This window comes from Pongo abelii, chromosome 9, assembly GCF_028885655.2.
Source record: "Pongo abelii isolate AG06213 chromosome 9, NHGRI_mPonAbe1-v2.0_pri, whole genome shotgun sequence".
Classification (NCBI taxonomy): Eukaryota; Metazoa; Chordata; class Mammalia; order Primates; family Hominidae; genus Pongo; species Pongo abelii.
The window spans coordinates 26,843,752-27,132,109 of NC_071994.2; the positions used below are offsets into that span (position 1 = coordinate 26,843,752).

General features: G+C 37.7%; 1 protein-coding gene and 1 pseudogene across 5 annotated transcripts; both read left to right on the forward strand.

Moving 5' to 3' along the window:
- Positions 1-13,941: 13,941 nt before the first annotated feature.
- LRRC4C (leucine rich repeat containing 4C) lies at positions 13,942-197,630 on the forward strand. 5 transcript variants are annotated; one of them, XM_063728468.1, is made up of 5 exons: positions 13,942-16,143; positions 127,907-127,993; positions 167,551-167,602; positions 167,852-167,917; positions 192,073-197,630. In XM_063728468.1, the coding sequence occupies exon 5, from the start codon at positions 192,115-192,117 to the stop codon at positions 194,035-194,037; it is 1,923 nt and encodes a 640-aa protein (XP_063584538.1). In that variant the 5' UTR covers positions 13,942-16,143; positions 127,907-127,993; positions 167,551-167,602; positions 167,852-167,917; positions 192,073-192,114; the 3' UTR covers positions 194,038-197,630. The 5 variants fall into 5 exon arrangements, with proteins under 5 accessions (XP_063584538.1, XP_063584539.1, XP_054380454.1 ...); XM_063728469.1 differs by lacking the exon at positions 167,852-167,917; XM_054524479.2 differs by lacking the exon at positions 127,907-127,993.
- A 24,095-nt stretch (positions 197,631-221,725) lies between these two features.
- Positions 221,726-224,750, forward strand: LOC100444873 (zinc finger CCHC domain-containing protein 9-like; annotated as a pseudogene).
- Positions 224,751-288,358: the final 63,608 nt, after the last annotated feature.

Sequence of the window (288,358 nt, forward strand, 5' to 3'; positions counted from 1 at the left end):
ACAATGCTATGAAGTGTTAATGTTGGATCTTTAATCCATGTTTCCCAAATTGAAGATCAGTTTCTCTTCTACTTTATCACAACTGCATCAGCGGCCATGCATAAGCTTGGCTAGATTTCAAACTCTCTGGGAAAAGAGAATTGCACCTGCCATAGCAAACAACTGTATGTGTGGTGGGGGAGAAAGTATGATTGTTTTCTGAAATCACAGGAAGAGATGGGGGAAAAAAAGGTTCAGTTTCAGTGCCATCACTCCACACTAGCAGTGCCTCCTTGGCTCTCTTTTTTGATTAATAAAGCAATAATGTAGATTTGCTTGTACCTCCTTTATTTGATAAATTCTGTTTCTAGCGAAATAATACAAATTCCATCAGTAGGCAAATCACTTAATGGTTTTCAAATGACAACTATAATTCTTTCTCAGCTGTTCCTACATGTGCAAAGAGAAACAGAGAATTAAGGCAGTTGCATGAATAATTTAAACAATAAACCTCTATTGGCTCAATTATCTGATTTCAACAAGCATCTGGAGATAAGTTTAATTTCATATTCTCTAACTTTTTTTTAGTTTACTTTAACATTTTTAGTCATTTCCTTATAATAAGTCATTTGTTTCGTTTGTGTCCTAAATAAAATTTAACAAACATTTAATGAGCAACTAATATATGCCAGCAACTGTGCTCATTTATCTGGTGGCTAAAAAGACACAAAACAATGAATCTCATTCTCATGCAGTTTTCAGTTTCAACAGGAGAGATGATTCAATTATATACATAACTATACAACATGGCAGAAGGCAAAGGTCGTGATTGAACAAAAATGACATTTGAAAGTATTTAGAGGGAGAAATATCATGCAGTTGGAAAGAATTAGGGGAAACTTCCCCTAGGAAAAAGAATTTTAGAGGATGGATAGGCATTTGCAAGGCAGAAGCTGGGTGGGAGAGTATTGCAGTAGACAGAGCTACACAGGCAAGGGGGCAGGACAATCCAGGACTTATCTTGGGAGCCACAATTCCATTGATTATGCTGGGGAATAGGGAACATGCAGATTTCTCCCAATCATTCAAAGAAAGAAAGGGACAGTTTACATCCAGTATTTAAAACTATCTAATTTACTCATCCCAACACCCTAGCGGTTTTCAGTGGAGCGGCGAGGAGGAGAGGATTATTCATGTCTGCAGACATTTTGATTGTCATAATGGGGGGTGAGGAGGTGGAGTGGGGAAGAGAGGATGCTACTGCCATCTAGTGGGTAGCGGCTAGGAATGCTGCTAAACATCCTACAGGACCTAGGGCACCTCCCCAAGCAAAAAATCAAGAACAAAAAAAATTGTATATAGATAGATAGACATTAGATAGATAGATAGATACATAGATAGATACATAGATAGATACATAAATACATAGATACATAGATATCTAACTTGAAATACCAATTGTGCCACAGATTAAAAAAAAAAAAACCCGTGATAACCTTGTGAGGTTGTACTATTATTTTCCCTTATTTTATAGATGAGGAATCGAGATCTTTTGAGATTACGTAGCAAGTCTTACCCAAGATCATTAAATAGTGAATGGCAGTACAAGCTTAGGGCCATGTTATAAAGGGCAATGAATGGGGATATAGGCATGTAGCTAATGAGAGTCTCTGAACGTGGGCGTGGCAATCATTGGAGCTACAGTGGAATGACAGTGCACATGAAGTGCTGAGCACAGTGCCTGACACAGAGTAAGCAGTCAATAAGTGGACCGTGCTGCTTTGCATGACAGCTGGTGCTTTTGACTATGTATTAGCCATGGGTGGTTTGGATTGGGGCAGGAGCATATGATGGGAAGAGTGCTCAGGATCTGAACTGGAGTGAAAGCAGGTAGAGTGTAAAGGAAGGGACCCATGCCATACACTTTGCCCATGTGAGAATGAAAGAACCTGGCACATAAATGAATGTGTGGATGTGTATTGGGGACAGTTTTGAAGGTGACTCTGGTTTTCAACATGAGAAACTAATTTTCACCTCACTACCATGAAGTGAGCAGCTGCTGTGTTAGGAATTATTAGACTTATTTAAAACAGACAAACTGAGACATGGAAAGGGAAAGCAATTAGTTCAAGGTCACACCATATTTTGAGATTTCTTTTGACACTTTGGAAGAGAAAAAGGCTAACCTTTTTAAAGATACAATAACTAAATCTTTATAGGAAAGAGAAGGACAACATGACATTTTCCTTAACATACTTCCAAAAAATAGTTTTAGCATTAATTTTGCTATACATTTATATTGATGAAAGTGACTTTAAACTCTAGTCAGGCAGTCTGGCTGAATGACATAGGTGGAGACACCAAGGAAGAGTTGCTCAAAGAGAATGGGCCGAAGTTCTGTTTCGTTGGTCACATGTGCTACATTATTAAGGGAGAGCCAAAAAACAACCTGGTTGGTCAAATAACCACATGTAGAAGACAGAACCCATAGTAGTAACGCACAACTTGGTATCATACATTTATTAATAACAGCAAATATGACTAATAATTGAGTGCTTATTGGGTGCCAGCAACTGTGCTAACTATTCTTCTGCATTACTTCATATTAATCTTTGTAATTCTGTAGAACAGGTGTAGCCGATTATTGATGAGGTCTTTGAGGCTTAGAGAGGTTAAATAACTTACCAAAGTCACACAGCTAGGACATAAGGGAGCTAATACTCAAACTTCTGGTGTTGGGCTTAAGAGCCCAGGCTTTTATCCAATGTTGTCTATGTATGGCTAGAAGTTAAGAACATACATTCTTCCTTTTTTTTTTTTTTCGTATTTGACAAATGTAAATATAACTGGATACATAGTCATCATTCAATTAAGACCTACTTAGGAGTGACCCGAGAATATTTGCTACAGAAACAGCATGTTGCCTTCTCAAATCTCTACCTCGACTTCCTATCAATATTATGCAGTTGATTTCCAGATCTAACTTTTACCATTTTAGCTATTCATTCAAAAATTTTAATCCTGCCCTTGCTCTGTGCTTGGTACCATTCTATGAGTGGAGTATATGCCATGACCAGGAAAGTAGGGTCTGTACTCTCATGGACAACACATTTCAGCAGAGGTAGACAACTCCACCCATAACAACAGACATCAGATAAGGGTTCTGCAGGAAATTAAAATGTTGCAATAGACATGGGGTAGCCACTTGAGTTGCTTGAGAGAGATGACCTCTCTTACAAGATCAAAAAGATCAGTGCCTGCAAAGAGCAGAGGAGAATGTTCTAGGCAGAGAAAACAGCTAGGGCCATGGCCCTATTCGAGCGCCAAAAGAATGCCCATAGGCCTGGAGAGGCCAGTGCTAGGGCAGGAAATGTGTGATAAGGTTGATGATGGCTGTAATCCCAGCACTTTGGGAGGCCAAGGCGGGCAGATCAAGAGGTCAAGAGATTGAGACCATCCTGGCTAACACGGTGAAACCCTGTCTCTACTAAAAATACAAAAAATTAGCTGGACATGGTGGCACGCACCTGTAATCCTAGCTACTTGGGAGGCTGAGGCAGGAGTGCTCAGGATCTGAACTGGAGTGAAAGCAGGAGAATTGCTTGAACCCAGGAGGCGGAGGTTGCAGTGAGCCGAGATCGCGCCACTGCACTCCAGCCTGGGCGACAAAGCAAGACTCTGTCTCAAAAAAAAAAAAAAAAAGGTTGAAAGTCTAAAAGAAGTTGAGAATTTGAAGCCAGGTAAAAGAGGATTTTATAAGTCAATACAAGGTATTTTAATTTTATTTCTGGTACAATGAGATGCCTTTGAATGAATCTTACCCTCTTTCACTAGACTTTCTTGTCTAAAAGGGTAGCTTCTGAGGTAGAGAAGAAGTTAAAGATACTAAGAAAAACTAATTTTACTTTGACTTTATTAGTTAATGTTTCATTTGAATAAAAGAGAGTGAGCAAAACCCCAAACTCTTTCAGTAGCTTCATTTGTATCTGAAAGGTGTGTTTTTTGACACTTCAGTCAATCAGTGGGTGCCATTAATCTACGTATTATGTTACCAGAAGCTGTGTTTCTTCTTGACTTTCCTTTTCTTTTTGTTCTTCTCAGGAAATTAATTCATGTCATTTTCATTTGAAATCCGGTGGCATTTAACTGTACAGGCACTTAGAGGCACCCTCCTATGACTTGAAGCTTAATTTAATTGCATTACTTGTCAGCAGCACCTTAAGGAAAAAGAGCTAGGTCTTCCAGGCCCCTCAATATCCCCAAATTACACATGGAAAATGACTTGATACAGGTCTGTAGGTCTCTATGGAGGGAGCTTCTGAAATAGCTGACTTTGGAGAATGATGTTGGCAATTGGGCTCCTAACATTTTCCAGTGTTGTATTTTACTGCAAAAGAAACCTTTGAGCAAGTGTTTGTAAGATGTCATCAATTTCACTTTAGAATCTGGCTTTTGAAAAGGCTGCACTTGGAAAGTTTTGGGAGCATTTCCTGCAATTATGGTTTAAGATAATTGGTTTATGAAAGGTTGAATAATATTCAATCACATTGCTCTGTTGATCTACCTGAAAGCACTTCATCAGGCAGAAATATTCTAATAAAAGCATAAAATCTAAAAGCCCAAAAGTCCCTCAAAGGCCATAAGTCTACTGAGGCCCAGACTTTAACACTTTTTATGTCCTTAAAGTGAACATAAAAGTGGCCCAGTATGGTGCTTTCAACTTTTCTTTTGTCAGATATTTGCATTTTAAAACAAAACTAAATAAAAGAAAAAAATGTTTTAATTGTAAAATTATAAGAATTAATCACAAATTGAAGATTTTTGCTTTAAATTCAAGTAATTAATAGGACAATCCCACTATAATGCCCTTACTCTTCTCATTTAGCTCTAGTGGAAATTTAAGCAGGGATGATGTTTAGGAACTGCTAATCTAATATAAGCTTACCTTAAAGGCCTAACCATAACATGCAGCCTATGATTGAGCTACTCCAGCAGCAGGAAAATCACCACCTTATAAGGAAGCCCATCCCATGTTCATAGAGCATTATTTTGAGGGAATACTTCATTATATTGATTGAGAGTTATGCATGGCCTCCAAATAGAATATCACACATGCACACACTCACACACACATACAAACAAATATGCAAATTAATAAAACTTTGTAAATTCTAACACTTGACATTTCTTATACCCACCTTTCTCTCTCCAACTCCAGATCTTCTGCCTTTGTTTAGATCCTCGTAACCTCCAAGTTTCCCAATTTCTCTCTGGTTTCCAGTTGTTCTTCTCTGATTCATCTGCATACTGCCTCTGGGATAACTTTTGTAGACCCCAAACTTATCATGTCACTTCTTATTAGCCCTCAGTGATGTTCCTTTACCTTTCCAAAAAACTCCCCCCCACCAAAAAAAATGATAATTCTTGATGTGGCTGTTATATGGAGGTTCATTTCTTGGCATTTTATCTTCTTCCCTGTGACACATTTCCCTTAAGTTCCAGCCTTAAAGCATTTGCAGTTCTCCTAAAGCACAAACAATGAATGTTTGTCAGATTCAGACTGAAGTCTATGAAATTCCAGACTTGCTGTTCTTGGCTCGACTCCATGCTGTTTTCTTGGATCAAGCATATACCCTTTCTAAATATACAGTAATCTTTTACAAAAATATAAGTGTGTCTGGGAAATGGTGAAAGGTTACTAAAGCATTGCTAAGTCATAGTATATACAGAACCCACTGAAACTGATATTCAATAAATATTTGCTCGTTCAATAAATTAATGGATTGAATTGGATAGTACTAAAGTGTTAGCACCTATATACAAATTATTTCATTTAGTATCATTCTTTCTGGAGAAGGCAGCTGTTTAAGGTTGAGGCCTTGGGCTATTATAAAGGAATTAAAAAAAGACACAGAAGAGAAGGATGGGCCTCTTCAAAGAAACTTTGTTCTGATAATCATATTTTACCATTCTTTAACCATAGAGGTAAAAGAAACACAATTGACAGCATGAGCAGTGAAAAATCCCTGTGGCCTTTTTAATGAAACCCCTAAAATAAATAAGAACAATAACAAAAAATTGTGGAAACATTCATAAGAATTAAAGTAAGAAATTGAAATTCGATGTGGCATAATTGTTATCCTAGTGAAAATGCGAACTTCCATAAATATTCTTAAAATTTCACTAGAAATCCTTTTCAAGATTGTCAACTGAAGGTTGTGATAAAATGTCAAACACTCACTCACGTGACAGTCACCCTGTGTTCACTCCATGCAGTGAGACCACAAATCAGGGACATACCTCACAGTCTTTATTAGCCACAAGCATATTTATTTTATCTCTTATTGCCCCTATAAAACTAACACAGTTTTTTTGTGATGGATTAAGTAGATATGTATAGTGAATCAAAGGATTCCTAAGCCCCTTCCATTTTGAAAGTCTTTATTTCTTTATACATACTTATTTTCATTTTTTGAGGCATTATTTTATTCAGGTGATAAAGGTGTCTCCATTCTCAGTGTCAATATCATAAATGATTTTTTCACAAATCTACAGCATCCCTTAGAGAGTCATTTTTGTCTCTTAAAAATGTGTATATTAGAGACCTGGACATTAAAAAAATGCAAATTGTTTAACATTATTTCAATCATGAGGGACTAAATCAGCTGGAGGCCTGGAACCACAGATGTGCTAAATGAATCTTCAACGTGAAGAGAACTCAATTTTGAAATCTATGCCTTCATCTTCTGAAAGCACAATAGTAAAGCAGTGGGGAAAACAAGGCTATCATTTCTTGAATCTGCACTGCATGGTTGATGCTAAAATAAAGTGACATTCTTTAGGAATTGTTTAGTATCAAGTGCTGATTTAGCTGGATAAAATGCAGCTGTCTTCCCAAATTACACAACTGGATTCACACCGTCTCCTAATTCCTGGTGAAGTTTTAAAGATACCTTTATGGCTAATTTTCTTCCCAGTGCAAAGATTCCTAATTTAGACGGTACAAAAATACCACCACATAATATCTATGCACAAATACCGTCTCCCTCAGGAACATTTAATAAAGGAGACTGTTTTTAAAGTGATTGGGTCACTATTTACAAAGGATGTGTAAAAGATAATTGAGTTGAAGGCCATTCAGAAGTGGTTGCCAAATTGTCATACCGTTGTTTCTTTCAGCTTTCTTCTTATTACTTTAAGTCATTCCTCAAATCTGCCATGTTGCCTCATGTGGTCTGAAAAAGGGAGAATTATCTGTCAACATGCTCCCCTTCGCCAGTGCCCTTCCTTCCCAAGCTTCTTTAGTGATTGATATCCTCCTAGGAAGATTATCAATGGGTAACCCTCCATATCTGTGGGTTTCCCATCTGTGGATTCAACCAATCACAGATCAGAAACCTTCCAGAGAGCCTAGTACAGTGCTCACACCTATCCTAGCTCTTCTGGAGACTGTGGTGAGAGAATTGCTTGAGCCCGGGAGTTCCAGGCTGTAGTGAGCCAGGATTGTACCACTGCATTCTAGCCTGGGCAACAGAGCTAGACTCTGCCTCTTAAGAAATAAAAACTTCACAGAGTTTCAAAAAGCAAACCTTGAATTTGCCAAGTGCTGGGTTACATTGAATCCTGAAGAATGAAGTGATGTGTAGGCATTGTATTAGGATTGTATTAGGTAAGCAATCTAGATACGATTTAAAATGTATGTGAGGCTGTCCACAGATTACATGCAAATACGATACTATTTTGTATAAGGGATTGAGCATCCTCAGATTTTGCAGTCTGCTGGGATCCTGGAATCACTTCCCCACAGATACAGAGGAATGACTGTATTTCAAAAGCTGGACTCTTTGGATCTGTACATGGCATCTAATAGTTGATCACTTCAACCATAGCTGAGTTTGTAAGTCAGTTAAGCTTTAACTCCATTAATCTTTGGGTAACAAATTATTTTTTCTTAGAATGCATTTTGTTCTTTGTCCTCTGGCTGCCAAATGGGCAATTCTGCAATCATCAACTACATCCATATTCATGAAGCCTTGAACACATTAGCGTTTCTGATATGGTTTGGATCTGTGTCCCTGTTGAGTCTCATGTCAAATTGTAATCCCTAATGTTGGAGGTGGGGCCAGGAGGGACATGACTGGATCATGTAGGCAGATTTCTCATGAATGGTTTAGCACCATCCCCTTTGGTACTCTCCTCACGTTAGTGAGTTCTTGTGAAATCTTGTCATTTAAAAGTCAGTAGCACCTCCCCTTTCTCTCTCTCTTGCTCCTGCTCCCACCATGTTCACACATTGCCTTCCACCATGAGTATAAGCTCCCTGAGGCCTCCCCAGAAGCAAATGCTACCATGCTTCCTGTAGAGCAGAACCATGAGCCAATTCAACCTGTTTTCTTATCAATTACCCAGTGTCAAGTATTTGGTATAGCAATGCAAGAACAGCCTAATACAGTTTCTATTTGTGAAATCCTCTTGGTCTGGCCCCACATTGAGGTAGCTACTGTCTCCTCTGTCTTCCATCCCCAGCCTTTACACTTCTGTAAAATTCTGACCATATTATCTCACCATTGATTGTAATTAGCATAGCTACTATCTATCCACGTTCTTCCCCCAGCCAAGTGGACAGTTCATTCATCTAGTCAATCAAAATTTATTAAGAGGTCAAAGGACCAGGCACTGTGTTAAGCAACATAGGTCCCAATACATGTTAAAATAACTAGTTCTTCATTTAATTGGCTATTCAAGTATTTTTCCCATTCATGTTAGCTATTTCAAGAACTATTTTTGTATTTAAACTATGAATCTTTTCCTATGCATTACAAACAGTTTTGTTCAATGTTGTGGTTTCTTGTCATTGTACATATGGAACAGATTTTCCTTTTAATGTTTGTTCATTTAAACTTTTCTCTCACCTTTTTCACAAGCTAGCTGGTACTAGAGAGGAGCTAGAATGGGTAAGAAGAAAGATGAGTGGCAGAGTCCACACAGGAACCTGATAGTGGTCTCTCTAAAGTAATAAAGAGAAATAGGTACACTCTCCTTGGCACACATTTGTGAGCCATTCCTGAGACAGCATCAACAGGTGCTATCAGGAAAGTAAAGGTGACAGAGGAGTTAGTGATGACTTCCATAATGCTTGGCACATAATTGGAGATCATTATGCATATGTTTAAATAAGTGACTGATTAGATGGTCACTAATGTGGACACTTTCTTTCCAGCAAACCCCAGTAATCACTAAGTACCTTTGTTATTCATAAAGGAGAGAGGTTGTAGTTGATTGCAATGATCACTCTGATTCTCCACTTGCTTTCATTTTATATAACTTTGCAGTAACCTCCTGATATGGTCTGGCTCTGCATCCCCACCCAAATCTCATCTTGAATTGTAATCCAAATTGTAATCGCCATATGTTGTGGGAGGGACCTCATGGGAGGTGATTGGATCATGGGATCATTTCCCCCCATGCTCTTTTAAAAATAGTGAATGAGTTCTCAGGAGATCTGCTGATTTTGTATGGCATTTTTCCCTGCTCTTGCTAGCTTTCTGTCACCTGCCACCATGTAAGACGTGCTTCTTCCCCTTCTGCCATAATTGTAAGTTTCCTGAGGCCTCCCCAGCCATGTGGAACTGTGAGCCAATTAAACCTATTTTCTTTATAAATTACCCTGTCTTGGGTATATCTTCATAGCAATGTGAAAACAGACTAATACATCTCGCCTTGAAGGTGGAATGACCTGCCCTATTCCCTGGCAATGGGCTCAACTAAGTGATTTTCTTTGGCCAATGGGAAGTTAGCTGATACTATTCACACAGAAGCCTGAAAAGGTACTCATGATCTTCTGCTTTCTCTCTTGGATTTCTGCCATTGCCAAGAAATATGCTTGGTCCAAGCTGAAGAAGAGAGAGAGAGAGATGTATGTGGGGTGGAGCCCAGTTGCACCAGTGACTATAGTGGAGACCATTCTAGATCAGCAAGCAGTTAACTCAGACAAGATCAAAAAGAGCCACTTAACCAATTTCTGACCAGCCTTTAGAGTCATAAGAAATAATAAATGATTGTTGTTTTCAGCTATTAAGATTTCAAATGGTTTATTATGCATTCATTGCTAACTGATTCAGAAGTTATACTTCATTGATGAAATCATCTTATTTGGTGGCATCTTCTCTTAGCTTTTCTATTTTCATAATTATGATAAGTATCTCATCTTTTTAGAATTTTGTGCACCACAGTGAAAAGAATAGTCGGTGAGAGACCAAAAAATGTAGGTCTTTCCATTTCCTAAGAGCATTATCTTAGACATTTATTCACTCAACGGTGTACAAAGCATTAGAAATACAGACAATGTTCTTGTGAAATCAATTATGGTTTGGGGGTTGGGGGGGACATAGACATGAGCAAATCATTTCTATCCATCACAATAAGTAATAGTAGGAAATATGTGTTATAACCACAACCTCTGAGATGAAATAACCTGAGTTACAATCTTGCCTCTGTCACTTCCTAGCTAGGTGCCCTTATTTAACCTCAACTCCAATTCATCAATGGCTCCTACTTCATAAGACTGTTGGAAGGATTACATGAGTTGAAATCTGTAACATATATAGAGACATGCTTGGCACTCGCAAGCTCTCATTAAATGCTGGTTATTAAAACAAATGTTAAAAAGTATGAGAGAACAAAAAATAAGACTATATGGGATGAGGGCTGAGTGGAGGAGTAGCCATCATCGGTTGGTGGGGGGGAACCTTGAAAAAAAAAGCAGAAATTTGCACATCAGTATTTAGGACTTTAGGATCTTTTATCTATATTTCAAGAAATAAAGAATAGAGGATTATTAGGATATCTTCTAGTTCCAAAATACAATATCTATAGAATATTATCTAATGTAACATGTTTAGTAAACTCCCGCTGAGTATTGAATTTTAAATTCAAAGTAGTTTTGAAAAAATAAGTTGTTTTAATGAAATTAATTCACATGTCATTACGTGTGACTATACAGGCAAGCTTGATACGATTATCCCAGAGGATATTCTGGTGCCTGTGTAATACTATTGGAAGTGAAAAGAGAATATTTATTTCCAGGATTTATAACACAGAATAAAGACACAAACTTTAAGTATGTATTGTGCTTCAAGAGAGTTGCCTACAGCCTGTTAAATCCAATTAATAAACACAATAGACACATTCACTTTTTCATTTTTAAGCAAAGTTACTGAATTTGTTCTATTTGCTATTTTGTATTTCTGATTACAAGATGCTGTCCCCTGCTGTTTGCTAAAGATTACACCAGCTATAGTCACGAACATACAGTGAAATAAGATAACAGTTTTGTTTAATGACTCACATCTACAAATCAGAGAAGAACAAAAGTAGAAATCTGCATGTCCATAGAACAAATCTAGCATGCTAGCACTGTGCCTCCTCTTCTCCCAAGTCATGTCATTTCAATAAGCATTTTGTCCTCTCCATGCTTTTGGTAACTAGATGGGCTAATGGGAAGGGTTGTGGTGTAATATTATTTCTTCTAAAAGAGCTTTTATAAAAATTTTTATTTGAACACATACTCTGTCATTGTTAATAGTACCTGGCAACCTCTACTGCATAAATATCTATAATTATGTTTTTTTTCCAGCAACAGTTTGGTTTGCATGTGTACTTTCATGACAGTTAGCTTGTTTACTACTTATTCCAATTCTCTTTGAGTAAGGTCATTAAGTGACAAATGTGGTATTGCCATCCTCTGAAAGTGTTACAAATTCATGCCTGGCATTCAGGGCAGAAAATGACAGCCTGCATGCTGATAACTGACATACAGGTGTTCCCCATGTTACCAAAACCTAGATGTTATCACAAAACTGGAAGAACTGGCATTGAGTAGATCTGGGTTCAAATTTTGGCTGTGTCATTTACCAAGTTTGTGACTTTAAGCTTCATTGTTTCCATCTTCAATATCTCTCAGGGTGTTGTTTTGAGTACTAAATAAGATGATATACATGAGAAAAGTGTAACAAAAAACCATGCCATATGGATGCTCAATAATGACTGGTTCAATCTAAACCTAAAAATGAAAGCCACGTGACGAATTCAAGGTCATATAGTGTGAACGAGTCAATGATGTGGGTAAAGATACTGTAGCTGCTGAAGGGGAAGGTTAACAGGAAAGGGAAGCTGTTCCTTTTTTCCTTTTGGCCAAATAGCACTTATCTGTCCCTGCTGCTTTGCCTAATAGATTAATTCATTCTGATAGTATTAAAGATGTCTGGCAGATAGCTAATAATCAGCTCTGAAAAAAACAAGTCATTGGCCTGCCTTTGCTGTCAAAATCCCTTAAAAGAAAATTTTCATTTCAAATGGCTTCTAGCTTACTTCAGAATCAGATAGACTCCTTTGAAGCTATCTAGTGCAGCTAGTGAATGTGCCTTTTAATCGTTTATTAGTGGATAAACTATAATTGGCATATAGGGGTAAGAGCTTCAAAACACAAATTAAAGTCAACTGCCCACTAGTGTTTTGAATCAATCAATACAGCATTCATTTAAAAATAGAAGCAATGCCATTAACCCTCGAGAAATTCACATTTTCATGTAATTCATAACATCAAAGCTCTCCAAAAAGATGGGGAAATTACAATAAATCACAATCCATGGGTAAGGAAAAGTCTTTCCCTTTGCGTGTACTGACATCTGAGATGCACATTACAGCATGCTCTCGGTATGCAAAGAACATTACAGATGAAATTTTTTTAACTCTAAGTAAGGAAATACCATGTACTATAATGAGAACAGAAAAGGAAAAAAAAAACAGCATTTTGTATAAACTTAGATATGTCTCTGATGTTTTCTTAATAAATCTTTTCTCCTTTCTGTTTGATGCTACCTTCCATTATGATTTACTCACTTTCTTTAAAACTGTTTTTAAACCAAGTACATATTCTGTTCTCTCAAAAATAAAGAAAATCAGCACAAAGATCATTACTTAGGGCACACAAAACAGAGGAACATTTATTTAATCTATTCCATATATATATATAGTACTGTTTAAATTATCATTCCTAATTTTATTTATTTATATCTCAAGGTTACATACATAAATGACATAAAGTGAATGCCCATAGGTTACTGAAAGGGCCTTATGAAAATTACACATTGAAGAAAGAAACCAATATAAATATTAATAGCATTATTTTGTTGGCCCAGTGCCTCTAAGGAGACCCAGTGAATTCGAAATGTGCCAACTATTTCTCTAACACGAGTTGATGGAAAAGTCCACATCCTGGAGCAGGGGATGTTGGAATTGAGTTGTCAAGCTGTCCTGGATGTCTTGTACAAACTGAACAGGCCAATTTACTGCAACACTGCATAGGCTGAAGGCTACTATCTCGCCTTTACAGTTGCTTCCTCCTGGTGAGATTATCCTGCTCGACCACAGCCTCCCTCCCCAGTAGCTTTTAAGCTACTGTGGATTCTTTCTGATGAGCCTATTCTTTTTTATTTTTATTATTTATTTATTTATTTTTGTTATTTATTTATTTATTTATTTATTTGAGACGGAGTCTTGCTCTTGTCGCCCAGGCTGGAGTGCAATGGCCCAATCTCGGCTCACTGCAACCTCCGTCTCCCGGGTTCAAACAATTCTCCTGCCTCAGTCTCCCGAGTAGCTGGGATTACAGACACGCGCCATCACTCCCGGCTAATTTTTGTATTTTTAGTAGGGACGGGGTTTCACAATGTTGGGCAGGTTGGTCTCGATCTCCTGATCTCATGATCCGCCCGCCTTGGCCTCCCAAAGGGCTGGGATTACAGGCGTGAGCCACCGCGCCCGGCTAAGCAATAGTACTGTGTTAATCCTCAGCTTGGGACCAGTGTGCTTGACTGGGAGAGGCTCTTCACCTGCAACCTGAAAGCAACAGCTTTGTGTGGTTGGTGATAATTTTGAATCTTAGTGGTGATTCGATTTTAATGTCTTCCTCTTTTAGCTCAAAACTCCTGGATTTCTGGATGAAAACAGGAAAGATTTTTGAAAAAACTGACTTCTCCCACACAGCCTGAACCTCCCAGCGTGGGGGTTGCTTTTAGACTCAGCTGTTCTGGCTCTGCCCTCCAGGTGGCAGCAGAGCCACATCTCAGAAGCTCCAATCCCCTCTTCCCTGACTTCAAGTGTTAATGCAATTGACCAATCAGTGTTAAGATGATGGGAGGTAATTGGGTAATTGTATTTTACTGATCACAAGCAGAGAAAGGGAAAGGAAAAGGGGAAAGAAAGAGGGGCAGAGGAGGGAAGGCGACAGCAGTCCGAAAGGAGCTTTTGAAAGCTAGGACCCTAAGCGTCAGGACGTGGCATTGGTCGAGAGAAAGCCTGGGCTGGCAAGAGCTGCCGCCGGCGCTGGGAGAGCATTTATTTGGGAGAAAAAGAGGGGAGAGAGCAGAGGGAGGGGGAGGAAGAGAGTTCAAACCGAAGTGGATGGAAGGGGACTGGGGTTTCTGCCGCGCAGGGAGCCGTGAGCCAGGGCGATGGCGCTAAGGACGGCGCGGAGCAGCTGCGCTCCCGAGAACGCGTCTCCTCGAAGAGGACTAGCAGGCATCGGGAAGGTCTGCGCCAACGGGAACCAACTTGTGGCTCCAAAATGTACCCAACGCAGCTGGAAATGAGATCAAAGCTGCAGTTGCATTTGAGAAGGATGAGAAGAGCCAGCGATTAGGGAATTTTTTTTTAACCCGTTTTCTTCCTTTTTCTTTTTTTCTTTCTTTTTTCGTGTGTGTTTTTTTTTAATTTGCCTACCACGTTGTCTGTCCCCTCACTTCGCCCTCCCCATTTGAAATAAAAGCCCCAGTCTCAACTTCCATCACCTCGGCGCTCCGGGAACCACTGCCGGCTGATGGAGGAGAAGGGGACCCGGGGGCTGGCAGGGGCCACCTGCGAAGGACCGCATCCCGCGTCTCCCCCGTGATCCCGGCCCCGACCGCGGAGTTCTGCAACACCCGGAGGAGCTGGACCGGGTGCCGGGGGTGGGGGCGGGGACAGAGGAAGGAAAGGCACCCCGAGCCTTAAAAAGAAAAAAAAAAAAAAAGTAGCGGGGGGAGGAATGGGTTTCTTCTTGACAGCTGACGGAGCCTTGAAATTTTCCTCCACTACCTCCGCCCCCGCCCCCGCCCCCGCCCCCCGCACTCCATTTAACGTGAGATTATGAAATTGCAGAGGCGGTGGAGGGAAGGAGACAGGATATAACCGGAGTTTGGAGGGGAGAGGGGAAGGTGGCTGGCCGGGTGGCTGAAATCAAAAATTCAATTGCGCACTGGGTTGTGATGAGAAATCTAATCAGATCTTTGGCGAAGGGGCCGGCCGGAAGGATGGCGAGTGGGGGGGAAGTTGCTCCCCAAATTCTTCGAAGGGGAGGCTGGGGAGAGGAATTGACGATGTAAAAGGAGACTTTTTTTTTGGTGGTGGTGGCTGTTGGGTGCCTTGCAAAAATGAAGGATGCGGGACGCAGCTCTCTCCTGGAACCGAACGCAATGGATAAACTGATTGTGCAAGAGAGAAGGAAGAACGAAGCTTTTTCTTGTGAGCCCTGGATCTTAACACAAATGTGTATATGTGCACACAGGGAGCATTCAAGAATGAAATAAACCAGGGTTAGACCCGCGGGGGTTGGTGTGTTCTGACATAAATAAATAATCTTAAAGCAGCTGTTCCCCTCCCCCCACAAAAAAAGGATGATTGGAAATGAAGAACCGAGGATTCACAAAGAAAAAAGTATGTTCATTTTTCTCTATAAAGGAGAAAGTGAGCCAAGGAGATATTTTTGGAATGAAAAGTTTGGGGCTTTTTTTAGCAAAGTAAAGAACTGGTGTGGTGGTGTTTTCTTTTCTTTTTGAATTTCCCACAAGAGGAGAGGAAATTAATAATACATCTGCAAAGAAATTTCAGAGAAGAAAAGTTGACCGCGGCAGAATGAGGCATTGATTGGGGGAGAGAAACCAGCAGAGCACAGTTGGATTTGTGCCTATGTTGACTAAAATTGACGGATAATTGCAGTTGGATTTTTCTTCATCAACCTCCTTTTTTAAAATTTTTATTCTTTTTGGTATCAAGATCATGCGTTTTCTCTTGTTCTTAACCACCTGGATTTCCATCTGGATGTTGCTGTGATCAGTCTGAAATACAGTGAGTGACCCTTATTTTCTTATTTATTGGTGAAGAAAATGTCAGTTAATTTGGTGTTCTTGTTCTCTTTATCCTCTCTCCCCCTTTGGTGTTTTTTTAAAGAACTGGCTATTGGGGGCCAGAAAATAAGGGAATGGGTGGCCCACGCATTTGCTTCATCAGTCTCTGCTCGCTGATAAGCCAGTTTGCTATAAGGATGCAGGTTGACTGCATCCTGGGCAGACGCCTTTGCAAATGTTCACCAGGAAAAAAAAAAAAGCTCCCCAAGAAAGCCGCTGCAGTGTGGGGTGCCAGTGCTGTGTGACTGACACTCTAGAATGCATTTAAGTTGTTTGTCAGCCCTGGAGTTAGATGCACAAATGTTTAGCTATTGGAAATCGAAGGGACTCAATTTAAATTTCATTATCCGACCTGACATTGCAGATCAACAGAATGTATTAACACAAAAATATGACAATAAACGAAGCCGATGAAGGGTGGCTTCTGGCTGGTGCGTGGGTGGAGGGAGAAAGGGTGGGTTTTTGGGTGAGGAAGCTGGTGGAGAGAAGTGGCTGTACTTTCCACATTCACTCTTGCATACGTATGCCCAGATGTGGTCTTCAGATTACCCGGGTTCACACCAGTGCTAAAAATGAAACAAGGAGGACCTACTTCTCTCCAACTCCACCCCCTTCTAACTGAGGACTTCTTTGGATTACAGAGAGGCTGGGTATAGACTGTAGAGCAGTGGCTTGGGTTTTGCTAGAAACCTTTCCAACATCACCAGTTCGCAGCTCCTCAGAAAAAGAAAGAAATCTAGTGTCCTGTGGTAACTTAGAAAAAGCAGCTGAAGAAGAGATGTATGTTGAGCACTAATACTTCTCATGTGCCAGCTTTGTCTTGGAAAAAGAGGCCAATATAAAAAATAAAGCAGAAGGTGGAAAATGCTTAGAAAGTCTGAGCGCCTGTAGAATCACCTTCCCTCCTCCCCTGTAGCTGCCAAAGTCATGGAGCTGGACTTTTTCACAGAACTTTTCCCCTTCTCCCTTCTCTATTCCTCTCTGGGGCCTTCTATCAGAATCATAGACTCATATAACTTTAGAGCCAGAAGACTCTCCAGAGATCGCAAGTCAATAAAAAAAGGAAACTGAGGCCTAGAGAAGCTATAACTCTTTCATTAATGGCCAAACAGCATGAGACAGGTGACTCACACAAGCCTCAGAACGCCAGGCAAAAGTCAGTTTGGGATCCAAACTGGACAAGGTATACATAACCTGGCTACTCCTGTATTTTGGATGCCGTTTTATGAGTAAGGGTCAAAGGAAGGCATATTGGTCCTGAGAGCTTGAAATAAAACTTCTGCCAGTTTAGACCTCAAGGGTTACAAACTCCAACATTCATTTTCTCTCTTCCCTTCCTCCCTCTCTCCCTCTTCCTTTCTTCTTTTCCTTTCTATAGCATAGTTTAGGTAACCCTGGCTTGAATACCATTTAAAAAAAAAATAAGATCCACAACTCTGACATATCCCAAAGGAGATGAAAGGCACCACTCTCCTGGGTCCCTTCTTAGTGTTTAATCCTGTGAGTGGTGGTCCCCAGAGAGTCATTAAAGAACTGTAGAGTTAGATTTATATTAGAGAGGTGATAATAGAAACCAGAAACACGCAGCTGAAAGCATCTGAGCCTGTTCTTACACTCACATCATCTCTTCTTATCCTTTTCATTACTCCTTAACTAAACTAGCCTACAGCTGAGCACTTCTCTAATTTATTTTTCTGGGCACATGTTTCCTGTTGGAACACAGATCAGGCAATAAATTTACCAACCTATGAAAATAATTCTGCAAGATGGTTTTATTCCCTGAAATCCCCATAGGCTTGTGCATATATTTTCATAGTTCTCTGCACTTTTTTTGTATTTGTTTGCCTATTTGCTTTGTTTTACGTTACCACAGCTAAGTCACCATTTGTAGACATGGAATGACTCAAGTTATATTAAGTTCCTGCTCAGCTGGAACTTAGCACAATGACAAAGAAAGTAAGAGGAAAAACATGTACTTGATGCTTTTTCACTTTATAGTTGAGTTCCTGGCTTCACATGGGAACCCCAGCCTTGAAATTAGGTTGGGTCTGCCAATTGGAGGAGATTTTATTTTCTCTCTCTCTCTCTCTCTATATATATATATATACATATATATATATATGTATATATATATATATATATATATCTTTTGTTGACATCAAAATTTCTTCAGTGCTGCTCTAATTAGGTCTGAAAGCACATTCCTCTCCTTGATAGTGTCACCTCCTCCCTGTGCCCTCCAAACTTAATGTACACATGCAACTTTCCTAAGAGAGAGAAAAGGAAAGAAGTGAAGAGAGAGAGAATCTGTTTAAAATTTTGGTCTGAAATGTGTCCTCCCATCCCCTCCACTTAAACATTTTCAAATCTGGAGTTAATAGGGCATCTAAGGTGTCATCATCTTTCATACTGGCAAATCATTTCAGCAACTCTACCGTTAGGAACCTATGGCCCACCTGGGGGTTAACATCTTTGGTTTAGTAGTCAGAGTTGGCCCTGCATTTTGGTTAAGTACTGATTCGTTTTAAACTGATTGGTTGAGAAGCACTGCATTTGTTCATGTACTGTTCAAAGAATTAGGGCCATGACAGAGCTGGAAACTTACTTCATCAGTGGGTGTCAGGGCCCAAGTTGGTGCCCACTGAAAGACATTTGTGAGTAAGCAGTTGTCCACCAGAATCTCCCAAGGACCCTATGCCCAGAAAACCACTGGGTTTTACAAGTTTTAAAGCTACGTTTTCAAATATCTTCTTCCTCAAATGTAATAGCTGTGCCCTTTGAGCAATACTTTTAATTTCCCTGGCTCTCAATTGTCTAGTCTATGAGGTGGGAATTATAATATGTAATTTGTTGAATTGTTTTATGACTTAAAAGGAGTGTTATGCAAAGCTGCAAGCATAATAGGCCCTCTAAGGATGGCTGTTTGTTATGGTTTTTCTTGGATTAACGTGGATTAATTTCCTGAGAATGAATAAACAGTCTGGCTAAGCACTTTAACAGTTCGAGCACCAATACATGAAAAATAGGGAGTGTGCAACTGACCTTACAGTAGTTGCCAGGATCCTCATTTGAGGTCTTATCAGGACAGATTGGCTCAATATATTATTTTAGATATAAAGTGCTGCCTCATACTAGAAACTGTACATTATGACTTTCTCCTAAGAGTATAGAAAAATAAATCTCAGCAAAAATAATATTTAAATGAAATTTTACAAGGAAATAATGCAATTAATGTGCTGTGTGTGTTTTTGGTCTAAAAGTTGAATAAGAGATTTCTGGTATTTTAAGTGTGTCATTTTAGCCACATATTACATAGTCTGGACCTGGATGTACAAAATAAAGGCAAATGTCTATGCAGTTATATAATTTAAATTATATGGTATAAAATTCCATTACTAATATTAAGCCCTCCAAAACCACAATTTGGATTCACAATTCTAGTCAAAATGAATGCTATGTTCATTAAACAAAATCTTTACTTTGTTATAGGCTAAAGACTCATTGGAATATATAGAATGAGGAAGATTTAAAGCAGACACACATGTCATTGTTTACATGTGCAAATCTTCCCCCACCAGTGGTTTTCTGAGGCAGGCGGTCATGGTCATTGCTCATAATTTCATTCTCTACAGCAGCAGCCCTGTTTTCTGTCCATTTCCTTAATATTCTTCTAGGGACCTGTTTTCCCCTTAAGAGAAAAGGAGTCCTACTGTAGTAATTGTTATTCTTAATGTCTCATCTGTGGATGATAATAGTACAGTTAGGCTTGGGAGATAGCCACTGGATTCTTATGTTTCTTTTCAATGAAAACAATTTGAAATCTGTGTGAATATTGGAAAAGCATTTGAAAGTTCACCATTTTCACTGACCTTAAGAAAAGATGGAAATTCTCTATGAAAGTTCTTACCATTTGATAAATTTTACTTTTTTGCATGCTTCCTAAAGATGAATAAGAAATTAGGTGAAACTTGGACTCTAGCATCTTAAGTGAATTCAAATACTCAGCTTCCCACTGGGCCACATGTGTTACATGCATCATTTAACCTCTCTGAGCCTGTTTGCTTATCTGTAAAATAGAGGTAATAACAACTGCATGGAACTGTCTGCCGTGAGGATGAGATCAGATTGCATATGCCACGCACAGCAAGCATTCAATAAATGCACATTTAAATGGATCATCTATGATTTTAGTTTCGATTTGCAGAAAAACAGATACGGACTCTGTTGGAGGGAAGCTGCTACTCTAAGTTCTCATTGGCATAGATGAAGAAAGAGAAATATATAGACAGGATTAAGGTTGGAGTAACACATAAATAGATATGACCATTTTTGGTAAGGTCCTGCCGTTTTAAAACATATTTAGAAGTGCCTCAGTGAATGCCATTTTGTCAGTAAAGATTGAAATATACTTTGTGAATTGTGGAAAATATATTCTGTGTCCATATAAACTTTGGTTAGAATGTCAAGTACTTTATAATACAGGCATAAAAACATGAATGATCTGTAAATGGTATCTTAGAAGATTCCCTAAGAAGGTCAAGAATCAGTTGCATCTTTCATTTCTTCAAAATAATTTTTGTGGAGAAATGTTAATTTGACCATTGAAATTTACTTAGGCTGATCTTGTGGCTGAGACACTGTGCTTATAACACTTTCTGAATGCAAAGGTTTTGTTATGTCCTCAGCACCTCAGAAGAATGGCTGGCAAGTAGTATGCATGCAATAAATACTGCTTGAATGAACTTAGTTTGAGAAACACCTCCTCTAAATAACTCAAATGCATGCACATAGAAGAGTGTACGCAAACACACGCAGGCACACACATATATACCAGAAGCCTGGCTTTGGGGAATTTATAGAAGCTTAATAACAAAAGCCAACGAGTATACTGACGGAATACACACACACACACACAGAGTAACATTAAGTTGCTTCCTTATGTTGGAAAACCTGAGGTCTGAAAGTCGTGTGATGCAGTGTGTATTTCTTATTCTTGGTGTTGTCATTAATGAACTGTGACACTTTGTACAAGTCAACTTACCTCTCTAGGTTCTATATTCTCTTCTGTTAGATCAAGTAAAAACTAAGGTTACTTCAAGCACTAAGATTTTAGGTTCCTGAGTTCATAATTGACTACCTTGGAATTTAGTATTCCCAAAATTAAAAATATATAATTATTGATCTTAGGAAACTAGTTATTAAAATGTGGAGAAGAATCCCGCAGAATTGCGTTAAAATGGCAGATATGTGGGTAAAAAGGTGAAGGAAATGCTCAGTTTTTAGGGGAAATACTTCAAGATTTGGAATAGGCAAACCTTGGATTTCAGCTTTGTTTCATCACCTGTTAGCTGGGGCCCCTAACTTTGTCGATTAACCTTGTTAATCCTCGGTTTCCTCAACTGTAAAATTGACTTTATTTTTTGCAGTTCTTTTGGGAGCAATAAAATGTCTTAAGTATTTGGCACATGACTGGCACTCAATAATTGCTAGCCCACTTTCTTTTCTTTGAAATCTTTGGTTATTTAAAACAGAAATGGGAAGATTTAACATTTAAGATTCTGTGAGTGTTTTGCTTTACTTTTATGGAGCATATAAATAAAGATTTCCTGCCAACTTTGCTATCCAAGTTGGTGATGTTATTTTTGATCATGGTTTTCAATGTCAATCAAATTCATAATGAAGTCTAAAAATAATGAAAAACTTATATAAAGTTAATATACTTTTCTTTCAACTTTGCCATAGGCTTATGAGAGCTTTCTGCACTTAGGAAAGCTTTCAACACTTCCGGGGTTTACAAGTGGCTAGTAGTCCCTTCTTATCTGCAGTTTCACTTTTGGCGGTGTCAGTTACCTGTGGTCAACCGAGCAGAGAGTTTAAGAGAAAGAGACTACATTCACATAATTCTGTTACAGTATGTTGTTATAATTGTTGTTAATTTTTACTGTGCCTGATGCATAAATTAAACTTTGTCATAGATACGTCTTTACAGGAAAAATTATAGTTTATGTAGGGTTTGGTACTATCAGTGTTTTTGGGCATCCACTGGGGATCATGGAATGTATCTCCTCTACCAACAAGGAGGTATTACTGTAACTTAATAAAAACAGTAGTAACCACCATTTCTTGAGCATTTGATATGCACCAGGCACTGTACTGAAAATATAACATGTATTTTTTTTTCCTTAATCCTCACTTTGAAAACAGAAACACAAAGAGGCTAAGTGATTTGTCTAAGGTTATATAGCAACTAAATGGTGAGGCTGCGACTAGGAACTGCGTATCTCCTGACTTGAGAACCCAAAATCAGAATCAGTAAAGTCAAACTTGTTGACTTGGTAACAAATAAACATAGCAGTTCACTATTATGTAACCTGGTACTCAATCTGAATGTTTTCACTGGGCTTGAGATGTCTGCAGTTTCCTTTCCCCCTATTTCCTGAAATGAAAGTTCTCCAGCTGCCTAGGTCACATATACCTTCCATATATTTGTCAGTCCTCAGTCATTTCCAAGTATAGAAGTGACTTCTCAGAAAGACTTAGGCAAAATTGTCCCAACTCACTGAACATATTTAATGGAGAGAAAGATTTTGCAAAGTGTTATAAGGCATCTAGAAATTTATAATTATATGAGAAATATGGTCAATGCTAATAGTAAGGTTAGAGTTTAGATACAATGTGCTATAAACCAGATGAGGTCCTCATTGTGGGGACCCAACACCTGATGTTAGTCCTTCTTGTGTTTGATCTCTCTGTAACACGATCCCATCACCTGCCTCTGGTTTCCTGAAACTCTTCCAAGGGATTGAGGTACTCCTCATTGATCACTTTATTGGTATCACTTTATCCTCCTTCTGTTTTCCTAATCTTCTCCTTAAATAATGAGGGCTTCACCCTTTGAGTCACTTCTACTCCCAGTCTCTCTGCATTCCTGAAAGACATAAGCTGGGGGTTTTTTGAGAGATGAATCTCAAATCCTGGCTAACCTGTGTATGCTGTTTCTGTTTTCTAAGTGAGGATTAACGAAAAAAATACATGTTATATTTTCAGTACAGTGCCTGGTGCATATCAAATGCTCAAGAAATGGTGGTTACTACTGTTTTTATTAAATTACAGTAGTGCCCCTTGTTGGTAGAGGAGATACATTTCATGATCCCCAGTGGATGCCCAAAACCACTGATAGTACCAAACCCTATGTAAGTGTCCATTGCCAGCAAGATTGCACTTAATTACCTGAGTCTCCTACAAGCCTTGCAAACTTAATACTCCATCTATAACTGGTTATTTTTTCTCCAGAAACCTAGATATGCACCAGGCACTGTACTGAAAACATAACATATTTTTTTTACTCCTTAATCCTCACTTAGAAAATAGAAACAAAAACTTGGATATTTACAGTTTTAAATGATATCAGTGTCTCTTTAACCTCCCTCCTGTCCAACCAGTCATCAAATCCAATCTACTCACTATCTTAAAGTCAGCTTTGGTCTATCTCGCTATGGCCTTGGTCCAGATTCTAGCATTTCTCTCCTAGATTGTCTCTAACTAGTTTTTCTGATAATGCCAACTTTTCCTCAGATAGTCTATTACTCGTGCTTCCTCTAGATACATCATCCTAACAAATAATGCTGAACATCCTCTTTATATTCTTGAAATATATTTTTAGAATAAAATCCAGACTCCTCAACAGCACAGTCCAGCCAGCCTATTCATGTCCTCTCCCATCTGCCTGCCATGCTAAATGTTTTACTCCTCTGGGGACACGCCAGGCTAGTTTGAACTCAAACTTGGTGAGAGCTAATCCATTTACCTAGGATATGATCTTCGTGTCAAGTCTCAGAGCAAGTTACCTCCTTTGGGAACATCTTTCCCAGCTCCCCTAAGCCCACTGATCTCCCTGTCCTCTGTACACAAACACTTTGTTCATATGTTTGTGATAGCTCTTACTATTGTTATATGTATTTGGCAAAAACCCAGTAAATTGTGGCTTCTTTTAGAATATGGATCCCATTGACTGGGTGCGGTGGCTCACACCTGTAATCCCAACACTTTGGGAGGCTAAGGCGGGTGGATCAACTGAGGTTGGGAGTTCAAGACCAGCCTGACCAACATGGAGAAACCTGTCTCTACTAAAAATGCAAAATGAACCGGGTGTGGTGGTGCGTTGCCTGTAGTCCCAGCAACTCAGGAGGCTGAGGCAGGAGAATCTCTTGAATCCAGGAGGCAGAGGTTGTGGTGAGCCAAAATCATGCCATTGCACTCCAGCCTGGGCAACAAGAGCGAAACTCCGTCTCAAAAAAAAAAAAAAAAAAAGAATATGGACCTCATCTTATTCTTCTTGTCATCTCCCACATCTAACTAACATAGTGCATAGAGATTTTCAGTGTATCTGGGGAGAACTAATAAATGAGTGGCCTGATCTAACACATCTTTAAGGTAAAGAAATTTCTTTAATTCAGTTTGTGATATAGGCCATTATTTTCCCAATATTTTTATTGTTAAGATCAAGTTTTATTATTTTTCCTGTAGGGACCCATTTTTCATAACTACTTTGCATAATAAAACATTGCAATTTTTTTTTTACTTTTACTAATAGACAACATGTACCTGGCAGTTATCATTTTTTGAAGTGCACTAGATGAACATTTCAATCAAATGATTTGATATAAATTGAGCCAAAAGCAAAGGTGATTTAATTACCTTGTGTAAGTACATGAGTATGTGTATGAAATCTAGTTGGCTTTTTGAAATATTGATAATAGCCATTCTTGAGGATCTCATTTTTAAAAATAGTTCTTTAAATATATTTTAGTGCTAATTTAATATTCCAATGCATAGCTCCTCATAGGCTTACTGTAGGTGTGGTAATAATGTACAGTCCTCACTGACGTTGTTCATAAAGTCTGCTGGTCACAAAAATCAAGATGGTCCCTGCAGTTGTGCATTGCACACACCTCACAGTTGTATGAAGCAGGGCTTCCTACTCATGAATGATTATCAAAAAAGAGAATGTGAATTTTAAGTTTGAGTAATGTCCATAAATGGACTAATATAACAAGAGATTAAAAAATATCTCCCTAATGAAAGTACCTTCATTAAATATAGAAAATAATGAGCTGCAATCGTTTTCAACAACATGTGAACACCTGGCTTTGTGGAAGCCAGGCATACATACATTCATGGACATAATACTCTGACTCCATGCTACAGAAGGTTATTTCCTCCTTTGTCTCCTGAGGAGCAGCAGAAAACACTGGATCACATGAAGGAAAGTGGTAAATGATAGGATACTATTTAATTATGGCTTAATTTTATCTTGCAATTTTGAAGAGAAACGTCTTAAATATGTTGAACTGGAGTATTTGTGTTTTTATATTAATAGTTCTTTTTTAAAGTTTTTCTTCTAGTTTTAGATTATTTCCAGTTTAGAGATTAATATTATTAATCTCTAATAATAGCAGATGATAAAGCATTAATAGTCATGCTTCATCATGCTTTTGAAATCCAGTGATTTCTTTTTATGCTTTCAACAAATTTTAGCCCCAGAACTTCCAAAGGGATTACTTCCTGACCACTACATTCCTTATGATAAAGTGTGAGGATTTGGGAAGGTATGCCAGGGAAGTTTTTGGGGTTTTTTTTTTGTTTTTTTTTTTTGAGATGGAGTCTCACTCTGTCACCCAGGCTGGAGTGCAGTGGTGCCGTCTCGGCTCACTGCAACCTCCACCTCCCAGATTCAAGCGATTCTCCTGCCTCAGCCTCCCGAGTAACTGGGATTACAGGCACATGCCACCACGTCCAGCTAATTTTTGTATTTTTAGTAGAGAAAGGGTTTCACCATGTTGGCCAGGCTGATCTCAAACTCCCGTCTTCAGGTGATCCACCAGCCTCAGCCTCCAAAAGCGCGAAAGATTATTTAGAAGAGCCAGTGATGAGTTTTGTCTTATTTCTTGTCAAACTACAAACTGTTGAGATGACACTTGTAGGCAACCTCCCAAGACAACTTCTTGGGAGGGATCCATTTGCTTTAGCTCATCAATTTTGACCAAGTGACATTGGGAATGTAGGAGAATTTAGCTATCCAATTATATGAGTTTGTTTGTTGCTAAAGAAGGAGTGTGTGTGTGGGAGTGGGGGTCCACAGATTTTTAAAAAAGAAAGCCTTTATCTGATGATGACTAATACAGTTCCCTAATTATTAAAATAACCTGTTATCATCGATGTGGTCCTGCCTAGAACAAGTTGACAGATTTATTTGTGATGCTTTAAAAGACATCTTATTGTCAGTGCAGCTGATCATTTTTGTTTGTTATTAATCTAAAGAACTGTAGTACTAACGAATTTATTTTCAGGGCAATGGACATGTTTTCTTTCAACTAATGGTTTGATAATGATGGTGGGAACTTCAATAACTAAGTTATGAATGTTCTGAAAAAGGTGCATGACACTTGAAAATGTAGAGATGTGCCTCTCCTGAATGATTTTACAGTTGAACCTGAGCCAGATCTCAGAGTGTGCCGATTTTTACAACCTTAGGGGAAAGAGAGAGAGAGATTGAGAAAGAGTTTGCGGGGAGAGAGCTCATCCTGGCTCAGCTGTTCTAATCTGGGCAGAAAGAATGCCCATAGCTTAGTTAGCTGATCTCTAGAGAGGCTCACCTCAGCAGAGACCACTGCACGTGTGTGGATAAATGAATTCAAACACGTTATGGGGAGGGATCTAGAGGACTCCGATTTTTACTAACTGAAAAGGCAAAAAGTCAGAAGTCACCCTAAAAGAGTTAACATCTACACAGTGGTGTGCAGGAAGGCAAGAATGGAACTATGAAGGCTTTCTCTGTATTGTTTTGAACGTTGCCATGGCAATAGTTTCCAGCAGAAGTTACATGTTTTTCAATTCCCCAAAGCAGCAAGCAGCCTTTCCCTCTCTTTCTCACCCTCTCTGCATCCATCCCTATCCGCCTTCATCCTTAGTCCTCCCCATCCCTTTTCTCCTCCCTCTGTCCTTTCTTTTGTTCTCAAGTCCCTCTACCATTCCCTATTAACAACAAAAAATTCCAACTCCAAAAGGTTGCTTTTAGACAGAATGCGAGTCAGACATATAGTCTTCTATCCGGGTTTCTGTTTTCCCCCGTCTGTTTACGTATTAAAGACCTAATTAAACGGAAGCTGTGGATGGAAGCAGGGTTGGGGCTTTCCCTTGTTGGTAGGACACAGAACATATTATAATGGTTGGTGTTGTGGCGATATGTTAATTGGATCGCTCCAGGCAAGTGCAGAGCAGCAGTCTCTGACAATTAGAAAGAACAATGACTTTACTATGAGTGAGCCCACTCTCTTAACCAGTGGAAGGATTAGCATGCATTGCAGGTCTCTGGAAGGTTCCTGTAGACCCCGAGGGAGATCTGCAGTTGGAAATGCCTCCTGTCTCTTTATATCTATGCTGCTGCCTCTCCTTTAGCTTACTTTCCTGCCAAGGGAAGAGGAGTGAGAGGATAGTAAGATCTGGTTTACTGGGCTGGTGCGGGACCCTGTCGCAGACCTGAGCCATAGGTTATATTACAGGGATGTTAAGAAGAAATCTTTGCCTGCTTGATGCACGTGGCCAGTGAATTGTGAAATGGGTCTCATTAGAGCCTTTCATATCCCGGCATGTGCCAAAGTGCTTTGCCGGCACAGCGCCATCACTTCAGGTCCAACCCTTCTGCTGTTCACTGAAGCCAAGAAGGGACAGAGACTCTGTATTAAAGCCTTCAGTCCCATCTCTCTCTGTCTACTGTTCATTGTAAGGTTCCTCTGGGCCTTTCAGTCCAGCCAGGGATGAGGCCCAGCGTATCCCCTAGGTGTTTATAGAGAGGAAATCTTAAGAATTTTGAGCATCACAGATGGATTTCAGGCAGCCAGTGGGTGCTGGCACCCAGATGTTTCCTCTTTTTCCCAGGGCTGGCACTGAAACTGTATCTAGACTTCCCTGCAAATATGCACAGATACTCACCTGAAAGAAAGGATGAGTAGTTCAGGGCCGAGTCAATCATCAAGGACTTATTTGTTAGATAAAAAGGAACACTTTACTTTTTCTCAGATGCATATACTAAAGATTTTAAAATGAAATTATATCTCCCAAAGCATAGTCCCATAAGTAAAACTAATAAATGCCATATACTGAGTACTAACTGTGTGTCAGGCACTGTGCCTGTCTCTTATTTAGAACACCCCGTGAGTCCACAAGGTTGATGAATGACATAACAGCAGAGACATGGAAGGCAGACTAGTAAGAGCTCTGTTACCTCTTAGATCTGTGGTTTCAGGCAATTTATTTATAATTCTGAACCTCAACTTTCTTATGTGTGACATAGGCATGATTATAGTGCAGGATTGTAGTGAGTTACAATTGAAATAATTCACATAGAACTTTTAGCGAAGTGCTTGGCACATGGAAATACTCAAGCTATTATTTGTAAAAAGATAAGAGGCATTTTCTTACAACAATATTGTAAAATAATTACTAAGCATGTGCCTCCAGAAGAAAGGTGTTAAAAGTAATTATGGGCAGATTGTTTAATAAAAATAGAAATATGGCATAAGAAAATGAGTTTCTGAATTCGGAATGGTATAATTCCTGTTGTTTTCTGTATAGCGCCGTAGTTTGGAAAGTAGAATTGATGAGATCAATGAAACAGATTTGTTGCATTTATCCTGGGTAGATGATTTTTATCCATCCATATTCGAGTTTTCTTTTGGGACTGATCTCTTGGACCTGTCTCAGTTGTGATGCCTTGGATTTGACATAAGAAGGGAAAAGTCTAGCGAGGTTAAGCAAAAAAGAGAATTTGCTGACATATGTAATTGAAAAGTCCTACAGTACATGGAGTTCAGGTGTAGTTTGATCCAGATGTTCCCAATGTCACAGGGACTCCTGCTCTGTTTTCCCTATATTTCTCTTGGCATAGTCCTCTTTCATGGGCTATTTTAATCAAGCCATTGTTTTGCATTCCCTCAAACATCACTATAGAAAGTTCCATAGTTTTGTCCCAGCACTCCCAGTGAGCACCCTGAGATCACAGCTGATTAGATTAGGTTATGTCACATTTCTACTCATAAACTATCATTGGCTTTAAGGTAAGGGAGTAGAGGGTCAGTGCATCCCCAAGTGGAACTCAGGGGCTATTGAGAGGTAACAGGAATTATGTGCTGGAGACAAAACCACTAATATCTATCATATATCTGGTGGTAGAGAGTGAGAAGGACAAGTTGCTATGTTTCATAATGTAACTTGCTACAAGGGTTAATTTTATTTGTACTTCTCTGTAATGCTACGTTGTATATAGGTATTGAAGTTGTAATAACTAAGGAATTTTGTTCTTCCAGCAAATCGTCTGGCTGTAGTGATCAATTTTTCAGTGGAACAACTTCATCTGCATTCATGCTATTTTTGCATTATTCCTCTCATCTCTTAGAAACAGATCTTTGTTTTTGAAGGAGAATTTACAAGTCCTTTTTTGGAAATGAAGAAACAAAAGCAAAAACAAAAGAATCGTCTTCAGTCAGTAACAGCTCACTGGTAGAGGATCTTTACAACGCCTTGAATACCCACACTCCTGGTCACTTGTTCCGGCCATAGATGTGCTTAAATCTAGCTTTGATTTAATCTAACTGTTGTTGCAAAGATCTTAGCAGTGACATATGCCATTCCAGATCTCTCCATTCTGCCCACCCAGGGATGGTGATCTGGGCCATTTGACACGTCTTTTTCTTCTTCATAGGCAAGGTGACAGAAACTCATATCTGGCCTTTGGATACAAATATTTGTTAAGAAGCTCTGTTCAAAGTACATGATTGCTTGCCAAGTTCAAGGACTTATCTCTTTCAAAGTCTTAATACTGTGTGTTCCATATTGGGAACACTGTACTTACTTAATTCTTACTTATGCAGTGACATGCTCAGAATTGAGAATCAAACCAAGTTCATATATTTCTCAAAGCTACGGGAGAACAAATGACTGTTGGAGTAGGGTTTTCCTGGAAAGTTAAAGCAATGAAGGAAACTGCCACTTTTTTGAGTACCTGTTATATAGTGGCAATAGTAGTGAGTTATTTTATATATTTTATCTCATTGTACCCTTTTGACAACTGCAATAATAACCACAATACAAAAAAATCAGTGATAGGTAACATTTATGGAGTGTTTGCTGTGAGTAGGCACCATCTAAAGGTTTTACCTTTGTAAAGACATTGAATCCGCAAGCAAATAAGCAGTAAGCACCCTTTTTAAAGGTGAGAAAGAGAAGCTCAAATAAGCTCAATGACTTATCCATGTCGCAGAGACAGTAAATGGCAAAACTCTGCTTTGAACCCTTGGTCAAGCCAGTGGTTTTCTACTATGCTGTGCTGCCTCTCACATGGGACTACTTACTACTACCGCTAATTAGCAATAATAATAATAATAATAATTTGATACTAGATTTCTTTTAGTTTAAAGAAATAACACTGAGTAAGACCTGTAACTCTTTCCCTTAACCTCACTGCTTTTTATACTTCCTTCCTCTTTCCCCCTCTTCTTATCCTGGGTGTTCTCAGTTCGACAACCTGTTATAGTATTTTGCCTCTAGTTTGGCCAGGGCAGCTACCCAGCCACAACTCTGGATATTTGAAAGTAAAACTTTTTCTGCATCATTTATTTTAAATATATCAACCCTTTGAGATTGCCACAAATAAACCACAAGGGTCTTTAAGGAGGCCTTACTGTTTTCTTATGTTGGGGAGAGTAAAGACGCATTTAATATCCCAGTGGTCCCTGGCATCTGAACTTGCAAAGTGTGTGCAGACATTAGCTGGCAGGCCTCATTCCTTAAGATGTGGTGATACTAACAGTCACACAGCTGCATAAGGCTGTACCACATATTTCCTGTCTCATTGGTATCCATCAGAAGACATCCTCCTCTGTATATAGAACAAGGAAATTGGACCTTTTCCTCCATAACTCTTAACACTCTTTACCTTTTCCTACCAGGATGGCACATGGGAGAGGCAGGAAGAGATATAGTGATATAGTTCTGGGATACTGTCATTGCCGCCTTTCCCATGAAGGTACTAAACAAAATTGCCATTTTCAGCTTCTCCGGGCATTGGTCCAGATGGAAGGCAATGCCCCCAATCAGTTTCCTTACTCCTTCAGCATATCACCCTTTATTTTGCTTATGACACAGACACTGCAGCAGCAGGGAAGACAGGCACAAAACAGCGTGATTGCAGAATCTATGGACACAAATGCTTGCTTGCATGCATACACACACACACACACACACACACACACACACACACACTTGTTTCCCACCAATTTATCTCAGTGTCCTGAATTCCCACATGACTTCTCCTGAAGGGCCTTCTAGAGACATGTGCCACTTATCTTTCTCTGTTATTCAAGGTACAAGGAGGAAGAAGTGCATATTGAGGCAATACACTATAGATTCAGGGCATGGTTTGACGTCTGAGAATGATTTTCCTTACTGCCTGCTCCATATTTGACTGAACACCTCCTCTACAAAGAATATAACAGTAGCTTTAATATCAGTTGTGGCTTCTTATCCCTAAATCTAAGACTTTTTAAAGACAAATGGAAGAGGACTGGAGCTAGTCACTGTTTTATATTATTCGAACCACTGCTTTCTGTCCCTTAGGGCTGGCAAGACAAAGCAGGCTCTTGCTTCCTATTGTCTCTAGAATGTGTCCCTTCCCTATTCTAACTCAGCATTTAGCACTTACCAGGCCCAGGTAACTATAATCATGCCCTGATTTGCCCTTCTCCTTCCAGTCCATCTTTATCACGTTATTTATCTTCCAAATAATCACAAAGCACTGTTTTAATGCAGTTCTCCTACTAACAAACCTTCCCTTGTAAAATAAGTGCCAGGCCCTGTAATCAAAATCTCCTCCAGAGAGCCTCTCTATCTCAGTTCCTCCTCTCTCTCAATTCCAGTATGTATTTCTTGGCTATGCCATATTGGTTTTCATTTCCAGTATCCTGTTTTGCATGAGTAATTGTTCTATGTGTTTATTAGTTGTTCCTGCTTTTAGCCAGAAGGCTCTCTGAGGTCAGCCCCTTGACTTCCACCTCTGGGTCCTCACTTTCATGCCTTACATATAGTGGATAGTCTATAGATGCTTTGTGATTGAAAGAATGTTCTTCACAAGCTTCCAACTGCTGATCTTAAACAAAATTTTTTAAAAATCATATGAAATTATGACTTTTTTGTTAGGTTTTCATTAATCTTTCTAATAGATAGCCCCATAGACTCCACTTGGGGCCAGCCAACCTTCTCCATTAGGGGAACCCACCTAGTAGTGTGTTGACTTTGAAATAAAAGCAACTCTCTTTTGCTGAGTTTCCTATGGTGTCTCTTTAGAGAGCTGGTATTGGATGAGCGATAATTTAGAGCTCTAGGTTTCCTGCAGCTGTTTTGCTTAGCAGGAATGTGGAGCTCCCTAGTCAAAGCAACCTGCTTCTGTGGGCTCCGTTGTGCTTCAGAGGGCTGCCTGCTTTTGTTGTTCTGTAGTACGGATATGATGGGTAGATTACCCAGGATTTCCCAAGGGAAATGCTCATATGTGCAAGATGTTTCTTTTTCCAGCCTCCCATTGGATTACAGTTATAAGGAGCAGGATGAAATTGTTACATTTAATGTTTCAAATCTCCTCCTGTTTGCATATTATTCTAATATGTAGCAATGGTCCCTGAAGCTAGATTGCCAAATGGGCAGGTGTAATGATGAATCTTGCATGCAATAACAGGTAGAGGCAAAAAAAGTAGAATGCAGTGTATTTCTCACATAATTACATTTATACGTTTAAAAGACAGACTCTTGTTATTTCGTTGGGATCAAAATATCCTTTTGTTAAAGGTGAATGATTATGATAGTAGAAGGTATTTTTTAAATTCTAATGTCAATGCTTAGCAAGATATAAAGTCATATAGATATAATTGCACAAGTGTGTGACAAATGACCACCATGTCTATTATTCACTTCGATAGTATAGGCCACTGCCATAAGCTATAAACATTAGAGCCCCTGAAAATAGCCTTGAGCAGGTGGTTGCAAGTGAAATAGGAAATATGGGTGCATTTCACTTGTAGCTTCTTAGCAGTACCTTTGTAATGGCTGTTTCCTACTGCTGAATGCAACTGTCAAAGGTGACATTCCATTGAGGCTGCTGCTGTGTGCTCTGGTTGTAGGACTCTATGTAAGTTACCTCTTTTCTGAGCCTTATGTTTCTGTAAAATAAGAAATCTGTGATGCTCTCTGGTATTCCTTTTATCTATCTAAGAGTCTGAGCTATTTCACAGAACTATTTACAGGTAACAGGACTGTCTTTGCCAAAGAGAATGGAAATACATTTTTCTAGTTCCCCCTCTCAGACATTTTGGATGGCTAATTTCCTTTCTTTGCCACTTCTTGCCCTCCTCTGTCTCCCTTTTCATTATGCTTATCAAATGTATTTATTTCTGCTACTATCCATGTCTAGCCAAGTCCTTCTTCATATTGTGGTTTCCGTGTGTGTGTGTGTGTGTGTGTGTGTGTGTGTGTGTGTGTGTCTATTCCTCAGGGTAAGCACTTAATTTCATACTCGCTTCCACTAATTAACTACGAAATTAAGTAGGTGAATTCATTGATACAGCACTTGGTTTGATGTTTATATTAACACGCTGAAAGGGAAGCCCTGGATGTGGCCAGAGGCTTGACGGGAATCTTTCCCTCCCCTCCGGAATCTCCTTTGACTTCCCATACTAGATTTCTATCTTGCTATTTCTCAGAAGTATTCATGCTTTTGGGGAGCAGCCAAGTGACCAAAGCCGTATCAGATAGGAATGCCATTCTTTGTGACCACAGAGATAATCATTTGTTCTTTTTCCTGCCCCAGCTTACTGGCCACAGCTCCAGTTCTACTTTTGATGCACCTGGAGAATGCTCTCAGGATGCCTACCAAGATTAAAGTGATAGGTTTTCAATGTCAAATGCCCTATAGCCACTGCCCACCTGCCCCCTACCTCATGGGGAAAATAGACTAAACTCTTGGTTGAAATCCTCACCTTGTTTCTACCAGAAAGAATGTAGGTAGGTAGCCGTAACAGCATCCACACTCACATCAGAACAATCAACTAGTATTCAGCAAAAGTCATATCTATTTTCATTTCTGTTTCCAACAGTCAAATCTTGTTTCATTCTTCTTTGCCTTAGCATATAATAACTACAAGTAAGTAACAGGTATGTTGGCCATTTGTCACAGAATTATGTTTACAATTTTTTGAACATTTTTCTCCATTTATGTAAAGATTTATGGCTTCTTTCAAACCCTGAAAATAGTATCTAGCAGACAAAATATGTTTTATGATAAAATAGACTGGAACATGGTTTGTAATAGAGTAACAGCCATCGTAAAGAGGACTTTCCTTGGAGCCCATCCAAGCAGGTCAGTAACTTGTCAAAAGTAATTGGATTAAGAGAAAAATGTTGGATGAAATATATGTTCTCTGAATTTGTATACCTTCTGTATTTTGTGTCCCTGTTAAGAGTCCTGAATTAAGCAGCATTGCCTTAAGGTAGTGTATTTGTTCTACTTATTGAATTATATGCGCTGATCATTAGGATAAACTGAACTTATCTTCCCACTGCAGCATTACTAGTTGCCTTTGTCATTGTCCCACAGTGCTTCACACATACCCCTACCATAACACTTATCACATTATTTACTAATTATACGTTTGTTCTCTATCTTCCCCCATAACTCTAAGCTTTGTCTATTCAGGGAACCAGACTTCCTCTTTATGTATCTCTTTGATACATACTGCATAGTAAATCAATATTGAAAGAAAATAAATGAAATAGTGAACACTTAAAGCTTAAAGTGTATTTAAAGCAAGACTTAGTTTATCTGATAATACTACAATTTGCATTTTGTAAACTTTTATTTTGTAAAACTCATTATCACAGTGTTTTAAATTATTGTATCTAACAGTGCCATTAAACTCATCATATAAATTAGCATCTTAAGTCACTATTTTGAGTCTTAATCATATTGACACATGGCTTTAAAAATGTGGTTGAATTAGTATAACTAAAAGAACTAATTAGTTTCAATCAAGTTACCATTTTGCAGGGACAAAAAAAAGAATGAATCATAGGTTTACACTCTGTTCACAGAGTCTGAATAATTTAACTAATGCTTTTATAATAAGACATGCTTTCCTCCAATGTGATTTTTGGTTGAAACTTTGCACCAAAAGAAGATGTTTCATTGAAATTATCATTTCTCACTAGCAACTACTTTATTGCATTTTTTAATGTGCTAGGAGTGGAACAGACTTTGCGGCAATTTTTCTTTCACTTGGGGTCTTACACATCTTTAAAAATGTAAAAAAAAAATGAAAAAAACAAACTAACAAAAAGCTGCCGGAAATTTACCCTCCCTCCTCTCCTTCATGCATGTAATTTTTCAAGAATCTCTCCAATGCATCTTGGTTAAAGAATAGATGATTCTTAGAATAAATTTATGAGGAGTATCCACAATGCCAGAACTCATAGCTGCCTTATTATCTATTTTATGTAGGCTTAAACTTTTGAATCAGGAAGTCAGACATGGGCGATCAAGGAAGGTTTGGGCCCATTATGTTTTCAGACATTGATTTTACCTGATTGCTTGAGTCTACATAATTGGATTCATAGTATTCCACAGTTAGTGAATGACCTTTGTATTTGTTTTTGTTAAGGCCAATGGAGAAAAAGGTTAACCATAAAATATCCACCAAATAGCTATTTTCTTATGGAAATTTCAAAATATTTTCCTATCACAGTTTCCATTTCTTATGCAGTTTCTACTCAATAAAAACCTCTCCGCTTTCTGGAACTTCTGAATACATCCGTATTTCATTTCTGTTCAATTTGGAGAATGTTCAATGTAATGTGCAGATATAGATAGATGTATCATACCAAGGTTTTTCATGGTATTTTATAGCACTGACTTTCAGATAGAACCAAAAGGAACATAGACTAAATGGTAGTATGACTGGAATTATATTAATAACTGAATGAGTGGGAGATACCACAAGTGGCCTGCTCACTCTGGTTCAATTCAATTTGTGAAAATCATAGGACGTGATAGAATAAAACGTTACTATGTGACTCCCTGGGTCTAGGATGCAGATATGAAATGAATCCATTGATGTCATGTGAGCCACACAAGAGTTCTTCCCTGAGAAATATTCATGTGCCCTCACCCACATCGGTAGACAGGGGTCTACATTTGGAGCTGATGGAAGTGAAGAATGAATGTGTTATACCCCAGTGAAAGGTTCAGGAGTGAGCAGAAATACTGCCTTAGTGGCTTCAGGAGGCAGGGAAATGCCAAAGCCTACATTCGTTGAAGCTGTTTCAGCCAGAGCCAATAACTGAGCACATTTGACATAATTTAGTTCAGCACAAGTTATTAAATGTCTGCTATGTGGTATGCTAACCACTATCAGTTTATGCTAGTTTTGAAATCCTCCCTTCTACATCGAGTTTTAAAGGTAGTAAGTTAGAAGGGAAGAACTTTATCTTTCATTCTCCACCTTTGTGTTCTGTGGTTTAGCGAAATTCGTTTAACTCTTCCAACACTCTCCTTCCTAATTTGGAAATGTAGCTGCTCTGCTGTCTCTCTCCTATTCAGTGTTGTTGAAAGGATGGAAACATGGCAAAGCAGAAGAAACTGTAGACTTTTCATTTAGGAGGGGCTGAGGGCTTATAGTCTGCTGGAAGGGAAGGGGTATTGGGAACTGGTTTTGGAATAGGAGACCAGTTACATTTTCTTAGGTAATAAATATATCTGGGTAATTGGGGATAGCAATGTTGATGCAAATTATTTTGGGATAAAGTGTGTCCTATCCTTTCATGTATGAATATCTCTTAGGATGTTTAAAAGGCTGCTCAGATTGAAAGTTTACAACTTTTGTGGCAACACACTGCTTTCGTAGGTGCTGAAATATCAGTATGCTCAGCTTTTCCCCACTAGCCACCTTACTGAGGAAGGAATAATAGAAAAAGCATTAAATTGAGCTCACCCAAATTGCTTATGTACACTAGTGTGATCAAAATCACCCGATACGTATGATAACTCTCAATGTCATTCTGCCTAAAAACACTCAGTGATCGAATTAGTTGCAGCTATAGATGCTGTGGTAGCAGAAATTTTTGTTTACTGAATTGCCAGCTTTCAATGAACTGTGCAAGGAGCAACTGTGTGAAAATAGAAGTCAGTAATCCCCCTCTTCATCTCTTCATCTCTTCACCTCTACCTCATTGTAAGGAGGATTTGGGTTCTTAGATTGGTTGAAAGAATAGAGGTTCTATGAATAAAATAGAAGAGGATAATTTTCTGTTCAAAGAAAGAAGAGAGTGTTATGGGCAGAATTTTGTCCCTCAAAATTCATAGGTTGAGTTCCCGATCACCCAATGCTTCCAAACCTGAGCATATTTACAGATAACATCTTTGAAGAAGTAATTAAGTTAAAATGAGGTCTTTATAGAGTGGGCCCTAATGCAAAATGACTGGTGTCCTTTTAAGAAGAGGAAATCTGGACCCAGATGTGCAAGCAGAAAGGAAAGACTGAGAATACAGTGAGAATGTGGCCATTTTCAAGCTAAGGAGAGAGGCCACCAAAGAAAACAAACCTGCCGACACCTTGTTCCTGGACTTCTAGCCTCTGAAACTGTAAGAAAATGAATTTCTATTGTTTAAGCCACCCAGATGGTGACATTTTGTTACAGCAACACTAGTAAACAAGTACAGTGGCAGTGCAGTGTTTCGGTTAACTGGACAGGGGAGCTATGGCTACCATTAACATAAGAAATAAGGAATACATTCTCCCGTTATCTCCACCAGCAAGCATAAACTATCAGCTTGGCAGTCCCCCAGAATGGGCGGCGTAGGGGCTCCCTAGAAGTGTTGCTATTTCAAGAGAAGCCTTAGGTGTAACCTTAGAAACCCCACATGTGGGATGGTTTTATATGTTTCAGGTAATCTAACTTCCTTCTATCCTGCATTTCTTCCAATAGAAATAGATTCTAAAAAGGAATCCCAAGTTCTAAAAGAAAAAGATTTATTATCCAGATGTTTTAGGATCTGTCTCAAATATTAGGATTGTTCATGCCCGCCCCCGCCCCCGCCCCCGCCCCCGCCCCTCATTTGAGTTACCAATGTGCTATTAAGGGATCTTTTACTCTTGGAAAGGGATAGGGATAAGAAATGTATATCCCTTGAAGTACACAAAATCAGACTATATATTGCTACCCCGTTGTTTGTATATTATTATTTACTGTGTAATATATAGTGAAACAGACCTCAGGTTAAACTGAGAAGAAAGAAAAAGTGGAATCTTATTAGTTTAATTTTGTGTCACTGTAGGGTAGTGGTGACTGTCAGTTTGGAGTGACGTAGTGGAGTATTAAGAGCAAGTATGAAATGAGATAGACTTTGATCCTAGTCATGGTTAGGTGCTATCACCAGGACTCCCTTTAGGATTTAAATTTCCTAAATATTGCTTTCCTCATCATAAATGGGATAATAGTAAATAGAAATAATAGTTACTCTAAATGAGGATAATAATAATACCCACTTCATTCTGTTATCATTAAATTAAAATTAGTGTTAGGTACTCGATTGACACATAGTAAGAACTCAATAAATGTTAACAATTATTAGTCTTCATGATATTTACTTTCAATATATTCTTTGTAGTGGAACACTGTTTAAGCTAAACAGAGATTTTATGTTGACTTGATTGCTTGGCACCATTGCTGTTGCTTCTCATTATGAGAAATATCACGTTTGTAGCATGAGGAGTACAGCTGGGTTGAGACTGAAAACGCTCTAAAATAGCAACATCAGCTGTAGATTTTAAATACATTCAAAATAATCCTACTTGAGGCCTGTAAGCTAAGGTTCTATCTAAAACACAGAGCCTTTAAGTACCAATATTAGCTTCTTCCTGCAGAAAGTAAAAGCCAAAAAGTGCTGAATTCAAAACGGCCTTAAACGGAGCTAAAACAATAGGCTTGGTAAAGTACGCTACTTAAGTGATTCTACCTAGAGTCTCTAGACTGGCGGTTCTCAGTCCTGGCTATGCATAGGATCTCCTGAGGAAGTTTAAAATTATCAGTATGGGTGCCCAACCTGCATTTTCAGACTCCAGGGATGGAGCCAGAATAGAATAAGCATGTTTTCAAAAGCTCCACAAGTGATGCTGAAGTACATGCTAAACAGAATCTCCAGATGGTTCCCAAAATGTCATGTGTTAAAAGCCATATTTTTAATCTTTTATTTTTTTGCTGATTTTTTTTACCAGTGCTACAGCTTGATGTTATACAAATTCTAATCCAGTCTCTGAAAATTATGGGGTTTTCCTAAAACAATTGCTTATTTATGTCTTTAATATCTCTCCATCTTCTCTTCTTTTAAATATACAGTACCATTGAGAGTAATATAAATTCATGATGAATTTTAAGGTTCTCTGTAAAGTAATAAAAGTATAAAGTTCTATATAAAACCATATGCAATATTTTCCTAATATAAACTCAAAGTCCCAAGAGATTTTGTTTTCAATTTAGGAAGCATCATGGTTTTTTCAAGTCTTCTTGAAGTTCTGTGATGAAGTGTGATCTTAGGACCCTCTTGTATCTCACTTTGAAGTGTCTTTAGCTGCAATATTTAATGGTAGTAGTTTCTCATATTAAAAAAGGCAAGTACTAGGTGCTTTGACAAGTCAACAACCAACTAGAAAGCACATTTTGTGTTTCAAGGACCTCACCATCTGGTAGGATAGGGCTTAAGAGAACAACTCCACCACGCTTCTGAAAGGTATTCTTGCTCTTCCCTGTACTATATGAAAAAGTGGTGATATAACAAGGATACAGGGTCTTTAGCTAACTCGGGAGCTGTACGCCATTCTTAGAAAAGATTGACTTTTCCTTCCACCCATTGACTTGCTGTTCCTATGTAATTTCATCCCCAGAAAAAAGAGGCACAAGGAGAGCCATGAAGGGTTTGAAGTAGGGAGTTTATGAAGCAGAAAGTCAATAATTGCAGGAAGTTAAATATGTTCCTGTAGATAACAGTGGGTCTATCACACTTTTTAGGATACAAGCCTAACATTATTTTCATTAAACTTCGTTCTGTATTTCCCAGTCTTCTTTTCAGCTTACAGGCCCACTCCCATTTGAAGCAAACCTAGTATTTGAAAATTCAGACTTGAGCATACCAAAGTATGATTATTAGTTTTATATACAAAGAGGCTCCCAGAATGCCCCATTAAGTACCTCACTTAAAAACACACTTCATACAGGACCAGGCACGGTGGCTCACGTCTGTAATCCCAGCATTTTGGGAGGCCGAGGCAGGAAGATCATGAGGTCAGGAGATCGAGACCATCCTGGCTAATACGGTGAAACCCCATCTCTACTAAAAATACAAAAAATTAGCTGGGTGTGTTGGCGGGCGCCTGTAGTCCCAGCTACTCAGGAGGCTGAGGCAGGAGAATGCCGTGAACCCGGGAGGCAGAGCTTGCAGTGAGTGGAGCTTGTGCCACTGCACTCCAGCCTGGTTGACAGAGCGAGACTCTGTCTCAAAAAAAAAAAAAAAAATACTTCATACAACATATATTTGCACTCAGATACATTTAAGCAGCTTCAATGTGTGAAATGAATGACCACTCACTAATATCATACAGTAATTCAGTTACAACTTAGTAAGTTAACATATTTTTTACTAAACACTTATTCGGAGCCAAGATCATGCATGCCATTGAGAATGTAAATGAAGTTTGACATATTTCTTAGGTTAAAAATTATTTTATTCTATCTGAGGACACAAAACTAGTGATAAGAGAGAATCAGTTCTCCACGCTTATCCTCCTTAAGAGGAGAATTGTATGATCGAAGCAGGACATGCCATTGAAGAGCAAATAAGGGAAGGTTTAGGATGAAGCTAGCTAAATTTTAAATTGGACCTTGACAGAGAGAAGTAAAGACTGTGTGTGTGTGTGTGTGTGTGTGTGTGTGTGTGTGTGTGGTGTATGTGTTTAGAACAAACATACACCAAAATCCAAACTTCTGGAAGTGAATTTTATATCAACCAGTGTGAGGCAATGGAACGAATATGAATATTAGAGACAAAGCAATATCAGTCTGAATACTGTCTCTATTATTGACTGACTATACTCCATTGGGCAAGCTATGAATTCTTCCTTCATCAGTTTTCTTACCTTTGAATGGAGATAATAAACCAGCCTTAGAGAGTTGTCAGGATTTCCTAAGATACCCATGCAGAAGATTCAACAAATGTCTGTGCCTTCTTTTTGCAGTCCTATTATGTATTACTTAAAGCAGTGCTTTAAGTAATACATAATACTTCAGTATTGTGTATACTTCAGTATAATACATAATAGCCTTGCCAAAGGCTATGATTTATTTGATTATTTATTTAGATGGCAACTTGGGAAGTGTTGGAATAATACTTGACTGTAGCAGTTTATTCCTTTTTTTGTGTTGTCGTTGTTGAGACAGGGTCTCACTCTGTCATCTAGGTTGAAGTACAGTGGCACAATCAAGACTCACTGCAGCCTTGACCTCCTGGGCTCAAGCAATCATCCCATCTCAGCCTCCTGAGTAGCTGAGACTGCAGGCGTGCAACACCATGCCCAGCTAATTTTTTTAATTTTTTGTAGAAATGAGGGTCTTGGTATGTTGCTCAGGCTGGTCTTGAACTCTTGAATTCAAGTGATCCTACTGTCTTGGACTCCCAAAGTGCTGGATTAAAGACATAAGCCACCACATTCGCCTTCTTCTTCTTTTTTATTTTTTTATTTTTTTTTATTTTTTGAGACAAGGTCTTACTGTGTCCCCAGGCTGGAATGTAGTAACAGAGTCACTGCTCACTGCAGCCTTCATCTCCCAGGCTCAAGTGCTCCTCCCACCTCAGCCTCCAGAGTTAGCTGGGACTACAGCTGCCACCCAACCATGCCTGGCTAATTATTTTATTTTTTGTAGAGATGTGGTTTTGCCATGTTGTCTAGGCTGTGGTGAAACTCCTGAGCTCAAGCAATCTGCCTGCCTCGGCCTCCCAAAGTGCTGGAATTACAGGCATGAGCCACCATGCCCAGCATCCTCTTCTTTTTAAAACAAAGACACATTGGAAAATGTGCTGCACATTTTTACTCAAATACTATATTAACCATTCTACAAATGTAAAAATGGACTGTCTGTATCTGTTTAAAATCTGTCAAATTCTTCCTTCTCATCTTGCAAACAAACAAATTATGTTTAGATTTGCCATTGCCCCCGCAGCAACTCAAATCACCGTGAATTGAGCAGACTCCTAGTGAGTGGATTTTAATGATTTATTTATGTATGCATATAATCCCTCCATCAAATACGGACCACATACTTGTCTGCCTGAGCTGAATTTTATTGATATTTTTTTCCTTACTTACAACTGTACTGTTCAGATTTTAATTCTTGACAATGCATTAGTGCCAAATGGTACCATTAGTGCTGTTAGGAGTTGAGTTTTGCTGAAATATTCAATTCCTGCTGTGTCTATCCTCCAGAAAAGAGAACAATCCAATCTTCCTCATTGGTTGTGACTTTGGTTGAAGTGTGGTGTTTAATTTGAGACACTTTGGGGTTGCAAAAGAGATAATGGAATATTTAGACTATGGAGGATTTAGAAAGCAGGGCAAAATTGAAGCCTTTTTAAAAATGTCTAAAACTGTGATGTTTACTTTGAAAAGTAAGTTTTCTAACAGTATGTATATTCTTAGAGCCCATTTAAATTACTTCAACAGCTGCAATAATAAAATGACACCGGAAAGTCTGCACATAAATGCACAAGGCAAAGCAAAAGGACAAAGTAATGAGATCAGTCATGCCAAGAAGATAATGAAAGACAGACCCACTGAGCCTACTCAGGGAAAAAACATGGGCACAGATATTTACAGTACAATGAAAAAAATTTTGATAGAATTTTATACAAGGTGCTACGGGAAAATGGAAGGAGGGAACATTAATTTGGCTAAAAATGGGAGCAGGGGTGAGGAGAAGGGAAGGCTTTATTCAAATCTATGTTGCCTTCAAAACAACAGATTTCCCAGTAGAACAAAAAACACTTGGATTGCTGTTTTAAATATGAGAGACCTTGACCTTTAGCCATTTAGTTCAATAATGTAAAGCAATACTGGACAGTGTATTTCTCTGTTTTCCTGAAGTATTCTAATAGTTCTTGCCATATATGTAGAAATGGATGATCTGTGTATGTTACAAGTCTCTGAAATTTGAAAGAGATGGGCAGACTGGAGCATCTGGATGTCTGGAAGAAGATGTGGGAGGGGCCCCCATTCTTCTCCAGTACTGAATTCAGAATGAGAACAGGCTCTGAAATATCAAGCACAATTTATCCCAAGGACAAAATTTCTCTTCTTGGCAGTTTTTCCCAGGGTAAGTACTGAGAGAAGATAAAGAATGATAGAATAGGAATTACTCTTCAAACCAGGTTGAAGACTTGGCTTTTCAAAGACAGCCTAGTTATATTCATCGGCACAGAAAAAAATTATGGTTCAGAGGATGCAAGTCCTTTATATCTAACAGACAGAGAATTCAGCTTATGAATATGCAGGTAGCTCTTTTTCAACTCTTCTTTTTCTCACTGTGCTGTGTTTTTTGGGGTGACTAGAGTGAGTCAGAAGTACAGGTGTCAAAGAATTTATTTGCCAAGTAAACTTAACATGTAATATATTTTTAAATTATGATTTAGAATTGAGAATGGTTTTGAAAATTGGAAAATATTTTTTTTAACCCAGCAACTATAAGAAATTTTAAAGTGTTGGCAACCGAAGTGCTTCTAGCAAATAACTGCTTTTTTGTTTGTGTGCACTGGAGGTAGTGTTTCTTCCTGGAAAGGAAAGAATGTGGGCTTTGGAGACACACAGTGCTCTCTGTTTTCAAATACTGGCTCTGGCACTTATGGAGTTAGTAGGTAACAATTAGTGAGCACTTACTATGTGCCAAGCACAGTTCTAGTTCTTTATACATAGGTATTAAATAGGACACAGACCAAGCAATTACAATATACAGATCTAAAGTATAATGGATCAATCAAGGTCTAGAATTTATTTCTCAATCCAGTGCCTTAGACCACTCAGCCATGCTTTCTTTCATGTAACAACACAGAGATGGGAGGACTGGGCAGGGAAGGATAAACTTCTATGTAAAATCCTCCAGAAACCCGGGCTCCTCCTGTGTTGTCATCCCTCATTCTGTCTGATTTGATCTTCATCTGGGTAATGTTGGCTCTCGAAACCATGCCACATATCAGACTATAGGATGAGCAGCTTCGTTTAAAGAATGTCACCTCCAAGAAGCACCCATCAGTTATGCTCACATTCTGTCATCCAGAATTTAGCCGCATGAATGGCCTTCCCCGCGGTGAAGAAAGGAGAATCAAGTGTCTGCTGAGTACCCATGGTCTCTATTAAAATGCCAAGGACACAGCCGAGCACTGTGGCATGTGCCCGTAGTCTCAGCTACTCAGTAGATTAAGATGGGAGGGTCTCTTGAGCCCAGGAATTTGAGTCCAGCTTGGGCAACATAGCAAGATCCCATCCCCCAACCCCAAAACTGTAAGGGATAGGACCACTACATTGTGTGATTCCTGGGACTTCCATTCCTGTAGGATATAATGTGAAGGATGACCCCTGGATTTGAGCCACAGAATGGCCTTGCTTGGGAAATACTGAAAGGATGAAGTAGAGAATGGATAAGGGAAGATAATGTATAGTTTTTCATGACATATTAACTTTTTTAACAGCCAAAAAAACCCTACCAATTTTATCTTCATTTCTGTAGGCAATTCTTTCACACTGTTGTTGAAAATCACTGGTCCCATGTCCCATAGCAGTGTGAAATTCAGACAGTCTGGCATATAATTTGTGCTCTGAATCAGTACTATATTTCCCCTCTACCTCAGATAATAATAGTATAGTCACTACTGTAAGAATTAGGTCCAGCCAATAGATTAATATTTATTAAGATCCTAATATATTCAGGAAACTGTGGAGCATCTTATTTTGTTTGTTTCAGTTGTGAGTCATGGTAGCTAAATCTATTGAGTATATGCAGGAGATGTAAGCTCTGGCCAAAAAAAATTATTTTTTTTTCAATTATACTTTAAGTTCTGGGATACATGTGCAGAATGTGCAGATTTGTTACATAGGTATACACATGCCATGGTGGTTTGCAGCACCCATCAACCCGCCATCTACATTAGGGGTTTCTCCTAATGCTATCCCTTCCCTAGCCCCCTACTCCCCGACAGGCCCTGGTATGTGATGTTCCCCTCCCTGTGTGCATGTGTTCTCATTGCTCAACTCTCACTTATGAATGAGAACATGCAGTGTTTGGTTTTCTGTTCCTGTGTTAGTTTCCTGAGAATGATGGTTTCTGGCTCCATCCATGTCCCTGCAAAGGACATTAACTCATCCTTTTTATGGCTGCATAGTATTCCATGGTGTATATGTGCCACATATTCCTTATCCAGTCTATCATTGGTGGTCATTTTGGTTGGTTCCAAGTCTTTGCTATTGCGAATAGTGCCACAATAAACATACGTGGGCATGTAGCTTTATAGTAGAATGATTTATAATCCTTTGGGTATATACCCAGTAATGGGATTACTGGGTCAAATGGTATTTCTGGCTCTAGATCCTTGAGGAATCACCACACTGTCTTCCACAATGGTTGAACTAATTTACACTCCCACCAGCAGTGGAAAACATTCCTGTTTCTCCATATCCTCTCCAGCATCTGTTGTTTCCTGACTTTTTAATTATTGCCATTCTAACTGGCGTGAGGTGGTATAATAATAATCTTGTTTTGCTTTGCATTTCTCTAATAACTCGTGATGATGAACTTTTTTTTCATGTTTGTTGGCTGCATGAATGTATTCTTTTGAGAAGTGTCTCTTCATATCCTTCACCCACTTTTTGATGTGGTTGTTTGTTTTTCTCTTGTAAATTTGTTTAAGTTCTTTGTAGATTCTGGATATTAGCCCTTTGTCAGATGGATAGATTGAAAAAATTTTCTCCCATTCTGTAGGTTGCCTATTCACGCCTGATGATAGTTTCTTTTGCTGTGCAGAAGCTCATTAGTTTAATTAGATCCCATTTGTCAATTTTGGTTTTTGTTGTCATTGCTTTTGGTGTTTCAGTCATGAAGTCTTTGCCCATGCCTATGTCCTGAATGGTATTGCCTAGGTTTTCTTCTAGGGTTTTTATGGTTTTACGTTTAAGTCTTTAATCCATCCTGAGTTAATTTTTGTATAAGGTGTAAGGAAGGGGTCATTTCAGTTTTCTGCATATGGCTAGCCAGTTCTCCCAACACCATTTATTAAATAGGGAATCCTTTCCCCATTGCTTGTTTTTGTCAAAAAAATTTCTTTTTTTAGCTTCATCACTGCATGGAACTTTTGTTTCTAGGGTGATGGGATGATAGACTGTTTTCAAGATATGTTTCCCATAATTGAACCTGTCCACTTGTTTTCATATTTTATAACTTCTAAAACTTGTTTTTATCACACAGATTTATAGTCTTGTTAAATGTTGGTTAGGCAAGATGAAAATAGTTTCTGTAGTCTTCCTATAAAATCACACAGATTTGCTACTCCACTGAAGAATGCCCTTTTCTTCCTTCTCCTTCACACTGGAAAATATATCAGCCTTAACAAATGATCTTCCCTTCTGACAAAACATAACCCTTACCTAAATATTTAGGGGTGTTTTATTATGAGACAGAAAAAAATTCCAGTAAACTTTAATCTTTTCATTTCATTTATCAATGACATTCAGTATTTCTTTCTTTCTTTTTCAAATCAACAACTTTTTTTTTCAGCAGGTGAGTTGCTACACATTCCTTAGTGCAGTGCATTTTTTAAAAGAATTGTTTTCAGGCTGGGTGAGGTGACTCATGCCTATAATCCCAGACTCATGCTTCTAATCCCAGTGCTGTGGGAAGATCACTTGAGGTCAGGAGTTTGATACCAGCCTGGGCAACATAGTGATACCTACTCTACAAAAAAAATTTAAAAATTAGCTGAATATGGTGGTGCTTGCCAGTAGTCCTAGCTACTTGGGAAGCTGAGGCAGGAATATTACTTGAGCCCAGAAGTTCAAAGTTACAGTGAGCTATGATTGCAACCCTGCATTCCAGCCTGGGTGACAGAGCAAGACCCTGTCTCTAAAAAAATAAAAAAAGAATTTTTTGTATGTTTTGTGATTCATTTTGTGTTTGCCATGCATTTTGCATTTCTTCTAGTTAACTCTTTGAAAGAGATTGAATTAATTTCAACAATCATGGTATATTACGAAAAGAAGTAAAACAAATGTCAAAGGTTGCTGACTCCTGGGCTGCTCTATTCATATGTTATTTTCTGATGATAATTTGGTTACACAAATGATGGTCTCTGAGGCTGGTCCTCATCCTTTCTTAGCTCCTTGGACAGGAGCTTTTAATTTTATAGTTCTCGCACCCAAGTGGTAAACAGGACATTTTTGAGGGATGGGTATTTTTAAGAGTGCAGTCTGAGAAACAACTGCTTGCCTGAATTCTGGCCCCAACAGTCTAGTAGCTGTGAGTCTTTGGGCAAGTCAGCATACTTTCTGTCTTGACTACCTCATTTGCAAAATAGGGATAACAATTAGATGAAACTCAGAGAGTTGTTACAAGCATTAAAGAAGTTAATAGATATAATAATGCCAGGTATATGATAAGCCTCTGATGCCATTTAGCTATTTATCATAACTTTCTTCATCATTATTTTCATGTGGACTTGGTTAATAATAATTCTGTCATTCCTTATGGTGATGTGTTGGTTTCTAGATCCGTTGGTTTATTGACATAGAGAAGATCAGCTGCAGCAAGTGAACTATTTTTTCTGCTTTCTGCTTCACCCACTTAGGTGGGACATGAGCAGCAGGGTTTTAAGTAAAGTATATTTTGAAGAATCCAGAGTTTTTCTCTCCTTCTATTGAGAACAGATTTAGGTTAGAGTCAAATGTAATTATAGGCTTAATAAAAGATAAGCCTAACAACTCAGAGTAGAATGGAAAAGGTGCTGGGATTTTTGCTATTTTCCATATCTGCTCTGCAAGTTAACTGGTCACAAAATATGACTGAGTATTTTCTCTATAAGGAGCTTTTTGCTAGAGCCTGCCAATGATACAACAAGAATGTAGGAATTGCCTCTAGGGTTTTTAAATTCTAGTTGGCAAAAAGACACTAACGTATATGAAATAACTTATATATGTTAGTGCAATATACATAGAATTAGAATGGGATATTTGAAATAATTATCACCCTCCAAATACATACTGAGAAAATTGAAAAACCAGTATGAGTTGGAGGAATTGGAGAATCTAGGCTGAAATTGTTTTTTGAGGTGGACTGTTTTTATTTCCAAAACTCCTAATTATGGCTGAGGCACATTCATACAAGTGTCTGAGCATTTAGATTGAATCCAAATCCAAACGTGAAGACCAAGGAGTTGAGTACATTCCTATAAAAAGCTTTCCCCCTACTGTAGTTGTACATGGAGGTAAAAGATTCATCTGGAGACTATGAAACGTGGTGAAAATAAAACATAGTGGTGAATTTTGTTGTTTTAAAAGATAGGCACATTGTTGTAATATTAATGACACAGAGCAGCCCACCTTGTAATTTTAGAAATTTCGAAGAGTAATCCTATTACAGAGGCATATACCCTGTGGATGTTCTACCCGGGACCTATTATAGCCGTTAGCAATAGGTATCTATACTGCCTTTTAAAGTAAGTAAATTTATTTTCACATAGAACAAGAAGTTCAGGGAAAGAGTGCTTCTGGTTTATCTCACTAGTTCAACAGCAGCATCAAGAACAAACGTCTTTTCTATCATTTTGCTCTGTTCTCAGCTTGTATGTAGCCTTAGTGTTCAGGCAATTGTGATTGCAGGCATCATATCCAGACATCCAGACATGACATACGCCAAGTAAAAAGAGTTTATCTCTTCCTTAAGTCTTCTAAAAGTAAGTAAACTTTCTCAGAAGTCTTTACTAAGCCTTCTTTTATGTTTCATTGGCTAGAAATATATGTCCAAACCAATGACCAGGAGAGAAAGTGAGGCAGCCATGATTGTCTTAGGCGAGTCAAGACTCACTCTTTGGGGCTGCATCAAACGGCTTCTTTCTCAGAAGGACATGGCCACATGGAGGAGGGAAGACACTTGAATGAAACTCCAGTTTACTTGGGAACTAGAAAGAATGGGAATAAAGACAAAATGTTTTTTAGGCATCAATACTGTCTATTTAACTTGACTTATAGTAAATACTCTTATGTTCTTATGTTTTTATACTTGGTATATAGTAAATATGTTGTGTCCTTATTTTCATGGAAGAAAGAATGAGAAGAAGGAAAAAAAGAAAATACTTTCGTATTTTGTTTTGTTTAGTCTTCTCTACTCCTCCAATAGAATCCTTTGGATTTGTTTCTATCAAATCCAGGTAAAGCACAATAAAACATTACTGGGCCAAGCATTAGAATCATATAGTCAGAAACTGATTATAATTTGGTGGCCACTGCTTCTTTCTTGGCAAGGGGTCAACTTATTTCAGTAATGTGTTAAATAGCCCTTCAAAATACAAGAGCCAAAAAACAATGTCCTTTAGAACTAACATTCTTAAACAGTATCCAAATTAATGGAAAGTGCCTGCATTAAATAAATAAAACATCAGAGCTTTGGCAGGAGTTGATTGGCAGAAACACTCGATGGCTTGATGCATCTGTCTGCTGAAGACATAAATGGATTCCTCCTTGTAAAAGAGAATGAATGACTGTGGCTGAAGCTAAAGCTCTCATCTAAAGAAAATGAATTTCTGCCTTCTGCCAGAGTACCTAGGAGCACAATTCTCAGCCTGGCATCTTTGTGCCTACTAAAGTAAGATTCTGGCTGTAAAGATAAGAAAGATTCTACATCTGCAGTCATGAATACTACATCATTTAGTATTCATTAAGAGAAGATAAGATAAAGGCGTATTGTATCTTCCTTCTTGATTTGTAAGGATTCAGGAGCTGTGGCTATATAGTTGATTGATGGATTGATTTAGAAATTTCTTTATTTGTTCATTTATTTATTGGTTCATTCATTCATTCACTTATACAAGTGGAATTACTTAAGAGTGTCTGTTCTTTTCTGGGCACAGTTACATACTGGATGTGCTAAGGTTACAGAAGCCAGAGTCCTAGATTTGAGCCATTTCTAGGGCAGAAAAGGAACGGAAGGGACTATGCTATGCACTGTACCAAGATTTTTACTTATATTCTTCCCAACACTCCCCACAACCCTGTAGGATTGTCATTATTACTTCCAGTTCCAAGAGTAGAAAATGGAGACTCTGAGATCAGGTACCTGTTCAATGTGACTCTAATTTTTGGTGATGATCTTGGCTTTTGAGCCTGGGATTATGTTATTCCCAAGCTAGGATCTTTCCACAATAGAGTGGATTGTTCTCTACTCCAATCAAATATTTACCCTCATTCTCTAGATACCCAGAGAGCTTTGCTATCAAATCCCTATAGTCAGTTGGCAGATGTTGCTCTGCAGAATGCATGAGTGGATCCAAAGCAATCCAAGACAACTAAAAAGGTTGTAGATCTCAAAGGTGAAGTCAACTGATGGTCATAATGGGAAACTCTGTATTTAAGAATAGTAGAATGGTGCTTAAGGAATGAATAAATGGACTCTGATTTAGAGCCTTTGTAGCTTTGCCAGAAATAGTAAAACATGAGTTGGTATATCAATGATGCAGTATCAAATTTGTTTTCTGCAGGATATTTTTGGCTTCTTTTTAAAGACTTAGTCATCTCCCAGATAGGTGAAGTTGGCAAACAAATGACCTTTATACAAATGAGGTTTTATACCAAAATATTTTGTATTTGGGTGGAAAGTGATTCTTCTTCATCAAGTGCTTCTTATCCTAAGGCTAGAACAACTCAGTGACACGCATGGGGTGGATTCTACTCTTCCCATTGTGTGAGTGAGGAGGCTGAGTTTCAGAAAGGCAGAGTAGCCTGCAGGAGGTCACTGACACAGCCGCTGAGCAGATGCATTGAGCATTTCTCCCCCTTTGCATCAACTCTATTTGGGTTAGCCATTATTGGACTGAACAAATTACTGTGTAAAATTTTCTAAAAATAGCTCTCTCAGAAATTATAAATAAAGTTTGGGTAGACTTTATGTATCTTGAGTAGGGGAACAGATATATCAGAACACTGAGTGTTTATCATCTTGCTGTGTTGACGCTTTGGAGCAATAGCTAGAATTATCATGAAAGTTTCAGGAAATTTCCAGTGTTTCTCAAACATGTCAGGCTTGCTCCACACTCAGTGTTTTTGCTTTTGTTGTTTCCTCTGCTTGAAATGCTCTAGAGCAGGTGGCTTTGTGGCACATCCCAGACTGCTTCGGGGTTGGGCTCAGGTGTCACCTTGTCTGGGAGATCTTGCTTTTCCACAGGTGTAAAAGTATAGTCCTATCCTCACACTTCCTATACATCCTCCCTGATTGAGTGGGACTCTTGTCCAAAGCATTTATCAGAGAATTTACTCATTTTTAGGGCAGGGTGCGGTGACTCACGCCTGTAATCCCAGAGCTTTGGGAGGCCAAGGTGGGAGGTCAGGAGTTTGAGGCCAGCCTGGGCAGCATAGAAACCCTGTCTCTATAGAAATAAATAAACAAATTACAGCTAGGCATGGTTGTTTGTGCCTGTAGTCTCAACTACTTGAGAGGCTGAGGTGGGACAATTGCTTGAGCCCAGGAGTTCTAGGTTACAGTGAGCTATAATTGGACCACTGCACTTTAGCCTGGGTGACAGAGTGAGACCCTGTCCCTAAAAGACAGAAAACAAACAAACAAACAAAACCTTACTCATTTTTTGATTGTCTCTTTCTCTCTCTCTCCCTGTAGTACACTAAGAGACAAGACATTTTGTTTGTTGTATTTGCTGTTACATCTTCAGTGTCTGGAAGAAGGCACATAATAGGCACTCATACATTTGTTGAATAATGAATGAAAATATTCATATGCATATATCATATAGGAACATACACATGTGCTATACAATTCTAGAAGTTCTATTATGTGTATCATATTTTTAAAAAGGAGGAGTTGAATAGATAGACCTAAGAATAACACATCACAATAGCAATAACAATTGGAAACATTGATCTGTGATCTTTTGTCTTCATTAGACTGGGCAATATGAAACATGGACCATGTGCAGAGAAATGTACAAGTGAGCAGCATGTGGCTGAAATTCTGCTGTCTAGCTTTATCATTCTGCCCCTCCACAATCTATGGCATCACCATGCTTTATTCAGATCCTGACTTCCCTCATGCTCTCTTTTCTACCTTTCATCTAAGTCTACTTTTAAGCACTCATTTTAATTAAAGTGTGAATGGCTAACATTGTATTTTATCAGCCCTGTTAATCATTCAGTTAGGACAAAATATGAAAAAATTATTTGTTCTTAGCATTTGCTGGTAGTTTGGAGCTTTACTGGCATTGCCACACCTTTCTGGGCACACAACCAGGATTCAAGTGTTACCTGCAAGGATACGGGAAAGGTCAGAAAAGATTGGGACCTAGAAGTCGGCTTGCTGACCAGATAGCTGTTTTCACTATCTACTTTAAATATAAGATCTAGAGAAATGGAATTCATCCCATAGTTTGATAATCTGCTTTCGGTAACAATGTTAAAGGAAAGAGCATGATTTTTAACTATAAAAACTTATATAATGTGAATAAAATCTTCATAACGTAAGCAGTACCTCAAAGTAATAATGTATTATAAGCACTTTATAAGTATTAACTCATTTAATACTTAAAACACACAATGACATGTCTCACTGTTGTTCTGTTTTATTGTTGAGAGAATTGAGACAGAGAAAGGTTATTTGACTTGCGCAGGGTCCCTCAGGTGGCTTATGTCAAGCCAGGATTTGGATCCAAGGTAATGTGTAGCATTGGGCTGCAGTGCATCTGGAGGATTAAGTTTAATAATCCATAAATCGTGTATTACCATCACTTATTTTACTAAGAGCAAATCATGTTCACCCTCATCCTTTAAAGAGAAGTGCAACACAGGAAGTCATTTTCATTGATTATCTCATTTAGTCACCACAAGCATTTTTCGAGGTAGTTACAGTTATGCTCATTTTACAGTTAACTGAGACTTATTGAGATTGAGTAACAAGTCTTAGATCTCTCAGCTAAAAAGTATCATATGTGGCATTCAAAACAAGATCTGTCTGTTTTTATACCAACCTGCTTCTTTGCTTGGTAGTTAGCCCACAACACCAAGTAAACAAACAAACAAGCAAGAGGAGATCATTGTTTTATAGTCTTAGCATGTACTATGTTTTTGAAAATATGCCATTGTAAAGTCAAACATACTTCAAAGAGTTAAACTGTTTTTACAAGTCTTATTAAATTTCTTAGTCCATAAGTAACCTCAGATATTTGAACATAAAAGTATGTATACCTAGGTGAATAACTTGGCAATTAAGCACAGAGTGTTTCTGCAGCTATTAAAAAGATATTTAGGGATTGCTATTAACTGTAGAAATGCCAAGTGGAATAATTGTAGGATTTGGTGAAAATTCTTCTGATCCAAAATTACTTTCTCTTCAGTGTCTCAGACATCTCTAAGATGTCACCCAGATACCATAATTTTATCTCTGCAAACATTTTATTTTGTAATGGGGAGAGACTTTAGGTCTGGGAAAATGAGCCTAAAGTCTCCTGTTTTTCAGAAAGAAAGTATTGATGATATTTTGTGCAGTGACATGTCTATATGAAAGTGCTTTTATAATGTACATTATGAGAATAAACATAAAATATGCCATATATATGGATTACATAAATATTTTGATTGCTTTACATTAATTTCTTTTATTTTCTGTATTCGAGCCATATAGGAATTTTCTACTTTGTATAATAAAAGTCAGAGGAACAAGTAAAATCAATCTTACAGCCACAATCATAAGCTGGGCTATTTTAATCTTTGCCATCCTGTGGGTTTCAAGCTATCTCTGCTCCACAAAGAAACCCTGAACGAAAGTAAAGTGTAGCAAATATTTTCAGAAAGGGCTTTTTATTTTTTGCCTTCTCTTGAGAACCTAAATCAGTACTTGACCTTTTCACATCCCTATCAAGATAAAATGGAGTCTTGGTGTGCTGACTCAGAACTATAAAATATGTGGTAAGATCCATTTGTCTTGAGAGCTCTCTGTTTCATGGGGTACTCTATGTGTGTGTTGGGAGAGTATATGTTAGGGGGGTGTATATGTGTATGTGTATATGTATATACATATATGTATTAGGGTTGTGTGTGTGTGTATATATTAGGTGGATATATTATGATTATATATGTGTATAAATGTGTGTTTGTGGTGTGTGTGAGTTAGGTGAATGTGTGTATATGTATATACATATGTGTGTTAGGGTTTTGTGTGTGTGTGTGTGTGTGTGTACCACTGCTTGAGATGATCATCCTATTCATAGTCAGTAATGTTGCCACTATCATTAAGTATGAATAATATTGTGTGGTTTATACAATGTTTTCACCTGAATCATGTCATCAAAGCCATCTGATTCCATGAAATAGGATAGATATGTAAAAATAGGTAAATGCATAGAAAATAAGTTTAAATAATTCATTGACGCTCAGAGAATCCAAATGCATGCAGCTGGTTAGAAGTGATGTCCAGATGCCAAACAAACCTCCTAACACTGAACTCCAAAGAAGGCAGTCCAAGGTGCACCCAGAAAGTAGCAGCCTAATGAACATGTGTTCTTTGTTGTGTCACAACACAAAATGCTGCAGTGAGAATCCCAGGAAATGACTTGTCAGTGCATCCTAAGAACTGAAATTTGTGTAAAGAATGGCATAAACTCTTTTAAATTAAAGTAACTTATTGGAGCCAAGGTGTTTCTTTCAACCGTAATCAGAGAGAAGATCCTTTACTTCTAGGTGAAGGTGCTAGTTTAGGTGAAGGTGCTCTTTCTTCCTTGGTTTCTTATCTCAGAGATGCAGGCCCCCTGACCTTTGAATTGAACTGTTCTACTAATACATAGTGCTCTGCATTTTAGTTATTCTTATTTTCCTTCAAGCCAGGCTTTGGGGCATGAGGCTGGGGGAAGAGTTAGGAAATGTGGAGGCTTGGAAATATCTGTTTGTAGGTTTGACTGTACCTGTAGCTATTTAGAGGAGGAGTGGGCACAAAAGGAACTTCTGTGTACTCGAAGGTGCTCCTTGTACCTTCAGTTTGTATCAACGGGTGAATTTTGCCTCACCCACTGAGCAGTTAAATAACATCACACAATATATTCATTGTCCTAATACTTAATTACCTCCTTTTAACAGAAGCAAGAATAATCTATATTTTATAGTATTATAATGAGAAGCATAATTAATGTATCTAAAATTAAAAAGAGGCAACCAATAGCAAGTGACCACTAAAATTACGGTCCTTTGCAATGAGTAAGAGATTATGTACATCGGTTCTCAATGACCTCCTTTCTGACTGCTTAGGAAGGTCTGGTCTTGTTTATGCATTTGTTTCTTGCAAAATGTACTACTGCTGCTTGGAGCATCCCAGTGAGAATAACAGATTTTCATGGATTTAAAACTACCTAAACATGAAAAGACAATTCTATCTCACTTTTATAACTTTGATTAATTAAAACCACAGCTCGGATGTGAGGGCGATCTGGCTGCGACATCTGTCACCCCATTGATCGCCAGGGTTGATTCGGCTGATCTGGCTGGCTAGGCGGGTGTCCCCTTCCTCCCTCACCGCTCCATGTGCGTCCTTCCCGAAGCTGCGTGCTCGGTCGAAGAGGACGACCATCCCCGATAGAGGAGGACCGGTCTTCGGTCAAGGGTATACGAGTAGCTGCGCTCCCCTGCTAGAACCTCCAAACAAGCTCTCAAGGTCCATAAAACCACAGCTCAGGAAACAGATAAAGGTAGGCAGGCACAGTTCACTACTGAGGTGAGAAAAGGTCTCTCATCACCAGTTCATATGAAGATCACAGTGGTTCTTGTCTTCAGTCCAAATAAATGGTTAGCTAGTCTACAGACATAAGCAATGTCAGATGACTTTTGTTAACTTAAAATAATTGAAAGGGTCAGAATTATTATTATTATTATTATTTTGAGACAGAATCTCACTCTGTCACCCAGGCTGGAGTACAGTGGCACAGTCTCGGCTCACTGCAACCTCTGTCTCCTGGGTTCAAGCGATTCTCCTGCCTCAGCTTCCCGAATAGTTGGGTTACAGGCGCCCGCCACCATGCCCAGCTAATTTTTGTATCTTTAGTAGAGGCAGAGTTTCACCATGTTGGCCAGGCTGGTCTCAAACTCCTGAACTCAAGTGACCCACCCTACTTGACCTCCCAAAGTGCTGGGGTTACAGGCGTGAGCCACCATGCCAGGTTATAATTAAATTTAAAGAGAGTTTATTCAAGCGGAAAGTTTGAGGACCGCTGCCCGGTAAGCACAGATTCCAAGGAATAGAAGTCAGTGTTCTGAAGTATAGAAATTTGGGATCATATCTATAGACAAAGATTACATAGGGAAGCTTAACAGAATTTCAATATCTTTCTATGTAAAGCTTAATGCATAGTTACAAGGGTCAGATTAGTCAAGGTGTTCTTTTTCTTTTGCAAAAGTTATATTTGATACTCCACACTGAAGATGTAACAGTCAGGGGGTCTTTTGTGCCATGTGGTCTGAGTTAGGGACAAGATAATAAAGAAGGTAGTTCATCGATAACAAGGATCCAGTGATTAGAATTGGGAGAGTTCTGGTCTCTGATCTCTCCTAGTCATTTACAGAATAAGAACAATGAAGAAAAGAGTTAACCTATAATCTAAGAAGCAGAAGTTGCAAACATGCAATGTGACAGTCTCCAAGGCTTAACTTGCCCCTTGGCACAATAAATTTAGAGGGTCCTAAAATTTTATTATCTTTTATACTTTATTCTGCACTAAATTGGGTAGCGATGAATATCTTATCAGAACAAAAGGCAGTATCATACTGTCTGTGCCTCTTTATTTTATCAACTCCCTCTGATTTTGAAATTTTAAAATAAGCATCACTTTTTTTATGAATGGATCTTTGAAGGAAAAAAAAGCGAGAGAGTCCCGGCCTTTTTTAGGGAACAGAGACTTTTAGTATTAAGTATGATGTATTCAGAGATATCAGAAAATTTTATCCAGTTTTCTGAATGCAATTCCCCAGTAAAGCTTATTCTTTTTGTGTGGGCATGTGTATACACATACATATATACAATATATTTCATATATGTACATATATGATTATATGTAGTATATATAATTTTTATTTATTAAATATACAAAAAATACAATTTTCTTATTCTGATATCCAGATACTTTTGATCTCATTACCTTTGAATCCATCTTTAATTTAATAGTCACTTTGTTTCACCTTTGGATGAAGTATGAATTCAGTGAATTTTATAATTTTGTATGTTATTATTGGGAAATGAGACTTATTTAACTCCAGCCAAGAGATTATTATTTATTTTTTATTTTTTGAGATGGAGTCTCACCCTGTTGCCAGGCTGGAGTGCAGTAGTGCGATCTCGGCTCACTGCAACCTCCGCCTCCCGGGTTCAAGAGATTCTCCTGCCTCAGCCTCCCAAGTAGCTGGGATTACAGGCTCCCACCACCACACCTGGCTAATTTTTGTATTTTTTAGTAGAGATGGGGTTTCACCATGTTGGCCAGTCTGGTACTGAACTCCTGACCTCAAGTTATCCGCTGGCCTCAGCCTCCCAAAGTGCTGGGATGACAGGCATGAGCCACCAACAAAGAGATTATAATTGCTTGCTGTTACTCTGATAACAGCAAGCTCTGGCCTGATACTCTTGGGTATCAGGTACTCTTAGGATGAAAAAAAGCAGTCACTGCTTTTGTAGTCTCTGATCTTAAGCAGTGGTCTTCAACTAGGGGCAGTTTTACCTACTCCTCAGAGGACAATGTCTAAATACATATTTTTTATTGATATGTAATAATTGTACATATTTATGAGGGACAAGTGATATTTGATATATGCGTAAAATACGTAATGAGCAAATAAGAGTAACTGGGAATCTATTACCTCAAACATTTTTCATTCTCACAATTGAAGGGGTGGTGCTACTCCTTTTTCATTTTTCAAGACAGGGTCTTACTCTGTCACCCAGGCCAGTGTAAGTGCAAGATCCTAGCTCACTGCAGCCTCAAACTCCTGGGCTCAGGTGATCCTCTTGCTTCAGAATCCCAAGTAGCTGGGACTACAGGGTCACACCACCATGCCTGTGGTCTTCCTATGTTACCTGGGCTGATCTCAAACTCATGGCCTCAAACGATACTTCCTCCTTGGCCTTCTAAAGCACTGGGATTACAGGCATGAGCCACCGCACCTACCCTGATGCTACTGTTACCCAATGGAGAGAGACCATGGATGCTACCAAACATTCTATAACACACAAGGCAGAATTACAAAAATAAATTAGCCCAAAAAGTTAACAGTGCTGAGGTTGAAAAATCTAGCCTATAGAGTGAAAAATGTGTAATGCATTGTTATAAGTGCTGTCTTAGGAACATGAATGAATAAAGAGCTGGGAAAACACAAAGGAGAGAGAACTGAGGGTGAAGAGGTGTTGAAAAAAGCTTCATAGAAGAAATGACATTGGAACTTGACCCAGAAGAATTAGCCTGCTTTAGCCAGGGAAGGATGAAAAGGCAGAGAGGCATCCTAGGTAGGGGTGCAAAGATGAGAAAGTGTAGAAAAGTAATCATGTCACAAGGCTTTTACCGTATGCAGTTACTACAGTGGTATACCTCAATTCACGATTACTCACAAATGAGGTTAACATCACTCTATATAGGAATTTTTCTTTATGTGTATTTTAAGCTGCATATATAAAACCTCCTTAGAGAAGAGACATACCATCATTTTCTACTAAGGAGGGGAAGCTTTCCAGACTCCCTAGCTTCAGGTGTCTTACAGTCATTTGCAGATATGCAGTCAGTATATGTACAAATGACTGCTAATTCTTCCAAACTTTTCTAGAACTAGAATTCAGGGAAAGGGCTTTAAACAGCTAGAACCATCTAGAAGGTGACATGACCCTTCTATCTGGACAACGGACAATATCAAGACCTTCAAAGACCTCAGAGACAGAAACACAAACAAAAAACTCACACACAAAAAAACAGAGAGCAACTCAATGATTGTTTAGTATTGACAGTGCAATGACCTGGAGTGTAGATTCTGGGAATCCCACCCCAAAAACTTTCTCTGTGTGATTTTTGGTAAGTGATGGAATCTCATTTTGCTTCCATTTTCTTCTTTTTGAAATGGGTATAATGTTATCTCTGTCGTAGGATTGTACACCTTTTATAGCTTGGCTTGAATAAGTTCTCAACATGGGTTCTTTTCACTTAACCCATTGAGATCTGAAAACATGGGGGTTTGTTTAAAAACCCATGGTCCGTCCTGTGTTGGGAGACACTAAAAGCAAGATTCTAGCCTTCCTGGTAGGCAGAGAAGACATTGCAAAAGACAGCTTTATAATAGGAAAATGCTAAGTGCTGTGGGCCGATAATGAGGTTGTTTAAGAACCATTCAATTAACAAAATGAAACAAGGGTGGTACACTCAGTGGGTGCGCTGGAGAAGTCTTTTGAAATGTTGATGCCGATGGCAGACGTGGTGATTTAAAAAGGTCCATATTTAAATTAGTAAAAAAAAAAAGAGAGAGAGAGAGAAAAGGAAGGAGTTACAGGCTCAGAGGGGATAAGATTGAAAGCAAGCAAGATTAGTTTAGATAGAGGAAAAATTCAGTCTCTTCAGTGATTGAAAGGCAACCATAAACTCCACCTGGGGAAACAGCCTCACTTTATCTCCCACTGAGTAGTTGGTATTATTCCTCTTTGTTGGTGTATTTGAAAATGCTTAGATTTCGATAAGTCATGGCAGAAATAGTAAACAAATTATTTTTTCTTCCTATGAGCATCAATACTAGAAGAAATATGAACATATATCTCACACATATACTTTTTATTTCTAATGCTTATTTTTTAGATTAAAATTATATCAGTAGTGAATTGTATTATAAAGGAACTACCTACTTTTATAATCTAAGAAAGATGAAAAAATATGCTTTTACCTATAACCTCATGGGTATAGAATGATTTAAGGGCTCAAACGAGAATTAATAAAAAAAAAAAAAGAAGATATATTTCAGTTTTCTTTTAGTTAATGTCTTCTTCTCTGGTACAAATATTGGAGATGATGGAGACCACATGCTTCTGTTCATATTTCTGCCACTAATAGAAGATGAGATGAATTTCATCACAGTTAAGTTAGAAGAATGAATCTGTCATGTATGTCACCTCAAAGAAGCATCTAAATGAAATGCCGTGTTATCATTTTCCAATTCCTTAATCACTACAGAGATGAAGTACTAAATCAAAAGTCTGCAGAGTGAACCAAAAACAAAATAACTTTGAGTATTTGATGTCTAGAAGGAGTATGGACCAATTCTACTTATTGTCTTTTTTCTTTTCCTTTAACACTTGATAAAAAGTTAGGACTTTAGGGCTGGGCATGATGGCTCATGCCTGTAATCCCAGCACTTTGGGAGGCTGAGGCAGGTGGATCACCTGATTTCAGGAGTTCAAGACCAGCCTGGCCAACATGGTGAAACCCTGTCTGTACTATAAATATAAAAATCAGCCAGGTGTGGTGGCAGACACCTGTAGTCCCAGCTACTTGGGAGGCTGAGGCAGGAAAATCACTTGAACCCAGGAGGCAGAGGTTGCAGTGAGCCGAGATTACACCACTGCACTCCAGCCTGGGCAACAAGAGCAAAAACTCCAAAAAAAGAAAAGTTAGGACTTTAACAATATGTAGCATGTATCTAAGAATTTTAACATAAATTAACAGTTCTCAAATATCTAAAGTTGAATTTATAATACTAATATAATGGTGGAAATAATTAAAATAATAATATCTACAAAAATAGTATGCCTTTACTGAACACTAAGCCCCAAGCACAATGCTAGTGGTAGCATTTTATTTAATACTAAAAGCAATCCTATGAAAGAGATAATATTGTTATCTATATTCTACAAGTAAATAAAATAATCCTTAGAATAGATTAATAATTTGATTGAATTAATGCAGCCAGAGATGATGATAAAATCAATTTTATCATTCAGTGAACCTATAATTTTTTTAATGAATTAGATTGAAATGGAATAATATAGACTAGAAAACCATTAGAATGCATCACAGGTAAGGTCCTAGGATTTGAGGATCATATCAATAAATCATCAAAAGCCACAAGTTGTAGGCTGTCAGCACCTACTCATTGACTAGTACAGATTCTGTAACATGTGTGGGCTTTTCCATTAAAAGCAAATTACAACAGTGACTGTTTACTAAGTGCCTCTTTGGCAAAACACTGTATTTAGGTATAAGCCATGGTTTTTATTGTCATGGGCTTCTAACATAGCTGAGAAAAATGGCATTTATTTATAAATAATATAGTAACATATGCAAATAATAGAGTAAAATCTAAGAGAGTTTTTAAATCAAATGTACAGAGTTACATTCTTTAGAGGAAGGAAAGGTAACTTTGACTTGGGTGAGAATCAAGTCGGGAAATTGTATAAGAGATGAATTTGAACACAATTCCTAGTTGGTCTCAGGAAATGGCCAAGACTGATGAAGATCCGGTCAATTTTACTGGGTTCGTTCATGGATGAAAAATATCAGGATGAAAATTTCTTGGATGAAAAATTCAAGGATGAAAAATACTTACTGGGTTCATTCATGGATGAAAAATATCAGGATTTTTACAACAGAGGTCACAAACAAAGTAGCTGAAAAATGAACTGCTCAACTGCTGAATAACTCTTTAGGAGCCTATTGATGTTAATAATGCAATTTTGTCCTAGTTTTTTATGAGTTATTAATTGGAAAAAGTCTATTTATACAGTTATAGCAATCCAGATGCCATGGAATATGCCACTGTCTTTAGTACAATATAAGTGGTAATAATAAATACTTTAAGGTCAAATTTTATCTGTTCCTTGAAGCTTATTCAAATACTTAAAGTCAGTCTCAATGAGCTCTCTCTTTTTAAGAATCTCTCTTTACATAACATGTACTTCAGGGCCAAAAAAAACCTTCCCCTTAGCCCACTGCTGAAAATCAACTTACAAAACGCAGGTTAATAAGTGAGAAGGCATACAAGTTTATTAACATGAATGGGAGAGAACCACAGCAATTACCCTACCACATAAAGGGACATAAGGAAGTATGGATGACTTTGAGGGGAGTAAATGATTATTAGGAAAATTCAGTGGGCTTGAAGAACATACAATGGCCTGGAACAAAGTCTCTTGGGCTGCAGAGCAGACAATGGTTTGTGGCGAAAGTCTATCCAGGTGTGTTGACAGACTTGTCCTTCTTCCTACCATAGGAGTTCAGTTAATGAAAATTCAGGAAAGGGACCTTATTTGGTGGATCTGGGCTTTAGATAAGGAAACTTCAGAGAACAACTTTATCCTGTGCTTTGGGAGAGAGAGGACACAGAGGATTGAGAGACTGAGAGCTCAGATGGGGGTCTGAAGTGGGGGTTCTCAGAGAGCCCTTGAGGCTTCTTCTTCAGTTCAGCATGTCAAAGTGCCAAATTTTGGGGTATAAGTTTCTGAGGCCAACATATTCATTGCTGTATTATTATTAAATGTCATCCTAGCTTTTTAAAGCAAATTTCTTGTTTGTGCATCTCCACTACTTAAACAGATCATGAACTTCTAGGTTCACTTGCCCTTTTCTAACACATTCTTAGTTCTTTACACATGAGATATGATGAACGCAGATGTGATGACTGGTTAATAGATATAAGTTTTTGGCCGGGGGCTGTGGCTCATGCCTGTAATCCTAGCGCTTTGGGAGGCTGAGGCAGGTGGATCACTTGAAGTCAGGAGTTCAAAACCAGCCTGGCCAACATGGTGAAACTCCATCTCTACTAAAAATACGAAAAAAAAAAAAACCAGCCAGGTGTGGTGGCAGGAGCCTGTAATCCCAGCTACTCAGGAGGCTGAGGCAGGAGAATCACTTGAAGCTGGGAGGCAGAGGCTGTAGCAAGCCAAGGTCATGCCATTGCACTCCAGCCTGGGAGACAGAGTGAGACTCTGTCTCAAAAAAAAAAGATATAAGTTTTTTCTGTATGGCTAGGAAATGATTAAATAAAATAATAAAAATTATATAAAATTTAAATGATCAATAAAAAAAGTGATATACATAGGAAACCTAGCACAAAATGAGTATATGAGGGTTCTCAATAAACATCAGTTGAATAAATGAATAAGTCACAAATTCTAACTTTTGCCACTAACTAGTTGTGAGACATACTCATATCACTTCCTCTTTTGTAGACTCAGTTTTCTCATCAATAATATGAGATGTATGAATTTGAAGAATAGTTTTCTACCTACCTTTCAAATTCTAGGAAGGTACTTGGTGAGTTCCACAAAATATAATGTATATTCTTAGCTAATGACAGACATTTAAAGCGCCTTAGCTTATGTTGGGCCCAAGATGTTCTTTCAAAGAAGAGCTCCACTGCTAAAATTGTTTGAACATTGTTGGTATACATTAATTATAGTGTAGAAATTTACCTTTTTAAACCAATTTGAACGCATAAAACTTAAAAGGGTATCTTGCTGTCATTACATTACCATACAGGAAATGGACCAGAGGTCCTGTTATTCCAGAAGCCACATTCAAATGAATTTGACATTAATTTTCTAGAAATATTGGAGACAACATTAATTAATTGCAAAGGCACATAACAGTTATTTGGTTGCAGAAAGCAAGAAATGTATGTTTATTTGTCATGCATACCATGAGGAGCTTCAAAGAATTTTTTTTTTTTCAGACTGGAATAAAAAATCTTATTTTTTCTCTTCTCATTCCATATTCTCTTTTTAGTTAAAAGAAGAGCATGCCAAAAACATTCTATTGAATTGCTTCTTTGATGAATGCTTGGGTTGTTCAAGTGTGTCATAATAGATGACAATAATAATGATGCTACTAATAACAGAATTGTTATTTTTTGGATGATACACTTTTTTCTAGAATTTGTATCCTCTGTGTTGACCACATTGTGTATGCAATTATTTAGGTACAGATACTAGCTTTCTTTATATATTAAATGCTAATAGGACCCAGTGTTTCAGGTTCACTTGTGTATGTCATAAAAATGAACCAAATCCATTAACCTCTGATTTAATGATTGGCTTAATTACTAGGGACGTTGGCAGTACTCACTTTTACATACATGATATCTGGATACTTCCTTGTTATTACATTTACATCTCCTAAACCGTTTCATGAAATTGGGTTTAAGTCCAGATGATCTCTCAGATTTTATAAACTTAAACCATTCCCCAACTTTCTGATTTTCTGCTAGAAAACAGTAATAATCAAAAGGAGAAAAGGGGAAAAACATAAAACTCATTTAAAAAATAAAAAAAAGCCATTTCAAAGATATTGTCCCATACAAGAATGAAGAAAGGAAGATAAGTAAATGCAGTTAAAGCATGAGCTGTGATCATCACACAGTCTTCATTCAAAGGCTGAATTTGCCTTTTAAAATTATGCATACCAACTCTTTGTGTATTAACATAATAAAATTATAATACAATAAGAAAAAAAAGGTTTCCAAAAAGACCAGAGAAGGCTAGACGGCTGATTAAAAGATGCTAAAATGTACAGCCCACTGGAGACTGGAGTTCCTTTTTAGGTTGATTTTGAAGGACTTGTCCAGGCAGGGAGCCTTCCAGGAGGAAATGCATCCTTGTCTGGGGTTCAGTCAAGGGCTGGACTCCCAGGTCCCCAGTGAAAAATTTCTCTAGGAGAAATTCCTGAGGCAGGGCTCAGACAGAAGGAGTCACCAGATCCTCAGAAGGGGGAGGAGATGATTTACTCTCTCTCTGGTCTGATTTTCAGTTGCAACACTTCTCAGGCAAAAAGTATGCCAACAGCCTTTCTCTTCTGCTTTGCTTGTCTGTGGTGGATACTAGCAACCTATGTGGTTCTAAAGTATCAAGCTGAGATTATAGTATCAACGAGTTGGAACATCAATAGTGCCAAGTGCCATTTAAAAATCTTTTCATCTTCTTGTGTGTTGCTTTTGGAGAGGAAATGTTCTCAGATGTGGTTTCTAGTCTTGCAGAAAAATGGCATTTTCAGGCTGTATGGGACTCTTACATCATCTAGTTTCAGTCACCCCATTTTGCAGATCAAGAAACAAGTGAGAAAGAAGGGACTGGCCAGAGTTACTCAGCTAGACAGTGACAGACAACAGTGGAACTTCTGGTAAGTTGTGTGGCTTCTGGGCTTTTCCTTCCGAATATAAATAATGGAAATGAGGGATAGGCTTAGATAATCTTTTAAAGGTTTTTTGTTCTAATACTCTACTTCTGTTATTTATTTATTTATTTATTTATTTATTTTTCTGAGACGGGGTTTTGTTGTGTTGCCAAGGCTGAAGTGCACTGGTGCCATCATAACTCACTACAGTCTCCAGCTCCTGGGTTCAAGCAGTCCTCCCATCTCAGCCTCCCAAGTAGCTAGGACCACAGACAGGTGTGCACTACCATGCCTGGCTAACTTTTTATTTTTTTGTAGAGACAGGGCTCTTTCTATGTTTCGCAGGCACTCCTGCCTCAAGCAATTAGAACTCCTGGCCTCAAGCAATTCTTCCACGTCAGCCTCCCTAAGTACTAGAATTAAGTTACCCAGACGAATTTTAAATTTTAGACACCTGTCCATTATTTAATAACCAAAAGGCTTTCATAAAAGCAACATATTTTTATGCCTAAACAACAATGTTGAGGCATTTTGATGAAGCCTAAAGTTTTAGCTAATATTTTGCATTGTGTAGAGATATTTACTTTAGAATGTGGCCTGGAATTAGGCTAAACACTTTGAGAATGTGCTCTGGTTTTGAAAACGGTTGACAATTTCCTATATTACATTCTAAAACTATAAACATCCTAACACTATAAATGCTTTCTTAATGAAACTATGATATATATTTAATATCATTACCTATATTGTTTTACCCATTATTAAAATGTTCAGATCACATAGATGACTAACGCCAATTAAAAAGTCATACTGTAGAGGACAGAAATGCCCATATAGGTTTTAGTTAGTTGAAAACTCCATTACTTATAAGCATGGATTAGGTTTTTCTTTTTCATTTCTTCAGCAGGCACATTTTAGACAAACTGACAGCAAATCCATTATGTAATGGCCACTACAAAAGCTTTCATCAAGAGTGTGCATGTTTAGTGTCTCTGTGTGGGAGAAACTGGGTTCTGGTAGTTGAAAAGGCAAAAGATTCAAGAGTAAGGTAGGACTGGGCTTTTAAGTTCTGGGCTCCATGGATAATGCAATCAGAATTCTCTAATCCTGAGGTTGCAGTGTTGGTTGACTATAGACGGAAGCCGTCTGCATCTTCAAACCATTAGACATGGAGGTTCTCAGATATTTATTTACATAAGTGACATGTAACAAGTTATACATGATGATATTCACAGGAATACCATAAGGATCTAATGATGTAATGTGAATGAAAGGTATACATTCTATACACTAGAGAAATCTTCTTTTTGTATTACATATTAAGACAAATGGATGCCTGGAAAGACATGGAGAGTTAGAGGAGAGGGTGTGAAAAGCAAATAGTTTTTTTAATGAAGTTATGGTTTAGAGCAAAGAGACTGCCAGGAAGCAAATGAAATATTGATGCCAGAATATCCAGTATCCACGCTTCTTAAAAATGTTACCTATGTATGAGTCACTTGGAGATAATGTTAAAATGCCAGTTCCGATTCAGGTTGTCTGGGGGTGCGTTCTGAGATTCTGCATTTCTTAAAAGTTCGCACGTGATGCTGATGCTGCTGGTCTTTAACACTTTGTGTAGGAAGGATTTATGTCTTCAGATTAAGGGTCAACTGAGTATCTTTTCAAGAAGAGACATTTGTTGGGGTTTATATGCCAAGGCAGTACAATCCAGCCTGGCTAACACCCATCTTGCTATACCATAAAAAAGCTTTCTACCCTTTCTGGTTTTATTATTAAGTGTTGAGAAAACATTCGGCTTTTACTGTTTGGCTGGGGTTTCTGGCTGATAGCGGCAAGGCAGGAGTTTAAATTTAACAGAATTAGGAATAAACAGGATCTAGAGAGAGAGTCTATCCATTACTAAGGGAGAAGAGTTGGTTTTTGTCTCTTTACAAGGCCTTATCTGATAGAGGTCTCTGAATGCCGCCTTAAGAATCTTGAATATGTAATTGGTTGTCTTAACTATCTTTATCCTTGACATATTGCATGTTTACATTAGATTGGACCCTTCAGTTTCCTAATACAAATATGAATAGGAAGAAGCCATGTGAGATTTCCCCCTCTTTTTATATTTTAAGTTCAACTTAACAAACATATACTGATTAGTAGGTTACAAAGTAGTGGACGAGGCACTCTGAGGGACATGGGGATCAAAAAAGAAGATAGGTTCCAAGTGCTGTCAGTTTACCTATAGAGGGTACGGACATTAAAAATAACCAAATATAAGACAGTTTTTGCTTAAAAACACTAGATTTGGGGAAAAATATGCTTAGAGAGCTGAAAGAAATTGAAATCAGTTCTGCTGGGGAGTTAGGAAGACATTGTAAAGGAAGAAGACTTTGAGTAAGGATTAAGAACATGGTTATTTGCACATGGAGACAGCAAATACTGAGACCAAGTCTTTGTCATGTTGTAGGTTTGTAAACAGAGAGCAAAAGCAGAGACATAGGTTAGAGTGATTTAAGTAGTACCATGTTGAAATTTAAATGTCGTTCTTTGGAATTCAGCTTAAACCCTAGGTCTTGTATGGGACCGTTACAGATAATGGATAACATTTTAAGGCAGTGTTTTTCTGCATTTATCAACTGTTGATTTATTTTTCTACTGGGCCTAGTTCTCTGGACTGTGCATGAGAGAAGATCACCTTTTATATAAACGTATACCCTTAGCAAATAAAATACAACCTTTCAGCAGGTATATGAGTAAGATAGGGGAGAAAAAAAATGATTCTGAAACCTCTTTAAAATCTATTTCTATATTAACTCATTTATACATTAGATGTTCCTTCTTTGCAACTCTTACACTCATGTGATAAAAATTTTCTTCTCTCTAACTTAGGTGAATTTACAATTTTCTTTCAAATAAGTGTTTTCCATGAAAGTTACATTGGAGTATTGGCTAGTCATAAAGAAGAAATGTTTTATATCTTTCCTTTGATATGCCGTGCTTAGCCATTTTTTAAAAAATGATTCTGCTAGCCTCCTCTGAATTCTGATGGTGCTGTTGCCTAAACAGAATGGGGCTGCGGTATTATCTGGTATTACCCAAGTCAAAGCAACCTGAGGATCAAATGTAGACAGAAGTGAGGATAGCCAAAGAACACTAGCCATTATCCAATTGAAAAGCAAGTTTGGGGCCAAAGTCAGAAAGTGAAATACATTCAAAACTTACAGATATTTAAGAACATGTCAGGAAACAGTGGCTAGAGCAGGGCTCTGTTGAGGAATTATAGTATGGGGTATTTGTTTTTACTGGATATTGATTGTGTTGGCTGAGATGGACTTAAACAGACAAGAAATGATTTGCAGACATCACTCCCATCTCTTTTGTTGCCTACCCTTGGAAGATATTCTCTTAAGAACACCGATAGCGTGAAACTTGTGCTGCTGTATAAATTTTGGATCCTTCTGAGTTCCACTGAACAAAGCAGTGTACCATTTGTGCTGAGTCTTTTGTCAATATATCTGAATTAATTAAAATCCAGGAAGTGCACAGTATTAATTTAAGTCTATGTGACTCTGAATTTTTTGTAAACTCTTTTCAGCGGTGGCTGTTTGCAGATCACTTTGCATCCCTTCTCATTTGTGCTGTTGCTTACTCTTCTTTCACTTCTCTCCGTTCCTTCTCATGCTCCAACTTCGGTGGTATAGGATATCGTGATATTATTTTGATTTTTGTCAAATCAGGCTGCCAAATCCAAATTCCAGGCAATACTCAAACTTCAAGGGCATAGCTATTTCATACTGATCAGGGTTTTCACAATTATCTAGCATTTATCTTCATTTTTTAGTTTAAAAACAAGTAAATAACTAAACAAGATATTGAAAGGAAATAGGGAGGAAGGTAGAATGAAGGGTGGCAGAATAAGAGAAAGGGAATGAGGAAATTAAACAAACATTTGTTGGGTGCCAACATATACCAAACACTTTGCCAGATTCTTTATATACACAGTGCTACTTAATCCATACTGCGACCTTGTCTTAGGGTTGTCATTGGGCCCATTTTATCAGTGGACAAATAGAGAGTAAGAAAGATTCTAATTAGAGGTCAAAGTCATGCAGGCACTGCCCAGCAGACCTGAGGCAAGACTATGGACCTCTAATGCTCTGTACCACCAGGCTGATAAACTGCAGTGAAAGTGTCGACCTCTCTTTTTCACAAAGTAGCTTATACTATGCCAAGATAAGCAATTTAGATAAAAGGCAGAAGAAAGATGAGAATTGGGTAAAAGTTACAGATCCACTCCCTTCCAACTAGATTGCACTTTTCATTCACTTTGGACCTAACATATATTGGCTGCTTTATGGTGGCAATGATATTTTTATGTGACTATGACCTGTCTGTGCCTTAGTCGGCAATATGGAGTTGTGCTGAGTACTCCCTGAGCTATTTAGTAGGTTGATATATAGTCTGCTCATGTTTAATATGCAGAAATTGCTTTTTAATATAAATCAAGATGACTGTGTTTTTTTCTTTGTAATCTATATCTCAACTTCTGTGTTACTAGTAAATGGTGTTCTCAGCTCTGCACATTTGTTTTTAAAGAGCTACATATTAAGCACTTACTTCATACTAGAATCTGTGTTAGGAGATACATTTGTCAGGACAGTCTGAACTCCGCTGTGATAGTATATAAACCTTGAAGTCTTGGTGGATTAACATGACAAACATTTATTTTTCTGTGTATGCAGAGTGTACTGTGGGCCTTGCTGTTCTCCAGGGCAGCTCCCTCTCAAGTCCTGTGTCAAGGGGCTAATCTGCTTCTATGTTAATGGCTTTGCCATTCCAACATGTGGCTTCCATATTGCTATTACAGGGAAAAAGAGAGCTGGGGGAGGTGGGTGCCTCAGGGACCTTTTTTCTGCCTTTCCCTACAAGCCCCACACTATATTCTGTTCATAATCCTTTTGTCTAAACAAGTCATCTGGCCCCACCTAACTGTGAAGGTGGTGGTGAGGAGGGTGCTGGAATGTATAGGTTTCTCTATGCCCATGAAATAAAGAATTAACAGATACCAGTTAGTTCTACTGATACATCATAAGCTCTTGGAAGAACAAAGATTGAATTTTTAAAAGTTATTTGCTTCCATGGGAACTATGCAGTCATATGAGGAAAATAATAATTACAGAGGAGTAGTTAGGGCTATATTACAATTTGATAGGACCTATATAGCTCCTTAAGCCAGCAGCTGCTGTTCTTTTTAGAGAGTTCCTTTTTCGTCTGAAATAATTGACTTGAGACTTAAAAACGTCTGTCTTTTGTGTTCATGCTGTTTGCTTTGTTTTCTTAAATATTAGAGGTCAAAATGTGTTTAAAAATCATATCTGGGTCTTAGAGCTTTTTTCCTGGAGCAGTGGCCTTGTGGTAGCTGGTTTTTTTTTCGTAGACTGAAGAGGATTTTCCATGCCCACTGTGAGCCATGACTGGCAGAATGAAGCTACGCACCCTGGTAGCTCTTTCTCTGTTGGACATTTGTTCTTTATAATGTCTCAGCATTTATTACTGGCCTGGGCAAATATTGAGATAGAGTTCTGGCACTGGCCATATAAAGCAGCAAAGCATAGGCAATTGAGTAAAAATAAGAATACAAATAATAGTAATAATAATAAGGCCAGGCAAATATGTTTAGGTTTGAGAGAATGAACAGATCCATGGAATTGGATTGAAGATTGTATCACACTGGAGATTCTAGATATTTTCTTCTTGGGTTTGGTACATATGTTTCTGTTAATACTTTTGTATTAAAAGATAATTGGTAAAGAGCTACACAGTTAATGAGTGTCATGTTGATATGTATGGAGGGAAGAATAAAACCTGAACCATTTTATGAAAGTTTTTCTTGTAGTGAAAACACTTTTCATGATTTGTATCTTATTTATAACTGGAATATGACTTATCCATACACTTAGGTATTTGAGCTTTTACTGTCAAATATTTTCTTTCAACAATTTGTCACTGTGCATTGATTCTCAGCTTCCATTGACTTTAAGGTTATATCCATATAATAAGTTTGCTTTGGCATTTAGACACATATTATGACCTCTAAGTAAATGTTTTCAGTAAATCTGGAGAGGAAGTATGATAGTTTCTGGAAATTTGAAGATAAACTAGAAAAGTAATCTGTGAAAATTACACAGATAATAGTTATGCTAATAATATAATCACAAACATTAATTGGGCATTCATTATAATCCAGCTATTGGGCTAAATGTTTTACAAGCATATTTTTGTTTAATCTGCATAATTGTGTGAGACAAGGACTATTATATCTGTCTGATCTTTCAAAGTTAGCCAAGAATTGTCCTGCCACAAGATAGTTAAATGGTTTCTAAATGTGTGGATAATCCACAAAACCAAAATATAACTAAGGAAATTGCTGCTTAAATTCTGTTTTTTAACTTGCATAAAGATAGTCTATTTTAACAAAAGTGCTGCAATCAGGGTAATTGGAAACAGAGATAAAGCAGTGGAAATGTGTTTAGTTTTTATCCAAAAGCTTCCAAAGAAAAATTCTACTACTTAGTACAGTGGTTCTCAATGGGGAGAAACCTTGTGTCTCTACCTATAGGACATTGGGCAAAGTCTAAAAAAAGTTTTGATTTTAGTCTTTTGATTTTAGACTGGCACCTTATGGATAGAAACTAGGGATGTGCTAAACACCCTCCAGTGCACAGTGTAGCCACTACAAGTAAGGTGTTTTGTTTGTTTGTTTTAAGACAGGGTTTCTCTTTGTTGGCCAGGCTGGAGTGCAGTGGCACAGTCATGGCTCACTGCAGCCTTGACCTCCTGGGCTCAAGTGATCCTCCCATCTCAGCCTCCTTACTAGCTGGTTCCACATGCATGTGCCAGCATATCTGGCCAATTTTCAAAATTTTTTGATAGAGATGGGGTCTCACTATGTTGCCCAGGCTGCTCTAGAACTCCTAGGCTCCAGTGATCCTCTTACCTTTGCCTCCCAAAATGCTGGGATTGCAGACATGAGCCTGGTCTGAGTTTCATCCATTCCAAATAGTCCATAGCACTGAAGTAGAGCTTGTGTAAAACATCCTTCTCTTACTAGGTAGGTGAACTCTTACAATTAAGAGCTCAGTCAGTGGATCTGGGGCTCAGGGTTTTGACTCTACCACTTGACTTTGGGAACTTAACCTCTTAAGTCTTAATGTAACTACTTATAAATTGGAAATAGTGATAATACTTACCTTACAAGACTGTTCTGAAGACTAAATGAGAGAATTCTACAAAATGATTAGCATAGTGCCTTGCATTGTTAGATGAACTTTAATTCTAGCTGACAAAAAAAACTTTGGTTAAACAAAGTATGTTCTTTGGGGACCCTTAAATACTGCTGCTTAGCAGGTGTTAAAAAGAGCTGCTTCCAGATCAGACAGCTTTATTTGGAATCATGTCTCCTGTACTTGTTAACTGTATGACCTTGGGGAAGTACCTTAGAACCCTCTGTGCCTCACTTTGTTCATATATAAGATGAGGGTAGTGAGTAATATGTATCTTCTAGAGTTTTCATGAGGCTTAAATAAGAGTATAAATGTGAAGTACTTAGAAGGATGTCTACCACTTACAGGCAGACTGTGTTAGCTCTTATTATTCATATACCTAATATTGTTAGATAAGGCATAACATATAAATTAATCTTCAGACCGAGTGAACATTACCCCTTGAAATACCAGTCCTATGTTTTAACAATTAAATTAATGAAAATCACTTTACAATTATTTTTAAAACTCTTGCTTATTTAAAAATGAATACTAAATGCTTTTAAACATTTCATTGTTCACTCAGGGTCCTTGTCATTGTAATATTGTTTCTTGTACTAGATTATGATATAGGAAGCTCTTAGAACAATTGAAGTATGAGGATTTTTCTTAATCCAGATTACTGAGACTTTTATTTTTGTCTTTTTTAAAAAAAATACTGTTTTTGTATCATTTGCATTAAAACATCAGCTGTCTGTGTCTAGGATCTCTATCTTGCCTTTTCTAAGTAACTGTATTTGATCAGCTGATTTACAGTATTTATAGAATGTGCTATATACTATGCTCTAAGAGAGCATATATTGTTTTGGTAGATTAACGACCAAAACAAAATGATTTTTCTTGAGGATTTTGATTTAGCAGAAGTAAGCATTGATAACATAATGCCAGTTAAATAACTATAAATTTAAATGTGATCTATGCTGTGACTGAGCCATTGCAGTTGCTATACTTATGGACAAACCCCACTCATGTAGGACACAAGATAGGCCTTCATAAGGAATTGATTGTTAAGTGGAAATCCAAACAATGAGTGGGCATTAGCAAGGCAAAGAGAATGGGCATTACAAGTCGATGCAACAGTATATGTAAAGGTCCTGATTCCAGAGTGGGAGGCATTAAAATAAAGGGATTTTTAAAAGTCTAGTGTGGCTAAAGACTGAAAAAAAAAATCTAGTTGAGGAAGCTAGAAAGATAGCCAGGAGCTCAATCAACCATGGACTTCTAAAGCATGTAAAATATTCCAGACTTTATCCAATAGAAAATGGCAAGCCAACGGGAAGTTTAAGCTTCTGAATAATATGATAGCTTTTCATGTGAAGAATGGCTTGGAAGTAGGAAAGAATCAAGGCAGAGAAAACAGAAAGCGTCTGCAGTAGTCCAGGAAAGATGTGATGAAACTAGTGAGAATCCTGTCTGTATTAGGAGTAAACAGTGTCTGAGAAATGACACCTAAAAATTCTCCCGTGAGAGGAGGGATGATATTTAGTTCATGAACTTGGAAAATTTTATTTTCACTGTTTTGGCTCTTTAATCTTTTACTTGTTCTTGGCCACATTCTGAAGAATTGCAATTGATGAATAAGCAACTTCCAAAACAATGAGAAGAACAAATGTACAGCAATAATAAAAATTAAATGTTATTTGTATAGTACTTTAAACATTACTATTGCATTTGATTAGCAACTTTTTATAACAAGTGATGTTTACCCTTATTGTCCCTAGCAAGTGACTATGGTCCGAGTTGAGGTCTCTTAATATATTGGCAGTAGGAAATGCTTATTTCATAGGCCTTGATGCATAACAGGAAACTGTATTTGTCTTGTCTTACAGAGATGGGTGAAACTGAGTAGAAGTGATCTTTCATTTTGTTATTTGTATTATATGAAGAGAGATATAAAAATGTTGACTTTGGCTGGGCACAGTGGCTCATGCCTGTAATCCCAGCACTTTGGGAGGCCAAAGCGGGCAGATCACCTGAGGTCAGGAGTTCGAGACCAGCCTGCCCAACGTGGCAAAACCTCATCTTTACTAAAAATACAAAAATAGCTAGGTGTGGTGGCAGGCACCTGTAATCCCGGCTACTTGGGAGGCTGAGGCAGGAGAATCCCTTGAACCCAGGAGGCAGAGGTTGCAGTAAGCCAAGATCACGCCAATGCACTCCAGCCTGGGTGACAGAGCGAGACTCTGTCTCAAAGAAATAAACAAACTACTTACCTAAAAAACAAAGTTGACTCTTCTGTTTCCATTTTTAGCCACTAGTGTCTTGATTAAAAATACACAACTTTTGTTTACCTATGTAACAAACCTGCACATCCTGCACATGTACCCCAGAACTAAAAATAAAAATTGAAATAAAAAAGATACAAAACTTTCAGTGTTTAAATAAGGAGAAAGTTAGCTATATCTGTGCATGCAAATATGTGCTATGTGAAATATAAACTGTGTAAATATTAAATATGTATGTGTGTATACACACACAACCAGACTATATAGGGTCTTCAGTGTCAATATTTAGATAATTGAATGTTCATTTTAAGCATCTATAAACCTGTTTATATGTCTAATTCTAAAATGTCTATGTATATCTAAACCACTTCTAAAATAGGTATAAAAATGTCTTAGGGTTACTGGGATAATTAAATGAGATAATTTAAAGTGATTTAGCACCTGGCACATAATACACATTTAATAAATTTTAAATAGGCAGATATAATTAAAATACAGTTTTCATTACATATTGACTGTATGATTTATTATAAATGTATATGTTGATAATTTAATTTACTTATATGTGGATACAAATATACATATATGGACATCTATACACTATATTAGCTATTGATTATTATAATAAAAATAGTTGTGCAGTGATATTCAAAATGACATATCGTCTTACAGCCAGTTTTGATAAAATTTGTTAATGTAAATCTGAACATGAATGCTAGTCGTGAAGTTCGTTTGTTTTTTGTTTTTTGTTTTGTTATTTAAGAGACAAACTGTCACTCTGTTGTTACCAAGTTTGGTCTTGAACTTTTGGGCTCAAGGGATCCTCTCACCTCAGCCTCCAGAGTTGCTGGGACTACAAGCATGTGCCACTACGCCCAGCCCTGAAGTTCTGACTCCACATGTACTCATTCATTCCTTGTTATTTAAATAAATATTTACTGGAACTCTATTCTGTGCCAGCCCTTGCAAATCTTACAGTCTGATGAGAGATGAACATGAAAGCAAATAATTGCAATAAAATGGTGTGAACAATGTGCAACACAGTGGCCTTTTAAACTAAGGGGGCATCTGCTGCTTTAAATGGCATATGGTTCATTATTATGGACATATTTGTCTATTGTTAAACTAAATCGAGAAGACTAGAAACTAAATAGAGGAGCACTTCTTTCTAAGCATCTATATTTGATTCATCCTTTTGTCTTCATCTACCACGTACATGCTGCTGATGACATGCAAATGATTATCAGTAATTGCTATCACTTTCTCTTACCCCAGGTTCCTATTTCCATCAGATTTTTGGCAATCTGTAGGTAGATGTTCCATAGATATCTCAAATTCATTCTGCTTAAAATAAATTCATTGTGTTTCTACTTCTCACAAAAATTGTTTTTTCTCCTATATGTCTAATCCCTGTTAAAAGTATCATCACCCACAAAATCACCCCATCTGAAGTCTGGGAGTTCTGATCAATGTTCAGTGCCTGCCTACACCCTGCTGCTAATTGGTCATCAAATCCTCCTCATCCCCTGCCAATTTTCTTCTTCTCCCTCTTGGGTAAACATGTGCATGGTACACACCCCTTATACCCCAAATTAGTAGGATAAGAAGGCAATTTTCAAGTTGCTAGGCAGCAGCAGTTGAAGAGAAAGCTCAGAAAATTAAGTCAGTGACTTGGATATCAAAAGCTATCACTTTGTTGTCCCTTTTTCTGAAAGTAGAAAATGTTTCTTCTCTTTAACATGAAATAACAAATTTAAATTCTATTGATCTGTGAACTTCAAAAACAACCTCATACATATCTGCACATTGAGACATTTGCTGAACGTCTCTGTCCTTTCTTCCCTTCCATCACTGATATTTAGTACTTCCAAGGGGAGTTTGAGCTATGAATCTCAGAGTCCTTTTCAAATCTCTGACTGCCAAGGATGTGGATGAGAAATTAGTACTGCAGTTTATGTTCACGGAGAAGTATGTTATTCACTGAGATTCATGATTGGAAAGAAATGACTGATATCACAAACATCACGATAATAAAAGATATCACAAGTTAGCTCTGATCAGATTCTGAGTCTCTGAGTGTTCTCAAAATTTTCTTCTGGTCCACAGTCTTTGAAGAGTCATTTATTAACTTATAAGTGTAAGGCGCAAAACTATCTGGAGCATATCAGGTCTACAGTATGTGGTTCAGCCAGTCCCCCTTGCAGGCTTTAAAAACAAAATAAATCAGTGAGCATCTAGGTCCCAAAATCTAGGAAAATGTTTCAAAGTTCCAAAGGAAAATACATTGGAAGAAGAAATGACAGCTTTGTTTTATCCTTTTTTCATTTGTATGTGTTTTGTAAAATAGTTTGATATCCTGACAAATATGTGGAGTGCTATTAGTATTAACCATAAGGGCCGGGTGTGGTGGCACACACCTGTAATCCCAGCCCTTTGGGAGGCTGAGGTGGGTGGATTATTTGAGGTCAGGAGTTCAAGACCAGCCCAGCCAACGTGGTAAAACCCCATTTCTACTAAAAATAAAAAATTAGCCAGGCCTGGTGGTATGCACCTGTAATCCCAGCTAATCTAGAGGTTGAGGCAGGAGAATTGCTTGAACCTGGGAGGCAGAAGTTGCAGTGAGCCGAGATCATGCTACTGTATTCTGGCCTGGGCAATGGAATTAGACTCCATCTCAAAAAAAAAAAATTAATCATAAGTGAAAATGAAAAGTTTAAATGGCTTTAAAATGTGGGGTTTTAAATAGTATATTGCAATGATTACAGAGGAAAAGGCTGTGTAGAGTGTGAGGAATAGATAAAGAAGACAATTATTTCTTGAATAGGTAGAAAAAAGAGTAGATTAAGTTTGCTTTGAATATTTCTCAAGTAAATGGGTTATTACTTTCTGAGCTCCCAAGTGACTGCTTTTTCCCTCCCTTTGTAAAAGAATTAAAACTTCTGATGTGCCTTAATATTTCACATCTTGTTCGGTCTGTGCATCCTGATCTGGCATGATAGCCTGACATTGTTTGCAAACAGTGGTGTCATTGCAATATACATATTCATTGGTCCTTAGCTAAAATTAGGTTTGCTGAGTAAATAGATTTTGTACAGCCAGCCTAAACAGATCACTTCCCAGGATGCCAAGGGAAAACACTGTCAGTGGAACTTACTTCATACTTTATCAACACGTTATCATATTTACAAAATGAGAGAAGGAAAAACTGGACCAAACGAAAAGCTGTGATTCACAAACATAAACCTCTTGAGTGCAGACAAGAGTCGTATATTTGAAAAGATGATTTGTGAGCATTCTTCCACAAGCAAGGGATCATTGTTAGTGGATGCTTATAATTCATGGTGGAGCGCTTTAGGAAAATATGCCTGCTAGTCCTTATGCTGCATTTATTCTGCTTTCTGTAAACCAGATGAATGTAGGATTATTTGTATAGCATAATAGCTTTCAGCATGGAAATAGATGGAAAGTTTATTACCTGTTTTCTCCCTTCCCTTAGGAGAGATTTTTTTTTTTTTTTTTTTTACTTTGAAGTAAGATTCTCATAAAAAGGCTGCACATGACAGTGCATCTTGTAGTTTTCTTGGAATAAAGTCCAAACTACAGTCCATTCTGCTTTGCCAATTAATCTGGAAGCTACAGAAACAATGGCAAATATGAGGAAAAAAATCAATGGATTTTGCCTCACTGGAAGAATGCAGTACTTCTCATGTGGAGATTATCCAGTAAATATTACAGGCTTTCTGATATTGCTTAGTTGAGGGTTACATAACTGTAACTCTCTGCTAGCTAATAGAACTCTATTTAGACTAGATGATTCAAGGAGATGAGAAAGCAATGAGCTATGAGATAGATAGGAGGTAACAGTAAGAGAAAAAGCTTCTGGCTGGAGTGTGGAGACCCTGGAGTCTGAAGGACATGGATTTGAATCTTTCCTTTGATTTTTACTAGCTGTCGTGTCTGTCAGCTTCAGTTTTCTCTTCTGCAAACCAGCAATCATAAACTGTCATGCAGATTGCTCTCTGGTTTATGTGGGTTAACATATGGCTCATCATTCTCTTCACCTAGCAGGCATCAAGTCCACTCTGAGTGGTAGATCTTTTTCCTCTTCATAGCACCTCTTTTTAAAAATATTAAAAATTAACAATCTATGTTAATAAGAAAATCAGGTTCCTTCATTTTCAAAGACCCATGTTTAGGAATCTGTGATTTTCTATGGTACTTTTTTTTCCTTGTACTTTTGTTATCTTTCCTCCTCTTTTTAGCACCCATGGTTTCTACAGTTTACATAACCATAAACCTCTGCTCTCAAGAAGGAATAATTGAACGCAGGGGAGTCATCATGCATTTGGATGTGACACTGCATACCCTCCATCAGCCTAAGACTTTTCACCTCTTTCCCTTTCCCTGTATCTCCCTTTCCCTCCTCCCCTCTCAGAAACAAGCCAACCTATGCTTCAGTTCTATGACTTTTTGAACCAGATACATACATAAATATTTCAGGGGGTGAGTGTCAGTGGTAAACTTACTGACCTAATTCTAACTTCACAAACAGGCTGTGGTTAAAGGAAGAGAGAATAGAGATACAGGTAGGCTAAACACTGTCATCATCATAACCATCATCTTCAAAGGAGCATCACCTACTTACGCAGATAGAGATAAATATAGGATGTTTTACCTGATGCTCATAATCCATTGAGAGGAGAGGAAGGGGAAGATGTATTTGATTTAATCAATTTTAACACCAACTTCATTTGACAAAGACTCCCATCATAACAATTACACACCTCTCCATTCTAGTTTCCCCATGCAGTTCATTCTCAGGATGTTCCCTTTCTACAGTCTTTCAGGGAGAACACCCTTTGGAACACTCTTTGTGTGAGTGGCTAGATTCTCAGTGTGCTGTGTTTCAAAGTTAATATCATATTCTGGCACCATATGGGTGATGATAGAGAAAAACAGCCTTTGAGGTCTCACCTTTCAGGAGGGGAGGATGTGAAATTTAATTAATGAATGATGTAAGATCTTCCAGCATCCTGAGATAAAAGACTCTGTAAAATCAGAGAACTGCCAATTCCCTAGTCTAAGTGAATACCTGCTGAGCTAACAGACATTTAAATAACTATTGAAATGCAAAATATGCAGCTTGTATATGTACATATGTATATATGCAATATAAACTACATTTTAATCCTAGAAGATAATTTAAGCTGTCCCCTCAGGTTACATCTTTAAAAACTGAGGCCAGAAATGGATTTCCTCAGGATCATAGAGCTTATTAGGACCAGATGCCAAAAGAGAACTCAGATTTCTTAGACCCAGTGCTCTGTGCAACATGTAAGATGGCTTCACTATTGATGTTCTATATTTAATTTATGGAATCTGACTAAGAACTGGCCTCAGACCACTTTCAAGCATAAGCAAGGTTAGTAATGTTGTATGAAAGATCACAGATCATTTTTCATCTTATTGGGCATACAAGAAGATATGGGCTTAAAGCCAAATCTGTGCTAGCAAAATATTATTGGCAACAATCCATGCCATTTGCCAAGGCAACAACTGCATTCTAGGATCGAGTGGAGTTTAATGTGATGTTGTGGTGGTATTGAGACTTTGCAGAAAATTGGTCATAGGAAGTATATAGAGCCTTTCTGTATAGCAAACCAGAGGAAAGACCCAATAGTGAATATATTGGCCTAATACTGATCTAGCTTATCATTGTTGCTGATATACTAGGAGACTCATCTGAGTCATAGTGGAATGAGCTTAAGACTTTGAACCAGATGAGTTGAGATTAAACACCCACGCTGGTATTCTCCTTACTAACTGCATGATTTCTGGCAAATCACTGAACCTCTCTGAGCCTCAATGTACTTTTTTATAAAATTGGAGTAATAATTTCTAGATTATGTGGTTTTAGGGAAAATTATATGAGATAATTCAGCTAAAGTTGCATTGAGTAGTGTTTATCACATATCTATGTAGTCTCTCAGTTAGAAGTGTCGTATTTTGAATCTAAATCTGAAGAAAGATGTCAGTAAAAATTGGAAAATATAGGCTGGGCATGGTGGCTCACACCTGTAATCCCAGCACTTTGGGAGGCCGAGGCGGGTGGATCACCTGAGGTCAGGAGTTTGAGACCTGCCTGACTAACATGGTGAAACCCTGTCTCTACTAAAAATACAAAAATATTAGCCGGGTGTAGTGGTGGGCACCTATAATCCCAGCTACTTGGGAGGATGAGGCAGGAGAATTGCTTGAACCCAGGAGGTGGAGGTTGCAGTGAGCCGAGATCGTGCCATTGCACTCCAGCCTGGGCAACAGAGCGAGACTCTGTCTCAAAAAAAAATAAATAAATAAAGAGAGAGAGAATTGGGAAATATATTGGGCATTTGCTGTGTAGAAAGGAATCCTCCAGAGATGAAGAAGGAAGTGTTTATACAACCAATTAGAAGATCTGTATCTTCCACTAGTTAGGTAGCTTCACTCAAATATGATAGTCACACTTCTAGATATTACCATACTTACCTCACATAAAAGTGGCAAAAGCCCGTTTGAAAAGGTGAGACCAAAAGAGGACAATAGAACTTAAGATGGTGGAAACTTTATTTTTATAGGAAAGGTCCATTTTCCCTAGCTCACCTTGTTAAATGTTTTAGTTTTTTTAATTTTTTCTTGGTTTCAGAGTCAGCTTAATTAGTTAATGTTAAAGTCTCCAGAGGCCACATCATCCCTGTCTTTGATTTTTGAATGTTTTTAATGGAGTTCAGGCCAATTCACGACAAAAGTTTTAGCTATTCAGATAGCTCATGTCTGTTTCTCTAGGAATATTCAATTTAGGCTATTGTTTTAGGTGGCTTCAACTGTCTAGATAATTCATGTTTTTATGCAGTCAGCTTATAGGGATTCATTTCCACAAAAGTTTTTAATGGTCTCTTCATATTTTACAGTTGCTTTAGTCTTAGTCAATAACAGTGGTCTATATAGCAGCTTATTATGGGTTATTGTAGTAACTTTTATTTTAAGAAGAGGGGATTGACTTCTATTTGTTTAACATTGGGTAGATTTCTGTCTGACAGCAGAGGATGGGAAGTAAAATGACTTTTGAAAATATTTCAGCTTTATGAAGCTATGAGAGTCAAATCAGATAAAGTAAATAAATGGATATCACAAGTCGTCATTGTGTCATTGATGACTCCAATTAAGAATAACATTAATTTATTCAGTGCCTATTTTTGTCACATTATTCTTAGATGTTCTCCATGCAGGCTAAGCATTTGACATACGTTATCTCATTTAACCTCAACAACAAATCTGTAAGGTCAAAAGTATTATTTCAGCTTTAGAGATGAATCAATAAATAAAGGCCTTGAAGAAACAGTAGGCTATTTTCTCATATACCTATAGATAGTGAGGAAAAGAACTAAGAATATGGTTTATCTTGAGTCTAAAGATTGTGATCTTTGGGCTATGTTGCATTTTCTTTGTGTTAAATTGTATTTGTCATATTTTATTTATTGTGGGCACCACACATCTTGAAAGGTGTAAATTGGAGAACACTGAAAAAGTCAGGCAAATAATGAAAGAATTGGATTTGGGGCATATACAGATAGATTAAAGCTTATTAAATAAAGCCCAAGTTGTGGGGAGGGGTTTTAAACACACACATGATAAAAGATATAAATGCTAGGTGGAATTGGAATTATATATAAACCAGATCAACATTATATAATAAGGATTTTAATGAATGTGGAGGCTATTGAGTATTTGACAGCCTCCATAGAATAAAAAGCTATTGGATTTTGAAACTCATCCCGTGGGAAATATTGGCAGCTCAATCACTTGAGGAATAAAAGCTAAATTGGATAAAACATATCTCTAATCTCCAAAACGATCTCTCTGTGCAAAATGCATGCACAAACACACATACCATTCAAAGGTACTTTTAAGCTTTACAAACTACATATCTCAGTGCGTTTAAATAATAGTCTTAATCTAAATAAAGAAAACAGTTAAAATGAAAAACCTTTTTAAAAATTAATTTGCAGTAGAAACAAAACTATTGAAGGATAAATTGTAGAAACTGAAGATTCTTTACAGTTAGATGAGAAACAGGCAAGCCATTTAAAAATAATTAGTTTTGCAAAAGTATACATGAATGGAAGGTCTTGGAAAGGAGGCAAAGAATTAATTTCCCCAAAGACGCTGCAAATAAAATTGTGGTTGGCACTTTTCATTCTGCAGAAACACCTTTTATTGGTATCTCATCTGTTCTCTTGGGTGACATTTTAAAATAGTGTGTGCACTAATGATTGTCCAGTAACACAAATGAGAAAGGCAATTTTGAAACATTCCACTCTGGACAGACACTCTGAGCCCAGCCTTGGTTGGTATCTTCTTAAGGAGGCCTAAAAATAAATTACAAAAGTAGTTATTCAGACCTCTGTTAAATGGGAGTTTCAGGTTCTACAGTGTCTTTTTATCCTGTCCAGTGCTCCTGGATGCTCATTATTTAGCAATGAAAGTGAGGATCATGACATAGAAAGAGGCCATTCAACTGCCCTGACATGTTTCTTTTTGTCGTTTGCTGTAGGTCCCTGAATCACACTAGCCCTCATGATCTCTTGCTCCACGTTCACTTAATTTCTAGTGTCCTTTCTCCTACTGATTTTTAAAGGCTTCTCTATGTATTTAATCTCTGGTGCCCCAACCACTTCAGGCCTCAGTGGCTTTGCTGATTACATGATAAGAAGTGATGCAATTTTTGCCATGTTAACTAGTATCCACTGGACTCAGGGAAATATATCATGATTTCCCCATTGCAAACATAATAAAGAATGGACCCATTACCCTGCCATTCAAAGTCTTTTATAATATGGACACAGTCTCTATTTCTAACCTTTTTTATTTTTAGTATATTTCTTATATTTTCTTTTCTATATTTCTTAACCTTTACTTACATATGCCTTTGCTCCAGTGAGACCTCTCACTGTTCCTGAGCTTAATGCTTGGCCACTTTCCTGCTCTTTCTAGAGTGTTCCCGCTGCCTTTACTGTCTTTCCTATTTCTTGTGTTATCTCTGTTCTATTCACATTTATCTGATGATCGAAACTGTATTATTACCTCCTAAAAACATCTCTTGATCTTCCCCCACTAAATGAGACCCTTTCCCACTCTAAGCCTGCATGGTGCTTGCCTGGAATCTTCCCTGTAGAGTCATCCTAATCCACTTCGAGCACTCATTTTGTCACCTAAAATTTCTATCACAGCAGTTTTAACGTAGAAGGTGATGGATAAATACTTATTGAATGTACAGGAATTATTTCTTTGAAATCCACTGCTTTATTCAAGAAAAAAACTGAATTCAGAAGCAATCCAAAATGCCCAGAGGTAGAGAAAATAGATAAATGTGTTACAGCACATCAATACATGGACTATGCTGCAGTAATTAAAATTAAGTTTATAAAGAAGTTTTAATGCCTTGGGAACATGATTATGCTAGACAGTAAACTCTTAACATCCACAGGAATTATTTCTGTTTCCTTCAGAAGTCTATGAATTTTTAATAATAGTATAGTAATAGTAGCTAACTCTTACTGGGTATTTCTAATGTGCCAGGGCATTATGAGTTGTCCTCTATCTTATTTAATACAAACAAATACATGGGGGCTCAAAACAGTTAAGTGATTTTCCCAAGAGCAAACACTTTAAGCGACGCCATGAAATAAGGTGACTAAGAGGAAGGATACTGAAATTAGAACTCTTGAGTGTCAGTCATGGGGGCTCCATTACCTGCAAATTACTTGCCCTTACTGGGTAGCTGTTTTGTAACTATACAATGGAGTTACAACAGTTGTGAGAATCAAACATGGTAAGTAGGTACAGTACTTAGCACAATACCTGGAAATGGGAAAGCTGTAGGAAAAAATAAGCTATTTGTATATACAGAATCTAGTATTGTAGCAGGACGAGCCGCAGACAAAACTCCTCAGACACCGAGTTAAAGAAGGAAGGGATTTATTCAGCCGGGGGCATCGGCGAGACTCCTGTCTCAAGAGCCGAGCTCCCCGAGTGAGCAATTCCTGTCCCTTTTAAGGGTTCACAACTCTAAGCGGGTGCACGTCAGAGGGTTGTGATCGACTGAGCAAGCAGGGAGTACGTGACTGGGGGCTGCATGCACCGGTAATTAGATGGGAACAAAACAGGATAGGGATTTTCACAGTGCTTTTCTATACAATGTCTTTAATCTATCGATAACATAACCGATTAGGTCAGGGGTCAGTCTTTAATTACCAGGCCCAGGGTGTGGCGCCGGGCTGTCTGCTTGTGGATTTCATTTCTTTTAGTTTTTGCTTTTTCTTTCTTTGGAGGCAGAAATTGGGCATAAGACAATATGAGGGATGGTCTCCTCCCTTAGTGTTATACCTGGCTAAATAAGTATCTGTGGACTGAATGAAGAAATGGAAATGGTATCTAAACCCAAATCTGACTGGCATTCTTCACTGAACTCCCGTGCCTCCCAGTGGCATCTTCACCATTGATGTCAATTACTGCAAACATAGCAACAACAAAACACACTGACTTCCAAATTATGGGCAATCCGATAGACTGATTCATCAGTTTAAACTATTCACATTCCCTGCATGATTCTAATTTGTCACTTAGAAAAATACAAATCATCACAAGTCAAAGACATTTAGAATAAAGTAAAAACAGTTGAACATGTGAATGCCAAGGACTATTGTAGTGTTAAGGGGAGAAAACTGAAAGTACATTAGAGATACACAGGGTAATAATTGTGTATTTTAAAAATAGGGTTGAACAGCACTTTGGGAGGCCGAGGTGTGCAGATCACCTGAGGTCAGGAGTTTGAGACCAGCCTGGCCAACATGGTGAAACCCCGTCTCTACTAAAAAAACAAAAATTATCTGGGCATGGTGGCCGACGACTGTAATCCCAGCTACTCAGGAGGCTGAGGCAGGAGAATCACTTGAACCCGGGAGGTGGAGGTTGCAGTGAGCTGAGATTGCATCACTGCACTCCAGCTTGGGCGACAGAGTAAGACTCTCTCAAGAAAAAAAAAAAAAACAAAAACACAAAAATAGGGTTGGAAATAGACTGAAAAAAAATTTAAAAATGCACCAAAATATTAACAGAGATTGTATTTGTATTGTAAAATTACGTGTTTCCCTTTTAAAATAGTTTTTAATATTTTTGTATACTGTTTAATATTTTATTTTCATTCTGTTACAGTAAGAAGAAATATTAGTTTAAAAACTCAGGTCTTCAAAAGTTAAAAAAATGAATTTATTAGCTCTAACTCTAGAGCATTTTAAGCTTAGATTCAGTTTGAAAACTGTTGCTTTGGCCAACAAGATGGATCTTTAATATATTTTACATGATTCTGTACAGTATTGACAGTGATGAATTCAAACTTCAGAAGCACTCTGCAAGGTCACTCAGAGAAGGCAGTGATCACTCGTATTTAGGCCTTCATTCTAATGAATATAGGTAGGAATAAAAATGATTTTTACAAGGCAATTGCATATCTATGTTTATAAAACCAAATAGATTGACTGATGGCCATTATCCACTAGTAATCTATCTGTATTTATTATAACATATGTATGAAAAGCCTAATCAAATGAAGAGCTCAACTCTAAAACTTTCATGACAGTTAACAATTTTTGGGAGGTGTAGGAGTTGACAGACTTTTCTGCCATAAATCTTGACATATGTTAGTGATTATTACTCTGGCACAGGAGATAAATAATTACAGGAAGTCATAGCCTCAAAAGGTTTACCTTTCATAGGTATTTGTACAATTATAAGCAACAAATAAATAGCCCTGGTGAAATACAACTGAGGATAATTTGGCATGTTGAAATTCCCTCTAAAGTGAAGTGATGCAACTGTTTTCTTATTTCTGACATTTATTAAAAATAAACTTTACTGTGTATATTTAAGATAGGTTATACATGATGTTATGGGATGCATACAGGTTGTAAAAATGTTACTACAAAGAAGCAAATTAACACATCTATTATCTCACATAGTTATCCATTTTTTGTTTTTATGGCAAAAATAGCTAAAATCTACTCATTTGGCATGAATACTATATACAGTGCAATTTTGTTACCTTTAGTTCTCATGTTGTAGCTTACATCTCTAGACTTAGTATTCATCCTACATATTTGCAACTTTGTATCCTCTGATCTATATCCCTCCCCCCGCCAATTTCTTCCCCCTCGTGTCCTGCCCCTGATAATCACTGTTTTGTTCTCTATGTCTGCATATTTGGATTTTAAAATCCCACATGTGAGATTGTGCAACATTTTCTGTGTCTGGCTTATTTCACTTAGCGTAATGTCCTCCAGATTCATCCCTGTCATGGCAACTGGCAAGATCTCTGACTTTTTAAAGGGAAATAATGAATGGTTATGTTTCAATCAATTTACTCATTTAACAGGTATTTATAGAATATCTCATATGGGCCAAGGGTTGTTCTAAGTACTCGGGATAAAGCAGCAAACAAAATCAACAAAAGCCCTGGCCACTTCTGTGCTTAGAAACATAGGGTAGACATGGGTGGATTGGTAGAAGGATATATTAAAGAAAACAAACAAATATACAAAGTGTATACGTGTCAAGAACAGCACTGTCCCATAGAAATTTCCTCAGTGATAGAAATATTCTATAGATGTGCTGTTCAATATAGTAGCCACTGGCTACAGGTGACCATTGAATACTTGAAATAAACTGAGTGTGACTAAAGGACTCAATTTTAAGTTTTGTTTTGTTTCAACGAATTTAAATTTCAATTTGAATAGCCACATAGAGCTAGTGGCTACCGCATCCGAGAATGCAGATCTAGATAGTTATAAAAGCACAGAGTGTATGTGAGGGATGGGCAAGGCATAGAAAAGTGATTGCAATTATAAATAGAGTGGTCAAAAAATGCATCTTGAAGAGACATTTGAGCAAATAACAAAAAGAGGTGAAAGAGCTAGCCTTGCAGATATTTAGATGAAAATTGTTTCTGGCAGAGGGATTGGGAAGTACAGAGATCCAGAAGTGGATGCCATCCAGCTTGGAAGAGTCATGGAAGCCAGTGTGGATGCAACAGAGTGAGTGTGTGGAGAAAGGTAGGAGATGAGACCAGAAAGGCCATTGCCAGGGTGGGGAATCAGGAACTCTACCCTAGGTTTGGATGGATGGATAGATGGATGGATGGATGGATGGATAGATAGATAGATAGATAGATAGATAGATAGATAGATAGATAGATAGATAGATAGATAGATAGACAGACAGATTCTTTATCATTCTTTAGCCATTCTTTATGGCAATAAATGATTGATAGATAGATAGATACATACATACATACATACATACATACATACATACATAGATTCTTCATCTCAAGGTTCACAATTTAGAAACTTATGGGTCTCTTAGTTCCTCTGATGATCTTTGTTGATGTGGAGGCTGGTTAGAATATTTTACAGAAACATATTCTTATTTCAGATTCACTGAGTCTAGAATTTTAAATGTTCTGTGATTCTCTAAGTAGCTCTTGGACTTGCATTTCCTCCATCACATTGAGCAACATTTATGACCATAACCCTTCTTAGGCCTCTTCTTGCCCTAGCAAAGTTATTCTTTTATTTTATTGGGATTGAGTTCATCTTTAAAATTCAAATGTAGTGGAAACATGTTATAGGAGAAAATTTCCCAATTTTCATAGGCAGATAATTCTGTAAAATTAATGAGAATTATAGGTCATCATGCTAAAGGAGATCTGAATGCAAAACATTTTGGAATAAAAAACATTAGTTATATAAAGCTGCACAGGATGTTAAGGAAATTTTAAGTATTCGGATCTATCTTTAATTTCATCTCACTGAAATATACCTGTCACATTATAAACCTTCTCAATTATATTGACACTTAGCCACCATATAATAGACTTTTATTTGAGATTTTGACTTTTTCTATGACTTCATTTTTAAAATGAATCTGATTGCTTTGCAGGGATATTATAATGCCCCCTTTCCAACGTTTATTTTTAATCAAGAAAATGTTTAAGCAAGGCTGTAGTTTTTTTCAATTAAACTTCAATAATTTGGAACTGCCATTTTTCAATTTACTTTTCAAAATTTGTATTTATTTCGTTAGCTAGCTAGGTCATTTGTAAATAGTCCTTACTAACAGATGGAAAGAGATGAGAAAAGGCACTATTAATTGGGTGCCTAATATGTGCTGAGGCCTAAAAACAGTCATATAACCTGTCATTTATTGCATGACACTGAATAAATTTACTGACTGAATAATACAATGATGAAGAATGACTGTTAACATTATTGTTTTATACATACATACTATGCATTGTAAATGCATTTATCTCATTTAATTTGTATACCAGATTGGCAAGTTCATGAGTAATGCTTTCATGATAAAGAAATTAAGGAGATGCAGAAATGTATCTAAATATACACAAAAGTAGTACATGATAGAATCAGGACTCAATCCAGAGCCTTTTGACTATAAAAATCTATGTCTTTTTTATTACAGTCTTTGTCTGTAATAAAAATTTGCTAATACCTGAAAAATAATATGTTGCATATTGGTTTTGCTATTTACTAGCTGTATTTACCATTTCTTACTAAAGCTTATTAATCTTGCTAGACTTTAATTTCCTTAGCTATAAAATTGAGATATTAACATTACCTATATTATAAAGTTATTATATTGTATAAGATAATTCATGTAAAACACACAGAACAATGCTTAGAACAGAGTAAGCACTCTATACATATTAATGCTTATTAATTATTTAAAGATCTGCATATGTACATAGATAAAAAAATTGTTAATTCCATGTAGCTTAATAAAATAGATTTTCTAAGCCTCATGTTCTTTCACCCTTTCCAACCACATCACTCTTAAATTTTAGTCTTCACTAATTTACAGATTATGTGCAACCAGATACCATTATTAATGAGCTTAAAGGAAAATTAATTAGCTGCCTAATGACTTCCTTCCTCAGAACTGAAAATGATCCTGGATTTCCTCAGATGCTCTGTGATTGCTGCTCTCTGCCTGTAATCAGTGTTTTCAAAAAGATTGACTTGGCATTTTGCTGTCCATCCCTGAATTCCCCAACCCGCTAAAGAACTTGCGGTCTTCCATGACTCTGATGACCTGTTAGCAAACTCTGTTACTTTGTGGTGCAGAATATTGACAGGCATGTTGATTATGCCATTTGTTTTCACTTTTACTTTTTGTTTCATAACTGGGGAAATTCACAGAACGCTTTTATGCTTGTTCTTCCAGTTTCTGGGAATCCCCTGGATCTTTTTCTTGCAGTTCTGTGTTCTTTCTGGGCTATTCTTCCTCTCCTGTCTCCCATTTTCCACTTCTTAATCTCATTTTAGAAGAGAACTACCTTGTTCTTATCAAATGATTCATTTGGCCTCTTGAAAACATTGTCTTCCATCTGGAAGAAATAGTCCTGCAGGACAAAAAAATAAAAACTCTCTATTGAGATGGGGGATTATGATGGCTAATGGAATAACTGGAATCTATTCATCCCCTATCATAAATGAAATGATCAGATCAGTCTTGGTTATGTACAAGTACTAGTAGCAAATATGAGAGTCACAGTACGGCTGGGATTCCAGTCATAGTAGAAATCTACAGCTTTAGCAGTTACATATTAAAATTTAAAAATGAAAGAAATGCGAGAGGAAAGGGAAGGAGATGAAGACTACATTTTTAAACTTAAATAAAAACTTTACCCCAAGTAGTGAGTGATGAGAGCAACACTCCAAGATAATGTATCTAAAAAATTAAGGTTTGAATGTTATTTTTTAACAAGGGGAATTTCCCTTCTTATTTTTCTTATTTGCTCCATTTGCTCCAGTAGTGAAGTTAGGAACCTAACTTTGCGCTTTGCCTTTGCTACTGATTCACAAAAAATACAGATTAATCTCATTACCAGCGTTGAACAAAGAAGGCCATGTTTCTTAGCTCGCAGATCTTTTCCCTCTTAGTATTCTTGAATGCTCTGCAAATTTCCCTCTCGCTCTTTGGCCTTTGGGCTTGCCAAAGAGTGTCTATTCTTTGAGCTCTCTCTCCTTAGGCTTTTTGCCTTCTTAGCGGTTCTTAATTCTCTTCTTTGTTTCTTTCTTGAGCCAGTCCTGAGCTTGGTCCTCTCCCAGACTGCCTTTGTGTTTGCACTCTGTGTGGAAATTTCCATGGGCCCTCTCATATTTATGCAGTCAAGACCAGGGACATGTCTTTTATTTCTTTCTTGGACCCAGCAGGGGTTTCCTGCCTGTTTTTGTATGTCAGTTTCTGAGTTAATTGGGCTAATCAATCTAACGAATTTTCCTTAAGTTGTCCAACACCAAGGGCTATCTGGACAACAGTTATTGCAGCTAATCAGTGGAACCCCTAAGGGTAGAATTTAGTTTTACTGGGCATGATTTAAAAGGCTGTTTCACCCTCTGAAAACAATTTCTGCCATTCTACAATTTATTGGACATCTGAAAAATCTACTTAAAAATGGTAAAATTGTGGATGTGAAAATGCTTAGTAGAGAAAGATGAATGTTCAGGCAAGCATAGAGGTTACAGGGTGGAGAGCACTAAACAGCATTCAGGAAACTTTGCACTTTGCCTTTGCTACTGATTAGCTTAGTACCTCTCAGCAGCTCCTTGAACTTCATCTTTCTCATCTGTAAAGTGGAGATAATATTATGTCGTGATTATAGTGTGGAGAATTTTAATTAGAGATAGATTGTGAAAGTATTTTTTGAAAAATTATACTCAAAATTGGGATGCTGGTAGTGGACACAGAATAGAAAGAAGAGCAGGAATAATAGTAATACCATTAGTTGTAGTACTGCTGGAGGGTAACAGTTGAAGCATTTGGCACCCAGTGGCAGATTTGCATCATTGATTAATGTCAATTATGCAGACAGGAGTAAGGACTTCCAGGTCCCTTCGCACAGGCTGCGCACAGTACAACTCCAGGGAGTACCAGCAACACCTTTAATGTAAAATGTGAGCTCACTAGCTCTTTAATGATTCCTCCAATTATTTTTCAGACATTTTTGGACACAATGACTAGACGTGGCTTAGCGGGGGGAAAAAAAAGGCAAAGAAAACCTTTGGAGTGAATTAGTCTCCCTGGGCCACCATAACAAAATACCACAGACTTGGTGGTTTAAACAACAACAATTAATTTTTTTACAGTTCTGGAGGCTGGAAGTCTGAGATCAGGATGCCAGCACAGGGGCTTCTGGTGAGGGCTGTCTTACTGGCTTGCACATGCCAATCTTCTGGTTGCGTGCTTACACAGCAGGGAGAGAGTGAGCACTCTGGTATCTTATTTTATAAGGACACTAATCCTTTTCCTACTCTGATAACCTCATTTAACCTTGATTACTTCTTATCTCTAAATACAGTAACTTTTGGGCTTTGGGCTCCAACAAATGAATTAGGGAGTATTTTGAGGTAGGCAGGCCTATGCAAATCTACCCCAAAGTCAAAGGAAGTTGAGAGGCCAAAGAAAGGGCTCACAAATCCAGTTTCTTAAAAAGAAACGTAATAGGGACTTAGGAACAGGTGTCTCAGGTAGAGACAAGACAAGACAGTCTCGCAAGAATGGATCCCAGGTATATAATCCCCCAAAACCCAGGGATTATATACCGTAGAGGAAGGGCACATGTGCTTCAGAGGGAATGTGTAAGAATTTGCCATAAGGACAGGATTTACATAAGTACATGCTCTTATATAAGGAACAGTAGATAAACTGGAAATTTCAAAGGCCTTCCCAGAACTGGGGTTAATCAGAAGCTAACATGGCAGATAAACATCAAAGATGGAGTTGCTCCAGCCTCCACAGGGGCAAAGGTGACACAATGTAGTCCATAGAATGGAGTAAGACAGATCTGAGTTTAACTTTTGTTTACTAACAATGGGATTAAATTCTCTTATTGCCATTTTCTAGCTGTATGAGGTTGAGCAAGTACTCAAACTCTCTTTGAGCTCCTTTTTTTTCTCATTTTCAATTTGGGATCATACTATCTACCACGTTGTTTGTAGTAAGGATGACCAAGTATGTAACATATATGATAGAAAACTTGGCACATATTAGATGCTTAATCAATACAGCAATCAGTAGGAAGAAAGGAAACTCATTCTTAATGTATTCAATGCTGCAACCTCATTCTGTCACTTGAAATTAAATATGCCCATGTCACTTGAGATGAAATCTGTCTGAGCTCTCTGAGTAGGGAGATTATCTGATTATCTACCAGATGTAGATATATCTGTATCTACTACATACATGTATAGTAGGTACCATAGCTAGCATTCTGATTTTATGACAGAAGACGGATCTTGGGAATCAGGGTGGCCATATAATATTCCTTTGTTTTGCCTACTAGGAAGGGGAGAGCACAATAATTTGGAGGAATTCCATTAAGATCATTCAGCTACTCAATAGCAGCACCATGATTCTTGGCCTCCTGACTCCAATCTGCTGTTTTTTAAATTATTCCAGTAGTTCCCAACATTTTGTCCAGCCTGACACATTCAACTGGTGATGGTCACACAACATATCCCTACGGGTGCTGGCAATACTCAGTGCCGTCATGTTAGCCAAATACCATTCCTTTTGCCCTTACATGAAGAAGAAGACCAAAATCCAAGTGAGAGAGAAAAACTATTAATAAGCATAACTGAATATCTTCTACTGGTAAGATTGTGGACATTATTTCCAAACTTTGCTGCTCTAACAGTACTACATTATTGTAGTACTTGAGACGCTCCAAAATATTGGCCCAGCCGCATTCTGTGAAATGGGTCAGGAATTGTGGCTCTAAGTTGAGTTTTGCTCTGAAGTTATGGTCCTTTTGTTAAAAGGGCAGAACAAGAAAGTACTTCCAGGTGGTGCTGGCACTATGGTTCTGAGATGTTTGGCCTATACCTTGATATTTAATTCCCATTCTTGGTAGCCTGGGAATCATTTTCTAGTTTCCTTTATTTAGCAGTATTTCCAGCTCAGCCATTTCACTAACACTTCTTGGTGATTGCTGCCCAAGTTACTGCTGCTTCCCTGCTGTTTGCCAGTGGTAACAAAGCATGAAGGCTAAGCACACAGAGTCTGGAACTACCCTGCTTGGATCCCAATCTTGACATCGGTATTGACTAGGTATGTGACCTTGTACAAGTTACTTAGCATCCTTGCACCTCTGTTTTCTCTTCTGAAAAATGAAGTACGCACCTCATGTGTCTGCCGTGTTGTTTACGTAATTTAATATAGGTAAAGAGCTTATTAGAATGGCACACATAATGGATGCTGTTGGAAGTGCTGGGTATATTATTATTTTTTCACTGGGAGCAAAGACCCAATCTAACTCTTTGTACATATTGGAAGAGATATAACATTTCATTTATAATTCCTAGTTGCTTCAGAAGTTTGTTAATATTCCTATAGTTTGTTTTTTTTTTTTTTAATTTTGCTTGTGTTTGTCTTGCCTGGGCCCTTGTAAAAGTTGTGTGTTTTTACATACTACTAAAAGTAGTTTCTAATCTGAGCATGTATTACCCTGGGTGATTTGCTCCTAAATCCCCAACAAGCATCGAGTTTGTTTTTCAGAGCCACTGTGCTTAATTAATATTTATGCAGGACTTAGTAAAATCATGAAAATTAACAGATGTCCTTACCTAGAACAGGTGGTGAATATATCAACAATTGCCACAAGAACAATGATGGTACAATAGTACTTTTTAGATGGATCAAAATTACTACTGAGTGTGGTAAACATGGTTTCCACATTTACTACCCAATCTGGTAAACATATTGTCGGGCAAATAAACCTGACTCTTAAAATAATTTAAGATATTCACATGACATATGAACTTTACTTCAATGTATATAAACAGAAAACTAAAAATAACAGCATCATCAGCACATAGGGTTTGTTCTGTCCCATGGAGAAGTCTGGAAATAGTGCAGAGAGGGTATGATAGCTACACAAAATCACCAGGGATCCAGGCATCTTCCGTCTCTGTCCCAACATTCTAACACAAAGCTCTCAGTCTCAAAGTCAAAGCATGATCCACAGTGACCGCTAAAGCTCCAGCCATCATATCAACATTTCGGGAAGCAGTAAGGGAAAATGGAGAAATCATATTATGATGTTATCTCTAGTCTGAATTTACATCTTTAAAGCATCATTCTTGGAATGTTTACATGACATTTTGGCTTATATCTCATTTGGCCAGAACTTAGTCATATAACTACACCTGGGTACAAGAGATTCTGGGAAACAAAGTATTTTATTTGGGGCTCAGTATAGGCCCCAAAGCAAACCTACCGTTTTACTAAAGAAAAGGGAAATATGACCTTTGGGCATAACTAGCAAATTTAAAATTAGCTTTTTTATTCTGAATTTTGGTACTTTGATGATTTTCCCTATTGTTTATATTTTTAGATATAGTTACTTCTTTTGAAGCATTTTCTCATATTCTTGAAGTCTGTTTACAATTAAATAATGATTTTGTTTGTTTTAGTTTTATTAAAGTTTTTTTTTTTTAGATATACGCCACTTGCTTTCAAAAAGAACTGAGAAAACTTCCCATAAAAGCACATATCTAATAGAGAAGCTTATTTTCTCATTATCCATTTAATAAAAACTTACTGTGTACCTTCTTATGTGCCAAGCACTGGTTTAGGTACAGGGGATAGGAGTAAGCAACACAAGGTATCATCTAATATGGGACTTACATATTGATGGGGAAAGATACAATAAAATCTATAGTATAATTTCAGGTTCTGGTAAGTAAAGTATTGCAAGGGACTTGAGTGTATTGCGAGGTACTTGAGTATGTTGCATGATAAGATATGGTATTTTTTGGCTGGGTGTGGTGGCTCAGGCCTGTAATCCTAGCACTTTGGGAGGCTGAGGCAGGCAGATCACTTGAGATCAGGAGTTTGAAACCAACTTGGCCAACATGGTGAAACCCCATCTCTACTAAAAATGCAAAAAAAAAAAAAAAAAAAAGCCAGGCATGGTGGCAGGCGCCTGTAATCCCAGTTACATAGGAGGCTGAGGCAGGAGAATCACTTGAACCCAGGAGGCGGAGCTTACAGTGACCCGAGATGATGCCACTGCACTCTAGCCTGGGTGACAGAGTGAGATTCTAACTCAAAAGAAAAGAAAAGAAAAGATGTATTTTTTACAAAATGGTCAAGGTAGACATCCTGGGAGAGAGAGACAAGCAATACAAATTCCCTCAAGGAAGTGTTCTTACAAGAGCTTGTCCTTGTGCTCAGGAACAACAAGGAGGTCAAAGAAGCTGGAGTCCAAGGATGGAAAGGGAGAGTTGTAGGAGACAATTTCAACAGATGCAGGGATCAGAGCCACGTAGCCCAAGAAGGGAGATAATTTTCTGAAACTTTGAAGAAGACAGCCAGCATCCTGCAGCAGATAAAGCAAAATAGAAAGCTGAAAACTCTATGTTTTACTGTTCATTTCCCTCTTTTTCCATTTACCACCAGTTATTTAATAATTGCCTACTCTGTATGAGACCCTTCATTAGGTCCAGAAGATAACACATGAATAAGAAATCTTCTCTGAGCTCAAGGTTTTTACTCTCTAAAGATTTGAGATAAGCCCAGAAAGCTTAAAAGCTCTAAACTTTATACTGCATATCCAGCAGGGTGTTTTTTTTTTGTTTTGTTTTTTGTTTTTTGTTTTTGAGATGGAGTCTCGCTCTGTCGCCCAGGCTAGAGGGCAGTGGCTCGATCTCGGCTCACTGCGATCTCCGCCTCCTGGGTTCACGCCATTCTCCTGCCTCAGCCTCCTGAGAGGTTTTATTTTTTTATATTCTTTTCTACATAATGGAATCTTTATACACAAATACATCTTGAAAACTATAGCTTAACTCTTAAGTTCATTTGTCTTCATTCTTGAAGACATAGAAATCTTCATCCCACTCTTGAACCTGTCTCACATCTCTTCCTAAAGGATCCTGTACTGTGCAAGTGTGTGATGTACTACTCTCTCTAACTAGCATGCCCTTCCTTCCTTCTCTAGCAAAGTTTTATTCTTTCTTCAAGGCATCTCCTTTGAAATAATTCTTTCCCCATAGAATTAATTGCATCTGCTGGTTTTCAACCCAATACTTCTTTTTTATCAGTCATCCTAGTATATTGTTATGATTTATGCTTACATTATTCTTTTTCACTAGAATTAAAGTTCCTGAGGAACAGAATGCAAAGCATTTTTGTTGTTGAATCTCTCATATCCAGCAAAGTGCCTGACACATAGGTAGTGTTAAATATATTTTTGTCACACCTGCAGTCCCAGCTACTTGGGAGGCTGAGGCACGAGAACCGTTTGAACCCAGGAGGCAGAGGTTGCAGTGAGCCGAGATCGCGCCAGTGTACTCCAGCCTGGGTGACAGAGTGAGACTCCATCTCAAAAATATATATATATTTTTTGTTAGATGAAAAAACGTCCCATCAAAAAAAAAGGCAGGAGAATGGCGTGAACCCAGGAGGCGGAGCTTGCAGTGAGCCAAGATCGAGCCACTGCCCTCTAGCCTGGGCGACAGAGCAAGACTCCGTCTCAAAAAAAAAAAAAAAACCTGTTGGATATGCAGGTATAAAGTTTAGAGCTTTTAAGCTTTCTGGGCTTATCTCAAATCTCTAGAGAGTAAAAAAACCTTGAGCTCAGAGGTTTTTTCTTATTCATGTAAGAAATAGAAAATAGTAAATAGAAAATTCCCAAATAGTACTTTGTGTATTATTTTCTCTCCAAAATTCATTATTTGAAGGAAAGCCTTTAGCCTTTATCACCAATTATTACTAAAATGTAATATGTGTAAAATGTAAAATGTGTGTATTTTCATATTCCAGTTAAATCTTCTGCATTGATTACTATTTATATCTTTTAAAGAATCTACTAGAGGACCTTATATTCCTGCATGTTTATTGAATTGAAACCACTTAGATTTAATTCATTTTATGATGGACAGTAGAAACACGGCTGTTGTGAAACAGCTACCTTGGGGGAAGCATAAACCCTGGAACAGCCTTATGTTTATAAATATGTTAATTTATGTACTAGATCACAAGCTCTTCACTAGTGTGTGAATCCCTTAAGGACAGGGAATGTGCCTTATTCATTTTCACATGTCTTTGTAAATTGCTGGGATACAGGTGCACAGTCCTTTACTTGAAATCTTTAGGGGAAGTGGTGTGCTGACAAATGTTTAACAACTGACCCTCAGGAAGAAACACACACACACACGTGCACAAAAGAAAGCCCTGATTTGGAGCATTTGACTATTTTCTTGTGTAAATACCATCCCCCTTGGCTAATTTTAAACTACCAAGTTGAAGTCGGTGAATGTGAAGTTTGGAAGAAATGTAAACAATTGACCAAACCATAAGCTGACTCTAGGAAAACATCAATAGGGAACTAAAGGAGTTTTAGATCTCAAAAGATTTCTGATTTTAAGAGGCTAATACATGCATATGTTATATATTGTGTAACACCACTTGAGGTATCTGGGGCAATAATTGTAATAACATGTATTAATATTTATGCAGCAAAATAAATGAGTATTCATAGTGAGAGGGATATATAAGCACGAGACATTGGAAAAATAGCTTTCAGTTGTCAGGGCTTTTTTTCCCCACTTGTTTTCAATTTAGAATTACATATAAGATACCAGGACTCTACTTAAATACTAAAAAAAAATTAATACTTCAATGGAAACATATTCATGATTTATATCACACCAATCCAGGATATTCAGTTCTAGTCCTATTATTGCCTTTAAGCTGTTTTGCACCTCTGTAAATTGTAGGTTACTGATTGGTATGCAAATACTGTCTTGTCCAGTAGAATTTCAATTGACTTCCCTCCCTCCCCTTCCTTCCCTCCCTCCCTCCCTCCCTCCCTTCCCTCCCTCCCAAATTGTCTTCATCTGCAATTTGCTCAACATTCCTTTACTCCATGTAATTTTGTAGTGTTTTGACTTTTCCTTTGAACTGGTGTAACGTCTGCTTGATTTCCTCGTATCATATGAGCAAAATAAATTATCGAACTCATGTTCATTTTTATATGTGCATAAGGGTCATGATTGTACTTTTTTCTGCAAATTTCTTTTAACACAATACAGGAAAGAAATCAGATATGTTCTAGAAAGCTTCTGAAGGCAGAACATGGACTGATGTACTATCATAAGCAAGTAGGTTTCCTCAGTGTCCCGTAGCATTGTCAGAAATGAAGAGCCAGGAAACAGTGGCGTGGGCTTCGCTGGAAGTTGATTCCTTCACTCAGAGTGCTCCACTGAGGCTCTGGACCTCTGACTGCCGTATGTAAAGGGTGCTATGGAACTGGATGGAATACTGTCTTTAAAGCTTAAGTCTAATTTTTCATGGTTCTAACTCTTCAACTGAGTGTGAATCAAGTGAAATAGAAACACTCAGTAAATCATTAACTAACCTAAGATGACCAGGAGCTTGGATGAACAGAAGACCACACACTTGGCTGATGAACTCTTACAATTCCTTAAAAATAAGTTCTGTTTTAGGAAAGCAAGGATGTTTTAATCATCAGAAAAGTATCTCTTGCCATCCCTTGACTCTCCTATTTCTTTGTTTTTGAGACAGTATCTCACTCTGTTGCCCAGGCTAGAGTGGCAGTGGCATGATCATTGCTCACTGCAACCTCAAGCTCCTGGGCTTAAGCTCTCCTCCTGCCTCAGCCTCTGGAGTAACTAGGACTACAGGTGTGCATCACCACACGTGACTAATTTTTAAATCATTTGTAGAGATGGAATCTTGCTATATTGCTTCCCTGGGCTGGTTTTGAACTCTGGGCCTCAAGCAATTCTCCTGTCTCAGCTCCCCAAAGTGCTAGGATTAAGGCCTCTTATCCTTTAAAACCATAATGCCTGGCTTTATGCACAATTGTGCCCGATTCACAATTTTCCACAGCGTGGAAAGCAGCTCTAACTGTGTTTATATTCCGTCACCCAAACTTCTTATTCTACCTCCAAACGAATCCATTTGCAAGAACATCAAAGAAGAGAAAAAATGCCATTTCAGCTACATTGACAGTTCTATACAATATATTAAGATTGATCAAGGCTTGGTAGTGAGTTCGTGAATATTGGCTTTCTTTCTGGAACTGAAAATGTTTGGGGTCTGAGAGATTGAATTATTTGATGTATGGAGGGCTGCCATCACTGTTTCTTACAAGGAAATAATCTGTCTAGGGTTGTGTTTGTTTGTGAGTGTGCATAGTGTCCCCTTCCCCCAGGTTTATGCCTCTTATCTATTGCCTATAATGCAGAAGTCATTCTTACCAGAGCCAAATCTAATGAGTACATGAATTCTATCTGTTAAGAACAAAAGGAGAGCTAGTGAAATGCAAATTTGGTCCTTCCCCACCCCCAACACTTCCACATACATGTACATTCACATACTAAATCCTAACAGTAGCATGATTTAGAATCCCTCTTGTATGTCCCACCCAATAACCAGAATTGACACACATCTTTAACAGACATGGACTCTGGGACTCTAGGTCTAATTGCATACCCAAAGTCATTCCTATCAGATGTACATTCACCATTCAGGAGGGATTATTTTTCCACATCCTGCATTGAACAATTACTTAACCTGCCTGAAAAAATGGCAATAGGCCAGGTGCGGTGGCTCACTCCTGTAATCCCAGCACTTTGCGAGGCCGAGGCGGGTGGATCATTTAAGGTCAGGAGTTTCAGACCAGCCTGGCCATCATGGTGAAACCCTGTCTCTACTAAAAAAAAATACAAAAATTAGCTGGGCATGATGGCAGGTGCCTGTAATCCCAGGTACTCGGCAGGCTGAGGCAGGAGAATCGCTGGAACCTGGGAGGCGGAGGTTGCAGTGAGCCGAAGATTACCCTACTGCACTCCAGCCTGGGCGACAAGAGTGAGACTCCATCTCAAAAGAAAAAAAAGAAAAATGGCAATAAATATCCATCCCATTCTGTGTCCTATAAAATTGTTGGGAAGATTACCTCAATTAATTTTCTCAATTTTTATATCTTTAACTATATTTATTGAGATATACAATGTGTTAGGCACTGTACTGCTTATGGGCTAATAAGATAAATAACTTTGCCCTTGAAGAGCTCTAAGCCTAGGATACAAGGTACTGTCAGTACACAGTTCTATAAAATTATTTTGAAAATATATTTCAGAAGAAAGATACAAATAAAATAAATATATGTTGTGAAAATAAAAATATTACTTTTGAATATAAGGGGGCTGTGAAAAAGGAGCAACAGAGATTGCTCAAGTAATACCTTTTTGGAAAGAAAAAGGTACTTAATGAGCTTGTGATTTCCATCTTTTCAGTGAGAACCAAGTGCGCCTCTCAGGGTCAACTATTAACATATTTGTAACTTAATGATATTTTCTTTGATGAAGAACCTAGTTGGTCAAATAATAAAATAACTTGATTACCTGACTGACTGGTTACCCCTTAATTTTAAAAATCATGCTGAATGTTTTGATAGGGGTGAAAATGTGGGAAAACATTCAAAATAGGAGAATGTCTAGACCTTAGAGAGACGAAACTTCAAGTAGTGAAAGGCGGGAGGGTGAATATAATGAGTATGTATAGCAAAGTCTGCAGGAGAAGAATAGAATTTTTAAAATAAAACTAATTTTATGAACATCATCGAGTTTTCAAGGTCATGACTGTAGTCTAGAAAAAAAATTACTAGCTATTATTCTTCTCACCCCCGTAATTGAATATGTAGTGTTTTTTTCTTGAGGGTTTTAATGAGATAAAAGTACCAAGTCTTGGTATCCTTTCCCTGGGCTGCTCAAACCTCACATGGATTGCTTTTATTTATAGGGTTAAGAAAACATTACTGAAAGCTGAATGTATTTGTAATTCATTCTGAGGATACCTGATCTGTGGGTTATATCCTGAATTATCACACCGTAAATTTTATTTTTCTCAGGTAAAACAAAACCCCTTTAGTTGCCTCTTCTATACCTGGAGTTACTATATCTTCAGGCACTCCCTTAGGGAGATCCTTTGACAAAGACAAATCTGAATCTAAGGCTCAGCACCTTCTGTGAAGGCCCTGGGAAGGTTTAACCTGGAGCAGAGAAGCTTTCTTCAGATATTTAAAGGATGTGTAAAATATTAGGCATATTCTATACAGACCCCAAGGGTAGAACGATAATCAGTGGGTAGAATTCCTAGTGAGACAGATTGTGCTTCCTTTTAGGGAAGAATTGTCTAAGGTCAGGGTTGATGAAGGAAAGAATGAATACCCAAGAAGATAGGTGCTGGGACCCCTGCTCATGTCCAGAAACCTTTTAAGTATCAGCAGCGAAAATTGCACTGGCCAAAGCTAAGCAGGCAAGGAAGTTTATTCAAGGATATTGCAATAGGGAGCGGAAGCTAGAACTAAATCTAGACTCAACTCTCCGCTGAAGAACGGGAAGGGTTTTTCTAAGAGTTGGGTGAGCTCAGGAAAAAGGCCTGGAGGTTGTTAAGGGGAAGTCATAAGCCATCTGTATTTATCAATTGTCTTTATCCAAAGGGAGAATACACTTTCCTTGTCTTTACGATAGAAGGTAGTTTTGCAACTTAGAATAAGGCAGGAATGTTCAACTCTCAGAAAAACTGGGAGAGAGCGATGCTATCTCCTTGTTGATTACATGTCAAAGAGATGGCTCCTAGGTCCTTGAGAGAGGTTGCAAAACTGACAAGAGGCTTTTAAAAAGATTTACATGTCAAAGGGGCAGAGAAAGGATTTATAATTACATGTTTTCTAAAGTAAATGCTATAAGGAAAGGGACATTAGGGACCTAGAGTCAGGAAGAAGCCTGCTTAAGGCTTAGTCAAGCTGAAGGAAAGGATAAGGCTGCTGGGTCAAGCACGTACGAGGGATGTTGTAACCAAAAGTCAAGTGTAGAATGGGTGGTCTGAAAGGATCACCATTAAAATATCTTCCTGGACTGGGAGGGGACTCACATCTGTAATCCCAGAATTGTGGGAGGCTGAGGTGGGAGAATTGCTTGAGGTTAGGCATTCCAGACCAGCCTGGGTAACATGGTGAGACCGCCCCCCCACCACCCATCTCTACAAAATATTAGCCAGGCATGGTGGTACACACCTGTAGTCCCAGTTACTTGGGAGGTTGAGGTGTGATGGTCTCTTGAGCCCAGGAGTTTGAGGCTGCAGTGAGCTATGATTGTGCCACTGCAGTCCAGCCTGGGCAACACAGTGAGACTCTCTAAAAAAAGTAAATAAAATAAGATAAAATCTCTTAAAACTCTCAAATTTCCTGTGTCTGCACTTTAGCTAAAAAGATCAGGAAATGGGGAGCAGCTCACAAGGAATTCCATTAATTTAGATATTTATCCAGCCAGTGCTTCCACATGGTTTAGATGAAATGCCTGCATTTTTAGTGAGGGAGCTTGGATCGGTCTAAAATCTAGATGCCCCGTTTTCAAGTGAGATTCTGTTTCACACTAATTATTTTTCCTTCATTATGGCTTCCTTCGAGGACCCCAAATTGTTTCCCTTTTTCTATTTGTAGAATTCAGGGATTTAAAAGTTCATGTTTTTGCAGTTGCATTCATCAGCATTAGGTAGAAACATTTGGTGGCACTGCTAATAAATTGTGAGCTTCTACTTTTAGTAACCAACTGCCTCACTCAGGTTAAGGAAACCTAGGCATTATGAAGCTAATTAAACATAGTAAACATCCCCTCACTTTTTTGCATTTGAATGGAAGAAAGGTATAAAAGTCAACAAAGCCTGTTTTATACTTGTTTAAGAGTTTTGATGATAAGAGAAGAGGAAAAATATCACTAGAGCATTTATTTACCCTGCTCTTAAAAGGCTTTCAGATATAGTTTGGAGCTTTTGTTTTTATTAAATGTTGTGGTTCTTTATTGTATATTAATATTAATGGAGTTGCTGCCACTAAACTCACAGCCTATCTATATCAATCATTTTAGACTGAATGGAATTGAAGGTGGGTGAACTCCAGTTCTTTCAGGGAGCCACAAACAAAAATACCCAGTAGCAAAGGGATGATTGAATTTCCCAATAGAGTCTGTGCAAGGCTTCCTAATTTAGAGGGGCATTTTCAAATATTACAGTGGCTAGGATTTCCCTGGGGAGTTCACTTGGGCACAGCCAGTGAATCAGTGTTTAAATGACATTATTTTTAGAATGGTTTGCAAGAAAGGACAAAAAAAGTAAATAGATGATTTTATAATTAATATTTGAAATGACTTGCAAGTGCAAATCATGCAAGACCCATTTGTCTCTTGGAGAGGCAGCTGAGCCCTCTTCTGTCCTGCTCTGCAGGATATTAGGTCAGGGAAAATGCTCCTGGAGTAAAGCAGTGAATTTGCCTAACAGCTTCCCCATTAAATGGCCAAGCTTTGATTATTACCCTTGATAGCTTTGCCCCTTCCCTTCATGCACAGATCCCTGCAGGCTGGTTTGAGGTTGCTCCTCAGCTGACCCCATAATTGGAATTGATAACTGACCATCACACAGGAACTGTAGACATTTGTCAACTGTTGTCATCCTTACAGAGCTAGAAATGGCCCTTCCCCTATTCGGGAAATTAAGCCCACAAAGAGTTTTAGAATTTTGGACCTCTAAGCTTAGTCTAGTCCAACTCATTCATTTTACACAAAGGGAAATGAGGCCCAGAAAGTTTATGTGACCTGCATGTGGTGGTATAATGTGTTGGGTACAGAGGGAGAATTATAACTCAGCTTTCCCCTCCCTGCTTGACTTTCCCTTCACCTGACACCATTTCTTTGTGATTAATTTTCTCAAGGTTAGAGGATAAGTTGGGGCTGATATGTGAGTGGAAACACAAGTTGTTAATCAGCTATTAAGAAAAAACAAAAAAACAAAAAAACAAAAAAAACCTGCCTACTTTGGACAGCCTCCCTCTGGCCAGCCAAGTGTGGAATCCCCCTTTTTTTTTTTTTTTTTTGATAATCACACAGGACCCTCCAAGGAAGGCTGTCCCTATGCTTTACTGAAAAGCTATTTCCCAAGTGTTGTTTTCCTTAATGATCCCAACCGCTCTGATTGTCTCCTGCTGTTATACGTACGGGAAAATCATGGCCAGAGGTGTTCAACACCTTGCCCAAAATCCATAGCTTATAAGTGTAGGAAATGAGATTTGAACAAAGATCTTTGTGATTCTAACACCTTGGGTCTCTAGCCAAAATTATATGTGAATTTGGCCTCATTCTCCCTTTCATCTAAACAACTGATTTAGCCAAATGTAAGGGGTGATTCAAACTGGTGTGTAGTGAGGGCCATGCGAGGTGGCATTTGTTGCCTGGAAACTTCTTCGTTCATTTTCTACCCCACATTTCCTCTTGGGTATTCCAGCCTAAGTTTATTTCTATTCTTTCCCCATGTAGCTGTGGAGACAAGCACCTATTCTAAAATCACTGCTCCCTCTAGAATGGATTTGCCTCTCTGCCTCTTTATAAAGCCTTAAAGCGGGTATTGTTCAAAATGGACATCTGAGTCCTTATGGGAGTTCTATGGGTCATTCTTACATCTGCGCTTCCATGGGGTCTGCAGAATTTACTGACCCTTTGAGAGAGGAAGGCACCAGCTCGTGGGTGGAGTTGTTGAATAGAAGGCGTTCACTTCCACCGCTGAGGGGGAAAACAAGAAAGCCTCTTTCTTCCAGTTAGTTTGGGAAGATAAAAGTGAAAGGCTTCATTTCGTAGAAGTAGAGGAAAAGATTTGTTTAGTTTGTTGCTGTACCCAGTAACAATGATGCATTTCCTTTTCTTTTCTCAAAAAAAAGGGCTTAAAAACAACAACAACAACAAAAAAAAAACAGTGAGCCAGTGAGAGAAAGAATGAGTGGTGACTAAGACAAAAAACAGGGAATCCATAGATTGATGAAATATCTCATTTGCAAACGGAACTCTAAAGAAGGTGAGGTTGGTGCTAATAAGCAGCTCCCACTGCCAAGCGTGAATTTGAAGGCTGAGCCTGACAAGTTCAGTCGGGTGTGTGCCTTCTGCCTTGCGTGCCTGCAGGATGGATACACTTTTGCATGACTGGAACCAAGACCTCTCATTCTCTCTCTCTTTTTCTCTGTCCTCCCTGCATGCATGTGCACATGAGCATGCATCACATAAACACACACACTACATTCGGCTTCAACTTATTGCATAAAGGTTTGTTCAGCTGGCTACTTCAGAGAGGGTATATTTTCATGAGTGGCAATGGTTTGGTGGAAGAGCCAAGGAAAAAGATGTGACCCTCAGGAGTTCAGATTAGCAATTCAGCTTTACCTGACTTACCAAGGATTCTGTGGTGTTGATCCAGGCTTATCAAAATTTTGAAAGACTGCTTGAAAAACTAGAATTTTTTTCTTTCCTTTTCTGTTTTTTTTTTTTTTTTTTGAGATGGAGTCTCGCTTTGAAACCCAGGCCGGGGTGCAGTGGCATGACCTCAGCTCACGGCAACCCCCACCTCCTGGGTTCAAGCAATGTATGTATGACTAAAGGTAATAAACTACGGGGAACTGAGAAAGGCATGTTTATTGAGATTTTTCTTCATCTCTCTGTGTAGCATTCTTTTCCTTCAGGTATGTGGCAGGACACCTGTCACATGAAGATCTTATGGCCCAATTTCAGGGATGATGAAAGCTGGCCTTTGTGAATAACTTTCACACAGAAAGGTTGGGGAAAGTCAGAGAATTACCTTTCTGCTTCTGGTGTTTTCTCAGTTTCTAAGGTAACATGTTTTGAAGTAGTGTGTTCTAAGTACCCATAAAAGCTTTATTAAGAGTTTTGTTTTGTTTTGAGACGGAGTCTCGCTCTGTTGCCCAGGCTGGAGTGCAGTGGTGCGATCTCGGCTCACTGCAACCTCCGCCTTCCACATTCAAGCAATTCTCCTGCCTCAGCCTCCTGAGCAGCTGGGATTACAGGCACCTGCCACCAAGAACGGCTATTTTTTTTTTTTTTTTTTAGTGGAGACGGGGTTTCTCCATTTTGGCCAGGCAAGTCTTGAACTCCTGGCCTCAAGTGATACACCGGTCTCGGCCTCCTAAAGTGCTGGGATTATGGGATTACAGGCATGAGCCACAGTGCCCAGCTGTATTAAGAGTTTTAATTGACAAGCAGGGATCACTGGGACAGCCACAGAACGACCAAGGCCCTCAGAGGTAGGTGGTCCTGAGTTCCGAGTTTTCACCAGCATTTATAACTGTGTGACCTTGAACCAATTATCCTCTCCAAGTTTGCTTTTTCATCCCGCGGAACATAACACCTACTTTGCAGGATTCTTGTGAGGGTTAAACAAGAGAACATCCCTGGAGTTATCCGGTAGAATATCTGACAGGCTGATTCTCATATTCTGTAGTAGCCTGTGCTTTCTGCAAGGAAAATTCCCAGAAGGGAAACTATTTGGAAAGCAAAATTAATAGTAGATTTAAAAATATATAATCAGATATAGTTCAGCCATCTTAAAGGAATGTTGTATAATTAAACTCTAGAAGCTTAATATCTTTATAAAATAACCAATTGCTTCTATTCTATGTAAGGTGTTCTCTTTCTTGGTCTTTCTGGAGAAATCCACTCATCTGCTCAAGCTAAATGAAGGATGAAAAGGGGAATACTTCAAATATAAATGTCTATGAAATCATGTCTTAGCTCAAAACCCAGTGGCTCATTGCAATCAGGGTTAAAAACAAAAACAAAACCTTACTGTTATAAAGACCCACAAGGTCTTATGTAATTGGGACCCCTCCTTCCCCAACAACCACAACAAAATAACCCTTTGCCAGGCTGGGCACAGTGGTTCACTACTGTAATCCCAGCACTCTGGGATGCCGACATGGGTGGATCACTTGAGGTCAGGAGTTCAAGGCCAGCCTGGCCAACATTGTGAAACCCTGTCTCTACTAAAACTACAAAAATTTGCCGGGTGTGGTGGTGCGCACCTGTAATCCCAGCTACTCAGGAGGCTGAGGCAGGAGAATTGCTTGAACCCAGAAGGCAGAGGTTGCTGTCAGCCAAGATTGCCCCACTGAACTCCAGCCTGGATGACAGAGTGAGACTCCATCTCAAAGTAAATAAATAAATAAATAAATAAATAAATAAATAAATAAATAAGTAAAAATAACCCTTTGCCCTCAACTTCTGTCTCTCTTCCCCATTACTCTTCTTTAAACATGTCAGGCATGCTCCTGCCTCGGAATCTTTGTATTTGACTTCCTGCTGCCTAGAACAGTTATTTCCAATATACCCACAAAGTGCATTCTCTCACCTCTTTCTGGGGGGGGACTTCTAGAGAAGATAATCTTCCGCATGGTTTACATTTTTGTATCAGTTTCTGGGAGTGTCCATGTCTGACCTTGTGCCCTGATTCTGAAATCCCCTTTAAGTCCAGATTGACTCCATTTATTATTCAGGCACAAACTAGCATCCATTTAGAAAGCTTGCTGAATAAGCAGACTGGAGGAGTGTAAATACATGCAGAATTATTCCATATCTCAGATCCAGAAAGGCCTATGGGCACGGATGGGTACCTATGCTAAATAAGAGCTGGCATAAATCTTAACCTAGAATTGGAATTTAAAATGGAACTTTATTTGAGCTTCAAAATGGACTTTCTTGAACTCTCTCAAAGGAATAAATAAATAAATATAGAAACAGATTATATGCTATGGTGCATCTTGACATGTAGATTGGGAATATTTGCACTGATGTTATCAGAGAGACTATTTGTAGCAGATATCTGTATATCTCATAACAATTGTTAATCGAGGAGGGAAAGTAAATGAATCGTTGGACTTAGATTTCCACTAATTCAAGTGTGTAGTGGAATTGTTGTGGTGGATCTCTGCTGAAAATAGGTGGCTGTAGATTTATGAGTTAGAATCAGACTTCACTATTTTACCGTACGTAAGTGGGTACACAGTTGTAGTACATGGATGTGTGTCTGTATGTATTTGTCTACATGAAACCAAAGTTCAGGAATGTGTCATTGCAAACATTTAACACCTGTCTGTCCCTTTCTCCTTCCTTTTCTCTCTTCCTGCTTCATTTATATAATCAATGATACCTGCTCTAAAATCCCTTCCTGCCTCTCACCCCATCTCCACTGCTGCCATATCTGCTAGCACGTGAACTTTTCCCCATCTTCCCACTTATCCTACTTTATTAAAAAGGCTGATAATTTTCTCATTCTTATTAAATGTAAGTTTTATAAGATCAGTGATCATGTCTAGCTTGTTCTTTATTATATTCTGAAGTAATAATGTAGTATTTGGCACATAATAGGTGCTTAATAATACTGACTTCGTGAATGGATGAATTGATCTAGGGCTAACTAGATATGAAGTACTGTGCTAGATCCTGAAAGGCATTTATCAGAAATTGTTTTTGTTCCCCTGACACTTGAAATGTTGTTGAGATAAAACATACTCTCCTAGCATAGTCTAATGCAATAGATTATATGAAACAAAGTGATTTCTATTATCAGTTCTTGTTAGAAATCAGAGATAAGCCAAATCCTGTGGGCTATGTCATGGGGAATGATAGAGTTCTAGAATTTGAATGGAAAGAAAGGGGAAACATGGTGGAACAGCATGAACTTGTGTGACTCAAAATTAGTGATGGGAGAATTTGCATTAGAAGGTAGATTTATCCTATGGAAAGTCCTAAGTGTAGGCTGAGCTGTAAGGCCCTCAACTCAGTAGCTATGTGGAAGCTTTGGTCATTTCTGAGCAAGAAAAGGATATAATGCAATCACCGTTTTAATAAGATTAATATGTGCAGCTGAGTGCAGCATGGATTATCTGTTAGTAAATAAAGCACATGTTTGTGTGAACCTGTGAAATGATATGATAGGTGAGTGCCAGTCTGATTAATTATAAACTCCCGTGGGGTCAGATAAGCAGGTAAATGAAGGAGGCTAATCTTGAGGTTAGCACAATTTATGGAGGCTCAAGCTCAAGTGTTATACTTGAGAAAATTATTAGCGCAAGAAGCTTCAGCATACACAACGTTAATTTTTCCAGCAGAAATAAACTTCTCAATCAATCCTATAGCTTGTATTTCTGAGTGAAGCTAATAGATTATAAAAGAGTATCGGGTTCTGGATTAGTTATTTTGTTGTGTGTTATTTCTGTTTTACCTATTTGGTGCAAGATGGGGCATGATTTTAACCCTTTCAATATCCCAATAGTGTGATATTGAATTATCCAATTAGAAAGCAATTTTACCCAGTAAGAAATAATGTGGTCTCCATAGCCAGAAAGCCTTTGGATTTTAATTACAACACTGCCTTCACTAGTGATCTTGGGTAAGTTACAACTTGAGCCCATTTTGCTATAATTATGCTTCAAAGAATCATTAAAAGGATTGTAATTAGATTTGTATATACAGAGTAATAGATCTTTTAATATGATAATAATAGCTAATATTTACCTACCATATGCTAGACACTGTGCTTAGAGCCCATATCCATTATCTCAATTAATTGAGTAGACACTTTTGTAAAATCTTAGATCTACTCTGCCTTTCCAATGAGAAATGTACTCCATAATGCAAATTGTATGTGCTTTGCTTCATGCCATTTGCATACTTGTGCATGTGTATATATGAATGTGTGTGTGTGTGTCCATGTGTGTTGTACGTAGGAGAGGGAATTGAAACGTGGGAAAACATTCCAAGGTAAGTTACAGGTTACGGTAACAACCAAGAGACTGTCTTTAAGGGAATCAAGTCGTGGGCAGACTTGCATGTTGCAATAGGTTTTGCTTTTGCTCATCCCATTTACTTCCTTCCCTAGTCCAGAATGGTTCTGGCTGGTTTTCCTTTGCTGTTCACCTGGCTTGGGATAGGCTTGTACAATTGGATCATAAATGCTGTAGAATTAGTATATCTGTTCCCTGAGGTTTTGTTTCTATGTGTCCCAGATTTTCATTCTGTTTGTTTCATCCTTTTTTACCCCTTCGTAGTGTCTGCCCTAAGTAATTCCTAAGCCTTCTCTATTAAAGCCTGTGTGCATTTGCCTGTTCGATCCTTAGCCACAAGAAGCAAAAAGCTTCTACTAGAAACACTAGAGTTTGCAACGTATTCTTAGGTTAAAAGACACTCAAACAAATGTCTTTCTGGGAAAAATTCAGGATTCTTTAAGCTTTACGATTCCTATGGTTCAGGTAAAGTGTCTTTGGCAGCCAGAATATAAATTCACTTCTACTTTGGACACTATATAGATTATTACTGAAGTACTATATTGGGAATTCCATTTGTGGTGATTTTTGACAAATTGCCATACCTTATAAATACTTCATATTTTCACAGTCTAGCCCTGCTCTTTGCCTCTCAGACAAGTTCTAAGACATTATGTATATATTTTTGGACATGCTAATCAAATCTTCTTTGCCCTCTGGAAGTCAAGGAAATCTTTTTTTTTTTCTTTTGACAATCACCTTTTTATTTGCCATACAATTTTTTTTTTACTTGCCATACAAATCTTTACATATTAGAATTTAAGGTTTTCTATATACATTTTAACCAAATAAAATGATTCTTGACAAAATACCCATGAAGAGGCGATTTTTTCTTTCATTTCCATGGTGATCAATTTCTCCTTTTTCCCCTCATTTCAATAAAGCAAAAATTTTACATGCCCTTCAGGGCACACTCTGACCCCACCTCTGCTACCCACATCCTTGCCCCTGACAAGAAACCTTAGAACACTTTTTATTTCTTCTTTTCTCTCACCCCAGTCTCAAACCCTACATTTTGCTTTTATTAATTTTAGATTTCCCTTAAACTCACAGCTTTCAGTTTCAAGAATCTAATTGGGTTCTTATTACACACATTGCAGGCTGTTTATTCATATCCATTAGATTTAAACACTTCCCCTCCCCACATTCTTGCCCCATTTGAGGTCACTATTTTTTTCCTCTAGTCTTTTCTAGTGTATATACCTTAGACTGTATGATGTAAAGAAATCTTCACTGAATTCCTGTACAACAATATTTTCTCCTTATAGTCAATGCCATGGTCACTGGCTACAGGATTCCTGAGTTGCAGTCATCCTTTTTTTTTTTTTTTTTCTTTTTTTTTTTTTCTTTGAGACGGAGTCTCGCTCTGTCACCCAGGCTGGAGTGCAGTGGTGCAGTCTCGGCTCACTCCAAGCTCTGCCTCCCGGGTTCATGAAATTCTCCTACCTCAGCCTCCGGAGTAGCTGGGACTACAGGCTCCCGCCACCACGCCCGGCTAATTGTTTGGTTTTTTTTAGTAGAGACGGGGTTTCATCATGTTAGCCAGGATGGTCTGGATCTCCTGACCTCATGATCCACCCGCCTCGGCCTCCCAAAGTGCTGGGATTACAGGCGTGAGCCACCACGCCCTGCTGCAGTCTTCTTCTTTAATAATCTATAGATTTTTTGTTATTATACTCTAAGTTCTGGGATACATGTGAAGAACGTGCAGGTTTGTTACATAGGTATACATGTGCCATGGTGGTTTGCTGCACCCATCAACCTGTCATTTACATTAGGTATTTCTCCTAATACTATTCCTCCCTTTGCCCCCCACCCCCGATAGGCCCCGGTGTGTGATGTTCCCCTCACTGTGCCCATATGTTCTCATTGCTCAACTCCCACTTATGAGTGAGAACATGCAGTGTTTGGTTTTCTGTTCCTGTATTAGTTTGCTGAGAATGATGGTTTCCAGCTTCATCCATGTCCCTGCAAAGGACATGAACTCTTTCTTCAGGAACTCTTGTAAGGCAGGCCTCGTGGTAACAAAATTCCTCAGCATTTGCTTGTCTGGAAAAGATTTTATTTCTCCTTCACTTATGAAGCTTAGTTTGGCTAGATGTGAAATTCTGGGTTGAAAATTCTTTTAAGAATGTTGAATATTGGCCCCCACTCTCTTCTGGCTTGTAGGGTTTCTGCAGAGAGATCTGCTGTTAGTCTGATGGGCTTCCCTTTGTGGGTAACCTGATCTTTCTCTGTGGCTGCCCTTAACATTTTTTCCTTCATTTCAACCTTAGTGAATCTGACAATCATGTATCTTGGGGTTGCTATTCTCTAGGAGTATCTTTGTGGCATTCTCTGTATTTCCTGAATTTGAATGTTGGCCTGTCTTACTAGGTAGGGGAAGTTCTCCTGGATAATATCCTGAAGCGTGTTTTCCAACTTGGTTCCATTCTCCCTGTCACTTTCAGGTACACCAATCAAATGTAGGTTTGGTCTTTTCACATAGTCCCATGTTTCTTGAAGGCTTTGTTTGTTCCTTTGCATTCTTTTTTATCTAATCTTGTCTTCAGCTTTATTTCATTAAGTTGATCTTCAATCTCGGATATCCTTTCTTCCACTTGATCGATTCGGCTATTGATACTTGTGTATGCTTCATAAAGTTCTTGTGCTGTGTTTTTCATCTCCATCAGGTCATTTATGTTATTCTCTAAACTGGTTATTCTAGTTAGCAGTTCCTGTAACCTTATATCAAGGTTCTTAGCTTCCTTGCATTGGGTTAGAGCACGCTCCTTTAGCTTGGATGAGTTTGTTATTACCCACCTTCTGAAGCCTACTTCTGTCAGTCACACTCATTCTCCGCCCAGTTTTGTTCCCTTGCTGGCGAGGAGTCGTGATCCTTTGGAGGGGAAGAGGCATTCTGGTTTTTGGAATTTTCAGCCTTTTTGCACTGGTTTTTCCTCATATTTGTGAATTTATCTACCTTTGGTCTTTGATGTTGGTGACCTTCGAATAGGGTTTTTGCATGGTCATCCTTTTTGTTGATGTTGAAACTATTGCTTTCTGTTTGTTAGTTTTCCTTCTAACAGTCAGGCCCCTCTTCTGCAGGTCTGCTGGAGTTTGCTGGAGGTCAACTCCAGACCCTTTTGCCCTGGTATCACCAGCAGAGGCTGAAGAACAGCAAAGATTGCTGCCTGCTCCTTCCTCTGGAAGCTTCCTGCCAGAGGGGCACCCGCCAGATGCCAGCCAGAGCTCTCCTGTATGAGGTGTCTATCGACCCCTGCTGGGAGGTGTCTCCCCGTCAGGAGGCACGGGGGTCAGGAACCCACTTAGGAGGCAGCCTGACCCTTAGCAGAGCTCGAGCACTGTGCTGGGAGATCTGCTGCTCTCTTCAGACCTGGCATACAGGAACATTTAAGTCTGCTGAAGCTGCACCCACAGCTGCCCCTTCCCCCATGTGCTCTGTCCCAGGGAGATGGGAGTTTTATCTATAAGCCCCTGACTGGGGCTGCTGCCTTTCTTTCAGAGATTCCCTGCCCAGAGAGGAGAAATCTAGATAGGCTGTCTGGCTACAGCGGCTTTGTGGCACTGTGGTGGGCTCTGCCTAGTCCGAACTTCCCAGTGGCTTTGTTTACACTGTGAGGGGAGAACAGCCTACTCAAGCCTCAGCAATGGCGGACGCCACTCCCCTCGACCAAGCTGAAGCGTCCTAGGTCAACTTCAGACTGCTGTGCTGGCAGCGAGAATTTCAAGCCAGTGGATCTTAGCTTGTTGGGCTCCATGGGGGTGGGATCCATTGAGCAAGACCATTTGGCTCCCTGGCTTTAGCCCACTTTCCAGGGTAGTGAATGGTTCTGTCTTGCTGGTGTTCCAGGTGCCACTGGGGTATGAAAAAAAACTCCTGCAACTAGCTCAGTGTCTGCCCAAATGGCCACCCATTTTTGTGCTTGAAACCCAGGGCCCTGGTGGTATAGGCACCCAAGGGAATCTCCTGGTCTGCAGATTGCGAAGACCGTGAGAAAAGCATGGTATCTGGGCCGAATAGCACCGTCCCTCATGGCTGCCCTTGGTTAAGGAAGGGAGTTCCCCAACCCTTTGTGCTTCCTGGGTGAGGCGATGGCCCACCCCGCTTCTGCTTGCCATCCATGGGCTGCACCCACTGTCTAACCCGTCCCAGTGGGATGAACCAGGTACCTCACTGGAAATGCAGAAATCACCCACCTTCTGCATTGGTCTCGCTGGGAGCTGCAGACCAGAGCTGTTCCTATTCCACCATCTTGCCTGGGAATCAAGGAAATCTTATGACTGTTTTATTATCCTTGAAATATAATATAGCCAAATATTGATATGATATTTTGATATGATCAATCATATCAATGTCTAATCTTTCAGATTAGATACAAGTGCCTATATAATGTTATCATAACTGATATTCAAATATGAACTAGTTCACATATATATATAACAATTATAGACTTTAATTAATTAATTAATTTATTTGAGACAAGGTCTCACTCTGTCACCCAGGGTGGAGTGCAGTGGGGTGATCATGGCTCACTGTAGCTTTGACCTCTTGGGCTCAACCGATTCTTTTGCCTCAGCCTCCTGAGTAGCTGGGACTACAGGTGCATGCCACTATGCCTAGCTAATTTTTCATTTTTAGTAGAGATGAAGTCTCACTATGTTGCCCAGGCTGGTCGTAAACTCCTGGGCTCAGGTGATCCTTCTGCCTCAGCCTCCTGAAGTGCTGGGATGACAGGCAAGAGCCTCTGTGTATAGCCAGTTATGGAATTTTAGACCAAGAATTATTAGAAACTTTAGAGAATATGTAAACTCTGAATGACAAATAGGTTTCATCCTTAATGCCAACTCTGATTGATAAGATGTAATTATATGAGTTACAGTGAGGATTTTTGGCTGCATCCAAGTCACCTGGGAAGAACACTGCACTCAATTAGTAGTGCTGGGACGTGACAGGAATGGGAATTGCCACAATCATGCAAGAAATTTAACACAGTTCCTTTAAAACAAAAACACTGAGGCACAAAGAAGTTATATTATTTGCATGTTTGGAGTGTGGGACAAATGTGTGCTTAGAGTGTGGACTGGAGAAGGTGAAACATCTACAGTATTTTGAAAGTAGAACACAATTTGAGAAAATGAAACAGGAAAGTAATTCCTTGGTGAAGTCATTCTAACCTGGGTCTTTTTTATTTTCAGTGTTGGTAGTGCTGTTGATGAGAGGTGGTCAAGCAGCTGGCCTTGGAGTCACATTAACCTAGGTTCAAATTTTGGTTCCCATCACATGGGGCCATTTTCTTGAGCTCCTGTTTCCTCGTTTGTAAAATTAAATATTGGGTTGATTGATGTATTGTGTGCGAGGTGCTCGGCATAATGCTAAGTAAGTACTCAAGTAATATATTCAATAGTAGTAGCAGTAGTAGCTGCCTTTTCCCTGACTAGATCAAAAAACTAAATCAACACATTTTGACCAAATGAAAGACCTCTTGAATCTGGAAATATCCCAAGCTCCCTTTGCTGTAAGCCTTCCCCTCAGGGAAATTGAAGGTGGGAGGTGGGAGGTTCTTTTGAAAACGCCTTGAGAAAAATGATATAAAAATCCAATTTTCTATCATTATCATCCCTTTTTTTCTTATTCTGTAGCACCCAGATTCTCTCACTCAGGCTAGACACATGAGTATAACTATTTGCTTATTCAAGGAATCCTTACTTTCTAGATTGCATCCTCAGGTAAAATCATTTTATGTTTTAATGACTTCATTAAAATCCCCCCACCCCCATTTCTTCAGGAATTGTCACATATTAAAATTCGTGTTCAAAGCATATCTAAGCAAGAAGGTGACTTTTCGAGTTCATGTTCTAATTGATGATACAAACTGCTAATTAAATGCATCTGTGTCCAATCAAAACATATCTAGAATTCAGCAGTGCAGCTGTGTGCCAGAGGAACCGCATGGTAGATTTGATTGGTGATGGCATGAGGACATAATTTGTCCTTCGGCCAGTGGTTCCCAAGTCTGGCAGAACCTGAGAATCTTCTGGAGGAGTTTTTAAAAACCCATGCAGTTTTCTCTCTGCCCCACCTCCAACACTGGCACCCTAAGAATTTTATTTTATCTCTAACCTCCAAAAAAGATTTCTAATGATCAGCCAACGTTGCAAATTATATCTAAAATATTTGGATGGAACAGAAAGAAGGCCTGGCTTGGTTCAGAGTTCTTAAATTCACTCGCCTCTAGATTCTCCCATTTTCATCAAAATCTCAGTTTAGTTCTTATTTTCTTATTGCATCTTCTCTGCCATCCTCATGGGGTTTTATAGCCTGCTGAAAACTGCAGCTTTTTTTCACTTTAACAGAAAAAGCAGGTGAGTCTTTGGCTTTGCTTCAGTGTTGCTGGATATGAAGTTTCTGTTTATAATAGTCTGCTCTTTGGAAACCTCATTTGCTGTGATTCTTTGGGTGATTATGAAAAGTTTGTATGGAGTAACTATAGGCAGTTCCCATGTAGAACAAAGGCTAGTTGTTATAAATAATATTGACAACATGGTGCATTTTAAAAGGCATGTATGTTTAAAAAGTTAACCTACATTGCTCAATGTTATCCTTAAAGGTTGTATTTTCTTGTCAAAACTATTTCCGTCATGCTCATTCTTAGAGTCTTATCCACCTCCCAAGATAACTGCCCTCAAATTGGCACATATATTCAAATGATCACATAGAGGCCTTGTTTAAGTAAAATAAAACTTAAATACTATATTCATCATCTCTTGTTAGGTTATGGTTTGATCTTTTAGCCAGTGTCTCTTCTGGTTGTTATTTAAATCGACTTCAAGTCAAGTAGCTACTATGTGAAGTGCCAAGCCCGTTGCTAATTATGTTTCTATCACCTCACTTCTTTTTATAGAAGGGTTTGAAGAAGGGATCATGATGCTGCTTTTCTACAGTTGAAGAAACTGAGGCCCACAGAATAGCTGTATGAACCCAGGTCTTCCTAACTATAAAACCCAAGCAAATAAGTTATATTTTTTTGTCCTAGGGAATCTATGTAAGGCAAAAACACAACACAGTGGTTTACCCTAGGAGGTAAAGAACCAGGATTTATAGAACCAGGTTGTTTATAATCCAATTTGTAATAACAATTTTAAAAAGAATGATTGAGAAATAGCTTTTAAAAAAACATTAAAAAGAACCTAGCAGACTCTATTAAAAGGAGAAATAAAGGAAAAGAAACAAATCTCATTTTTAAAATATCTACTAGATCACAGCAGAAACAGAAAGAAATAAAACCATGAGGTTAAATTAGAGTTTCAGGTGGGTGACCTAAATCTTAGAGCCAAAGCACATGAATAAAGGCCTGGCCCAGATCCAAAAGGCAAACAGCAGACAGACTAGTTTTGTTGACACACAATCGTGTTTGCCCATTACATAATAAATTTTCCCTAATGCTAGAACACTTAAGAGATTGAATGAAAGCCTCCATGACTGTTTGAGGTAATTTAATGCCAAAATTTATTCCTTAAAGAAGTTATCAATCAATAGAATATCAAAGACTTGCACAGGTGTGCACAAAGAAAGCTTTTATGTCAACTGTTTCTGCATCCTTTTCATTTCATGTCATCAAGGTCTACTTTAAAGCCTCTTTCCAGGAATCAGGACCATAATTTGTATTTGGCATTGGATGTAGATGTATGTGTGTGTGCGTGTGTGTGTGTGTTTGTATAATATTTTCCCCTATTCGGAGTTAGTAGCCCCTGATTTATAGAGCGTGAGAAAGGAACCTTGCTGCCTTCTGCACCAGTTTTGAACAGAGCAAACCCTGCTCTGATATAAATCTTTTTGTTCAAACCTTTTGAAACCATAAAAATGATAACAATAAAAGTATGCATGAATAAAAACATGCAAGGTAGAAAAATGATGCAAACTCAGTACAGTAAAATACCTTTAAACTCAATACTAACAAACAGTTTGCATTTCTTTTTATATTTTTGATAATAGGAGCTCTGTGAACATTCATCCTGATTTTTACTAAAAATTTCATTACTTGATGCCAAATATATTGTGTTCACATGAGTCCTCTATAGTCATATGTATAAGGAAATTCATTGAAATATGAGAGATGAATAGAATAAATATTTTGCAAACACAATTTAAGGTTGTAGGACCAAAAAGGAAGTCAGAATTTCACTTTGCTCTTTGCACCAAGACCTTTGCATTTAGAAAAATAATTCAAGGTTCAGTTGAAGAAACAATATCATTTGATTTTGGCTGGTAGTTCACCTTCATTATTTTGCTAACGATAAAACTGGCTTCTTAATGCTTCAGGCGAGAGTTTTTCTATCTTCCTTCAGTATTCTTCACTTTAAAATAGTCATCTAATTAGTTATTTTATACTGGGCCTTGAACAGTAGATCTTTAAACATAATTCCCTTAAATTAATATCCCTGAATATTCTGTCTCCTTCCCCTAACCCCCTTTTACTTCTGGCTGGCTAGCAGAGGATGTCTCTCTTTCTCTTTCCCCGACCCCAACACACCTTTCTCTTTTCCTGCCTCCATGCATTTTTCTCCTCTAACGGCTGATTTCTGGAGTGAGAGTGTGTGTTGCATCTGTTCTCTACAGGGTATTGATTGTAAAAGCTCCTCATCTATGAAAGTCATTTGGAATCCTCTATGCAACCTAGTGATGGAGGAAGTGATTTTACTCCAGAAAGGAGCAGTGTATTGCTGGGAGGGCAAAGGAAGTTGAAAAATGATTAGAACATCTAACTTGCCAGAGTCCCTTTCCTTCTCTTTGCCCTTGCGTGTATACCACAGATGGCTGGGCTGGTTAATCTTCAGGGTCTTTCTCAGTGGTGCCAATATCGTATGGTGCTTGAAACTGGGCTGCTCCTTTTCAAGAGAAGATCAGAGGCACCTCTGTGGACAGAGGAGGGGAGGTAGACGGCGTTCCCATTTTCCCTATCTGATAAGGAATTGCAACAGGCCTTCTGAGAGCTGTCAGTCTAAACATTTACACACAGAGCAAAGCCAATAGAAATGCAGCAATCTAAAATTTTTATCAAAAACACTGATTCAGCAGCTCAAAAAAAAAAAAAAAAAGAAAGAAAATTTTCCCGAAAGGCATTTCACCTTGAAGTATTCTCATCTTTAGCTGAGTGTGCCTCTGCTGCTCCCGAGCAGTGTTAAGAGTTCAGATGTAATTTTGCATTTGGCATGAAGCCAGCTATCAAAGCAAAGAGAGAGGTCAGGGTTCAGGCTTCCTTAGGCTTCCCCCACCACCCCCACTGCTGAGTGGTTGAAATTTATTTTATTTTATTTTTTCCCAGGCAGGGAGAGATGATCCGATTTGAGCCCCAGGCAGTCGCCGCAGCTCCTTTGTTGGTTCTCCTGCTTGGCAGAGTCCTGCTATGGCCTGACTGAAATGTGTCAGTGGCAGCAGTTGCTGCCATCCCCCAGCACAGCTCTGCCACTCTCAAGCCACCGAGGGCATCTTGCACGAAATGCTTCCTGACAGAGGGGCCCCAGCCACACAGAGAGATCAAGTGGCAGGGTGCACAGGGGTGAGAGGATTTGCTTAAAGGGGGAAACCAAATCCATCCATCAGCATCTCTTCCTTATTGAACTGGTAACTGCAGAAATGTCAGAGAGAAGCAGGCTTTCAGGAAGCCTACCTTCCCCTGGCAGTGATGTGCTTTTATTGTGCAGACTTGAAGTGATCTAGTGTAAACTTATGCTGAGCCCGACAGCCTAGTGTCATTGTGCTACTGGCCGAGCAAAGATTGTGTAATCTATGGCTTTGAAGAGGAAGACATAAAGGTGATGTAGACTCATAGACTAGGCATCATACATCCGTGTGACCATGCAGAACAGGCTTTCCAGTTTCTAAGCCCTCCAGCTGCACTAGAGAGTGTAAGAAAAAGCTTTGTGCTTTGTTTTTCACAGCCTCAACAATATCCAATTCAGGGAGATTTGGTCTGGGAAGGAGAGAGGAGGAGGAATGAAGAACATCTTAGTCATGTCCTATTTTTTGCCCATCCAGGGTATCTGTCTCGGTCTTCTTCCTGGCATCCTTGCTGGGAAAAATAAAAAGCTTAAATTTGGGACACAGGAGAGTCAGGAGAAATTCCCAGACACTCAGAGAAATGAGAACAGCATTAACTAAAATTATGATACAGGATAAGTCAGTCCTACCACATTGTAGACTCCCTGTTTTGTGCCTTTGATAGTTTCTTTATTCATGTATTCATTCCCCCATTAAATCACTCAATAGATTATTGCTGAGCATCTATTGTAGGTAGAATCAGAGTCTAGAATAGTGAGTGAGAAACAATCATGGTGCTGTCTTCCTAGAAGCTCTCTTATAAACAAATAAGCAAGCAAAATACAGATTGCAGGAAGTGCTAAGGAGAGGTAAATTGGCTTCTATGGTAATTGGAGACAACAGGGGAAAGTGATACTGCTTGGCATTGGGAGGATGGAGAAGGCTCCTGTGAGGACAATAAGGGACTGAAAGAAGACAATAAGCAACCACGGGAAGGGGGAGGGAAAGGGGAAGAACATTCCAGAGTCCTGGACATTGCATCTTTTTGAGACGTCCAGGGACTCAGTGCTTCTCCTGCTGGTCCTCCTCCCATCCTCATCCAAGACCTCAGGTATCCAACTTGGTCTCCATTACTTTATAACTATGTTACCTTGAGCAAGTTTCTTCACCCCTCTCGTGCTCTTTCTTTGTCTGAAAAATGGGGATTATAGAAGCTATAGGCCACATATTGATGATTATTTTAATATAAAAAATTTAAAAATTCTAGCACAGTGCCTGGCACTTTGGAGGTGCTTGACAAAGCTTAGTTCCCGTTCTCATGCCTCTCACTAAATTTCCTTCATTACACCTTTTTCAGATGCCTAACTAAATTATAAGTGGCAACTCTTCCTAGAGATAGTAGCATGTTAGGAGGGGCCAAATGGTGCAGCATCAGTCCCTGTATGGGAAAGGTTGTGGTTGGGGATGGGGTGGTAACGGAGGAGTTTCTTGGGCTCTTGGATCAAGGCTTGTTGACAGCTGCCTACAATTTCTATTAAGCCCTGGAAGCTGAAAATCCTGGTTTTCAGCCCTGTAATTCTCAGTCTTTGGGGTAGGTATGGTCAAGGTGGCCCATGCTTGCTTGAGAAAAGGGTGATGTTGAAGAAGAGTTATTATAAATGAATACACACAAGCACGTGTATATACACAATAGGTAAAATGGAAACATCCCAAAAGTTAAGTGCAGTTAGCTTAACCATTTCCACGTATCACTCTGCCCCTCCTAAAAGTGTTCACACTGTGTCCCATTGCTGTACTCAGCTGGCTGTCAACCAAGGTGTTAGCTGATGACAGATTCTTACTGATGGTTTCCCCTGTAAGGTTTTACACCTGTCATGAAACTTGTTCAAAACTCACTTTGCACACCTTATTTAAATGTTATCGTGTGAAAGAATCTCTCCTGGGATAAATAGGGATTTGTAGCAGGAAGCCCAGCAGAAAGGAGGCAGCCTGTGAGCACAAGCTGTCCTAAGAGGTGGAAAATGGGGATAACTGACTCTTTCTTAAAAAGAAGGTGGACAGTTTCTTTATTCTAATTCAAGATTCTTGGGTGTGAGATTGCATTCCCTCCCTCCAGAGATGCAGTTATCTGCCATTCTCACCTCTCTTCTTTCGAGATAGTGAAGAAATGGGTGTAAGTGACGCATGTGGATTTTTTAGTGAAATTCTGACAGCAGCTGAGATTGACTTCTTTCTTAACATTGAGATTTGATTTCGTAGACTTCACCACTCGGAGTGCTGTTGGAAATTCAATGACCTTCCCAAGACCGCCACAGATGCTTGTGGAGTTTTCATTTCTACAAGTCTCCTGGCTCCATATTTCTAACTTTTTGGTATTTCCTGATTCTTGCCTAGTTTCTCTGTGATTATTCCCTTATTTTCTTCTATTATCCATCCAAATGTTGACCACAAACCCTTTTTTATTCTATTTTCATCCCTCTAATCCGCTCAAAAGAGACAATTTGTGGTAAGGATTTTACTGGTCCCCTGTATTAGAAGGAGACATATTTGAAATCTCAATATTTAATATTATTCTTCCTGAAGATCCCCTCAGTCATTTCCACTAACATGGGCTTCAGCTTCCCTCTTGATCCCATGAGCCAATCTGAATACTCTACATGCACGTATCAGCGATTTCTGCTGTGCTTATGTAATTCCTCTTTCAATTCAGAACACCTTTGAGTGGACAACAGTCATAAACCAGAACTGTCCCAGGGAAATTGAGATGTACTGTCACTCAAATAGCACAAACATAGCTAAGCAACCAGCTTAACATCTGATTTTTGCTGTTACTTCTCCTTACTTTTTACTGATGTGCTCTAGCTGTGATTCAGTTTCAGTTCTATTCTTAACTCTAAGCTCTGTCTTCTGTTAATGATTTATATTATTGTCTTTTTCAGGACCCTCTGACACTCAACTCTTGACCCCTCTCAAAGACCTTGACTTGTACTGCTGATATCCTCAATTCAGCCTCCCTTTAGAGCACTAGCCAACCTCTAGTATAACCACAAGGCCTAACATCTAGCCCCAGGCTAGGGATAGTAAGGAAGAGGGTAAGGACTGAGGAGGTATACCATGTAAAGTTGGCCTTTGCTGAGATTCACGTTTTCGAGATGCAAGCACTTCAAACAGCATGTTCCTTTTTCCTCTTGTTAGCTCAACCTTTTCAATGAACAAAAAAGAGCTGCACAGACTTTCTGACTGGTTTTATAATGAGATCATTATCCTAGCTTGATCATGTTATAGAAGCCACTTTCCAGACCATAAACTGCAATGTAGAACTGAAGGTCTTGAAAGAACACACCTTAACAGTGGTCAGCCTCCTGATGATTGACTCTAGTCTTCTCACCTCTTTGGCAGCAGGTTCTGTGAGGTGACTGTTACAGGAAAAGCTTGCAATCTGTAAGCTCAGCTATTTGGTCCATTTCTAGAGATGTGAAAAAAGAAAACAACAACAAACGTTTGAGTTATTTTTTCCCCCAAACAGGGACTCTACGGTAATTTCATTATTGATAATTGCAAAGGAAAAAGCACTCAAATGAAAGAAATTAATGTCCAATTTGCCTTTCAGTGGCCCGAAGCTTTTCTAATAGCCATTGCCATCGAATCAAAGGATGATTTTTAAAGAGAAAAAAATGCCTTGATTAAATTCATTCTTCCCTCACTACAGTATGTGCATTCTTCCATTTTCTGGATGTTACCAAATTTGCAAGGTACATTTTTTTAAAAATCTCTTTATTTTTTGCTAATTATAAAGCTACATTCTTATTATAGGCAGTAGCATGTAGTGGTTAATAGCTCAGGTAATGAAGCCAAACCAGCTGGATTCACATATCTGCTGTGCCATCTACTAGCTTAGCAAGCTTCCTAACCTCTCTATGCCCCATTTTTTTAAACTATAAAATGAGATTGATAATAGTACTTACCTCCTCCCGTTATTATGGAAACTAAATTAGTTAACACGTGTCATGATCTTAGAATAATGCATGATAAGAGTTCAGTATATGTTTGCTACAAATACAATTGGAGGAAACTGAAAATAGAAAGACAGATAAAGCTGAAAAACACATAAATGAACAAATTACCTGTCAACCTAGAGCTCCACACATTTGACATCTGGGATGTTTTCATTGTGAGAATTGTGTATTTGTAGGTTTTTGTGTATATTCATGTGTGCGTTTCTGTATCTGTATCATACTGTAAATGTGGCTGTGTATCTTTTTTCTTTAAATATTGCCGTTGAACATTTTGCATGCAATTAGAATTATTTTTATACTTTTGGGGGGCTGCATACAATTCTAAAATAAGAAGTTTTTGGAAAATTACTTATTCTGTGGCATTTAGTTCCTAAAATAATTAAGTAAGGCACTAAGCCTTATGCTGAGATAATAAAGAGATGCAGAAATTTTATAGAGTAACTCTTTTTTGATGTTTATGTGTACCCTGAAGAATCCAGAAGTTATACTTGTTTGTTTCCTCTGGTGCTTAGCAAGGGTAGTATGCAAGGTTTATATCTGGGAGTTTAGGCCAGGATGGTTGAGGCAGTGGGGAGGAGAGAAAGACACAGTGAGGGAAGGTGAATGTAATATACATCTCATAATAGTGTTATAAGGATAAAATTAAATAAGACTGGGCATGTAATGTGCTTAGCAGAAAGAGTGTTTAATAAACTTTAATTAGTATTGTTGTTATTAATACTTTTTACTTATTACTTTACAAAGTATATTTTAAGTGCTTTCAAATTAATAGGCAGAAATACATTTGAACATTTGGGTTTACCTCATTCTGAATCAGTTAGCTTTCTTAATAAGAGAGAGAGGGAGAGCATCAAGGAATGAAATTTCCTGATAATTACATTTCCTCACATTAATAAATATTTGAATCACTCTCATTTTGTGTCCACCACTTGGAGATGTGAGAGGGAAGGAGATTGGCCATAGGAGGCCATCCAAAGGGAAGAGCAGACTCTGAGTCCCGGGGTGAGCTGTGCTTGGGTAACCAGCTCTGGCCCTGATGGGCAAAGCTTCATTTCCCTTGTCTCTCTTTTCTATTGTTCATTTAAGTGCCACCCTGGCTTTCTCATCTAACTCCCTATTAAGTTCTCTCCTCATGGTTGGGTAAGAATGGACCAGAAATGGATTTGCTAACTATTCAATTACCCACATTATCTTGCTCTGTTGCTGTCAAACGAAGCTGAACTAGCTCAGTTCTCAGACAGTGTGTACCAAGATAGCAAGTCCTGTTTTACATAGCTCTCTAGGACTTTCATGATTGCCATCTATATGAAAAATCCATCACACAGCACATCGCCTGTATTGAATGTGAATGCTACACTGACCTTGTTTTCCTAATTTGTAGTGTACCCCATGTGCCTGAGGGATAGAGGTGAGTCCAGAAAAGGCTAAATCACAGAATTATTTGCAGTATGCCTTATCTTCGAGTGAAGTGTATGTAAAATACAGTTTTAACTTCATACTCACTGGAGACAAAGGAGGAAAAAACCCTCAGTCTCTTTTTTTCTTCCCTTTCTTTATTTGTTCCCACATCTTCTTTCTTGTAACAAATATATGTGGTGTTATGCGTGGTACTCAAACGGGAGAGGAAGAAGAGAAAGGAGGGAGACATGGAGAGATGGAGGAAGGAGGATGGGAGGGAGGAAGGGAAGAAAGATCTTATTTTGATCCTTCCTGGAGAGAATTGTGGTGACGGGAATGAAGCGTCTTAGTTTGAGGCACAGAGAGAATGTTTTGCAGGCTGACCATTACGACAAAACATCTTAAACTATTACTCAAAGGGTATTATCTTCCAGATTGTGCCTACCTTGGTGACAGAACAAGACTACTGTCTCTATTAGATGCCATCACTGGACTTTCTATGCTGTTTGTGGTCATTATCAGAGAAAAATGCTGCCTATCTCTGATCCAGTTCAACTCTTCAGCTGTTAAAGCTATAAAATTAAAGCCTGTGGGGACTTCATGAAAAATACAAAACAAAAAATATAGCATATTATTTTCCCCAAAGGTGTACACGACTACTTACTTATATGCTACAGCGAATGAATACACACATGCACACACACATGCATGCAAACATCTCCTTACACTCAGGAAATTCAGTAGGAAAAACCATTGCTGCCAAGTGTCCACTTGTTGGTCAGCAAAGGTGCAGTGACAGACACAAAAGAAGAGCTGTTCTAAGTAAGAGTAAAGAGGAAACCAACAGAGAGATGTGATAAAATTGGGGGCTGGCCATATTCCAACAAAAAAATCATCCCAGAAATGTGCTCTTTTATGTAGTCCCTTAGTGCTATTGATTTGGTTCATGTCACATAGAACATACTTCTGGTAATGCTGCCAGGATCCCTCCCACTCAACGTCTGCCCCTTCTTACTACAGACCAGGGGATCTCAAGAGGAAGAGGATAGGGTAGGAGGGGCTTTTCAAAATATGCATGTCTGCTTCTAAACTAAAGGTATAAATTGCTGAACTCATCACCATAGTAAATTATTCATCATCTTATTTTCAAATTAAAAAGCTTTCTTTCCTTTTTCCCATATGTGCAGATGTGAATAGCTTTGTGTTACAGTACATGAGTTTTAGTTGTAAAAACATTCTTTAAGAAATGATTTCTTAGCTGATTTGATAATTATGTTATATGGACCATAAATAAAAAGCCTGGCTTTAAATATTGAGTTTTAAAATGCAAATGATCTTTTACTTTAATCTAATTACTTATTTAATAGTTTTATTTCAGATTTTAGGTAATTGACAAGATATTGGTGTAATTATCTATTTATTTAGTTACAGTTCATTTCCAAGGTGTCATTCCTGAGGAAAATGTGTCAAATAACAACTGGCAGAGAAAGTGTGATACATGTATCTATTCATTTTTCTACCTATCACATATGTTTGTACACACACACACACACACACGTACATGGGGAGAGAGAGAGAGAAAGGAGACAGATTCTCAACATTGTTACTAACCAGATGCAACTAAAAAGACCAAAGTAGTCTTTTCCATTCAGCTCCTATATCTAATTACAACATGTTCATCTTCAAATTATGAGGTTATATGTTTTAGTTTTACCCAATGATGTCTTGTTTTGGAGTCCTGTCTTTTCTCTGCTGCTGGTGCATCTTATTCTCAGTGATCATTTAACTGACATTTCCAGGGCGCGTGCTGGATGCAGGGGTCCTGATCTCTGTGCCTATGGCCCTGCCCTTGAGAAGCACTCAGTCTCCGGGGAGAAGAAGACAAAGTAAGCAGGTGCTTACCGTGCACTGTGATGTTATAAGCAAAAGAGGCCAAGAAACTCTTATTGTTTGAATGCTTTCTTCTAGGTCAGCTTCTTTGCACAAGAGATGCTCAATTTAATGGTCACTGTGGCCTCGGGTGGTGGACATTATTATTTTTACTTTCCTGATGTGAAAACTAAGCCTCAAAGAATTTCTGTGTTTCAGTGAGTACGCAACAAGAAACTTAACAGCTAGCACATTCAAATTAGCATAATTTAAATAAAGTTTAAGAAAGGGATGACCAGCTCGGTGTGGTGGCTCGCACCTGTAATCCCAGCAATTTGGGAAGTTGAGATGGGGGGATCCTTGAGCCCAGGAGTTTGAGATCAGTCTAGGCACCATAGAGAGACCCTGTCTCTAGAATAGTTTTTAAAAAAATCCAATCATGGTGGCACACACCTGCAGTTCTAGCTACTTGGGAGGATGAGGCAAGAAGGTCCCTGGAACCCAGGAGGTCAAGGTTGCAGTGAGCCGAGATTGCCCCACTGCAATCCAGCCTGTACAACCGAGCAAGACCGTATCTAAAAAAAACAAAACAAAACAAAACAAAAGAAAGTTAAGAAAAAAAAATAAGGGATAGCTTTTCAAGTGTGAGTGTTTCGGTGAACCACAAGAGTCAAAGCAGTAAGTAACCTGGGGCTAGGAAGAGAATAGCTATCACTACTCCTAGGCCTGAAGAGACAGAGGAAGGGAAAGGCTACTGGTAGCCAGGAGAGAGTAACACAGAGAAGGTCACTTTAAGAGCAATGATGTTTCTTTGAAGATCAGAGAGAGCCCAACCAACCCCACAGTGAGGAAACCAGAGGAATATACACCCTGCCTTTCCACATCTCCCTCCCTCTAGTCTCCTGCCAGTATCTGCCACGGGATGAAGCTGATCTATATCTAGAGAGCAAAAGAACCCATTGATTTTGTAGTACAAGCCCTTGTCTTAACAGGGTGAAGAAGGGAGAGAGTGGATATAGGGGAACAAATGTAAAACACATGGGACATTTTGATATTTCAGAAGGCCATAAAGCAGTTTAAGAATGAAATAATTAGTCCCAGATGTATTCCCTAACTTTCTAGCTTACCCTAAGCTTAAGCAGCAAATGGATAGGTCTGCTCCTATTGGATCCCAGCAGCTGCAGTTTCACTACATTAACTGGGGTTGTATACTGTTGTTTGTTTCTAGTTTTTCTTTTAGGCCACCTCCATGTTGCCTCTTCACTTCTGCTCATCATTTCATAACTGCTCATTCATTTACCTTCTATAAATATCCAGTTTAGGTAGGCAGAATTGCCATGACTTATCTATTTGCTCAAATATGTTTACCAAGTGAATAGATATGCATTTCCAGACTCTTTGGAAGCTCACTTTATTTCTCTTTGTTCCTTTCTTGACATCGAGGAGTACAGCTTCCAGATGGCTATAAGATGTTGTGGCAGCCTATTTGACTCATGCTATTGACATCAGTAATAAAATACTAACATATAAGCTGATAGAGCCCTATACTCTTGTCAGGATCTGCGCATTGATTATAGCATTCATTTCTAACAACTACTTTGCATGCTAAGCAAGCCATATGCACCTCCTACTGCTTTATATTAGTCAAAATCAAAGTCTTTATGAAAATTGATAACCATTCAATGCAATTTAGCAATCATCTGTAAAGCAACTACTATGTGCCAGGCTCAATTCTAGCCATAACACTCGGGATACATCAGTGAGGAAAAAATACAGACAAAGTTCTGTTCTTGTTAAGTGAGGGAAAATAGAAAAGAAGCAATAACCAGAAAATGCAAGGAAATTATAAAGTATGGTTCAGTGAGACAAGTGCTGTATAATAAGAACAACAGAAAAATGGAACTGCATAAGGGAAAAATGGCAGTGGAGAAAGATAAAGTATAAAATTTTGAACGAATTGCTTAGGGAAGGTTCTATGGGAAAGTGACATTTGAGCAAAGATCAGAAAGAGATGAGACTGTGAGCCCTATAGCTATCTGGGAGAAGATGATTCCAAGCAAAGAGAATAGGTGGGAGCATGCCTGGTTCATTCATGGAATGCCAAGGAGTACAGTGTGACTGGAAGATATATAGTGAGGGAGGGAAGTCGGAGCTAAAGATAAAGAAGGTAGGAGACCTAGAGGTAATGGGCAATAATATAAGCTCTTCAGGCCATGGGAAGAACTAGAATGGTAGAGCTAGATGTATTCATGCTTTTACCTTAAGTAATATGACAGTCAATGGTGGGTTTTGACCAGAGATGGTTCTGATTTAACTTATATTTCTAGTAAGTATCCTCATCATTTTGTTGAAAAAAGACTCTGGCAGGCCGGGCACGGTGGCTCACACCTGTAATCCCAGCACTTTGGGAGGCCGAGGCGGGCAGATCATGAGGTCAGGAGATCAAGACCATCCTGGCTAACACAATGAAGCCCCGTCTCTACTAAAAATACAAAAAATTAGCTGGATATGGTGGCGGGTGCCTGTAGTCCCAGCTACTTGGGAGGCTGAGGCAGGAGAATGGTGTGAACCTGGGAGGCGGAGCTTGCAGAGATCACCCACTGCACTCCAGCCTGGGCAACAGAGCGAGACTCCGTCTCAAAAAAAAAAGACTGGCAGAACAAAAGTAGAAACTGGGAGATTTACATTAAATAATAAATTATAAGTTAGAAAAAGAGCAATTTTAAAAGTGCAAGAGGACCGATGTATTGGCTCACACCTATAATCTCAGCAATTTGGGAGGCTGAGACAGGAGGATCACTTGAGGCCAGAAGTTCAAGACCAGCCTGGGCAATATAACAAAATCCAATTTCTACAAAAAGTAAAATAATTAGCTGGGTGTGGTCATGTGCACCTGTAGTACCAGCTACTGAAGAGGCTGAGGCTGGAGGATTGCTTGAGTCAAGGACTTAAAGTCTGCAACAAGCTATGTTTGCACCAACTGCACTGATGCCTGGGCAACAGAGTGAGACCCTGTCTCTTTAAAAAAAAAAAAGAGTGGAAAAAAAAGAATCCATAAAGTTGTCTTTTAAAACACCAATCTAATTATTTTATCCCTTGCTTGAATATCATGCATGGCTTCCTTTATCTCTCAGTCTCATTCATTTACTTATTTTTTAAATGTTTACTAAATTGCCACCATGTGACAGACACTGTTCTAGATGCTGAGAATAAACAGCGAACAAAACACATCATCCCTGCACTCAATAAGCTTATGTTATAGCAAGGAGGACAATGCAAAAGTATTCAGGTCCCTTTGCCACATAATGCCACGTTCTATCTTCATTCTTTATGTGCAGTCTTATTATACCACTTGACATACTCAAAACATGCCAAACCTCTTTGAAACTAGGTGAATTTGGTCATATTCTCCTTACTGAAATAACCTTGTATCACCCCCATCCTCCTCCACCAAAGAATATTACATCAATTATTATGTCATCTCATTCTCCCTAAACTCTCTGAATAATATATTTATATTGCTGGAATAGCTCTTGTATCATCTTGATGTGAGCTATAAAAGGGAGTATCTCCATTATGAACTTGGGAGACTCTGAAAGGCAAGGCTTCTTTACTCAGCCTCTATATAGCTCCAGAATTTAGTTCAGGGCATGGGACACAGTAGCTGAAATCCCGTTTATAATGGTGGCAGGGTGAAGTGTTAAGGAAGTTAAAAAAAAAAAGAATTAAATGACTTAGGAATATGTTCAGGAAACAAGATGGGAACATGTCAAACCATTGGAGAGCAGAAGATGGTGTATACTCAAGGGCTGAAATGCTGCAGACTGTGGATCAATAGGGAGGAATTATTGTGTTCTGGAGGCTTTCAGGGAGGCTGTGGTGCTTTGGAATTATTTAGTTTCCTGGTACTCATCAAGGACAAGCCAGCCTTTGCATATGGTATGTCTGAAGCAACATTAAAGGCTCAAAATCTTTGTGTCCAGATCATGAGGAACTGCCATCACTCTGCAGAGGAAGAGGTTGGTTTCAAGTCTGAGTCTGCCTTGATGAGACAGTCTCCAGCATTCTTTGAAAGATGAGGTTCTGATCTTGAATTTTTTCTCTTTGTGGGCTGTCACTCTGGGTATGGACAGTGTTTTGTTTGGGTAGAAGAATTCAGCTGTTGACTAAGTGGAGGATTTCGCAGAGACAAGCCGGTCTGGTTTTCCTTGTTCACTGGGAAGCCTGGATGTTGAGTTAAGGCAGCAAAGCAACCGCTCACGCATTTTTACCAGTTTTGCTACACATTTCGAAATTATTTAGGTTGTCTATACAACTTTATGAATTCTCACTTAGTGATGAATTTAGTCAGTGACATTAAGTCCTTTCTTTTATGAGCCAACAGCATCAGGTAAGGTTAACACAATCAAATCTATTAGGCAACCACTGCTTTGTGATGTTAGTACTCAACATAGACAAGATGTAATGTTTTGAAAGCTGATAAGCTGATATTATCTTACATGGTAATGGTAGAGCTAGATGTATTCATGTAGTCTCTCTTTCTAACTATATTCTAGATCATCAATCTGTCTTTCGCTTTTTACATAATTACTGCTGCAAGTTATAATGGAAGGAAAGGAGATTTGTAGTTGAAATTTGTGGGTTTAGCACCACTCCTATCACAGAATAGCTCTGTGACTTTAATCAAAGCATGTGACCGCAGTTCCCTCCACTTCAAAATAGAAATGTTACTTATAACTATTTGACCTGTCCTCTGGGAGAAGCAAGTGAAATAATTAGTAGGAAAATACTGTATCAACTATAATGCAATAAAAAATCCATTGGTTATTGTTATTACTCTTGCACTTTTTTCTTTGTGTTCATGAACTGTATTGTCTTGTGGTCAAACTCCACACTGCTGCTATGGTTATAGTGTAGGAAAAAAATTTAAAAAACCAAACATAAAAGCACAAATGGGACTGTTTCTATGGCTACTTCCGAAATATGGTTTGATGCAGAAGAAAAATAACGCACACATATGCACAGGTGCACACACAGGGTACTGAGACAATACTGCCTTTAGAGTCATCATCAGTGGTAGAAGTTCATAGCCTTCTAACAGTCTTGAGTGATAAGTTTAAGAAGGAATCTCTTATGTTTCTTTAGGATTCTAATCAGTTATATGGGGATAGATAACAGCTGTGGGGATTTGGCTTCTGCTTGTTAAAGTTACTCCTGATCTTCAATTTCATTTAAATCAGTGAAGACTAGTTCAGTGGTCAAGGCCAGCAGAAGTAAAAATAGGTTTACTTTGTGTGTGAGTCAAATAATTGATTTGAGGTTTGTATTCTTCACACAACACAAGGCATCAGTCTTGTCCATCAATTCTGTGACCAGCAGACTCTTCAAATAATAAATACGATATTATCTAGCATGTATTTCATTTTTAATGTGGTTCATGCAGCGTGCTAACACCATGCATGCATTATCTCTTAATTTTCTCATCAACATTTTAGGGTGTATACCGTTGTTCCTCAATTAGGTGGGGCTTTTGAAAAAGCTGGAGCTTAGAAAAGAAGGTAACTTATACAAGGTTGGTTCAAGTTTGCACATTGGTAAGTTAAACGAGCCTGAACTTTAGGAGTCTCTGCCTCCAGAACCTATACTTTTTAAACTACAATACCTTGTTGCTTCCCAACTTAAAGAGAGGTAACACAGTTTACCAACGTAAGTATTCATTGAATACCTTGGTTTAGAAATACCTGCAATCAAGTTTCTCATCATCTATAACTGACTCAAATCATGACACCTGTATAGAGCCAGAGACAGAAACTATTTACTATTTTTATTATGTTTCTTATTCAAAGAATCCTTTGCTTCCCCCTTCTTCCTAGGGGATGGCACTGACGTTTTACAGGTATGATAATCTAGGCACTAAGTAAGATCCACTGAGATTTTGTTTCCATAATAAGGTATAGACCTTTGTAGGTAGTCTCAGATTGAATTGTACTCTTCAGAAGGATTGGGCTTAAAGGATGCATAGACAAGTATAAAGCAATCAAGTAAGCCAACAAAACAAAGGGCAATGGTTGGAGGTATTTGTGTTCATTATCTTTTAAACTTCATGAATGCTCCCATTCAATTCTATCATTCATTCATTTATTGTATATATTTTGAGCATCAATTTCTCTGTCTAGCATTCTCCCAAATCCAGCTCACATGGCATACAAGCAGACATGCAGGTCTTTGCCTCTTGGGGAGTTTGCATTCTAGTGTAGAAAGTGATCTATAGCAGTAAACCAAAGAAATGGTTGCAGTTGTGACAAGTGCTGCAACCAAAATGAAAACATAGCATTAGTTTCTTAGGGCTATCATTGCCAAGTGCCACAAACTAGGTGGGCTTTAAAAACAACAAAAATGTATTGTCTCACAGTTCTGGAGGGTACAAATTCAAAGTCAAGGTGCCATCAGAGCCATGTACTCTCTGACCACTCTAGTGAAGAATTCTTCCTTGTTTTCTTCTAGCTTCTGGCATTTGACGGCAGTCCTTGGCCAATTATCTTGGCTTGTAGATGTACTGCTTCAGTCTCATGACTGCCATCTCTTTACTTGTGTTCACTTGGTTTTCCTCTGTGCATGTCTGTCTTTGTGTACAGATTTCCACTTGTTATAAGGAGATCAGTCATTTTTGATTACAGCCTACCCTAATAACCAAATTTTAACTTGATTACTTCTATAAAAATTCTATTAGAGTAAGGCTAAATTTGGAGGCCCTGGGACTTAAGGCTTTAATACATCCTTTTGAGGGCACACATTTCAGCCTATAACACAGAGCATTATGAATCGAGAGTGATGGTGCCATTAAACAAGGTGACGCGGTCACGGATAGAAGGTCCCTCTGCCCCTTTACTTCAGAAACTGTTGCACCTAAGACTTGAATAACTAGGAGACCGATATATGTCAGTTGAAGGAAAGGGAGTTTCAAGCAGAAGGAACAATGACAGACAGCAAATGCCATGAAACAGAAACAAACTGGGGAGCATGGGAAGAATGGGAGGGTAAAAAGGGAGCATAAAAATTATAATCTTAAAAATAAGAATTTGGATTTATTTCATAAATCCACTTAGGAAGTGGAATAGGAAATGCTAGAGGGAGTTAATCGAGGGAATATAGTGATCTGATTGACTTTTCAAAAACCATTCTGGCTGTTCTGTGGGGACAGGATAGTGAAGGGAGAGGAATGGTGTGGGATTAGTCAGTGGCAATACTGCTAAAGTCATCCAGGAGAGTGATTTAGACTAGAATGGTAACAGTGTATGTCTTAGTCCATTTGTGCTACTATAACAAAATAACCTAAGACTGGGTGATTTATAAATAATAGAATGTTCTCACAGTTCTGGAGACTGAGAATTCCAAGATCAAGTTGTGTCTGGTGAGGACTATTCCTGATAGATGGCAATAGATGGTGCCATCTAGGTTTTCTCAAATGACAGAAGAGCAAAAAAATGAAGAAACCTTATGTCCTCACATGGCTAAAAAGCAGAAGAAAGCAAACGGACTCCTTTCAGTCCTTTTTTTTTTTTTGGAGATGGAGTCTAACTCTGTTGCCCAGGCTGGAGTGCAGTGGTGCAATCTCAGCTTACGGCAACCTCCACCTCCTGAGTTCAAGCAATTCTCCCGCCTCAGCCTCCCAAGTAGCTTTTATAAAGCACTAATTTATTCATAAGAGGAATGATCATGTGGGGAAACAGATTTTCAGGCCAACATTGTGCTGCATGGCGGTATGGAAAGATAATTTTGACAAAGTCTGGGTAAGGCCGCTGGTAACCTTGGCTGAATTATACTATAAGGAATAGCAACCTACTTCAGCTGATTAGATTAAATTAGATCGGTTGGAGGGGTCGGATTAAATTAGATTAAGCACAAGCTCCTTCTGCCGCATATAGTGTATGAATCAGCATAGGAGATTACCTGTTAGTTTCCTCTTTATTTCTAGGAGATCATTTCTATGCTTATAAAGACCCCTTTTTTTTTATGTGATATATGACATAACAATATCAATAACACATGCAAATTTTTACTAATATTGGGTGTTGATTGGGTGCCAAGCACAATGTAAACCATTTTAATACATTGCCTCATTTAATTAGTATATCTAGCAAACAACCCTGCTCTATCTACAGGGGTCTCTAGATGGTTCCAGTTATTGCTACGGTTTTCGTTCATAAATTTTTGCCTCCCTTTCCACATTCTAATATCTTAATCTTGTAAAGCCAAGTTTAATGCTGAAGCGTGATTTTATTTTATGCATTCAGTAAAAGATAACCACATGCAGAAAGAACAAATATCAAGACTGTAGAAATAAGTTTCTTACCAAGTTTGATTGTTAAAATCATTATGAAACTACCAAACAGTAAAAAATTCCTAAAGCAATCCTTGAAATATGTTTTTTATGAGTTTTTAATTTTTTTCAACTTTTTAGCTTGTATAATGGTCTGTTCTTTTTAATATAAGGTATTGTTAAGTTTCTTAACTGAAAAGTCTAATTCAGCCTTTTCCAAAATTGGCTTTAGGAAGCACAATTTCCCTCACTGTAAATGCTCTGGATAAAGGGAGCCTTGATCTACTTTCTCGCTACATATTATATGCCTTCCCATCTTAAAAACTGGTAGAATTTATTAGCATGTAAAAGGCTCTGAGAAGTACTACTTCAACGTGTAGTCTCCCAAAAGTTTGTAATCACAGGCATTCTCTTTGGATTATATCTAATGCATTGTAAAGAGAAATATTCTCACTTTATTTCTTGCTCATGTGTTGGAAGGATGAGGTAAGCCTGAGATTTCTAAAGGCAGAAGTGTCAATTCACAGGTAAACTCTCACCTGATGAAGTTAGAATGCCTCTTTTCTCCTACCTTGGATTCCTAACGTTTTGGCTACAAAAAGATTTTTCAATCCTTGGATTACTCAAGATTTGAGCAAGACATTAGCATTCTTTTTGTTGTACCCTAGAGATATTTGTGAATGTTTTCCATTCTCCATCTCACTCTCTTTTATTATCTTTTTCTTCCCTCTCTGGTTATTTCTAGTTTTTTTTTTTTTTTTTCCTCTGTTTCTCTCTTAATGTAGCGTCACTGTGAGGCACATGACCCTTCATTCACTGTACAGTGAGTATCTTACTTTCACCAAAGATGTAATTTGGAGGCCTTGATTTAAAATAGGCACTGCAGATGTTTTCACTGAGTGAGCCCTTTATAGGACCTCCTTGGATGCACAAGGTTCTCTGCCTTTTTGTTTACCACGGAAGCATAGTTAGCATCCAAGTTAATGTGCGACTCTGACTACACTAGAACAAAGCAGGGAGTGGGTGATGAGTCATTAGGTAAAATGCTTTTATGTTCTTTTAACCATTCATATGTGTGTATTGGGTTATAGAAAAATATACACAAATATTCATATGCAGAATCCCACTCACATGCACACTCCCTGTTTGTAACATTCTAGTACTATTATCACCCACAGTTAAAATAGAACTCTGTGTTTTAATAACATCACAAATTTGTGCTTTATCTGGGACCACTATATATTATTGTAAAGCCAAGCTAGTACTACCATTGTTTCCTTTACTCAAAAGAAGTTAAACCTGCCTCGTAACTAAAAGCCTAGCTTTATCTTGTGTTTGCAAAAGGAAGAGCAATTGAAAACTTCCCAAATTAGCATTCTAGTAATACAACAGTAATTAATGCTAGGGGTTGGCTTCAGACCAAATGACCTACCCTTATATATAATTAGTGCTAATAAGAAATTGTGTAAATTGTGAATTGTAAAAGTGATGTTGCATTTTCTATCTCTCTTTTTTTAAGTGGGATACTAGACTTGGTTACGAGGGTTATGGAGTAAGATCTAGAATAGATCATAGCTTACAACCCTTCACAATGAAAATGGAAATGAAATCCCAACTGACAAGCATGTGCCTTGTCTTCCCAACAATAAACATAGCATTTTGAGCAGGCATTATGAAATCAAAATATTATATTGCAAATCCGTGCATATATATAGTTGTACTATACTCATATCTATATACCTACTAAAATATAAAATGTGTTATGGTGAAAACTTGCTAAGTAATTAAATAAATTTGTCTCAAGTTATCTTGATACCCTGAGATTGACTCACTCTTTACCCCAAAAATATTTATACCTCAAAAATTTCACATGCTATAAGAATTGAACCCCTGGGCTGAGTTTTAAAATAATATATACACATGTATGAGTGCCTTGCATCCCTCCCTGGTCCAGAATTTCACCCTGATAGAATAATGTTGAAATTATTTTCTATAGAAAGAATTGTCCACACTGTGACTGGCAAATGAACTAGTTAACAGGATCCACGAACTCCTTCAGAATACTAGGGTCCTATTTAAAGCTTACCATATCCCAGAAAAATAAGTCTCAATAATATATATTCTTAGAATCTCATATACATGCATGTATGTATATGAATGTATATGTCAATGAGAGTGCATACTCATTCATTTTTAAAGCAATCATGAGTTAAAATGCTCCGTTGCAAAGCTCTTTTATAAAACTCAAGGGTTAGAATTGCTTATGCAATAATTAAAAGAAAAAAAAAAGAAACTAAAGTAAAGACTGAGACATGGGGTGACTCTAGTCTATTCCCTTATAAGAGGAAACATGAAGGCAATGGCTCTTCATTAAAATGGAACCAATGTGTTGGGGCGGCACTGATTTGATTTTTGCCTACCTGCCCCACTCAGAAATTATAGATTTAAAAGACATGATTAACAGAAAATGAAAGATTCTCCTTGATTCTTAGTTATGTAAAGGATTTCCTGTTACTTTCCTCTCCCAGCCCAGATTTCTCAGCTGGTGTGGAGCCTTTTAAGTTGTGTTTTCACACCACATGAGTCAGTGGCATTAATTAGCAAAGCAGGACTGTGATCATTAACTCTGATGTGAGGTTTGTCTTCCCCATCTGACCCTTCACAAAGCAGGACCATGTGGCTGAGATAAAAGCAGGGAGCCTTTGTCCTCTGTGCTCCTAGCTTCAATCAGCTCAAAGGAAGGCTCTTGCATACTGTGGAGATTTTTCAGGTTTCTTTTCTTCTATTTAATGTGACCAATCCACACAGATGTGAAGTGGATTCATTGACTTGAAGCATCAGGAGGTTTGGACGCAAACTAGAGCAAATCTGAACGAACCCTTCTTTACTCAGCTCAAAACCATGTCTACTATTTTGGTCAGTGTGCAACCCTACCCAGAACCCCTTTTCTTTATGTGCTTTGCCACCTGAATCCAATCTAAATGGCTTCTCAAAAATGTTAGTCTTATAATAAACCTGAACATTTTGTCCCTCTGAACAGATCTTCATCTGCCATCTTTTGGTCCCCATTTGATTTTGCCAAGATCCTCGGAATAACCTCTGCCCCTTAGTTAAACAGTTTTATCTCCAATTATGTTCCCTCTTTGGTTTCCTTATTTCACATCTCCTTTCCTACTAGCAGTGGGATAGTTTTTTTGTTTTGTTTTGTTTTGTTTTTGTTTTTTGTTTGTTTGTTTGAGACAGAGTTTCGCTCTATTGCCAGGCTGGAGTGCAGTGGTGCCATCTCGGCTCACTGCACCCTCCGCCTCCCAGGTTCAAGCAATTCTCCTGCCTCAGCCTCCCCGGTAGCTGGGATTACACGCATGTGCCACCACGCCTGGCTAATTTTATATTTTTAGTAGAGGTAGGGTTTCTCCATGTTGGCCAGGCTGGTCTTGAACTCCCGACCTCAGGTGATCCACCCGCCTCAGCCTCCCAAAGTGCTGGGGTGACTCTAGTCTATTCCCTTATAAGGGTGAGTAGGTTTGAAGTGAAATGGCCCTACCGCAAGAGACTTCCTTTTTCTACCTTGCCTTAGTCTCAATATCAAAAGAGCTCCAGGCTTAAGCCTCACCCTACCCTTTGCTCACCCCTGTATTTATTCTATACCACTCTTCTCTCCACCCTCCAGAGAACTTTCTGTCATAGAATAGCATCACTAGTGATTTCTATGGATAAAACATCCCAAAGTGGGAAACTGAGAACTACCGAGGCCTGGCTTCTGCTGGTGGCTTTTTAATTTTTTTCTTGCTGCCTTGTATTAGTGACTAATGTTCACGTTGACACATTTACCCAAACATAAAATCACATGATTACAAACATCTTAGCTGGAGTTAATTAAATCAAGGGGTATAAATATAGCTATTAATTATTATCTTCATCCCATTATTTTGAGACTATGCAAATGAACAATATTTTCCATTCTGCATCTTCACTGGTACACAGAGCTACCACTCACTACATCTGCTACAAGGTTACCAAGAAAAGTGGTCGAAACAGAGGCTATGTATTTTCGAGAAACTCCGATTTTGGACAACCTAAGCTTTTTGTATTGTGGAAGCAATTTGCAGAATTCTAGGCTACACAGTGTGGAAAGTCCTAGGTCTTCTGGCAAATGTCCAGGAGTGATAAGGCCAACGGTCAGGATTACTCATAATATACACTGGAAGTGCTTTAATTATACTCCGGGATTCCCTTATTAAAATGCCTTTCACTTAACTAATGTGGAATCAATGCTGGTCATAATCTAGACACAGGGAGTCATAATTTAGACACAGGCTCTATGAACTTATATCATGGGCCCCTTAAAGCAACAATTCTGACTCCTTTTAACTGTGACTCAGAATAAAATGTACATGTTACATCTCAACCCATATAAACATATATATGGATGTTTATATCACAAAACAGTATACAGTATATAATGCACTCCAATATTTTCTGTTCTAGCCTTTTTCATTTTATTTAATACAGGTTACAGTCTATAAATTGATTACATGACCAACTAGTAGTCATTACCCAGAGTTTGACAACTATTTTTTTTTATAGAGCTGCAGTGATGAGTTTGTTTAAATCATGTCTAAATGCATTCTCCTATTCGATCATCATAGCTGCCTGATACTATGTGAGGCTTTAAAAAATTATATTTATGTGAAATAGTCTAATAAAAAATCACACATATCAGAAGCATATGTGTTCATGACATTTCACAAATTGAACACACTTAGTTAACCAGCACACACAATAGGAAACTGACAATGCCCCTTCTCCTTAGACTCTCTTCCAGTAACTGCCCGGTCCTCAAAGATAACTACTATCCTGATATCAAAGAGTGTAGATTAAGATCGTGTTTGCTTGTTCATATACTATATATAAATTATATGAGATTTCTTTGTATCAAGCTTCTTTTGTTTATATTTGTGAAATTCATTCGTATTTTTGTAAGGCTATAGAATGCTCATTCTCCAGCTATATAGTATTCCATTGGTGCAAATACCACAGCGTGTCTGTTCATTGAATGGGGATTGGGACACTTCTAGTTTTAGACTAGTTCTCATTCTAGTTTACTCTATTAGGACTACATAGTGCTGCTATAAACATTCTAATGTGTGCCTTTGGAACATATGTACACATTTGTACTGGTTATAGATACCTACGACAGCAATTGCTAGGTCATATGGCATGAGTATGATTAGATTTATTAAAGAGAGCCAAACAGTTTTCTAAAATGTTTGTACCAGTTTACACTTCTACTAGCAGTGGGATAGTTTTTTGTTTGTTTGTTTTTTGTTTGTTTGTTTGTTTGAGACAGAGTTTCTCTCTTGTTGTCCAGGCTGGAGTGCAATGGCACCATCTCGGCTCACTGCAACCTCTGCCTCCCAGTTTCAAGGAATTCTCCTGCCACAGCCTCCCGAGTAGCTGGGATTACAAGCATGTGCCACCACGCCTGGCTAATTTTTGTATTTTTAGTAGAGACGGGGTTTCTCCATGTTGGTCAGGCTGGTCTTGAACTCCCGACCTCAGGTGATCCACCCGCCTCGGCCTCCCAAAGTGCTGGGATTACAGGCGTGAGCCACCATGCCTGGCATGTTCTTAAGATCTAATTCATTTTATATATGGGAAAATTAAGACTCAACTGAAGCAGGTTACCAAAGTTACAGAACTAACATGTCACAGAATTAGAACTAAAATCAGATTGCAGAGTCCAAAATCAGTGGATTTTTTGTTGTTGTTTTTCTGTATTGTGTTTTTCTCTCTACTCCTCACTAATTTTTATAAAAGCCTTTGAAGGGGATAATTTGTGTTTTCTTCATCTCCTTCAAGCCTTTTGTACACACAGACAAGCAGACGCATAAACATGGACACATACACACTCTCTGCCACTCATATAGATGCACACACAAACTCCCACAACACACATACACATATAAAAACAAATACAAAGGCACACACACAAATTCTCAGATACACAGACACATAGAAACAGATACATATAGATACAGACATGCAAATATATATACATATATATGTATACACACTTATAAAAATAGAGACACATGCAGACATACGCAAACACACAGCAAGATAAATACACACAAATACAATTATACACCTGGTTGTATGTCATATTTGTTTCATATGCTATCATACTTTTGTCAAGATAATGAAGTTTCTTGAGGATACATTCATATGACCCATGGTTCTTCAGTAAATACCAATCTGTATAATTAGCCTGAGATTTTATTTTTACATTTTTAAGATTCCTGGAGAAAAGCAATTATACTTCACTTTGGTAACATGTCCTGAACTTAGTTACCAGATGGATGTCAATTTTAAACTTCTGTTTAAATAAACTCTATTGATACATAATAACTGTACCAATTTATGGGGTGCATGTGATATTTTGATACATGCACACATGGTGTAATGATCAAATCAGGGTATTTAGGATTTCCATCACCTCAAACATTTTTCATTTATTTGTATTGGGAACATTTCACATCTTCTCTTTTAGCTATTTTGAAATATAGAATTGTCCCCGACCCCCTTCCCTGCTTCTGATATCTATCATTCAACTCTCTACCTCCATGAGATTAACTTTCTTAGCTCTTACATATTAGAAAGAACATGGAATATTTGTCTTTCTAGTGCTGTCTAAGTGTTACAGTGATATCCAGTTCCATTCATGTTGCTGCAAATGACAGGATTTAGCTGGGCACGGTGGCTCACACCTGTAATCCCTGCACATTGGGAGGCCGAAGTGGGCAGATCACCTGAGGTCAGGAGACCAGCCTGGCCAACATAGTGAAGCCCCGTCTCTACTAAAAATACAAAAAATTAGCCAGGCGTCGTGGTGCATGCCTGTAATCCCAGCTATTCTTGGAAGCTGGGGCAGGAGAATCACTTGAACCCATGAGGTGGAGGTTGCAGTGAACCGATATTCTTTTATGGCTGGATAATATTCCATTGTGTATGTTTCCCACATTTAAAAAATTCATTCATCCATTGATGAGCTTCTTAACAGCATCTACTGGACATTCTTGTGTTAAGCTTAAGTAATTATTGGCAGAATTCAGTTCCTGGTGGCTTAAGACTGAGGTCCTAGCTTTTTTGCTGGCTGTCAGGCCACATACTCAGCTCTTAGAGGATACTCAGAGTTCTTTGACACATGACCCTCTCACAACCACATGGAAGCTAAGTTTTTCAAAGCCAGCAGGAGAATCTCTTGCTACAATGTGCTAAGACAGTCTTATATAAAAATTATTTTATCATATGTGCAACTTCCCATCATCTTTGCTGTGTAATGCAACCCAATCAAGGGAGTTTATGTTTGTTTATGTTATAGAAACAAATTATAATCCCACCACTTTTGCAATTTTTTACTGGTTAGAAGCAAGTTATAAATCCTATTCATACTCAGAGAGTGGGAGGATTCTATAAGGGTGTGGCTCAGGGTCATCTTAGAATTCTGCCTACTGTACTTAGCTTGGGAATTCTCTTTCATGTGGTATTTCTAACCAGGTACCATAATTGCTATTATGTTATTATAATCAATTTCTATTCATAGGATAGACTGACTCTAGAAGCAGCTTATAGTCCAATTCATACATAGCAACATATTGCATTTCAGAATATATACATACTCATACATATACACAAATATATATAAATAATTATTTTTAGTTTCACATTCCATCATAAAATTAGTCAGCCATGGTTCAATTTACACACTTGATACCTTGCCAGCAAATGTCTTCATAGTCTAGATATTTTGCAACCTGGTGATTCCTTTAAGGGATAGTTTTATTACATTACTGTCATTCAGACATTGAAGGAGGGGGTGACTTCTTTTGAAATGCAGCATACTTTCTTCTAAACCCTCTGAAAGACAGGCAATCTTTACTAAGATCAAACCTTCAAGATAATGTGAAACTATCTTTCTCCCTGGGCTGTATTAAAAAATTTGATTGAAAATTTATCAGAAACTTTTAATGGATATTAATGTTCTTACACACGGTATGGTGGATAGGATATGGATAGGATGCACTGTGCTTTCTGGGAAACGTTCCAAGCAATGGCTTAAGGGGACCACTAGGAGGAATTTTCTTGCTTGGCCCTGTGACAAATGGCATGCCTGCTTAATTAAGACTAGGTGCAATATGGTTGCTGCCCTTTAACAAAACTATAATAGAAGATAAGAGACAAAAGAGATATGTAGTAGATGTGGTTAGAGGGATAATGAAGCTTATAGATGAGGTGAGATGGCAAATGAGAACATTCCATCCAGAAAGGCTGAGAGTTGATAGTCAAATCCTATTTCATGAAAATGATCACTAAACAGGTGCCTAGAAGTACAAGTTAAAGTGCCTCATTGTTGTATTTGGACAGCCTGAATAAGAAACTTGGCTTTGCTACTTATCAAAGTTGCCACTATGCTAACTTTGACTGAGTTATTAAACCTTATTAAGTTACCATTTCCTTAACATCTAGGAGGACACAAATCACGTGCTTTACGTAAAGTTAGTTATAGTACTTGGCCCTAATAAACACAACAACAAAACAAGGAAACAAGCAGATGAACACTGAGCTATAAAGAGGACAAAACATTTGCAGATTTCTTTATGTACCTTACCATCTAACGGAGAGGTGGAGAGTACTATACAAGTGAAAGAAAAGTTGCAGAGCAATCTCCCAAATTCCAAAGTCATGGCAGAAATCTCAGTCATCAAGAGAGGTGCTTTCCTCTTCTCTTACCCTGGGTGAGAGGCAAACAGGTGCTTGCTTGTTCTCTTACCCTGGGTCTAGAGGAAGCAATTTATTTATTTATCTGTTTCATCTGTATCTCTTTCTCTAATTCTGTGTCAAAATTATTAAAATCCATTTTTATTTAACCTTTGCACCAAAGAAAAATGCCAAAATGTTTGAGCGTTTGCAGCTATGATGCCTATGAGCTAATGAAGGTCAAGCAGACTAAGTCCCTGTGGAGAGACAACAAAGCTGGCACCGGAAATGATGTCTGGCTTATCATAACGGTCAGTCTTTTAAAGAGACTGGGCCCTCACTAGACACTGAACTTGCTGGTGCCTTGATCTTTGACTTCTCAGCCTCCAGGACTGTGAGAAATAAATGTTATTATTTATGCATTACCCAGACTCAGGAATTGTGTTATAGTAGCACAAATGGACTAAGACGTTACCCCTTCTCAACTACACACACAGACACAACCACTGTGTTTCATTCTCCTAGATTCTGTAAATTGTTCAGCACAGAGTTATACACTTTTCTAGATTATATGACAGAACTTATTGCCTCTAATTTTCTTTTTTTTTTTCGGAGAAGGAGTCTCACTCTGTTGCCCAGGCTGAAGTGCAGTGGTGCGATCTCGGCTCACTGTGCAACCTCCACCTCCCGGGTTCAAGCAATTCTCCTGCCCTAGCCTCCCGAGTAGTTGGGACTACAGGCACACACAGCCATGCCGGGATAAGTTTTTGTGTTTTAGTAGAGACGGGGTCTCACCGTGTTGCCCAGGCTGGTCTTGAACTCCTGAGCTCAGGCAGTCTGCCCGCCTCGGCCTCCCAGAGTGCTAGGATCACAGGCATGAGCCACCGCGCCCGGCCTCCCCTAATTTTCAAATAACTCCTAAATGTATTTTTCTTTCATGAGCTATTTTAGAAATACCAGATACTTTAAAAATATTTACACATTGAGAATTATTTGTTGCTGATTTAAAAAATAATTTGTGTATAACTTTGGGAGGCCTATTCTCAAGTAAACATTTTATTTAACTGCCTCCTCATTATCAATCATTAACAAAATGTAAAGCATGGCCAGAGAGAAATAAGGTTAATATTTGAGAGGGGTTCTTACCTGGAATTAAAAACTCTGTAAAATTATTTTAGTCGTTATATTGAACTTGGCAAATTCTGAGATGTAATTGTAAAGAGATTTCATTTTTTTCTCCTACTAAAACTTATTCATAAACCAAGTTTTACTTCTGTTCCTAGATGAAAACTTTCTGGAAATATTTAGGTAACATGAAGCCCCATGGTCAATAATTTAAATAATCTGGTTATAGGATATTCAAGACTTTTAACTGATATGAAGATTCCTGCCTTTCCCAACACAGGCTCAATTTTAGGTGGGAAGCCTGAAGTCGCAGACTAGGCATGGACGTGGCTGGTTTCTTCTCTATGTTGTCACATAGTCTTCTATTCTTCCTCTTCTTCTATGCTGCATCATGGTTAGGGAAAATAGGTGAGAAGTAAGGAGAATAGCTTGCATTTGATAGTTACCATCTTCAGTTGACACCATAATCTTTGGATCTGGCAGACATTGAAATTGACTTTTTAATGATGATTTTAATGTGCTCTTTCATGACTCACCCCTGCCCTTTCGCTCGCCTATAAATTTGCCTTGATGAGAGTGATGGCATATTGCTGACACATCAGTTACTCCTTTTTCAGTTCCTGAGCATTCGGAAATACTTTCAGATTCCCTCTAGTAAGCTGTTGACTTCTGCAGGCAATGCTCTTGTACAGGATCTTATACATCTTCATGGCTTTCTTGTTGACACCTTTGTATATATGATCAACATCTGTTCTCATGCCCTTGAAATTTTTCAGATGAAATTTAGACACCAGCCTTCTGAGTCTCTTCTATTTAACCATCATAACCCTATCTTTAGTCTTGTGACGAGGTACCGGATTCTTCTGCAATTCTCCTTCCCCTTGGAGTTGAAGATAGTAAGTCACAACCCACTGACAGTTGCTCAAAAATCTAATAATCATCTTGAAGCTACTTTCTACAAAATTGAGAGTCAGGATGTAATACCACCCACAACTTCACTTACAAGTGGGACTCATAGTAAAACTCTCCAAAAAAAAAAAAATCTTCGCAACTCTTCTCTGGTCCATTTTTGCCTTTGTTGTGTTAAGAGATTATGAACAACCACGGATGACCAACTCCATTGTAAATGCATACCCCCTTTCCAGTGTACTATCCACTGTGTCTTGGTTCCCTGGCCAAAACTTTCATTTCAACATTCTGTTATTCATGTAATAACACGTAGAGGTGTAGTCTCAACAATGATTTTATGAAAATTTAAAAGGGTTCTTTATTCTTTTATTCAATAAATGTTTTAGAAACTTACATGCCAAATATTATTCTAGGCTTGAGAAATGAGACAGTGAACAAGTTATATAGTGTCCTTCCACCCATGAAGCTTCCATTATTTTGATAGCAGGAATATAGTTTTAAAAGGAAACAAATAAACATATAATGTAATTTCAGGGAAAGGAGGTAAAAGTGACAGTGTGCAGGTGAGTAGGAGGACTTTTTAGGGAAATTTGTGAAGAAAGATGTGTGAGAAAGTAGTATTTGTACAGAAGTGATTCAAATTAATTTAGAATGATTAAAACTACATTATGGAATAAAAGTATATGTATTTTAATATGCATAAGCACATCTGGAGAACTATGAATACTATGCAATGGGATTTTCATATATTTCTGGCTCTTCCTCCCTTAGTAAGTGGGAAGAATCTCTCACCTTTTCTAAGGAAGATTTCTTAATCTGGTATAATCAGGTTCCTCATGTTTCTCTTCAGTGGGTGCCACACAGCTGGCCTGCACTGGGATGTTTGTGACCTTGTATAAGGGCTCTTATTGCATTTTTAGACTATTCTTAGTCTCTGCTAATGAGATCGCTCAGAGTTCGCTTTGAGTATCACATCTTAATCACTTGATTTCTGCAGACGTTTCCTTTCTCCAAATAAACTCTTCAAAATGCCTGCTGCTCTGTGCTCATTAACCTGGGAATGGCTTCTCTAACTCCAATTTGAAAATTATCTTCGACATCTGAAACTTCTGTCCTGATAAGGATTCTCCAAGCAGTTAACAATGGGAGGAATATTTTAGACTCTTTGGAGTACAAAAAAAATCAACGACCAAATTTGCATCTGCAAGAGGATTTTCCCTATATGTAGAAATGTGCATTTTGCTTTCTCGCAGTGTAGTATAATTACAATCCATCCCCAACTCCACTATCTGCCCAATTCCCACTTAATCATATCATGCTCAATAAGATTTAGATGATTTTAAGATAAGAAAAAAAATGAGTGAATAAAGAAATGAATTTTAATCAACCAGGAAGTTTCATTTCATTTTGTTTTGTTTTTCTGATACTCTTTTCCTACTATTAATCCACAACTGATTTGAGTTTAATGATGAAGACAGTAGCATTCGTTTAAACAAACCCAACATAAGACTAGAATCAAATGTCAGTTTAAACATCTGAAACATTTTTTCATTTGCTGCTAGATATTAGCTTGGATACCTGTATTCCTAAAGAGTGGGCACTTTGATGGATTACATTAAAAATCTTTCTGATGTACAAATGTTCTAATCCAGAGCCAGAGAGCAACAGCCCCTCTCTTCATCCTTGCCAAATTTCACATGCCAGGGAATCTATTTTTTATTTTTTTGGCAAGTATGTTTTAAGCTCTAATAATGCTATTTTAAAATAAACTTTTGGTTTTAGAATACCAAATCCTAAAATTTGCTTTGTTCTTAGGGACTAAAGACCAAATTTCATACCATAATTGTTAAACTGAAACTATAGTCACAGATAAATGTAATTTTTAAAATTTTTTCCTTAAGTTATTGGGTTACAGGTTGTATTTGGTTACATGAATAAATTTTTTAGTGGTATTTGTGAGATTTTGCTGCACCCATCACTTGAGCAGTATACACTGCACCATATTTGTAGTCTTTTATCCTTCGCCCCCGCTTCCACTCTTCCCCCCCAAGTCCCCAAAGTCCACTGTATTATTTTTATGCCTTTGTGTCCTCATAGCTTAGCTCCCACATATCAGTGAGAACATACGATGTATGGTTTCACATTCCTGAGTTACTTCACTTAGAATAATAGTCTCCAATCTCATCCAGGTCACTGCAAATACTGTTAATTCATTCCTTTTTATGGCTGCATAGTATTCCCTCATAGATCTATACCACAGTTTCTTTATCCACTCATTGATTGATGGGCATTTGGGTTGGTTTCATAAATTTGCAGTTGTGAATTGTGCTGCTATAAATGTGTGTGCAAGTATCTTTTTCAAATACTGACTTCTTTTCCTCTGGGTAATCCTACCCAGTAGTGGAATTGCTGGATCAAATGGTAGTTCTTACCTTTAGTTTTTTTAAGGAATCTCCACACTGTTTTCCATAGTGGCTGTACTAGTTCACATTCCCTCCAGCAGGGTAGAAGTGTTGTCCCTGTTCACCACATCCATGCCAGCATCTACTGCTTTTTGATTTTTTGATTATGGCCATTCTTGCAGGAGAGAGGTGCTTTTGCATTGTGGTTTTGATTTGCATTTCCCGGATCATTAGTGATGTTGAGCATTTTTTTCATATGTTTACTGGCCATTTGTGTATCTTCTTTTGAGAATTGCCTATTCATGTCCTTAGCCCACTTTTTGATGGGATCGTTTGTTTTTTCTTACTGATTTGTTTGAGTTTGTTGTAGATTCTGGATATTAATCCTTTGTCAGATGTATAGATTGCAAAGATTTTCTCCCACTCTGTGGATTGTCTGCTTACTTTGCTGACTGTTCCTTTTGCTGTGCAAAAGCATTTTAGTTTAATTAGGTCCCAGCTATGTATCTTTGTTTTTATTGCATTTTTGGGGGGTTCTTGGTCATACAATCCTTGCCTAAGCCAATGTCTAGAAGAGTTTTTCCAATGTTGTCTTCTAGAATTTTTATAGTTTCAGGTCTTAGGTTTAAGTCTTTAATCCATCTTGTGTTGATTTTTGTATAAGGTGAGAGATGAGGATCCAGTTTCATTCTACATGTGACTAGCCAATTACCCCAGCACCATTTGTTGAAGGGGTGTCCTTTCCCCACTTTATGTTTTTGTTGGCTTTGTCAGAGATCAGTTGGCTGTATCTGGGTTTATTTCTGGGTTCTCTATTCTGCTTCATTGGTCTGTGTGCCTATTTTCATACCAGTACCACTCTGTTTTGGTGACTGTGGCCTTACAGTGAAGTTTGAAATCAGGTAGTGTGATGCCTCCAGATTTGTTCTTTTTGCTTAGTCCTGCTTTGGCTACACGGGCTCTTTTTTGATTCCATATGAATTTTAGAATTGTTTTTTGTAATTCTGTAAAAAATTGTGTGGTATTTTGATGGAGATTGTGTTGAATTTGTAGATTGCCCTTGGCAGTGTACTCATTTTCACAATATTGATTCTACCCTTCGATGAGCATGGGATGTGTTTCCATTTGTTTGTGTCATCTATGATTTCTTTCAGCAGTGTTTTGTAGTTTTCCTTGTAGAGGTCTTTTGACTCCTTGGTTAGGTATATTCTAAGTGTTGTTGTTGTTGGGTTTTTTTGTTTTTTTGGTTGGTTGGTTTTTTTTTGTTTTTGTGTGTGTGTGTGTGTTTTTTTTTTTTTTTTTTGCAGCCATTGTAAAAGGAGTTGAGTTCTTGATTTGATTCTCTGCTTGGTTTCTGTTGGTGTATAGAAGAGCTACTGATTTGTGTACATTAATCTTGTATCCAGAAAATTTGCTGAATTCTTTTATCAGTTCTAGGAGCTTTCTGGATGAGTCCTTAGTGTTTTCAAGGTAAATGATCATATCTTCAGCAAACAGTGACAGTTTGACTTCTTCTTTACTGATTTGGATGCCCTTTATTTCTTTCTCTTGTCTTATTGCTCTGGCTAGGACTTCTAGTACTATGTTGAAGAGGAGTGGTGAGAGTGGGCATCCTTGTCTTGTTCATTCAGAGGGAATGCTTTCAACTTTTCCCCATTCGGTATTATGTTGGCTGTGGGTTTGTCATAGATGGCTTTTATTACATTCAGGTATGTCTCTTGTATGCTGATTTTGCTGAAAGTTTTAATCATAAAGCAATGCTAGATTTTGTCAAACGCTTTTTCTGCATGTATTGAGATGATCATGTGATTTTTGTGTTTAATCCTGTTTATGTGGTGTATTACATTTATTGACTTGCATATGTTAAACCATCCCTGCATCTGTGTTATGAAACACACTTGATCATGGTGGATTATCTTTTGATATGTTGCTGGATTCTGTTAGCTAGTATTTTGTTAAAGATTTTAGCTCTATATTCATGAAGGATATCAGTCTGTAGTTTTCTTTTTTGGTTGTGTCCTTTCCTGGTTTTGCTATTAGGGTGATGCTGGCTTCATAGAATGAGTTAGGGAGGGTTCCTTCTTTATCTTGTGGAATAATGTCAAAAGGATTTGTATCAATTCTTCTTTGAACATCTGGTAGAATTCTGCTGTGAATCCGTCTGGTCCTGGACTTTTTTTTTGTTGGTAATATTTTAGTTATCATTTCAATCTCACTGCTTGTTATTGGTCTGTTCAGGGTGTCTGATTCTTCCTGATTTAAGCTAGGAGGGTTGTCTTTTTCCAGGAATTTATCCATCTCTTCTGGGTTTTCTAGTTTGTGTGCATAAAGGTATTCATGGTAGCCTTGAATGATCTTTTGTATTTCAGTGGTGTCAATTGTAATATCTCCTGTTTTGTTTCTTAGTGAGGTTATATGAATTTTCTCTCTTCTTTTCTTGGTTAAGCTTGATAATGGTCTATCAATTTTAGGTATCTTTTCAAAGAACCAGCTTTTTGTTTCATTTGTCTTTTGTATTTTTTAATTTCAATTTCATTTAGTTCTGCTCTAATCTTGGTTTTTCCTTTCTTCTGTTGGGTTTGGGTTTTGTTTGTTCTTTTTCTAGTTTCTTGAGGTGTGACCTTAGATTGTCTGTTTGTACTCTTTCAGAGTTTTTGATGTGGGCATTTAGGGCCATAAACTTTCCTCTTAGCAATGCCTTTGCTGTATCCCAGAGTTATGATAGGTTGTGACATTATTGTCATTCAGTTTGAAGAAATTTTTAATTTTCATCTTGATTTCATTTTTGACCCAATGCTCATTCAGGAGCAGGTTATTTAATTTCCATGTGTTTATTTCCACCTATTTTAAAGGTTCTTTTTGGAGTTGATTTCCAGTTTTATTCCACTGTGGTCTGAGAGAGTGCTTGATATAATTTCAATTTTCTTCAATTTATTGAGGCTCCTTTTATGGCCTATCATATGGTCTACCTTGGAGAAAGATCCATGCACTGTTGAATAGAATGTGTATCCTGTGGTGTTGTTGGATGAAATGTTCTGTATATATTCGTTAAGTCCATCTGTTCCAAAGTATAGTTTAAATCCATTGTTTGTTTGTTGACTTTCTGTCTTAATAACCTGACTAGTGCTGTCAGTGGTGTATTGAATTCTCCTACTATTACTGTGTTGCTGTCTATCTCATTTCTTAGGTCTATTCGTAATTGTTGTATAAATTTGGAAGTTCCAGTGTTAGGTGCATGTATGTTTAGGATTGTGATATTTTCCTGTGGGACAAGGCCTTTTACCATTACATAATGTCCCTCTTTGCCTCTTTTAACCACTGTTGCTTTAAAGTTTGTTTTGTCTGCTATAGGAATAGCTACCCTGGCTCACTTTTGGTGTTCATTTGCTTTTTCCACCTCTTTACTTTAAGTTTATTTGAGTCTTTATGTGTTAGGTGAGTCTCCTGAAGGCAGCAGATAGTTGGTTGGTGAGTTCTTATCCGTTCTGCAGTTCTGTATCTTTTAAGTGGAGCATTTAGGCCATTTACATTTAATGTTAGTATTGAAATGTGAGGTACTGTTGCATTCATTGTGTTCTTTGTTGCCTGTGTACTTTGTTTTTTTTTTTTTTTCTTTTGCTTTTTAGCTTGTATTTTTGTTTTATAGGCAAACGGTAATTGCGAATTCATTCAGCATTTGTTTGTCTGAAAACAACTGTATCTTTCCTTCATGTGTGATGCTTAGTTTTGCTGGACACAAAATTCTTGGCTGATAATTGTTTTGTTTGAGAAGGGTGAAGATAGGGCCCCAATCTCTTCTAGCTTGCGGGGTTTATGCTGAGAAATCTGCTGTTCATCTGATAGATTTTCTTTTATAGGTTACCTGGTGCTTCTGTGTCACAGCTCTTAAGATTCTTTCCTTCATCTCAACTTTAGGTAATCTGATGACAGTGTGCCTAGTCAAACATCTTTTTGCTATGAATTTCCCAAGTGTTCTTTGTGCTTCTTGTATGTGGATGTCTAGTTCTCTAGCTAGGCCAGGGAAGTTTTCCCCAAATATGTTTTCTGAGCTTTTAGAATTCTCTTCTTCCTCAGGAACACTGATTATTCTTAGGTTTTTTTATTTAACATACTCCCAGTCTTCTTGGAAGCTTTATTCATATTTTCTTATTCTTTTTTGTTTATCTTTGTTGGATTGGGTTAATTCGAAGACATTGTCTTCAAGCTCTGAATTTCTTTCTTCTACTTGTTCAATTCTATTGCTGAGACTTTCCAGAGCATTTTTCATTTCTAAAAGTGTGTCCAAAGATTCCTGAATTTTTTATTGTTTTTTTCAAGCTATCTGTTTCATTGAATATCTCTCCCTTCACTTCTTAATATCATTTTTTGTATTTCCTTGCATTGGGCTTCACCTGTCTCTGGTCCCTCCCTGATTAGCTTAACAACTAACCTCCTGAATTCCTTTTCAGGTAAATCAGGGATTTTTACTGGTTTGGATCCATCGCTGGTGAACTAGTGTGATTTTCAGGGGGCGTTGAAGAGCCTTGTTTTTTCATATTACCAGGGTTGGTTTTCTGGCTCCTTCTCATTTGGATAGGCTCTGTCAAAGGGAAGGTCTAAGGCTGAAGGCTGTTGTTCAGATTCTTTTGTCCCATGGGATATTCCCTTGATATAGTACTCCGCCCTTTTCCTATGGACATGGCTTCCTGTGAGCCAAACTTCAGTGACTGTTGTCTCTCTTCTGGGTCTAGCCACCCAGCAAGTCTGCTCAGCTCCAGGCTGGTACTGGGGCTTGTCTGCACAAAGTCCTGTGATGTGAACTGTCTATGGGTCTCTCAGTCGTGGATATCAGCACCTGTGCTGTTGGAGGTAGCAGAGGGTTCAGTGGACTCTGTGAGGGTCCTTAGCTTTGGTGGTTTAATGCTCTATTTTTGTGCTCATTGGTCTCCTGCCAGGAGGTGGTGCTTTCCAGAAAGCAGTAGCTGTAGTAGTGTAGAGAGGGACAGGTAGTGGACAGAGCCCTGGAACTCCCAATATAATATGCCCTTTGTCATCTGCTACGAGGGTGGATAGGGAAGGACCATCAGGTAGAGGCGGGACCAGGCATGTCTGAGCTCAGACTCTCCTTGGGCATGTCTTGCTGTGGCTGCTGCGGGGGATGGGGGTGAGATTCCCAGGTCACTGGAGTTGTGTACCTAGGAGGATTATGGCTGCCTCTGCTGAGTCATGCAGGTTGTCAGGGAAGTGGGGGAAAGCTGGCAATCAGAGGCCTCACCCAGCTCCCACACAAACTGAAGGGCCGGTCTCACTCCCACTGTGCCCCAACAACAGCCCAGAGTCTGTTTCCAGGCGGAGAGCGAGAGAGACTTGAAAACTTGCGGGAGGCTATCTGCCTCCCAGGTGCAAAAGAAAAAGGCTCTAGTTCTTCCCCTGCCTGTGAAGTCTGCATGCCGAATTTGTGCCCTCCCTTGAGTTCTGGCCAAGAGGCTTCTCGCCCCCTTCAAATAGTAACAAAGTTCATCTAGGAAATTCCTTCTCCCTGTGGAGTTTTACCCCCTGCCACCCTCCCAAAGGATCCCCGTGGTGCCAGGCAGGGATGGGCTGCTTGGGGACCCAGCGAACTCCCAAGGCCTTTCTGCTATTTCCTCTGCCCCTATATTTCACTTGGCTGTCTAACTTGACTGAGCTCCAGGTAAAGTCAGAAACTTCCCCCGCAAACAGACCTTCAGCTTCTCCAGCGGGGGTGTGTGTTTGGAGAGGAGGGTCTCCCCTTCCTACTTCCACAGATGTGGCACTCACAGTATTTGGGGTGTCTCTCGGGTCCTGCAGGAGCAGTCCATTTCCTTCAGAGGGTCTGTGGTTCCTCTTGGGATTGCCAGTTTGTTCTTGCAGGCCATCTGGAGCTAAAATTCACAGTGCAAGCCTCTGGATGCTGCTCTGTCTGAGCTGCAATCTAGTCCTGCATCTGCCATGATCCCTTCCATCACGATAAATGTAAATTTTGAAGCTGAAGTTATTCTGAAAAATTTAGTTTACTTAAAAATAAGCTTGGCAGGCACTTACCAGAATTAAATAGTTGTAGACTTTCTGGAGTATCTTCTGGGAACAACTCACAGAGGAATAGCCTAATGTCACAGAATAATGACAGAGATCTCATGTTGCCTTGTTTCTTCCCCAGAATCCAAAAGTATAGGCTTCCAGGTATATTTTATTATAATGGTTTACTCAATATGAAAATTTGGCCTTCATCAAGGGGGCTTCACTTTATAAACTTTAGCACAACTGTAGCATATTTCCATTTCTTGTCTCTACCTTCCGTGAACTACTTCAGAACAATTTAAGGCTGAGTTCTTAATCAGAATTTCATACTAGCAAGGGAGAAACATTATACTTGACTTGAAATTATAATTTCTTGAAAAGATATAACTATGAGAATTGATATTATTTTGATGATACAAATTTTTTTGTGTATCCAGAAGAGGTATCTGACCTAGATAAACAGTCTAGAAAGTCTAGCTCCATAGAGGCTTACATACTAGGTATATGCATGCCACCAAGATAAGAACTGCTGTATAATTGGGCTCTGAATCTTTGTTAGTTGTGTTTTCAAAGAGTTTTATCACCTTGATCTAAAGAAAATGCAAAAATCCCTGACATTTCAGAGTCTGTTGTCTGGTTGTGGTTTGGATGCCTCAGGAAACTGCACTGGAGTGGGAAAGAATTAGAATAGCCTTGTTTTAAAGCAAAATTTGTCACTGGACAGGGCAAACTCTTGGGGAAAAGTTAGAGAAGGCACAGAATGCCACAAGAACTAGAAAGAGAACCAGACTAACAGAGAAGATAATATTTTCAAAGGTCTTAGAATAGCTAGGGAGGTGGAGGTGATCCCTTGACACAAATACTCTTGCAGGCATATGGAGCATGGCAGTGGGGAGTTCAGGAGCAGATGACATTTAGGTAGTTGCATTGGTAGTTGGCAGATGGCATTTTTTTTATTTCTCTCACCACCACCCCCATATGTAATCCCTAAGCAAATCTTAACTCTACCTCCATAACAAATTCTTAATCTTCTACTTCTATTTCTACTGCTGCCACCAAAGATCAAACCATCTCTCTCATGTATCACTGATCTACTACTCCCTTCAATTAGTTCGCATACATGGTCAGAATGGTAGATTGGAAGTCTAAATCAGGCTGGGCATGGTGGCTTATGCCTGAACTAGTACATTGGGAGGCTGAGGCAAGAGGATTTCTTTTTTTTTTTTTTTTCTTTTTTTTTTTTATTATTATTATTATTATTATACTTTAGGCTCTATGGTACATGTGCACAACGTGCAGGTAAGTTACATATGTATACATGTGCCATGCTGGTGCGCTGCACCCACCAACTCGTCATCTAGCATTAGGTATATCTCCCAATGCTATCCCTCCCCCCTCCCCCCACCCCACAACAGTCCCCAGAGTGTGATGTTCCCCTTCCTGTGTCCATGTGTTCTCATTGTTCAATTCCCACCTATGAGTGAGAATATGCGGTGTTTGGTTTTTTGTTCTTGCGATAGTTTACTGAGAATGATGATTTCCAATTTCATCCATGTCCCTACAAAGGACGTGAACTCATCATTTTTTATGGCTACATAGTATTCCATGGTGTATATGTGCCACATTTTCTTAATCCAGTCTATCATTGTTGGACATTTGGGTTGGTTCCAAGTCTTTGCTATTGTGAATAATGCGGCAATAAACATACGTGTGCATGTGTCTTTATAGCAGCATGATTTATAGTCCTTTGGGTATATACCCAGTAATGGGATGGCTGGGTCGAATGGAATTTCTAGTTCTAGATCCCTGAGGAATCGCCACACTACTCATCTGACAAAGGGCTAATATCCAGAATCTACAATGAACTCCAACAAATTTACAAGAAAAAAACAAACAACCCCATCAAAAAGTGGGCAAAGGACATGAACAGACACTTCTCAAAAGAAGACATTTATGCAGCCAAAAAACACATGAAAAAATGCTCACCATCACTGGCCATCAGAGAAATGCAAATCAAAACCACAATGAGATACCATCTCACACCAGTTAGAATGGCAATCATTAAAAAGTCAGGAAACAACGGGTGCTGGAGAGGATGTGGAGAAATAGGAACACTTTTACACTGTTGGTGGGACTGTAAACTAGTTCAACCCTTGTGGAAGAGGATTTCTTGAGCCTCAGGGCTTTGAGAACAGCCTGGACAAGATGGCGAGACCAGGTGTCTACAAAAATTAAAAATTAAAAAAATTAGCCAGGCATGGTGGTGTGTGCCTGTTATCCTAACTACTCAGGAGGCTGAGCCCAGGAGTTTGAGGCTGTAGTAAGCTATGATCATGCTACTGCAATGTAGCTTGGGCAACAGAGCAAGACCATGTCTCTTTTAAAGAAACAAGTCTAAATCAAACTATATTATTTTCTAATGTAAAATTCTCTATGAGCTTTTCATTGCATATAGAATACAAAGAAATTGCTTTACCTGGCCTGCAAGGCCTAGCTCTCTGAAGTATGTTGAATGGTTTTACACAAAAAATCTACATACTAACCCCCAGAAGCCAGATGTGACCTTATTTGGAAAAAACAGTCTCTGTGTACATAATTAAGTTGAGGATCTTAAGATTAGATCATCCTGGATTATCCAGGTGGACCCCAAATACAATGACAAATGTCCTCATAGAGACACATAGAGGAGAGACACAGGGAGAAGAGAAGAAGGGCCATGTGGGGGTAAAGGAAGAGAATGGAGTCATGTAGCCACAAGCCAAGGAAGACCTAGAGCCACCAAAGTTGGAAGAGGCAAGGAAGAATTCTCCCCTAGGGCTTTTGAAAGGAGTACAGCCCTGGCAGCATCTCAGTTTCAGACTTCCAGCTTCCAGAACTGCATAAGGATACATTTCCGTTGTTTTATATCACCAAGTTTGTGATATAAAACACATCTCTGACTCTTTTGCTTTCCCCTGTTATGTCTACTAGACTGGCCTGTTTCTTCCCCTTATTATTCTTTAAGTATGACATTCTCCTTAAAAATTGAAGACTTTATGTTAGCTATTCCCTCTTCCTGGAATATTTTTCTCCCAGATGTTTTTATATCTAAGTTCTTTCTTATCATTCTTGAATTTACACATCTGTTATTCAGAGGGGCCTTACCAGACCATCAATTTAAAGTTTTCTCTCAAACTATCCCTGCTTGCAGACAACATGATCCTGTATCTGGAAAGCTCCATAGTCTTAGCCCCAAAGCTCCTTAAGTTAATAAATAACTTCAGCAAAGTCTCAGGATACAAAATTAATATATAAAAATCACTAGCATTCCTATACACCAACAACAGTCAAGCCAAGAGCCAAATCAGGGACATAATCCCATTCACAATTACCACAAAAAGAATAAAATACCAGGAATACAGCTAACCAGGGAGGTGAAAGATCTCAACAATGAGAACTACAAAACACTGCTCAAGGAAATCAGAGATGACATAAACAAATGGGAAGACATCCCATGCTCATGAACAGGAAGAATCATTATTGTTAAAATGGCTATACTGCCCAAGGCAATTTATAGATTAAGTGATATTCCTATTAAACAGCCAACGACATTCTTCACAGAACTAGAAAAGATTATTTTAAAATTCATATGGAACCCCTGTTCCCTCAACACCCACAAAAAGCCCAAGTAGCCAAGGCATTTAAAGAACAAAGCTGGATGCATCACACTACCCAACTTCAAACTATAGTACAGGGCTTCAGTAATCAAAACAGCATGGTACTGGTACAAAAACAGACATACTAATGGAACAGAATAGAGAGGCCAGAAGTAATGCTGCACTCCTACAACTATTTGATCTTTGACAAAGCTGACAAAAACAAGCAATGTGGAAAGGACTCCATATTCAATAAATAGTGCTGGGGTAACTGGCTAGCCATATGCAAAAGATTCAAACTGGACCCCTTCCTTACACCATATACAAAAATTAACTCAAGATGGATTAAAGACTTAAATGTAAAACACAAAACCATAAAAACTCTGGAAGACAATCTAAGCAATACCATTCTGGCCATAGGAACAGGCAAGGATTTAATGATGAAGACACCAAAAGCAGTTGCAACAAAGCAAAGATTGACAAATAGGATCTAATTAAACTAAGGATCTTCTGCACAGCAAAAGAAACTACCAACAGAATAAACAGACAACCCACAGAATGGAAGAAAATATTTACAAACTATGCATCTGACAAAGGTCTAATATCCAGCATCTATAAGGAACTTAAACTAATTTACAAGAAAATAACAAATAACTCCACGAAAAGTGGGCAAAGGACATGAACAGACACTTTTTTAAAAAAGACCTACATGTGGCCACAAGCATATGACAAAAAGCTCAACATCACTGATCATTAGAGAAATGAAAATCAAAACCACAGTGAGATACCATCTCACACCAGTCAGAATGGCTATTATAAAAAGTCAAAAAATGACAGATGCCAGTGAGGTTGTGGAGAACAAGGAATGCTTATGCATTGTTGGTGGGAGTGTAAATTAGATCAACCATTATGGAAAACAGTGTGGCAATTCTTCAGAGACCTAAAGTCAGAAACACCATTTGATCCAGCACTCCCATTACTGGATATATACCCAAAGGAATATAAATCATTCTACCATAAAGACACATGCACTTTTACGTTCATTGCAGCACTGTTCACAATAGCAAAGACATGGAATCAACCTAAATGCCTATCAATGGTAGATTGGATAAAGAAAATGTGGTACATATATACCATAGAATACTATGCAGCCATAAGAATGAATGAGATCATGTCCTTTGCATGGACATGGATGAAGCTGGAGGCCATTATTCTTAGCAAAGTAGCACAGGAACAGAAAACCAAATATTGCATGTTCTCACTTATAAGTGGGAGCTAAATGATGAGAACACATGGACACATAGAGGGGAACAACACACACTGGAGCCTATCAGAGGGTGAGGGTGGGAGGAGGGAGAGGATCAAGAAAAATAACTAATGAATACTAGGCTAAATACCTGGGTGATGAAATAATCTGTACAACAACCCCCATGATACAAGTTTACCTATATTACAAACTTGCACATGTACCCCTGAACTTAAAAGTTGCATAAAAAGAAAAAGAAAAAATAAAGTTTCCTCTCAATTATTCTGTTTTTTAATTATTTTCTTTTCATCTCGACAATTATGTCTACCTCATCTTTTTTTTAAATTATTTATTATCTGTCTAACCTACAAAAAGTAAGCCCCATGAAGTGAAAGGTCTTCACTGTCTGATTCATTGCAGAATCCCCAGTGTCTAGAACAGTCTCTGCTATTAAGTAAGATATTAATTAATGTTGAATGAGAAAAAAATGTAGAAGAAAGGCTATCAGTGCTGGAGGAAGTTAGGGTGATAAGGCTGGAATCTAGAAATTTGAGCAGCAAGCCAGTTTCTTAGTTTTTGAGGCTCTGGGAGATTGGACAGTTATAATAAAAAGAACTGGATTTATGCAACAGGACAGGGATCCTATAAGAGATCTGAAATAAATATGGAGGTGTGGTCTTGGGACCAAACTGGAAAAATTTCCCGAAGTCGTATAGGGTGCGGAGTAGAACTTTTGAAGCCTAAGATCAGTAATGATGTCATGAGGCTGTGTGAGAGTTACGCCTAACAAGATGGCCAGGATTTGTTCTACCTGCAAGTGGAGGTCAGTGCCCACTATTAAATGGAGAGAAGGGCTAATGAAGTTGGGAAAAAGTCAGGCACTTGCAACATGAGGCAGCAGCTATAATTCCCAACTGCTTTGGTAAAGAGAACACTTGGCTTTCTGATAATCTAGACATAACCATTTTCTAGTGGATTAAATGTAGGAGACGAGGTCCTTCCCAAAAGGGCCCACTTTGAGTAAAGTTTAAGTTTGAAAGCAATGACTTAATTTGATCCTGTGTGCTCTCAATGGTGCTATACCACTGCAACCTAGAAAGCGCTATACCCAATGTCAGGCTGACACAGAGTTCCCACAGTATCTAGCTACCAGTGTTGAGCAGGAAGTCCATCCCTCATGGTGTCATTATTCAACTTTTTGTGCCTTGTCTACCTTATTATCAGTTTAAGAAGCTTAATGAGGATGTCCTAGTCCAACTCAGAAATTAAGGAAAACATATCATCTGAGGATAAGGAATATTGTTTTAGAATAATGTAAACCAGGAGGACTATTTGTGGATGCCTGGAAGGTCTTAGAAGCCATTCCGTCAGGAACACCATTTTCGTGATTTTCTACAGGTTGGAGAGTGTCCTTGTGTAGCATCCTTGGGGGCTCTTTGTGACTATTTTCTAAGTTAGCTTAATGACAACAGTCAGAGACATGTGGAAATTGTATTTTAAGGCTTATAGCCATTTTAGAGTTCCTATAGATAGGGTCTGTTGAGGCATCCCCTCACAGGATATAACTTGTCTCATAGAAGTTATTTCAGCATTTTTCACTCTCTCTGACTTTCCCCTAGGTTTGCTATTGTTATTGTTAGGTGTATATTTGGAAAATGACAAACAATCAGGTTGAGGAAAAGGTCTATAGTGTGTTTGTGTCTGTGGGCGTAAATGTGGAATAAATATATATAATGCACAGTGGCTGATATTTTGTGTCATTTGTCTTCACTTGTGAAAAGAGATGGGATAAGTCACTGATGACTGTTCTAGTCCTGATCCATCCTTCATCACTACACTGATGAAGATAAATGCCACATTTAAGGAGAGCACAGCTATCATGTGTCCTTTCAGACTGGAGAGTCAGATCAGTTAGAGCAAGAGGTCAATCAGGTGCTGTTACTTAAAAATCAAGGACATTTTATATGTACCATCTCCTACCCCCATATACCTTGCTCTCTCCTATTAAACTAGGGTACTTCTAGCAGCCAGAGGATGATTTGGTAGCATTTATAATTTCATCTATGTCTACAGATATGCATTTAATTTAAACAATTCATTTCCTGGTATATGCCCAGCATAGAGCTTTGCAGTGACAACGCACTGATTAAAAGAATATCATCCTGGTCCTTATACTGATAAATATTATAATGAAGCGAACACTATAGAAAAAAAATAATAAAGTGGTTAATTTTTTCTGTGAGCAAGTTAAGTGAGAAAAGAGTAAGTGACAACTGTTGAGAAGTGGAAATATTTAAACTGCTGTATTACAGAAAACAGTATGGACACTTTATCTTTCTGTAATGTACAAATGGCAGCATGACTGGATTTTAAGCTATGGTAAGGCAAATGGATGACTTCTCTGCTCTAGCTTGTAGATCCTGGTATAGGTAATCAATAGATAAGGCCCCTTTATAACTCAGTAACTGAATGAACTATTCCGGTTTTAATTTTCATTACCCTTTCACAAATTGAATGCTTGAGGTTAAAAGACTTTTCATTGAAATAAAAGTATTGGCTTTTTTCCCACTGGTTGAGACAAAAAAGTTTATGTAACTAGACATAAGCTGAAAAGGATTTCCATAGATCCTAGAAATTTGATTGGCCAACTGGGCATTTCTAAAATCATTATTTCTCTTTGGAAACTATTGTTTTGAACCATATAAAACTGTTGATAGTCACCAGTTTTTGACCTAGGAGGTGACAATTTGATGAGATTCTCTGTAATCATGCTAATTGATTTATAGTTTAAATTTTGGGATATGCTTTAGTTGCTTTTTTCTATATGTAAGTTTGTTTCACCAAATAAGCTATTTCATTATCTTATTCAAGAAACATTTATTGAACACATATTACACAGCATTTACTGGGGTGTATGCATGCCCATGGAATAGAATATGTTGGCTATCCCAGTAGGGCACGCAGTCTAATAAGGCAGAAAGACACATAAGCAAGCAAGTACGAGTTGGAAAACTAGCACACTGGTTGATAGTTGCCCAATAAATGTTCTTTCCCTTCTTCTCACATTGGACATAGAAGTGCAATGTGTTAAAGGAACACAGAAGCGTGAGTCTCTATAAATTTAAACAACCTGGAAGGATTCATTGCAGAAAATACCTCCTGTTTACCTTGTGTTAAAAGACCATGTCATAGGAAGATCACTAGCCTAAGGCTTCAAATATTTGATTTCTTATATTAACTCATCACATATTAGGGCTTTTATTAAACCTTAATCACATTATTTAACTTTCTTATACTTTAACTTTCTTAACTGCAAAATGAAAAATTATAATCTCATTTGCCTTCCTCCTATATTTGTTGAGGGTCAGATAGGGTAATACACATGAAACAATTTTTCAAATTATAATTTATAGTATTAACAAAAGATACAATCTTCATCATCATCTTTCTTATTGCCAGTCTTGTTTTCAACAAGACCTTTCAACAAAGTGCTATGTAAAAGATCAAGGAGGATTATCACCTTGATTTGTATTTTCCCAAGTCCAGGCTTAATAATACATTTGGGGACAAGTACCACATTTGGCCTTAAATAATCATTTTAGAAAAGTAGATGAGTTGTTTAGCCATTTGTAAGTGTTTCGAACAGTGCTCAATAAACAATGAATGAAGGGTCTGCTGGTAGCAGATGGATAATTATGTTCAGCATTTTTTTAATGAAGGAGAATTTAGAAAAATAAATGTAATTCAAAGAAATTAACTCTCAGATAATTATCATTCCCATTATTAGAGAATGTATGACATGCCCAGGCTTGTTGGTTTATGGGTATCACCTCATTTCAAGTTTAGAACAACCTTTTGAAGTTGACTCTATTATTATCACCTTAATTTTACAGATGAGGAATTTGAAACCTAAAAAAATTATATAACTTCCCACAAGTCACAAAATGACTATCTCTGATGATAGAATTTATGAACTTAACTGCTGTACTTTTTACAGCTCTGATCTAGCTATCGTTACCATCCCCATGTTTATACCCTCCTTCCTACTTAGTAATCTCCATTTTCTCCAGAAAAGCCCTCAAGGAAGGCACTGATCTCTCTGAGCTTTAGTTTCCTCACCTATAAAATGGGGCTACTTTTGGAGATTCATCAATAAACAAATCATATAAACTCCATATCCTGGGAACTCATATTCTAGTTGGAGGAGACAGAAAACAAATATGTACATGTTATCTCTAGTTTTCAGATGTTTTATCAAGAGAAATAAAACAGAATAAGGGGACAGAGAATGATGAGAACAAGGGTGGTTATGTTTTAAGCAGCATAACCAGGGAAGACCTCTCTGAGCAGGTTTAGCAGAGCCCTGAAGGAAGTGAAGAAGCAAAGTATACAGGTATTTGCATGAAAGGTGGCACTATTGTCACGGAGTGCAGGCGTAGGTGTAGGTCTGTCTGGGTGAAGGGCGTTCCAGGCAGAGGAACAGCACGTGCAAGGCCCCTGAGAAAGCACTATGTTTCGTATACAGGAGAAACAATAAGGAGCCAGTGTGGTAGTCAGAGTAGAGTGAATATGAGCGATTGTTGTAGGAAAATGAGATCAAAGAAGCAGGAGAGATGCAGGAAAAAAAATTATGACTGGCCATTAGGACTTTAATATTACTCTGAGTGTTGTGAGAAGCCATTGAGCATTGAGAAGGAATATGATCTGACTTTAATTCATATAGGATCCCTCCACTGTGTGGAGAAATTAGAAGCAGGAAAACCAGATATCGGACCAGGCTATGGAATACTCCAAGTATCCAGTTAGAAATTTGACCAAGACGTAGCAATAGATGTGTTTGGAGAAAAAAACAGAATACTGATACGCAGAATTTCCAATGCATGGGTGATAGGATATAAAGGTGATAAGGTGTAGAGGTGATACAATCCAAAAAGAGAGGGTATGAGACCAAAAAAAAGTTTCAAGGTAGATTTTGGCCTGAGCTACTAGAAAAATCATTCCTGAAATGGTGCTTGGCAAACAGTAAGAGCTTAAAATGTTTACTTGTATGAATGAATGAATGCAACTACCATTAGAAAAAGTCTTTGTCGGGTTAAATCAAAATGAAGAGTTTGACTGTAGACAGGTTGATTTTTGAAGCCTCCAAGTGGAGGTCTTGAATAAGCAGTAGTACATACAAGTCTGCAAGCCTGCTGGAGATTTAAGTTTGGCAGTCTTCAGTTTATAGATGGTATTTAAAAGCATTATGCCATCACCTAGAGAGTGAGTATAGATAAATAAGAGTTCCACTGATTTGAGACCTGGGGCACTCCAAGGTTCATTGGCCTGTGAGATAAGACACAACCAGCAATGGATGTTCAGTAGAGTTATCACTGAGGCAAGAGGAGAAGCAAGGGAGTTGTTTTGCAGGATCGAAGTGCAAAAGGTGTTTCATAAAGGACAGAGTGATCGTTATGTCAAACATTAATAATTTTTGCCTAATATGAAAATTGAGAACTGGCTATTTGATTTAGCAATAAACATGTTTTCATCTCCCACCTTTTCTTTGCCTCTCCACACACACTAATTGTTACCTACGGCCTTGCTCTAAAGTTATAAATCCCAAGCGCATTAAATTCCGATTCATATTTCATATATCCTACTGAAGGGTAGTTAATATTTCTTGAAACCATGAGATTTGGGAAAACATTTTATAAAATCGAGTTTTTTTTTTTTTTTTTTTTTTGAGACAGAATCTCACTGTGTCACCCAGACTGGAGTGCAGTGGCATGATCTTGGCTCACTGCCACCTCTACCTTCCAAGTCCAAGCAATTCTCCTGCCTCAGCCTCCCAAGTAGCTGGGACTACAGGCATGCACCACCATGCTGGCTAATTTTTCTATTTTTAATGGAGACAGGGTTTCGCCATGTTTGCCAGGCTGGTCTCGAACTCCTGACATCAGGTGATCCACCCACCTCGGCCTCCGAGAGTGCTGGGATTACAGGTGTGAGCCACTCCGCCTGGCTGAGTTATCCATTTGTTTAAACCTATGGACAGGAAATCCACAGATCATCTCTAAAATAAATTTTGATCATATTCAGTTTTACTTGCATAATAATAACATTCATTAGGGATATATTGCTATGACATTTGAAAAGCACTTTTATTTACATTGTCTGTTCCAAACAAAATCATCTAATACAGCAAAATGCCCAGCTGTGAAGCTTACACCATCAGATTATACTACCTGCTAACAACTTCTTGTTGGAGTCAGCCATAGCCCTGTGCTTCACTCCTCCTTGTCCCTTGAAGATTTTAACATCTGCCTCCCTGTTGTTCTCTCCATACTTACTCTTGATAGGCTTCTTGGTGATTTTAATATCCATGTTAGTCCCTTGATCTTGATTACTAACGGTGAGGAATCTTTCTATCTGCAATTGCTCTGGGTCTCCTCTTTGTACAGTCTGTACCAACTAAATTTCCAAGGTTGGAAGACCTGTATTTGTTGGAATTACAGAAAGTTTCTTTTACTTCATTATACTTTGTAAAATGTGAGCTCTCTCTCTTAGGATCTCTTTGCTTTAAGTACTGTACATGGCCCTCAGTCTCAGTTTCTAATTTTTATTCTGTCAGTGCCAAAGGAGTAGTGGGGTGAGATGAGAGATGTGTAGGGAGAGGAAAGATTTTATATCCTTCTTGTTTGGGGATGTGGTGTTGGTGGTGGGCAATCCCAAACAGAATTTGCAGCAGATGCCTATGTCAGACTCTTAACATCCCATTTGACTTTAATAATTGAGTTTTCTATTTAACTCTTTCCTATCCATCATTATAATGCATTATCTGATTTAATCTTATGATGTGGTTCTGATCAGACACTAGATCAGAGAGAAAATGCGACTTACTTAAGGTCGGGTATCTAATAAGTCAGAACCAAGTATAGACTACATTTCTTGTAAGTCCAAATGCATTTTTTTATTGGCATTAAAAAATGCATTGTTCAAAATGGCCAGTAGTTAAGAGAGTTGCTTTGGCTTTCTGCCCAGGATAGTGTTAAAATACAGTGGCAATTCAATAAATGTCATCAGTGGTGTCTGTGGTGGTGGTTGTGGTGGTGGCAGATCAAGAATTTTCCTGAATTATTCTAATGGATGCTTTTTTTTCTTTTTTTCTTTTTTTTAGATTGGCAAACGCACTGCCTATTTACAGCATAGAGACCCCAGTGGAGAGCTAGGTGGGTGATGATTCATACTAAATCTTTCCCACAGTATGCTGAACACTACAACTGCAGCTAATGTGAAGTGACTCATTATACACTGTCAAATCTGATAACGGCAACGACTGGTTTTGCTAGCACGAGCAATTTGTGGGAAGTCCAGCTACTGCAAACCACTACTGAATTTCAAAAAACAAGCTGCAATATAGTAGAAAAGACATATCCACTGAGTCATATTTGCAAATTTCTTGTGTTTCTCTTTGCCAGTTTAGAAACAGCCTCATGTTCCCTGCTTGACTCAAGAGATGACTTTCCTTGGGATTCACTTATCTTGTGAGTGCCTCCTCATTCAGTCATATTTTATGGGCTAAATATTTTATAAGAGTATTGGTGGCTCATGGACAGAACTGGAAATGTGGTTCTCCCATGGCAATATTTCTGAAGCTGCCTCTTTACACCACCATCCACCAGCAAACCATCGCATACACATAAAACGTATTTACCTTCTGTAGCATAGTTTCCATGAGTGGTAGTTCTACCTGCAGAGAGACAAGATGAGGAGGCAGCAGGAGGCAGGAACACTGACTCTTTGCTCTATGATTTATTGTATCATCATTAAATTGTAATCTCCTTGAAGGCAGGATTCTAATCTTACCTACTTGGCACCTATGAGCTGTAGTTGGCCCTTTATAAATATTTGACAAAATTAATGCACTTCCTTCCAAAAACTTTATTATTAAGGCAGGAACTGGGGTTTAACCTTCTTGTCTCCCTTGTCCCTGGTACAGTGCCTGACACACAGTAGGTGGAAAACTACATGTTTGTCTAGCGAAAGAACAAAGGTATCAATGAGCCCATCAATTAGATGGTTTCCTGCAGCCAAATTAATACCCAAGCAAGTGATTTTCAACCATCAGAGACAGAACAGTGATGGCTTCACATCATGTTTCTTCAGACCCCCAGGGGTAATGCCCTAAAAGCAGTTGTTTATTTTGGAAGGCAAAAGCTAATCTGAAGCTATTTTCTTAATTTTTATATTCAAATGCCTATAAAACAGAAAAGCACCAGAGACCTATTCATTGCTCACAAATGATCTATGGGGCAATAATGTGCTTGTTTTTCCAGCTGTGCTGCACTTCGGTGCTATCTTGGGTTTAACTGAAAATATGCTGTGACCTTGGTTTTGTTCACTGGGCATGTGGGGGTATAATTGGCATGAGGCCTCTGAAGAAGTCCCTTTTAATGAATGTCATTTGACTAATTTGGGGTTTGCCTGAAGGAAATAATGTGTGAAGTCCCATAAAACAAACAAACAAAAAAAGATGCATTTTATTCACATGCAGTGCACATGAAGTTAATGATTTAAAAAAGAAATCAACTTTTTATTTTGCCATACCTGTTTGTTGAATCCTAAATGCTATCAGTATGATAATAGTATTGTCCCTCACCGTCTCATGTTTCATCATAATTAAATAAACAGCTTGTGAATTGCAGTCCAAAAAATGTCTGTGTTCCACTCCTAACTTAAGGGGTTTCCATAGAAACTGCGAGCAGCAAGTTTAACTGACATTTATTGGACTTGAGGCTATATGCAGCATTGATAGCTCACTGTTATTCTCTCTGGCACTCTGTGTATGTGTCTTCTTTTCTTCCTTTAACCCTCCGAAACTCTTTTCCCCTCAGTTCTCGCCTCCTCCTCTTCTTCCTCCCTCTCTTTCTCTTATTAGCAATGAGGAAGCAATTTGGACTTTGTTAGATTTAACAAATGCAATAATACTCAAATGGGATCTAATACTTAAGTGTAATTGTGTTATTAGCTGGAAATGTTTTTCTTCAAAAATGAAAGAATTCGGAGTGAAGTTTACTAAGATAGCACATGTTGGTAAGAAGGAACTCTTGGCTGTCCCTTGAAAGTTTGTATTCTGTGTATCATAATCCACATTCATATCCAGCTGTGGCTTGCTCTTTATTTATTCAACCCAGAATGATATTTCTCCCGAGTCCTTATTTTCCTCCCAGAGAATAAAAACACTGTGCTGATCATATTCCAAGAGAAAGTAAGAATTTACTTAGGAAAGATAAAATATGCTATATATTCAGTACCTACTGTGCAACATATATTTTGCTATTACTTTTACTTATGTTTTCTAGTTAACCCTACAAAATTCACTGCCAGATAGCATGTGGAAGGAAAATGAATCTGGAGCTGGCAGTTCAAGTTCAGGCCCCGCCACAGAGTGGCTGTAAAGCCTTAAACATGGTACCTCAATGCTTTGTCTTGGTTGCTCAAACACAAAATTGATAGGAGCACTTCTAAGTCATGAGGTTTGGTTAGGATTAGATGTGATACTACAGCTAGTACATCATAGTAGTAGTGTTAGTCTTCATCCCTTTAGAAATGAGGAAAACAAGTTGTCAAAAGAATATGTCATTCAGCCTGGACAACATAGCAAGACTCCATCTCTATAAAAAATTTTAAAAGCAGCCATGTGTGGTAGCATGCACCTATAGTCCAGCTACTCTGAAGGGAGGCTGAGGTAGGAAGATTACTTGAGCCCAGAAGTTCAAGGATACAGTGAGCTATGATTGCACCACTGCACTCTAGCCTGAGTGGCAGAGCAAGATTCCATCTCTAAAAAAAAAAAAAAAAGAAAAAATGTCACTTATCCAAATTTACATAGCTAGCAGAAGATATGTCTACACAGTACAGTGGCTAAAAGGAGATGGATTTGGACAGTACTAATTGTGTGATTTGGGTTAAGTGACAAACTTACAGAGCATCTGGCTCCTAACGTTCTTCATGGGGTTGTTGTGAGAATTAAATAAAACTGCGTATGTAAGTTAGTGCCTGTCATGGAAAGCATACCGTGTTTTTTGATCTCTTGGTCTCCTTTCCTCCCCTCACTTTTCTGATTTGTTTTGGTTTTGTATGAATTCAGAGCTTAAAAATTATTGATCCCCAAAGTCTATCTAATAGTTTAAAATGATCTTACAATTCATAAACTATCCCAAGTTATCCTGATAACAATGAGAAAGGAAAGACAGATGCTACCACACACATTTTATAGGTTAGGAAAAAGGAGAGATCTTTAATATAGTGAATGAGGAAGCTGAGGTTTTACCTAATTCCCCAGGGTCCTTTTTATAATTAAAATTTCCAATTCCATTGTTCTTAATTTGGATCCTATATTCATAGCTTTTAAGGCAAAAACCCAATAGATATTAACTCCTCTTTCTAGTGAATGTGAGAGGAAGACACTTTTGGTCAAGAAGAAGGAAAGGAGGTAAGGAGAGGGTAGTCTCTTGCAATCCTGTTTCCAGGTCATTCTTCTTGGATCTGAAGGGACATGTGGAAATGTAATTCTCAATTTCAGTGATAAATGAGGCAATGACTTTGTGCAGCAATATGCCTAGTGTTGCTGGCTGGAGAAAAGGGGTGAGTTGAAGAGAAAAAGCAAAAAAATAAAAATAAAAATCCGGGTATCAATCAGAGATGTTGATTGACATGTGGTGAATTCATTACTAGGTTACTAGGGAGAGAAAGTGTGAGAGTGCAGCTAGGACAAGAGTCTGATAGGACAAGATTACTGGTAAAAGTGACAGTTCCTATTCTCACATACACACACACACACACACGTGCATACATAGGTGTACAGGTTTAATCAAAATAAACACTTCTTCAAATGATAATTTTGTTGTTTCAAAGAGCTCATACTGGAGATAAAAATGATAGCTCTAACTTTTTTTGTTGTTGTATGCTTATACTTGCCTTATTATTGGAATATTGATTCTCAGCAAAAGCAAAATCAAAAACAAAACAAAAAGAATATTGATTCCATGTTATCTTTGGAAGAACCTTAAGCTACTGTGTCCATTTTGTGAGTGCTAACTCAGTTAAAACTAAGTAATATAATCTCTAAAGCCAATTTTCCCACCACACAGAAATAACAATATGTCACAGTGTACTGAAAGTGTGATCAAGTAATGGTGCTACAGGCAAGCCCTCTGTTCTGGAACTCCCACTTTTCCCCAGGATTCCTCCATAAGTTATATGATGCATGGCAACATTGCAAAATTAGTGACGCTGAATTTCTTTACTTGTTCTTAGAATAAAGTTAATTACAAATAGAAGTTTTAGTATTTTTCTTCCATGCCTTCACAGGTCATCTTGGTAGCCTTGGGATTGAAGAGAGTAGGTAAGAAAAGTCTTTCTGGATGGGCCGGGCGTGGTGGCTCACACCTGTAATCCCAGCACTTTGGGAGGCTGAGATGGGCGGGTCACGAGGTCAGGAGATCGAGACCCTCCTGGCTAACACGGTGAAACCCCATCTCTACTAAAAATACAAAAAAAAAAAAAAAAAATTAGCTGGGCATGATGGCAGGTGCCTATAGTCCCAGCTACTTGGGAGGCTGAGGCAGGAGAATGGCGTGAACCCAGGAGGCAGAGCTTGCGGTGAGCCAAGATCGCGCCACTGCACTCCAGCCTGGGTGACAGAGCGAGACTCCATATCAAAAAAAAAGTAAAAAGAAAAGAAAAGTCTCTGGATGGATGCTGTAGCAGCCTTTTTTTTTTTTTAGGAGACCAGGTGGTAAATATTTTAGGCTTTGCAAGCCATATAGTTTATCACAACCACTCAGTTCAGCCCTTCAATGTAAAATCAGCCATAGACAATGCTTACACGCATGGGTGTGGAAGTCTACTAATAAAACTTTACTTACAAAAACTGGGGTGGTGAGCCCAATTTTGCCTACGGGCAGTAATTTCCAAACCATTATCTTAGAGTTTTGCTTACATCTCCATCCCTCTTCTAGTTCTGCTCACATGTCAGGTGCAGCTTAAAAAATGGGACTGAGGAATGCAGGAATGACACCTATATCATAATTTAACCTAATTTTGTGGATTGTACTTTGTACACACTGATTTCTTATTAAAGTTTATTTTTGTGGTATGCCTTTGGCGTGGAAAGAACACATATTCTGTCCTCACTTTACAGATGGGTATGGAAAGTTTAAGTAACTTGCATTATTATCACCCAACGTCTCTAATATCCACATTAGAATCGGACTGTCAGCCCTGTGCTTTTTCAGATTATTGTTTTAAAAATGCATCCTCTCAAGAATAAAGACATGGTGGGAAAAGTAACTAAAAAGTAATTTTAACCATTCAAATCAAGGAAACATAGTTAATAATGGTTTAAATAGGAGCATGCACAGGCTTCCCTACTTTCTTATCCCATTATGATACCATAAGGACCCAGCTCCTTATTGCTTTTCATGTACAGCTCTATTTTTTCCCATGAAATATTTTTGCAAATGATGCATTGCAGGCAAAGTGAATACAGAAAAATACAGGGAATTTTTACTTTCCATGGTACTGTGTTAACTGAAGCTCATTCATTTTGGAATTGAATCCTAGTTTTGCAAGGTTCCATGGTAACTAAGAGCAAATATAGGAATTGTGCAAAAAAGAAAACTTGGTTCCAATATTCACAACCTATGGTTAACACAGCATGGAGCAAAATGAGGACTGCCTTAAGTAAATAAATAACTGCAAATCTAATTTTCATATGTCTGCATTTGCTGAATAATCCCCTCTTTTGCAGTCATTAGGAAGAAACAAAAAAATCACTGATTCCAGTCATTTCCATTATCTGACATGTCATCACCAAGGTTTCCTCATTATACAATGTTAACAGTGTTGAGGTTACTTTAAACCAGTTTCCATTTCCAATTAGGAGGCCATCCCTGCTATCTGCATTCTGATTAAATGACGTTGCCTGGAAATCACAGAAAGAGTCTACTCTGTTTCCTCCCCTTGCTCAGATCTCATAAACACAGACTCAATTAAAGAGAGTTTCCTTATCAGGTTTTTGTGGGTCATTTTGGTGAATTTATTAAACTCTTAAGTCATGCTGAAAACTGGAAAACAGTGGGTCTGAGATATTCAGTGGGAGCCACTAGATTTGCAAGACTTACTCCAAAGTTCTAGGGACTAAAAAATATACAGAAATCAGAGGAAGCAATGACAGGTCAGGAATCATGGGATCTAGTAAATATATATAAAGAGTATTACATATTAAGGATTCCAGAGCAGAGATAGAAAAATCATAATGTTATTTCAGCTTATATTTTAGGTAAAAGTCAGAGCCTAACCCAGGCCATCATTATTTTATAGCTTGATTATTGAAATATTCTATTTCACTCTGTCCTATTCATATTCCATACCACTGCAGACTTGCTTTTCCTTAAATACTCTTCCCACTGTACTTTTCCCTTCCAGTTTTGCCTGTGGGCAGTAGTTTCCAAACCATTCATCTTAGAGTTTTGCTTATATCTTCATTACCTTTCTATTTCTGATCACATGTCAGAAAGAAAAATCAAGTCCCTACAATCTATCCATGAGCTAATATCAAATCTAAATTCCTTGTCTATTTTTTATATTCTGGTGTTATTTCATTTATTCTACTTACTACTCCACTGCCTATATCATGTTTACTTTCATATATTCCCTACCCAACTTGTGCCTCTTTTCAAACAAACTCTTTCTCTTTTCTTGATGATGATTATTATTATTTAGAGATAGTGTCTTGCTATGTTGCACAGGCTGGGCTCAGATTCCTGGGCTCAAGTGAACCTTCTGCTTCAGCCTTCCAAGTAGCTGGGACTACAGGCACGTGCCACCATGCCTGGTTCTTTCCATTTTTTTCTCTCTTTCTGCTCTCTGTTAGTGTATGTTCCTTACTGTGTGCTGCTATAATACCTCATTCTAAAGAACAGAGAATAGAATTTCTGTAGTACTTTCTGCTGCATTATAATTCCTGGCTTACTCACCTGTGAATCATACTGCCCTGTGAGATTCTTGATGAGAGACACTTGGCCCTAAGTGTCAAGAAATGAGCATTGTGCTTGAAATTTGGTGGGCACTCAAAAAATATTATTGAAGGAAAGTGCCTGTTTTTTTTTTTTTTCTCTCTTGAAATGCTAGACCTTTTGCTTATTCAAATCTACATATCTCCTAGATCCACTGTCCACATACCTTTCACTGATTGCTCAAGCCTCACTGGTTCTCTCTGAACACCCAGACTACTTACAAGGATCTACGCAATCATACACACTCCCTCAGTGGAGCACGTTGGCATTGGTTTATGACTGTTGTTTATACTGGGCTTGTCTCAGTACCCTGTTACAAATGATCAATGATGGCTAGTTACTGAATTGGAGTTCCCTGGTAAGTATAGCGTTAGAGGGTATACTTAGAATCATATATTATTATAGCTGAAATGACTTTAGAGATTCTCTTTCCCTGCACCCTACTATAAAATGAATCCCAGACATCTTTAGTGCTTTGCCTGGGGTTATAAATATGTTTTTGGTTACTCTCTAGGAAATTAGGGTTTTTGTACTATTTAATAATGAACAAGGAAGTAAGTACTTGGTAAAATGTTGGAAGGTGATTTTAAAATCTGAATGACTCTATATACATGATATTTGTTCTCTTCGAATTGCCTTGCATGGTAATTTAAATTGCATTGCTCATTATAAAAATCCATATGCCTTTTGGGTACTATTGTTGGTTGGTTTGTTTTCAACCTATAGAGGCATTGATGACCTTAGCACAGGGCATTTTCTAAGGATTAATGAGAAGTTGGGGGTTAATGACTATCAACTCCTCCCAGCCAGTCATCAATCCAAAGGAAGCCTGGGAAGCAAGGCTATTAACCGCATTACCAACTTTCTGAAATCACATCCTTCTCTGCCTGCCTTGCCAAGGACTTATGTTTCAGATAGCCTTCCTTGTTAGATCTTTTTTCAAAAGCACTTCTTTAGTTACTTGCTTTGTCATTAACCTAGATGAAAACAAAATATATATGGAAAATAATTTTCTACATATTTTGATTAAACATTATTTGAAATACTCAGCCCTTTTTATATGCTTTTCTCTCCCCTATATTTTTCAAACTGAAAGCCTAGAGCAAATCACCCTATTGTGCATCCCGAGAAGCTAAAATATATGACCAGTTTCTGCCGTTTACCCTCTCTCCAACACTAGATTTGTTTATTGAGGGAGGATCCTTATTGGGGTTTTGGTTATGTTTGTTTTAACAGAATATTATTTTTTATTTATTTCTTTTATATGGTTGTTTTTCCACTAATATTCATAAGTATAGTGTTTTCTCCTTTGGCATCAGGCATGGTCATCCAAAACACCCTAAGAGATAAATATCAATGCATTAGTTAATGCATTACTACATTTTCCTTTGAGGAATAAACTATAGCAAAACAAAAGAAAATTCTGGAACAGAGAAGGTCCCATTTCTGCTCTGTTGAGGGAGCGCAGGACCTTATTTTATCATTCTGCATCCTGATTCATACATTGCCACAAATTCCTTAAAGAAATGACATGGAGTGACAAAATGTCACCAGTGTACTGATGTTTAAGTTGTTCGGCAAAGATTGCTGTCACCAGGGTAGACTGCATCCCAAGACCCTTCCCAACGGGCATTTGTTTTGAGGAATTTACTCAAGAGCTGGGTTTTTACTCTCAGAAATTTGATTTTGGTAGCTCATTATGAGAAGGTTGTAAATGTACTTGCTAAACACATAAGAAAATGATATATAGAGCAGAATGCCAATGTGCTAATTTATAGCTAGAACTCTAACAGACCTTTCAAGCACTTCAGTCTATCAGTTATTTTGTATGGAACTTAAACTTTTTTGGAGCCATAAATCTCTTTGAGAGTATGACGTTAAGACTAATGAATAATCTTTCTATAAAAATATATAATCATATTTAAACAAAAATTGGCATATACTTTCAGGAGGTTCACAAATGATTTGAAACCCATTAATAAACTTTTTAGGAACCCATGATGGTACTGTACAATTTCATGGAAAAGGAAATAATAATCAAATACGGTTATTGATGAAAAATGAAACTAAGAGAACTTAATTGTATGATTCAAATTGTTTTAGTGTTATATTATTATAGTCGATGCATCAACCATTCTCCATATATGGACTTTAACCGTCATCAGTGCTAGACAAATAATGGAAACAATGAAGACAATAACAAATATTCCTACAATATTGATTATGTACAAGACACTGTTCTAAAACTTTCTATATTAACCCATTTATCCTCACAATAATAGAGTCCAAAATCACAATACTCAATCCCCATGCAGTTTCACAGAAGGGTACTACAAAAATTTGTGTCTCTGATTTTTAAGTCTTTGTGTACTATTAGTGTCTGCTTAGTTGTGTAAGCAGTTAGAAATCTACAACAATCAACCTTTTCTTGAGGCCACATATTTATTCCTATATTGAGCATACATAATATACAAGATACTCTGGATGTAATATTTAGGATACAGGTTACTGCTGCTAAGCATAGATTTTTACCCTAAACCATCATTTTCAATCCCCTATTTACATGCTATTTTTGGTAATTTACTTCTTCACAATCTTAATACATAAGTTTTCATTTGTTTATGTGGAGGGTGACAAGGAGTAATTATTCAGCCCTCTCTTTGCCATTTAAACTAAGTTTTATACCTTTTCTATCTTTTTGGTTCACATATAAGTCTTAGCAATGGACTTCAATAAATTATGTTTTTATAAAATTAGTTTATCAATTTGGCTGCTATGAATTAAAATATGTGACACATTTCAGTAATTCAATTCAGCTAATATTTATTGAATGCCTAAATATCAACCAGTTTCTGTCTTTGAGAAAACTTATGAAGAAATAGGTTGAACACATTCCCAAACATTTACATGCAAACATGGATTTGGTAAGTGTTATAGTCTTGGCTTTACAGAAAATTTAGGGGAAGGATGGATTTATACTGATCAATAAGGCTGATGACAGCCTAGTAGAAAGAGCCATAGTAAAATTGGCTCTGACTGGGTACAATTTTGATTTTAAAAAACTCAGAGTAGGTAATTTCAGTCTAAAGTAAGAAGGAGCAAGTCCCCAAAGAGGAAAAGTAGAGGGAGTATTTTTAGAGTCAGAACAGACTGCAGCCTAGACTGTGTTAAGAACAGTGGGAGATACGACTGGGAAAGCAGAATAGCACAGCACTATGGAGGGGCTTACATGTCACACGAAGGCAGTGGTTTTCAAAGAGGACAGTTTTGCCCCCCAGGGGACATTTGGCAGTGTCTGGAGACACAGTAGATTGTCACAACTGAGGTTGCTACTGGCATCTAGTGGGTAGAGGCAGTAAGGGATTTAGGCTTAATTCTGCAGGCACTGGGGAACTATTGATGGGCTATGCTTTCTTGCACTGTGATTGTCTAGGCTCCCATGTGTTGTTACACTAAGTCTGCAAAATGTTGCTTTGAAAATCTCCTATGGGAAAAATATGAAAAGAAAAGACCACTTGTGGAGATAAGGAATAACATACATTAATCATTAAATGGCCCTTGAACTTGAAGAAAAAAGAAAAAAAAAAGGAAGAAGAAAGACACAACAGTTTCTTGCATTGTGGGGCTCCAGACTTAAAATATTAGCACAAAGGAGAATGTAGGCATTGTTACAAACAGGCATATTTCTAATCATTGGAGCATTCTGATTTCATTACCTGGAGAGTGAAATATCTAGCAGTACATGGAGCTTGAGATTTTAAATATTTTTCTCGGTTTATACATTTCACTAAAGCAAATTGCTGTCAAAAACATAAACATACGCCCAAACACCTCAAATCCCACCCTATAATTTGAGAAACAAGTTGGTCATCTATATTTTACATTTTCTTAAATAATTAATATCAAAAAGTGAATAAGATTGAAAGGATTCAAAAACAGCCAGAAACCTCATGCCAGGTACACTTATCTCTCCAGCATCGTGAGAGAGTAAACAAGCAGGAAAAAAAACAAATTAATTTTATTTTTAGCCCTGCCAAGCTGTGACTGTATCCCTGGGTCGGATTTTTTAGCATGAAGTAGATTTGACTTTTTGTTGCTAAGGCAAGGTTTGGAGCCGCCATAGCCTTCCGCAGTCCCTTGCCTATTCTATCTTGTTGCTTTAGATTGTGACAGTAGAATTAGAAGATCTTTTCCACCCATGGATTTTTAAATAAATGGTTCAAATGAGTCTCTGTAGCAGGCATGTGGTGATCAAGAAGCCCTTCCATTTTAAAGGCATTTGCTGACTCTAGGAGTTCTTTTCTCTGTTATAAAGTGTTCTGATCCAATGCAGTGACCTGAAAGCTAATCCAGTCCTCCCTAGTTCTGGAGTACATGTGGTGGGAAGAAGCAAATCATGAAAACAACTAGGCATCCTCTTAGGCAGAAATTTTCAAGGCAATCGTGTTATTTTAGGCACATACAGCAGAGGGCATTGTTTGGTCAAACATAAAACAGGGCTGCTACTGATAATAATAGACAAAGAAAAAGAAATAGGGAAATCTCCCCGACTTTATCACCCACCCCATCCCCCTCAAAAAAAAAAATGCAAAGAGACAGTGAGATGATCTTTAAATCACTGTTCTTCTCAGCTCTTTGTAGGAGAAACTTCTGTGAAAATAACTACAAACTGGAAAACATTATTCCAAAAATCGATGAAATTCCTGCTATGTGAATGGGGTTCTACTAGGTGTTAGGGATCAATAAGTGAGTATGACATCCTATGGGTCCTTAGTGCGTTTACAGCCTTGACTTAATGAGTTTTCAACCTGTTTCTGTCTGCGTGGGGCACTCATTCATTCATTCATGCATTTAACAAATACTCCATGAGTACTGTTCTAGGTGAATACTGCTGAATAAGGAAGACAAGTCTCTACTCCATGGAAATTAACCTTCCACTGAGGTGAGACAGGCAGTAAGAAAATATGCACCTGAGTGTATGAGAAAAAATAACAAATAGTGATATGTGCTATGAGGGAAATTGAATATGGGTAACTTATTAAATATGACAAAAGGGATACTTTTTGCCAGGTAATCAAGAAGAACTTTCTGAGAAGGTAAAATTTAAAGTGAGCGCAGAATTAAAAGGAAAACCAACCACCCAGAAATCAAAGGATACACATTGCAGGCAGAGGGAATCCTGGTACAAAGGTCCTGAGTCGGGAACAAGGCTGAATCTTTTGAGAAACCATGAAAGGCCAATGGGGTGGAACCGAGAAGGTGGAGTAAGAAAAAGTTGAGAAGTAGGAGAAGCAGACAGAGGTCAGGCTGAGTCTTGGATACCAAAGCAGTTTGCATTTTGTTCTGAAAAGGTATGGAGCTAATAGGGGTGTTTCAACTAAAAAAATAGCATGAACATATTTATAATTTAAAAATTCAATCTAAATACTCTAAAAAGAATGAATTGTCATAATGCAGTTAACCAAAGTAGGGAAATTAATGGCAGTGTGTTTAAGAGGTTCACGCTGGAAACGAAGATGACATATAATCTAGAAAGAGACAATGAGGAAAAGTAAACAGACCCACATTATGTTTTAAGGTTGAATCAGAATAGTGCTGGGCTGCAGGTGAACACAGAAAAAGAAAAGTCAAAGAAGAGTTTAACAATTTTGCCTTGAGCAACTGGTCACGTGGCAGTGGCTTTTATGGAGGTTCAGGGGCAAGTTTGGGGATTCGCTTTCAGTGTACACTATGCCATTTAATTCGTGTAATCCTCACAATGTCTATTTATTGTATTGTTATCATCATTCCCACTTAGGAAGGTGTGGCTCGGAGAAGGCCAATTTACCAAAGATCAAACAGTCAGGAATACCAAACCAACCCTCCAGCGGGAGGCATTTTACTCTAAAGCTGGTTTTTGTTTTGCTGGGTCTTACTATTGTAGATTGGGCATTCTTTTTGTGCTTCAGCATTGTTTCAAATTAGAAAGAGGACTAAAACTAAATGTGTGTTTAGTAGTCCTTTGTGTGCAATCTGCAGCATGGACATGAGCCACTCTAGATATCAAAGATGCCTCTTTTCCTGAATTGCGGATCGGAGATTCCAAAATGATACACTGCTCTTTTTGTGTACCCTGATATTTTCTAACGTGACCATATGCAGAAGCTAATTTTCTCTTCATTGGTATTTCATGCTCAACAGGATTTTAACTGGGGCGTATTAATTTGAACTATACACATCTCAGTAGTCAGATAATCAGATTGGAGATCAGTTCCATTCATTTCTAAAGCAATACTAGGGACGTCGATTATTAAAGTCACTTACTTTCTCATCAAAGTCTTCTCTGCAATTTCCTTTAAGGACAAGAGCAGAAACTTTCCAAAACAATATTCTCATCATTCCCTCTCCTGCTTAAAAGCCTCAAGTTTCTAAGTTTTTATATTAAAATACATTCAAACTTTTTTGTTAGGCTTGCAGTGCCCGTCAATTGGGCTAGTTTAACTAACTTCTATAGTGTAAGTCCTTTACTTCCATTAAGTCAGTTTTCTTATTATTTTGTGCTCCTACTCCTCTGCTTTCATAAGTAAGCTCCTACCTCCTCCAACACTGCCCTGCCTCCATGCCAATCTATATTCCTTTAAAGACCTGCATAAAATTCCAAATCTCTATTTTTTTTTTTTGTCTTTCCTTTTTTTGAGATGGAGTCTAGCTCTGTTGCCCAGCTTGAGTGCAGTGGCACAATCTTGGCTGACTGTAACCTCCACCTCCCAGTTCAAGCGATTTTCCTGCCTCAGCCTCCTGAGTAGCTGGGATTACAGGTGCCCACCACCATGCCCAGCTACTTTTTGTATTTTTAGTAGAGACGGGGTTTCACCATGTTCACCAGGATGGTCTCGATCTCTTAACCTCATGATCTGCCCACCTCAGCTCCCAAAGTGCTGGGATTATAGGCCTGAACCACCGTGCCTGGCCCCAAGTTCTCTTGTTCTTTTTATTTATTTATTTTTTTTTTAATTTTTTTATTTTTTTGAGACAAAGTTTCGCTCTGTCACCCAGGCTGGAGTGCAATGGTGCCATCTCAGCTCACTGCAACCTCCACCTCCCGGGTTCAAGCTATTCTCCTGCCTCAGCCTCCCGAGTAGCTGGGATTACAGGGATGCATCAACACACCCGGTTAATTTTGTATTTTTAGTAGAGATGGAGTTTCTCCGTGTTGGTCAGGCTGGTCTTGAACTCCCCACCTCAAGTGATTCACCCACCTTGACCTCCCAAAGTGCTAGGATACAGATGTGAGCCACCATGCCCGTCCCCAAATTCTCTTCTTAAAGCATTCTCTGATTAGCTATGCCTACATTAATCTCTGGTAATTCTTTATGGCATGTAAATATTGAATGTATTGATTTACGCTAGTACCTATATGCATCTATGTACATTTTTAAATTTTTGATATATGTCTATAATTTGTTTTATACCTCCAAGATTGGAAAGTTCTTGAAGACATGGGTAATTTAGCTCTCTTACAATCCTTATTATACACTCCAGCACATGACCCCGTGTTCGCGGCAGCCACATTGTTGTTGTTGTTTCGCTTTTCTAGTACATAGTTCTCTGTAGTCAGAACGTCTCACCTAATGATATGGTAATGTTATCACTAGTGACATATAGTCACAACACTAGTGACAACATTATAATATCATTAGGTGAGACGTCCTGACTACAGAGAAACATAAACCCTAAAAATATATTATACATTCTTCCACTGTAAGCCAAATAAGTCTTCTAGAAGAATGAAAATGCAGAGTCAGGTGGGTTTTTTTTTCCCCATAAATCTCAGCTTCTGAAATTTTAGTATTTTCTAGAAACATTGCAGAGTCAGTGTGTTTAGCCAAACAGCTGCCTGTTAACTTGACAGGTTGATTCACTGGGTTATAGTCATTTAAATGTTGTAGCATTTCCATTACATTTACCTACTGATTCAGCCCCGGGTATATTTACAAAAAAAAATTTCTTTTCCCTGAAAATCTGCAGAACTACATACTCCTGCATAAGGGGTGGAGGAAGCTCAAGATTTGCAAGATTGGGTTAAAAATGGGAAAATAAATGATCTATATTAGGAAATATTTATGAAATAAGCTTGATTTGCAGAAGTGTGTTAACTTTGGTAATGGTGTTATTTAATTCGTTGCTGTGTTTTTTCTCCTGTGTATTCTAGCATTCTTTAAAACCCAGAGATGTCCAGATAAATTATTTTGCAGTAGAAATCCTTCTTAGCATGATGTGGGATGAGCTTCAGACCTTTCTTATAAGGATATCATGTTGCTTTACCTTAACTTGTTTCCTTTGAAAGGTCTCATACTTACAACGTATAGGAAAATAAAATAATAAAATGTTTCCCTTTTCTTTGCTATTGGCTGAGGAAATAAGCAGAGAGAGAGAGAAGAAATGAACATAAATGTATCAGGATAGGTTTGGCTGCATGTAACCAGAAAAATAATAACTCTTTATACTGTAACATTAATTTTACATAATAAGAAGTCCAGAGGAAAAACAGTTACAGGGTTCATTAATTCAGCTGCTTATCACAAATATCAAAGATATAAGTTCTTTCCATTTTTTCATTTTTTCTTTCTTGATATATCAGCTTTGTCCTCAGGCTGCCTCCCCTCTTGGCCACAAGATGGCTGCAGCAGCTCTAGGCATCTTTTACCCTCAACAATATCTGGAAACAGAACAAAGAATTATTTCTTCCCCATGTTTTTCTTCTTATTAGTGGGAGAAAAAAAATCCTGAAATCCCTCAACTGACTTCCCCTCACATCTTATTAGCCAAATTGTGTCACATGTTCAGACCTCATTAGTCTCTGAAAGCAGGAATGGTACTATCAATCTTTGCTTAGACAAGAGCTTAGCTAACTATAATCTGCAAGACAACCTGCTACTTTTTTGTGTGTGCCCTGTGAGCTAAGAATGTTTGTGAATTTTTAAATGGTTAGGAAATAGAATTTATTCATATATATATTCTTTTTTAAAAAAGTTTAGTTATTGTGGGTACACAATAGGTGTATATATTTATGGGATACATGAGATACTTTGATACAGGCATACAATGTGTAATAATCACATTAGGATAAATGGGGCACCCATGACCTCAAGCATTTATCCTTTGTGTTACAACAATTTTACTATTTTAGTTATTTTAAAATGTACAGTAAATTATTGTTGACTGTAGTCACCCTATTGTGCTATCAAATAGATCATATTAATTCTGTCTAACCATATTTTTATACCCATTAACCATCCCTCCTTTGCCTCCCCACATCCAACTATGCTTCCCAGTCTCTGATAACCATCATTCTGCTCTCTATCTCCATTAGTCAATTGTTTTACTTTTTAGCTCCCACAGATAAGTGAGAACATACGAAATTTGTCTTTCTGTGCTTGGCTTATTTCACTTCACATAATGACCTCCAGCTCCATCCATGTTGTTGCAAGTGATAGTTTCTCATTCTTTTTTATAGCTGAATAGAACTTCATTGTATATATGTACCACATTTTAAGAATTCATTTGTCTGTTGATGGACACTTAGGTTGCTTCCAAATCTTTGATATTATGAAAAGTGCTGCAATAAACATGGGAGTGCAGATATTTCTTCCATATGTTGATTTCCTTTTTTAGGGAATATATGCCTAGCAGTGGAACTGCTGGATTATATTATAGTTCTATTTTTAGTTTTTTGAAGAACTTCCAAAGAGTATTCCATAGTGGTTATACTAATTTACATTTTGACCAACAGTGTACAAGGGTTCCCTTTTTCCCACATCCTCACCAGCATTTGTTACTGTTTTTGGATAAAAGCCCTTTTAACTTGAGTGAGATGATATCTCATTACAATGTCTATTTAAGTCTTTAATCCATTTTGATTTTTTTATATGACCAGAGATAGAGGTCTAGTTTTCTTCTTCTGCATATAGACATACAGTTTTCTCAGCACCATTTATTAAAGAGACTGTCCTTTCTCCAGTGTATGTGCTTGGCACCTTTGTCAAAAATGAGTTCACTGTAGATGTATGGATTTGTTTCTGGATTCTCTATTATGTTCCATTGGTGTATGTGTCTGCTTTTATGCCAGTACCATGCTGTTTTGGTTACTATAGCTCTGTAGTATAATTTGAAGTCAGGTAATGAGATTCCTCCAGTTTTGTTCTTTTTGCTCAGGATAGCTTTGGCTATTCTGGGTCTTTTGTGGTCTCATACACATGTTAAGATTTTTTTTTCTATTTCTGTGAAGAATGTCTTTGGTATTTTGACAGGGATTGCATTGAATCTGTAGATTACTTAGTGTAATATGGACATTTTAATCCTATTGATTCTTCTAATCCATGAGCATGGAATATCTTTCCATTTTTTGTGTGTCTGATTCAATTTCTTCTTTCATCAGTGTTCTATAGTTTTCATTGTAGAGATCTTTCAGTTATTCAAGTTAATTCCTAAGTATTTTATTGTATTTATAGCTATAGTAAATGGGATTAATTTCTTGATTTCTTTGTTCAGATTGTTTGCAATTGGCATTTAGAAATGCTACTTATTTTTGTATGTTGATTTTGTATTCTGCAACTTTACTGAATTTATCAGTTCTAACAGTTTTTTGGTAGAGTCCTTAGGGTTTTCCAAATATAAGATCATATCATCTGCAAAGATAATTTGACCTCTTCGTTTCCAAGATGTCCTTTATTTGTCTTGTCTGATTGCTCTAGCTACAATTTCCAAAAATATCATTTTATACTATAAATAGTATTATTGGAGCACAGCCACGCCCAGTTATATACCTTTTGGCTATGGCTGCTACAGTGGCATAACTGAGTAGTTGCAACAAGAGATCATATGGCTTACAAAGCCTGAAATAATTACTATCTGGACCTTTACAGAAAAAGTTTGCCTACTTCTAGCTTAAACGAAACTCTATTCACCCTTAAGTACTGGGTCAGCCTCTCCCAAAACAGATAAAATAGTATATATGTGTGTGTGTGTGTGTGTATACACTTTTTATATAGATATAAAAAAGTATATAGACCTATATCTATGTATATATATATATTTTTTGTTTTGTTTTGTTTTGTTTTTGCATGGGAGTAAATGTTTTATATAAAATTTTCTTAGGAAAGAATAAGGGAGTAGGATGTTTGGGTAAGCAACAAATTTGTGTTTGTGGGGTAGGGGGAGGGTGAAGATATTGTTTGAGATTCAATCACAATTTAAATGAGTAATACACCTTGTGTATTGTAAAAAGGTAATTCCTGAAATATCACCAATATAACCTGTTGATAAGGCAGAGCTGACTTTATTGATTATGATGGTAAGGAAAAGAACCACCTCACAAAGTTTGGCAGTGTCTGTGAGTGGAGCTGTGAAGATTAGGTCAGAATTTATTAAGAATTGGAAGTTTGACTGACATAGGAACAGAAAACCAAATACTGCCTGTTCTGTCTTATAAGTGGGAGCTGAACAATGAGAATGCGTGGACACAGGGAGGGGAACAACACACACTGGGGCCTGTTTGGGATGTGGGGGGAGGGAGAGCATCAGAAAGAAATAGCTAACGCATGCAGGGCTTAATACGTAGGTGATGGGTTGATAGGTGTAGCAAACTGCTATGGCACACGTTTAACCTATGTAACAAACCTGCACATCCTGCACATGTAACCAGGAACTTAAAATTTAATTTAATTTTAAAAAAAGAATTGGAAGTATGAGTCTAGGAAGGTTTTTCAATGTAGAAACTTATTTAGGATTATACAAGAATTATGACACAACAATTCAGGATTGAAGAAAACAGCAAGGTGAGTCAAAAGATTCAGTAAATCTGAGCACAGATGTCTGTTGAATTTTCCATGAAAGAGTAGATAGAACTTTGGGGGAAGTTCCTATAAGGATCAGTGAAGCCATTTGCTTTGGTGGAAGAGCCCCAGAAGAGGAAAGAGGTGCTAAGACAGACAGTGGAACAGCAAAGTCATGTTGATGTAGATGGTAAGGTGTGGTTTGGAGTCTTAGGGTCCAGGGGTAAGCAGTTTTGGTTCTCCTATTTAGGGAGGTTTGTTAAGGGTAATGTGAGAAGGGAAAGAAGAGGTACAGTTGTGGGTAACTGAATTCATCTTTCTCCCTTCTTGCTTACAAACTAGTTCTAATGCTTAGACAAAGCCTATGATGACTTAGCAATGATACTGTGCTAAGTAAAGCATCTCCGTTAGCTAACTCTTTCACGTATACTTGCTTCTGTGTCTCTCACTGCGGCTCTCAGTGCACTAAAGCATGGGTAGTAAAGGAAGAAAGTCTATTGACAAAGTCAAGATATCCTCTGGGACAAGGCTAAAAGTATCATAGTTTAATTCAAAACTCACACAAATGCATTTGTAAATAAATGCTGTCAGATGACATTGTAATGGATAGTACATACTTTTAAATTAATTTTTCTTTGATGTGATAAAAACATCATGAAAGAGATGTTGAAGCCTGGCTTTTGATATAAAGTAACATAATTTAGATATTAAAGTAAAAAACCTTTTGTTGATAGTAGTTGATTTAATTCAGTGCATGTACCAAGCATTATTCACTGTAGGTTATAAATTAGCTTTGAACCAGCTATAATTCTTAAAGCATTACTTATGACTGATTTATAGAAAATCTCATTAATTGCAATAGCACAAAGACCTTGAAGTAAGCAAGAAGTAGAAAATAAACCTCAGCCGGGAGAGTAAGAAAGAATAGATGCATATACCTTATAATTAATAGCAATATATCATTGTTGCATGTGTTTTACTGACAGTATGTTCCTGATTATATCAAGAAATCCTTACCACAAATTTGAATAAGAGATATTATTGTTGCTCCTGTCTTAAAAAATAGGAAGAAACTGAGTGTCCCATCACTTTATTTTTAATATGTATTAAATATTTATTATATATTGCTTCTTATGAGCCAGTAACTTTACATAACACAGTATTATGTGACAGTCCTAACCAAAGTCTTTTGAGTAGATAACAGTGTTCTTTCACAGATGGGGAAAGTAAACTATAGAGAGATGAAGTAACTTTCTCAATTTTAAGGTCATTGAGGTTCAAACAGGGATATGATCTCAAGAAGTCTCACATTGGACCCTTTTCTCTTGACCACTGAGCATGGCTGCCTTTACTGCCTCACATTTTAAAAAGAAAAAGGTAGCAAATGGCAGAGTAAGGAATTATCTTCTTTACTTTTGTGCTATTTCCAGTCAACCAGTTATTTCTACCTGTTTTGCCTGAGACCCTAGGATTCTGAGAAGGGCTATGGGGTAGGGAATGGGAGAAAGAATGAAGGAACAGGACCCTTGGACCCCAACCCTAAAAATGTTAATTTATGTATCAGGGATTTTGCATGCTATGTTATTTTATGCCCAATAACCTTAATAACATAGGCCCTCTCCCCCTGAAACCTATGTCTGTTTCAGGGAGAGAGGGCATATGTAAAACTACACTAAATCACTCAAATGATAAACTTTCGATGGTCATGATTACTGGAAATTTAGATGGCTTTCTATTGATAATGGAAATATAAAAGAGTTATTTAAGGCCATATTTAAATTTACAAGGAGGATAACTCTATCTGACTTAGGTTGTGAAACCTACCAAGCACATTGTTGTCATGATATAAATGGGGCAGGGTGTAGTCCTATAAAACCTGTTAACAGGATTGACGTGATGAGCCAGGCCTTTTTGTTTGGTAATTGTTTTAGAATGCAGGTTTTATTATTATTTAGCTATAGTGAAGCAACAGATCAGGAGATGGCTGCTGTTTAAAAAGTGATGTTTACTCACAGCTCACAGGAGGCGGGGCATGGCGCAGCATGTGGAGGCCACACTGGAAAGCAGCAGGATCAGCCAGTAGGGAGCAGCCAGTGGAAAATGTGGGCAAGAGCCTTTATTGTGGTTTTAGGGGAAGGCAGGGTAAATGGTCTTATGATTGGGTAGTTTGAACAATTTTGGCAGGCTCTGGGACATAGGGGCTGTCCCTTGTTGTCTGGTAAGTGGTAAGTGGACGTGGAGTGATTAGGGCACAGGAATGGTGGTGTGAGTGTTAAGAGTCCTGGGAGAACCTGATAAAGAAGGTGGCTGGGGTTTGACCTTTGGATTGGCTGGTTTGCATATGAAAGTCATGCTTATAGGCAAGTCCTTGACTATTTCTAGGAATTTGCTAGCCCTGAAAGGGTAGCCTCTCTAGGATCGGCAAGGCCTCAAATGTTAGAACATCAGAAAACACAAAAAATAAAAAGGCATGATTAATACATAAGAACATGTGACTACATATATGCAAAGGGCTGTGATTAGATATTTGCTTTGTCATACATTTTTCAATATCTTTTCATTTTGTGCCTACAGTATGCCAGGCACTGTGTTGGCAATAGGCTAAGAGGAATCCATCAGACATGGCCCCTGTTCTCACAGAGTCCACAGGCTGATGGAGGAAACCACCCAGAAACAAATAATCACAGTACCAGATGGTGTGAAAAGTCAATCTAGAGCTGCAACAGCTCCAAGGAAGAAAGCAAGTTGGTTGGCCTTAGAAGGCTGGGGAAAAAAAAATAGTAACTCAGAATCTATTAGTCAAGTATTTTTGCTGTCATAGAGAAGGACACAAAAGCCTCTGAAGCCAGAACTCAATGGAGGACTTTAAATATCACCTTCTTAAGACCAAGGTTCCTTACGGTGTTTTTGTAAATGTGGGTATATGTTTAAGGATTGCTAATGACAGCTGCTTTTCCTTAAGAACGCATCTCCTATTACTGAGGGGAAAAAAGCCTCTTCTCTAACTTCTGTAGGCTATGTAAATGCAACTATTTCTCACCGGGGATCTCACCACTAGTGAAAGGATCATGTCCTAACAAGGAACCAACCCTTCTTCCTCAAGCCCTCAGTGGTAGACAAGGAAGTGCTGGCTTTGAAACTGGATTGCTCTCTGGCACTGGCTTCTCTCCAAGACTCACTTGAGCCAACAGGAAGATCTTCCTAATTGCTCTGCTTGCCACTAGTTTCTTCCATTGCTTGTCTGTGCCCCATATTAACCTCGCATCATCATTTTTCAAAACAAAGCCGATGATAGCATTATTTTCTAAAAACAAAACATGTTGCCTGCGCTATAAAATCGGGACTCTTAAGTTTGACGTAACCAACCCTTAAGAGTCTTTACCCTATCTTATTCCAGCTTCCTTTCTCATTCTTGTCCTCAGGCCTTCCATTCTCCTGATAGAGGGTACTTTTTACTGTTCCCTGGATGTACTAGCATTTTTCATGTCTGCTTGCCTTGGTTCAGCTGATCCCTCTGTGCTTAAAATGCCCTTCTTTCCTTTTCTCAGCAGCTTCTACAAAATATAGATCAGATATCCGTCTTCTTTGAAACCTCCTTGGTTTTCCGGCATAGATTAAGTTGCTCTGATGTTAGTGCTCTTGTGCCAATGTAGACTTCTGTCATAGCAATGAACATATATCATTGTACTTCATCTGTTTGCTTATCTGTCTCACCTTTTAAATTCCCAGAGGTAAGGATTCTGTTCCTCATCCTTATATGCCCACTAGTTAGCAAAATATCTGGCTGAAGGAAACAACAAAAAGGACTTAGAACAATACCTCCCACGTTGTCAGAACTCAATAAATGTTAGATATGATTATTTTATAATAAAATATTTTTAGATTAATTTATTGTTAATGATATTTTAATATAATTATATTTGTTATTTCATACTTATAAATATTTTTAATATTACACTATTTTAATATTAAATTTAATAGCAATTTGTTTAATATTAAAATATTATTTTAATATTAAAAATTATAATAAAATTAATATTTCATTATAAATCTAAATATATGATTAGTATAATGATTACTATTATTTATAATGAGATTAGTATTTATAATGAAATTAATATTTCATATTAAAAATATTTTTAATATGAAATAATAACCATATCTAGCATATAATCATATCTAACATTTATTGAGTTCTGACAATGTGGGAGGCATTGTTCTAAGTCCTTTTTCTGTATTAACTCATTTTATCCTCACAACAACCCTATGTGGTGTGTAATATTAATATCTTCATTCCCATTTTGCAAGTGGGAGAGAAATTAAGCCACAGAAAGGATAAGTAACTTGCTCAAGGAGACACATAACGGGTACTACATTAGTGCCTTTTTGAATTGAAATGTGGTGACCTCTCCCACTGGCCCCTCCCCCCTTTTTTTTCTTTCCAAGAGATTCATAGAAGACACACTGTTTATTGAGTTGAGAGACTTGGGAGAAGTTATTACACATGTGCCCAGTCCACAATAAGCCAGCTGAGTGGGGTGTATACTTGGTAACAACAGCTCCTTTGGAAGACTTCCTTTGGCCACAAGAGATGCAGGAGATGAGTGATTTTCCTTCCCAGAAATCTACTCAAAACCAGTAAGAGTAGGGACACAAGACATAATAGTCCTGTTACAACTATTTTTTTCTGTAAATAAAAATTATGCTTCATGGGAAAATAGTTAATATGTGATATGTCTGCTTATAGGCTGCAGTCAGCTATGTTATAATGAGTTGGTATATGAGAATCTCTAGAAGTTTATATATACATGTGCATGTCACTATTTCAGTGCATCTTCACAGGTACCATAAATTAAGTTGCCAGTGCTTACAGCTGAGGTCACCCCCAAAGGGAAGGTATTTTAAAGAAATTGTGAAAAATATTTTGCATTTACCTTTATTCTCATAGCAACATTTTTATGGACCATCTGAGATCATATTCTCTGGGATCAGTCTAATGAGCATCTGAGCCCTGATTTATACTTACTAAACATGTGACTTCTTGAATGTCACTTCTATGATGATATTTCTTCATTTTGAAAATGAAAAGAAGGGCAATTCCTACTTCAGAGAAGTGTTGTAAGGATTACGAAGGATTACAACCAGCTTCATAGGCCTACAACCTGTGCTGTTGCAAAGAAACCCACATTTAGATGGACCCACACTTGGTTTAGTGGTCTTTTGTTACTGATTTGATATTATTAATACTTTTTTATAAGGCTTCCTACATTTTTATTTTGCACTGGGAACCACAAATTATGTAACCATTTCCAGACAGGCTTGTTTGTGAAGTATATAGCCCATGGTGCTTGGCACATAAAATAACCTTCAATGTAATATGTCAGCTATTACTACTTTTGCAAAGGAGCTTTTAGGTTGTTTGATATAGCCCCAAAGTCCTGTTTTCTAAGTTTTTCAATCTGCTGTGGACATTGAAGCTAATGGTAGGGTATGTATTATATGTTCTCATGCATTTGGGCCACATTTGATTGGTAAACAATACATTAGTGTCCTCTACCTCATTGACCCCTTACTCTGTGGTTATACATCTCATGGAATGTAAGCTTTGGATGGCTCCTACTTTGGATTAAAGGTACATTTTCCTCTAAATGTGAACCACATAGCTTAATAAAGGATATTAGATTTGTTTTTAATTTGTCTGACACATGATGGCTTTAGCTGATACACTATATTACCGACATTACTCCAGAAAGACACTTAGAGTAAATCTAATCTAATAATTGTTTTTTTGCTTGTATTTTGCAGACTGTTTGAATTCCAGAAGGACCAACACCAGATAAATTATGAATGTTGAACAAGATGACCTTACATCCACAGCAGATAATGATAGGTCCTAGGTTTAACAGGGCCCTATTTGACCCCCTGCTTGTGGTGCTGCTGGCTCTTCAACTTCTTGTGGTGGCTGGTCTGGTGCGGGCTCAGACCTGCCCTTCTGTGTGCTCCTGCAGCAACCAGTTCAGCAAGGTGATTTGTGTTCGGAAAAACCTGCGTGAGGTTCCGGATGGCATCTCCACCAACACACGGCTGCTGAACCTCCATGAGAACCAAATCCAGATCATCAAAGTGAACAGCTTCAAGCACTTGAGGCACTTGGAAATCCTACAGTTGAGTAGGAACCATATCAGAACCATTGAAATTGGGGCTTTCAATGGTCTGGCGAACCTCAACACTCTGGAACTCTTTGACAATCGTCTTACTACCATCCCGAATGGAGCTTTTGTATACTTGTCTAAACTGAAGGAGCTCTGGTTGCGAAACAACCCCATTGAAAGCATTCCTTCTTATGCTTTTAACAGAATTCCTTCTTTGCGCCGACTAGACTTAGGGGAATTGAAAAGACTTTCATACATCTCAGAAGGTGCCTTTGAAGGTCTGTCCAACTTGAGGTATTTGAACCTTGCCATGTGCAACCTTCGGGAAATCCCTAACCTCACACCGCTCATAAAACTAGATGAGCTGGATCTTTCTGGGAATCATTTATCTGCCATCAGGCCTGGCTCTTTCCAGGGTTTGATGCACCTTCAAAAACTGTGGATGATACAGTCCCAGATTCAAGTGATTGAACGGAATGCCTTTGACAACCTTCAGTCACTAGTGGAGATCAACCTGGCACACAATAATCTAACATTACTGCCTCATGACCTCTTCACTCCCTTGCATCATCTAGAGCGGATACATTTACATCACAACCCTTGGAACTGTAACTGTGACATACTGTGGCTCAGCTGGTGGATAAAAGACATGGCCCCCTCCAACACAGCTTGTTGTGCCCGGTGTAACACTCCTCCCAATCTAAAGGGGAGGTACATTGGAGAGCTTGACCAGAATTACTTCACATGCTATGCTCCAGTGATTGTGGAGCCCCCTGCAGACCTCAATGTCACTGAAGGCATGGCAGCTGAGCTGAAATGTCGGGCCTCCACATCCCTGACATCTGTATCTTGGATTACTCCAAATGGAACAGTCATGACACATGGGGCGTACAAAGTGCGGATAGCTGTGCTCAGTGATGGTACGTTAAATTTCACAAATGTAACTGTGCAAGATACAGGCATGTACACATGTATGGTGAGTAATTCCGTTGGGAATACTACTGCTTCAGCCACCCTGAATGTTACTGCAGCAACCACTACTCCTTTCTCTTACTTTTCAACCGTCACAGTAGAGACTATGGAACCGTCTCAGGATGAGGCACGGACCACAGATAACAATGTGGGTCCCACTCCAGTGGTCGACTGGGAGACCACCAATGTGACCACCTCTCTCACGCCACAGAGCACAAGGTCGACAGAGAAAACCTTCACCATCCCAGTGACTGATATAAACAGTGGGATCCCAGGAATTGATGAGGTCATGAAGACTACCAAAATCATCATTGGGTGTTTTGTGGCCATCACACTCATGGCTGCAGTGATGCTGGTCATTTTCTACAAGATGAGGAAGCAGCACCATCGGCAAAACCATCACGCCCCAACAAGGACTGTTGAAATTATCAATGTGGATGATGAGATTACGGGAGACACACCCATGGAAAGCCACCTGCCCATGCCTGCTATCGAGCATGAGCACCTAAATCACTATAACTCATACAAATCTCCCTTCAACCACACAACAACAGTTAACACAATAAATTCAATACACAGTTCAGTGCATGAACCGTTATTGATCCGAATGAACTCTAAAGACAATGTACAAGAGACTCAAATCTAAAACATTTACAGAGTTACAAAAAACAAACAATCAAAAAAAAAGACAGTTTATTAAAAATGACACAAATGACTGGGCTAAATCTACTGTTTCAAAAAAGTGTCTTTACAAAAAAACAAAAAAGAAAAGAAATTTATTTATTAAAAATTCTATTGTGATCTAAAGCAGACAAAATTATGTGTATTCCTCAGAACCTGTTTTTGCTGCACTTATTCACTATTTTCCCACATCTCATTCCTCCCTTCCCTGATTGCCATATTTTTCATAGCAGATCTCAATTCCTTAAAGAACTGGTCTAGGAAATTTTGTAAGAATTCTGTTACACTTTGAGATTTTTATGGTGAATTCTAGTGGTGAGATCCAGTCTATTTTGTCTCCCTCTCTTTTTTTAATTTTTTTCTTTTTTCCTCATACCCATATGAAGTAATCCAATGGGGAATGCAATATTAGAAATAGATTTTTAAGAGAGAACAAGGAAAAAAAATGCAAGATCTTATATTTTTCATGTAATGACCTGTTCTGTATTTATGAGGAAGACCATTCTATGGAAAAGAAAAGAAAGTAAGCAAACAACAGATTAATTTACATATGAGCATCTATAAAACCCATGACTTCTTTTAAACAACTCTAGAACCAGAATTTGTAGTTAAAAAGCTAAAAATAAGATTATAAATAAAATATTGTTGGTTTTTCTGTACCTGGACACAACTCATTTGTAGTATGGCTCAAATGTGAGAAACTTGAAGGTAATTAGATTTTCTGCTTTCTAAGAAAGAAAATACTACAGTATTCTTTAGTCACAAAATCAATCTCTACAGGGTCCTGTTTGACTAGTTGACTTGAGTTTTAGATCTATGTTTAAGGATGCTGTGGTATTTTTTCCTTCTCATTAGGCTTACCCTTTGTAGAATGCTCAGATTCAAAAATAATGATTTTGTGAAGTAAATTTAATTCTACTTGAAAGGAAGTTTCAGTATAATTTATTTACTGTCTCCTAAACATAATTTCATTGGCCAGATGAACTATAACTGCGAAACATGAAAGTATTCTAAATCATCTAGAGCTGAAAAAGAATATTTAGTGATGAGTGTTAGCAAATTCAGTTCAATTCAATGATAATTATTAAAGACCTACTGTGTGCAAAATACAGATTTTAGTATTGTGGGTGCACAATTGACAAGATCTGCTCTTGCATTACTCCCAATCTATATAAAAATGATTAAAGAAATCATCTCAGTTCATTACTGGTTGCCAGCTCCAATTTTACTGTTAGGTGAAAGGCTGTGAATCAGAACCTTAAATTTTTAAAAGATTAGATTACTGTTATTATAGAAAGCTCTTGGTTTTCTGATGGTTTCTTCCATCTTTCTGGAAGAGGTGATTATCTTTTTCTAAATGCAAACTGCAGAGCTTTTAAGAAGTGTGGGTTTAGATTTGCTCTGAAGGACGAATACATACCAGGAGAGGGCAATGCTAAATCAGTGGTAATTAATTAATGGTATTTTTTAAGGAGCTGGGGGCATTTTGGCTAAGAGACCATACACTAGCTTCCAAGTAAAAAAGGAACTTGCTGGTTATTGTACTTTGGCATTCTCCTGATATTTTAATATATTATGTATATGACTTCTATCTTTATGTGAAACAAGTGAATATACAGAGATCTCATCATTGGCCTTGAAATTTGCTACCTTGGTGGTGAAACAAGGACTGACCAAGCTGAAGAAAACTTCAGCTCCTAATGGCTAAGAACTTGGATAATCACACTTAATTCTGCAGGCTGAACCTTACTCCATGGTTTTGTGGTCTCCAAGTGTGAAAAAATCAATTATTACTAGCAAAGTTGGTCAGAGAAATGGGAGAAAAGGATGGGAAATGAATGACAGCATGCAAGAGTCTCGCTTCAATTTTTTTGATCACCAATTCTCTGGCTTTTTTCTTCCTCATATCTTACGTCCCTTGGTTAGGAACACAATCCACACTTGGTTTCACTGTGGAGAAGACTCAGGAAAAGGGAAAACATATTTTGGCTACTGTTTGTGAAGTTATTCAGTATTGAATATACTTACTTAACATATTCCCAAACTGCAGATCACAAAAACACAAACAAGCAACAACAAAAAACACCAACAAATATCTATAACAACAAGCAAGCGCTAGTACAAAGAAAAGTGATATAAATCGAGAGGGAAAATGATCCTGCTTTCTCTACTTGGCTTGCGTTCACCAAACTCTGTCTTTGCTGACTCTGAAGCTTCTTTCATTTTAAGCTTATAATTCTTATAGGTTTAGTCCCAGTATGCAATTACCCTTGGCTGTGAGAGGTGGCTGAGCAGTTAGACAAATGCTACTAAATAGGATGAAAGGTGAACTTGCACTTAAAAAGTTAGGTTGGAATCTAAAGCATACAATTCAGTCTTCTAGGAGGTTATAGTATAGTACTAATGAATATATTTTGGGAAATAAATTTGATGCGAGGCTTAAATAAACCAGACTTGACTTCTATAATAAATTTAGAAACTCTTTTACCAAAGGTCCTCATTGCAGGTTTTGGGGATAAAGGGTAGAGTGCTATAAATCTATTATTTAAAGAAAACTAAAATGAATTCTAGATGTTTCTGATTAACAGTAAGCCTTTATTTTCCCTGCATAACATATTTGACCCTTGGCCCATCAGAACCATAGCTGCACTGATATATTAGAGACCATTACACATGTGAATTTACTTGGTTTAGCAGGAAGCCTATATGACTGTTTAAATATTTGCTATATTGTTGTACCAAAATACAATTCTGTGTCTACTGCTCATTGTAGTCTATCCAAAGGCAACTGGGCAGCAGTATTCTGAAATACGTACACCAAAAATACACCATTTACAATTCATCAAGTTAAAGTAACCCAGTGATAATCTCTGTGTGTGTGTATGTGTGTGTGTGTGTGTGTGCGTGTGTTTGTATTTCCTGCTAACAGTATGCAGTTTGCTTCCCTAAACATCAAAGATGCTTCAGAAAGAAGATTCTCTAATGTCTTTCTCTATCTTTTCTATTCAGGAATTTTACTCTTCCATATCTGGCCATGACCTTGGTCTCAAACATTCTTTTGAAAGTATACAGATGTATATGCAAAACAATAGAAGGATTTGGTGTAGTTCACACACATAGGCTCTGATATAGCTTTAATAATTTCCCCTCATATCTCAAATATTCTGAAATCATGTATCATCTTTTTCAAAGACTGAAATAGGTTATTTGCATATGAAAGAGTGATAAATTTTTTTTGATAAAGAAAATGTGGCTAGTTCATAATTGCTTTTAGGCCTTATAATCAAAAAATTAAAAATTAGGATATTGTTTGAGACCCATTTAGTATGAAATAAAATTCTACATATAGATGTGCTGGGGGCAAAAAATCTTGACAATGTAAGGGTATTTACATGGCAGAAAGAAAAGGAAGAAGGTATATCAAGAATAGCCTGCACTGAAACATGAAAACATATTAAGTAGAGGGCCCCAGAGTATCCAACATTTTTAAGGTAAAGATTGATCAAGGTGAAAAAAAAAAAAAAAAAAAAACTCAGTCTCTTATCTTTTTGGGATAATCTTCAAGATATTTAGATAAAGTAGAAGAGTTAGATGAGTGCTTACAAATACAATGTGGCACTCTAAGGCAATATAATTTTAAAATATTGTGTTCAACTACTTATTTGTTGTTTCAGCTTGTTTTAATAAGAATCTTGAAAATAATGATATCATTAACTATCACAGACATAGCATGTGAATGCTGGGTAAGCAGTCATACTCTGCTGAGAAGCTGTCTGTTTCTCTTCAATATAGTAGCACAGAATCAAATATCTTATAAAACTTATCCTGAAATTACATATGCATCATTATATTTGATTAGAATGTGATTCTGTACAACAGCTACTGATAAAAATGAATCTAAAAAGTTACCTTCCAAAAATCAAGTTCCCTGCGATTCTTTCTCTTCTTTTGCAAGAAGAAATGTGAATTCCTAAAAGCTCTGTACATATTAGATAGGAAGCAGCTGGGACACCACTGTCTTCTTATGCTCCATCGGGATACAGAACAAGATACATCTGGCTGTATGAGAGAAAAAAGAAATCTAGAATTAATGTAGCACACTGTCAATTAGGATCCAAATTTGGATACTGAATGAAGCCTTCTCAAAACACATACCAATTCACATCCTTCTGTTTCTTAAACTGCTGCCAACAGAACTTCCGAAATTTCAACCTTATTTGAGAAAACTATATAAATTGTATGTAAAATTATATAATTAAATTTTATAATATGTTTAGCAGTAAAATGTAAAACTGCTGTTCATTTTTTGTTTTGCCCAGGATTAAGAAAAAAGAAAAATAGAGAGGAACTTGCTGCAAGGCAGACAATAAATGAAGCTATTTTAATGAAAGCACATGATATTGGAAAAATCTTTGTTTTGTAAATTTTGTTCTATGCAGAAAATGAGCACATCTATATATCCCTTGCACCAAAAACAGAAAGGAAGGCCTATGAAAATCTGACCATGAAGTCTTATTTTTCATTATTTGGTCTAGTAATTTAATTTCATTTTCCAGATTATTAATGCTGCACTTTATTATATATTTGATGCTGAATTGCTGAATTTGACTTGTCCAAATGACATCAATCCTGTCTTTATCTCATTTCCAGAAGTAGTGAATATATTGCTTTTTATCCTGGTGAAAGGGAAGATTCAAAGTTGTTTGAAGGAGAGGGGCTGATCTGTGTGGTGGCAGTAGAACATATTCTGATTGATGTCCTCTAACCTTGAAAACTTGCCAGAGCATCCACCTAGTTCAACCCTAGTTCAGTTATCATGGTGGAAACCCATTATGGGCACCCTTAGCAACTATTGTGCCTATATATTAATAAGTCTACTGAATGACAATTAGTTCATCTCATTACTTCTTCAGCCCTTACTTCCACATTGAAAGAAGTAAAAAGTAGAATTCACCAATTGCTATTTAAGCACATTTGCTAGTTTTCTAAAGTCTATAGACTTCTAAGAGGAATACATGAAACCTCAAGTAAATATATTAAAACATGCACAAAATAAATATATTTATGATATGACTTTTTTATTGTAACTATCAAATTTTAATCAAAAAATTTGTAATACTAGGGAAATCTCAGGTTTTACTAATGGAATTATGAAAAAATATTAATCTTAATACAATTTGTAAAATGCCTTAAAAGTTAGATGTTGAAATGGACTTCCAGGTCCTGTAGCTACTTCTATTGAAATTATCATAATAATGTTTTACAAAATGAGAAAAGTAATACAGTTTCTCTTTCCAGTTGCCCTGAAGCAGACTAACTGATGCTTGTAAAGATGTTTCTCAGCATAAATGGATTATTAGAGAATGAACTTCAGTTAATTTTGACCTTAAAAAAAGTCACATAGCTATGTATTTTCATCTAAAACATTTTCAAGAGTCTTGCAAAGAAGTCACTCTAAAATAATTAATGACAATGTTTATGTGCTCAATTACATTTTGGTTTTTCAATACATATTCTTACCTTATGTGAAAGTAGATTGTATCCCTGGTTTTCATTTTTCAGCACATTTTCAAGTTTTCTAAGAGAAGTATAAAATCAAAATCTGTCACTACTGTTCAACATTTAGTTATACAATCTGGAGTTCAACTCTAAACAATATTGGGCAAGTCATATAAGGGAGTGAATTATTGCCTAGGCATCAAAGTGTGCCTCTTTTTCATTCTACTCTTAAATCCCACTTAAAATACCTGACAGTTTTATTATTATTAATATAAACTTTACCTTTACAAAGAATGGAAAATTTCACAATATTGAAAAATGCTTTAAAACTGCAGATTATATATATAATTTTATGAAGGAAAACATCCCATTTATCATCAAAGACAAGTGCCAATATATATGGATAGATAGAATATTCATCAGAAAATATATGCTACTAAAATAATCTCATCTATTAGCCAACATAGTTTTATTTTTAATGATATTATCATTAAACATTTGTAAAACTCAATTTATTATAAATCCTGAGAGTGATTAGTAACTGTTATTTGAAAGCCACTTTAGTAATCATAGAAAGCACTAATATTAAGGAGTAAAAAATCAACAATTAATGTCAGAAATAAACCATGAGCTCTTAGAAATTACTGGGATACCATTAGGCATTCATAAGATATAATAATTCAAAAGTAAAAATTATATGCTTTATAGCTCAAAAGTACTTTCACCTATTTTCTCATTTGCGCAGCCTTGAAATAATGGTAGGTGAGTATTTCAAATTCAAGCATCAGATATTTCATAAATACTGCATATGCCTGTGTGTGGAATTATTGATGTTTTGAACCTATAAACAGGATAGAAAGGAAGAGATGGTCGGTAAACAACACTGGAGAAGAAAAAGAAGTAAATGGTAAAAGAGGAAAAATGATTAGATTATGTTTATTTTAGAATAGATTCATTTAGTGAATATGAATTGAGGAACATACTTAATGCCAGGCACTATTTGCAGCTCTGGATATACAGCAATGAACAAAACTTTTAAGTCACGCCCACAAGATAAGGTGACCAACTCATCTCAGTTTGCACAGACGTTCCTGGTTTTAGTACTGAAAGCCCTGCATTCCAGAAACCCCTTAGTCTAGGGCAAATCAAGATGGTTGCTCACCATTATCAGAACCTCACTTTCTGGTAACTGTCATCTTGATTTCCAAATTCATATTAATATGTTTATCTCATTGTTAACGACAATGCAAGGTAGCACTGACCACAAGTAACCAATGGCTAGTATACCTGTTTCTAATTGGGGCAAAGTTATGACAAGAGCAAATTATAGTAATATCAAACTTCCTAGAATTATTTCTAGACAACACTCCTTGGAGTGCAACTGAAGTATCAAAAGCACAACTTGACCTCAAGGAAGAGTTAGTGTCTGGGAATGTGAACGAACAATCATAACTACCATTTGCAGGACACCTACGTGTATCATCTCTAGTTCTTACAAAGCCCTCTGAGGTAGGTATCATTATCTCCATTGTAAGGATGAAGACTTTGAGAGTAAACTCTCCCTTACACAGCAATGAGAAAGAAAACCAAGGTAAAGGAAGAGAATTGGAGCTTTCAGATGGCTATAGCAAGTCTTGTCTAAGCAATAGCATTTATTTTTCAGAACAGAAAACTATTAATGCTCTCAGTATATTTTACTTCTTGTGTTCTATTGGATTATATTTTCCTGGAAACTGGCTTCTCTTTGGGGTCACATTTTGGTAATCAATGTTAGTCTTGTTCAGTCAAGTTTACTAATGAAATGGATAGGACAGCACCTTTGAAGCACTGACTTGGTTAATGTGGCAATGTTTGAACTATTTTTGTATTGACTATTATTGAATTTCATAGAGGAACTTCAAATTGAAGACGTTATGGATCAGCCAGCATTCAAAGATGAAAATAAATCAATCAACACTTTTTATCACAATTATACAGTTTTAGATATTTTATTTTAGGGTTGTATTATGATTCACTTTTATATTCTAATCAAATGTCATTGATGGATATCCCTGAATACCACAGTAGCTAAACCAGCATATTCTAGTCCCTTTCCATAAGAAAATAAAATTCTCTTTACTAACTTCAATAGTTCTTTAACATCTCATTATGTACATTGTTTTTATGAAGTCAGTAAAATCATCCAATTCATCCTTCTTAGAATACAACACACTATTTAAAGTTGTCTAAACTTTTTAAGAGGTAACCATTAGGCTGCAACCATTTTTCACTTGCCAAGTAGCTAAAAAGATAGAAAAAACATAAGACATGCCCCTAAAAGCAAGACACTTAACTTCTAAAAGGTGGAGACTCAACTCAAATGAACAGTACTAAATTTAAAAAATCTAATTATCCCAACTGAGTGCTCCTGACAAATTTAAGCCCCTATGCTTCAGTATTTGTTAGTTATTTTTTATATTTAGTAAAAGCATTACCTTTGGCAAATAATAAATGCAACCAAAGTAAAAATATTGCCATAATAATAAATGGAGACATGAGATAATTAACTGGTTAATATGGATTCGCATTGCAAAACGGTAGAAAATCTTTCCACATAAAGAAATGCTTGACAGACTTGAGAATGGAACACTAGTTGTAGAACTTCTAATACAAAATGAGTGATTAGTTTTAAATCCTTGACCCAATTCAGTGTCACTTCATTTGTAAGTACATTCATTCATTTATTCGTGGAACATTTATTGTTTTTGCTATGCCAACAATAAAGATTATTAATACAAAAATAAGGGACACAGCTTTTGCCTTCAAGGAGTTAACAATATTGCAAATACAATATGATGAATTGAATGGAAGAGGTAGCACATATTATATAATCAGAGAGAAGGGAAACAGACCTGGGCTGTGTAGTTGGAAGAGGGAGAATCAGATTTGCTTTTTATATGAATAAAAGCAAACTAGATTGAGCCCTACTGGATGAATAGGAGTTACCCAGGTGGTAGAAGGTGGTATGTTGGTTTTCCCAGAACAAATACAGCAAAGTCAAGGAACAAGCAACATCATGATGATAGAAGACTGCAAGTGGCTTGGTGTTTCTATAATAGAACCAAACATTCAATTTGGAGATTGCTAAAGACAAAACGAAGACAATGATTTAAGGCTTTGTATATGGCATTTTGACCCTGTTAAATTTAACTTATGGATGACGATGAAGTATTAACATTTTCTAAGTGGTTGTGTGGCATTGATATTAGATTTGAGCTTTGAATGGGTTACTAGCATGGCAGAAGAAAAAAATTTAAGGTTAAAAAGACTAGGACAGAGAGAAATCCATATTGGACATTGTTTTACTATCGTAACAGAGAGATAATTGGTGGAAGTTAAGGTCCAATTAAAAAACAATAAACCGAGTTAGCTAGACTTGTTTTCTCATTGTATGATGAGAGAAGAGAAGGAAACAAGGTTTCTTACTTTTGTTGACGAGTGGAAATAATGGAAGATCAGCAGGTAAAGGGTGATTAGAAGATAATGTTTATAGTTAGTTGTAAAAAAGTTGTTCCACGTCAAGATTGGGAAAGGAAGTGTTGCAGGACTTTTCTGTGGTTCATCTAAAGACAGAGTTCTTGTCCATCCCACGGCCCTGAAAATGCAGGATTGCAGATGGTTTAAAGGGTGAGTAAAGCAGGGTTTTATTGGGTGAAAAGAAAAAAAGAGCCAGAGTTGGGGGAGAGGGGGTGGAAACAGGGACTCTCACAAGGCCAGAGTCCCTCCACTAGGGCACTTCCTGCCAGGTAGTTGGAATCCCAGTTTCCACACAGCAAGAGGAGGGGGCCAGGTTCAGGCTCCCCGCTGCTGCAAACGTCATGAACTTCCCAGGGCTCCATCTCAGTGGGCAGGCTGGTTGGAGTTTCTTCAGGGACCCCCTCCCACATGGCTGTCTCATTCCCTCCATTAAAGAAGTACATCTAACTGCCGTTAGATTATGGATAAGGACAAAGACCGATCTTAACAGCTTCCTGCTGACAGGGCTGCTGTTTGGGGAAACGGCAGTCCCCAGAGGCCTATTTAAGGGTTCCCAGCAAAAGGGGCCATTGTCAGAAGCTCTGGTTGCATGAGTTTGATGGCCTGAAGGCAAGAACAGACAAACCGGGTTATTAGAAAACATGTATCAAAACAAAACAAGGGGAGGAGGAAAGACAGCTCAAAAATTCTGAGGTCTTTCACCAGTTTACACAGGGAGATGGAGGCCAATAGCCTGACTGGTAAAAAAAAATTTATCCCTTTGCTAGCATGTTGGGCTTCTGGGTTCCCATCTCCTGAGCTCAATCTTAAGCCAATCAGTTTACGGTTTAGGAAATTAACTCTTTCCAGTTTGGAGGATGCAGCTGAGGGGACTGTCTCATAGTATGGAGACATAATTACCTATTAGTGAATAGAGGACCCAGGAGGAGAAAGGAATAAAAAGAAAGCATTTTTTCAAAGGAGTCCCAAGGCTTCAGAATGCATTCTAAAGGGGTACAGACTGAAGAGGAATGACTACCCATCTAGAAAGAGGGGAGCAGGTATCCCTGGTTCCCTTCAGTTCTTAGGAGATACCGGGGTATGCAAGGGAGACAAGGAAGAGTGTCCTCTTTCCCTTCTTCTGTCCTTGCATCCCTGAGTTCCAGCGACCTTGGCAGGTGCTGCCATGAGTGTTAAAGTGGCTTGCACCCATGAAGCAGGGGGGTCTAGAGAACAGGAATTATCTGCTCTCACTTAGGTCTCTTTTCCACCTACTGTCAGTAGCCTTGGAGTTCCCCAGAACTCATTTATGCCATAAATATTAATGTGGTCTTTATCCATGAAACAGGAAGCTTGGGGTTGGCTTAATCGGTGGGAATCAGCCACACTCACCTACACTGTGCCTTTTAACTTACGTTGTCATTTGCTTCTGGATCCCTCAGATCATTTTCCTTCCTGGGCCTTTGACCTGAAGCTTGGAATTTAGTTTGGGACAAAAATGTGTCTCATGAACTCCTTATTATAAGCTGAATGGTAAGGTGAAACTGTGGAACTGTGTCCTCCTCCAATAAGGGAGAGGAAAGGATGTCTTGTGACACACCCAGATAACTGGCTGTTATAGTTATGCTTGCTAGAATTTGGGTGCATGGTGTTTTGCTTTGGTTACTCCCTTGGTCTTACTTTACCAAAAAGAAACTGCTGAGTAATAGGTATCCTATTTATTCCCATGACCTGGAAAGATTTGCAGGATAATTGCTCAGAACTAGAATACTGGTCCATATTTCTACATTACCCATCCCTTTTGTTCTTTCTGAGCTACAGCCGGAGATTGCTAGTTGGTTCACAGGAACAATCAGGGTTAGTCTAAAATGTAGGCAAAAAACTTAAAAACAACAAGTTTAGAATTTAATGACAAATATATAAGTTTTGAAGCATGATTTCTCTCCAGACCTCATGTTTGTTAGAAAACAAATTATGATAGGACTGAGTGGTTTTCTAAATAGACTTTAGTCTTATACTTGGCCTGATTATTTGCATAAAGTAGCAAGAGCAATTATTTCTACATAGGCCTTTTGGATTGGCTTTGATGGAAGTCTGTTCCACAAGGAATCTCAGATAAGACCGTTCAAAGCGGAGCCCAGCCATGGGTTTGCATTCTCAAATACCTGTGAGTTGGGTGATCCTCTCCCCTTAAGGTCCCAAGATAAACTTGGAGCCCCTGGACCTGTTAGAAAGTGATATTGTTTACTGACCACAAGTGAGGAACCCTGCATAGGGACTGTGTAGGCAAGGGTATGAGGCCAGTTTCCCCACTGGGTTTTTATTGGCTCTGCAAGTGGAGATTAACTCCTTAAAGCAAAGCATACCCTTCCAGTCAAAGCCTTGGTAAAATAACCATTTTCTCCAATTGTGCTCTGTCACAAAAGAAAAGTGGATTCTTATTGCACTGATGCAAATATTGCCATAAATTAAGAATACTCACAGAAAGTTTCCAAATTCTAGAGGAACCAGGCAGAGAGAAACAAACATGCTCCAAATTTTGTCCACAGGAGTATACCTTACTTAATTATTAAAGGCTGTAAATAGTTCAAAATAAGTTTTCTTGACTATGAAAAACAAAACAAGGATCAGCAATATTCCAAGCAAAAGTCAAAAAGATTTGCTCAGCTTCCTGAGTTCAGTCAGTTTAGTTAAATCTTGTTTTGCTTGATATTCGTGAACATTTCACCTCTTTATGAGTCCTGTACATTTTCCTTTATTCCAATGTCACAATCTCCAAAGTTATCAGAAAACTGATTGTCTCAAACATGATCAGAAATTGTATCTGAGAGCACTTGTCAGGGTCTTTTTTTTTTTTTTTGAGACAAAGTCTCATTCTGTTGCCCAGGCTGGTGTACAGTGGTGTGATATCAGCTCACTGCAACCTCTGCCTCCTGGGTTCAAGTGGTTCTCCTGCCTCAGTCTCCTGAGTAGCTGGATTACAGGTGCGCGCCACCACACCTGGCTAATTTTTGTATTTTTTGTAGAGATGGGATTTTACCAAGTTGGTCAGGCTGGTCTTGAACTCCTGACCTTGTGATCCACCTGCCTCGGCCTCCCAAAGTGCTGGGATTACAGGTGGGAGCCACTGCGCCCAGCCTAAGATATCAATGCTGCCAGCACCTTGGCCTTGAACTTTTAGCCTCCAGCTCTACGAGCAAATAATTTGTTGTTTAAGCCACACAGTCTGTGGTCAGAGTCTTATAGCCTATTATAAACCATTTTTTGAAAAGGATTAAAACCAAACAACAATTGTCTGTGAATAGCAAATGTCCAGGGTAGTTACAGTTAGAAATACGATTGACAAATAAGTTTGGTTATCTCCGTGGTTTACAATAATTTAACATAACAACCTTAATTATGATTGATGGCATATACTTAGACATTAGAATTTTAGAAATACTATACAGTTTGGGAACATATGTTATCATTATTCACCAAGATATAACCTAAACAAGATTGAGCATTATTTTGGCAAGACCATGTACCTAAACACGTCAAATAATCCTGTCTCCCTCTCTTCTCTGGACATTTCAGGGGCCCCCTGAAGAATTCAAAAAGCCACATGTCAGGACAGACTTTTTTTTTTTTTTTTTTTTTTTTTTTTTTTGAGACAGAGTCTCGCTCTGTCTCCCAGGCTGGAGTGCAGTAGCGCGATCTCGGCTTACTGCAAGCTTTGCCTCCCGGGTTCACGCCATTCTCCTGCCTCAGCCTTCTGAGCTGCTGGGACTACAGGTGCCCGCCACCATGCCCAGCTAATTTTTTGTATTTTTAGTAGAGACGGGGTTTCACCGTGTTAGCCAGGATGGTCTCATCTCCTGACCTCGTGATCCTCCCGCCTTGGCCTGCCAAAGTGCTGGGGTTACAGGCGTGAGCCACCGCGCACAGCCAGGAAAGACAATTTTGAAGCTGAAGTTTGACTTTGGAAAGGCTGTTAAATGTTATAGGTTTAAAACACTTGATATTATGAAATAGAATTCCAGATTACCGTAAGTTATTTATTTTTCCAAAATGACTCAAATTTTAAAGAAGCAAAAACCTTTTATAACCCTTTACAAATTTTGCTAAAAAGTGGATTAGCACCTTAGGAAAACCTTGTTATGCTTTTATTTCAATGCTCAATTTACAGAAAAACTATAAATACCTTTTACTGAATTTAGTCAATATGCTTACACAGCCTCTTCTGGAAGATTCATTTCCACCATTCTTCCACCACTTCTTTGAACCTTCAGCTTTTTCCTATTTTAACTGAAAACAATCCTTTTAGTTTACATTTCCATGCCTCCTTATAACCTTTTACTAAAAAACACATTTTACTGTTTTTACACACTTTGCATGTAAATCTATCTCTAGGAGTTTCCGAGAACTCCTAGCAATTTTTAACTTTAAGGTAAAACTTGGTAAGTTGCTTTAATTGTGTGCTAATTGCAGACAAGCTTTGCCTTCTTAGTTAAGTGTGGTTAGTTCCATCTGTCCCCAGGCCTTACCAATTGTGAAGCCGTCAAGTCAAATAGTTCTCAAAACCCAAAAAGCAGTTTGTAACCTTAAAATACTTAGCAAACCTTGCATGTGATCTGCATTTTACTAATAGTTTTTAGGGCTATTTTATTTCTGAAAGATTAAAGTCACAGGAACTGAAAGTTACCACAGATTTTATCTTCCCTTTAAAAAATATTAGATCCAAGTGGTTATCTTTCTTTAGGCCAAATTAATTAGAGCTCTTTTGACAGACATTACGCACAGTACACACACAGACAGGCAGAAAAAAACCCAGTCGCTGGGTGGGGCGCTTTAAGAGACAGGGCTGGGGGCCAGGCGCAGTAGCTCATGCCTGTTAATCCCAGCTCTTTGGGAGGCCAAGGCTGGCATATCACTTAAGGTTAGGCGTTCAAGACCAGCCCGGCCAACATGGTGAAACCCTGTCTCTATTAAAAATATGAAAATTATCTGGGCGTGGTGGCAGGTGCCTGTAATCCCAGCTACTTGGGAGGCTGAGGCAGGAGAATTGCTTGAACCTGGGAGGTGGAGGTTGCAGTGAGCCGAGATTGTGCCACTGCATTCCAGCCTTGGCAACAGAATGAAACTCCATCTCAAAAAAAAAAAAAAAAAAAAGGAAAGAAAAAAGAAACAGGGCTAGGAAAACAAATATGCAGACATCTAAGCTGGGAGGGCTCATGCCCTCAGGCTGTATTGCTAAACTAAGCCTTGCCAAGCAGTTACCAGCCATGCCCTCAGGACGTAAAACAAGATGGAAGCTTGATTTCACGACAAAAACTTTGCGGCGAATACAGTGATAGTTGGGGGTTGGGGAGTGGGCGCTAGCCTAGTAAAACAACTTCTAAAAGGAAAAAAAAAAGCTTTAAAAGTTAACTTGCTGACAGGGTAGCGAAGGGGAAAGAAAATAAACAGTTTAAAAATGCAACCTCTTATTCATAGGCAAGTGGTTCCTCCACCAGGGAGACAAGTTTAAGCTTAATTACTGTCTGATGGAGTTAAACCCCCTGACAGGGAAGGGGAAGGCTGGGGCAGCCCACAGTGGCTGTGAACCAGCCAGCCAGCTGTGCAGGACCCTTGGGCCATGGGTCCCAGCCCCAGCAGGGAGCGGGGAGTGGAGGGAGCTGCTGCTTACCGGTGGGCCCCAAAAAAGGAAGGAAAAGGCCATGAAAAGGCCAGGCAGCTACGCGAGGTGGAGGCGTGGCTTCCTCCACACTCAGAAGTCTGAAGATTAAAAGGCTGAGAAGCAACAGTGGGAAGCTTTGAGTCCCCATTTCACTCAGGGCTTCTGGAGCCTCCACTTTGCTGCAAAAATGTTGCACGACTTTTCCTTAGTTCATCTAAAGATGGGGTTCTTGTCCATCTCATGGCCATGAAAATTTAGGCTCTCAGACCAGTTTAAAGGATGAGTAAAGAAAAGTTTTACTGGGTGAAAAGGAAAAAAAAAAGAGGGAAACAGGTACTCTCTCAGAGTCCCTCCCCCAGACCACTTCCGGCCAGAGGGTTAGAATCCCAGGTTCCACACAGGAAGAGGAGGGGCCAGGCTCAGGCTCCTCCCTGCTGCAAACGTCATGACCTTCCCTAGGTTCCAGCTCAGTGGGCAAGCTGGTTGGAGCTTCTCCACTGGACCCTCTCCCACAGGCTGTTTCAGAAGGTAAAGCCAAATTTTAATTATATGGAGTTTGGATACCTATGGGAAATTCTACTAGAGTTGTCCAATAGGAAGCTTTTCTTGGCTGGTAATATTCATCTCACAGTCATCAATATAAAATTTTAGTGAAAACTAATAGAGTGGGTGAAATCACCTACTATGCAATACAGCTATTTCAGTGGGAAAAGAAAGAACTGTGAGAAATAACATTTCATAAGTTTGAAGAGGAAGAGAAAAACATTAATTAAACAGCCACTAAAGAAATATTTGTTGTTTTTACTGTAGGTAAGGCCCTATGCTAGGCCCTGAGGTTATCTCTTTAAATATGAATCCCAGGCCAGAAAGAGAAAACAAGTGATACAGATAATTAATTGCAGCTGTGTTAACTGCTCTAAGGTAAAATTGCAGGGTAAGTAAGTGATACTGCAAAGAAAGGGAATTTCTTCTAGTCTGGGAAGCTTCTTTTAAAGTAGTGGAATTAGAGAAATTAGTGGTGATTGATGTTAATTAGAAGAAGATATAGGACAAGTGAAGTTGCAGTCTCAGGAACTTAGACTTTATTCTATAGGCAGTAAGGTAGTCATGGAGAAGAAAAATAGATGTGAACCAAAATTCATATCAAAATGATTAATTTATGAGAATTCAATGAGAAATCAGTGAAGTTATAAATCTCTAGCTGGGATTGAAGAAAGAGGAAGATGCCTTAAATTAAAATAAATATATATATATATATAGCAACTTTGTATTTTCTGACCTATATCACGCAAGCAGCCCACAATTAGTATGCAATAAAGAGAATTTTCTGAAGAATCACGGACTCATGATATCTACATTCGGACCGGTTTATTGTGGCTTGAAAAAATAGAAAACAAGTGCCTTTGATAAGTTTCCTAAATAGCTAACTAATGCATTTTAGGAGGTTCTTTCATCCCTTAATATAAAGTACAAATTGCGTTTAATGGAAGAACAATGAAACATGAAATTCAAAATAATTACAAAGTCCACTATGAGAATGAAGTTAGGTTATCATCTACTGAATAACTTATCAAATGATGTTACAATATCTTAGAGAAAAAGAGTACAGTTGCAGTTTTCCAATGCAGTCAGATAAGAAATATAATGAATAGAAGGAATGCAGGCTTTTATATTTGTGATTAGACCACAGAAGAGAAATTAAAGGAAAGTAGTGAATGCTGCAGTACGAATAAATAAAACCTCTGGAGACCAGATTACAAGTAACCATCTTGCTGTGAACACCAAGTCACACACAAGAAGTGAAGTAATACACCTCTGCCATCTCAGGGGCCTGTCACCCAATGTTAGGTGACATCATGTGTGTTATTAATCCAAGGCTTGGAAAGCCTTTTAAAATGCTTTGGTATTTGTTTCAAAAAGATAGTATTAAAATTGGTAAGTAATTGACCATGATTTCTAATTTTTTTTATAAAATGTTATTCACAAGCTGTCTGCTTATGCTGGCATTGCAAAACAGCAGTATATATTTATTACACAATAATACATTTATGTATTAATAAGTAGCATTTTGAAAACATTTATGGAAAGAGAGCTGGAACCTTCTGCTGGGTCGTGATGACTGGGTTTATCTTGCTTGTTGTGCAGGACAGAGAGAAACATGTTTATGCTAATCATTAAGCAATGAAAAAAAATAGAGTCATGAGCAGGTAATCTCACCTGGATCAACATAATAAATGTCAGAATTGGGTGGGGAACACAGGAAAGGCAAAAAAGAATATGATTTTGGCCGGGCACAGTGGCTCACGCCTGTAATCCCAGCACTTTGGGAGGTCGAGGCGGGTGGATCACGAGGTCCGGAGATGGAGACCATCCTGGCTAACACAGTGAAACCCCGTCTCTACTAAAAAAGTACAAAAAATTAGCCGGGTGTGGTGGTGGGCACCTGTAGTCCCAGCTACTCTGGAGGCTGAGGCAGGAGAATGATGTGAACCCGGGAGGCGGAGCTTGCAGTGAGCCAAGATTGTACCACTGCACTCCAGCCTGGGCAACAGTGCAAGACTCCGTCTCAAAAAAAAAGGAAAAATAAGAAGTTTTTCATCACACACAGAATCTTAAAATCCCAGTCTTTCAATCTGTAAGTCTAACACTAAATGGTTTGGATTCTCCATCAGTTTCTTTCTGGTTCTTTGATTGGATATTTACTAGCACAGTATCCAGGAGGAAGACACTTATCATTCATTACATGCCTTCTGAGTATGTTACAATATGGAAAATTTAGTATTAGAATTTAGATAGGTTTTCTTTCTGGAGTTTATAATCTAGAGTTTCTATATTTTGATTGGTTACTTAGAATTTGGTAAGCACCTATGCTATGTCTGTTTGTATCCAGTGAGTCAAATAGATATAGTTTTTGCTTTTACCTTTACTTGGGTCCTAAAAACATAAATGCAAACATGTTTGCCAAAAAATGTTTATAGTTTTTTATTTTATTTTATAGCTGGAAACTTTTGTTCAGCTGTCCCACGGCTATGGAAAATATTGTACTTTAAAATATTTGTGTGCTGCCTTTAAGCAAAATTTTGACAGATTCTATCTTTACACAGCCATACCTTCCTTGAATCAATCCACACCCTACTAAGTTTGCCTATTTGTCATTTTGAAACAGGAACAGCCGGGAAAGGGGTAGAACATCATCAAACCATTACATCTTTTCTAACTCCAACTATTCACCTTTTCCATTTTAAATATTTTTACTAATTTAGTAGCCACTCAGACACTAGATACAATATTTTAGCCTTTATTTTTGGGTTCCAAATTTCCATTAAAATTTTTGACTTCTTTTAACTGCATGACTTTAATATTTTTGTGATTATATACATGTGTGGATATAAATCCATGTGTACTTCTTCCACACTTATATTCTCCTTTCTTTTGCTACTGCCCAACACACAGTTTATAAAAATTTCTTAGTGAATGTGTAGGATAATAGTTTTTCTCTTCTAGTAGTTTCGTAGTTTAAAACTCCCAGTTATATGCTCTTTATTATTTATTAATTTTTCCACCTGCTTCTGACAGATTCAAAATATCAAAGTTATAATGGTACTGACTTTAAAATCACATTATTCATTAATATAATTTCCCTTTTGTTCTGAAAGAAACAGTTGTTTCTCAATATGTCATTTGTGTATCTACATCATTGGTAATAACACTTATTCATTATGATATTAATAACATTATTATAGCTAACATTTATTGAATTCTTAGCTCAGACCACGCTTAGGTTTATAAATTTGATTTTACATTCCTCAACTTTTCCAACTGTCCTCAATATTAAGACTAAGCACTATGAGAAAAATAAAGAATGAGTCTGCAGATTCCACCCAAGGTAGGAAAATGAGGACCAGAGGTACATATTCTTTTATTTCCCTTCTCCAATGCCTATTCTTGAGAAATAGAAACTCTATTATACATTCTACTTACATGAAACAACCCTTTTATTAAATCCTGTTTAATAAATCTCTCTTAAAGAACTGAAAAGAGCCGTTAATAAATCCATAACATAATTTCACACATCCTTTCTTAGGTTCATAAAAGAGAACATGCTCTACAAAGGTTAATCACACACACACACAGACACACACACACACACACAATCTGGTCCTAAACTATTTCTGTGTCTTGGAAAATGTGTCTCAGAGTTGCAGAATCCTTTCAGTGACCTGAAATAGAGACCTTGACAATGTAGCCCTGAAAATCCATTATGAATGTAAAAGGAATAAATGTAAAAAGCAGAGTTTATAATTCTTGCAACGTTGATGCCAAGTTCTCCTCTGTTCACATATTTCTAATGATTGTCTTAGTAAACAGAGCTGAGTTAATATGTGCTCTTGGGATTTCACCTCCTGGCCTCAATCATATTTCTCCCAAGTGGTATGTTTTTTAGTGTGAAGACTCTTAGAAAATGTCTAATAAGATGCAGTTTACAGAGTTTTCAGTTCACTTTTTTTCCTCTAGCTTGTGGGGGTCTTGAGAAATGGAAAAAGGAATTAACATTATTCTAAAACATAAAGGGATCTCACGTAAAGATGCAATAAATGTTAAAGTAAAATGCATGCATCACTTAGTAAATACACCAGAATCACGTTAATGCATTTAAAAGAAAACTTTTGCAAAACTTAGATGTTTTTGTTGCATGCCTTCAGGCTCCTAGTCTTTACTCATCTTTTCCCTGAAACCAGTTTTTAAGAGTCAGCTTTCAAGAGGCAGAATTTCACTTTTAAACAATTTAATTAAATTAGGGGTTTGCAAACTATTAGCTGCCTACCAAAGACCACTGCTAGTAAGTAAATTTATTGGAACACAGCCATGCCCATTTGTTTATGCAGTGTCTATGGTTGCTTTAATGCTCTAATAACAGAGTTGAGTAGTTGCAACTGAGATTGTATGCTTCAAAAAGTCTAAAATAGGCTGGGCATGGCGGCTCATGCCTGTAATCCTAGCACTTTGGGAGGCCGAGGCGGGTGGATCACCTGAGTTCAGGAGTTGGAGACCAGCCTGGACAACATGGTGAAACTCCATCTCTACTGAAAATACAAAAATTAGCCAGGTGTGGTGGAGCATGCCTGTAATCTCAGCTACCTGGGAGGCTGAGGCAGGAGAATTGCTGGAACCCCGGAGGCGCAGGCTGCAGTGAGCCAAGATCGCACCACTGCACTCCAGCCTGGGCCACAGAGCAAGACTCTGTCTCAAAAAAAGAAAAAAAGTCTAAAATATTTACTGTTTGACTCTTTATAGAAAATTTGCCAACACTTTGTGTAGAAGATGGAAACTAATTAGTCTCTGCCAATTATGAGCAATTATTAACATGGTATTAAATGATTTGTAATAGTTGGGCTTTGAAGTCCCATATCTGCATTCTTTAAGAATACCTTCCTTCAGCTGGGCACGGTGGCTCATGCCTGTAATCCCAACACTTTGGGAGGCCGAGGCAGGCAGATCACGAGATCAGGCGATCAAGACCATTCTGGGCAACATAGTGAAACCCCGTCTCTACTGAAAATACAAAAATTAGCTGGGCGTGGTGGTGCATGCCTGTAATCCCAGCTACTTGAGAGGCTGAGGCAGGAGAATTGCTTGAACCCAGAAGGTGGAGGTTGCAGTGAGCCGAGATCGCGCCATTGCACTCCAGCCTGGCGACAGAGCGAGACTCCGTCTCAGAGAAAGAAAACAAAAAAAAGGATACCTTCCCTCCACTGGCTACACTGCTTGTTTGTAATTATAAGCTAAAACAGCATGGCATTTATGAGTAAGTAAAATTTCACATTGGACACTCCCCTATCACTTAAAATACTGTCTTTGAGATTCCTTCAGTACTTCTTTGGTTGCAGAATTTATTACCATCTTCAGTATTTTTAATTGTATCTGAGTGAATTAACAAGAATCTCATCAAAAGAAATATAGTCAATGAGCTTTAAGATAGCTTCCTTTTTGTTTTGTTTTTTTTTTAAAAAGAAACACACACTGAATGAAGCTAATTTCTCTTGAATGTGAGTGTTCCCTAGAAACTTTCACACCATCCTATGCTGTATTTACATGTTGATTAGATGCTTCACTTGCATGTAATTTTCCTGAAGAAAATTTATTTTGCTGTGTTGATGATTCTTTTTCAACTAGAATTATTAGGGGAATATAGTCGGGCCCTAAAAATAAAAGATGACAGGTGTTCAGGCAACCACGACAAATTTAAATGGCATGATTACTTCTCTGTGGTAGATGATTTGTTTTTTGTCTGAAATAACACAATTACATTGCGTTCTACTTCCATCTATAGTTACATCAAAGAGAAGATAAAAGAATAAATTAAGCTTGTTTCAAGTACATTTTGGATAATAATTGCAGAGGACTTGAAAGTTGGCAGGCCAGTTGAAATGTGCCCAAAATTCACTAAAACTAATATCTAATATTTTGAGGATTTTGACTTGACATATATTTTAACTCTCCATCTATTTTCCAAGTGTTTTTGAACAAGCTCCAAATCTCCATTTAGAATAATGAGCAATAAGGAATTTTTTTCTTTGCCTTATAATCCAAGGGTATAGATAAGAAAAGCTCCTACCCAGATCATTTCCCCCTAAAGATTCTATCCTTAGACTTTGCTTCCCACTTAAATGTCTAACTCATCCTTTCCCAGTTCTGATTCTATATTAGAAGCACCTTGTGATGTTCAAAAAAACAGTGACATTCAAGCCCCATGCATACCTCAGCGATTTTGATTGAGTTTATCTGGGGTAAGGCCAAAACATCAATTTTTTAAAAGATCCCCTTGTAATTCTAATGTACACTAGGGTTGAAAACTGCTGCTCTGAATGCCTTAGTAGCTAAATAGGTAGATCCTATGAAATGACAAACCCAGGGGACTGTCAGTAGGAGCCAAGTATGAAGTTTCTGATGGAGGTTTGAATGAGCTTGAAATAGCAAAGCAATAGATGGAAATTTAGTTTCTCGTACTGGATGTGAGCAATTAGAATTCACTTCCCAAATACCACACAGGCATACCATTTGTCATATGGTTTCACGCTTAACCAATACCTGCTTGTGGCTTAATGAATATAAATGAATATGAATATAAACTGACTAATTGTGCAGAGGGTAGTAATGATTTGTCCACTATGTGCTTTTATCATAATAATGAATTTAAATGGCTATCATAATTCTTGAGGCTAGAAGTAATTAATACATTTCAGACTGTGAACATAGATGGGACCTAGGATATAAGAATAAGAAAAGTTATTATTTCTCATCAGTGGACATCTTTAAGAATGAGGCAGTCATATGCCTTTCCCGGAATAAGAAAGAAAGAAGCTTCAGTGAAGACAAGAGGTTGAATTTTGTCGATAACCATCAAGGGTTCCTCCTATCATGTGTGTCTCTTGGGGTAGAGGGAAGATAAACAGTGTGGTAGAGTGAAGTGCTTCACCTGTAGCTTTAGCTGGATGGTCCAATCTTGTGACGAGGCTCTTGGATATTTCTAGGGAACATACAGTGAGAGTAATGACCTAAGGGGATTATAGGCTAGGGGATGGAAATAAGATCTCTCCAAACCAGCTTGATTCTTTCCACAAATGTAATTAGGTAAATTCCAAAATCTTGATATTTTATCTTTCATCATGAAAAAATTTATCCATAAGCCTGAAAGTCATTTATTCATTCCTTTATTCAATTCAATCTATAGCTGTTTTCTATAATTTTTTCCCAACTATATGTCATTATCAATATTGAAATTTCTAACATGCTTAATCCTATTATTAGCCTTCTTTCCTTCATTTCTTTGTTCATTTCTTCTTTCCCTCTCTTTGTCCTTTTTTTAAAAAAAATCTCTGTTCTCAGTTTTTCTGTTTTTTAAATTACAAAATTAATACATCCTGTTGTAACAGGAAAACCAATACAATACAAAGATGTAAAGATGACAATTATCATACCCATCTGTCCCAGGTGATCAACATTAGAAGCGTGGCATTTTTCTTTCTGCATGATTAGTTTACTTAAGCTGTTGCCACACTTTTCGTTTTCTATTTCCTTCAGGGGCAAGAATATTTCCTAGAGCAGCAACTAAGCAAACAGCTCTATAGTGAAGTACTAAAATTCAGGCTCCTAGATTTAGAATGCTTGTTTGAATCTTTCCTCCACTATCCACTATAAAGGAAGCAACTTAAGCTTGAAAGATTCCATTTTTTTCATTTGTAATATGAAAATACTAGCCTAACTTCATCATAAAGAGGCTGTGAGGATTTATGTGTGGTAATGCATATAAAGTATTAAGATGTGATATGGCATCTAGACAACTACAAATAAAGGATGATTTTTATTACCAATCAGCTTTTATGCTGATTATCTCATGCATTTTAGAAAAGAGAACATTTCCAAGTTGTTTTTCTCCAATCTGTGCGAGAAATATTTTCCAATGTGCTAAGCCTACAGCAAGAGCCCACAGGAGCTGAGTGGGACCAGAGCTGTTACAGATTTATTTCAGGGAATTGCTTGACTTAAAGTTGAATGTGAATGGGTAATTTAAAATCATTCTGTGTAGCAGGACATTGAAACTAAAGATAGATATTTGTGCTGATGGCACTACATCATGACTGTTTTTCAGATATTTTATGTACAAGGGAGGGGTTGGGTGTGTGTGGGTGTGGTGATGTGTCCTTCTCACCTGCGTAAATAAGCAGGTCCAGGGAGAAAGCAATGACCAGCCAAATCCGAAGTACTCAAGTTATTCTTTTTCTCAAGCCTTTTCTTGAGAAAAGCTTGTACATTATCTTTCAGGGGAGATAGGCATCAATTGCTAAGGCATTAAATACTCTGTTCTCTGTGGCTAGGTATATATCTTATACTCAGTGCTAAATATATAGTAGAGTCTCAATAAATACGAATGAAGAAATGGATGGATAAATGGATTAATGACTAACTGGAAGTTTGAATAAAAGGTGTGGTCCTCCCATTGCATTCCTCTTGTCTGCTGAAGAGACCAAGAAAGAGCACACAAGGCTGTGCTTAAAACACATTTTTAACTGGCTGGGCGCACTGGCTCACGCCTGTAATCCCAGCACTTAGGGAGGTTGAGGCCGGTGGATCACAAGGTCAGGAGATTGAGACTAGCTGAGACCATACTGGCTAAACGATGAAATCCCGTCTCTACTAAAAATGAAAAAACAAAATTAGTGAGGCATGGTGGCAGGCACCTGTAGTCCCAGCTACTTGGGAGGCTGAGGAGAGAGAATGGTGTGAACCCGAAAGGCGGAGCTTGCAGTGAGCCGAGATCACGCCACTGCACTCCAGCCTGGGTGACAGAGCGAGACTCCAAAACAAACAAACAACCAACAAAAAAACACATTTTTAGTGTCAATGAGAATGTTTTTAAGACACCCTTATTCTTAAATTGTCTCTAAGTTTCCTCATCTTTAAATTGAAGCTCATAGTTTCTCGGTGTTACAGTGCATGGTTTACTTGGGACAATGTGTGTGTAATTTTTTTCATATTGTACTTATTAAATGGGTAATTATGAAAATAAAATAGAGTGTTAGGGTGCGCTAAAAGTTAAGCTTTACATATTCTGACACAATGTGAAAGGTTACAAAATATTTGATGAATGAATGAGTGAATGAATAAATGGGTAGGTGAAAACTTCTTGATAAAATTAAATTATGGCCCAGCTTCTGCTAATTCACACAAAGTCCAGAATTACTGGTGAAGGATGACTACACACTTATACAAGGTGTCATCGCACAATAGCTGAAGACTAAATCTATCCCCATAACCCTGGTTGGTTGGTTTGTTTTTTGGTATGACTCCAGACAAAATTAATAGAAATTTGTTTTCTCTCTGGCAAAGTACCTACATTATAACCTCAAATTTGCTTCTTTATTCACAAAGCCTGAAATATTTAATATGTGCTCTGCATAGGAAATGTTTTCTAACTCTCACTGTACTATAGGCTCCAAGACTGCTGGGCCAAGTCTGAGGTTATCTACTTAGTACCTCACTCTCTGCCTGATTTATTATTGAGAAAAGCTTGTGCATTACCTTTCAGGAGAGTAAGCACTCCCTCAATGACTCTTCAATGAATGAATAAACAAATATATAAATGTATTCTTCACTCTACTCCCAATGTCATAGGCACTAATCTTCAATACAGAAAGTATTTATTATCAGAGTTCAGGAAAACAGACATTTTACATTTTACTAAGAAAAAATAATTTAAAAATTATAACTGCATTATTAAATGCAAATTGTTTAAAAAACATTTTAGAAGCATAGTGTGTATAAAGATGAATTATTTTCTTGTTATCTGCAGAGGTAGAATGTACTTCTCCGACTTATGGTTGAGATTCTAGCTGGTCTACTTCCGTATGTGGATATTGCAGGAAAGATGATATTCACGGGCTGAAAAGCCTTCTTGTCAAGGATGGAGTTTACCTGGGAGCGTTTCTCTTTTGGCTGGTCCTTTCTTTTGCTCTTAAAAAATTTCAGGTGGGGAGAACTGCATATCCAACTATGCTAACGAACCCGCAGAGGAGTCTTTCAGCTTCACGCTGTGTAGTGTTCACAGTGTGGAAAGACTTTCACTTAATACAATTATTTGGTCTGTAAGAGCCATGTGACTTAAGTGCTTTCAAGATTCTCAGTATAAGTAGAACAGAGTCGATTTAAGTGCATGTGCCCTTTATGGCTATTTATAAACTCTATCAGCATCCATTTTTATGTTTCTTTCTCCTTTTGTTTTTGTGGTTGAAAATTTCCTTTTGCTATTTTGTCTGATTTCCTGTAGTCTTTTAATATAAATCACATCAAATCTTTTTTTTTTGAAGTAGGTAGGATAACCAGAATTTCTAAATATGATATAAACTATGTTTATAATCTTACTCCTGAGACATTTCTGAATTAAGTAATTTTTTTCTTCCCTGAATCAATCAATATATGCTGATTTCCCAGTCCCCCTCCACAATATTCATGGTATTCAGAGTAAGAATACTAATGGAAGGCCACAAACCATATTTCTAAATAGCTAAAAGTTATAAATAAGCTAATATACTGTTAAATAAAATGCATTCTGTCTCCCTACATTGACAAATATATGCCTTTATTCTGGCCTGGAAGGCAGGTATGAACTTAGCTTTCTTGAGCTCTCAGAATGGAGTGACTCAGGGAGGGCCATGCCAAACCCTTGCCACCCTTTCTTCCCCTTCTGTTCCATGCAGCTCTTGCTGGAACCACCAAGACACAAAATCTCCCACCTCCACCACAATACCCTTTGGCCATCCTGCAGGGCTTTGAATATGCTATAATCTGTCTTAATTTGACCCAGAAATGTTTGGGCAAACAAATCTCAAGCCCTAGCAGACTAGCATGTGGACTAACATGTGGGTACAGGCTCTAGTGGACATGTTCTTTTGATGCTGTGGTTTCACCCAGTTCGTGGCATAACCAGAAGAAGGCCAGGATGGGCCCTCTAAATTCACAGGATTTTGGCACAGTCTTCTTTTATTCATATAGAAGGGAAGTACTTTGTCACGTAATGGAAAGAACATTGACTTTGAAGTAAACTGTAGCTTCAAATTTCAGCTCAGAGTTTTATTAAGACTATGATGCTGGTAAAGTTGCCCAAACTGTCCTACCTTTGGTTTCCTTATCTGCCTACTTTATTATAGTTTCAGTGAGAGAGTAAACAAGATAATGGATGCAAAGCATTGGCACAGTGTTTGATGTCCAGTATATGTTTAAAAAAAAGTTGGTTCTTTTTACTATTACACAACTAGTAAATATTTAGTAAATTATTGACTTTTTTTTGTTGATTTCATTTTATTGATTATAAATCTTTACTCATACACCTCTGTAATTCACAGGAAGTGGCTTTAGTCTTACTAAATCAAAACTGTTTCAGTTTTTGTAATAATGTGAGCTGAGGTTCTCTTCTGGAACTTCAGTTTTCATGATTGTGTATATAAGTCCTGGCATTTGACTGGCTTCATCTGCTTACTTCTCACTTTTTGATAAACTGATACCTAGTTCAGATTGATATCTGGCTGCATTGGGACCTGTTTGATCTTGGAATAAGAGCCCAATAATAAATCAATATTCCACGGAGTCTTTTGGGTTTGATCTAGGTGAAAAATCTCTTTTATCATCAGGATTCTTTGATATAAGTGACCATCTGGTCTTTTGATGTGCCAAATGCCCAGAATGGGAGAGTCTCAACAAACTAGCAAGTCCAATTTTGGCTTTCTGGAGGTGAAGAAGTAAATGACTTTTAGGTAACTGGGAACCACATACATATGTGAATCAAGACTTGTTTCTTTCTTCTTTTGTATCCTCAAGTTGCTCTATCAGCATATATCAGTCAGTAAACCATTGGTTTCAGATTTATTTCTTGTAGTTATTTTATTTTCCTGTACCTTACAACTCATTTTTATGTATTATGACTAATAACCCCCTTTTAGATTTTGCCAGTACTTTTCACATTTATTAACAACAATGACAAAAAAAAGTAATAAATACACATTATGGACTAGGGTGTATAAGGCATGGAGATATAACGTGAAAAATATAGAGCTATGATCTAGTGGGAGATGCTCATGTTTATATTAGGAAAACTACACAGGAAAGACTTCTATCTCACACTTAGGTGTACAAAAAACACTCTGAAGAAAATAATACTTAAAGAATAATAGAAGGAGGGTGTGTGGAGAAAGAGAAAGTGGAGGGGGAGGAATGAGAAAGTAGTAAATAAAAGGAATTGGAAAATAGAGGAACAGAAAATGTTACAGGCAGAAGAGTATGTTTTGTAAATCCTTGATGTGATGGGCACTGTATAAGCTCTCTATGGTTGAGTAACAAATTATGTTTATACTTAGAGGCTAGAAACAACAATAACAACAAAGACAGTTTTCGTGCATCAAGAATCCAGGCATGTATTGGCTGGATCCTCTGGCTTCAGGGTCTCACAATGCTACAGTTAAGTTGTTGGGCAGGGCTGCAGTCATCTCTGAGCTGGACTGGTAAGGAATTCACATTCAAGGTCATTAATAATGTCTTGACCAAGTTTCGGTCTTTCATCATTTGTTGGGCTGAGAGTCTCAGTTCCTATTTCATCTGGCTGTTGATCAGAAAAATTACTTCCTTGCTACATGTGCCTTTCCATAGAGCATCTCACAGTTTGGTAGCCGGCTTCCATTAGGGCAAGAAATGAGAGAGTAAGGCAAGCAAGATGGAAGCTAGAGTCTTCTTGTAACTTAATTTCGGAAGTGACATCCCATCTTTGCCATATTCTCTTTGATAGAAATGTGTCACTAAGTCAAACCCACACTCAAAAGAAGGGAATTATAGAACATCATGAATAGCATGAGGCAAAGATTTTTAGGGACTGTTTTAAAGGCTGCCTACTATAGGCAGTAGAGTATATTTAAGGAACTGACACTACTACTGTATGTTTGGAGCATAATAGTGATAAAGTGAAGGGAAATTAGACTGGATAGCTAAGCATTAGCCAGACTGCAAAGGGATTTAGAAGTCATGTTAAGGATTTGGTGTTTCATTGTAAGAGCAAGAGTTTAAGCTGACAATGACATTATCATATCTGCATTTTAGAAAGTTACTTTGGTTGTAGTGTGGAGACTGGAATGTGCTGGGTTGTGTTTGAGGCTGCTACGATAATCTAGCTGATAAAAGTTAGTGGCTGTTTAGAGCATTAGAGTAAGAATAGAAAGAAGTTGTTGAACTCAAGAGATTATCTGGTCACAAATTCAAAAGATACAGCAGAGTATATATTAGGTGGCAAGGGAAAGGTGAATTAAGGATGAAGCTATTTCTTACTTGAGGAAATTATTGAAATGTAGTTTCATTCATTAATTGTGTTTGGGTAGTAGGTAAAGTCATTACTCTTATGAGATCTGTACAAATTTGAAAAACTGTGAGACATCAAACTGAAGATGGCCAGTAAACATTTGAAAACATGATCCGGAGCTCAGAAGAAAAAACTGGGTTACAGTTAGGGATATAAAAGTCACGTGAATCTTAGTTGGTACTTCGTTGATTAGAGTGTATGAAATTATAGAGAGAGGGATCAGCACCAGACAGAGGTGTTCCAGCATGGAATGTTTTGACAATAGCAAGTAAAAAGGTGGATTCATGTGGGAAGTAACAAGAAGGAGGCTGAAAAAGGGCCAGGTTATGCAAAGCTTTGAAATCAGCAGTTAGACGTTTGGACCTTTTTTGTTAATGAAAATTGGAGACATCATTTTGTTTGTTGATATGTGTTTTAAGAATGGGAACGACATAATTGCATGTATTATAGATAAGCAGTCTGTGTGTGATTTGTGTGTGTGTGTGAGGTGTTATAGGAGTCTCTGTTCATGCTCATATAGGCCAAGTAAAGACTAGATCAACCATATATCCTCTTTTGATGTTGCTAATGTCTGAATAAGCTCATTGGAACACTCGTTCTCTAATTATTGACTGTTTCATCAAAAGAGTTGTTATCTTCAATATAGAAGCTGTCACAATATTTTTAAGATATTGAATGAAAATGCATTTGCTATCAGCTTATTCTTCTGAAAAAAAAAAAAATAGAACACAGAATTCCTGTATACCCTTTACTCACCTTTTCCAAATGATAACGTTTTATATAAATGTAATTATCAAAACTAGGGAATTAACATTTATGCAGTTTTATTTTAAATTTTGTCAATTACTCATGTAATATTTTTTTGGACCAGGATTCAATCTGGAATCCCAATTTTATTTGCAGATACAGTGATTAAATAGTATCATAATAATAATTACAGTTTTTCTTTGAGTCATGAAGAGAAAATTTTCATTTTAATGTATATACTGATATTGTAATGTAATAAAACAGTATATTTGTTTTGGATGCAATTTTGCTTTTCTTTAAGCAAATAAATTCCAGTAGTATACAATTGACTTAGCCTAACTAGAAGCCTTAGAAATATAACCAGTGCCCAGGGCTAATGCAAAGAAAACAGAGAAAAGGCAAGGACATTTTTGTTATTTATTGCTTTTTAACTTTTCATTTTGGAATAATTTTATACAAAAGTCACAAAAATATAACAAGAAATTCCTGCCTCTACTGTTGAGTGCCATTGCTGCCATGGGGGGTTGGGCTTCTCTGGCTTGCTAACTGCTCTAGGGGGTTCAGGCATAACTGATAAGGTACCTCCAATGAAACTGTGACCAGGTGGGCACAAGTTACCACCACATATAACAAGATACCCTTGCCTGCAACATTATGGGAGGATATAAAAAGTCCTTTGAGGGACAAAATCTGTCAAAGCACAAACAACTTGAAGCCAATAGGCTCTCCCTTGAAATGATGCACCACAAGCAAAACAGAAAAAGAAAAGAAGAGTACCTAAATGAAGATGTGAATGGATTCATGGAATACCTAAGGCAGAACTCACAGATGGTTCACGATGGGGAGATGATAGCAATGATCAGGCAGTAAGGGAATAAATTGCAGTTGTTTTAAAGAAAGACAGTCTTATGGGAAGGAAAACAATGAATGACAAGCAGCAAAGAGAAAGACAATCGTATGTTTCCATTGCAGAAAACCTGGTCATACAACTGCAGATTGCCTGGTTGCCCTAGAAAATCAAGATACGGGCACTGGAACGTGTTCTGGGTCTGGGTCTACACAGCGCAAAATAATCAAGGACAGGGCTAAAGTAACCCCGGCTCTTGGTTAATTTCCTTTTGCGAAATGTTTTTTTGTGAGGAAATGAGACAACTGTCCAGATCTTGTCCTGATCATCCCAAAGGACTCTGTGCTAATGGTGGTGGTTGCAAACTTTGTTGCTCTGTGGAATATTTTAAGAAGGATTGTCCTGAAAGTCAGAATCAGATCTTTGGTCACAGTTGATTGCTGGTCAAAGGGAGTGAGTGCAGACTCTGAAGAAATTGGATGACTTAAATCACAGAAATCTAAAACAAAGATACCTAAAATTGTTATTTTTTGATAATGAGTAATTACTGTTGCTACTTAAAACCTCATTGTTACTTTCCAAACAGGACATACTTCACAAATTAGAGCTGGGCACCCTTGGAGTCAAGCCTTTATTGTAGGTGTCAGTATGGTTGAGATGTAGTCAAAAACAGCTTTGTGTATTCTGTCCATTGAGAAGTACTTCTATCACTGTTTGGAGAAAATCACTGAAGGAAATAATAATATTAAATAGAATTTTCTAAAGGAACATATGTTTAACTGATACAACTTAGACATAACTAAGTGGTGATGTAACTGATTGTAACAATCATCTTTTTGAAAATGCAAAATTACACATAAATGTGAATCACCCCTGAGCAAAGATACTGCTTTGCATTTGGAAATGAATTTTTCTTTGTATTATTTTCTTGCTTCAAACTATCGATTTATTATTATAATAGTATAAGTTGCACAAAATCTTTATTTAAAATATATTGAATGAAAATCCATTTATCTGATTATTCTGAAAAAAAACAAAAAAACAAAAAAACAAAAAAACAAAGAGTTCCCAATTCTCAAATACTCTTTACTCAGCTTTTCCAAATGGTAACATTTTATATAAACACAATTATTGAATCTAGGAAATTAACATTTATTCAATTCTATTACAAATTTTGCTAATTATCCATGTTCATTCATTCTTTCTCTCTCTCCCTCTTGCTTTCTCTCCCCCCTGCTTTCTCTTTCTTTCTTTATTTAGACCAGGATACAATTCTGAATTCCATTTTTATTTAGTTTTCATGTACTTTTAGGCTCTTTTAATCTGGAAAAGATCTTCCATCTTCCTTTGTCTTTCATGACTTTTATACTTTTGATTGGCTAAGAATTTGGTAAAATATTTTCAATTTGTCTGATTTTTCTGGTAATTCATGTTATTAATTTTTGGCAAAATATACCAAGAATGATGTGTTCCCTTAAATGTTGGCATTTTTGAAGGATCCCATTTATTAATTATTAGTCTTTTTACCATCAGACTTTTAACAAATGGAGAAATAGTCTTTGGAGTTACACAGGGATCAAAATATATGCTTTGTTATTTATAAAGCTGAATTAGATAATAAACCTTAGACTTTATTCCTTTCTCTTCTGAATTGAGTTAGTCATTCAGGCAATGGCAAAGCAGATAAGTAAACCCAGATGCCTTCTTATGCAGAGGCAGGGACTCTCCAGGTATTTTATTGTAAGGAGGAGAGAAGAGCAAACTCAAATACGTTACACTTACTCGGTAAAATCTATGGGCCAATGCAAGTTACACCATGGTTTTCTTAGTCTTGTTTGTGCTGTTATAACAGAATACCATAGGGTATAAATCAGAGTATAAGTCATCCAATTTTTAGGGAACAGAGATTTATTAACTCATGTTTCTGGAAGCTGGGAAGTCCAAGATCAAGCTGCTGGCCTCTGGTGAGGGCCTGCTTTCTGTGTCATGTCATAGGAGAAGGGCGAAAAGAAGGAGTGTGAGAGAGGCAAAGGGGGCCAAACTCATCTTTCTATAAGGAACTAGCTACCATGATAACAAACCCACTTCAACAATAGCATTAATTTACTTTGCCCTTATCACCTCTCATTTGGCGCCACCTCCCAACACAGTTGCATTGGGGATTAAGTTTCCAACACATGCTTTTTTGGGGACACATTCAAACCATAGCTTTCTGCCCCGGCCCCTAAAATTCATGTCTTTCTTGTGTACAAAATACATTAATTGCATTCCAATAAATTCAAAGTCCTATTTTATTCTAGCACCATCTCAAAAGTCCAAAGTCCATAGTGTCATCTAAATCAGATATAGGTGAGATTCAAGGCACAATTCACCCCAAGGCAAATTCTCCTCCTCTTGTGAGCCTGTAAAATCAAAACAAGTTATCACTCCCAAATGACAATGGTGGGACAGGTATAGGGTAGACATTCCCATTTCAAAAGGGAGAAATAGGCAAGAAGAAAAGGATAACTAGTCCCATGTAACAACATTAAATCTTAGGGCTTTAGAATAATATTCTTTGACTCCATGGCACAGTGGGGTGGGGGTTGGGCTTCCAAAGTTGTGGGCAGTCCTCCCTTTATGGCTTTGCTGGGCTCAGCCCATGCAGCAGCTCTCACATGTTGTAGTATTGTGCCTGCATCTCTCACAGTCCAACACTGCATACTGGTAGATCTATAGTTCTGAGTTCTTGGGGGTGGCCCCACTCCCATGGCTCCATTAGACATTGTCCTTATTGGGACCTGTCTGAGGTTAACTTGTTCTCATGACTCCGCCAGGCATTGCCTTAGTGGGGACTCTGTGGTGGCTTGTACCCCACAGTTCTGCTGGGCACTGTTTTAGCAGAGGCTTTCTGCAGCAGCTTTACCCTTGTAACAAGTCTCTGCCTGCATCCCCAGGCTATCTGGAACATCCTTTAAAATCTAGGTACAGGAAGCCATGCCTGCACAGCTCTTGCATTCTATGCTTCTGCAGAATTAGTACCACGTGGACACTGCCAAGCTTTATGGCTTGTACCTTATGCAGTGGCTGGCAGAGCTGCACCAGGTCCACTTGAGCATTGGCTGTGGCAGCTGAGAAGCGCTGCCCTGGAGTTTGGAGAACAGAGACTTGAGATGGCTTTGGACAGCAAGCCGCAAGTTCCCAGTGATGTCCTAGTGATATGGCTCCAGTGAGTGGAGGAACACCAGGTTCTTTATCTCGTGTCAAATTGGAAAAAACAACACTGACACACATGGAGTGGTTTTAAGGAGTGGAGAGTTTAATAGGCAAGAAAGAAAGGAGAAGAAGGAGGAAGAAGCTCCCCTTTACAGAGATAGAGGGAGGGGAGCTCCAAAGCTGAGAGAAGAGACCCCAAGTGTGGCAGAAACCAGCCAGGTATATGTAGAGGCTGGAGGAAGGTGGTGTCTGATTTGCATATGGCTCGGGGGATTGGTTTGACCAGGCATATCATTCATGTAGCCCGTGAAAAAACTGGCCCTCCCACCCTAGCCTTTAATATGCAAATTCAGGGCTTCATGATATTCTATACGCTTGGCGATATGTGGGGGCAGCCATGTTGCCAGGCAAGGGCAAAAGGACAACGGTGGGAATCACCATGTTGGGTGGACCTAGTTTCTAATGGTCTGCATTTGAATATCAAAGGTTTCCAGCCCGAGTCTAAGAGCCAGGGCTTTTCTGCTAGACAGGAAAAGTTTCTGGAGCTGCTTTAAAAAGAAATAAAAACTTTCCAAGGTCCCCTTTTTCTTTCTATCTGCCTAAAATAATTTCTTAATAATTCCTACCACACTAGTTCTCTCTTTTGATACATTTCCTTCTCACAGGCCTTGGCACTCTGGGCCTTTGATGGTAGGGGCAGCACTGGTGATCTCCAAAGTGCCTTTGGGGTCATTCTCCCATTGTCCTAATGAATAGCCTCTGGCTTTGTTCTATCTGGATTAATTGCCTTATCAAACAGTCCTTGGCCACACTCTCTGTTTCTTCTCCTGAAAATGCCCTTTCATTTTCACAGGGCCAGTCTGAGAATCTCTCAGATCCCTAAATTATATTTCCCTTTTAATTATAAACTTCATCTTTAAATCGTCTTTTTCTTCTCTCATTTTACTATATGTAGTTAAGAGAAGTACACAACACCCAGAAAGCCTTGCTGCTTAGCTATTTCTTCTATCAGATAGCCTCATTCATCACTCTTAAATTCTGCCTTCCACAAAGCCATTAGGCGTGGACAGAATTCAGCCAAATTCTTCACCATTTTATAACAAGGATGTCCTTCACTCAAGTTTCCAATACCTTGTTCCTCACCTGTGTCTCAGACCTTTTCAGAATTGCCTTTACTGTCCATATTTTAATAAATATTTTGATTACAACCACTTAAGTAATCTCTAAGAAGTTTCAGACTTTCCCTACAGCTCTTCTTCTAAGCCCTCACCAGAATCACCCATAATCCTACACTTATGGTAATCTTGGTCTTTCCTAGCTTGCTTTTCTAAATTTTTCTATCCTCTGCCCATTACCCAATTCCAAAGCTGCTCCCATATTTTCAGTTGTTTGTTATAGGACAGCCCCACTTTTCAGTACCAATTTTCACCTTTCTCTATTTTGTGCTGCTGTAACAGAGTACCTGAGACTGGGAATTTATAAAGAGCAGAAATGTATTGGCTCACAGTTCTGGAGGCTGGGAAGTCTAAGATAGAGGCACCAGCATCTAGCAAGAGCTTTCTTGCTTTGTCATCGAGTGTTGGAAGGGCAGACAGGATGAGAGATAGAAAGGCAAAAGAGGGCCAAACTCATCCTTTCATAAGAAACCTACTCCTGAAATAATGGCATAAATTCATTTATTTTGCCCTCATGCCTAATCACCTCTCATTAGGCCCCATCTCCCAAAGCTGTTGCAATGAAGATTGAATTTTCAACACATGTTTTGTGGGAGACACATCCAAACTATAGCGTGGTCATCAGGAATGTTTATCAAATATGTTTTATTTTGCATTTGTCATGTGGTGGACTTGCATTTTTTCTGCACCCATGGCCCTGTTGTTTGCTTTGGCCAATGGTGTGTTAGTAAAGGTGTTTTGTATGATTCCTTGAAGGAAGATTTCTTACTCTCTGCCAAAGAGATGGTAGTTACTAAATCAACCTGAGTCTCTAAGAGCAGGAAACATGAAAAAAGCTGATCTGCAACAGTCATTTAAGATGGGTAAGAAATTAATCCTTGATGTTTTATACCTCAGGTTTGGTGGGTGGATTGTTACTATATCATGGCCTTAGTTCTGCAAGATGAATCAATTTTTAGCCTATGGAGCAGTTTTCTCCCCAACAAAGGGAAGAAAAGTATTGATGGAAATTCCAATTTTATAGGACACTAAGGACTTTTCAAGAAAAAAGTTTTCCCCACAAGAAGATAATAATACATAATAATTATAACATCACTGGCAGCTAACAGCTATAAAGTGTCTACTATGTATCAGTAATTGAGAGACATACGCATTATCTCTTTTAATTACCACAAGAATGTTATGAGGTATTGTTATTTATCCATTTTGTGAATGAATAACTGAGGCTTAATGGTGTCAGTTATTTTACCCATGGACTCAGATAACAAGAGGTCAATCCTGAATTTAAATCCAGTTCTATCTGACTGCACTGCCTAAGCTTTTATCCAGTATGCTATACATTTTAAAATATATATATAGGTTTGGAGTGAAACATATGTGGTATTAATATCTGGGTATTTAATTTTTATTTAAAAAATCTTTAAAAATTGTAACTGATATGGTTTGGCTGTTTCCCCACCCAAATCTCATCTTGAATTGTAGTTCCCATAATCCTCACGTGTCATGGGAAGGACCTAGTGTGAGGTAACTGAATCACGGAGGCGATTTCCTCCATGCTATTCTCGTGATAGTGAGTGCTCATGAGATCTGATGGTTTTATGAAGGGCTTCCCCCGTTTTGCTCAGCACTTCTCCTTCCCGCCACCGTGTAAAGAGGGGCATGTTTGCTTCCCGTTCCACCATGATTTTAAGTTTCTTGAGGCCTCCCAGCCATGCTGAACTGTGAGTCAATTAAACCTCTTTCCTTTATACATAACCCAGTCTTGGGGTATGTCTTCATTGGCAGCATGAGAATGGACTAATACAGTAACCAACAAATATTATCTAGCAAAACACATTGTAATTTTTTGTCAAAAACTGGATTTTTAAAATATTATGGTATGTTCAGAAATCAGATTATCTCCCTTCTTCTGGGTTTTTGTTGCTACTTGCTGTGGCTTGTAGTTTGTTTTATAAGCTTATTTTGTAAAGACTGTATTTTTTTTGTGCATGTCCATTGAAATGACTGTTCCATTAGCTTAGCAGTGACTTGCAGAGATTTCCTTAATGCCTGTGCTCCTCCTCCTCCCCACACTCCTCCCAAATAAATGTCCCATTCTTCTAAAAATAATAATGAAATAAAAACAAAAGTAAGAAAAAAAATCTAAAAAGAGTTAACAATAATTTCCTATGATCCTTGTTTTTTAAAACACTAAGTAGTGCACTTTTTTTTTTGTTGGGCTGCTGTAACAAATTACCACAAACTGGGTGGCTTAAAACAAGAGGAAATTGCTCTTTTACATTTCTGGAGCCTACAAGTCTAAAATCAAGCTGTCTGCAGCACGATGTTCCCTGAGGGTCCTAGGGAATATTCTTTCTTTGATTCTTCCTAGCTGCTGCAGGTTTCTGGCAATCCTTGGCATTCCTTGGTTTATACTTGCATCTCTCCGATCTCTGCCTCCATTACATGACCTGCTTTTCTCTGTGTGCTTTGGTGTGCCTTCTGTTTTTCTTATAAACATACCAAAAGTATGTCTGGAAAAAGTATCCCATGGAAAAAAGTTTATATTATTTATCATGACTTGATAGTTTCCCCTAAATCTTAGATCCACCCAGAATTTCAGAATGTGACTTTAATTGGAAATACAATTTTTTTTTAGGCATAAAAGAGATATTATGGAATTTTCTTCTCTCAGAAAGAGTCCATGTTTGTAGATTTTACATGTTTAAGTGAAGTAGATTGCTTTGTGATATTTCATTTTATATTTTATTTTATTTATTTTCGTTTGAGACCGAGTCTTGCTCTGTCATCCAGGCTGGAGTGCAGTGGGATGATCTCGGCTCACTGCAACCTCTGCCTCACAAGTTCAAGCAATTCTCCTGCCTCAGCCTCCCGAGTAGCTGGGATTATAGGCACCCACCAGCACAACCAGCTACTTTTTGTATTTTTAGTAGAGACAGGGTTTCACCATGTTGTCCAGGCTGGTCTTGAACTCCTGACCTCTTTGGCCTCCCAAAGTGCTGGGATGACAGGCATGAGCCACCACGCCTGGCCTATTTTATTTTATATTTTGAGATGGAGTCTCGCTCTGTCACCTAGGCTAGAGTGCAGTGGTGCGATCTTGGCTCACTGCAACCTCCACTGCCTGGGCTCAAGTGATTCCCCTGCCTCAGCTTCCTAAGTAGCTGGGATTACAGGTGCCTGCCACCATGCCCGGTTGGTGTGGTCTCAAACTACTGACTTCAAGTGATCTGCCTGCCTTGGCCTCCCAAAGTGCTGGGATTACGAGAGTGAGCCACCGTGCCTGGCCTGCTTTGTGATATTTTAGAGTGATTCAGGAGGACTTGGAAGTTATTGCAAACGATGTTAATATCCTTTAAAATATGTTATAAAATTTGCTTTAAAACAACTATATTATATGCAAAATCTGTAACACAGATGCAACTTCAGTATTAGATAATTGAGAAGATAATGCTTCTGGTTAAAAGATCTAAGATTGAAAGGTCTCAAAAGTAGAGAAAGTGGTTCATGAACTTGGATGGAAAGTTTATATCCTTATTTTTATTAACTTCTAACTGAAACTTAGTATTTATTTAATATTTTTTGGTTGTCAATGGAAGTGACAAACCTACTATTTATAATCTATAAATGTAGGTGACAAATTACAGCAGTATTAGCAGAACGTGTATTTGTCAGTGGTATAACTAACAGATATTTCCATTCCCACTACTGTAGTTATAGATATCTCACCATAACATTTATACTTATCACCATTTCAAACTTACAGCCATTATTAATAGATACATAGCTAGATCTTGTTATTTAATGTGTTCATAAAGAAACATTTAATTTTTTCTATATCACAAATTTGCTTTTGCTATTCAACTAATTTTAATAATTTTGGCCTTCTTTGTTACATATATAGTTTTTACAGAATTTTCAGAATGATGTTAAACAGATATTGAAAACAAAATTTTAAAAGACTATAAACCACAAATAATTAACTGACTTTTAGAAGCTGTTAGTAATATCCTTGCTTATATTTCTGGTTTTAACTTACTTATTTCCACATGCGTGTAACGAGTGCTTACTATTTATGGTTCACTGTGCAAGGAACAAAAAACAAAAATGGATGAAGCATAGTCCTTATCCTAATTTGGAAAAAGGCAAGAATATAAGACAAACACAAATGAAGAACAAAGAATGTTTAACAGAAGTAGGATGCAACATTTTAAGGAAAATAGAAATGTGTTAACAAAGAGATTCACCTGTGAGATTAATGGATAGGTAAGGGGGTTTTGGCCACAGTTTGATCTCTGTTTGGCAGCACCTTGTAGATACTGTTGGGAAGGTAGTTCAACAATATCTTGGAGGCCTGGAATAAAAACACAAATTCATCCCTAATTTGGTAGATATTGAAGAGCTTATAAGTGTGCGAGCAGGTTATTTTCAGAGCTATAATTTAGGAAGATTAATCTGGTTGCAGGATGGTGCCTTGGAGAGAGAGAAAGCAGTAGACCAGTAAGAAGGCTATTACAATGACAAAGTAGAAGTGTTCTAAAGACCTGTGTTAGGGTAATGTGGGCGAGAATGAACAAAATGTGAAGGGCGCCGAGAATATAGAATCTATGTGACTTGGGTAACTGATTTAGATAAGGTAGGTGCAGAATGAATTAAATCTGTGAGACTGGTGTTATTAACAGCCATTTTAAAAGAAATGTGACAAATACTATTTTGGGTATGTTGGGTTTATGGTATTAGTGGCCTTTGGGCACGATACCCAGATGGAGAAGTCAAGTGGTCAGAAATGCAGGACTGAGATTTCCAAAAGGAGCTAATACCAAGAAAGAGAGATTCAAAAGTCCCGAGGAGCATACTTTGAATTAATAAATAGCCCACATTCAAGTAATCAGGCTTTCAATTTTATTGAAAGCTTAGTTTCTTTCAGTTGGCTGTGATTTCTAGTTATATCTTTGTGGTCTCTTCACAGCTTGTATCTGATTTAATAAAGACCAGCATTGCATTATTTGCAGTTTGACCAGGGTAGGATGTATGTTTAGCAGAAAACCTGTTCTTGGGAAATTTTCCAGTCCAATTTGAAAACCCAAGAAGTTCTGATCTGCTTTCTAAACTTTAGGTGCTCATCCTAGCAAACAGGAATAGATATACTGCCCGTTAATCTTCATACTCAACTCAGCTGTTCTTTCTTCCTTAGAGCAAAATGATTTAGGGTAGTAATATGAAAGGAAATGAACTAACATGATATAAAAAATTGTGCATAACTTGAAACCTTAACTAAGTTCGGAGTTGCTGCTGATTACTTTCCAATCTCATTCTTTATTTGCAAATGCCACTGCCTCATGGCCACTGAGTTCCTTTTATATTATTGCATCATTAATCATTATAGGAATCCCAATACAGCTCTAGGATAAACACAAGCATGCTCTATCTTTCACTCGTGTCTTGCAATGTCTCTCCTTTTCTTCATTATCATATTGGAGCTTGCATTTAAATAGCCACTTGTTTCTGAAATATTTTCAAAGTGCTTTATGACCACTGATGTGCAAGTCTCTGGGGAGAAAAGCAATGAATATTTGGAACTGCATTGGAAGGTGAGTTTAGAGATATGAATATACAACCTCATCTCCCTTAGAATAGAAGACAATTCATTAGGTTAATCAAAATGATGTTTGCATTGAACAAGGAAGTAAAAGTGCAATACCGCAATGAAAAATGAAATTTAATACTAAGCGAAGTCTTCTGGTCACTTACACACTTTAAGTAAATTAATGCTTTGTAATTTGGGCCTAATGAAAAATAAGATACCATGGACAATATTTAGTCAACAAATATTTATTGACAGTGTGCTATGTACCAGGTATGATATTAGGCATCTGTGATATATTAGCAAACAAAATAGTCAAAAATCATTTTTATCAGGGAAAGACAGGCATTAAATTATAGGTAAAATAAATAAACATACTATATTTCATAAGGTAATAGCTAGGGAGAAAAAATTAGGACAGTATAAAGGGGATTGGTCAGGAATGATGGTGGAAAAGTTGTAATTTTAAGTGAGTGGATAAGGGTAGCTCTCACTAAGAAGACTTGATAGAAGGTAAGAAGAGCAGGAAATTTGCTGTGTAGATATGAGAGTTGGAGGAAGCATTTTAAGAAGGGACTAGCCAATGAAAAAGCACTAGTATAAAAACCACAATTCATTATGAATTATACCTTCCAGGAATAGTCTTTGCCTATGTACAAGAGATTACCTTCATTCAGCTAAACAATTTCACAGAAGAATTCCCTATATTTAAGCTCTTTTCTCCTAGAGCAGTAGTTGGTAAGCTATGCCCGTCAGCTAATTCTGGCCTACCACCTATTCTCAATAAAGTTTTATTGGAAAATAGCCATCCTCTTTAATTTACATAGCTTCTCCAGTTGCTTCATGTTATGACAAAATTGAGTGCTGCAACAGACAACATTTGGCCTACAAAGCCTCAAATATTCACTGTGTTACTATCTTTAGAAAAATTTGCCAACTCCAACATAGTATTCAAAAAATGATAAAATTAATAACTCAGGCTGCCCACAGTGGCTCGCGTCTATAATCCCAGCACTTTGGGAGGCTGAGGTGGGTGGATCACTTGAGGCCAGTAGTTTGAGACCAGCCTGGCCAACATGGTGAAACCCAGTCTCTACTAAAAAAAATTAGCCAAGTGTGGTAGTGGGCATCTTTAATTCCAGCTACTCAGGAGGCTGAGGTGGGAGGATTGCTTGAACCCAGGAGGCAGAGGTTGCAGTGAGCCGAGATCACGCCACTGCACTCCAGCCTGGGCAACAGAGTGAGACTCTATCTCAAAATAATAAAATAAATCAGAATCCACTAACATCTTTGAAGACAAGGACTATGTCTTAAATAGTTCATCATAGGCTTTTAGACAATATTTGAATATCTTCTCCACCAATTTGTATGTGACATTTAGCAAGTTACTTAACTTCCTTAATCTTGGGTTTTTTTCAATGCCCACTTCATAGAGTCAAGAGAATTAAATGAGATGGGGTATTTAGTGTGCTAGCGCAGAGATGATTTGAATCATATAGCAAAATACTTGAATCTATAATGAATATAATTGAATATAAAATTATATCAATTTCCTATTTCTGCTATAACAAATTACCACAAACATAGTGATTTAAAACAGTACACATTTATTTCCTTACGATTCTGGAGTTTAGAAGTTCAAAAGGTGTCTCACTGGACTAAAATCAAGGTGTTGGCAGAGCTGCTTTGCTTTCTGGAGGCTCTAAAGGAGAACATGCTTCCTTGCATTTTTTAGCTCTTAGAGTTCTCCTGCATTTCTTGGCTTGTGGTCCCTTCATCTGTCTTCAAAGCCAGCAGTGTAGCATCTTCACGTCTTTTTGACTCTGAGTCTTCTTTCCTCTTTCTCTTGGAAGGACCCCTGTGGCTACGTTAGGCCCACCTAAGCCATACAATATAATCTCACCATCTCAAGGTCAGCTGATTAACAGCCTGAATTCCGTCTGCAGCCTTAATTGGTCTTTGCCTTACAACCTAACATATTCACATGTTCTGGTGATTAAGACCTAATAGATTCAGAAGGTCTTTATTCTGCCTCCTACACTAAGGCCCACAAACTATCTTGCTAAAGCCCGTGACTATGTAGCTAGCTATGTGTAGAGTCAAGAGTTCCCTAATATTTGTTGAATGCCCTTTCAATTTTTTTTTTCTGCTTTCAGTAGTAGAAGACATTTGCTTAATTTCACAGAAGGCATTGAAGCTAATACTAGATTGATAGGACAAGTATCTTCCTAAAAAAGTCTGATTATTTATTTTAAGCCTCTTATCTATCAGGACTTCATTAGCACCTGGAGAGATGACACAGTCAAAGAAGAAATGTTGGCCAATGCTTTTGGATTTCTATTCTAAGCTTTGACTTGAATAGGTTTTCTTTTGAAATTCTAACTGGGGATTAGATAGGTCAAGTATTAGCATGAAGGTGGAAAGAAATTAATCTGTATCAATTCTGAATACTACAAATGTTTACCATTCAAAACAATAGGGATCTTCAAGATGGTGGCAGAGGCTGAAAATTGCCTCCCCTGTCATACCCACTCCATTCTTATACATAAGTCCTACCCTAGCATGTGGCTGCATATCCAGGTTCATATTGCACAATCTCCCACATACCTAGGTGTGGCTACGTGACTAGGTTCTATTCATTGGTATATGAGAAAAAATGATGTAAGCAACTTGTGGGTCATGGCCTTCAAAAAGAGAGGTGCACTCCCTTTTTCTTTTAACATTGGCCTGTCTGCAAGTCAGGGTAAGCAGAATCCTTAAATTGTAATCTGCACACTGCATGTCAAGGAAGGCAAAGACCAAAAGTTAGAAGGAGCTAAGGAGATTGTTAATCTCTTTAGCCCTCTGTAATTGGTCAGAAGGGCCAAGTAAGCTGTGAATAAACCTCTGTATTGTATAAGCCACTGCATTTTTGGGTCTCTCGTTACAGAAGCCTGATCAGCATCTTTATGAACGTAAGGCTAAGGAATCTCCTTGGTGACTATAACTAATCTCTCAAATATTATTACAAGTTCATATCATCTCCAGACCTGTGTTTATGTCTGGTGAGTCAGTTAAAATGGAAGCCAAGAAATCAAGACTGAAAAACAATGCTTGGAAGTGTTGGATTCTTATGGCGATAAGTAGCTTTCTAGATGGAAAGGGGCCTTTACTGTTTTTATGTCTGAACATCAGACAAACAAAAAGATGCAGAGGTTTTATGAACATTTCATTGTTTTTAAAGTTTTGTAATAAGCTGTGTAATGTGTATGCAATTTTAAAAGCTACAAATATGTCAGCACTATAAATGGAACAGAAAGAGGAATTATAGGGAATCTACCCATCATTTCAGATGGATTTGCAGTTTGGAGCATATTTCTACCCATTGCTCAAAATACAAAGAAGATGTACTCAAATGGCTTTAGTTGTTATGGGACTGCTGAATTCCACAGGCAATAAATTAGAAGAGTTTATTCACAGTGTTTTTAAAGGGGCTGTATATTGTACTGGTTAGGATTGCTGTACTGGATTAGGAGTCAAGGAGACCTGGAGTTCAGTACTAACTGCCACCACTCACTCTTGTCAGTTTGGATGAGTTGCTTCATTTTGTGCCAGTGTTTCTCAATCTGTCAAATGGGATTAACCTTTCTTTCTAAAATGGTGATATGGTTTGGCTGTGTCCCCACCCAAATCTCATCTTGAATTATAGCTGCCATAATTCCCACGTGTTGTGGGAGGGACCCGGTGGGAGATAATTAAATCATGTGGGTGGTTTTCTCCATACTGTTCTGGTAGTGAATAAGTCTGACAAGATCTGGTGATTTTATAAGGGGTTTCCCCTTGGCTCTCATTCTCTCTTGCCTGTTGCCGTGGAATATGTGCCTTTGTCTTCCACCATGATTGTGAGGCCTCCCCAGACACGTGGAACTGTGAGTTCATTAAACCTCTTTCCTTTATAAATTACCCAGTCTTGGGTATGTCTTTATCAGCAGCATGAAAATGGACTAATATAAATGGTTAACATTTTTCTTTCTAAAATAGCATTAGTCTTTCCTTCTAAGGTTTTTGTGAGACTATGGCATGTATTGTGCATAGCAAATTGCCACACACTATAAAAAAATTAAAAAATCATGGTTAAAATTGGTGTTGATATCAGTAGGTTCTTTTTTTTTTAAAAAAAATTTAGGTTCAAGGGGTACATGTGTGGCTTTCTTACAGGGTAAATTGCATGTCGCTAAGATTTGGTATATGTGATCTTGTCACTCAGGTAGTGCACATAGTACCCAATAGGTAGTTTTTTAGTTCACACCCCCTTCCTGCCTTCCCCTCTCTAGTAGTCCCCAATGTCTATTGTTGCTATCTTTAAGTCCATGATTACTCAGTGTTTATCTCCCACTTATAAGTGAGAGTATGCAGTATTTGATTTTCTGTTCTGCATTAATTTGCTTAGAGTAATGGCCTCCAGTTCCATCCATGTTGCTGCAAAGGACATGATTTTGTTCTTTTTATGGCTGTGTAGTATTCCACAGTGTGTATGTATCATATTTTCTCTATCCAGTCCACCTTTGATGGGCATCTAAGTTGATTCCATGTCTTTACTATTGTGAATAGTGCTGTGATGAACTTATGAGTGCATATGATTTTTATATAGTGACTTTTTTTTCTTTGGGTTTGTACCCAGTGGTGGAATTGCTGGGTCAGATGGTAGCTCAGTTTTAAATTCTTTGAAAAATCTCTATGCTGCTTTCCACAGTGGCTGAACTAATTTACATTCCTACCTGTAGTGGTTGTGTTCTCTTGTCTTCATAACCTTGTCAACATCTGTTATATTTTGAATTTTTAGTAATAGCCATTCTGACTGGTGTGAGATGGTATCTCAGATGGTTTTGATTTGCATTTCTCTAATGATTAGTGATGCTGAGCATTATTTTCATATATGTGTTGGCCATGTATATGTCTTCTTTTAAGAAATATCTATTCATGTCCTTTGCCTATTTTATAATGGGGTTGTTTGGTTATTGCTGGTTGAATTATTTAAGTTCCTTCTAGATTCTGGATATTAGGCCTTTGTTGGATGCACAGTTTGCAAGTATTTTCTCCCATTCTATAGGTTGTCTTCTTATTCCATTGATAGTTTCTTTCACTGTGCAGAAGCTCTTTAATTAGGTGCCACTTGTCTATTTGTTTTGTTTGCTGCAATTGCTTTTGGGCACTTGGTCATAAATTCTTTACCAAAGCCAATGTCCAGAATGATATTTCCTGTGATTTTTTCTATTTTTTTTTTTTTTTTTGGAGTTTGAGGTCTTTCATTTAAGTCTCTAATGCATCTTGAGTTAATTTTTGTATACAGTGAAAGGAAGGAGTCCAGTTTCAATCCTCTGCACATGGCTAGCCAGTTATTCCAGCATTATTTATTGAATAGGGAGTCCTTTCTTCATTGCTTATTATTGGTTACTTTGTCAAAGATCAGATGGTTGTAGGTGTGTGGTTTTATTTCTGTGTTCTCTATTCTGTTCCATTGGCCTGTGTGTCTGTTTTTGTACCAATACCATACTGTTTTGAATAGTGTGGCCTTGTAGTATAGTTTAAAGTCTGGTGATACCTCTGGCTTTGTTCTTTTTGCTTAGGATTGCTTTGGCTATCTGGCCTCTTTTTTGGTTCCATATGGATTTTAGAATAGATTTTCTGATTGTATGATGAATGCCATTGGTAGTTTGATAGGAATAACACTGAATCTGTAAACTGCTTTGAGCAGTATGGCCATTTTAAAAATATTGATTCTTCCTATCCACAAGCATATAATGTTTTTCCATTTGTTTGTATTGGCTTTTATTTCTTTCAGCAGTGTTTTTAATTATTGTTATAAGAATCTTTCACCTCTTTGCTGAGCTGTATTTCTAGGAATTTTATTATTTTCGTAACTATTGGAAATTGAATTGTGTCCTTGATTTGGCTCTCAGTTTGGACATTATTGGTGTATGGAAATGCTACTAATTTTTGTGCACTGATATTGTATCCTGAATTGTTACTGAAGTAATTTATCATTTCCAAGAACCTTTTGGTGAAGTTAATGGGGTTTTCTAGGTATAGAATCATATCAGTGAAGAGAGGTAGTTTGACTTCTTCTCTTCCTATTTGGATGCTTTTTATTTCTTTCTCTTGCCTGAATATCAGCAATTTTAATGTTTTTATTCACTAAAATCCAAATTTGGCTATCTATCAGAATTGCCTGAATCACTTAAAAATAAATTCAGATTCTCAGTTCTTCTCCACAGAAGTTTTGATTCAGTAGGTCTGGGTTAGGTCTGGGTTCAGTAGGTCTGAATTTGTATTTTTCTACATTAAATAATTGAATTTTCTACAGCTATCCTGAGTCCATCTAACATTCGGTATTCTCCTGTTTAAACACCAACCCAGAGAGAGCTTCACATTAGTTTGCATTGCACTTTACACAGCACATAAAGTTAAAAACATTTTTAACCTTCTCACCCACGCTTTGAAGTAAGTTAACGTCATATTCATTTTACAGATAAGATAATTGGAAGTATTGCTTATTCATATAGCTTATAAACTGTATCTTTTGTATTTACTAACATTCTCACGGATACACATAATACCTCATATAGCTCTAAATAAGGAGAACTAGGCCAATTTAAGAACTTTTAATACCTCCTTTTTTCAAATTCTTCTTTACAGTGGTACAAATCTTGAGCTTTTAGGAAACTAAATATTGTGTTTACTACTCATCAGGAATCCTTTAAGTCAGTATAAATTTCCTTCTAATATCCAAGCTGAACATGAAAAATTGAAGACGAAAGCAAACAATCAATGTGACTTAGAAATGTGGAGGCAACCAGAGATCTTTCTGAACCCAGATCAGGAAAGAAGCAGAGGATTGGCTGTGCCACAGCGAGTCTGTTTTGGGGAATTCTTACCGTTTCTATTTTGAAGGGAAAGTCAAATTCTAAAGAGGCATTTACAAGAAACAGAATGAGAAAGACTTTTCAGGCTAATTTGGAAGTTTGTGGGTTGAATCAGAGAAGAGCAGCATCTTGTTCTTAAGGTTTCAGGACCAGAGAATATATATGCCAAGTGGAAAACATCTTTTTAGAAAAGTTGCCATAGATTTTGCAATATATATAGTGATTAAAACCCTATTATTGCAAGTCAAAAAGTGAAAATTATTAATAATTATTTTAAATGGTGTACCATAAATCACTGTGGTGTTACATATTAAGCCCAATCATGACTACCCACAGCCTTTAATCTGGCTAGTCTAGGACCTGTAGTGGTCAGCCCATTACTTTTCTTGTTTATTGCTGCCAGGCACAGCCTGGGGCATCTAGTACTTTAAAAGACAGACCCAGTGGTCATTCTAACACTTCTAAAGCCCCCTGCCCCAGCCAAAATACCTCAGCGCTTCTTCACTCTAGGACAAACTTTCCCAAGCTTGGTAGTCCTAGCCAACTAATATATGTTTGGATGCTACTGCCTTGCCTCTCTTGACTTCTGTGAAGAAGTTCTTCCTTCTTCAGCCACTAACCCCCATCCTCACCGTACCCTCTCCCATGTTCTAATGTGTACTTCTCAGTTTGTATTTGGCCTTGACTATACACTTGATTGATCTGGGATCTCTAAGTAATCTGACTCTCTTAAGAAGTCAATACTGAATATAGCTTGATCAGGGAGAAAACTTATGCAGCCTGCTTGCTTCTGCCCTGTGGTTTTGCTGAACTCTGTAGTCAGTGTAGTTAACACTTTAGGCCCTATCTTTGTCCATCTCTTCTCCTGCCTCATTTTGATCAAATTAGGTACCATGATCTTTTCTCCTTCTGCCTCCCTCCTTTATTAAGGTATAAGGTTTTAATGCAAGATCTTGGAAAACGTGTTGGACTAAAGGAAAGCTCAAATCCAGTTTTACACTCTGTGTGAATTTTTCCTGAACACCTGGAATGATGGTATCTGATTGAAGGTCATTTTAAAACCATTTATGTAGAGTTAAAGCCATGGAGAAAAATTTGCTACTACCCAAGGCAGTAAGACACAAAGAAAATCCACATTGTTATGAATTCTTTGGGTCATATAACTTTAGACTTACCTTAAAAACCAATTTAGCTAGCACATTAAATTGCAAGGCTGCTGGTTCCACCTTCAGTTTTCTTCTGAAAATTAAATAACTCTAACCTAGCCAACCCTAAGTTTAATTTTTCTTCAATGTATGGAACAGGTTTAATCTGACACTGAATGGGCCCAAGGGTAAAATTAAATGAACAGGAAAGGGGAGATGAAATTACGTGTTCTTCCTTGACACTTAGCAGCTTGTGTTCTTGAGTAAGTCCTCTCAGTTGCTTCTTCTATTCAATGAGCACATTGAACTTTTAAATGTCTCACACATGTATAAGCAATTTTTTAGGAAAAAAAAAAAAGGGATAGTTTCATTAGGAAAATTAACATGTGAAAAGATAAACGTCAAAAAATTTAAAAAGCTATCTCTAGAAATGTGTTTTTAAAATATTTCACCTTGCAATAAGGGACATGCCACTGAAACATAAATAGCATAAAATCTGACTAAAATAACAATGATAACAAAGGGAGCTAGATGATACTCCAAGAGTCAAAATCATTGGGAATTATACTCTTATATTCAGAATTAGAATTTATGATTGTCCCTGTAGTTGGTGCCAATGAGGTGGTCTTCTTGGACCACACATACACTGCATTTTAGGTATTTTTTTTTTTTGGATCCACCTTAATATACATATTCTGTAAAATATAAACAAATCCTTTGGTGATTTTTAGTTATTGACGTGGTATCTAATATATATTGAATCAGATTCCCTTCCTATTACAAAAAGATTAATTGCTCTGTGAGTAGCTGGATATATAACATATTAAATGGAGAGCTTACTGGGGAACACACTTTCTACCATATATAGACAAAAAAATGGAGCACAATTTCTAGAGATGAAGAGAAGAATGCACATGCTTACACAGAAAACTGAGAGATTTGAAAAAAATACCTTGACAACATTCAAATTACTCTTTTGTTTATTCTGGAAGTCCAGCTAAATACCCAATACAGAGTTTCAGGAGTCCTCAGGTATGGTGAGGAGTAGAAAATAAAAGAAAACATGTAAAAACTATAAAAGTTTGCAAACTTTCCACTTTTCATCCCTCCATTGAGATAGATTTCTCTCTTTTTTCCTCTTTTTGTTCGCTTTCTAAAATTTATTCTCATTTTTTTAATGTTAGTTCCTTGGTTTTGTGCTCCTGATTTTAGCTCATGGGTAGATAGAGCTAAACATTGGGAAGAAGAGACTTTTACTTTACATTGGAAGAAAGGTATTAACGTCTTTTTAAAGAGACAAAATTATGAGAATGTTAAAAAGAGGAGGAGGGGAAAAATAAGGAGGATCAGCATACGGTGGGTTTTGGGATACTGTTTGGTTACGAGTTGACTCTAAAGGAATTGAAAGAAGGGCTATAAGATGGTTTCAGTATATAAGAAGTCTTGAGAATAACAAGATTGAAATGGAGAATTTTATGAACCACTTCTATTACTTACGTTGTGACTTCTTTGAATTTGAGAGACTTCAGCAAAGATTTGAATTGTTTTTATTAATAATTAAATTTAATTGCGAGGCTATTTCTTTGACTTGATGGGCCCACCTGATATTTCAGATTTTACTCAGGTCACACTTATGAAAGAACTAATTTAAGACATATTTTGTTGTTTCCAACCAGAAGAATACAAATTAATACAGGTTCTGTCAATGCTCGGGTTATATACTTGCCTAGGTAAACAAATAACATTCTATACAGGTAAAATAAAGGGAGAATATTACATTTATTTATTTACTTACTTATTTATTTATTTATTTATTTATTTATGAGACAGGGTCTTGCACTGTCATCCAGGCTGCAGTGCAGTAGCACGATCATGGCTCACTGTAGCCTTGACCTCCCAGACTCAAAAGATCCTCACACCTCAGCCACCTGAGAAAGTGAAACTACAGGCACATGCCACCAACACTGGCTAATTTTTTAAAAATTTTTTGTAGAGACAGAGTTTCACTATGTTGCCCAGGTTGGTCTTGAATCCCTAGGCTCAAGTTGATTCTCCTGCCTCGACCTCCCCAAGGGTTGGGGATACAGGCATGAGCCAACATGCCTGGGCCTACAGGGTCTACATTCATTAACAATATATTGTTATGATGGTAATGGTCAGGACAGAATAGAGGGATCTGCAGACTCCTCTCATTCCATAGTACTAGAATGGGTAAAGCTAAGTGAGCCTATAAACATTATAGGTCAGTCCCAGAGATGTGGAGACTTATTTCAATGTTGTTTCATAGCTTGGATTAGAAACCAAGGTGATGAGTGCCTACCCTATGTCTTTTTCCAATATGCCATACTGAAACGTTAAACTTTGGTTTTCTTGGTTTTAGGAAAATAACATTCACTTAGGAATGTTGGAAAGATAGTTACCCTTCTGAAAAACATTCCAGGAATTTTGGAAGAAGTATGTTCATGCCATTACATCACGGAGGAAGTCTTACTTGCTACCTGGAAGTAGGATGTGGCATTATTTTCAGAAATAACCACTAAGTATGGCTACTTCATGCCTTCTAAGAACCATAAGTTTGCTACCGGCTAGGTGCTATTGATTAAAGTTCTGAAAATTTCGAAGAAAATTTAGAAATTGTGATAAATATAAACATTGAAACCTTTTACACAATTGGTTAATTATGTTCCCAGTAATTATTTTGTTAGATAATAGCTTAAAGGTGAAAAGTACACTCCCTTTTCAGAATAGTAAAAATAAATTCTTTGAACTGTCTATGGCTAGGTTGAAATCTTGGAGCCTATACAGTGAATTCTAAGCTGAAATCAGTAAGGCATAAAAAGTGTCATGTCTTTGGCCACTATTCCAGATTTTTCAACAGTCCCAATTGCAAATATTACCTCAGCAGACCACTTCTAGATTTTTGGACTTGACAGTCATTGTCAGTGCATCCATGCTTCATTTCAAACCAGTAAATCCATTGGCTTTGAAGGAGAGAATAAGTGATGTAACTTTTACAAATGTGTTCTCCCTGATTTCATTTCTCCCCAAACCTGAAATAGTTTCTTGCCCAAAGATCCTCTCTGGAAATGTTGAATATAAAAAGCACGTACTTTTTCTCACTTTAGAAAGGTTTGTAGTGAGTACAAAATATGGGTTTTGAATTCTTCCCAGATTCATTACACTCAGCAACCATTATAAAAATACTCAGTTTCTGAACAAACTATATGTGGTTACAATACTGGCTGAGTCAAATGTCTTTGTGTGACAAATATGAAATCTCTGGTAAATACATTAGGCATAATGACTCAGGCTTGAAAGGAAATATTTAGCACATTCTGTGCATAAAACACTACATTTTGCCCTAGGTGGGCTGCAAAGGAAGCTTCTTCAAGACTATTTGATCTACTTGGGGAGCATCAAACTACATCAAGATTTTAAAATATTGTTGGACAATATAATCTGGTGTTTCTGACCGGGGAGGTAATCAGTATAGAATTGGGTTCATCTGTGAAGGCTTTGTGGAGGCGGCCAGCTAGAAGGGTGTGTGGACAAAGCCTTTGCACACAGGAGTATCTTGGTATGATGACTGGCTTCATCAGGTGATCTTCAACACATTTGGCCAGAACAACACAGAAACTTCGGTTTTTTTCTGCCTTGTTCAATCAAGGTATGAGTAGATTATGTCCTCTCAGTTTATACTCATTTTTTTTTAATTACAATATGAGTAAAGATTTGGCAGGCATAAAATTTAGGGAGACACTTGAAATGTTGTTTTTAGTCTTTCCCTTTCAATATGTTTATAAATAGCGTGGTAAACTGAACCTCTTTCCTTTAGAAATGCTGATATCCCGAGGGCTTAGTCAGTTTCAAGGTTTTACAGGGAATTGCATTACTCAGGTTTCTTTGAAATGAATGCAGTTATTAAAATAGCAATGACTGTAGTTACGTGGTATATGGGCATTAAAAACTGGCACAGCTTGGAGCTTGTTTTTAAAATTCACACTCATATAAACATGTCTATGTAAAGATGTCAATAGATTGGGGTTACAACAGATGAAAGCTGCCCAGTTTACTCAATTCTAATGTAGCTTTCACTTGGTTTGATATTGTCTTTTAAAACACACACACACACACACACACACACACTCACACACGTAACAACCTGCTTTTGCAGTAGTTCTTGTCAAAGTAATGAAGTTCTCAAAATGTAATATTCCTTCTGAATTTAGGGTAAGAAACATAAATTTTATAAGAACAGGGTGATTTATGATGATTCCAATTCTTTGTTTCTTCAGGATAGAATTTTAACTCTGAATAAAGATTGTTATCTTACACTGGAAATGATACTTCTTCCATAGAAAGCCAAGGAGTGGTATCTTAAGAATAATCTTATTATTTCCAACACTTCCTACACACCAGGACAAAAATATGATTAGAATAGAGTTCCAAACTCAATTCCCATCCTTCTACTTTTGGCTGCAGCTACAAAAGTGAGTGGGAGGAAGACAACAGAAAGTGATCACATCCAGCCCATTTGTCTGTTTAGAAAATTGCAAATCCCTCATGCAGGGGTCTTCATGCTTATGAGCTACATATCCTCAGCTAACTACCTCTCCATGGCACATAGTTTTAATGTTGATCCGTTTGCTCTCTTTTTCTACTTCTGATTCTGCCACTTCCTAACTCTAGTTTCTTTTTTTGTTCTCACTTTTCTCCGTGTCTCAATCTACATTTTCCCTTCTGGTCAATGTTTCTGCCTTATGGCTCCCCAAATGTGGTTTTCTCTTTTTTCTTAAACTTTTACTAAACTGTTGGTTATATTCAAGTTCTTTTTCTTTTTCTTTGTAATAAAACACTATTAATATACCTAAGAAGAATTCAGAGCATGCTTTCTTCTAGAAAATTTTCCCACTATCAACAATAGTCCCAAATTGTCAGCATAATACTCCCACACTCTCAGTATAACCTATCTACTCGGTTTTGCTCTCATCAGATCGTAATCATATTTTTATAGTACATGGATCGTTTGTCTTGACCAACATATTATAAGGCAAAGATTCTATCTCTTTCAGTTATATGCTAAGTTTCCAATTCATTACTTTATACCCAGTAGACACTCATTAATACTAATATTCCATAAGTGGTCAATTAATTTTTTGAAATATGAAAATAATTTAAGAGGTATACACTGTGAATACAGAAGAGTTTGATCTTTATGTGACATGTACTGACTATCCGCTTGTATCTGTTCATATATTTGATTATAATACTCTTTAAAGTATATTATACTTTTAGTGTTTGAAATTAATATCTCTAAATATTTTACTTCTCAAAAATTTTATCTAGATCCATGCTTCTCAATCTTTAATCAGAGTACAAGTCACCTGGAAACCTTGTTGAAAAAAACAGATGCCTGGGCTTAACCCTTATATATTCTGATTTTATGTATCTGCATGGGATCCATGATTTTATGTTTTAAACTAGGTCCTGGTAATGGCAATGCTTTTGGTCTGAGGGCTATGCTCTGAACAGAACAGACATACACAATTACACAACATGCATAACTACCTTTTCTTGAGCCATGTACTAGTTTTATGTGCCAGGTATGGTACTACATGCGTTAGTAGTGAATAAAACAGCCTCAGTCCCTGATTTTGTGAAGCTCAGATCAGCAGTGCATAAATGTTGTTGATGGAGGACTATGACTATGAGTTTAGCATATGATTAAGGAAATGTGACTTCATAATGTGCAGGGCTATAAACAGAATGTGTGAGGAGACAGAAAGCCCTGGCATTCCCGGAAAACATATTCACCATTTTCTAGCTTTTGGTCTGATCAGAAACCTACAGAAATATGAACAGATAGAATTGCACTAGTTAACACCTAATAAAACCAAAGGAGGTTGCATTTTCTTTTGAAGATCAAAGAAATAAATTCATTGAAAAGCAAAACAAACAAACAAAAAACAACAACTCACCCTTTGCCAAAAGTTCATGATAAAATGAAAACTGCTGTAACTTCTGTCTCTTCCTGATTACCTTGAGTATAAGAGTGGGTCCTTCATTAGTAGGAACTGAATAGTAACAAGGGAATAGGCTTTTGAGCTGCCGGACACTAAATACGAATGAATATCCTAATGAATAAGCAATAATTTTGAGACCATAAATGTTTGATCAAGTATTCTGTGTCAGTGATAATTTATATCAGCTCATTTTTTTTGACCTTGTGATGATTTTTACTGAACTCTATGAAGTTTATGGGAATATATCCATTGTTGTTACTTTATATATAGACACAGCAACTGAACTTAAGAAAGTTTGATTGAATTACTAAATGTCACAATGGCAATAATTGACAGATTTTTTTAAGCTAGAAAAGCTAACTTTTCAACCACTTCAACACTTTCCACTTCACACCAAGCCTGCCATAGGATTGGCTTGTAGATAAAAGCCAAGACCGTGGACTCCACCTTACATTCTTCACTTCTTAAAAATCAACATTTATGCTAAAAAACAAAATAGATTATGTACTATTGCTGCTTTAATGCTTATACAGTAAAGTAGAATTACTGTGACTGCCCTTTAATCCTGATGTGTGGCATTCTTATATGTATGCTCCCATTAAGCATACAAAAAGCTAGATTTTCTTTTGGTTAATTGGTATAAATTGGGTTAATCTTTTTGAGCAGAGATTATGTGGCTCTCATGCAATGGAGGACTTAATTAATTTTATGAAGCAAGACAGCATTCTGTCGTTAAGGTTATTTCTCTGTTTTTCCCATCTTTGTCTCCAGCCTCACTCCCAATTTTGCTGTTGTGCTGTGTTAAAGTGTAACAGGCAGCATATGTTTTCAAACATATTTCTCTATTGTATGATGCTAAAATCAGTGCATTTTTGTATTAATTTTCAGTAAGGTGTTTTATATTTTACCTGATTGCCTGTTTCACCCCTTTGGAGAATTTAGTCAAAAAACTAGTCTTGTCTCCACTATTTATTGCAGAGAGGAATCACTGACGGCTTGCGGTGAAAGAAACTATTTCAGAGTTAGGGTATGGCTCAAGCCTCGGGATGCATATGTTCTGCCCTGACCCTGTCATTCAACGTAGTAATATGATTCTGGCAGTTACATGTATATGCTCTTCTCCCTACAGGAATGGGAGGGGAGCCTGGTCAAGATGGTTTAATTTAAATGGCTTAGGTAGTGATTTCTCAAGAGTTCCAGGGTGTAATATCAAGCCTTAATATCCCAAAGACCTTGAGTTTGGTATGCACTCTTTGCAGAGCCTTGATTTGGTTCATACGTTCACTTCTTTCTTCATGACTCAGAAGAGGGCTAATTTACCTTTAATCTCAGATGACAATCCTGATTTATTTAAGACAATGAGTGTTCCCAATCCCTTTGTCACTGATGGTTTAGGGATAGGTGTGTGTATTCAGTTCCATCAAATGAGACAAGTGGAAGGACAGTGGAGGTATTCTAGGGAAATGAGATGATCATGATGTGAAATTTGTTTCTGTCACACCTATCAAATGAATATAAGGGGGAACCAGCATGAAGGTGAAGCTGAAATGCTGAGGAACACAAAGAAGAGACATCTAAGAAAAGATAGCCTTCGGTCACATCACTGAGCTACATAACCAACCACTCATGAAACCTGTCTAACCTTTGCTCTTCCTGTTATGTGAGTTGATGCATTTCCATATTGTTGAGGCCAGTCTGACTCTGGGTTTTCTCATACTGCTCACCGCAACCCAACTGATGCAGGGTATTAGTATGGAAATGCTAGGCTATGCTGCAGTAAGAAATTAACTCCTATATCTCAGTCCCTGAACATAATAAAGAGTAAATTCTTGCTTACTCTGGTTTCATATAGGTCTGACATGCTTTCTTTATCATGTTTGTATGCCACCTAGAATACATGGCTTTCAAGGCTGCTTTGTAACAGAGAGTTGAAGGGTTTGGCAAGATGCTTTTAAGGGCTAGGCTTGAAAGTAACTTGTGTTACATCCACTGTTGCTTTTCCAATGGCCATAATCCAGTCACATAGGTCCAACATAACTGTAAGAGAGGCTAGAAGATGGGGTCCTCCTGTGTTCTCAGGAAAAGGGTATGGTATGATGAGCCTACAGCATTGTATCTTCCATATATAGGGATAAGAGAGAATTGTTAAATAGCTTGAAACATGGCCGAACACAAAACATGATGCATTAGTCAGGGATTTGAAAAAGAGAAAGAAAGATTGTTTTAAGTTAGCTCACAATTGTACAGGCTGCCAAGTCTGAATTTGCAGGACAAGCTGGCAGGCTGAATACCCAGGGAAGAGCTGATGTTGCAGCTGGAGTCTGAAGAGGATCCTCAGACTTTTTGTCCCAAGGCCTTCAACTGATTGGATGAAGCCACCCACATTTGGAGGGTAATCTGCTTTACTCCAAGTCTACTGACATAAATGTTAGTCTCATTAAAAAAAGAAAAAAACAACTCTTTACAGTGACAATCTGACATTCGATCAAATATCTGGGTATTTTGGCCTAGCCAAGCTAATACATAAAATTAACCATCACACCCGATAACACTTGAAATCAGCTACACACACTTTGAAACAGAAATCACCGATTCATTTATTTTCAGGAAAGTTACCACTAGCATATCCAGTCATAACCATCTGACCCTTATCTCTCACCTTATGAAGTGGTAGTGAGACAGTCCTCTGATATACATTAATACTGATATGTTACTGATTCAGGTTCTCAGTTTACCAGGTGTGGAAACTTGGTGGCAAGGTTCTGCAGCACAGAACACAGTATCTTCATAATAAAACTCAGCAAAGACAGCTTTATAAGTTAATGCCAGTGTCGCCATCTTAAGTATTATCAAACCAGAAACAAAGCATTATCATTGACTAGTCTGTGACTTACATTATTTTTTCACTGATAAATTTTAATCATATATATTTCAGGGGTACAGAGTGATGTTGTAACATGTGTATACAGTGTGGAATGATTGAATCAAGCAAATTATATCCATCACTTCAAATACTGATTATTTATTCTTCCTAACTGAAACTTTGTATCCCTTGACAAACATCTTTTCATTTCCACCATTCCCCAGTCTCTGGTAACCGTCATTCCACTGTCTGCTTCTATGAGCTAGATTCTTTTACATTCCACACATGGCAGTTTTCTTTATTTGCTTTTCTTATTTTACTTAGAATAATGTCCTCCAAGTTCATCCATGTTATAGCAAATGACAGATTTTTAAGGTTAAATATTATGTCATTTTCTATTTATCTATATAAAGATACCACATTTTCTTTACCATTTCATCCAATGATGGACACTTAGGTTGATTCTATAACTTAGCTCTTCTAAATAGTTTCAACAAACATGAGAGTACAAATATCTCTTCAATGTACTGACTTCAGATCTTTAAGATATATACCCAGAAGTGAGATTGCTAGATTATATGGTAGTTCTCTTATTCATTTTTTAAGAAACTTCCCTACTGTTTTTCATAATGGCTATATTAATTTACATTCCCACCAACAGCGTGCAAGTTTTCCCTTTTCTTCACAGGCTTACTCTACTTTAAACATGGAAGCCTGCTTTGTAAACTCAGCTAAGTTTAGTAATGTGATTGGTAGAGTATGAATCAGGCAAAAGAATTCAATAATAATAAAAAGTTATAGTAGTCCGGTAAACCATGCTGATCCAAACATCTGGTGAGTTTTGTATTTGGTGTTCCTGCACCCCTTTCCCTTGGCTCTGCTGACAGATGTTCTAGACACATTTCATCATTACTTCCTCTTTTCCATAATTTCCAGTAATCAAATGCCAGTAGCTTTTCTTGGATTCTATCCTTATGTCAACTTTTCTAATTTCAAAACATTTTCACAGCACAATGTGGTTTCCAAGTTTGTGCCCTTAAATTCTTTTTCCTGTGTGGGTATCATAGAAATACACATATGCTGGAATTTTATGCAAAGGCAGCACATGATTGGGGAGCAATTACTGTGCATATGCATAGGAAAAAAATGAAAAATAGATTATTTGAATACATAAAAATTTAAAAAGTTTGCACAAACACAATTTTATACATATTCTAATAAAGCTTTTTCATTTTTTTAATAAATAGGTTTTTTTGTTTATTGTAATTATAAAAATGTATACCCTACAATATATTCTAAATATTGTCATAAAAAATTTCCATTTTATCATTTTTCTGTATTAAAAATCACTTTGAATACTAAAGAAAGAAAAGAAAATATCAATTGAGAGTTTTGGAAAGAGTTTGAAAAGGGTGAAGGATCTAGCACTAAAAAAATCTGTCAATGTATACAAGTAATAATTATAACAAAGAAAGGTTATATATTTTTCTCCACTTTTAATTAAAAATGAATGTTAATTTACACTTATATTTCTATTTGTGTGTCTATAAACTTCATAACCAGGTGTTTGAGACAAGCGTGGTCGACATGGTGAAACCCCGTCTCTACTAAAAAATACAAAAATTAGCCAGGCGTGGTGGTGGGCGCCTGTAATCTCAGCTACTCGGGAGGCTGAGACAGGGATAATTGCCTGGATTTGGGAGGCAGAGGTTGCAGTGAACTGAGATTGTGCCATTGCACTCCAGCCTGGGTGACAGAGCAAGACTGTGTCTCAAAAACAAAAACAAATAAACAACAACAACAAAAACAAACACTGCCTGATTTTCTAAAGTTGATGCTGTCAGTGAGATTAACCAGTTTTGTATTGTCGATCATTTGGTCACTTGATTTTTAACAAAAAAACCACAATCAATTTTGAGATGACAACATTTTCACATATTGTATGTGTTATTATATAATTTATTTGATTATAGTCATAGAAAATATATCAGTTGATCAGTGACTATAGCATTTTAAAGATTGCTAACCCATTTTTGTCAAGTTAGTCTTACCCAATGGACTTTTCAAATGTATGCTCTCATCAGAAATATATGTCAGTGTTGGTGGTAGGCTGATTTCAGAAAAGATGCCGGTTCTCCACAATCCCCTTGCAATGTGACTTTGCAGAGTAGAGTTTGTATTGCCATTGCTTGAAACTGGGCTGGTCTTGTGACTTGCCATGGCCAATAGAATGTTGAAAAAAATGAAAGTATGTTTGTTCTAAAACTGGGCTTCAAGAGGTCCTTGTCACCCCTGCTCTTTCTCTTAAAATCTTGTCTCCACCATGATAATAAGCTTGGGATTGACTGAGGGAGGATGACAGACCAAGTAGACTGAATTTTCCCCACTGAGTTAATCATAGACCAGCCCAGAGCCAGCCCAGCCTAGCCCAACAGAACTGCCCATCTGACTCACAGTTCAATCAAAGAGCCAAGCTCTTGTCAGAAGAACTGCTCAGATAGCCCGTAGAGTGTGAGCAAAAATAAATGTTTCTTTTTCCATTCCACTGAAGTTTTGTGGGTGTTTTCTTTGGCAGCATTATTACAGCATTAGATAGTGTCCAATTTACTACATTCTCACCAGTATCAGATATTTTATATATTAAATTGTTAGGCAAAAATAGAACCTTATTCTTTAAAAATCTAAGTATCTAATAGGTCAGATTTCTGGTAATTCAAGTCCTCAGATATGATTACGTGTTTGGAACAACTGAACAAAGACATAGACTACAGAGGCTAGCATTGGTGTGTTTAAAAATTTTTATTGCATAGGGCCCATATCAGACTTTCATATATCATTCATCTAAAAAATATAAATATAACCAACCATTAATTTTTGGCTTAGATTTTCAAATATAATGTCATTTCAGATAAGATTGTGACAAAATATTAAAACATACACATTAGCTAACATTTGACAAAATCTCAATTTAACATGTTTTGGATGATGATTCTGGATTTGGGTAAGGTTTCGATACTTCCATTTTAAAACATTTGTATGGTAGAATAGCAAATAGGTTTTGAGTTTTAAAAAATGAAGTTACGTATTAAAACAAGAAGATAAAGAAAAAATAGAGTTTTTTTTCTTCTGAATTGTATTATGAGAATGCAGAATGCTGCAGCACCAAATGTGAACACAAGATGTGTCACTGTCTATGCTCAGGGAAGCAACTAAAATAATGCCGTATGTTTATTAATAGAATGCCAGCTGTGTTTAAAACAGAGAGGTAGAGGTAGCAGAGTACAAGGCCATTTTTGTCAGGATGTATATTTTAAATGTATCTTCCATTTTAGCACTGGGGAATGAAAATTGAGTCAGGTTTGTGCTACATGTAGGTTAGGTCTGTGTATTGGAAAAACCAGTGAGAAAAGAAGAAAAAATAGTCATAGAAGGTGACTAGCCATTAATTAAGAGCAGTGACAGGAGGATTGCAAAAACCAGGGCATGAATAGTAAGTAATATCCAGAAAAGGGTTCCAAAAATAACTGTTAGGAAAAACAGAAGTCCAGAAATATGTAGACTTTAGAGCAAAGGAGATAAGATATGAGAGTTTAGCTCATGTGCCAAACACACCATTAGAGTTCCCAACCTATTTCCAGCATAACCTCCTTTATTTATCCCACTGACCCCCACCATTCCCTGTATTGCTACAGTACTCCTCACATGACTCTATCATACCGCTGTCACACTACCTTACATAGTGTAAACTAATTGCATATTAATGTGACTGTCTCCTTCACTAGATGATAAAAATCTCTGGGGGGCAGTAATCTTCTAGGAACCAATCCTGTATTCTCAATTACTTACAAGGTGCTTTGTGCATGACAAGGTACTCAAAACTTTGTTTTTGAATAGATGAATGAATGTCTAGGCAGAAAAACAGAAGTACTGCCATGTAGGCTCTAAGGTGCCACAATACAACAGTGAGAAAGGAAGTCAAGACAGTGTTTGAGATGCCTCTTGTTACTGAAGTTTGAGATAAGGTGGGTTAGGTATCCAGGCATGGCAGGAAAAAATATATGAGAGAGCAGCATCCAGGAAATACTAAGTCCCAATCTTGACATGGTCATAATTCCTGCTTAAGAAGTGCATGGCCCTAAAGCATCAACCATCTAGAAGTCAGAAAGTAGATGGGGTAAATGACTGCATGTGATTCTACAATACAGTCAAGCAGTTAAATACTTTGATGTATTGATCTCCCTCTGTCCAATTAAAAGTTTCATAAGGACTATCACTTTTTTTAGTAAAGGCATTTTAGTAACCATTGTTGCAACCGTATTCCCTTGATGAGAATATAAAACTGCATGCCAATTTAGCTTCTTAAGCTTAGTACAATGCCACATTCCCCGTAAAGCTTATTTTGACTCCATGTAGGATGACAATGAGTCATTAGAAGCACAATCTCCCATCTAGTTCTGAGGTCTCCTTCTGTCATTAGCAAAACAACTTGGATGGGTAGCATAGAGATCTGCAGTCATCAGAAGGATGCTGGGCAACTTCTCTGAGCAACTCTAGATAAACTTCTGCTTTCTCTGGCCCAATCTTCCTACTTAACACTGGGATTTAGTTATAAAAATGAAGTTGGCTTCAACTTCAGGTCCTGTTACAGGGGAAGTTTGAGCTTGAGAGAAGAAGACAGCACTTCAAAGGCTGAGGATGGGGTTTGCCCATCCCTGCTAAGATGCTGTAGAGTCTGTGCTGTCCTGAAAGCTTAGGAGATGGAAGTGTGAGGAACCTTAGGGTAAGGCCATCAGGGTAGAGTAACTTTACAGTTGTAGATTTCTAAGGATCAGTCTGCATTGGTTTATGCTGAGTTGGTAATGAAACCTGGCATATGGTCACAATGAATTGCTTCAGCAAAGGGCTGTTTTACATTTTTGTTTTAAACCATGTTTCTGTAGTGCCATTGCTTTTGATCTCCCATTGTTCAGGAGTTTGGGGAACATATAAATAGTCATTTCCTTGAAGAACACAGACAAAATGCATTTAAGCAAATTAGGAAACAATATATGAAATTATGTAATTTAGAGCTTGAGTAGTGCTGGGGTAGGCTAGGAGTAATCAGGACAGGCTTCCCGGTGGGGTGATATTTTATCTTCTTTCAAACAATGAGAGATGTGTTTAAGCAAGAAGGAAAAAGTAAATTCTGAGGATTCAGGCACAGAAATAATCAGAACAGAAAACAAAAACCTAGAAAAATGTTGACATGTATGAAAAAATATATAATATTCTTACTATATAAAGAATGCTTAGATATTAGTAGGCAAAAGATTAATCAACAGAAAAATAAACTAAGATCATATATAGCAAATTGTCAGGTGAAGTAATATAAATAACTCTTAAATATATAAAAGATGCTCGTTGAATTTTAAAAATTGACATTTAAAAGTGAGTAGGGTATCAATGTTTTACATATAGTATCGAAAAGATTGGTAACACCCCATATTGACAAAGACTTGAAGATATAGACACTCTTCTCCTATATGTGAATTGATAGAATTGTTCAAGTGTTTATTAATGACAATTTCTCAGTCCTACCCTGACTATCCTGTTTAAAATTGCACCCAGCCAACACCCCATCAACTTTCAACTTGGGGCTATTTAGTTTTGCCAAATAATTCACTATTATTAAATATAATATGTAGTATATTTATTTATCTATTATAGTTGTTTTTCTCCCCTCATTATAATAATGTGCTCCATGAGCACAGATTTAAGGTGTTTGGTTCACTATCTGAAGCATCTAAAATCATGCCTGGTACACAGAACATGCTGAATGCATGAAAGTGAATGGATTAATGTGTACAAAATCTGTAAGTGTTCATTTTTTAATTTTTAATTTTTTGAGACAGTCTCGCTCTGTCACCCAGGCTGGAGGCCAGTGGCCCTATCTTGGTTCACTGAAACCTTCACCTCCCGGGTTCAAGTGATTCTCATGCCTCAGACTCCCTAGCAGCTGGGATTACAGGCGCTTGCCACCACGTCTGGTTAATTTTTGTATTTTTAGTAGAGAATGAGGTTTCACCACATTTGCCAGGCTGGTCTTGAACTCCTGATGTCAAGTAATCTGCCTGCCTCTGCCCTCCAAAGTGCTGGGATTATATAGGCATGAGCCACAGTTCCAGGCCAAATGTTCATATATTTTGACCCACTAATCTTAGCAAGCTATGCAGAGAAAACAATAAGATAAATGTGCAAGAGTATTCACAGGAATGTTTATTACAGTGTTACTTATAATAACAAAAAACAAAATCTTAAATGTCCATTAATACAAAATTAGTTTAATAAATTGGCATTTCATGCCAAGAATCGAAATATGGCTGTGATAACACCTACATATACTAAAACAGAAAGATATGACTAATAAATTGTTAAAATTTATTAAAAATAAATGACAAATTAATAGGCACAATATACAAATAGCTGTTAAAAGGTCTAGAAGAATATGAATATGGCTGTTAAAAGTGATTATATTTTTTGTAAATATGGATGTAATTTTACATTTTTCTAGCTGGGTGCAGTGGCTCACCCTATAATCCCAGCACTTTGGGAGGCCAAGGCGAGCGGATCACCTGAGATCAGGAGTTTGAGACCAACCTGACCAACATGGAGAAACCCCATCTCTACTAAAAATACAACATTAGTTGGGCGTGGTGGCATATGCCTGTAATCCCAGCTACTCAGGAGGCTGAGGCAGGAGAATCTCTTGAACCCGGGATGTGGAGGTTGCCATGAGCTGAGATCATGCCATTGCACTTCAGCCTGGGCAACAAGAGTAAAACTCCATCTCAAAAAAAAAGAAAAAAATTTACATTTTTCTTTATCTAACTTCATATTGTTTGTTTTTTTATATTAAGCCTGAATAATATTAAGGAAGACTATGTGAAGGCATAACATTTGACACATCTTAAAATACCGAAAAAATTTTAACATTTTGTAATGAAGAAAACGTTCTTTTTGGTGTTTTAGACATAAAAGTACATTGCTCCTACAGGTGTAACTTACCTTTCATTTAATTTTGCAAATATCTAATCAGACCAGTTTTAGAATTACAAAACAAGCAAACAAAACTCTTCAGGATAACATTTTTATGAGTAAGCAAAACAGTAAATTTTGACCACTCTGAACTATAATTCACTCGTTTATAAAATGAAAATAATAATGCCTCTATTAGAGGTTATGAGAATAAAAGGAAAGCTTATTAAGAAAGATTACAAAGTACCTGCTGTGTGGTATGCACTAGAGAAGATAAGTTCCCTTTCCACATACACTCCCTTCCTTCTCTTTACAATCTTCTGGCTGAAGGGAAAAAAAGGTTAGTGTTGAAATTTTTGCCTGAAAAGCTCTCATACACTGATCTTATTAGGTGGCTAAGAAAAGCATCCTGGTTCACTATAGAGTCAAGTAGTGATTCTTTTAATAAGCATTTATGCATCCTTGTATGTGTCATTGGTCTATGAAGTCATCAGGAATCATAATATCTGACTAAACATTGATAGGATAAACAAACTTTAAAAGATATTCAATGTTAAACATAGAAAAGTATTTAATAACATGATTCTGCTCTTGAAATGATTAAATAGAAGTCACTTAGCAAATGAAACCTGAAAACAGAGCAGGAATCATGAAGTTGGCTTGCAGGAACCCTGAATCCATTGGCATACACTTGCTGCTTTTATCCACTATCAGCTCAAGACACTCTCACACCAACTGCATGGAGATAAAAGGCTGAATATCTTATTAGCAACTCCCTTGAGCCCTGTGGCCAAATCTTTTTGTGATTTGAGCTTAATTACCTTGAAAAAGGTACATCAGTTTTATGAAGTTACAACTAAAACTATTTAAATCTTCCCTTGTATGAAACGTGCCGAGACCAGCTCGTTTGTGGAGACCTTAACCCAGCCCAGCAGTGCTAGAGGAATTAAAGACACACACAGAGAAATACAGAGTGTGGAGTGGGAAATCAGGGATCTCACATCCTTCAGAGCTGAGAGCCTCGAACAGAGATTTACCCACATATTTATTGACAGAAAGCCAGTCATAAGATTTACTAAAAGTATTCCTTACAGGAAATAAACGGATGGGCAGAAATAAAGGGATGGGCTCTGACTAGTTACTTGCAGCATGAACATGTCCTTAAGGCACAGATCGCTCATGCTATTGTTTGTGGTTTAAGAACACCTTAAGTGGTTTTCTGCCCTGGGTGGGCCAGGTGTTCCTTGCCCTCATTCCCGTAAACCCACAACCTTCCAGCATGGGCGTCAAGGCCATCACGAGCATGTCACAGTGCTGCAGAGATTTTGTTTACGGTCAGTTTTGGGGCCAGTTTATGGCCAGAGTTGGGGACCTGTTCCCAACAAAATGGGTCTATAGGTTGAATTCTAAACCATTATTATTGCTCCAGCTTTGTGAAAGTAAAGTGGTTCATTTCTTTAAGGAAACACAAAATGCCAAGTAAAATTGTCATTCCCAAGCCCATAATTGGTATCAAATAATAATAATAATAAAAGAGAAATTCTTACATTTTTTTTACTGATGAAACCCTAAAGAAAAACTACTTACCAGGGCATGTGATTCCTAAGGTCCTGAAAATTTCTATTAAGTAGAAAATCTTTTTGTTCGTATTGACCTCAGTGATTTTAACAGATGAAACCACAAAAATTTTAGTTTTAAATTGTAGTAATATATTTCAACATGAAATTTGACCATAGTGCTTAAATATTTTTAGGTCATTGAGTGTACCACAGTTCTTGAGATCAATGCTACTCTCTTGAGCAAATTCAAGAGTTAGAAAATATGTAGTATTCAGTGTGTTTAGCTGTGAATTATAGTGGAGTGATGGATGTTATCCTCCTAGCGTTAGGCCGCTGACTGGGTAAATTGCCTGTGTAGACTAGGTGTTTTCTTAACACTCTTTTCACCTTCACAAAAGGCAATTACAGTTTCCCTTTTCTCATTACAAAAGCAGTCAAATGAATTGCCTGATTATTAGGTTTATATGAATGACTCTTTAAGATATTTAGCAGTTAACTGTCCTTAAAAAAATGGATATGATTTAGTAGAGAGATTTGAGAGTTTGCCATTTGAGTTAGGAGAATAATGGCATCAGTAATACTGTGCACAGAATCTCTCTGTTGATTTCTATGTTGTCTAAAACAGATGACCCAGAGACCAAAATTTGATTCTGCACTGAACTAGCTACTTAAGCAAAATAAACTTCTTTCTACAATAATATTTCAGTTAAATAAATGTTGTAAAATAAGATGATTAATAGGATTTTCTCTGTATTCCATTAACTCACCTATGCTGTGGGACTGCTGAGACAAAGAGGATCTTGTTAAGAACAGACATATGGAGCTTTTCATCTTAACTGAATTCTTTGCTTGCAGGTCTGTTTTTGATCCTACGTATCCTTGTAGCATTTTATTCCAGCTGATTTTATAAGTATCTGTCATAAAATTTGGCACTTTATTGTGTATGCTGTTTCTCTATAATATTTTAGGAACTCATATATGTACCCTTTTTAAAAAACATATTCCTCATCCTTAAAATGTGAAAAGTAAAAAAAAAGAAACAAATATAGAAAAATATTCCAAAAACTTATTAATAATCTAGATTCATTAAATTTTAGCTTATTCAAATATCCCTCTGAAATCACATGACCCTGTCCTTCAACACAAAATATAGTACAGTATCTCTCACTTTTTATTAAGGTTCTGTTAAACATACATGAGTACATCCCCCACAAGCTTATCAGTTTTTTGAAAAGAGGGATATTAGACGTAGGTATACTTCATTTGATTGAGCTTTATTCTACTGTGCTTCACAAATATTGTATTTTTTGGTACATTTTTGTTTGTTTACAAATTGAAAGTTATGGCAACCCTTCATTGAGCAAGTCTATCCGTGCCATTTTTCTAAAAGCATGTGCTCACTTCTTGTCTCTGTATCACATTTTGGTAATTCTCACTATATTTCCATTTTTAAAAATTATATCTGTGTTTAGGATGATCTGTGATCATTGATTTTGATGTTACTAGTATAATTGTTTTGGGGCACCATGAACTATGTCCATATAAGACTGAAAACTTGGCTGAGCACGGTGGCTCATGCCTATAATCCCAGCACCTTGGGAGGCCGAGGTGGGCAGATCACCTGAAGTCAGGAGTTTGAGACCACCCTGGCCAACATGGTGAAACCCCGTCTCTACTAAAAGTACAAAAAAATTAGCTGGATATGGTGGTGTGTGCCTGTAATCCCAGCTACTCAGGAGGCTGAGGCAGGAGAATCACTTGAACCCGGGAGGTGGAGTTTGCAGTGAGCCGAGATTGAGCCACTGCACTCCAGCCTGGGAGACAAAGCTGTACTCCATCTCAAAAAAAACGGAAGACTGCAAACTTAATAAATATGGGGTGTTTTCTTGCTACTCCACCAGCCAGCTCTTCCCCCATCTCTCTTCCTCTCTTAGGGCCTCCTTATTCCTTGAGACACAACAAAATTGAAATTATGGCAATTAATAACCCTGCAATGGCCTCTAAATGTTCACATGAAAGGAAGAGTCACAGTTCTATCATTTTAAGTCAAAAGCTAGAAATGAGGCAGGGTGCAGTGGCTCATGCCTATAATCCCAGCACTTTGGAAGGCCGAGATGGGAGGATCACATGAAGCCAGGAGTTTGAGACCAGCCTGGCCAACATGGTGTAACCCTATCTCTATTAAAAATAAAAAAAAATAGCTGGGCATGGTGGTGCACATCTATAGTCCTAGCTATTCGGGAAGCTGAGGCATGAGAATTGCTTGAACCTGGGAGGTGTAGGTTGTAGTGAGCCAAGATTGTGCCACTGCACGCCAGCCTGGATGACAGCGTGAGACTCTCTCTCTCTCAAAAAAAAAAAAAGCTAGAAATGATTAAGCTTGGCGAGGAAGTCATGCTAAAACCTGTGATAGACTGAAAGCTAGATTTCTTGTGCCAAACAGCCAAGTAGTGAATGCAAAGGAAAAGTTTTTGAAGGGAATTAAAAGTGTTATTCCAATGAACACATGGATGGTAAGAAAATGAAACAGCCTTATTGCTGATAAGGAGAAAGTTCCAGTGTTCTGGATCAAACTTGCCACAACACTCCCTTAAGCCAGAGCCTAATCTAGAGTAAGGCCCAACTCTTCAATTTTATGAAGGCTGTGAGAGGTGAGGAAGCTGCGGAAGAAAAGTTGGAAGCTAGCAGAGGTTGATTCAAAGATTTAAGGACAGAAGATTTAAGGACATAAAAATTCAAGGTAAAGCAATAAGTGCTAATGTAGACGCTGCAGAAAGTTATCTAAAAGATCTAGCTAAGATAATTGATGAAGATGTCTACACTTAAAAAAAATTTCAATGTAGATGAAACAGCATTTTATTGGAAGAAGATGCCATCTAGGACTTTCATAGGTAGAGAAGAGAAGTCAATGCCTGGTTTCAAAGCTTCAAAGAAGAGTCTGACTCTCTTGTTACGCGCTAATACAGTTGGTGACCTTAAGTTGCAGCCCAAACTCATTTACCATTCTGAACATTGTAGGTCCCTTAATTATGGTAAATCTCCTCTGTCTGTGTTTTATAAGGGGAATGACAAAGCTTGCATGACAGCGCATCTGTTTACAGCATAGTTTACTATTTTAAGCCTACTGTTGAGAACTGGCATTAGAAAAAATTTCTTTCAAAATATTACTGCTCATGGAAACGGCACCTAGTTACTGAAGAGCTCTAATGGAAATGTAAAAGGAGATTAATGTTATTTTCATGACTGCTAAAACAACACCCATTCTGCAACTCATGAATCAAGGAGTCATTGTGACTTTAAACTTCCTATTTAAGTTATGCATTTCATAAGGCCACAGCTGCCATCGATAGTGATTCCTCTAATGGATCTGGGCAAAGTAAATTGAAAACTGTCTGGAAGAATTCACTGTTGTAGATGCCATTCAGAACATCTGTGACTGATGGGAGGAAGTCAACATATCAACATTAACAGGAGTTTGGAAGAAGTTGATTCCAACCTTCATGTATGATTTCAGAGTTGAGATTTCAGTGGAGGAGGTCACTGCAGATGTGGTGAAAATAGCAAGAGAACTAAAACTAAAGTGAAACCCGAAGATTTGACTGAATTTTTTAAATCTCTTGATAAAACTGAATAGATGAAGAGTTCCCTCTTTGGAATGACCAAAGAAAGTGGTTTCTTGAGATGGAATCTACTGCTGATAAAGATGTTACAAATATTGTTGAAATGACAACCAAGGCTTTAGAATATTATGTAAACTTAGTTGAAAAAAATAGTGGCAGGGTTTGAGAGGATTGAGTCAAAGTTTGAAAAAAAGGCTCTGTGGGTAAAATGCTATCAAACAGCATCAAACGCTACAGAGAAATCTTTGGGGAAAGGAGGAGTCATCAACATAGCAAACTTCATTGCCATCTTAGTTTAAGAAATTATCTCATTGTGGTTTTGATTTGCATTTCTCTGATGGCCAGTGATGGTGAGCATTTTTTCATGTTTTTTGGCTGCATAAATGTCTTCTTTTGAGAAGTGTCTGTTCATGTCCTTCGCCCACTTTTTGATGGGGTTGTTTGTTTTTTTCTTGTAAATTTGTTTGAATTCATTGTAGATTCTGGATATTAGCCCTTTGTCAGATGAGTAGGTTGTGAAAATTTTCTCCCATTTTGTAGGTTGCCTCTTCAATCTGATGGTAGTTTCTTTTGCTGTGCAGAAGCTCTTTAGTTTAATTAGATCCCATTTGTCAATTTTGGCTTTTGTTGCCATTGCTTTTGGTGTTTTAGACATGAAGTCCTTGCCCATGCCTATGTCCTGAATGGTAATGCCTAGGTTTTCTTCTAGGGTTTTTATGGTTTTAGGTCTAACATTTAAGTCTTTAATCCATCTTGGATTAATTTTTGTATAAGGTGTAAGGAAGGGATCCAGTTTCAGCTTTCTACATATGGCTAGCCAGTTTTCCCAGCACCATTTATTAAATAGGGAATCCTTTCCCCATTGCTTGTTTTTGTCAGGTTTGTCAAAGATCAGATAGTTGTAGGTATGTGGCGTTATTTCTGAGGGCTCTGTTCTGTTCCATTGATCTATATCTCTGTTTTGGTACCAGTACCATGCTGTTTTGGTTACTGTAGCCTTGTAGTATAGTTTGAAGTCAGGTAGCGTGATGCCTCCAGCTTTGTTCTTTTGGCTTAGGATTGCCTTGGCAATGCGGGCTCTTTTTTGGTTCCATCTGAAATTTAAAGTAGATACCATCTCACACCAGTTAGAATGGCAATCATTAAAAAGTCAGGAAACAACAGGTGCTGGAGAAGATGTGGAGAAATAGGAACACTTTTACACTGTTGGTGGGACTGTAAACTAGTTCAGCCATTGTGGAAGTCAGTGTGGCAATTCCTCAGGGATCTAGAACTAGAAATACTATTTGACCCAGCCATCCCATTACTGGGTATAAACCCAAAGGACTATAAATCATGCTGCTATAAAGACACATGCACACGTATGTTTATTGTGGCACTATTCACAATAGCAAAGACTTGGAACCAACCCAAATGTCCAACAATGATAGACTGGATTAAGAAAATGTGGCACATGTGCACCATGGAATACTGTGCACCCATAAAAAATGATGAGTTCATGTCCTTTTTAGGGACATGGATGAAACTGGAAATCATCATTCTCAGTAAACTATCACAGGGACAAAAAACCAAACACCGCATGTTCTCACTCGTAGGTGGGAATTGAACAATGGGAACACATGGAGATGGGAAGGGGAACATCACATTCTGGGGACTGTTGTGGGGTGGGGGGAGTGGGGAGGGATAGCATTAGGAGATATACCTAATGCTAAATGACGAGTTAATTGTAGCACACCAGCATGGCACATGTATACGTATGTAACTAACCTGCACGTTGTGCACATGTACCCTAAAACTTAAAGTATAATAATAATAAAATAAAATAAAAAAGAAATTATCATAGCTACCTCAACCTTTAGTAACCACTTCACTGATCAGTCAGCATCCATCAACAGTGAGATGAGACCCTCCACCAGCAAAAATTATGACTTGTTGACAGCCCAGATTATAGTATTTATTTAACAATAAAGTATTTTATATTTGGTGTGTACTTTATACTTTTTTAAAACATAATGCTATTGCACACTTAATAGTCTAACAGCAAACATAACTTCTAAGTGCACTGGGAAACCAAATAATTCATGTGACTCACTTTATTGCAATATTCACTTTCTTGTAGTGATCTAAAACTGAACCCACAGTATCTCCAAGGTATGCCTGTATATTATCAACAAATTTTGAATGAGATTCTTTAATATTTTTACATTACTAGAATAACATAGAGAAACCTAAATCGGTGCCCTTCCAATCAAATTCAGAGCAGTGCCTGAAAAACATGACAGTGTCCTTAGAATAAACTTAACAAAAGAAGAAGTTGTGAAAACCAATGAAGAATATGTATGTGTATATATATATATATATTTATTTTATTATAAGTTTTAGGGTACATATGCACAATGTGCAGGTTTGTTACATATGTATACATGTGCCATGTTGGTGTGCTGCACCCATTACCTCGTCATTTACATTGGGTATATCTCCTAATGCTATCTCTCCCCCCTCCCCTGACCCCATGACAAGCCCTGGTGTGTGATGTTCCCCACCCTGTGTCCAAGTGTTCTCATTGTTCAATTCCCACCTATGAGTGAGAACATGCAGTGTTTGGTTTTCTTTCCTTGAGATAGTTTGCTCAAAATGATAGTTTTCCAGCTTCATCCATGTCCCTACAAAGGACATGAACTCATCCCTTTTTATGGCTGCATAGTATTCCATCGTGTATATGTGCCACATTTTCTTAATCCGGTCTATCATTGTTGGACATTTGGGTTGGTTCCAAGTCTTTGCTATTGTGAATAGTGCCACAATAAACATACGTGTGCATGTGTCTTCATAGCAGCATGATTTATAATCCTTTGGGTATATACCCAGTAATGAGGTGGCTGGGTCAAATGGTATTTCTAGTTCTAGATCCTTCGGGAATCACCACACTCTCTTCCACAATGGTTGAATTAGTTTACAGTCCCACCAACAGTATAAAAGTGTTCCTATTTCTGCCCATCCTCTCCAGCACCTGTTGTTTCCTGACTTTTTAATGAGTGCCATTCTAATTGGTATGAGATGGTATCTCATTGTGGTTTTGATTTGCATTTCTCTCATGGCCAGTGATGAGCATTTTTTCATGTTTCTGTTGGCTGCATAAATGTCTTCTTTTGAGAAGTGTCTGTTCATATCTTTCACCTCCTTTTGATGGGGTTGTGTTTTTTCTTCTTGTAAATTTGTTTAAGTTCTTTGTAGATTCTGGATAATAGCCCTTTGTCAGATAGATAAATTGTAAAAATTTTCTCCTATTCTGTGGGTTGCCTGTTCACTGTGATGGTAGTTTCTTTTCCTGTGCAGAAGCTCTTTAGTTTAATTAGATCCCATTTGTCAATTTTGGCTTCTGTTGCCATTGCTTTTGGTGTTTTAAACATAAAGTCCTTGCCCATGCCTATATCCTGAATGGTATTGCCTAGGTTTTCTTCTAGGGTTTTCATGGTTTTAGATCTAAAATTTAAGTCTTTAATCCATCTTGAATTAATTTTTGTATAAGGTGTAAGGAAGGGATCCAGTTTCAGCTTTCTACATATGGCTAGCCAGTTTTCCCAGCACCATTTATTAAATAGGGAATCCTTTCCCCATTTCTTGTTTTTGTCAGGTTTGTCAAAGATCAGATGGTTGTAGATGTGTGATATTAATTCTGAGGGCTCTGTTCTGTTCTATTGATCTATGTCTCTGTTATGGTACCAGTACCATGCTGTTTTGGTTACTGTAGCCTTGTAGTATAGTTTGAAGTCAGGTAGTGTGATGCCTCCAGCTTTGTTCTTTTGGCTTAGGATTGTCTTGGCAATGCGGGCTCTTTTTTGGTTCCATATGAAATTTAAAGTAGTTTTTTCCAATTCTGTGAAGAAAGTCATTGGTAGCTTGATGGGGATGGCATTGAATCTATAAATTACCTTGGCAGCATGGCCATTTTTATGATATTGATTCTTCCTATTCATGAGCATGGAATGTTCTTCCATGTGTTTGTATCCTCTTTCATTTCATTGAGCAGTGGTTTGTAGTTCTCTTTGAAGAGGTTCTTCACATCCCTTGTAAGTTGGATTCCTAGGTATTTTATTCTCTTGGAAGCAATTGTGAATGGGAGTTCACTCATGATCTGACTCTGTTTGTCTGTTATTGGTGTATAGGAATGCTTGTGATTTTTGCACACTGATTTTGTATCCTGAGATTGCTGAAGTTGCTTATCAGATTAAGGAGCTTTTGGGCTGAAATGGTGGGGTTTTCTAGATATATAGTCATGTCATCTGCAAACAGGGACAGTTTGACTTCCTCTTTTCCTAATTGAACACCATTTATTTATTTCTCCTGCCTGATTGCCCTGGCCAGAACTTCCAACACTATGTTGAATTGGAGTGGTGAGAGAGGGCATCCCTGTCTTGTGCCAGTTTTCAAAGGGAGTGCTTCCAGTTTTTGCCCATTCAGTATGATATTGGCTGTGGGTTTGTCATAAATAGCTCTTATTATTTTGAGATACATCCCATTGATACTTATTTTATTGAGAGTTTTTAGCCTGAAGGGTCGTTGAATTTTGTCAAAGGCCTTTTCTGCATCTATTGAGATAATCATGTGGTTTTTGTCTTTGGTTCTGTTTATATGATGGATTATGTTTATTGATTTGCATATGTTGAACCAGGCTTGCATCCCAGGGATGAAGGCAACTTGATCGTGGTGGATAAGCTTCTTGATGTGCTGCTGGATTCAGTTTGCCAGTATTTTGTTGAGGATTTTTGCATGGATGTTCATCAGAGATATTGGTCTAAAATTCTCTTTTTTGGTTGTGTCTCTGCTAGGCTTTGGTATCAGGATGCTACTGGCCTCATAAAATGAGTTAAGGAGGATTCCCTCTTTTTCTATTGATTGGAATAGTTTCAGAAAGAATGGTACCAGCTCATCTTTGTACCTCTGGTAGAATTCAGCTGTGAATCCATCTGGTCCTGATCTTTGGTTGGTAGGCTATTAATTATTGCCTCAATTTTAGAGCCTGTTATTAGTCTATTCAGGGAATCAACTTCTTCCTGGTTTAGTCTTAGGAGGCTGTATGTGTCCAGGAATTTATCCATTTCTTCTAGATATTCTAGTTTATTTGCATGGAGGTGTTTATAGTATTCTCTGATGGTAGTTTGTATTTCTTTAGGATCAGTAGTGATATCCCCTTTATCATTTTTTATTGTGCTTATTTGATTCTTCTCTCTTTTCTTTTTTATTAGTCTTGGTAGTGGTCTATCAATTTTGTTGATCTTTTCAAAAAACCAGCTCCTGGATTCATTGATTTTTTTGAAGGGTTTTTTGTGTGTCTATCTCTTTCAGTTCTGCCCTGATCTAACTATTTCTTGCCTTCTGCTAGCTTTTGAATGTGTTTGCTCTTGCTTCTCTAGTTCTTTTAATTGTGATGTTATGGTGTCAATTTTAGATCTTTCCTGCTTTCTCTTGTGGGCATTTAGTGCTATAAATTTCCCTCTACCCACTGCTTTAAATGTGTCCAGAGAATCTGGTATGTTGTGTCTTTGTTCTCATTGGTTTCAAAGAACATCTTTATTTCTGCCTTCATTTCATTAGGTACCCAGTAGTCATTCAGGAGCATGTTGTTCAGTTTCTATGTAGCTGAGTGGTTTTGAGTCAGTTTCTTAATCCTGAGTTCTAGTTTGATTGCACTGTGGTCTAAGAGACAGTTTGTTATAATTCTTGTTCTTTTACATTTGCTGAGGAGTACTTTACTTCCAACTGTGTGGTCAATTTTGGAATAAGTGCAATGTGGTGCTGAGAAGAATGTATATTTTGTTGATTTGGGGTGGAGAGTTCTGTAGATGTGTATTAGGTCTGCTTGGTGCAGAGTGAGTTCAGTTCCTGGACATCCTTGCTGACTTCCTGTCTTGTTGATCTGTCTAATGTTGACAGTGGGGTGTTAGAGTCTCCCATTATTATTGTGTGGGAGTCTAAGTCTCTTTGTAGGTCTCTAAGGACTTGCTTTATGAATCTGAGTACTCCTGTATTGGGTGTATATATATTTAGGATAGTTAGCTCTTCTTGTTGAATTGATCCCTTTACTATTATGTAATGGCCTTCTTTGTCCCTTTTGATCTTTGTTGGTTTAAAGTCTGTTTTACAAATTTATAGGAAAAAATCAAACAACCCCATCAAAAAGTGGGTGAAGGATATGAACAGACACTTCTTAAAAGAAGACATTTATGCAGCCAACAGAAACATGAAAAAATGCTCATCATCCTGGCCATCAGAGAAATGCAAATCAAAACCACAATGAGATACCATCTCATACCAGTTAGAATGGCACTCATTAAAAAGTCAGGAAACAACAGCTGCTGGAGAGGATGGGCAGAAATAGGAACACTTTTATACTGTTGGTGGGACTGTAAACTAATTCAACCATTGTGGAAGACAGTGTGGTGATTCCTGAAGGATCTAGAACTAGAAATACCATTTGACCCAGCTATCCCATTACTGGGTATATACCCAAAGGATTATAAATCATGCTGCTATGAAGACACATGCACACGTATGTTTATTGTGGCACTATTCACAATAGCAAAGACTTGAAACCAATCCAAATGTCCAACAATGATAGACCGGATTAAGAAAATGTGGCACATATACACGATGGAATACTATGCAGCCATAAAAAGGGATGAGTTCATGTCCTTTGTAGGGACATGGATGAAGCTGGAAACTATCATTTTGAGCAAACTATCGCAAGGAAAGAAAACCAAACACTGCATGTTCTCACTCATAAGTGGGAATTATACAGTGAGAACACTTGGACATATGGTGGGGAACATCACACACCAGGGCTTGTCATAGGATGGGGGGAGGCAGGAGAGATCGCATTAGGAGATATACCTAATATAAATGACGAGGTAATGGGTGCAGCACACCAACATGGCACATGTATACATATGTAACAAATCTGCACATTGTGCACATGTACCTTAGAACTTAAAGTACAATAAAAAAAAAATTAAAAAATAAAAATAAAAGTCTGTTTTATCATATACTGGAATTGTAACCCCTGCTTTTTTTTGTTTTCCATTTGCTTGGTAGATCTTCCTCAATCCCTTTATTTGAGCCTCTGTGTGTTTCTGCACGTGAGATGGGTCTCCTGAATACAGCACACTGATGGGTGTTGACCCTTTATCCAGTTTACCACTCTGTGTCTTTTAATTGGAGCATTTAGCCCATTTACATTTAAGGTTAATATTGTTATATGTGAATTTGATCCTGTCATTATGATGTTAGCTGCTTATTTTGCTCATTAGTTGATGCAGTTTCTTCCTAACATCAATGGTCTTTACAATTTGGCACGTTTTTGCAGTGGCTGGTACCGGTTATTCCTTTCCATGTTTAGTACTTCCTTCAGGAGCTCTTGTAAGACAGGCCTGGTGGTGACAAAATCTCTCAGCATTTGCTTGTCTGTGAAGGATTCTATTTCTCCTTCACTTATGAAGCTTGATTTGGCTGGATATGAAATTCTCGGTTGAAAATTCTTTTCTTTAAGAATGTTGAATATTAGTGATCTCCATTCTAACTGGTGTGAGATGGTATCTCATTGTGGTTTAGATTTGCATTTCTCTGATGGCCAGTGATGATGAGCATTTTTTCACGTGTTTTTAGGCTGCATAAATGTCTTCTTTTGAGAAGTGTCTGTTCATATCCTTCACCCACTTTTTGATGGGGTTGTTTGTTTTTTTCTTGTGAATTTGTTTGAATTCATTGTAGATTCTGGATATTAGCCCTTTGTCAGATGAGTAGGTTGTGAAAATTTTCTCCCATTTTGTAGGTTGCCTGTTCACTCTGATGGTAGTTTCTTTTGCTGTGCAGAAGCTCTTTAGTTTAATTAGATCCCATTTGTCAATTTTGGCTTTTGTTGCCATTGCTTTTGGTGTTTTCGACATGAAGTCCTTGCCCATGCCTATGTCCTGAATGGTAATGCCTAGGTTTTCTTCTAGGGTTTTTATGGTTTTAGGTCTAACATGTAAGTCTTTAATCCATCTTGAACTAATTTTTGTATAAGGTGTAAGGAAGGGATCCATTTTCAGCTTTCTACATATGGCTAGCCAGTTTTCCCAGCACCATTTATTAAATAGGGAATCCTTTCCCCATTGCTTGTTTTTGTCAGGTTTGTCAAAGATCAGATAGTTGTAGATAAGCAGCATTATTTCTGAGGGCTCTGTTCTGTTCCATTGATCTATATCTCTGTTTTGGTACCAGTACCATGCTGTTTTGATTACTGTAGACTTGTAGTATAGTTTGAAGTCAGGTAGCGTGATGCCTCCAGCTTTGTTCTTTTGGCTTAGGATTGACTTGGCGAAGCAGGCTCTTTTTGGTTCCATATGAACTTTAAAGTGGTTTTTTCCTATTCTGTGAAGAAAGTCATGGGTAGCTTGATGGGGATGGCATTGAATCTATAAATTACCTTGGGCAGTATGGCCATTTTCACGATATTGATTCTTCCTACCCATGAGCATGGAATGTTCTTCCATTTGTTTGTATCCTCTTTTGTTTCATTGAGCAGTGGTTTGTAGTTCTCTTTGAAGAGGTCTTTCATGTCCCTTGTAAGTTGGATTCCTAGGTATTTTATTCTCTTTGAAGCAATTGTGAATGTGAGTTCACTCATGATTTGGCTCTCTGTTTGTCTGTTATTGGGGTATAAGAATGCTTGTGATTTTTGTACATTGATTTTGTATCCTGAGACTTTGCTGAAGTTGTTTATCAGCTTAAGGAGATTTTGGGCTGAGACAATGGCGTTTTCTAGATATACAATCATGTCATCTGCAAACAGGGACAATTTGACTTCTTCTTTTCCTAATTGAATACCCTTTATTTCCTTCTCCTGCCTAATTGCCCTGGCCAGAACTTACAACACTATTCTGAATAGGAGTGGTGAGGGAGGGCATCCCTGTCTTGTTCCACTTTTCAAAGGGAATGCTTCCAGTTTTTTCCCATTCAGTATGATACTGGCTGTGGGTTTGTCATAGATAGCTCTGATTATTTTGAGATACGTCCCATCAATACCTAATTTATTGAGAGTTTTTAGCATGAAGGGCTGTTGAATTTTGTCAAAGGCCTTTTCTGCATCTATTGAGATAATCATGTGGTTTTTGTCTTTGGTTCTGTTTATATGCTGGATTACATTTATTGATTTGCATATTTTGAACCAGCCTTGCATCCCAGGGATGAAGCCCACTTGATCATGCTGGATAAGCTTTTTGATGTGCTGCTGGATTCGGTTTGCCAGTATTTTATTGAGGATTTTTGCATCAATGTTCATCAAGGATATTGGTCTAAAATTCTCTTTTTTGGTTGTGTCTCTGCCAGGCTTTGGTATCAGGATGATGCTGGCCTCATAAAATGAGTTAGGGAGGATTCCCTCTTTTTCTATTGACTGGAATAGTTTCAGAAGGAATGGTGCCAGCTCCTCCTTGTAACTCTGTTAGAATTTGGCTGTGAATCCGTCTGGTCCTGGACTCTTTTTGGTTGGTAATCTATTGATTATTGCCACAATTTCAGAACCTGTTATTTGTCTATTCAGAGATTCAACTTCTTCCTGGTTTAGTCTTGGGAGGATGTATGTGTCGAGTAATTTATCCATTTCTTCTAGATTTTCTAGTTTATATGCATAGAGGTGTTTGCAGTATTCTCTGATGGTAGTTTGTATTTCTGTGGGCTCAGTAGTGATATCCCCTTTATCATTTTTTATTGCGTCTATTTGATTCTTCTCTTTTCTTCTTTATTAGTCTTGCTAGCAGTCTATCAATTTTTTTGATCTTTTCAAAAAACCAGCTTCTGGATTCATTAATTTTTTGAAGCATTTTTTGTGTCTCTATTTCCTTCAGTTCTGCTCTGATTTTAGTTATTTCTTGCCTTCTAGCTTTTGAATGTGTTTGCTCTTGCTTTTCTAGTTCTTTTAATTGTGATGTTAGGGTGTCAATTTTGGATCTTTCCTGCATTGTCTTATGGGCATTTAGTGCTATAAATTTCCCTCTACACACTGCTTTGAAAGTGTCCCAGAGATTCTGGTATGTTGTGTCTTTGTTCTCATTGGTTTCAAAGAACATCTTTATTTCTGCCTTCATTTCATTATGTACCCAGTAGCCATTCAGGAGCAGGTTGTTCAGTTTCCATGTAGTTGAATGGTTTTGAGTGTGTTTCTTAATCCTGAGTTCTAGTTTGATTGCACTGTCATCTGAGAGACAGTTTGTTATAATTTCTGTTCTTTTACATTTTCTAGGGAGTGCTTTACTTAGAATGGTGATCATTAAAAAGTCAGGAAACAACAGGTGCTAGAGAGGATGTGGAGAAACACGAACACTTTTATACTGTTGATGGGACTGTAAACTAGTTCAACCTTTGTGGAAGACAGTGGGGCGATTCCTCAGGCATCTAGAACTAGAAATACCATTTGACCCAGCCATCCCATTACTGGGTGTATACCAAAAGGACTATAAATCAAGCTGCTATAAAGACACATGCACACGTATGTTTATTGTGGCACTATTCACAATAGCAAAGACTTGGAACCAACCCAAGTGTCCAACAGCAATAAACTGGATTAAGAAAATGTGGCACATATACACCATGGAATACTATGCAGCCATAAAAAAGATGAGTTCATGTCCTTTGTAGGGACATGGATGAAAGTGGAAATCATTATTCTCAGCAAACTATCACACGGACAAAAAACCAAACACAGCATGTTCTCACTCATAGGTGGGATTTGAACAATGAGAACACATGGACACAGGAAGGGGAACATCATACTCTGGGGCCTGTTGTGGGATGGGGGGAGGGGGGAGGGATAGCATTAAGAGGTATACCTAATGCTAAATGACGAGTTAATGGGTGCAGCACACCAACATGGCACATGTATACATATGTAACAAACCTGCACATTGTGCACATGTACCCTAAAACTTAAAGTATAATAATAATAAAGAAAAAAATAGAATTCTTATTAAAAAAAAAGGAAAAAGAATGTTGAATATTGGCTCCCACTCTCTTCTGGCTTGTAGAGTTTCTGCCAAGAGATCAGTTGTTAGTCTGATGGGCTTCCCTTTGTGGGTAAACTGACCTTTCTCTCTGGCTGCCCTTAATATTTTTCCCTTCATTTCAACTTTGGTGAATCTGACAATTATGTGTCTTGGAGTTGCTCTTCTTGAGGAGCATCTTTGTGGCGTTCTCTTTATTTCCTGAATTTGAATGTTGGCCTGCCTTGCTAGATTGGGGAAGTTCTCCTGGAGAATATCCTGAAGAGTTTTTTCCAACTTGGTTCCATTCTCCCCGTCAGTCATATCTAAACCCAGACTCTTTTTTGTCCCCTCACTTAGGGTTGCCACATAAAATACTTATTACCCAGTTAAGTATGAATTTAAAAAAATTTATTGAAGTACAAGTGTGTTACACATATTATCTGATATTCAAATTTATAAAGTGCCTTTTATTTTTATTTGTTAAATATGACAGTCCTAAAAATCTGTACCACTCACAGCCTTTCACAACTGAACTCATGACTTGATCCTTCCACTTGATTAGGCCAAAAATCTTGGAGTGATCTTTTACTTCTGCCTTTCTCACCCCACACCCAATCTAGTAGGAACAACTGAATATATTTAGTATGACTGCTTTTCGCCATCGATTTACCACCATCCTTGTCCAAGTTCCAAGTTACCATCATTGCTCAGTGAATTATTACAGTAGTGTTGTAATTGGTGTTTCCCCTTTGACATCTCTTCCTATACCATTCCAAATAATTATCAACATAGAGCCAAAGTAACTGTTTTAAGATGTAAGGCTAATCATGTTTCTTTGTACAAAACTCTGTAATAACTCCCTATTTCATGCAGAGTAAAAGCCTAAGTAATTGCCCACAAGTCCTGTATGATCCATCACCACCATGTCACCTGTCCTTTCTTAATCATCTCTTCCTATACTTACTATGCTTTGTCCTTCTTGGTTATTCTTAAACATAATAGAAAAGCCACCTTAGTGCCTTTGTCTTGTCTGTTCCTTCATCCTGAAATATTCTTCCCCAGATAGCTACATGGCTAAATCTTTTATGTAATTGTTGTTTCTCAAATGTCAACTTTTCAACAATTCTGCTCTGACAAATTTATTTAAAATTGCACATATTTCCAATCTCTTATATTAAATTGTTATCAACTTTCTTTACCTTTTTTTCTCTCAGCTCTTATCATCTTTTAATTGGGCATATATATTTTTATTTTATTTATTCCAAATATTAAAGCTGTTATGGCTTATAACAAGTGCTCAACTAATATTTGTTGAATAAATAAAACAAGTTTTGTAGAGCCTTGATTATTATCTTAACCCCGAAAGCATTTTCTATTATATACTTTCACGAAACATTAGGGTGAAGCTTTCGAATGTAGGTGTATTTTTTAAACAGAACATATGCACATTGATCAAGATTTTATACAAAACTTAAAAATACATATATTTTTAAAACATTTTTAAACAACTAAGAGGTTTTATTAACAATGAAGATAAAGACCATCCATTCAATTTATAATGCTCATGAAGAACAAAAGATTGAATCCACATTTAATGTGAATTAGTGCTGTGATCTAAGACACCAAAATAAACACCCCTTTATCAACTAAGGCCTTAAGGTTAAGGAAACAATAATTACCTACAGGTCAAGGGCTCTGGGCCTGCTGGCAGGGCAAATTTCTAAATTCCTATGACTATAAGAAAATACTCCCTAACAATAGAAGCCTTACTCCCTAACAATAGAAGCTATCAGGCTGACTCACCCCAGACCACTACAACTCTGATTGGACAGAGGACCAGACTTGCAAACATGCTTTCCTGATAAGCAATTGCAGACCTTAAGCCAGTTTCAGCCAGCTTGTAGAGGTTGTGCACAAACTGTCTTTGTGTCCTTTAGTTCACCTTTTCATGTAAAGAGCCCAATTCTACCTCATTTTAATGCTAAAACCCTGCCCCAAAGTGAACATGGGGTGTATGTTACATATATGTTTAGCCATTGTGCATGTGTTTGGCTCCCCTCATAAGTGTGTACATCTGTCCCTCAAAGCCTGCTGGATTGGATGATACCAGCCCTGTGTAGCAAAAAACACAAACTGTCTAATATGGTTTGTTTCTGTGTTCCTACTGAAATCTCATGTTGAATTGTAATCCCCTGTGTTGAAGGAGGAGCCTGGTGGGGGGTGATTGAATTATAGGTGTGGGCTTCCCCCTTGCTATTCTTGTGATAAAGTTCTCAGGAGAGCTAGTGGTTTGAAAGTGTGTAGCATTTCCTCCTTCACCATCTTTTTCTCCTACTGTGCCATAGTAAGACATGTTTGCTTCCCCTTCTCCATCCACCATGATTGTAAGTTCCTCGAGGCCTCCCAGCCATGCTTCCTGTACAGCCTACGGAACAGTGAATTGAATTGAACAGTTGAATTGAATTGAACAGTCAATTAAAACTCTTTTTTTTTCCCATAAATTGCCTAGTCTCAGGTAGTTCTTTATACCAGTGCCTGAGAATGAAATAATACACTGTCATTTTCCCTCTTCGAAGAGAGGGCACCTTTGGTTCATACTGGAGACTTTCTCTTCCTGGCTTGCAAACTGATATTACCAATAAAGCTCTCCTTTCTGCTGTGTAGCCATCCTGGTGGTCTTTTGGATGACAGTGCAGAGAGATATGTAAAGTAAATTAAAATATGAAGGAAAAGATGAGGTGAAAATATATTAACACAGTTTACACTGTTTTAAATGCATCTCAGGTAAGATGACCTAACTAGTACAGTGTTTTATATAAATAGCATTTAAAAGCTTAGCAGTCATGAAAATGGGAATGAGACTTCTGAGAAACATTTAAAAAAATCTTACATTTCATATTTGTGAAATTATTGGAAAATTATGAATCTAGTATGTAAATAAAATTTTATATAATGTAATACATGTACATAAATATGTATGTAATGTATATAATGTAATACATGTACATACATATGTATATGCACATATATACATATACATATGAGGTCTGTAATGGTAAAGTAGTCTGCAAGTTATTTGGTATGTATGTCAACAAAAAGAGTCAAACTCTGTAAAATATTTAAAGAGATTTGTTCTGAGCCAAATATGAGTCACCATGGCCCATGACACAGCCCTCAAGAGGTCCTGAGAACATGTGTCCAAGGTGGTCGGGGTGCAGCTTGGTTTTATGTGTTTTAAGGAGGCATGAGACATCAATCAAATACATTTAAGAAATACATTGATTTGGTCCAGAAAGGCGGGGCAACTCAAAGCGGGAGGCAGGGAAGAAGGGGGCCTTCAGGCTATAGGTAAATTTAAACATTTTCTGGTTGACAATTAGTTGAGTTTGTCTAAAGACCTGGGCGTTATAGAAAGAAAATGTTCAAATGAGAACACATGGAAACAGGAAGGGGAACATCACACTTCGGGGACTGTTGTGGGGTGGGGGGAGGGGGGAGGGATAGCATTGGGAGATATACCTAATGCTAGATGACGAGTTGGTAGGTGCAGCGCACCAGCATGGCACATTTATACATATGTAACTTACCTGCACGTTGCGCACAGGTACCATAGAGCCTAAAGTATAATAATAATAATAGTAATAATAATAAAAAAAAGAAAAAAAAAAAAAGAAAGAAAATGTTCAGATTAAGATAAAAGATTGTGGAGACTGAGGTTCCTATGAAGTCTTATAGTGGCTGCCCTTAGAGAAAACAGATGACAAATGTTTCCTATTCAGATCTTTAAAAGATGCTAGACTTTTAGTTAATCTCTTTAGGATTGGGAGGGGCCTGGAAGGAAAAGGTCTAGCTATGTTAATAGGGATTATTTATAGATGTGAATTTTCCCCCACAAAGGACAGCTTGCAGAACCATTTCAAAATGTGACAAAAATATGTTTTGGGGGTAAAATATTTTGATTTTCTTCCTTGTCTCGTACTGTTATGCCAGAGTCATGTCAGAAAATAAGTCACGATATATAAGATTAAATAGAACTCATCTGATGAGAATGACTTGTAGGGCATGGCTCCCCAGACCCCTTAGGTAGGAATCTGGGCAAGAGAAAAAGATAAGAAAATCAGAATTTAGTCTCTCTCTCTATATATAGAGGGCTATCTATATTCTGCAGATTACTTTATGACCCATCAGGAACCATGAGTGTTTTATGAACTGCACCATGAGGAGCACTTTCTTCTCAGTAGAACCCAGGGCAGACAGCTTAGGAACATTCCACAGGTAGAAGCTTAGATTTGGTCATTGCTGTGAGCACCTGAAAAAGGGTGCTGAACCTTCTCGTTACTTGATTTTAAACTGAAAAATGGCAAAAGATGGTTAAGACAATCTCACATAAATCTGGGGAAGCCAGAGTAGGAGAAAAGTACACTCGGCTTTCTGACTGGAACCTTGTGACAGACACAGCAACCAGAGAGGAGAGAGGGGCTGTAGGCTTCAGCAGTAGACATTAGCACATAGCAAGGCCTAACCTTGGTGAGCACATCTTAATGGATGCCAGGAAAGGATGTTTCTGAAGCAAACACACTTCATCCTTCAATTTCTGGACTATGTGTAAAAAGCCTTTTTGTAAATTGTATTTTATCCAATATGTACATTGGAGTAAAATGCAGTGGAAATAAACAGACCAAACTTAAGAAAATTTGACCATGCTTTGCTACATATTAGAACCATGTTATGTATCCACATCAATTTTACATCTAAATTTTAGGTAATATTTGCATTTAGCCTCTCTCTGCTTTTTTTCTCACCACCACAAAATCCATAAAAATGTTGTCACTTTAAAGACCATCTGCAAAAGAAAACCAGACTAAAAACAGAATGTTTGATGCATAAACTGTCCTTTAGATCACCTTTAAGACAATATTCCATCAGGCAATAAAAACTTCCAGTTCAATTTCCTTTAATAGAACTAAGATTTCCCCTGAATAAAATTCTCTTCATTTGCTGATTGGGAAAGACAGCTAATTTTAATAGTGATTGTCCCTCCAAGACTATCGTATGTTTTCAGGTTGCTTAGGAAATATGAATTTCAGGATGAAAAAAGTCATTAGCAATAGAGGTATTTAGAAGATGTAAAAGGGTAAAATGTACATTTAGCACAAAGCAGCAATCTCTTTACTCGTAGCTCCAGGGTTATCAGGATGTCATTAACAGCTTTTTACTATGTAAATGTTTTCAAACAAAATAAGCTAAATGAGTGGCAAGGTGAATGTGGTTCATTCCAAAACACTTATTTAGAGTTGCTTAAAAATTGAAGAAGAAATGGTAAAATTCCAACTTCTTTCCAAACAAAGTAAACCCCAAATCTTTCCACTGCATCAAATCAATTTATGTTCTAATGTAATTTAGTTTCATAGTATTTAGGTCAAACACTCTTTCTAGAACTCTGCAGAGTAACAAATGTTGTCACATATTTCTATTTTATTTTATTTCTTCCTAGCATGCTACAGAGGAGTACCTGTAAATTTTTACTTTGATGTAGCCTAAAAGTCTTCCTTTTCACACCTAAAGAGATGAACTGTTTACCTCCACACCCACCCCCCCCAACAAAAAAAAGGTAAAAAATTTGATGACAGAGTATCTAGGAATCAGGCAAGATTAATCTTTCTTATTTCAAAAGAGTAACAAGAAGGGTTTCAATATATGTGCCCACTTCTATAATGCACATTTACTAAGCACCTGTCAGAGGTAGATTGTCAAGGAGATTTTTGAGTAAGACCTAAACGCTGTCTTTAAAATGCTCCTACTTTAGTAGACAGAACTGCAATTTAACAGTGAGTCCACACTGTTGATTTAGAAAATAAACAAATTTTCGCAAACAAACACCAATTACCTATAACACATATACAGTTAATGTTAATATGCTTATGTATATTTTTCCGTAACATTTCTATGCAAGTATATAGATATATTTTCTCCAAATGGGAATATACTCTCCACAATCCTTTATTGTTTGCTTTTTAAACTTACAATTCATTTATTAAATAGTGTATTTCCAGGTTTACAGTTTTAATGGCACTCACATATATGGTTGTATTAAATTTATTTAACCTTGAAGTGTTGAATGATTTCATGCTACCAAAGTTTTGCTATTATCAAAAAAAAAAAGCTGCGCAGAGTATGACTATAGACAGATTTTTGTGTGGTATTCAAAAAGTGTTTGCAAAAATTATGACAGTGAGAAAAATCTGACATAGGAAAATTTTAACAGTAAGAAATCTGACCTAACCAACTCCTTCTTGCTTCTAAGCTGCCCTTGTTCATTCCTGGATATAGGCCAAGCTAATTATGGGAGGAATTTAGTCTATAGTTTAACTTTGACACAAAGATAATAACAGCCCCTTCCCCAAACAAACTCCCTCTTGGGGACCAGATCACCTTTGTAAAATGAACAAATTAGTTACAAGTTTAGAAATTATGCCTCAAGAGTTATGCAGCCACAAACTACAAGACTCCCAACTTACCCAATTGTTTCTATAGATAACATCACTACTGTAAAACCTAAGATTGATGATCCAGGTATTTTTCGGACTCTGCATTCTGATGGCCCAGCTAGCACCATCCAGACCAATAAACTGGCTCATCTGGTCTTGCAGCCCCACCCACGAACTGATTCAGCACAATAAGATAAGCTTCCTATGGTTTCATCCTGGGTGCAACCAATCAGCATTCCTCATTCCTAGTTCCCTTGCCCTCCAAACTATCCTTAAAAACACCTTAGCCTCTGAACTTTTGGGGAGGATGATTTGAATGAAAAAGAACTCCTGTACTTCCACTTAGCCAGCTCTGCATTTTTTAAACTCTCTATTGCAAAAACCTGCTGTTCTCAGTACTTCGGCTTTTCTGAGCAGTGGGCAATTACAATATTTAATCATTTCCTTAGGATATGGGCAATTACAATATTTAACCATTTTCTTAGGATAAGTAACTAGAGGTAACATTTCTGGAGCAAATGTGAGGCACAATTTTAAGACCTAAGAAATATACAGCCAAATCAATCTTTTATATTGTCTTTTATTGATACAAAAACAAATTATGCTGTTTTTTCTTTCTTATTGTTAATAAGTCTTATGATGTTTTTCCTATTTATAGTTTTTTTTTAAGCTTTTAATTTGTGAATACTTTTCTATTGGGCATGCATTTTAGTTTATTGTGTGTAAGAGTTCTTTTAATAATAAAAATATACCCCCACAGAAGCAAGGGGCAGAGAACATCCCTTTGTTGACATCTAGTAAGGAGCTAGGGATCTCAGTCCTACAGCCTCAAGGAACTGAATGTTGCTCATTATCTAAATAAGTTTAGAAGCAGGATCTTTTCTAAACTCTTCAGATAATAACCAGTCATATTGACACCTTGAATTTAATCTTGTGAGACTTTAATCAGAGAAGCTAGTCAAACCACCCAGATTTAAACTTACTATATTCAGAAATTCTCCATTGTTCCTAGTTTAGTTAGGGCTTTTAATTTAAATATACATGTATTATAATATATATATATTTAAGCATCTTTTATAAAGTTTTATTCTATTGTGATATATCTATGCAGTGAATTATATAAAATATTTTCCAATTTGGAATTTATGAAATGAACCTTTCTTGAGCCTCATAGATTTTTCTTTTCAGTTATGTTATTTAAGATTATATGTATTAGACTTATGTGCATATATACAGACATATAAGGAGCATAGATATGTAATATGTTCCTTTCTTTTATTTTCTGCTATAATTTTTTTAAAATTTAACTTTTAGGATTATGCCAGAGTCATAACATGAGTTGAAAAGCTTTCCATCATTTTTACATATCATGTAAATTATTTGTTCTTAAATATGTGAAAAAAATAATTTGCCTGTAAAATCATTTTGGACAGAAAACAGGCAGTTGTGGGCTCAGAAAATGACACCCCAAAGTATGGAGCTTTGACATACTAAATACTTAGAACTAAAAAAGCAGTCTCAGAACCAAGGTGTCTCTGACCTTCCTCTACTCCTCTATAGCACAGGGAGGGGCTTTCTCTGAAATTTCCCTTGTCTGACTGAGGGAAGTTCCTCAGGAAGAATCCCATTGTCATGAACCCTGCTCCGTGGAGTTAACATTAACCAGAGAAGATTAAGTCCTATTGTAGGGGAAGGGGAGGAAACTAAAGGTCTCCACGCCCAGGAGCTTATGCCCAGACAGACTTTTCACTCAGTCTTCTGAGGGCTGCTACCTGAGAGACTTTATCCGCATAAGACAATCTTTGTTTCCAGTGTAGTTCCTCTCCTCACATTCCCATAGCTTGTAAAATGTCAAAACTCTAAAGATAGCCAAGAGGGTTGAAAATACGGGTGAACAGAACTAATTTTGTTGATTCACATCTTACTTGTGTATTATAATAATATTGATGGTTATAGGATATTAACTCCATTAGATTTATACTGATACTTCTATTTGTTAAGAAATTTCATAATTTTTTTACTCAATTGTCTTAATAAATATGTAGCTAATTAACTTTTTTCCTACTCTCTATGTAAATATACTAAGGAATATAGTGACCAAGAAGGGCTTAACATCACCCTCAGCCTGACTAAACTTTATATAGGCTTCTTCCTGACTATAGTCTCCAGACCTCTCTTTTCTTTGAGTATTTACTTTAGAAAATTTGCAATTGTAAATTCTTTCTCTGACCCTTTGAGATGTCAGTCTTCTACAACTCAGGAATGTCTTTCTCAAGGACCTAGTAATAATTTGTTTGAATTGCAATCATCAAGAGAGATAGGTCTCCTGTCTCTCAGTCTCTATGAGATTATAGGATCATAACTTCCAGAAGGGACAATTTGCAAACACATAGATGGCCTGATTACATTGACCAAGCTTCTCCCTTAACATTCTCCAAGACTTTTCCATTGACTCATCCCAGAATTTAAAAATTCTCTTTTCTTTTTTTCCGGTGGAATGGAGTTCAATATCTCTCTCTCTCTCTCTCCTATCACATAGTCTTAAATAGAATCTTCCTTCTCATTTTTAACAAGTATTCAGAGCAATATTTATTTTTTAATCGATGTTAAATAATCTGCCTTGGTTCAGGTAGTTATTTAGTAGCTCAGCTGAGATAACTTTTCTACTACATCAAAATTGCTTGGAATGCTTTGTGTAGGCATTGTATCACTTTTAAAATAAGTAGAGAGAGAGAGATAGAATAATTGGGTTTCCTTTTATTTCAAAATGTAGTTCTATTCAACAAGCATTGATAACTTGAAATGACTTCTGTATCAGTTCTTCAGCTTTGGTTAAAATGCACAACAGGTGATATGAATGGCAGGTAATCTGAGCCTCAATATATAACATTCAAAGCTTTTTTTTTTTTTTTTTTTTTTTTTTTGAGACGGAGTTTCGCTCTTGTTTCCCAGGCAGGAATGCAATGGCGCGATCTCGGCTCACCGCAACCTCCACCTTCTGGTATGACAACTAAGGTTCTTGCCTAGCCACACCAAAGAATTGGTGCGGCTGCTGACCACAGCAAGTGATAGAGACATGGACCGAGAGAGAGGAAAAAGTTGTAGGCTTTATTGAGCAGAGTGAAAGTACAAAGCTTCCACAGTGTGGAAGGGTTCCCAAACGGGTAGCCAGAGTTAGATTATACGATTGCCTTTTAAACTCTTTAAGGCGGGAAATACATGGGGCGGGAAGATGTCACCAGAGTGAGAAACAAAGACAATTTACCATTTGTGACATGTCTTAGATCTTGAGGAAAACTGGAATTGCAACTCAGGTTTTATCTACTTTATGACCTTGCAGCAGCATAGCAAAGGAGACAGGATCTTAGAGGACTTTACAAAGTATGTTTACAAGGAATTGGAATTGGGAGTATAGATAAGGTCCACTGGTCACAGAAAAACAGTCAGTTAACATTCCTTTTACTTTAGTTTCAGAGGAGGGGAAGGGAGAGAGGGAGAGAGGACACAGGGAAACTTAACAGCAAAATTTTTGCTGTTTATAGCTTTCTTGGGGAAGAAAGCACATGCACAAATCCTGGTGTTAGGAATATTTTAAGCATGTATCTGCAATATTATTCATCCAGGACCAAAGGAAGTCCTGATGCAGGAAATGAGTGAGTTTCACAGCTTTCTGAGCCCCTACTCAACCAGGAAGCCCACCTGGCACCTCCTCTCACAGGGTTCAAGCGATTCTCCTGCCTCAGCCTCCCGAGTAGCTTGGATTACAGGCATGCGCCACCAGGCCCAGCTAATTTTGTATTTTTAGTAGAGAAGGGGTTTCTCCATGTTGGTCAGTCTAGTCTCGAACTCCCGACCTCAGGTGATCCGCCCGCCTCAGCCTCCCAAAGTGCTGGGATTACAGGCATGAGCCACTGTGCCCGGCCTTCAAATCTTTTATAACTGTCGGTGCAGTTGCTTCGAGTACTCTAGCTGGTTAGCATCTACATAACAAGTGACCCTTTATGTTCCATACTTTGGGATAGTTATAGTGAACACTCAACTTTGAAATATAGACCTGCATTTTATATTTTACACAGCCACTTATCAGCTTTGTGTCCTTGCACAAGTCTGTTGTCAGTATAGTAAAAATTGCAATGATGTTATATGCTTCTTGGCCTTTTGTGGAAGCTAAACAAATTATATTTTAAAGCACTTTGATATAACATTGCTACATAAAAGGAAGTGACTATAATTACTTGGTCAATGGAAATCTGTGGGATTTTGCAGTTGCCCCCATAGTAGCTTAGGTCAAATTTGAAGTCAGAGTTCCAAGAGGGTATTGATGTTTAATGTCAAAAATAATATATTTAACTTTCTTAAACAAGAAAAACTTTATTGTCACAGATCCATTTAACACCATAGCTTCAAACAATTTATTCTAAGTTCCAACTATTTTTTGTCTTATATTCCATGAAGATTACTTGTCTTAGGTTTTTTGTAGAACTGATATTTAAGAGATTGGACAATGGGAAAGTTTGAACAGGTACATTCTACCGCAGGCTTAGAAAAGTCAGTGAAAACAGTGTTTTTTAAAACAAAGACTGTTGAACATGCAAATTTTGTAAATTTATAATAGCTTTGGGATATACATGTAATGTGTTAGGACTCATTCTGAGCCAAGTTACAGAAAACTAGTTCAATTAGCTAAAAGTGGAAAGGGTACATGAAGCAAACTTCAAAAAGAGATGAGGTGGAAGTGGTTTCATAATGACTGGATGCAAGAATGCCAAAGTCATCAGGCCTCTTGTTTTCACATTGGATCTGGTCTCATTCTATTTTCTCTTTCATTGTCTTTCATCTCCACTTCTCTGTTATGACTTCATTCTCTTAGACCAGCTGTACCAACAAATCTAAGATCATAACCAAATGCTGTTTCTGGCTTTTATACAATATAGCCTCATGAGCGGAAAGAGAGTACTTTTCCGCCAGTTTCCATTATATAAAATCCAAGGGAAGAGCTCTGATTGATCTAGTTTGGGTCATGTGTCTATCAATCTCTGGAAAAGGAAGGAGAGCAGAGGGAAGTGTTGTTTTGACCATCACCTCCAATATGAAGGGAATAGGAGGAATGGCACTGGGGCTTCCATCACAGCAGAATAGGAAGGAAGTGTTGGGCAGACAAACCAGTTATAAACTACAGATTATCGATAATGGATTTGTTAATTTGAAATAATCAGGCCATGGGCAGTGGCTCACACCTGTGACCCTGGCATGTTGGGAGGCCGAGGTAAGAGGATCACTTGAGGCCAGGAGTAAAAGACCAGCCTAAGCAACAAAGAGAGACCTCGTCTCTACAAAATTAAAAAATAAAAATAAAAAAAAATAGTCACGGCGGTGCAAGCCTATAGTTCCAGCTCTTCAGGAGGCTGAGGTGGGTGGATAGCTTGAGCCCGAGAGGTCAAGGCTGCAGTAAGCCATGATCACACCACTGCACTCCAGCCTGGGTGACAGAGTGGGATCCTGTCTCAAAAAAAAAAAAAAAAGAAATAATCATATATCAATAAGCCAGAAGCAATCCTGTAAATCTGGATTTTCTAGGTTTATGGTAACATTTTCAGACTAGATTTATTTTATTGTATAATTACCTAAGGAATGTGTTGGAAGAGTAGTAACTGAGTGTGTATCATAAAAATGGATTATTCAAACAAAATATATATTCTATTTTTAGACCTGCCATTTGCTTTATATTAGTATAATTCAAGACAGGAATCTATAGCAACAGACATATGTGTATGTGTTTATTTCCTGTTAGAAATTGGTAAATTTCTTATTCTGCTATAAAATGAAAACTCTTGTGTCCAGGAACACTTTTGAAATAGCCATTAGTATTTATTTTTCTTTATGCTAAAAAAATTTTTTAAGTGCCATACACATTTTTAGCATAGTCTATTCATTAAATGTTTGAGAAGGCCTTAACAGTGTGTATACCTGACAATACCATGAGCTTATTAAAAATCAGGGCCAATGTCTTATTCATCTTTGTTTTCCAGTCCCTGTCAGAGTACTTTATACAATAGCAGGCTTTCTATCCATGTTTGTGGAAATGAATTAGCAATTGAGCATTAATATATTGTTTGGTGATAAATAAATATACAGGTTCTCAACTCAGAGAAATCACTGAAGACCTGATGTTCAGAGAACTTTGTTGTCTAAAAATGTAAGTGGTGAATAGCCATATACAACTAAAGATATGTTCCTGTATGCTTTTCTTTTTTTCTGTTTTCTCTCATTCTTGCCCTCATTTTTTTTTTTTTTTTAACATAGTCCATGTTTTGCTACTTCTTGACACCAGTGGCTATTGTGGGAAACCCATGCCCTGCCAACAACTTCTCAGTTATTTTGGGAAGCCAATAAATGTATCTCATGTATCCTCAAGAATAAGTTCAGGCAGCCATCCTCATTTTCTTCCTCCTCTGGCTACTTCCCTGCCTACAGACAGTCCTGTGAAGCTCACTGCCATTACCTTGATTTGAGCGAGTAAATTGCTTCCACAGCTGAATTTTATTTGGCATGGGTTCTTCCCAGGTATCTCTACAGCTTCTGCTCATTATGCATTATCTAATTGCCATGGCTGATCTGGTACAGTGCTGACTGCCACACTTGTTCTGAAGTCTTACCGGTCCCAGAGTAGCACTGTGTCATGTGATGCCTATTTTGCCGAAGGATTTCTGCCTTTCAGGCAAATGTAAAAGATGCCTCCTTCCATGCCCTTTGTAGTACGGTGTTATCTAGCCTTAACATTGCTTTGTTCCCAGTTTCTTACACTATTTCTAGTGAAACTGTTATTTAAGATTTTTTAAAAATTGAGATGGGCTCTCCCTATATTCCCTAGGCTGGTCTCGAGTTCTTGAGTTCAAGTGATCCTCCCACCTCAGCCTCCCAATGTGCTGGGATGACAGGTGTGAGCCAATATACCTGGCCTATGTAAGATTTGAATTTAGCGCTCACATACTCCACGCTAATTTAGATGACTCACTATGAACTCAAAGTTTGAAAATCAGAAAAATAAGGATGAGGACAATATCATGGTGAGAGTTGCTAAGGGTTCTGGACTTTCTGCTATACAAACCTGAATATTTAGTCATAAGAAAAATAGTTATGACAATCTGTCATTTTGGTCTAAATTTTGATAATTCTTGCAATAGTGAGTGGCTTCTCTTCTACCACACTCACTCCTGATTATCTTCTTTCCTTTCACATTGAAGCATTCTCTGGCTTCCTTCTATTTTATCTTAAAATGTTGGTTTGGGGAATGTTATGAACTGAATTTTGTGTCCTCCAAATTCATAACATGAAGGCCTCACTCCTAGTACTCAGAATGTAACTCTATTTGGATATAGAGTCTTTAAACTGGTAATTAAGTTACCATGATGTTATTTTGGTGAGTCCTAATTCAATGTGACTGGTGTCCTTATAAGAGGAAGAAATTAGGACACAGACACATATAGAAAGAAGAGCATGTGAAAAGAAAATATCCATCTACAAGCAAAGGGAAGAAGCCCCAGAGGAAATCAACC

Bases quoted from the DNA above. Each gene is read 5' to 3' on its own strand.
- LRRC4C (XM_063728468.1), top strand. From the start codon at position 192,115: ATGTTGAACAAGATGACCTTACATCCACAGCAGATAATGATAGGTCCT.